Below are 288,358 nucleotides of genomic sequence, written 5' to 3'. Positions count from 1 at the left end.
TTGCATTGTCCTGGTGCATGTGTTTCAACACATTTTACACATCTATAGGGCATGTTGCAGTTAGATGCAACGTGTAGGAAACGTTGACAGTTTCGGCATTGTTTTATTTCGTTGGGGTGAGGTTAATAGCCTTCAAATGTTATTTTACAGTTCAGTAGGCTCTTTATTTTAAAAATAGAGTTGATTTGGTTTGACTTTTAAATAGTTATTTTCCAAAGGACTTCTTTGTACTATTGGATGGATAATATTACGAGTTCAGGTACTGATTCAGCTTTGGCTTTCTTTATTTCTGCTCCTTCGTAAACGCTTGGGGGAAGTTTTTTTAAGATGATAGTGTGAGGTTTGAGTTGTTTGGGTGTATAAGAGAAATAACTCATTTTGCGTTCAGTCATGAGTTTTTTTACATTTTCAAAATGGTCTAGAGAGAATAACTTACATTAATTCTATTCTTATTTATAATGTTTAATATAAATTCTGTTGGTTTAATAACAATTTTTAAGGCGATTTGTAATAGTTTTGGGTTTTGATTAAAGACTACAATATCAGGTATATTTTTTACTTGCTTGTTTAGTTCTTCAGCTTGTGGAGTTGTTGATGACATCGTTGTTTTCTTCTTTGCTGGTTTTGTGCAGGGTTTCTCAAGGTTTGGGAAGTTCTTGTTGTTGTTGATGTTGTCGTCGAAGTTTCGTTTGATGGCTGTGGCTTCGTCCTTCAGGCGTTGATTTTCTTCGCGGAGGAGGGTTAGTTCCTCCATTATGCTGGCGAGTTGATTTTGGGTGATGGGGGCATCGGTTTCCCCATCCTCTTCTTCTTCTGCCTCCTCAGACTCGGATGAATCTTCGGTGTAGTCGTCATCGCTGTCTTCTGTGGAGCATATCTGCTAAATAACCATTATATAGTATGGGAGCTAGTATATAGCCTTGGGACACTCCAGCCGTTATAGTTCTGGTCATAGAGTTTTCAGTGTGTTCCGGGTTGGAGACGCTAAAAGTTCTATCTGTGAGGTAAATGTGTATGATTTTTGTGGTGTTGAGATCGAATCTATGGATGTTTTTCATTTTGTAGATTAGGCCCTGTGTCCACACTGTATCGAAAGCTTTTTCGAAATCGAGAGCGCAGGCTATAGTGGCGCAACTACGAAGTATATTCTCAATTATCAAATTGTTGGCTGATATCAGTGCATGGTTGATAGATATTCCTTCCCGGAATTCATATTGTTCTGTCTGTAGAATGTTTTTTGATTTTATTTGTCTATTGATTTGTTTTAGAATAACTTTTTCAAATAGCATGCTGATTGCGGAGAGAACAGCAATGGGTCTATATTTGCACAAGTGATTAGGGTTGGTATTTGGTTTTAATATTGGGATGATTTTGCAGTGTTTCCAATATTGGGGAAAGTATGAGCACTTAAGGCAGTGGTTGAAAATAATGCTGATGTGATTAAGTAGTGGTTTGTTGAAACATTTTAGAGCAAAATTGCTGGTGTTATCGTGACCGAGGCCTCTTTCGTTATTTTTGTATTTGAGGATGTTGAGAAGGTCTTCCGCATTGGTGAGTCCAAGTTCATCAGAGTCTTCCCATTCACCATCTCTGGTGTTTTGGTTGCTGAAGGTTGTTATATTATTATGGGGTCCGGATATAAATTGTTCTATTGTAGATTCTATTTGGGATTGATGTGTTCTGAGGGATAAGCTGTGTAAAGACATGTCTTGGTTTTGTTTGTAAATTTGTTCAAATGCCCAAGCGAGAGCATTAATTTTGGCAAAGCTGGTAGTGATTCTGGGAAAGCTGCTTTTGTCGATTTACATGTCTTGTTGGTTTTCTCATGCTCATTAAGACAAGCACGAACTATATTGAACATTTAAACGTTATTAACAAACGTTAATTAACAAACTGTTTAACACATTCGGAAAACAGCTTAACAACGTTTAAGAATTTTTTATTTATTAAACAAAGAAAACAATTTGTTGAACGAAATTAAGGTTAAATTTTTTTTTTCGGCTTGGATATAGTGGGATTTTTATAGGGAGAAAAGTTGTGTGGAACAAACACAAACCACTCAAATGTTATAAAAAAATCAAAAAACTTTTTAAACCACTCCAAAAATAACTTAGAAACGTTTTTTAATTCCTATATTTATTTAATAAAATGTAGCGCTTGGTGCAGCTGCAACGCCATCTAGATGCAACGTAAGAATCGGTGGCGCCATCTAGATCTGTCTGGGGAGGATCGGGGGCCTGGCAGGGTTAGATGAATCGGGGTAACAGGCCGAATTGTCCGATTTTCCCTGAGTGAGAGAATTTCTCCAAATAGGTAGAGAGATAGGTTGCCGCCTTCATTGCGGCGTCATTAGCTGCTATTCTTAGTTTGGCATCCAAAGTGATTAGTTGAGTCAAGTAGTGGTGTTTGAGATAAAGTCAAAAGTAAAAGTGCTCAATAAGGCGAGGCAACCGCCAACAGCAGCAGCAGGTATCACGGCAGAGGAGCCCAAAGCGAAGATCCCAGTGGGATTACGGCCAAATCCAATGGCTCATTTTATTGCCTAGGTGTTGGCCAAAAGTTGTCGCCCCAAGTCCCAAGAAGCAACACTATTACACCAGATTATTTTTCAACGAGTAGACTGTGTGGAAAGAGGGCAATACACGTCTTCCTTGTTCGATGCGCAGTTAGAGATGGAAATCATCGATGTTGGCTTGCGGAACATCGATGCTACCGATGTTTTGAAAACATATCGATGTCGACATCGAAGTTTCTCCACCTATATCAGGTCACTAACTTTAAAATTACCATCGCTAGCCAAAAAAAAATTAAAACAAAAACGCAAATATTTACAATTTTTGAATTGCAAATTTGGCGCCACAACGCATCCTTCCGTTAGGTGCCTCAAGAATTACTTTTGCGGGCATTACCCACCACCGAAGTCTAATCCATCATGTCCCCGCCCAAAGCAATTTACACAAACATCTCGACTGTTTGTTTACATTTAATTTTGGTAAACTATAATGTATGTACATCCAGATATAACATTAAAATGAGCTAATCCTTTCTTTAGAAACCTTTAATATCAACTAAATACCACCGCATATTTGTAAAGGTGGTCAAAGCGGAAATGTTTTGAGTACACAAAAACAAATAAGTGCTCCACAAGTGCGGTCAGAGCTTTCGTTACGGCACCGATATCGGATGTCGAAGCTATCCTGAGGAGCTGTAAGGGAAAGGGAAAGACGTGCAGGAGAGGAAAGTACATCTAAACAAATCCCATCATTCGTTAGATTTCGCGACTCAATTAAAATGTGGTTGGACGCGTGGAATGCACGGTCCCAATACCGAATTAGCTGTACACTGCATAAAGGTGGTGAGTATTAACACATATTTTCAGGATAAATTAATAAACTTTCAAACAATTTTAGGCCTAAAACATGGTGTCTGGCCAGGGAAGTTGGGCAAGGAATGAAAGCCCAGCTGCAATTCGTCGACAACCTGAAGGGGCCCGGAAACAAGGGGCAATGTGTCTGTGGCCGCAGGGATGAGCTAGTTGCTCGGCACGGGTATTTGGTCCCAGAACGGGCCGAAAGTATTATCGAATGTGGCTCCTGATCCTTGGGATTCCGCTGATCGTGCTCGTCATTAACTGCTGCTGTTGCTGATGCAACTGCTGGTGATGCTGATTCTGCTGCCGAAGTCTGCTGATGCAATTGCCGATGCCTGTAGGTTTGGCTACCAACGTCTGTATATGCTGCTGGCTTAAGTCTGAAGATGCTGCTGCCAAAGTGCGCAAGACTACTGCTGGTTGCTGCTTATTGCTGCTAATGCTTCTGCTTGCTTCGGATTGCTGCGGATTGCTGCTACGTGGCAGGTGCAGGCTTAGATGATTTAGCTGAGTCCACGCGGAGCAGCAAATCTGAAACAATCACAATTGCATCAGCCACCGCCTGCAGCAGCCACAAACAGCTCCTTGATGCAAACAAAGACAATTTTTTGCTTTTATTTATTTAATAAAGCTTATGTTGTTTTTAATTTTTTTGTCAGTGATAGTAAATAATTGTTTGTGTGATTTCGACTTTTCTGTTGTAAAACTGGTGGGAAATGTGGGGTACTTTTGACGATCAGCTGATTTTGTTTTGCTTTTTGTGAAATCTGTGGGCAGACGATATAACAGATGTGACAGTTGCAACGATTTCGATGACGGATCGCAAATCATATGTTTCAAAAATATATACCCTATTTAGATGGCTTTTTCTTCCTTGAGAGGTATTTGCGCTAGAAAGAGACGGAAAAAGTCGCTACAACTCGCTACAACTGTTGTGATTCAGTATTTTTTAAGTATTTAAATGTTTTTACTTGGCAATTTTTGGAATTTTTCGGAGATGGAGATGCGTTTTGGCCAAGTCTGCGTATTTTGGCAAAAATTTTTATAAATGAACAAATTCCATTCGATATATGATATATTTACTTCTATCTGAAGGACCTACAATAAGCGCGGAAAAGTATGAGTGCATATACATATTTGGGGAAGTATACCAGAAATTAATGGATCGGGTGTTCCCGTAGGCCATCATAGGCCAACATCAGTGGATATATCATTAGCAGTGGAAAAACTTTCCACTTGCGAATGTTTAAAATTGTATTTAATTTAGCGTTTAAATCCAATTTGTTGACGGAAATTTTGAATTTTGTGTCTTCTTCTTCTTTTCAGGACTGTTTACCTCTAGAAGGCCGATCGTCTGTTTTTGCGTCAGCGGGTGCCTGTGTGAATGAGCCGCTCCAACTTTTTCGCTAAAATGACATATCCGTTATTTCTAGTATTTTTACAACGCAGTTATTAAATTCGTAGCTCGCGTTTGAATTTGTTGGGATTTTTTAGTGACAATTCATGCTTGCTCAACAGAATTTGTGGGAAACCAGTTTCATCATCTGGTAACACTGACAAGTGCACATATTATAGTCTCCCTGAGTGAACGGGTGAAAAAATCACAGCAATAATTGCAGCAGTGTCAATTGCCAGTGGAGTGAACGGACCGAAAAATCGCAGCAAGACTTACACAGATAGGCATTCAGTATGTTCGCTAGCAAATTATTGACCTGCTCAGCATTGCTAATGCTAAGTGGCGCAGGTGAGTGAGCAAATGACAAACCTAGCAAACCCTTTGCTTACAGCAACAAAAAAAACTGCGTCGTTCTGGAGGCCTTTGTTCATTGTGCTTATTCATCGCAAATTATTTATATTTGCCGTTTATCTGCCGCTCTTCACTCGCCATCTCGCTCGCGCTCACGTAACCAGCTGGGACAGTTTGTAGTGTTTTATCTGCGAAAAAAAAGTACAGAAAATTGTCACGAAAGTACGAGCGATTAAAAGAGTTTGCGTTAGGGGCTCTGGCATTGCGAACAAAGAGCAACAATAATCCGTCAGCGCTGAAGTTTTCCACTTTTATCGAAGTTTTTGGTCGTCCGTTACTCTTCGTTCCAACAAAATGGTGGCCCTTACAGTTGCAGCCCCCAGACACCTCCCCACCCACCCTCTGGCATCGAATACAGCTGGCATCGAATACAGCTGGCATCGACTACCTGCGTTCCGAGAATCGCAGCAATGCAGGCATATGTATTTAATTTAACATCTTGCCGTCGCCTCCCTTCATCAGCTACGTAATTACACTTGATTCTCAGCACAATCTTAATAATTATTTATTTGTCTAACGCGGAAAGCAATTGTTCTCTGCCTACTGCCTTCGCCGATGTGGGCGTCTTTTGTGAACGGTCATTCCCCTATGGATCTCGCACTACTCCGCTTTTAGTTAATGTCATTTGCAGTCTCCGATTTCTTGTGGTCTGAGGCTCGCCAGATATGTAATTTTCCACTGCTAGTTTCCATATGGCGGGAGCATTCGGTTTTACAACTACTACCATTCCGAATGTGTCACACATTAGTTTATGCGATAGTCTGTCTCGCTGATAACATTTGAATAACATATTGTACTTAACAACAATAAGAATAAGCAGATTAGGCAGAAATGGGGAATAGATAATTATCGACCAGCAAGCAATTGTTACAAATATAAAATTTAAAACTTGGTAATAGTATTATTAATGTTGCCACTACAATCTAACCATTAAGCTCTGTTTGGCTTTTTTTGGCAAAACAATACAATTACAACAACAATTCCTCAGCTCATTTAGCTTTTCCTTTAACTTGTATTGAAACACTAGCAAAAACCAGCAAGCATACCTTTGTATGCATAGCCATTTAGTCATTGTTTTCTTACACTTTTCCTGCATGGTTGTGGCGAATCTTATTACCACATGAGATTTATTTTTCCAACATTTCTCTTCTTCACCTGGAAAATGTATTACATGTCTAGGGCGAGACACGCCTCTTGTCTGCTTTCAACCTATCCTCAATCCGTTTCCTTACTTAACTTGCATTTAAAGGTCATCTCTTTAGACTGCATTTACAAACGGCATTGAACTAGAACGGGCAAGCTGGGTTGATATATGTATGACTACACATTGTGTGCAGAGTTTAATGTGTCGCCATCTCAATAAACATTAATATAAATAACAAGAAAAATAGCTAGCTTCGGCAAGCCGAAATGTATGTATATGTGTGTATACCCATGTAGCTGTTGCAAGAATTAAATAATTATAAACATCTACAAAAATTAATCGGGAAATAAAAGGAATTTAATCGGAAATATCGAATTGTTCCTATGGGAGCTTTATGTTATAGTCGTTCGATCCGACTCGTTTTGACTTATATAATACCAGCAACAGAAAGACAACTTTTGGGAGAGACAGACTAGATTGCGTAGAAGACTAGTTTTTGTAGAAACGGAAAGACGAGCGGACGGATAGGAGGAAATGGCTAAATCGAGGCTCCTATGATGCTGATCAAGAATATTTATACTTTATATGGTCGGAATTGTCTCCAACACTGCGTTGCAAACTTCCGACTTAAACTATAATACCTCTGCAAGGGTGTACAAATCTGTTTATGCTACAATTATTCTGTTAGTGTATGAATCACCAACGCTGATTAGGTGCCAAAAACAAGTATTTTCTACATTGGGTTGTTTAATAACTGTATACGAGCAGTGGAAAAGGGGCGGAGGAGTAAAAAAGGGGCAGAAAAGCTATATAAAGCTGCTGACATGTTTTGACCTGAAAATTAAATTTATTTTTTATCATCGGCCCAACAACCACAATGCGAAATGACATAACCTTTAAATCTTCACTCGTATAAGTGCTTTAATTTGTTCAACATGTGTAAATATCTATAACTCTTTGTCCCATACAGTTCATTTGATTTCTCAATTATTAGACAAATTAATTATTCATCGAGTGCCAAGTGACTCATATTCTTGATAAAAGAGCTTCGCGGAAAAGGAACAAAGAAAATGCAATCGCAGCTAAACTGTATGTACATATATTGACACTTCATTTGCTCGATTGGCCTAGCTCCGCCTTTTTTATACCCTTGCAGAGGGTATTATTATTTCAGTCGGAAGTTTGCAACGCAGTGAAGAACTTCTCCTTCTCCGACCCTATAAAGTATATTTATTTTTGATCAGCAACACTAGGAGAGTCGATCTAGCAATGTTTCGACTGTCTGTTCAAATATTTTATTTTATATGTTTATTAATTTGTTCATTAAATCAATACAAAAGAAAAAACACTGGCCTTTTTTTTTTGGGAATTCCCATATAGGACAAAGTTTTTTATATTATCATTTGATTGCGAGCTTAGCCAATACGAATGTCTTCGCTTGAATAGTTTCAAGTTTCTTTTGGACTTTATCCATTTCTCTAATATTTTGTAACAAATGCTTTTAATTTTTATACCCTTGCAGAGAGTTATATAATTTCACTCAGAAATTTGCAACGCAGTGAAGAAGACATTTCCGACCTATTGGTATATATATAAATCGATTTTAAATGTTGTAAAGAATAATGAATTTTTCCAATATCTGCAAGGGTATATAAACTTCAGCATGCGGAAGTTTGCTTCCTTTCTTGTTAAAATAAAATTGCATCATTTTGCTTGGAACAAATGTCCATAAAATGAAGCTTTCAAAAAATAGAAAATGGCAATTTCCTTTGCACTTTCCACAGTTGATATCTGCAGTTCTCGCTCACTAAAACATATGACAAACCGCAACATTTGGACTGCATTTCAAACAATTTCACTGGAATCGATTTGTATGACAGTTTGATTGTTTATCCCTAGAACAAGGCTGTACAAACAAAAAAGTATGCCTTACCAATTTTAATAAGCAAAATTAAATACAATAATTTTCTAAAATTCAAAATCACCTTTTTATTTCAGTGCTCTCTCAAAAGTTGAAAAGTTTGCCGGGTGCCGAATTTAAGATTCCAGATACGACTTCGGAACTGACCAGCACATCCACATCAACCTCAACGACTTCGACAACCACATCCACCTCAACTTCAACGACCACGCCGCCAAAAACCTCCACAACCTCTACTGAGTCACCAAAGACGACGACCACACCAGGACCAGTGCCTACCACGACCCATGCCCCTCAACCTTATCCGGCTCCCTCTGTGGGCACCTGGAATGCCTCCTGCATTATGCTCCAAATGGCAGCTCAAGTTAACTTTACCTATGAGGCAAAGGGTAAGTAAACTAACTTCGCGTTATAGATTGGTTTTAATGAAAATTTAAAGTACTAACCGTAAAACCAAATTATGCGATTGGCTTGCAATTTAGGGAAGAGTGGGTCGAAAGTTTATTTAATTGTCTATCATCTTAACCGGTTCTCGAGGATTTCATGTAACGTTATTGAAAATTTCTAGAACAAAAGCTAAAAGCTTAGTTTTTGGTATACAAAACCGTGCGGAAATAGACTCTCCATGACGCAAAATCGAAACAAACATTAACATTTTTTATGACCTTATATTATAATTGCATTTAGAAGTGAAGGTAGACATTCCCCACCCTAATAAAGTATATATATTCTTTATAAACATCACTTTTTGCATAAAACTTCTCCCAAAGTTGTCTTCCTGTTGAAGGTATATAAAAAATATGTTCGGTTTTAGGGTGTGTATTTTTAAAGAAATGTAAAAAGTTGAGTTTAAACTAATTTTACAAACTTTGTGGAGGTCTAGCATCTATATTATAACATATATGGTTTAATTATATTAATTTATATTCCGACCGAGTTAACCAGAAGCAAGGCATTTATGAGTATTGATATCTGTTTAACGATTTCCGTTCTTTTCCTTTAGATGGAAACTTCACCCACGGCCTGTATAACATCCCCAGCAACGCATCGGTTGAAGACGTGGAGTGTGCAAGTCAGACATTCCAGGTTATTCATCTGAATTGGGGTCCTGATATTTCCAAGCAATCGTTTTTGATGTATTTCGACAAAAAGAACGACACCACCGTGCTCTCATCCATTCAAATCCATCTGAATGTGCTGACCGAAGACTTTCCCGATGCCAAGGGTATGCAGGCTTAGAATATTTTTTACCTATGAATGTGTCACTTATTTGGTTATTGCAGAAAACCAAACGATTCAACTGATTCACAGGGGGGATGGAGAGTTCAAGACACCCGAAAAGATGTCATACCACTGTACTCGCGTTCAGAAGATGAATTTGACCGAGACCCTGGATGCTAAGCAGTTGATTGGATGGATAAGCGTCAGTCACGTCCAGGTGGAGGCGTTCCGGACCTCAAACGCCACAGGATTCTCTGACGTACATGATTGTGACAGCTCCGAAACGTCGGACGTGGTGCCCATAGCCGTTGGCATCGCATTAGCCGCGCTGATATTGGTAGTTCTCATATCGTATCTGTGTGCAAGGCGTCGCTCTACCTCCCGCGGGTACATGAGCTTCTAAAGGAAGAACATTTGCTTCTTTAGGGCAGGTTTGGAATGGATTTTGAGGAGAAAAGCAAATCGTTAGAGAGAAAATTAAGATTGAATTTAATAATTGGAAGCTGTCTGTGAGTATGGGAAACGATCCAAATTGTTTTGTATCTTTTGGTTTGTTGAATTTAAAGTGGTTTGTTTTGTCCAAGACAACATAAAATTCGCGAGAGTGGGAGAAGACGAGAATTAAAGAATCTTGAATCGAAATAATGGTTGAAGAATATCAAGGAGTATGATCTAAAACGCTGTTTATGTGTCTGTAACTGTCAAAATTTGTACTGTAAATTTAAAACAGCTCACTCATTCAAGTTTTTCAACGACACAATTTTCTTAAGAAGATCAACCAAATTTTAAACTTGCAATTAATAGAAGCACACATTTTATTCAATAAACCAATCAGCTATATGTAACTAACGTGTCATTCAAATGTGGTGAAACGGAGCGATGGCCTGGGCTCTGCCTTTAATAATTATGATTAAAACGTATTATTCGCATATTTGACGATACCAACGGTCAAGTTTTCTTTCCAAACGGTCAACACTTAAAATTTTCAAACATTATATCGGAACGTCAATATGTATGTTTTACTGGCCTGAAAAGCGCAATAAAGATTATATTTAAAATAAAAAATAAATATAATTGGTTTTAGAAAATGGGAAAGAGGTTTTTTAAATCGATTGGCCCCTGGTCGTTGGTGTCTTAGGTCGCTAAAGAAGCCACCTTTTTTTTATCTAACTACCTAACCAATTAATTTAAAGAATAAGATGTTGATGAATTTTAATTGTGTTTTAACGTGATTAGCAAACACCGAAATGTTGTAACTTTGAAAGATATTCTTGGGAAAGCTTTTAAATTTATGAATTTACTTCGTAAACCAAAAGGGGAGGCTTTTGACCATTTATTTATTTGTTGTATGCCAAAAAACTCAAGTTTAGTATACTAAACTTGACAACAACAATAATAAGTAAACGCTAGGGTAATACGCCGCAACAACTGACAACACGATATACTCTATTGTTGACAAAAATATTTATTCAAAGGGGCAACAAGCTTTCGGCATTCATTTCTGTATCATCATCTGAATCGTCTTTGCTCTGATGTGCTCGATATATGCCAGTGCGAGGACGTTCTGTTGGAGGTCCCAAAGGATCAAACTGCTGGACTGCAATAACAAAAAATATAACACAATACAAAAGTTTTCTTAGAAGCTGTCAAAATCTTACCGGAATAAGTGGCGGTACTCTGAGTATAGGTCATACTTTTGGAGATATCGCTGTTCTCTTGCAACCGTTCCTCATTAGATTGCCTGATAGCTGCAGGATTAGTTAAGAAAATATGTGATTGCAAAGATACTAACATGTAGTCTGTCTGGCCGTCCGATTGAGCGTCGAGGTCTCGGTAGCTATAAAAGCTAGACGTTTGAAATTTAACATGCAGTTTCCATTTATTCTTATGCATAGCAAGTTTATTTGAAAACGTTGCCACGCCCACTATAACGACCACAAATCGGGAAAGTCTGTCATGTCGATCTGAGTCAGGAGCTGTGTGTGCGTTTCGGTCATATAGTAAGTATTATTATATTATAATTACTTCGCAAGCGGCTGCTGGACGAGGACGCCGAAGAGAGCCGATGCTGCTGGTATCGCTGCTCGTTCTGCCGCTCCTGCTGCTGCTTTTGCAGGCGTGCGTAGTCCACTGCGTACCTATCATGCAAATCACCCAAGCCCAACGACTTGGTAACTTGCATCAAAGCTCTTACGCAGGTGAAGTTGTCCGGAAAACGGGCGTAGATCTTTTGGAACATGCCCAGGTACTGCTTGGGCGGCAGGTACGAGTTGCGGAAGCAACTGGCAATACGCAACATTAGGTTTGGATCGTTGGGATCGGCTAGGACAGCCCGTTCGTAGTAGTACAGGGCCTTTTCCGTGGCCTGGAGCTTAATGTAGTAGGAGCCGATGGAGCTGGCGATGCTGATGTCGCTCATGTTTATGCGGTACGCCTCATTGTAGTACTGGTTGGCCTCCTGATGGTCCTGTATCTGTTCGTATAGGGACCCGACTTTCTCGAACAGCCGCGAATCGATGTCGGCAGCAGAGATGCCAAGCACCTGGAGATACGCCTGTAGTGCCGCTCCCGGTGTAGCGGTGGCCATAAATCCGCCTCCAAGGCGGCGCTCTTGCAACTTGGCCAGCTGATAGAACACATGGCTGTGCTGCACAGAATGGGGCGTCATCAATTGGGTCTTTAGAAGCTCGAAACGCTCCTCGGCCAGATCGAAATCTTGCTGCGCCAAGGCCACTAGGCCGAGGTTGTAGTTGGCCTCAAAGTTTGTCGGCTGAAGCTGCAGAGCTCGCTCCAAACGTTCGCGTGCTGAATTGAGGTTCTGCTTCCGCATGTCTACTATACTGGCATTGATCAAAGCTAATGCGTTGTTTTCCAGCGCTCCAATTTCCTGAAGCTGGTTAAGACAGTGCGTGGCCATTTCCAGGTTGCCTAGCTGAAAAATAATTTTGTTGTTAACAAAAAAGGTATTACAGTTAGTTTTTTTATATCATGAAATCATTGGAAGTTCCTAGACGGATTTTCTTTTATTTCATCATACCATTGCAGACGGTATTATAATGTCAGTAAAAGGACTTCATAAAGTTTTTAGTTAATGCCCAGAGACCCTGTGCAGACCACTACACGGATTGATTACCCTGTCCTTAAAAATTTCGGAATTCCTACCTATTTGCATGAGAAGGGAAATAAATCAAATACAAGCAAGAATAGAAGTATCTTAAAGTTGTCACTATCACCAAGCTTTTTGAAAACGTTTTAACACGGATTTATATGACGTAGGTCTACGACGACAAACATATTGCAACTCACGTCTTTCGTATAAATGGAATAAAGGTGTTCAAAAAAACTCAATGATCCCTATGTCACAAAGACTTTATTTATATCACAAGGACACCCAATCCTGGAGTCTTGTTGTCCAGTTTGGAGTCCTCTATTGGGTGTACATATAGACTGGATAGATTCTGTGCAAAATAACTTGAAACTATTTTCTCTATAGGGCCTTAACTGGGATGCAAACTTTACCATCTTACTCGAGTAGATTTATAAAAATTAATAAAACAATTTTAACCAACCGAATACCATGACTTTTAAAGGTTTAATTCAAACTTTATTGTTAAAATGAATTCATCCCGCTAAATTTAACGTTTGAAAGCTCGCAGATTTTACCTTTAACTACAACTTAAATGTTTTTCGTGTATCCAAAACTTACACTTATATAGATGAAACTGAGGTTGGTCAGAGCGCTGGCTGTCAGGGATCCTTCACTTTTACGGTCATACATTTGAAGCGTTTCAATCGCTTGATTTACGTCATTTTGCCTAAGGTAAACTAGAGCCTTATTTAGTTCAAGTTCGTTGGCCAACCAGGCCAGATTTGACGTCTTGATGATCTCAATACACCAATTATAGCCTGAAAAGCATGTTAAATAAGTGATGTATTTCGTGAGGAATCAAAAAGCTCGAAAAACTAAATTAAATGGATAAATCGATACTGCCCATAAAAGCTCACCATCATTATAGTTTTCTTCGATTAATGGAGAGATCAGATCCACAATCATTGTAATGGATCGCTTCTCCGCATTACGGCGTTGATTGGTGTAAACGGCAAGCTCGTCTTTCTTAAGGGCTCTGAGAACATAACGCTGTTTTGCCTTTGCGGAAACCTTCACGGACTCCTGTACTTTTTCGTACGAGTTTCCACCCTCTGCATCGATCACCGCCACTTCCACGCCACCGTTGTCTACGCGATGTGAGGACTTGTGCATGTCCGGATCGTCAGATTGTCCAACCTGGTCCGCCTGCTGCTGCAGTTTGATGATATTGCTCTCGCTACCTAGATCGGTTTCCGTTTCCCCGGCCTGGACATCGCAAAGGCTACGAAAGGCCAACTTAATCTTCTCCACGTCGCCCACTGCGTAGTAGCACAGAATGAGGTGGATGCCACTCTTAATGTCCGCCCGCTCCGACATAATAAACTCAAAGCTGGAGGCGGCCTCTAAGTAGGAGCCCATGCGAACGAAGAGGACTCCAATGTTTTCACGGATCTTAAGCCGCAGCTGGCTCAAGTTCTTCGGAACCGAATCGAGGGCCATGCGATACATTTTTACGGCTTTCTGGTAGATTCCCATGTTGTAGTAGATGTTGCCCATGTTAATTTTTAGCTGGTTGACGTGTGGAAACATCTTGTTCTTGGTCATAATGCTGTAAGTGTTGAGGGCCTCGATATGCAAGTCATTACGTTCGTACTGCTCGGCGAGATTAAAGAACACCTGTAACCAAAACATTTTATATTTGTTTTTACGCTATTACTATAGTCTCTCACCGCATACGTCAAGTCGAAGTTGTGATAAACATTCTCGCCCTGCTGGTCACGAAATCGGTGCAAGGTTCGATCCAATGAGAATGCTTCCTTTGCCTTATTCAACGCCTCGGCCAATGCCGACTTCACCTCCGAGGTTGCATCACCACTCGATCGAGCAGAAGTGCTTTGCCAAGCCAATACAATTGATGATTCTAAGAGCTTTACGATCTTACTCTCCAGATTCTTGTACTTGATTTGTGGACTATAATCATTAAGCTAATCTTTAGACATTTTCCAATATGTTTATAAAATAAGAAAGGAAGTAAACTTCGGCAATCCAAAGTTTATATACCCTTGCAGCTATTACATAAATTCAATATTCTTTAATACATCTAAATTTCTAATTATATATGCGTATATGTTTAAAATCATTGAAGCTATTATTTTTCTCAGCTCAATTATTCGATCGTTCCCACGTCATTGTTTTCCGATTTTAATTCTGAATTATTATTCCATTACTATGTCCAAAAGAATTACAAAAAAAAAAATAGAAAATATAAAAGTTAAATTTTGTTAAATAAAATTTTAATATTTCGATTGTTTCCATGGGATATTAATGAAATTAAAAACGTTGTTCTGAAATAATACACTATTACCATACCTCAAAAACCAAACCACACCATACCTAAAAAGCAAGAAAGTAAGCAAACTTCGGAAAGCCGAAGTGTATATACAATTGAAAACATTTAAATTTCGATTTAAAGTGAAAAACAGCAAAGTAATCAAATTTTTTTTTCATTTATTTTTTCGATTGTTTCTATGGGAGATATATGCTACAGTCGTCCGATCCGGCTTAGAAACGGACGGACGGACGGATAGACGTACATGGCTAGATTGACACTCCTGATCGGAGATGTTTTCTTCACTGTGTTGCAAGCTTCTGACTCAAATTACAACACCCTTTGCAAGGGTTTAAAACAGCAGTTCCCGGTCGTTCCGACCTATACACTACCTGCAACAGGAAGACAACTTTTTTGAATGTTTTATGCAGATAGCTTTACAACTGAGAAACTAGCTTGCGTAGAAATGGACGGACGGGAGGACGGACGGACGGACAGACAGACATGCTTAGAAAGACTCTCCTAGTGATGGTGATCAAGAATATATATACATTATAACGTCGGAAATTATAATACAGTCTGCAAGGGTATAAAAATCTTTGGTTTTACTCACTTTACTTCCTTGGCGGCATCAACAGCGTTTGTCGACGAGAGAGTTTGTTGCTTGGCTTTTTCGAGGAAAAACTGGTCAAACCTTTGGCCAGCAGATCCGCTATTGGCCGCATAGCCTACCGCCCGGACTGCAGTTGATGGCCTAGCTAGACCTGACTTATCGCCTCCTACTGCTCGACTACTAACCAGATTGCCGCGCTGAATTACAGGAATTACTAAGGGAACTAAAATGGCCATAAATTCCCAGGACTCACCGAAAAGAGCTGAGAAGTGGGCGGCCTTGGCCTGCCAGCCGCCGTTGGTGGTGGAGGAGGAATAGCTTCTGTTTCAGAGCCAGCTTCCAACAATTGTGGGTTATTACTTACATCGCTTTTAGAATTCATTTTGATTAAGTTGATATTCTTCGGCAGTAAATCAAAGGCCGATTATTCAAAATATGTTTGTTTTGTCTTAATAATAACCAATGTCAGGGGGTTGGCGTTTGTTTTGGTCAAGTTTCCTTGGTGATCAGAAGTCAGACTGGCGGTATTTTCCTAAATTGGTATATGACCAGCCAAAAAATACCAACTTCAAAAATTTTATTAAATTTTTTGAAGCGACAAAACTTAATTTATTTGAATAATAAAATAATGTTTAAGCTTTAAAGATCTTACGATACTTTAAATCAAATAAATTTAATATCGTCAGCATTTTTTCCCAAAATTCTTTTCTTTTGTAAATGTATAAATGTCATTAAAACATTAATTAAAACTTGTTTTCCAATTTTCTTTCCTTTTAAAAAACAAAATATGTCCTTTTTGAATAACAATGTAACAGTCAATTTTATTGCGCTATAGTTGTAAACTTGCTCAGATAACAACATTTACCACCTGATAATGCCTGTTGATTAACCGATTTCGGTATTTTTTACTACAAACAGAACGTTCTTTAACTTTATATAAAGGTTGTTTTGCTTTTTCAAATGCTAGAGCTCCGGATTTAGGATTTTAACGCCTGTAAAGTATATGTTAAGCGCCATTTGCAGATGTTAATGAAGACAACAGGGGTCTAACTGTAAAAAACACTATTTTCGGAGACAGAAAAATCGGTATAGAATCGTAATCGGCTTATGTTCGGTTTAAATGTGTGTAGTTTGTATGAATTTATTTATGGTCGCAAAGCAGGAATTTTAGCAACTTTTTAAAATTTAAAAAAGCAAACCAATCAGTATAAAAACAATGGAAAAGCTATCTAACTGTATCGATCCTTTCATTGTTTTTACTAAGTTTTGGGCTTCAATTTTAGTGTAAGTTGCTTATATTTTAAAATAACAAAAATAATAGACCAGATAACCCCCTTAAAGATGCATTTTAAATTGGTGTTGTGTATGTATGTACATAGTAATGACTTTCAGAGAAAAATAATGATATGCATGTACATATGAATGCACAAACGTGCTGGATAGCCGTCAACCTTTTTTTTATGACATTTTTACAATGTTTAAGTAAGAAATGATGCCTGAGGTTAAACAAACTGCAGCCAGTGTCTGGACCTTTCCTTGTGTTATTTTAAACAATTTAGCTGGGGAGATTTAATAAAGACAAGGGGACCTAAGGCGCCAAACGAAGTGTAATCTGATTGCATACAACAACGGTACTAAGAGCGTAAGGATGATGAGGAAGATAAGTGTCATGTTCTGGTGACTGCCAGGGGGGTTTGCTTAATCAAATTCAAATTCAACAATCAAGTTTTTGGTTTTCAGATTTTTTCTGGAAAAACCAATATAATGCACGTTTAAATAAAAAAAAGTCCGAATCAGCATTTTGACAATTTTGCTAAATTTGACTTCTTATCAGACATTTTCTTTGTATGTATTTATTTCTTTTTGTTATTTTTTTCTAGCTTTCGTTATTTTTGCTTACCGGAAACTATGGACTCTTTTAAGAGCGTATGTGAGGGGTCAAAAACCGACCAACTACCAAAGTTAAAGTTTCTTGCTAAAATTTTATTTAGAACAAATTAAGAGAGGTTCTTTTTTGTCTCGACGGTTTCACTGAGCGTGTGAAGTTTTACATCCAATTGTCGAAAGTTTTCAGCCCCTTACTCTCGTGTGAGACTGGGCGTGATTGCACTCAATATTGTACTTTGTCTTGTACTTTATGCGCCACCGCACAATCATTAAAGTTGAAATAGAATCTGGTCTGCTTTTTGGTCATCATCTTATATGGGCCGCCCACCCCTTTAACTTCGAAATTTTTTGATTATTTGTCATTGTGCTGAAATTAATCAGTCATTCTTTTTCTTTTTTTTGGTCGGTTCCATAGGCCATCACAAAAGAAGACTGATTGTTCGACCTATTGGTCGAATTTAAGTTGTTGGAGACCCATCGATAATTGCACAGTACGGGGAACTCATCTATATCGTTCTTTCTTGTTTTTGATGGTAAACGTAAAACTCCTGACAGTAGGACAATGCCTCAGGAGAGGACTCAGCCCAATCCCAAAGCAAGAAAAATCAAAGCGCTCAATTTACTGTCTTTACATTAAATGAGTTTATTTACCGAGTTTACCGATCGGTAACAAGTTAACACTCAAACATCTTTAATTACAATGACCTAAGGAGTGTTAATGCGCAGAAGTATAAAACAACGATGGATTCAAGAAACGCAAAAGCATGCAGCATCAACAGGGATAAAGCAATCGACCGCGACCAACGCTTCCTAAGTTGGTTAAGAGCTAAGACCGATTTGGTTTGCGGGCGCTTAGCTGAAAACTTTGCGCCCAAAGAAGTTTAAGAAACACAAAACTACAAAAAGTTTTTGTGGTTACTGCATTTTTTTCCACTACTTATTTATTTTTTCTTTTACTTTTTTTGTGTAAGCATCACTGGTTTTGCCAAATATGACGGAAATATTTAATGATTTCCGCTTGCAGTAGTTGTCCGTTGTGAGCTCGGCAAACGAAAACAAATCGGCGTTTCTTAAGTCAGCAAAAGTCGCACTCACAAGCATTCAGTCCATTATTTTAGGTCTCCCGAAAATGTTTGAATGGCCGAAGCCACACCCAGAAAAAAATGAACTAAAAAGTGAAAAAATTACATAAAATTTTAGGAAACATGGCCTAGAAAGGGCGCTAAGACCATTTATGGACTAAAGTTTAGGAATCCATGACCTAAACATAACAGGCCAGAAAGAAAAAAAGAGTATTTTTTAGGTCATAGACAACCAAAACTTTTCTAAACAAAAATATGCTACTCAAGACCTTAAATTTAGGATAGAAGAATGACCTAAGTTTTAGGTTATTGGAAACCTATAAATTTGAGAAAACTTTAATATAAAATTAATATGTGTAAGATATATAAATCTTACCATATATATGGCTTATTTAATTTTACTTTTAAAATTAATTTTAAGAAAATATGCCAATTTAACCACCACCGGCAGCCCCGAAAGTTTACACTTAAGTATAAAAATCCAATAAAAATCACATTACTGCAGCGTCGGAAGTTTGCGTTTGTATTGGGGGAAGGAGAAACCATCATGGAAGTTTTCTTCGACCCACACATTTAACTTAGTCGCTTAAGAAATGCAAATGATCGCCGAGTCAGCCATTTGACCAAGAGGTTGAACGGAAGTTGAAAACGAAGGTAAGAAAAACAAGAGCGCTAAAATGACAGTCCCCATAAAAGGCTTTTAAGTAGCTAATGGTTCGAATAACTATACTAACACTTCACTTTGAAGATATTTCAATTCTATCTTTATTATTTATACACTTTGCATTTAAATCGCCACTAAGCAGTCTATGTTTATTAATGCCCCAGATAGTAAGTACATTTTTTTTGGTGTTCGAAAGTGCAGTGTTACTAAAAGCTTATAAGAATTTTTTGTAAGTCATCATATAAATGTTAAATATTTTTATCAAGAATTGAATTTATTCATATAATTACCATATATCTTTGGAAGATTTTGTTAATCTAAATTAATATTTTTGCGTTTCATTTTTTTTGTATCTAAAATATTGATTTTTATAATAATTATTATTTTTAAAAAATGTTATACAATTGAAAATTTAAAAATCTTTGAGAAAATAAATAGATTGACCAAAGCGGATCAATATGACGTTTGCATTTTTTTTCGTATGTCGATTTTTGGTGATTGATTTTTTATTAAAAAACTGCAAAAAACAGATGCAAAAAAGGAGCATAAAAATAGTACGCTACCTTTTCTTGATATGTATCAAGCTTTTAGCATATATCGATGCTAGAAAATATCGATGAGTACAAACAGAAAAAGAACGTATTCTATGACAAATATAAATTAAAAATCATAAATTCTTTAACTCTTTAATTATTTTGGAATAGTTTTTTGTTTTGGCCATTTGAGGAAATGTTTTGAGGTATTCTAAATATAATTGAAAGCAAGTTCATTCCATAATCTTTCAATATGTATATATGTATTTATTTAATTTTTATTTTAAATAATAAAAAAAGTTTTGCATAAGACATCCGGAAAATAGATCCCATTAAAATTTTGTTAATTTAAATTAAACGTATTTATAAAAGACACTCTGACATAATATTTTGTAAAGTAATTGTAATGATTAGATCTTTGTTTTACCTAACTTTGCTTATGAATTTTTCATGTTATTAATTACTTCCTTCACAAAGTCATTTATTTCAGACTGCAGTCTGTTGCTCTCCTCCATAATTCGTGTCAATTTTTAAGCTCCTCTGCTTTATTATTTTCTTCCCTTATGGCCATTTTTTATGACTGTAGCCCTCGCTTCCGACCTGCAACCTCATTTGTAGTTTCCAAACTACAGACGGTTCGTCAGTCAATTCATTATAATAGTCTTCCAAATACTCCGTATACCCAGAAAAACAAATTGCCTTAAGGTAAAACATTTTTAGGCAATAAAATTGCTTAAATCTGTATTTTAGGCGACAAACATTAGGCGCCAAAAAATCTAAAATAAAATAAAAAGAATTATTTTTAAACCCTTGCAGAGGGTATTATAATTTTAGTCAGAAGTTTGCAACGCAGTGAAGGACACGTTTCCGACCCTATAAAGTATATATATTATTGATCAGCATCACAAGCAGAGTCGATCTATCCATGTCCGTCTGTCCGCCTGTCAGTCTGTCCGTCTGTCATTGGATAAAAACAGTCTCAGACTACCGTAATATTTTTAAAACCGGGTATTCAAATTTATATGTACATAACCAATAACGGTGGGACACTACCACAAACTGGGACACTTGTCAGGCGTAAAAGATGTGCCAGCTGCTCCTGTAAGTACCAAGACCAATTATGCGCACATTTCATGCATAAGAAAATTCAATTCCACGTTCATTTGCACACGCAAATCAAATTTATTTGCGGCAAACACACTTTTAGGCAGGACCTGGCCAGGCCACCAAGTGGCAGATGCCCTCCCCGTGCAAGTAGTTGAGTCTGTCTTTCCGTCAGACCCGCGGTTATAAAAATCAGAAATTTCGTCTTTGATAGCGATGTGACTGATGGATTCTTAAAGAGAAGGTAGTAGGTACATTTTCGCTTTTCTCAGTTCGTTCTACTTACTTTTTTTTTAAGAAGCATATATAAATTGGCCCATCTATCGGTTGCTTTTTAAAATGGCTATAAAAAAACGGTGGATACTCTTGAAATATAGTTTTTGTATTGAATATATCATATTTATATGAATATATTATATTATTTGTGAAAGACCACGTCCATATGGCTGCGCCAAAAGGCCTTGCAACAGGTCATTCGAACGACCCAATTTTTTAAAAGTAACAAATTGTACTTTTCCGTGAAAATTGAGTGCTTCTGAATAAAAGTTCCATATAAACTTATGTTCCATCAGGGTTCCGCGGTATAGCCAAGAACACTTTCCGATGCTAGAAATTTTTTTAATTACACTAGCTTACATCCGAAATACCCCCAAGCCAAAAATACAAATTTCTGGTAGAGTACGACTTCTGGATTACATGTATACAACTAAAAATGCTTTCTTTGTAAGGTTTTTGTCAGCTGTTTTTTCAAGTTTTTATATCTCGAATTGTGACCAACCGATCTTGATGCATTTTACAAAATTTTACTACCAAAAGATCAATATTTAACATTGTCATACTGAGTAATTAGAAAAAAATCCATTGAAAAATCCATATAAATTGAAATTTACTGTTGGCGTCCGACTTAACCGGACAAGCCCATTCTGCCAGAAATTCATTGGAAATTCGATTTCATATAGATTTTTTAAGTTCGTTTTTTTTGGCCGTTAATCACAATTTTTGAACATCTTAAAGGACTGTATTTAGAAAAAATAAAGTTTTATGTCGAATTTCTTAGTATTAGGGTTATTTTTTTTATGAGTGTAGCATGTTGTACACCAGCGGGTCGGTCTACCACACACAGTGGTTTGTGTGAATAATTTGCACGGCGAAACTTGTCAATGTGTATATGCCGCCAACTGCGATTTCATAAAATTACTGCCGTTCAGCGACGCTGTTGGTGCTCTAAGAAATAATCTTGTCTTTAAAAAATATATATTTTCTGTTTAAAGAAATATTTTTCTTGATTAAAGAAATATTTTTTCATTTTTCCAAATATTATATTTTCTGTTTTAAGAAATATTATTTCTTATTTTGAGAAAGAGTTTTTCTTTTTTTCAAGAAGTAATATTTCTTGGTTTAAGTGTGGTATTTCTTGTTTGAAGAAAAGAATCAGGAATTTTCTTCAAATGAAGGTGACTCGCTTTGGCGAAAATTCAATGACGATTTTTTTAGAATTTAGGGTGAAAATTTCTATATGTGTTAGGTCGAAGATGTTCTCTGCAAGAGTATAAAAAAGACGATAAAATTTTTTTGATCTGTACGAATTGCTATTTGTCTGCTGCTCCTGCTGCGGCAAAGTTGTTGTTTTATTTATTGTTTGCGCTCATTTGAGTCAATTACGACAAACGGAGATTGTTAATTGTTTTGATAGCGTTCTTTCCTCGGCCATTCAAGTCTAAGACAAACAAGCCGCATCCTGGTCATCCGACCTGGTGCTTTGCACTGTTTCCCTGGCTCGTGTTATATTATTTATTCGTTTGGAGTTAGCTCTTTGTTTTCGCTCGACTACGTTCATTTGCTGTTTTTTTGTTAGACATTTGCTCTCAGCAGTTGGCCTTTGTTTGCTTTTGGCCAATAAACGGCCATCTCAGTGCCGCCATAGCAGCTCTCTTGGGTCGTATTTAATGGCGCGTTAAACATTCCTTTCTTCAGGACGTCTCCCAATCCTAGGCATCTGGTGCTCAAATTCCTTGCTCCCCTTTTGCTCTGGACTTGTTGCCAGTTTATCAGGGTAAGATTTAATGCATTTTTTCCCCATGCTTGATAAAAGCGTAAGGTCAGGGTTCAGTTTTCAGTCGAGGCATATGCTTTTTCATAAAAGTAAAATGTAAGTAAAATGCCTTCAATTATAAGGTAAAATCATTAGATAACAAAAAATTATGAATTATGTTTATAAGCAATCTGTTATAGCACTACAAGTTAATTTAAAAGACCGAATATGTATAGCAAACAATAAAATTGAAAAAAAATGGGAATTACATTTTTGGCCGATTTATTTAAAGAAACACACTGCGCTTAAACAAAATACCGTCAAACAAAAAAAGAAATAAATTCAACAAGCCGCAGTTTATGTATCCTTGCAGCTTATCAAATATTAAATATTCTTTAAAATATCTTAATTAGCATTTTGCAGTTCTTTTTCATATAAAAAATTATCCGAATATTTTAAAATTTTTTTGAACTCGTCGAGTGGTGACTCGTAGACTCAAATTTGATCGAACTTGGGATGCACTGATTTTTTTATCTACTGCTTAAAATTTATCTCTGCGCTTGTCCCGTTGGTCAACTAAGGGTGGACGCCCAGATCGGGGTTGCTTATTATGATTTTTTGGGTCTTAAGCATGTTTTCTTTTGTCCGTTTCCTTACTTCTGCCACATCCCCATATCTCGGGGTGCCAGTATCGTTTAGATGAGTAAAAGTGGATAAAACTTAATTTTATTAAATTTTTCATTAGCAATGAAAGCAAAATAAAATAGTTCAAATTGATTTTAGCAACTTTACACAAACCAATGCAAAGCCCACTTAATTATTTTGATTCAAAGACCAACTTCATTTATTAAAAATGCCCGTACCGGATAACCTTGCAGTAATTTTTCGGTTCTCTATGCCTGTGACAAATTCCAATAAAAAAAATTCTAGGAATTGATTTTGTGGACAAAACAGTCATTAGTAAAGACATTTGGACACTTATATGCTAGAGTCGTCCGGTTCGGTTCGTTCCGACTTATGTTCATATATACTACCTGCAACAGAAAGACAATTAACAGGAAAGTTTCACGCAGATAGTGATGCTGATCAGGAATGTATATACTTTGTAGAGTCGGAAATGTCTCCTTCACTGCGATGCACACTTCGGGCTGAAATTATAACACCCTCTGCAAGGGTATATTAGTAGCATTATCACTGCCATATGTGAATATAAATAGTATTAGGCTCCGATTTTTTATTTAAATTTTAGATATACACTTATTTTCTTGACTTCAATTTGGTTTGTTGAAATAGCATACAATAAGACAATTGGTTTCAAAAGTTTGGAATTTTAACATACTCAAAAACACATGTTATGTTGGAAATGTAATAAACGGGACTCCCAAGTGTCTTTTCCAAATGTTACTTGTGGAGTATCGAAAATCCTGAACGTTAAATGTCTAGACAAGGGATGGACCTGGAGCCTGTGAATTGTAGCTGTATAGTATCAGTAGATTAACTTAACGTTATGTTTACCTAACTTCCATTTAGCCTGGCATTTTAAATTTTTTGTGATCGGATCTGGAAGTACCTCACACGGCTTTTGCTGATTCTTTTGCCTATCCTGAATATCTTCCGATCCAATATTCGTAGAGGAACCTGTTAATATTATCCATAAGACATAGTTTAATTACAGCCCAAAATATTACCTTTTTTAATTGTGTGCACGGACTTGGCGATTTTACCGGGTGTGTCTTGCCTAATTTTAACATCAGAAATTTTTTGTTGTGAATGTTCAACTATCTCTGACTGCTCAGTCAGCGTTGGAGCGTTTTTCATAGCGCTCTTTTGACGTTCCTTTGCATTTTTAAAATCCGCCTCCTTGGAAGGTATCTTATATTGCCAACGAGCACTATGATTTGTTTGAGGCTTGAAATCGATAATGCCGATTAGGTGATCCGATTCCATGCCCCTAACTGGCGCGCCGGAAGACCGTGGCCGTTTCGTCTCGACCACTGCAATGTTAAGGGACATCAAATTTGCCAGCTTTTGGACCGTCTGCGGCTCCTTGGTCAGGAGCTCCTTTGCCAGCAGATCCTCCGCAGAGCGGTCGTTCCGTTTTTGTATGTAGTGCGCCTTAAGGGACTCATTGCTCCTGCTTAGTTGTGCAGCTGCTTTCTTCAACTCGAGTGTCCTGTTATGCTGTGGCGTTCGAGCGGTCTCCAGAAGCAGGCTGACAGGTGAGTTTTTCGACCAGATCAAATTATCCGGCATTTTAGTGGCTGCTTCGCTTGCGACCACTTGCTCCAATGCCACCGGCCGATGTACGTCGTGGGCATTCTTTGATTGCTGGCACATAAAAATTACTACTGAAAGTAAAAGAATACGCATGGTTTGTTTATATATGTATAACTCAAACAATTGTTTATCCTGAAATCTACAATAATCTTTTGAATTTTTGCCAAAGGCTTATCACCGCTATTTGAAGAAATTTTTTCTTAAATTAATGATTGTTTCTTTAAAAAAAAGAAAAGCAGTCATTGTTTCGAGAAACTATATTTCATACATTGACAGTTCCGAACTAGCGATATCCCTATGTACCCGTGATGTGGACCTAACCCCGTTCTATGCACTCGCTCGTCATTTTGTCGAGAAGTTTATACCGGCATGTATTAGGCTGTGGTCAGTAGCGAACTTCTGCATTGACTTTCGCCACAAAAGGGGGGCTGGTAGCACGCCTTTTATCTTTTCCTGTCGACCGCTGCATAAGCGGAAACAGGGGGAGGCCGGTTTTAACCCAACGGTCGATTCGCCCAACCCTTCCTCTATTCTAACAGAAACATTCACTTACCGTTGCGCCAGCGATTCAGTTGTTTCGAAATGTTTGTAGCACCATCAATTTTATTTAGAGCCATAATGTAACTTAAAATTTAATAAGAAAACAATTTTTATGTTTCAAAGCTGTTGTTCTCTTGTTCCAAATTAAAGTAATAATAAAATGCTGACTTCTTTTTAAATATATAGTTACAATATCAAAGGTGACTTGTTAAAAATCTTATGGCAGCTCAGATTCCTTTTTTGTTTTCCGAAACGCTTCACTAACAGGGTCAATTAGTGAGGACCTTTCTAACAACGTTTCTCATAATCAAGCATTTTGGCTTGGTCTAGATTTTACTAAATACCCAATTCCGCCACCAATTTTTTGAAAACCATGGTCATCATCAAAAAGGTTCAGTCCCAAACGTGCCATTTCTTTTTTCGCTTAGAAAATTTTCTCACGCTTTTTGGCTAGTCCTTTTAGTGGTGTTTAAAGGTTGGTAGACTTTAAGTGCTACACCGTTCTTGTGGTTTGGCTTCGATTTTGTTTACCGTAAAACATTTGCCATTCAGCGTTCGTGTATCGCTCGTCACCTAAGCGCATGAAAAGTTTTTCTATCTTACCTTACTTCATGCTTTGTGTATATTTTTTATGTGCACTTTACTGAAAGCACATCACGTTTTGTACCTGATTTGCTGACAGTCCTTGGACATTTTAGACAGAACCCATCAATGGGGAGCTTTTTACCCGAGCTGCATACAAAATTCTGATCAAATAATTGAGATTAATTGTTTCGCAAAGTATTTCGTTAAAAAACAAGAAAAGAAGCAAACTTCGGCAAGCCAAAGTTCATATACCCTTGCAGCTATTGCAAAAACTAAATATTCTTGAAAACATTAAAATTATGATTTACCTGCGTATATGTTATATTAATATATATATTAAGTCAAAAAGATTTTTTTAAAAAAATTAAAAAATAGAAAAGATACATTTAAAAAAACAAATTATAAATTTGTATTATTTCTATGGGAGCTATATGATATAGTCGTCAGATTTTAATGAAATTTAAACCGTAATTCTAAAATGTTTAATTATAACTATATGATTAAAAAATACAAAAAAAATTTAAAAACAGCAAAGTTATAATTTTTTTTATTTTTTTCCAATTGTTCCTATGAAAGCTATATATTGTAGTCGTATTCTGAATTAATTAACCATTACAATATGTCGAAGAACTTAAAAAAAATTAAAAACAGCAAAGTTATAATTTTTTTATTTATTTTTTGCGATTGTTCGTATGGGAGCTATATGCTATAGTCGTCCGATCCGTTAAACATTTTTAAAAATAAAATTTTTTCAGAAAATCTTATATTACACGGCTCAAAAAATTGAAAAACGGGCTAAGTTTAAAAAAAATAAAATCTTTAAAAATCCCAGCGTGAGCTAAATTGAGTACCCTCGCAGAGAGTATTATAATTTCAGTCAGAAGTTTGCAACGCAGTGAAGGAGACATCTCCGACCCTATAAAGTATATGTATTCTTGATCAGCATCACTAGGAAAGTCGATCTAGCCATGTCCGTCTGTCTATCCGTCCGTCTGTCCGTCCGTCTGTCCGTTCGTTTTTACGCAAACGACCCGCATCATCTTTGAAGAAATACGGCCCAGTGAACTTTCAATAAAAATTCTATAATTTGGAACCTTTGTTCGTTTGTTAAACGATTAAAATATTAACCAGGGTTACAAGACAAAAAACTAGCGTTAACTGTAAAAACTAAGGCTGCCAAAAAGAAAGTTGCTAAAAAATAACCATTTATTTACAATAGAAAGGTATGCCTTGAAATCTGAATCAAGCTAAAGTACTTTTTAACTCTGTTTCCTTAACATATCTAGCTTAGTTGAACATTGGAATTCAAACTCTTTGGACATAAATTCAAATTTTATTTTTATTTTTCCGTGCTAAGCAACTACCGTGAGTTGATCTTGTTTTGAGTTTCTATTTTGTCCTAATACTTATTTTTATAGGACAAAGCAGATCACCATGTGCAGCTTTCCTTGCTATCCTTGCGCCGCTTTGTGTCCCTGCGGAGGTAGTGGACCAAGTGGATTCTACGATCCTTGTTTTGGTCCCTACAACGGTCCTTTTAACTCTTGGTGTGGGGCAAGCGGTCCTGGCTTCTGGCGGGGTGGTTGCTGCTAATTTTTGTCGTGGGTTGCAAGACCAAAAAGAAGCTTTAGCAACTTTAGTTGCTTGCAAAAAATCGGAAACGTTAAACGTAAACTCGTCATATTTTTACAAACCCTACTCTTAATATGAATTTCCAGTCGAATCTCTTGCAATGGCTTAAAACGGAAAAATAAAAACTGTCGAGGACGAAGATTAATCTCTTTAATTGTGTAGCTGTGTTCTAACATGTCTGATATGACAGTCGACAGACTTTCACGCTTTGATCTAGTGTTTACAATTTCCGAGGTCCCGACGTACGCTAGATCGACTCGGATTTTGATTCTATATTATAGGGTCGGAAGCGATTCCTTCTAGCTGCTACAGTTTTCAAAGAATTTATTATACCTCTTACTCTATGATTTGGTTATCGTTTAAAACGAACTTCTAAAATAATACATTTATTTTAAAAACATACACGGATACCATTGACTAAGGTCTAACCATGTATTAAAATGTCGTGATAGACTTTCACGATTTGTGGGCTTGGCTCCGTTTTTAAATAAACTATTTGGACGTGCTTATGTTCTTTATTAAAAAAAATGTTATAGTAAACCTAAATACACCGCACAATTTGAGAAATTAGGGCTGAGTATTTTTTTAATTATGTTTAGTTTTCTTTTATGTCTAAAGATATTGACAACTCAAATTTCAGCTATCTGGCATAAAAGTCTATAGTTAAGTAAATTAAACCGCGTGAGATGTAGGCATTTCTAAGATGTCGAAACGTCGGAAAGAACGCCCTAAAAAGCACAGAGGAAATTAACGTGATTGTATTCATTTACACTCACACAAGGGACAGGGACACACAGGAGACGGCTGAATAAATGAAATGATATTAGCCGCCATTTTCAGTGGTTTTGTACGAACAAAACGCGTACACCACATGTGTGCAAATTAGATTTTACGGAATAACGCATACTTTTAATTACAGGCAGCTTACAAATTTTTTTTAATATGAATATATTTGCAATTTAAAATCTTTTAAATTAGAGGCTTTTGTCTTTACAAAAGTTAATGAAAAATTAGGTAAATAAAAATGAAGGATAAGTGGGCAAAATAAGTTTACAAACATTATGATATTTCAGTGCAAAGGGTATGTAGAGAAATATATCTTTTCTTCAAAATATACATAATTTGGGAAAGATCCAGTAGTAAGAGTCAAAAAAATTATGAAGTTTTTGATGAATTCATATGTGTTAGTGCATACATAATTTTTCCAAAAAATATCTGAAAACCAAAACGGATTAAAGTTCTTTGCAGTTTTAGTTTAAATAAGATTTTAAACACGCTTTACTCTAAGATCCAAAATCTTTACCTGCACCAACTGCCGGTTGTCGAACGACTTGTGCACATTATGTATTTATTTATTTCGGTGAATGAAATGTGTATTGGTTGTGTCGCTAAGTGAAGATTGATTGTTTAAACTACAACAGAAGCACGAACAGAAACAATGAATGGTGTGCTTGAGGAATGCAAGGCACAACGTGCAGTCGAAATTGATTGATTTGCCATAATGACTGGCAATAGCTAGGAAAGCTTCTTTGAGTTCTCTATTTGAGTTTTAGTTCTCCTTCCCAGTGTCGTAGCCTAGTATTCTTTTAAACTAGAGCACGGAGCGCGGACAGGAAAAAACGGCAAATTATTAATCAATCACAGGATGATTTTGAGGATTTGCTGTGCATGCATAAAATAAAAGTAAAAAAGAGCGAACGCTATAGTGGAGTTCCCCGACTATTAGATACACGTTACTTAGCTAATAAATTCCAAAATAAATATTTTCCTAGAAATCTGTCGCGATTTGGTCGCCCTCCGTGTCTTACAAAGGTCAAAGCATATCCGTTTTGAATTGCTGTGAATTAAATTTTAGCTCAATCAGCATTTACATTTTTGTATTTCCAATAGCTTTAAAACTGCCAGGATACACGAGAATTGCACATACGCAGCATATAACGACCAAAGTATGGTAACAAAAGGTTGGATTGAAAACAGATACGGAAGTTTTTTTACATTTAAATTACGACTTAGATTTTGTTATCAAAAACCTTACCTGCCGAGAAGACTAACAATGACTAGCTTAATTTTTCAAACCAAGTCTCGCAAACAGAAACTTACACAAAGTTAAAGGAATTACCAGTTGATTCAAACAGTCCACTAGTTTACTTGGGCATTTTTTTTTTTTGGATACACATAGAACGTGTTTGGAATTCTACAACTTAATAGTTTATGTGTTCCTTTTTGTTAATGAAATCAAAGCGAGCAAGTGAACGAATGAGCTGATTGCTAGATAAAGATTTCCATAGTTGGGGGACCATAGTAAATAGCTTTAAATTTATATATGGAAATGCATAAAGTTTCTTGGGCATTAGCTGTAGTTTTCAATCCGCACCAAATACGTGTGGGAACGGAAGAAGAGTTTTAGAGAGCTACAACTTACTTGCCCCGTTCACTGCACACTTGCTTACGCCTTCTTCGGTGGCCAACGAAGCGTTAGATTTTTAACTGAGTTCTGGAGCTCGGTTAAGTGCTGGCCCGGGACGAAAAATCGAGGATGGAGATCTGTGTAAGCCCTGTTTAAAGTTCGAGCAAAGTTTTAATTTGAATTGAAATGCGAATGCAGTTGAAGCGAAACGGTTGAAGCTGCATGCCACCTTGATTGACGCAATGAATGATTGCCTGGAATCGAATTCAGCTTCTGGTGCGTCAAGCTTAAGGCCTTTAGAGAGTAAAACAGAGGGCTTTGCAAGTTTTTGCCTAGGATTTAGGTTCCTGACAGTTTGGGTATGCCAGCAATAAATTGAATCCCAAACAGAGTCTTTGACTAGACAATTAGTTTCAATGATCGATTGCTTGATTTTTTCAAAAATGCTTTCGCTTTCGGGTTTAAAACTTGTAAGTATAATTAACGCGGTAAAAATGTCGTGAAGATCGCATTCAAGATACAAAATTTCTGATATTATATTTCGTGTCAAAAAATAAATAAATATATAAACTAATATACTTTTAAGAGGCGCATTTTATGTTCCATTTTATTTATTTATTTATTTACTCAAGTGTTTATTTATGTTTCTTCAAAAAATTGGATTTGATTAATTTTGTATGTTTAAGGATCGATCGTCACGACTTTTTTATCTCGTTAAGTGGGGTTTTTGTTTGATGTCAGAAATTTTGGTTTGAAATATAGTCAAAGTACCCCAATATTATTACCACGATTTTAACAAAAATAACTTTAAGCTATTCTGTAGCACAAATTTTATTTTAACAAACTACTTTTAGGAAGACTTTAAAGCTGAACCAACACTAAGCTACAGACAATATTAAAGCATAAGTATTAGTTCAAAACTAAAGATTATATATACGGAAGACTCTAAAGCCGTAGTCTTAGGCCTTGTTTTTAAGCCAAATTAGTTATATTTAGACCTTATTGATAAATTTTTCATGACAATAGTTTAGTTTCTATGATACATAAGTTCAGATATAATTAAGTATATTTTCCAATTAAATTAAGAAACATTAAGTTTGCCCAAGTCTTTTTATTTGGAACCGTGTACTGGGACGTCTTCACTTCTTAATGACTCCCTATTGGAGTTAATATAGATTATGTACGCCATCAGTGATTTTTAAAATTTTTAAAAACAAATACTTAGAAACGTAAAAAAACTTTTCTTTGAGAAAATTAGATGTTACTGTTAAAGCTACAGGGTTATCACCTTGTCTAATTTTTCCAATCCAACACATTTTTCGCCCCGCCCATAATACTCATGCAACGATAATATCTTTTTGTTTTAGATCAATGCCATTAAATACTTAAAAATATTTTCTTTTAGTGTTCCGGCAACTTTACAGTATTGGAAATTCCTTTTACTTTCTGGAACATACATATTAAAAACAACTTTCTTGTTCGGCAAAGAAGACGCCCACAACAAAGGCATGTTTGTCCACAGACAATGCTATAACATAAAGGGCATAAGGGCATCCTGAGGCAATGGGGTAATCTTATAAGAAGAGGGGCAGAGTGATCTCTGCACATGCACAACGCGGATGGACAAACCTGTTGTAATGATAGCCAATCAGCCATAATTGATAGGGATACCTTTGCAGAGGGTATTATAATTTTAGTCATAAGTTTGCAACGTATTAAAGGCATCATTACCGACTATATAATATATATATTCTTGGTCAGGTTTACAAGGAGGGTCGATCTAGCCATGTCCGTTTGTTTCAACGCAAACTTGTCTATCAGCTTTAAAGTAATTTGCGTATATCTTTTTATTGCAGATAAAAATAATGATTAAATAAAAAACTAATAAAATATGTGTACATGACGAATGTTTAACCTTTTACCTTACCTAAGTACTTATTTCCTTAAATACCTTGTGCCTTACCTAGATCTAAAAAACTAGTACTTTCCCCACTAGGTAGTCGGAATGAGCTGGATGGGAAACTATATCCCACGGGAACCATTTTGAAAAAAATGAAAAACAATATTTTTTATAAAACCATTACAAATTGTTAGAAAATACAAAACTACGCATTTAAGTTTATTGAAATCGGAAAACGATATCAGAATGCTGCCATAGATACGCTGAAAATCATCGTATCTTCAATGCTTTTTAACAAATACGCACATAATTCAAAATTTAGATGTTCCAAATTTTTTTTTTGATTTTTGCAATAGCAGCAAGGGAATATAAATTTCGGCCTGCCGAAGTTTGCTTCTTTACTTATTGTTTATTAAGAATTGCCAATAATGAATGGTTTGGCTTAAGCTTTAAGTCTTGCATATGGTTATTTATTGTGCACATGTTTATTACATCGAAAGAAAAATTGGCAGGTTAAAAGGCTTAATTGATTACATTGTAAACTATGACTGATTTTTTTTCGCGCGGATTTACACGTCGTTACCCTCTTACCCACCGATGGGCCGTCGTACCGCACGAGAAGATAAATGCGAGATACTATAAAATCATAACAATGTTTCTCTAATTAGGAGTGGTAAAACGTTATCAGATTGACATAGTAGCATAGTGAACTGGTATTTTCGTAATTATCAATATGCACTTTTTGGAAGCTAAATGATAAAGTCGATTTTATTTTATTATTCCGTTTGTTCTAATGGGAGCTAAAGTCGTCCGAACCGGCTTCTGACTTTTGTACTACCTGCAGTAGAAAGACATCTTTTGGGAAAGTTTTATGCAGATAGCTTTAAAACTGACAGACTAATTTGCGTAGAAACGGAAAGACGGACGGACATGGCTAGATTGACTCTCCTATTGATGCTGATCAACAATATATATTCTTTACAGGGTCGGAAATATCTCCTTCAATGCGTTGCAAACTTCTAACTGACCATCGTTATCCAAAATTATTTATATTGAACATTATCGATGTTTCACCAAGCCTACTTATTACACCTATAACCTCTTAATATATATAAATTATAACTTTAACTTGTTTCCGTACAAGTGAAAAATCTTTTCTCGCCCGGTTACTATTGTTTTTGCTTGCCCTGTAGGCCCACTAAGGCCATACATACTTAATGAGGATTTAAAATGCGAGCTCATGCAATTTCTCACGCAAATCCTTTTACTGCACATTTGGCTTATGCCAGGGGCTTACGTACAATTTCGTCCGCCTCACTCAGTCCTTGGCCACACCCACTTTCTGGACCAATGTGATTCGATGTTGTTGCGTTTTATTTACCCTGCCACCGCTGAAGGGCACACCGCCGCCTACTTTATTGGGCACATAACAAAAGATTACAGTCACAACGGTGAGGAATATACCGCCAGGGGGAAGTCAAGGAGGAGTGGAAAGCCAAAATTTCGTTTCGGACCTTGTCCGTGGGCGTAGATGTGAGGCGATAGGAATCTTTATGTCCACTTTGCTATAAAAATATTATGAGAATTTTATTTATCTAATATTCCAATTTTTTGTGTATTCTTTTATTTTGGTCTTTCGGCTTGTTTGTCCTGGTTGTGCGTTTATTGGTCAAGTGGTGGTGACAAAATGCGAGCAATTTAATACAAATCTTTAGCGTTTTTGAGGTGTGGATATTGGTTTAGGCTTCTGTTTCACTTTTTAAATTAAGAAGAAATGCCTTCATATTGGATTTTATTTCCGCACTTATTGAAAACTGTAGATTCGTAAGCATTGGGAAATCATTCGATAATAAAACTCAAACAAAATAAAAAAAAAAAACGAAAGAGGAGTTCATAAAATTTTCAAGAACTTAAAGACAGCTAAGAGAAGACAAAGTTTTCAGTATGTATAGTATGGGTAGACAGTTATTTGAATTATTTGCATGTAGCGAAGAAGTTTTTCAAATACTCAAAAGTCAATCCATTACTTAAATGACTTGAAAATACTTCAATGAGTAAAACAAGAGAAAAGCAATGGATTCCTAACTATATTTTACTAGTTTCCCCTTTTTCCCGCGAGCTGCTGATGACTGCCCTGTCTCGGGTGTAAATATTCAATGACATTTCCTTCGTAAAATTTGTAATTGTTACCATTTCAATACATGCTTAGCTGCTTGGCCCGCTTTTGTATTTTGGCAGTCTGACAGTCTGGCGCATTGAGTCGCACTGACAGTTCGGAAAGCGCCAAGGATGCAGACATATTAAAGCGGCGCCAGTTGGACGATGATCCAAGGGACTCTTCTCGAAATGAGGGTCAAAGTATATTTTATAGGAAAGGCTGATGAAATGCACTTGAAAGTTCTAATGGAAAACTTTTTCATAAGTTTTTAGTTAGATGGTCCATTATTGTTTAATCACAATTAAAGTAGAATCAACCCCTTCATTTCGAAATTACGGGTTATCTTTGGACCATTTGCTAGTTCAATTCTATGATTCATTTGATACAAAATGATTTAAATACTTAATATTACTATTAAATAATACGTTTTGGTATTAAAATTCCGTACTTACACCCAGAGAAAAATCACGGTAAAAATCATGGGGTGTTGTGTTTAAATCAAAGTGTGTTACACTTTCATTTTTATTTTTAAGTATGGAAAAATGTAGTTTTAAAGCTAAAAAAAATTAAATCTACAATTTCCGACCAACTTTAAATCTAAAGTTTATGTAAAAATGTCATTACTCACAATGTGCCTAAGGTGCTATAGCAGTGTTAAAATAACATATAAAAATGTATTTCATTTGTGGTTTTTTTTAAACAATGTTCTCGATATAATGTTTATAAAGTTTCTTGTACAAAATAAAATAAAATCTTACTTAATCTATCTTATCTTTATTTTAAGATTTTTGTTCAAACAAATATTGAGAAATAAGGGAACTTTGTGCTGACTTTCAAAGCGCCAAAAAAAAGTTACCCAACTGCTGCCTTATTCCGTCCGAATAAGTGGTTGAAATTAAAAAATTGAAAAGGGGTATTAAATCTAAAATTTGTTCTTTTACAAAACCTATGAATTTTAAAAAATATCAACAATTAACATTATGGCGTTGTCTCGAACATAAAAATTGTTGGCGGTAGTGCGTAGGTCATTGCAGAGGATATACAATATGATTTATTTTTAATTTGAAACCGATTGGTCAATTTATAGAAGATGAGTTATGATGTCAGCAATTTTCAAAAATGTCGTTCTAAGAAAAAGGCTTTTTAAGTTTCAGATGGAGATTTATACCTGCCAGCGGTCGCTCAATAGAACGCTGTCATTCAAAAACTGTTCAAAATACGATCTTGCAGCTTTAACAAAATATTTTTGAAAATGTTAACTTTCGAATAAGCCAAAAAATTGTTTTTAAACGGGGTTGCACTGGTATAAGCCTTCAAAGCACTTGTAAGTCCCCAGCCAGCCGCTGGCGAAATGGGTCTTCAAAAACTGAGGGCAGAACCTAAAACATAAGCTGCGGAGACCCGAGTAAGGCAATGCAAAATCGATGGCCTAAAGTGTTTAATTGGTTCACAACTTAAATAGATTTAGCATCAAAAAATGTTCAAATGAACTTTGCATAGCCCACATCTCTATTCCCAAACTTTTGATAACAAAAAACGACAAGAACAACAGCCTTTATTGCAACTTACTGAAGAAAAGAAGGGAAAAAACACAAAGAGAGAACGGCTGCGGAAGGAAAGTTTGATGACTAATAGAAAGCCAGGCAATAAGAAGAGGAATGCTCCGCATCGGTCTTCCAATTTCAATTCGCTGAATTCATTAGACGTAATTACAAAATCACAAAAGGATGCAGAAAGTGCGCATATCACGATGAACCAATGGTCCGTCAGAGCCTCCGCATTGCCCAACCTCCAGTTCTATTCATTCTTACAGGCTTTGGCTATTGAAATCTGAATATTTAATTGATTAAGAAATGAGTTGAGGCGAGATTGGAGCCGCTTGCCCTAGATCTGTTGAGGCTGGGGATTCACGATGTTTTCCAATGCATTTTGATGCAATGCAATTTGAATAGTAATAATGTATTAATTTTGTTAAACACCTTTCTTTTGATTGCCTTGCAATCTAAACATCATATTAAAAATTCGAATATAAAGATGTGTTCATTAATTCAACAAAATTAAAGGCTCAAACAAAATTTGGCAAAATTAAAACTATGGCAAATATGAGTATAATGGAGCAAGCAACAAGGCCACAAAAAATGACTATTTGACCCCAAAAAAACCCCAAATGCATAAAATGTGCGACAATATTATACTGTCACAACTTGCGCGATGAACAATTCATAACCCAAGCTTTCTAAGGCAATACAGATTGTCTCAAGCAATTGTTACAAGTTGCACTTACACCCATATGCATCTTGAATTAGTCAAGCCCTTATTTGTATGGGGAACTGCCTTTCTAGCCGAGAAAATTCCCATCACGCAAGAGCTAATCTTTTCTTCGGGTCGGCAAACGCATTGGAAAAGCCGATGCTCACATATTTATGATCACTCAATTACTGGGGGCTGTGAGGTAGGAAAGTGGGAACTTATGGGCATGAATTATTTATTCCAGTTTTTTTTTCCTGAGCTATTTTCTTGTTTTTCTCCTCGATGGGCAGTGTTGAGTAGCAGTCCCACATTGTGTTTTTGCATTAGTCCTGCCCCGTGCCGAACATTAATGTTAATAATTTATGTGGGATATGTGCGGCAATGTACTCGTAAATAGTTAAAAATTATATTTGATTACGGCCGCCGTTGGTCGTAAACCTCAAACTCTGTAGTGTTACTGAATATGTTGTCTCCGGAATTGGAATTGATTTTCTTGGTTGGCTAATGTTTGGTCTCAGATTGAGATAAATTGTTTAGTAGTCAATTTGAGTAAGTGTTTAGCTAGGAGATGTTGTGAGAGTAACGAGATACAGGATAATGTGTGACAAGGTTTGGATACTTTACCGTTTCATACACAGAAAAAAAAAATAGGAAAACTGGTAATCAATTGGGTATTTTTTCATAACAAAGTTCATCTCACATGAGGCATATCAATTTGATATTTTCGAACATAGCAAACTGATATTTTCAAACATATCCATTTGGTATTTGCTCATATCAAATTGACATGCTGCACATCTCAGATTTGCCATATCAGTTTTGTAAGATTTTAACATATTGAAAACATATATAAAGCTATAATCTTATCTATTAACATTTTTCTTATATATATACATATATGGAACTCTCTTAAATGACATATATATTTATTTTAATAAAGTAGATAAAATAAAAAATAATTAAAGCATATAATAAAACAATATAATGATTTGTTAATAAAGATTTTTATACAACTATAAAAAAGTTTAAAAAAAACGTTAACCTTTTCCGTTGACGAGTTCAGCGAATAAAAACTTTTAGGTGCTGCCTCACCTCAGCAGGCTAATATACAACAATAACTAGTTAGATACAATCATAATGTATAATGTATAAAAGGTCATTTATAAAGTTTAAAAATCCCTACTCACCTTTTCTTGCGCTACACTTGTCGCCATCTTGCAAGATTCTCTCTTTTTCGACTTGAAAGAACTTTGAAAGACAGAAAAATTGAAAAAAATTGTCATTTTCCAACATCAAATTTAAACCCTAAATTTGGACAATATCGACAAGAACAGTGATGCTGTTTTAGAGTATAAGGGGAATGTTCGCAAGCTTTGGTTTCAGAATATTGCTCGACCGGTTATTCTCCAGAAAAACATAGCTTTAACCTTAGCGGCAATTAATTTTAAAATGCATAATAAATTGAATTATAAGAATTTCGTTTGACCTTTTTTCGAACATCGATTCACTTACGACCACTGCTAAATTTACATTTTACATGGGCTTTTACGTTTAAAATTGGTTCTTAATGCAGTTACCTTGTTAGCTGCCTGCATATGAAGTGAATAATGTATCAACCCACAAAATGGATTGTTTTTGGTGCAGTAAGATGCAATTCGGACGGATAAAATCTTATCCAACTCAGGGCAATTAGTCAAATTTTGTTTGGTTAATCAGGCATCGGGTTTTGTTTTGTTTGTAATTATTTAGCATTTTTGTTTTATTTAATGGGTTCCCATGCCAAATGAACCCCAAAGCTGTCCTCTCGGATATAACTGGAGCAAGCATATCCTAATTTTGATTTTGTGGCCAAAAAACCCATGAAAAAAGGTAAGTGCTTACAAATTGTGAACACGTTTTCATTCATAAGCTGTAAAAGATAAAAAAAACATTATGACTCCTTCCATTCTGTCATTCCTCGACTCTCTGGCGCGTAAATTTTTTTAAGTGTTTGGGTGTGCCTGGTCAGGTAGAAAATTTTAATTGGTCATGGCCTTGGTGCGATTTGTTTTGCATTCTTAGACCTATTATAATAACAAGTTATTTTATAATTTCTGTCTATTCTTTATCAGCATCAAAAGATATATAGAAATATATTAAATTAATTATCAGTTACTATTTAGCAACCAAAAATGTAATAATCGGTATATTATATTTTTTTAAAAATAATAACCGACTCTTTCCATATGTAATGTTAACTTTAAAGTGCACCACATTTGTTAAATAAATGTACTTGCAGCTGCTGCTCTATTTACGCACCCGTATTAACGATTATATGTTTTCATTGGACAGTAACTCAACGAACTCAACTATTACGAACAGTCAACCGTTGGTGGTGGGCGGGCAGAATGCATTCGATCGAAAAGTTTTCATTATGTTTCAGAGAATTTACATGGATACGGATCCTGAACCCAGGACCATGGAACAGAGGCTATCAACGCTTCAGTTCATTTGTTTGCTGAGTGTACGGATGTATGTTCATATCCACGACTGATATAACTGAGTGCGGGCCTCCCACCTCCTACCATGCAGTCAACTATTTAGCACTTGCACAGTAGGCAAATTGTCCTACTCAGAGACCCATGAAATTGAATTGCTATATCTGTAGAAGAGAAAAATAGTTGCCAAGCGGGAAATAAAAAAGAGGAAACAAAAGACGACACATTTACTCACATTGTAATGGTAAAGACCTTTAATATTAAATTGGTAATTGTAAAGTAAACTTTTAGCCGCAAAACTTGGTAAAACCTTGCTGACCGTAATATAATTTTGAACAGAAGATTGTAACGCAGTAAAGGATCTGCAAAATATAGATATTTTTGACATAGCCACGACGGTATGTGTGTCGTAGACTCTGTTTAAGTTAAGTTTAGGTTCAAAAACAGCGTTTTAAATCCGGTAACAATTATTAATTATTTTTGGTTTCGAAGAATTGTGCATATACATTTCTCGCTGTCTGACGAAGGTTTACTATCATCATATGGTTTAGGATCCATCCCTTGATTGCAAGGGTATAAAAACTTCGGCTTGCTGAAGTTCCCTTCTCGTTTTATAAATTAATTTAGTTTTTCAAAATAAAGGTGCTCAGAATATTTTTAAATTTCTTGTTTGCTTGGCACTCTTGAGAAGAAGAAGAGTAATAAGAGTAATAATTTATAAATAAACTAAAATAAATATATTCATATAAAATAAATATATTCATTTTGTCAGAAAATTTATTCTTAATGCAGACTTACCAAATCAAAAGTAGAATATATCACTTTTTCACTTCCGCTCTCTTATGGCAATACCTTGCCCAATATTTTTTACACTTACAGTAAAAGTAATACTGTTTTTAAACTCACGAAATATATAAAAATAAACAAATTTTTGGTTGGTATATATGTATTCGTTTAATATCTGTCGATATTGAAATAGATGTCAGATTTTTGTTGAGTTAATATTTTTAATATTCTGTTTTTTTCACGGGAGCTAATGATATAGTCGTCCGATTTAGATCAAATTTTAACCGTAATTGCTAAAAAAGAAACTAAAATTTAAAAGCACCTAAGTTATAATTTTTTTTCATTTTTTTCCCTCGATTGTTCCTATGGAATCTATATGCTAGAGTCGTCCGATCCGGCTCGATCCGACTTATGTATCTGTATCTGCAAATGAAAGAAAGTTGGGAAGTTTAGGGAAAGTTTCATGTAGATAGCTTGAAAACTGAGAGACTAGTTTGCGTAGAATATATATATTTTATAGGATCACTGTGTTGCAAACTTCTGACTGAAATTATAATACCCTCTGCAAGGGTATATTTCTTTATTATATAGAATTACACAAAGAATGCTTTAGGACCAAAATCAGGGTCGAATCATTTTTAAAGTAATACCCTCTTTTTGCAGCTTAAACGATAAATTTTAAAGCTGTGTTTTCTGCGTGTAAAAAGTGGAAAGGAAACAATACTATATTGTTCTTAAACTGAATTAAAGTAAGTTCAAAATAAGAAAGAACGCGATTTTCGAGTTTGTTGGTAACGAGATGCCGTTAAGTCAACGTAAATAGAAATGTTAAAATATATACTTTAGTCCATACTGTATGTACTGAGTTGCGGATAAGCTGAAAGTGCGAAAATGCTATTTTTGGCGACACTTTTAAGAAACTGTATTTAATTGTTACTTTTTCAGCTATGTATGTACGTTTGTTTCTAATGCTAGCTCAAAACTTCAACGTAACCAACGCGCAAAGTTTACAAATTTCCCAAGCCAAATAGCTGCGTTGGCGTTAATAGGCTTAGCATGGGAAAATATAATGAATGAATGCTGAAAAATATCGAAGTTTGTATCACTCACTCGACCACCAACATTGCAACGGGTTTCTACGGGTTTGTAAGGTATTTTAAGCGTATTGAAAGGCTTAAAGTCTTTTCTGGCCTATAAAAATGTCATTTATTAAGCAAAAGTGGGGGTTGGTTAAAATTTCAAATGATTCGACTCAAACCGATTCCCCTTCTAACCAGGCTTGCAACACGTTACCAGCAACTCCATTTTACGTTTGAAAGCAACCTACGATTGGCAGTAATCTTAAGTTAGAAGTTGTCCAAACACTTCCTTTCTGTCGAACTCAAACTGTTGGCAACAAAGAGGGGAAAATGTGTCAAGAGTTTCATTTTCACCACAACTCGAACTGTTGGAAACAAAGAGGGGAAAATGTTTCAAGAGTTTCATTTTCACCACACCTTGCAACAATTCTTGCTTCTTACTCAGCTCTGAGCGCAATATTAATCGATGTATTCACCAAAACAACATGATTGTTCGGCTGAACGCGTATGATACATTACGCATTAATTAATAAATTTTTGCTTGTTTTGTTTGTTTCTTATCTTAATTCTGATCTGATTTTTCTTCTTATCGATATTTACACCATCGATATAGGCTAGCAGATATGTATCAAGTATCACGAAAGAGAAGCGTTCTATTTTAACGTTCCATTTGCTGATCATGATGGAAGAATTTTTGGCATCATTTCCTTTGACGAAAAAAAAGCGTTGCCAGATTCCTGTGAGTGAAAGTACGCCAAGTCCCTGCGTAAAGAATAAAAAATTTCATCTTTTGTGATTATAGTTAGCAGAGCTAGCATTTTTCGGATCAAAAAATAGAAGGACCCCAAAGTAAACCCCAAAACCCCAATATTACATATACAATTACAGTATTGATAATGATTAAATATAGTTGCAAGCTGGCGGGTTAAATTTTACAATGTTTTCCATTTGTCAACAAGCCCAGCTAACTGACAATAAGGCTGTAAGAACAAAACTGCTTTTTAAACTTTATACGCTGGCGTATCTGTTCATCGATCTGAGTACCAGACTTTAATCAAGAACATCTTAACCGTTATCCTAAACCGCTAAAAACCGCTTTGCCTAAAAATTTAAGTTAGTGTACTTTGTGTTAATAACACAGGGCAACTTTTATTGTTATTAAAATTTTTACTATTTTTTTATAAAAATTAATGATATATGTTTATGCTTTATTTGGGTAGCTAAACCAAATACAAAATATTCCGCTTTAATGAAGACAGCTAATTAGACTGCGGTCCCTGATTTTAGGCCCTGTGTTCAAGTAGAGAGGACTGGGAGCACTGTCAGTCGGGCTCATCATAAACAATCAGTGTCTACACTGACGTCTCCAAATTAGAAAACCACGTAAGCAAAGGCATATACTGTGACCAGTTTAGCTTCAGGAAATCCTGTATGATGTTCCCGGACAATGAAACATCGCAGGCAATTTTAAGGCACAAGGCATGGCACCATTACTCTCCTTCAGTATGAGAAGAACATTGGTATGCCGATGCCAACTTGTCGGCTTAATATGAAGAATCAACACAAAAGTCTAGCCAACCCAGCCCGGCTGTCAAACATGGCCCGTTATTACGGGTTGATAACACCTACGCTAATTGGCTACTGACTGGTGGGCACATATGCTAACACAAGCTGAATTTAACCTAACCTAAGAAAAGAATTATTTTAATTAAACATATTTAAATAGATTTTCCCATTTCTCACTAGTTCATACTTTTCACTAGTCCTTGTGTTTATTAATATTAAATATCAAGATATTTTCTTCACCTGCTGTCCACAATCCTTGTACAACAAATCAATAACATCAACCGGTTTATCGGTGACTAATTAGTTCTCAACAGACATCTAAGGACATGTGGTGGCACATTTGAATTGTGTGCAAGCTCGGTGTTTGCGCCCGTGTTTAAGCCATAGTACTAGTTTTGCTGTTAGACCAGTTGGAACTTGGCTGTAGCATACCCGCAGACAATAGCCTTGTATTGAATTTGCCCATAGAAGCGTACATTCCATTTCATTATATAAAGGATAAGACAAGACACGACCATGCTGGGGTCAATTACTCAGACGGCGGGGGAGGAAAAGCCTGTTAAGCATTGCTAAATGGTCCCACTGGTCATTCCTTTCCGTCCGATACGTCCCGCTGCTGCTGCATTAACTATCGGTTGGCTGGGTCCGCTTTGACAGTTGTTGGAGTCGAGTTCATTATGTTTTGAAATAATGTCAAAGTGTTTTAGTAATTGGATAAAGTCTCGAGTTCTAAAATTAGGCAGACCAACCTTTTGGCAGCTTATTTTCTTGTTTGAAAGCTTCCAATCTTAATCTGCTATGATATCTTTGTGTCGCATAAAATCGGATACAGATAAAAACTTTATTAAATGATGATGATGATGATGATGATGATGATAATAATAATGATGATGATGATGACCTACTGCAATGCCTGACGGGGCAGCCATATGAATAAAGTGGTCCTCAACAAGTAAACCGCACTGTTGGGGTTACTTAATAAAAAAATATTTGAAAAACGTCCACACGTTTTTTTAATCCATTTTAAAACGTCACTTTTTTGTGGACCACCCTGTAGTAATTCCCTGTCAATTCATTTATTTTCTTAGATGAAGATACTTCCGCAAATCCCAAAAACAAAAATTGTCCAGAAATATTCTGGCCAATGGAATCGATCTTGAACCTTTAATAACCACCGTCAAAAATGGGCATCTCATAAGGTTTCAGTTAGCAAAAAAACTTATATTTCGTTTTTAAATGTTTATTTATTTATAAAAAATATACGCAGAAATATTTTAAATTCTAAAATCATACAATTAATTTCTAATAAGGAATTTGGTATTGTTGGGTTGGTACATAAAAAACACATAATTGTTGCTGGCGGAGAATTAGAACTCGCCTGAAATCCTTGACTTATCAAGTAGAAAAGAGCTTCGTTAGGAATTTTGACTAAGCTTTTAGTATATAGAAGAAGCGTAGTATGGACTCGTGATTGAATGCAAAATAATACTTAGATACGACAATAATTTTTGGAGTTAAAAACAAAAAATTCGAATATTTAATAAATTCGAAAGTAACAAAGATTGTGTTTTGCTAAAGATGTAATGCATAATGGTAAAATTATCCTGCGTAGATTTTAATATTTAAGGATGTGCTGGGTACTGTCTCTAATTCTTTCGATCGAATCAGATGGGTGAGGGACGATTCCGTCCCATTTCACAGACTATATAAAATGTTGTTGTCGCTTTATCTGTCACCTGTCTCACGCAATAATCACAGCAATAATTGTTATTATGACTTTTAATATCAGCTTTATCAATTCTAAATAGCTAATTTTTCCATACAAAAATAAGTAAGTCTTTTTGAACGGTTTCCCTTTTCCTTGTGAAATATTGAAGTAGTGTTGTAATAACCTCGTTGCTAGCAAACTAGGTAAAGCGCCGTACAATGTTATTTCTAAAAGGGGGCAACGACGGGCGGGGAGCTTGGGACTTCAATATTTAAGGCCACTTAATTACGGTTCTAATTCGATTTAAGTGAAGATTATTGATATTTGACCCTTGATTTTCGATTGGCTTCATTTTGCCAGATAGGCTGCCTTTAGCTTTTGATATTCCACAATTCGAGCATCATTATACTCCTGAAAAATGAACAAAAAGTAAATAAAATTTATTGTTAGCACATCACTTTTATGTTTATATAAATATAAAAAAGATTCTCCTTCGAAATGTATTTCTAAGCTTACTATATACTCACCCAATATCCAAACTCAATAGCCGACGTGGCATTGACCACGGACCATAGGCTCCAAAACAGATGCGACAGCATTATAAAGAACTGGATTTCGGCATCCACCTTGTCCAACTCCTGGCTAGTGGGATTGTAGTTCTCTTCATCGTGGTTCTTCTTTAGATAGTTCACAATAAAGTCGCGCCGCTGCTGAACAGTCGAACAATTGCTGGGATTGTGGTAAAAGTAAGGGAACTGCGGATTGGTATAGTCGAAGGTCCATTCAATGAAGTGATTGGCAAGATCATAGCCACGATAGTTGTAAGCACAGTACTCAAAGTCTATGATAATAAGATCCGGCTCATTATCGGTAGTAAAGCTGGCATCGAGTGCTGAGTCGTTCGTTGTGTCCAACTCTGGACAAGGCGTTGGCGAAATGCTGTGCGATTTACTGTGTAGAACGAAGAGATTATGGTAATAGTTAGCACTAAATATACACCGCTTCAACTGAATGTCATGAATAACCTGTATTTTGTTTTGCTTTGGCCAACAAATATATTTGACCAGCACACACTTTTTTAACTCAAATCACGACCGCAGCGAATTGGGGCCATCTAGAATTGTAGGTAGTTTTATATGGGTCTGGCAAGCAGAGACTTACGACTAATGGGCCAATTTCAAGTAGTTACTGGTTAGCAGGCCACAACAAAACAACGGGTTAGCAGTTTACTTATTTCTCGAATTATCGAGATGAACTTACGATGTCTCCGGTTCCGAGATGTTGCTGTTGCCATCAAGGCTATCGCCCAAAGTTTCGTCGAAATTGGATCTGTAAAGTATATAAAATATGTATGTCATTTAACGTGAAAGTGGATTAAAAGCAGTTCACCAAACGATGATTATATTGTATATTATATTTATTAAATATAATACAAATTTGAAAAAAGTTAATTTTTAGGCTATTCTTTTGTAAACCTTTTCTATCAAACTTAAAAAACTCACGTTAACATTACTGCTGCTGAATAAAGTCAGCACATTTTAAGAAATTTCATAAAATCCAACTGAAAACCATTAAATATATTCTAAAAAAAATTTACAAAATTTAGGAGAATTTAGGATAAATAGTATAAAACGAATATAAGATGGTATACAACTAGTGTATGTAAGAGACTTTTATGAATAAACTCGAGTTATAATTTCCTGTTATTAAACCCACCTTAGACTACTTATTGACACCCGCGGCGTGCGTTCGTTTTGTCCAACCGTCGGCTGACGCAGCAGTATGTTTCCCTCCTGGAGATCATTGTGGCAAAACACAACTGGATAGTCGCCTTCATCGATCACCGATCTTATCCATGCGATCTCCTGCACGTAATCGAAGGTGCGCATTATTTCCATTTGCTTCTCCAGTACTGAAGACTTCGGTTTCGATTGGACATTGCCTTTCATAATGTTCTCCAGGCTAGTCACCCAACGCTGCATACAGTTCCATATCCAATCCGGTTCCTTCGACATGGGAATATTCAGGCTGTGAATTTCACCCATTTTCTCAGCCACTTTCATTAATATGCGTTGCTCTCCCAATTCCGCAGTGGTTAAGGAACGTGCCTGAATAAAAAGTTTAAATAAATTTTATTAAATTTGTTGTATTAATGGTCGTCAAAATGATAATAGAGTAATCTATTTCAACCTGAAGTCCATACATGTACAAATAATTTTTGTGGTACCTTTATAAGTGTGTCTCTTGCGATAGACTTCATTCGCAAATGCTTCCTAAATTGCAAGAGAGAGAAATAAGTTTTGCTACAAGTGAATCGTTTTAAGTAATCGCTTTGATTAAACTTTTTACGGATATTAACTTAATATTATTAAGTTAGACGGTCTAATAATAAAGTTTTTCTTACACTTTTTGAGAGGAAAAACCAGGGATTAAAACCGAATCATTTATAGGTTTGGGTTACTATTAATGGTTACAACCAATATAACTATTTCGATAACGGTTTCAGTATTTGGTCAAATTTTGTATTTCGGTAGCGGTTGCGCAACAAAAACGACTACCAGTATTGAACTGGTAACAATAACAGAATATTCTCCTATATAATATTCTTGCCAACTAATCTACGGAGAAAGGCTCGACATACAGGAATATATTGCTCAATGCGTCCCCCGGGAAAGATTCCGTGCAGCTTGGGTCCGAAGTTCCGCTCACTGAGCAACGCAAACACCACCGACTCTTTGATCATGCTGTCCAGCGCGTGATCGCCATGGGTCTGTCCATAGATGCGCAGCAGGACCTGTAATTTAAGATCATGGCCCAGGTATTAGGTTCTAGCTAAGGAGCCAGGCTCTGCAGGGAATGACCTACCTCACGGGGTTCTTGTTTTGGGGCGTGCAATCGCTTCATCAAACTCGAGTCGCGGCTATCGCTATCGAACCGCTGACGCTTGTGCGCCTGTTTGGTGATAGTTGCTGCGTCGTCATCATCGTCGTCATTATCGCCATCGTCATTACTTGCCAATTCCGGAGCCAACGATGACACGCCTACCGGCCTGGCCTCATCTGCATGGTCGCGTGTGTAAACGGGGCTATTATTGGACAAAGTTGTGGTGGCTATGACGTCTTTGCTGACGTTGACATTTGCCTGCAGCTGTTGTTGTTCCTCCAGCTCATCTAAGTCATCTAAGTCGGGAAGACTTACGTAATACAAGAAGTTTGACAGACCTCCACTGCAAGCAAAAAGTGGTTATAAATTTGTAGTGCGACTCCTAATTTTTAAATTGAAAAATTGTTGAAATGTGACTTCGAACGTACAAGTACAATTTTTCACAAATTGGAATTTGAAAACAAACAGGTTTTCACGAAACTCCGGTTTCTTGTCTGTCTTTGTACGCAGAAAGAAAGTATCAAAAACAAAAATAACATTTTCTTTTAATTGATATATACGGGATTGGAAAATGAATAATTTAATATTTCAAAATGGTTAAATTCGTCTTTGGCATTTAATGGTTGTTCTGAATTCAGAAATTAATTTAGTATGTTTTTTAATTTTATTATTTTTTTTTTAATTTTTTAAGTGTTAACTTCAAAAAAGTTAAATCTGTAAGGTCTTCTTACCTTACGCGCTTGACCACCAAATTCTCTGGAGAAACCACTTTCCAACGTCCGGTTAGATAGTCCCGGCAAATGCGAGCGGCCGCTTGGCGAATTTCCTCAGGGGTGGCCTGAAAATAATAGAGAAGGTGATGGGTGGTTTGAGGAAAGAAACTATTAATGCCAGAGAGAAATCGGCATGAAAGAGAATCACAAGGAGAGAAATAACTGAGGGCACGCGAGAAATCGACAAAACAAATTGCCTTGGTACTAAAAATAACAAAAACACTGCAGGTACGAAAATGGAAATGCAATTAGAGGCGCAAACAAGCAATATAAAACATATTGATTAAATATCACCAGACAATAAAAGAAAATCTAGTTTAAAATTCATTGCGACACGTTATAAAAACAAAGGGATTACTGCAATTTACACAATTCGATGGTTTTCAAGTTAAATCATATCATGAAATTTGGAAAGAAATATTTGTTATTTAAACATGGGCTTACATTGCGATTAAAATGCTGCCAAATATTATCATAGTTGCAACGTTTGCTCAAACAACAGTTTTGATCTATATTATCCTGCTGTTGGCGACGTTTCAGTGCTTTACTGTTCCTACGATTTCGCTGTCTCATGCTACGCGCAGTGTATGCAAATATTAATGTGTGTATAATGTAAATCGTGTTATATAAATGTAAAAACAAGAGGCGAAGGCACACAGGAAGTCTTGCGGTCGGGCTCAACTCTAAGCGATAAGTAGTGCCCAGCTGGTCGTACAAAAACAAACTGACTCATTGTGGCAAGACCAAGGCCCAGGGGTAGCCGACATACAAATACTATCCGAACCGCACCGCTCTCGCTCTCTCGGCGGCTGTAGTAGCTCTGCAGCACCACCACCACCGCTTCTATGAACCGAGGGCGCCACCCCCGCCGAACGATTGGAACTGTAAACATATGTCCACCTCATAGACGCCTAGGTAGAAATCGAAAAGGATTTCGCTCGCTGAGATTTCCAACAGATGTTCGTCGGCGAGGGCAGGTAAAAAGAGTGGGTAAACGTGTCCGATTTGAAGGCTAGAATTGCATGTAATTTTTTCACAACACTCCGTTAGAAGCATTTTACAGATAAGATTAGTACTTAACCACACACCTGCTAGTAATCTACAGTTTTATGTATGTTCAGGCCTATGGCGGCGTTGACATGGTCAAGTACATTTAATTACTGCGATTTATCCGATCAAACTGGACGCCGACTCGCCAGTAGTCCCGTAAGATGCATATGTATGCTTATATTAATTCAAAAACATTTTACAAATACATGTACATGTACTTAATTATTTGTTTTTTTTTCGTAAACAAACATCTTTATGTTCAAATTTGAGCTTCTGGACAAACGTACTTTTCAAAAATGCAAACGTTCTAGGTTGTAAAAATGTAATATTATTTAAGTGTTTGGAACGTACGATATTGTACGGTTTATGTACACACATTTTTATTATGTTTTCAAAACTAAAAGCCATACATTGACAGAAGCAGCAGAAGCGTTCGCATAGTCCGTGGAAAATTCCACGCAACCTTCATGACACGCATGAAAATTTTCCACCCAAAATTTACAGCAATACGAACAAACTCACACATTCTTATCATGTTTGTCCAGTTTTGATTGTCCATATTCCCGATGCTGTTGAAATGAAACCTATTTCCTCGCTCTGAAGAAAGAAAAACCAATAATAAATAATCTGCGATAAAAAAAGAGTTGATCGAAAGTAAAGTTTTCTGAATCTGGCCAAATTCGTCAACACGTAAGCGTTTTCAGAAAAATTAAAAATTTAAAAACTGTATGAAAATGTTATTAAAGTTTCGAAAACATGAATCCATTCGCCTGTTATTGAGGTTCGAACCCCCCTTTCGGGAAAACGCAGATGTGGCCAGATTGGCAATCTGCCCCTCGAAATATGGCTAATGGCTAATAAACTTTATAAGTTACTGAGTCTTATCGTCACCATAAAATGTTGCGTACTTATCAGCAAACTATTATATAATGATAACGAAGTATTCAAAGTTATCAATCTTAACCATATCATAAATTGAGCGTTAAGTGTGAAACCAAGGTACGATTTAAGTCAAAATAAGAAAAAAATCGTAGAAGAACTACTTATTTTGTGCAACTTTGTTGCAAAACGTGCAACTTTGTAAATGCAAAATATTTTACGCACAGACGGCTGCACTATGTAGGTCATTTCTTAAATGATAATCCAGATTACCAAAAAAAAATTCAATTGATTAGATTTTGCAAACTTAGCTTTTACTAAACGTTAGTGACTTTGGACCGCACACGTCATATACGTCTCTTCTAGAAAAAACATGGTTTTCTAAAGCAATTTAATAGAATCTAGGAAGATAATTTTTGTTATGTTTATAGCAAAGTTACGCCCATAAAGTAGATATAAAATAACTCTACTTTCGAATAAATCAATATTCTATAATATATATATATATTAGGGATTACACGTGATTTTATTGCATGATTTATGAGCACTTGTTAATTGTTAGATCTTATCTAATTGCCATCAAGATAACACAATAATCGGTTAATGGTGTTAATATTAATTATTATATTATTTAATGATACCCTAAATTTAGGGCTTGAAATGGAGATCCGTGTAAATCAAATTGTATCGTATCGTGATAAGAAACCAGAATGCTAGTGAAAACAAAGTCAATTTGAACTTAACAATGAACGTTAAAGGGGTGCTAATGAGATTTAAAGCCCATACGTACAGATAGAAAGATTTACATCTGAACTTGTTTATTTATTTGTGTAAGCAAGCACTTTTCAAACCTCAAAAATTTCCCACTTACGCTATATTTAAAAAAAAAAACAAGAGAAAACCCTATTCTCGAGTTTCCCGACTATTAGATATTCCCCTTACAAAACAGTCGAAGTTTAGGTGGCGCCATCTGTCGAACAGCATAGAAAACACTAGAAGCTAAAAGCGTGCAGCACCCTAAGAAGCATAGGACTTAAAAAACACATTACTTCTAAGATATAGACTTGATTTTGATCACTTTTGTGTTACCGATAGATATGACTGAAAAACACACACACAGAGTCCAACACCTACAGTCTAAAATGTCTCAGACAGTACATACAATTGACAATTTGTTAAGTAACTTAAAAATTAATCCATTTTCCAAATCAGATGTCGCAACAGTGCGGCAAATAATAAAGATAAGGCGCCATCTGGCGGTAAGGCACATTTATCTGGCACTTGTTACTCTCGTTTACGTTTATTTTTCTTACAAATTTGTTAAATATTCGTTTGATTTTGAAAATGTCGGTAGATATTAACCGAATAAATACCGACCAAAAACAGTGAGATTTCTGGACGCTTACACGGACGGGTAGATCAAGAAAATAAACCCCAAATATAACATCTTACAAGCTGCCGTCTAACTGTTACACAATTTTCAACTCAAATTACCCTATGAGAAACGTTGGGAAATTGTTGGCAAAATAATCTATCAGACTGCAATTGAGATGGTAACTGCGCAATGACATACAAAACACGTGACTTTAATGGTAGCTATCTAACCGCAACAATGTTGTCAAATTCACTCGGACATATGTATAATCTAGACTGGCCAGAATTCACTTTTGAAAACCGGGTGAGCCCACACGCGATTCAAAAAAGAAATATACAAAATGACTATACGCTTAATTACTGATAAAAGGAAATAAAGGTCGGAGTCATTGCCCATTTACGAAGAAGTGATCCACGAGGGCCGATAAGAAAACTTTCTGTGCGATTGCGAATCAGCCAGGGATCGCAAGAACTCTAGATGGAATGAGAGATTTAGTCAGAAACAACAAAAGGATGTGTAGGTGATGGTTACATGATAATAGGTCAATGAACTATAAAAGAAAAAGCTCATTAAAACTTATAAGAAAAACCACAAATCTTGAAGAATAACAATGTGATGTCGTACAATCCCGTTTTCTTATCGAAACAAGAAAGGAAGCAGACTTCGGCGAGCTGAAGTTCATATACCCTATGATTTACTTGCGTATATGCTTAAAAATATTGATAGTTCCTATGGCAGCTATGTGATATCGTTTTCCGATTTTAAAAAAATTAAAAGCGTAATTCTGAACTGTCAAATTATTAATAAGTCAAAAAGAATTAAAAAAAAAATTACTATTTCATTTATGTATTATGTACCAATATTTGACTACAAATTTAATCCATAACTTACTGAAATTCTTAGCGTGGTTTTCTGACAATAATAAGTACAAACTCTCCAGTAAACAGTGACGATCTGAGTAAGAAAAGCTTAAAACAACACAGAGGTCATTGCACGAACTGTGTGGGAAAAAAGTTGGCAAATTACACACTTGCAAACCGCTAGGAAGAAAATGTTTAAGCGACGCCTGCAATTTTAAACTTTTTACCTTTTGCAGGTTTGTGGACATTGTCCTCCTCTCTTGCTTTATGCTCGTTGGTAATTTCGGTAGGCAGGCACTCACAAACACGCTTCGTCAGACAACAACAATATGGGACGAGGTTAAAAGCACTTGAACGGATTGCTATTGGCCGTTGTTTCGACGTCACTTGGTATTAAATATAGCTACAACAACAATGGCAATATTATATTATTAAGTACATGCACGGGCTTAGTCACATTTACGGGTTTCAGTTTCGGTTTCTGTTTTAACGCGACTACGTCTACTTGCGAGAACACTGTAGGTTCGACTACTTAACACTCGCCGCCTTCGATCGTCGGCGCCCAGTACAAAAGCTTATTTTAAGTGGGAACAGTGGCGACGAGAGCGAGAGACGGCGAGCGAACTACCAACTCTCTTCTTCGCTTCTTCTCGCAATTCTTCTGCTATCTTATCAGTTGTGTTTTTGAATTACGATATCGGGAGCCCTGAAAAATAACACAATCATTTTTTAATACTCTCGAAATTTAAATTTATGAATTTTAGAAATCCCTCATATATCGAAAAAAGCTGTCAAATAAATATAAGCATGAATCTAAGCCTTGACAGCGAACCAAAACCTGTTTGTTGTTTGTATCTGTTTTAAAAAGAAATATTTTTGGATTAGCTTTATTACGCTGGCTTTTTTCTAGGTCGTAGGCGTTCAATTGCGTTTCAAAAATATGTTTACAAAAGCTTTTCTGGAAGTTTCCGTATATATTTCGTGACGGTGGGCACGAGCTCCCCGCGCTGTACTATAAACTATATTGGCCGTCTTTTTTTCATCAGATTCCAATATTTTTTATTTACAATTTTAAAGTTCTTATGACGTAAAAACCTAAAACTGGAAGTTCAGTCCTGCTTAAATTCGATCAGCGGTTCGTCAGCTGTTCTATACAAATTCAACTGTCTGAAATTTTAGCAGTTCAGCAAGTCAAAGGCTGCTGAATAGATTTTGAAATTTGAAGGCAACACTAGTCTCAGCAATAAAGTTATCTTCAAATAAACTGGCTTACAAATTTATATCGATGAAATCCTCCAGATCAAACCTTGATTTCTGGCGCAGATGGACTCAGATCGATACTCAAAGTATTTTGTATGGTACCATTTTTTTAATGTGTAAAAACGTTTTTCAAATTTTTTGTATGGCAATTTAATTTTTTATCTCCAGTTCATCTTAACAGATTTCGGTCATCGGTAGCTTATATTACTAGAAATAGATCATTCTTTAACTATCCCATACAAGTTATAAGGATAGGCCTCCTAACATAGATGACAGAGCTCGACAAAGTTTGAACAAATTGCTAAAACTGAAGTTCTGAAAACGTAAATGGAGCCGTAAAAACTACACTCCTGAACACCGAAAACAATTTTATCACTTTTAAAGATTTAACATTTACGAATCTAACATGTTATTAACACCAATAAATCTATTTTATATGTCGATTAGTCCAGTGATAAAGTAAATTAAAGAAGGCGAATAAATCCTATAGTTTCTGTTTCAAGCAAAGGCTAAGACAAACAAACTTAGTGAAATTCAAAAACAGCAGCTGTAACGACTGTTTGATGAAACAGCTGTTTGAAGATTTGGAAATGAATTTTTTAGGGAACACTCAAAATAGTTTTCCTTTAAAATTACCCGCTCACCATGATATAAAAGTATGGCAACTGGATGCTGCTGGATGCTAGTGTTGCCAGCTCAATTTCAGCTACTTATGTTAAGTCGAGCCTTGCCGGATCGCCACATGGAAATTTACATACAGGGTGTCACAGAAATCTGCAATAGTTTTGGGGCGGTAATTTTGAAATTCATTAAAAAAACAGTCATACCTTTGTTTATGAAATAAGAAAATATACAGAAAAAATATATATAATAAAATAATACTTACGTTTGCTTAGCGCTTTCTTAGGTAAATTGTTTTTTAATAACTGTCCATTTTATTAAAATTTGATGAAAACCTATCAAATTATTTGGCAGCGTCTTTCGTTCAACTTATTTAATCTCCTACGTAGACTAACTCCTTTCAATTAGATTATTTCCATCCATTAGATTAAAAAAATATTATTAAAAAAAACAAAACAATTAAAAGAAAACGTAATTCCTTTTTTTTTGTGGTTTGTGTTTTCTTTGACGAAATGATTTCGTAATTGTGATGGATATTAAATAATTAAAACAAAGATGTATGCCCTTAAGCTAATTAATTTTTATGACTTTTTAGGTCTACCATCAGATAGTTGGTTTCACACCTCCACATTCCTATCGTATATAACATCTACATATATCACTATAGCGGAAAAGCTTTCGAAGCGTGATTCATGATTCATTTGAACGTTCCCTTAGTAAGAGCTTTTTTTGGTACTACGTTTTCGTCTTATTTGCAATGAATTGTCTATTTACTCACTTACAAATAACTTATTAAAGTAAAAACTAATAACATAAGGGTATTTTATTTGTTAAAAAGATGACCAGATTTCCGTGAGGTAATAGGTAAAAACATTTATATTGCAAATAGCAGAAACATAGCTTTGGCCAGTCGAAATTTTCTAAGTCCTTGCCTTTCAGTTATTCCAAAAATTGAATTTTGAAATTGATTAGGGTGGGCATTGGGTCTATGCCATTATTATTGCAGATATGTACATAGCAGTTCAGGATATAGTCAAAGGATGGAATCGAAATGGCCTTTTCAAAAATCCCGCAGTTAAAGACCCCAGCTTTTAAAATATGTAATTGGGTAAATCGCATAGAAACAAAGAAATGGACAGAACTCGCTCATCAAGAATATATGTACATCTGTATGTATTCGCTTTATAGGGTCGTAAGTCTAGTTCTTTGCTTTTCAAATCTCTAGCCAAAATTAGGATTATTAATTCAAATTCAGCAGCGTGATCACATACACTTTAATATTTTGCTAAAACCAATAGAGCTTTTTCTAGATAAATACAGAAGGTTACTTTATGTACAAAAAAGTTTTCCACCACGATTTTTCATACATCAGCTTTCCATCTACGAAAGTACAGTCGTGACCACTTGCCCATAAGGTCAGCTTTTCTTAGAAACTAATGCAAATATGAAATAAATATAAAATCAAACCCATGAGCCGAAACAATATTCAAAGCATTTTTTTTGTTCCATTTATTTTTAATGTTCTCGAATTCGCTTTTTGCTGTATGTTGGTGTTTTTGGCCATTAGTTATTTTGGGCCCTTAACTGATTAATGCTGCTTGTGGAAGTCGGCTAACTTACAAATTAGTAAGATTGGCATAAGTACGCGCGCCAGAGACAATGGAAAGCAACGCAACGGTGATTAAACGGAAAATTGCAAATAAAACGGATATCATGGGAAAATATGGAACTAGTCATTTTTCGACGAACAAAATGTTAATTATGAGGACATTCCAAACACAAGTTTTCTGTCGTCGCCCGTCTGTTCAGAAAATATGCTGCTTTAATTGCTATATAAAAATGTTATTTCTTATTCCGTTTTTATTTTTTTATTGTTTCTATATGGTATGATTTGTTTTGTCTCTTCGCCAGTTGGTACACTTTTCTGGGGTATTGTTGTTGGCAGCATGTTGTTACATTTTGCTGTTTTGTAGTTTTGCTTGTTTGATATATATAAATATTCATACACAATACAGGAGATGGTTGTAAAATTAAAATTGTTTAAGTGACAAAAAAAAAATTATTTTTGCCCATTAAATTTCTTGTTGCTTGTTTCTAGAAATTTTGTTTGCAATTTTTGTCATTCGCTTCGTATTTATTATTACAATTATTAAATTTGACGCTTTTTGTTTACAACTTTTAATCTTAAAACATAGAGGGTCTCGCATCTTACTTTCGCTTACTCATTTTTTCTCTTAATCTTTTGCTTTCTATATATATACTTTGCTTTAAAGTTACGTTTTTAAGTAAGGTTTTAAATGATAATGGATTTTGTTGTTTCTCGTTTGTTGTTGGTTGGTTGGTTGTTTGTTAGTAGAGACAGAGAGAATCGGCACGCATTAAGACTACGCTCCCATTGCAGGATTGTTTTTAGAGAATTGCGTCCGGCCACCAACTCAGCAGCCCACGCATCACCCGCCCACACTTGCGGACGGTGGGTGGTTCGGTGCGTTGTGCTGGAGGTAAAACCGTAATTTGTGTGTTGTGTTTGTGTTAGTAAGTATTTAATATGTAGATTACTGAGTCTGCTGCTCCGCGGACGATTGCCTTAAGCAGCAACTTCGCTAGCCTCGGCCCCATTCTGCACCTCTTCCTTTGTGCTGGCCTCGTCCAGCTTCGCCTTCTTCTCCGGCGTGGCGACAGCTTCGTCAACCTTGGCGGTGGCCTCGTCCACCTTTCGCTTCACAGCCTCGACGACGGGCGCGTCTGCAGGGCGGTAATAAAAAACAGAGTTCACACCTGTGCGGGGAAATCCCTTAAGCATTCATCTCTACATACCTGTTGAGTCGCCGTTGGCTGCCTCCTCGGCGCCGTTCTCAACAGCAGTAGGGGCTGCCTCGCTGCTCTCTTTCTTGGCCTCCTCGCCGTCGACAGCAGACTCATCTTTTTTGTCCTCATCCTTCTTCTCCTCCTTCTCTTTCTCGGGGGCGGCGGCGGCGGGAGCAGCGGCCTCGGTCGCCTTTTCGCCATCGACCGCAGCTTCAGCGGGTGCCGCGCTGTCAGCGGCCGGTGCTCCGTTCTCCTTGGCGGCGCTCTCCTCTTCGACAGCACCGTTCTCTGTAGTGGTTGGCTTCTCAGCTGCGGCCTCCTCTGCGGCAACGGTATCCTTCTTCACAGCATCGACTTCCTCAGCCGCGACCTTCTCGACGACAGGGGTCTCGCTGTGGATTAAAAAAAAATTAAAAATTATTCAAATGTTACCGTTGAGAAAATTATTTGTTTCAGACACTACAGTTTGTCTGCATCTTGGCAGTCGGATGATTAGATATTTTTTTACTTCCCAAAATTCTTGCAAAGAGAAATAGCAGAAATAACCGAAAAACATACATATGTACATAAGGAAATACCAACATTTAGCAAAATATGATATATATAATTCATCCTTTTCTATCCTGAAAAAACTAATATCAATAACTAAAAAGTTTAATGAACTCAAAAAAAAAAAAAAAATATGAAAAATATATTATACCATATATTATTAAATATTAAGATATATCCATATTTTGGAACAACTTCTTTCAGTTATAAAGTTAACAGATAAAAGTTTTTTATTCTATTACAAAAACTGTATGCTATATTTTAAAGCTCTTATCTTCTATTTTTTTTCTCTTCTCCATTATTACAAAGGCACAATGCAAGGGGTTTTCAAATAAGAAAATTTTCCGTTCTAGCGCCGGCAAGGTTTTTTTTTGTTTCCTTCTTTCATAACATCCTACTTTATGTCCTTATCTCTCTCCCATCAACCCCAGGACGAGAAGGGCGCTCAGCAACAACAACACAAAGCATCATTGTAACATCTGCCGGCGTCGCTGCCGTAAAATGATAAATGGGAGCAACAACTCGTGCAAACTGCGACGCAAAAAGAAACCAGAAAAGGTGAGAGCGGCATTTGGCAGCGTGCTCTTTTCCATATAAATGGCATGCGTTCATGTGTATGTATTCCTTCTGTACCATTTACAATGTGTGTAGTACAAATGGACGAAAAGCGGGTAGCGTAAAAGATATGCTTGCCGACTTGCAAAAAGTTAAAAAGCGCGACTTGTTGGAAATAAAACTAGCAAGCCAAGAGGAAAAAAAACTGGTTTTTATGCGGCTGTCACTATAGTGGACTCGCTCGCACGCAACATTTAGCTGTTTAAAAGTGCGCGCGTCACGTAGCCAAATGAGAAGGTTGGGTTGAGCGAGCGAGAGGAAAAATTGAAGTGTGCGAAGCACACAAAAAATAACGGTCAAAAGCCACACAGTCTTAGTCTTAATACTTCCCCTTCCTCCATAGATAACCGGCACAACCTTAGACAACCGGCAATAGACCTAACGGATTGCTTTACCACCCCCGCTGAGAAGAACAAACGAGATCGAATAGAGTGCTGTTCGTGTGCAAATATTTTCAGCAATGACAGAATCCCTGGAAGCGAGAACAAGAACTCGACGGCCGTTAATGTCAAGCTTTGAGCTTAAAGCAAGAAAGAACGTGTGAAAGACAACCGACGAAAATAAATGGGCTGGTGAGGACAGAAGTAAACGGTTAAGCAAAAGCAAACAGAGCCAGAAAAAGACAGCTGAAATTAAACAGCACAAGAAAAAGAGCGGTAACTTGAATTCTACACACACACACAAACATCACTCTCATATATTTTTGCGCACTTCGCTTGGCGCACGCACACACTTGTACAAACATTAGTCCGCTACTACCACCACAGCACGCACACACAAGTCAATTTTCGTTGTCGTTGGTTTGCCGGCCGGAGAGTAAGCGAGAAGGCACCATGACGCCGCGCCAAATTCAACGGCGTCGTTTTTTGCGCGCACCCCTACTGGCCATCAGCGCAAGCGAGACAACTGCTTTAATGCCGCCAAGCGGTTTGCGTATGTAGACACAGAATTCAAAAGAAAATTTTTCCAAACCGTTGCGGCGAACATTGAAAAAGATGTACACTCGAGAAACTCGCTCCAAATCCATTACATCCAATTGTTTAAACAAAATGCACAAGCACCCGCTTTCAAGGCAAACAAAGTACTCACTTTTTTTGCTCAGCCACATCAGCCATTTTGATTTACGGTTGGTTTTTTTTACTGTTCAAAAGCGAAGCGCGAAAACACGTTTAAATTGTTGGTTTTAGTATGCGCTAAACACGACTCGCAAGGCTCGAAGAACAACACTTAGTTTTCAACAAGCTGCAAATTTTATAAATTTGTGCAAACTGCCGTTTCCTCTTTAGTAGCTTTGCTAGGAAAGTCGCTGGATTGCTGGAGATTTAGCCGTAGTGAGAACGTCCACACAGTCACAAAGAAAAACGCCGAATGAGAGAGCAAAGAGCGTCGGACCGGCTTTTAAAGCGGCGCGCTCTAGTGTTGGTAGGCGTCGCTCCTGGCTGCGTATTTGCTGTTTCCTTGAAATTTTGGGCATACAGGAATTTAAATTGAGTACCGCTTAGTAGTTATAAATGCGGCATTTCCGCCGTTTTTATTTCATAATAACCATTTCTTTGCCCAGTTCATATGAACGAGAAAAGCTAACGGACGAGCGATGAGAGCTTTATAAACTTGCGGTGTATATTTCGGCATTTGCCAGCACCAAATGAGAGCTGTATTTCAGCTCTCTTTCTGAGAGCGTTAGTGGTGAAACTTATTTTTGTGTCACAGTTATTTTTAAGAGTATTACCAAGCTATAAAAAGCTTGCCATTTTTTGTAATTTAAAAATATAAGAAAATAAAAATTTTAATTTTTATATAAACAAAATAAATATAAAAAACGAAGCAAGTCATTATTCGCCTGGGCTCAGCTTTAAAAAGGGTTACCAGCTTTCAAATTGTGCAAATCGTTCAATATAGAAGTTAAATTTACTAAAACATTAAGTTTACTGCGTGACCATTTAAAGTAACTTGAGAATCCAGGACAGTTTTCAGGTAGAGACCCATACCAGATATAATGAATAAGTCTCACGTGCCACTATACCGCTCCAGGATTAGTTTCCTAAAGAAAAGAAAACGGTCATACAGGACAGATGTTGGTGTTACAGGATTTGATCCTCTAAGATGTCCTGCAAGCGATATCAGATGCATTTATAGCTCACTAATTAAGCTGAATTTAAAATACATAGGTAAGAATTTTACAATACAAAACTGCATTAAAACGCCAGATTACCTTAACTATTACTCAGGCGACTGAATCAATCAAAAACTTTCGTTCATCATTGGCGGAAATTACAATGTTCTAGCCCGCTCGGACCCTTTTCCAGGTAGCCAGGTATATGGGTCGGTTTAATACAAAAAGAAATTAAATGCACTGCCAGGCAGCTGCTGGAAAATTTGTTGTCTCGCTGTGAATTCAGTGCACATGTGTCTCTTTTATTTTGGGTTCTCGGTAAGGGAGAAGCAGCTGTCCCTAACTCCGAAAATGTTGTACAGCACGCACATAAAATTTTACCTACTAACAAAAAAAGGTTTCCGAATATTTTTCTAATTAAGTTCATTGCGAATATTAAATTGAACAATTCCGAGTTAAAACTAGACGCCAATAAGGAATATTTTTTGGTTTCAGATCATCTGATCGGTCAAAATCGTTTACCCCGTGCGCCTGGACAATTTTGACGATAATAGCGGTCACATTCGTAATTTTATTGTAAAACAAAAAAAGTGTGTAATGTTCAATAATGAATGATAACATTTCAGAAAACTGCTTCCCGAAATCATTTGTAGTTTTTTTAGTAACCAATTTTTGAATATATCGCTCGGAAATGAGATATTACATAGTTTGACCCCCCTTAAGAAAAATCATGTAAACATTATTTTAGGATAAGAATTTATAATACAATAAGACTAAGTGCAAAATAAAAAGATTTGCATATATAAGTAAGAAATGTTAAAAGGCTTTTGCATTATTTTTTTTTGTTATCAACACCATTAAAACAATAATCAAGATAACGAACAAAATCGGGTGTTAAAGAAAAGCCTGTGTTAAAAGTTGAGCTATAACAATGCTTTCCAGTCCCAAAAAGAAAGCGTGAAACATTCGAAAGTATGCTCGCGGACCCGTGAAAATTGCCATTTGAAACATAACTACATATGTACATTCATATGCAAATATAAAAATGTATTCCAATAAATTATGGAAGGTATATAATATCAATTAATACGGCTGCAGTCACAAATCGCAAGGTTATTCAATATCAAATCGAAAAATCAAGCAACATTGAGTCAGTTTTTTAAAAAGGTATAAAACTTCAATGTATTTAATTTTTCAAATTTTCTGTATGCATGTATGTATGTATGTAAGCTTTTTTCATAACTTATAAGATATGTTAAGCCGATTGCGTTTATATACATATGTACATATTTACATATGAACTTCTGTAGTACACAACGTACATCAGACCCGTCTTGAAGAAAGGAAACATCTTCCGCTTTGTTATGCGTTTCCTTTGCATCTACACTCAACACACACTCTTAGACACCAGCTGCACCTTTTTCATTGCCATTCAAGGCCAGCTGCAGCCTTGTGCTTCCTCCTTCTCCTGCCATCAATTACTGATTGGCGAGAGACATTAATGCTGCTATCTAATTAACTTTATGCGCTTGGGGTAATATTCGGACGACTATGCAGTGAGCCTTATCAAGCTGGCCAGCTGTACCCTTATCAGTGGCATGCCCCTCTCGTAGACATGCGCTGCGCTAAGCTTTCAGCCGCAAAAGCTCGCTCCGATCCGAGAGGGTGAAAGAACAAGAACGGAAGTCCTTGCTGCTGGGGCTTGTTGACTGTCGAAAATTTTCACTAGGCTATCAGTCAAGTTTATCGGGCTCCTTAGTTTAGTCGAACAAAATCGCGCGGCGACTAGCGTGAAAAATCGCCAGGCAGCAGAACAAATATTCAGCAGGAAAAACTGAACACAACGAAAAGGAAATAATCTCCTTCAGGGCAAAGTATGTTAAAGAAATCCAAAATTTAACGGTCCGCCACCAGTAAAGTGGGAGCGGAAGGCGAAAAGGATAAACTGTACATGCTATAGCTGTATTTACAGCCTCCAAAAGTTTGTGAAGAAAGGGAGGTTCCGAGGCTTTAGATAACAGTTATTTGGAATAAAATTAAAATCAAAACCCGTCTCCAGTGCAATAAGAAGTGTGTACACATACAGCGCGCAGCTATACAAACAAAATCAGAACGCATTAAAACGAACCTTGAGCAAATCAGCCATACTCACACAAACACGAGCAGACACATGTGCGCGCATACCTAGACGAAAAAGGATTTTCCGTAAGGAAAAAGAAAGGAGCTGTGTTTCACAGTCCGTCAGTCAAATATTCGGTAATGGGGAAAGGAAATGAAGAGGAAGCAGCAGCGAAGGCGGAGAGAGAGCTCCCAGAGAGAAAGAGAGAGAAGAGAGAGAGAAAGAAGGGTAGAACGGGATAGACTCGCCTAGTATTGTTACCGTGGTCCGTCCGAGTGACAAATGTGGTACAAAAAAATGAATAATTTATTCATATCTGGGGCAGGGTGTGGGAGAAGGCCGTGCCTGCATACAATTTGACAAGTCAATTTCAATTTGCCTCTAAACCAAAACACTCAATTTTACCTAATCCTCAGCGCACACACCTCCGTTTTTTTTTTCACTCAATCGAATTTGTAATTGTCCAATTTTCAAAAACTTTTTTTTTTGTAATATGGATAATTTTCTTAAGAATAAAATGATATAGCTGTGAAGTTGTAAATTCAATTTTTCATACTTTAATTCTTAAAAAACTGATTGGTGTTCATGAAAAAGTCACTTTTTTTCAATAATTGTTATTAAAATGAAAAAAGTGATCAGTCTACAAAAGAAAGCATTTTTTCGAGAGTTCAGGGTACGAAATTTCAGATTTTAATGGCAGTTTAACCGTACTCTCCAAAAAGTATATTTTTTTTAGTCATTTTTCGTTGTTGCGGGTAAAGTGTGGTATAGAGTTATGCATTTTAAGACTCAAATTCGTTGTTTTAAAGTCACACTTAACTTTTTTCATAATAATTATCTACTATGATGCACATATTAATATAAATTAACAAATCTCAAAAATATTACATATTTACAAGTAAATATTCATGGTTGTTTGGTTCTGTTAGGAAATGTCATTACTTTTTCAAACATTTTATTTCACATATGAAAAGTGTAGTACAAATGAAAAGTAGATAATCAAAATTACATGAGAAAAGAAAGCAACTGTGAACAGCCTTACAAATCTTGCAGCGGCAAAGCACACTGCTGGCAAACTTTCTTTGCACATTAGACGTTCGCAACTCAAATATTTGAAAACAGTTTTTCGATCAGTTGGCAGGGCCACAAAGTTGCCACCTTTTGTGTTTAGACATTTTGTTTTCAAGTGAAAAGTCTTTTGGGTCGTCCATTTCTGGCCTATCTTCGTAGTTTACGTATTGTTCAATTTGCAACCACAATTGCATTTGCATAGATGGTAACAACAATCTCCTAACTAGAAATGGCTTCACAAGGGCGATTCGAACATGTAGACAGAACGATTTTCCTCATTAGTTTCAAGAAGGGAATACAAAATGAAACTGTTTACGACGCTCTGATCTAACATTCCGTAGAAAACACGCAAGGGCCATCGCGAGGTCCTTCTGCTTGTCGAGAAATTATGACATTTGTTGTCAAAAGAATCGACACCTTTTGTTTTATTGTAAAAAACAATCATTTCTGGATTTCCAGTTTCCTGATCGATATTCGCGTCGTCTTTTTCTTGGGGTTGTACGAAAAAAGAGTTTTCTTTGTATCTTCTGTAAAAGCGAATCGTGCTTTGTCACTGTCGGTTTTCGGAACGCATTTGAAACTATTTGGAATCTCACGTTAATTCTTCTTCAGTGTGTCTACCATCGTGAGGTCATCTCAAGAATTTCATCGATAAACAAGGCGCTCCAAGATTCGAGAACTGTTTTGACATTGAGAGCCCCGACAAATTTATATCAATTTCTGTGGTATGCAAACCACTGTGCCGCACCCATACAGACAGATACGAACACACACTCACGCGCAGGGACACCCTCACCGCTCTGCCACAAGGACGTTTCCGCTTTTCCTCTCGCTTCCACACAAACAATCTTACTGGAGGGAAGGGGAAAGTCTTAAATTTACCGTTAACGCGAGTTTGTATTCTCACTTGTTTCTGCTGGTCGCTTCTTGTGTTTGAGTTTGTGTTTCGAATTAGCTTCTATGTATGTATTCACCCAGCCGTCGTCTCCCAGTTTCCAGGAGCTCCTCTCATCATAAATAAATAAGCCGAGAAAATGGTTTTGCCTCATTCATAAACCTAAAAACCCGGACAGGGTCGCCGATCAACGAATAATTAAACGGAATACCCAGGACCCCAAGGAGCATTACAGCAGGCATGCCGGAAGAGAAGGACGCCAGCCTGGAGAACGGCCAGGCGACGGCCACTTTGACGCCCAGCAAACCGAAGGCGCAACGCCTGAAGACAACCGCCCGACGTCGGCAAAACGACAGCGATGTGGCCGGTGGCGTGGGGATTACCGGCGGAGGAGTCGTAATCCTGCCACAGCACGTGCTTAACGAACTCTACCACAACTACTCCATCAAACAACGCCGCAGCGGACTAAAGTGGTTCCTCTTCGCGGCCGTTCTGTTCAATATTTGGACCATCGGAATTCCCTGGGATCAGGCGGTGCCAACGAGAGGTAAGTTTTGAACACTGATCACAATGTCCCATTGCTACCATGGGGACAGTCAGGCCAAAGTACTCTTATGTATAGTCAAAGGGTAAATTGTTTTCGTCGATTAGTATATCAAAGGTAGAAGAAAGCGTTTACGACCCTATAAAGTATATATATTCTTGTTTAAATCAATCTAGTCGATCTTGCCATGTCCGTCTTTTTGTCCATCTGTGCGTTCGTAAGAACGTCGAGATCTCTGAATCTATAAAATCCAGAAAAATGGGACATAACATGCCGATGCGCGTTATGCCTTAGTAGCGCAAGTTTATTTCAAAACTTGGCCACGCCCACTTCAACACCCAGAAATCAATCTGAGACATGGCAAAGGTCAAAAAATGTTTGAGACCAAACCATAAAAATATCTGCGAGAATGGTGCTGCTCGCGTTTAGCTTATAGTGTTGGTTGGATGGCGCCACCGAAAATCGGTTTGTTTTTTGGGGGCATATTTATCTTGAAACGGATAAACTAGTAACTAGTAAAGTCGTGGCACTCAATTATAACATTCATTCTTAATTTAAGAATATAAATGTTAGAAGATTTAAACTTGACATTTTTTATGGGTATTTTTAATACATCTTAATTTGTATTTAGTTGTCAACTGCTGTATGCTGGTGGCGTACTTGGCTCTAACAGCTCTCCTTCACATTGGACGGCGTTCCGATAAACCGGCGTTGAGGCGCTTTCACCAAATACTACTGACGATTGTGCCACGGGCTCTGTGGTTGCTGAGCATTCTTCACTTAGCCGCCTATGTTACCCTACAGCCTAGCTTCTCTCCAAGGTAAGTAACGATAAGAGTTGTATAAGTCTTCAATAAACAACTTAACAAAATTTTAAACCTTGATTTAAGCATATCGTTTTAATATCTTTGGAAACTTTTGCGCGTTCCACATAACCAAAACTTATTTTTATTTATTTGCAATTATTTTAGAGACATTCTTGGCTGGGCTATTTTGCTAAACTTCCTGGTCTATGTAACGCTGCCCGTGCCATTGATTTTCCTAGGTCTGTCGATTGGATGCATTACGTATCTTATTTGTCTCAGCCTGCCCCTGGGTTACTATAGCTGGGACTCGCTGCTTTCGAATCAGGTGGCGGCCAATGCTGTTTTAATAGCCACAGCCGCCTTGATAGGGCTCTTGTACTACTTTATGGGCGAGGCCAAGCAGAAACGAGCTTTCCTCGAGGCCAAAAAGAGCCTCGAAGTGAAAATGGTCATCGAGGAACAGTCGGCCGAACAGGTGAGTATTTATTATTTGAGTTACGGCTGGCTGTAATGTTATAATTTTTATCAACATAAGGAACGTTTGCTGTTGTCTGTGCTGCCAAAGCATGTGGCCATTAAGATGCGAGAAGATTTGGGCTCATCTAGTTCGGAGGCATTCAAAAAGATATACATGAGTCGGCACGAGAATGTGAGGTATGTCTTTACATTTTTATTTTTCAATATCCTTGAAGAAGGTTAAAAGTTTTAATCGTGGTAATTATATTTTTTTTTTGGAGCAGTACGAAACGCGCTTGGAAGTACTGTTTCTGACCCGTTTTGGCTTGAATATGCAAATAATATTGTTAAAAAAAAGTACGGAGTTTTTTGATATGTTCGTTCTAAGATATATACAAAATTGCTAAAAGCGATTCCAGTAATTGCTATAAGTTATGGTTCATAAGTAACGTGCCTTTGATGTAATGCTGCATATTTCTAGGTGTTAATATTCAAATAAAAGAAAATTGCATTGCCACTTGTTTAACGATTAAACTCCGGACTCTCTTCCACTTTTGATTTGTACAAAACAAGCATACTATATGCGGATATCGTAGGTTTTACCGCCATCTCGTCTACGTATAGCGCCCAAGATTTGGTTAAAATGCTTAACGAGCTCTTCGCACGCTTCGATAGGCTTGCCGAGGTAATATTTTTTTGTGTTTTTCTCTTCAATATTTCCCATTGTTTTTCTTCGATATTTTGTTGTTGTTGGGCTTATTCCAGTTGTTCATTCACATGTTCGGGTTGGGTAGGAGGTCCAACGCATAACAATTTCTACTAATGATGATTATGATGTTTATGAAACGGCATCTCGAATAAGGACTTTTTGATTTCCTCTTTTCGGGTGGTCTCTTTATTTTTAATTTTTCTCTTCATTTCTCTTTCCAGTTTAAAGTTTTCAATCCGTTGTCTTTATTATTTTTGCCTTCTTTTTGGATTTTTATGCTGGGGAGGCCCAAAGGGCGAATGACCAACAAAAGTTATGTTCAGTCAGGCGTATATAATGTTTCGAGTTGACTTTTTTTCGAGTGATTTTTTGTGGTTATTTTGAGTGCTTTAGGCTTAGGATTCCTGGTTTATTTTATGATTCAGTTAACTTGACTTGTGTTTTTCTTAGGTTTGTCAAAATGGGATGGGTCCCCAATGTGTATATGTGTGCCAGTTAATCCTTTCAGTTATTTAGGGAGCATTTTGTTTTCAGTTAATTTTCTTGTTTTTGCGACCAAGGTAAAGCAGTATGACGATTTTTCAAGGGCGTTTTGTGGGTGTCTTGAATTGGTCAAGTTTATTAATTTGCTAAATTAATATTTTTACTAAAGTTTTAACTATGTATATTTATTTGAAGATAAATTTTATAGGGTTAATCTAAACTTGAATTAAATGACATTTGTCTACCCCTAGAAATATCAACAATTGCGCATTAAAATTCTTGGCGACTGCTATTATTGCATTAGCGGTGCCCCCGATGAGCGTCCAGATCACGCCGTCATGTGTGTGCACATGGGACTTTCTATGGTGAAGGCCATCAAGTGAGTAGCAGTTGAAAACTTCTCCCTTGGGAAAGTAGAAAAAAGCTTGTCGAGCGAAACGCGAGGCTAAATCAACGTTTGTTCAATTAATAATAATTGCACTTAACCACGTTCGCTCCTTTCGCTCCTTAGTCGAAGCTTCTTTTCCCAAGCATAGTTTCTGGCGCTACTAACAACCAACCACTCGCAACGATGTTGCGTGTCACTCCCTCTTTGTGTTTGCAGGTATGTGCAGCAGAAGGCCAACTCACCTGTTGATATGCGTGTGGGAATTCACACGGGAGCTGTACTCGCCGGCATTCTCGGCCAGCGGCAGTGGCAGTTTGACGTTTACTCCAAGGACGTAGAGCTGGCTAATAAAATGGAATCGAGTGGCAAGGCTGGGTGAGTCGTTTAACTGCTGCGACACTCCCACTTTTGCATAATTGATAAAGGGCCATCGTCATCGTGGTCGTCGTCACTTGTGTTCTTATTATGATTGAACATTGTCACTTTGGCACATAAATTGTTGAGCTTGTGTGTGCAGTGTTCTGTTTTTTCGCCTCTGTCCGACCTTATGTCTCTTATGTTCTAGTAGTAATTGTATTCGCTCTATTCATCTTAGACGCGTTCACATTTCGGACAAAACATTGGCATTCCTCAACGGCGAGTTCGAAGTGGAGGCCGCTTTTGGAGAAAAACGGGAGGAGCTGTTGCGCATCGCTGGTCTCAAGACCTATTTCATCACTAAGGTGGTTAAACCGGTAGGTTGCGGGTAACTAATAATGTCAAAGTTTTATTCTTGCGTTGTGTAGTTCATATGTTATTATGGAAATCATTGATTTTACGTTTTATTATTTTTTAACACAGTTCTTCGTTTTAAACACGTGATTGGTAATTGTATACGTTTGCATTAAGAATTTCTGCAGCGTATGCAGCATTATAAACTTTAATTAAGCTGGTATACATTAGTTCATCAGTTCACGTACTTTTGCTAATGACCTGATATTATGATATGTGGGTGGCTACATCAAAGCGATAATCTTTAAAAAACAGTATAATTTGTGAAGGAATCAAAGCTTTTGGCTTTTTATATCATATTTACTCACAGTTGTATTTTAAGTTTTCCACACATTGTCAAACATATTTTTTTAACTGCAGCCTGATCCTAAACATTTAATAAAATTTCCCAGTTTGCATCGCCTTGTGCAAAAAAAATCAATGAAACCCAAGCTGAAAACTCTCAAGACAGTCCTAATGGATCGACCAATGATGTCGTGGCAGGTGAAGATGATAACGATGCTACATTGGACGACGAGGAGCTACTGGCGCAGAATGCTGTATCCAATTGCCATCAAACAGCGGTGACTGAAGATGAAGAAGAGCAGGTGAAATTGGAGAACTTTAAGCAAAGATTGAAAGACGAACTTGTGACACGCGATGGACACGAGTAAGTACATTAGAAATAAAACAACGCTATATTCGATTTCCCCGACTATTAGATATCCTTTACCCAGCGAACAATTTTCAAATAAATATTCCGCAAGAAATCAATCGGGTTATAGCTTCATATTCAGCAAAGAGCGCTATCTTATGCTGAGCAGCAGCAGAGCAAACTCAAACAGTATAAAACCACCTACACATTGACAAGTTTGTCCCTGCAAATTACTCGCACAAATTAGGTTCGTGCATTTATTAGTATGTGTGCTTTCCGCTGCTCTATGCTGTCTTTCGCTACTCTTCAGGCTCAAACTCGATAATAGCAAAACATACATGGTCAATATATTCTAAAATTATAGTTAGAGTTTGAAACTGATTGTGTCTTCCGTAGATATGGCCGAAACACCTACAGAGCCTAAAACCTAAGTCCTATTGTACACATAAATGTATTTATTCTTGCTGTATGCATTTCGTATTTTGATGAATACCCAATTTTGATTTTAACTGGTACTTGGGGGGATTTATATTGTTGCTTTTGCTACTTGAAAGAACTTGAGAACTTTTATTTTAAATTCGAAATCGGTGCCTCAGAGTTATATAGTAGATAATAGTATAGTAGAGTTGATATATAATCTTTTTTTGTTAAATGACAAAGTTTTTATTTTATTTTTCGAAATGAACTGCAAATTATGGCACATAAGTTCATATGTTCTTTGTCGTCGGTAACCATTCTCATGGATATGACCACCAAACGAATTTTTAGTCTATTTCTTAAATTTTAAGCCATTCAAAATACCTGAGTTACCCCCAATTGATTAACTTCAATTGCGGTTAGCCCTGTAAAAAGCCTGTACTCCCCAAGGGTACTTCGACTTAAAAATGTTGTACAATAACAAAAAATAATTATTTCTTTAAGGAACCTTACCAAGGACACAAACATATTCCTGCGCTTTAAAAATCCACAGTTGGAGCAATCGTACGCCGTGTATAGAGAGCCGTACAGTTCACTTCCGCTCCTTGCCGCTCTGCTGGTGCAGTGTATCGACGTATTGTATTCGTATTTAATTCTGCCACGATCTACGCTTCACTTCATCAACATTGCTGCGCCTTTAGTTCCAATCGCCATGCTGGTTGTGATCAGCATTGCGGAGAGCTTCAGCGGTATGCTGCCCAAGTTTTTCGTGGACGTGAGCAAGCGTTTCAATGACATTACCTTCGTTCGCGAGCTGGCCGCCATAATTATTGCACTCACTATTGGCCTCAGTAATGTCATCGACATGGTTAGTTTGGGTTTTGCACAGTGCTAAATAATTGTCCTTTTAAATTGGAAAAATGTGGATTGTTTTATGCTTGGTTGAAGGAGTAAGCCTAGGAACATTTGTAATCAAAATACCTATGAAACGAAAATTTCCAGGCATCAACTGGATGATTGAATTGTTGGTGATTGGATCGTTTTGAAAAAGGTTTTTTTTTTATTTTAAAACACGGTTTTATTTTTAAGAACCTTTTTTAAAAGGACAATATTAAATAGTTTATTTTACTTTTTAGTTAGTAATTCGCATTAATTTGAGATCTTTTTTTGCGAGTGTTGCACAGGCGTGCTCAAGTCCTGGCACTGATTTCCACTGTTTCCTTGACAGTTCTTCTTCGTCACCTTCGTGCGGACTGAGCATATTGTCAGTGAAAGCGAATTCAATGCCACGGCTGGCATGGAGAGCGAGATGGACGTGGACGGGGAAGGGGTTGTCACCGCAGAGCACCTGCTGCCCGCATCATTCGTCGAACAAATGCGCGAGGCAGTGCCCACGGAACAAGTTCTATATCCGTCCTACTTAAGTAATTTTGGTGTTCTCATATTGATTGCGATCGCCGTGATTGCCCAACTAACGCATCTTACGAAAATCTTGCTGCTCTTGTCCATTGCAGGTAACTTTCATAAATGCATAATATTTTATTTCATAATTTGTATTATTTTTGTCCCTTAGCTCTGCATTGTTACTTCAATATATTCATTATGCAGGACCTATATGGTCTGGAGGATGATTTTGCACATCAACCGTAAGTGAAGACATTTTAATCAGTTTTTTTTATTAAATAGTAATGTGTGCCTATTTTTCATTATTAGTATCATATCTACGCGATATTGCGCTTCAGGACTTTTGCTGGTGGCTGCTTTGGCGTTAAGCACATTGGCCAGACATGTATAAACAGTTAATTATTCTGTGCTCGGTAAACTAAAATAATAAAAATTACAGATGGACCACGAGGACAGGGTTATATTCAAATGGAAAACCGAGGTGGCCGAGCAGAAGGAGACCGCTAACGACATGCGACAGCGTAACGAGGCTTTGGTTTATAATGTGTTACCTGTTCATGTGGCAGAGCATTTCATGAAGAACACCAAACGCTCCCACGATGATCTCTACTCCCAGAGTTACGCTGAAGTGGGGGTTTTGTTTGCCAGTATGCCAAACTTTTCAGGTAAGCTTTCAAATTATTTTTTTAAATGTTTTGTCCCCGTGTTTCCATATGCACATTAAGATATCAGTAAGCATTTACATATGTGATGACAACCTAAATAACTGGTTATTAAAACATAGACCAAAGGCCTTTTGCTAATAAATACCACTAAATTCTATATTAAATTATATTGAAATGGTGATGTCCACCGCTATTTTATATGGAAAAGGAGATTATCCTTTATATTTAATTTTAGCTTTCGTGTCTTCCACCCGCAACACCAAATTTATGTAAAATTACATTTCAATAGCGAATTTTGAACGAAAGAGTGTTACTAGTTTAGTTCAAAACTAGGTCTATTCTCAAAATCATCATGTGATTCAGAATAAATATATAATATTCGATCAAAGAACGCAGAACTAAAATTGTCCGTATATGGTTAAACATGTTATCCGACGTCTATGCATAATTATCGACTTGACAATGTACGTTGAAAAAATAAATGTTTTGTTTGGGTATGAAACGTTCATGTCCATATATTTCATAAAATCAATGAGAAATTCAGGATTTTTTTACATTCCAAACAACTAATAACACACTTATTTAATTTAGATTTCTACTCGGAAGAAACGGTAAACAATCAGGGCTTGGAGTGTCTACGTTTTCTCAATGAGGTTATCTCAGATTTTGATGCTGTAAGTAGATACATCCTTTCGACAATAAAAATATTTCTCGTATAATTTGTATTGGTTTTTGTTGACTTGCAAATGAATGCATGAACGGTGTAGATATGACTCATTGCCCTTAAATTCGAACATATTTGTTTTATTTTAGTTGTTAGAACTGCCACAGTTTCAGGACATCATTAAAATTAAAACCATTGGCTCCACGTACATGGCCGCCAGTGGCATAAATCTGCAAAGGAACCTTCGTAACGACGCCCCCATTACTGAACGTTGGTCCCACCTTGCAGTTTTGGTAGAGTTTGCATTGGAACTAAAACACGCCCTCCAGGGTATCAACGAACAGTCGTTCAATCACTTCGTCCTAAAGATGGGCATCAATCATGGACCGATAACGGCGGGAGTTATTGGAGCACGCAAGCCGCACTATGACATCTGGGGTAACACGGTGAACGTGGCATCGCGCATGGAGAGCACAGGCAAGGCTGGCGCCATTCAGGTCACCGAGGAAACATGCAATATTCTACAGCCTTTCGGTTACACATTCCTGCAGCGCGGTCTGGTGGCTGTCAAAGGAAAGGGACAGTTAATGACCTACTATTTGCAGGTGAGAACACTACTCTTAATACTCTTAATAACCTTAAAGAAAGTAATACTGAAATTAAATTAAAAGAAACGTCGTAGGAAAATTGATTAAGAATATCGAATTTGTATCCTTGCAGAATTTATATTAAACAAGGAAGGAAGCAAACTTCGGCAAGCCGAAGTTTATATACCCTTGCAATTAAATATTTTTAAAAACAGTAAAATATTCTTAGAATCATTAAAACATTGAAGTTATGATGATTTGCAACTTAATTATATAAAATATATATAATATATACTTAATTATATATATATATATATAATTAAACGATAGTTCCTATGGCAGTTTTATATCGTTTTACTATTTTAATACAATTAAAAGCGTAATTCTGAACTGTCAAATTATTAATAAATCAAAACGAATTTTAAAAAAAATATTACAAAATAGAAAAGTTACATTTTTTTGAAATTTAATTTTCTTTAATATTTTTATTGTTCCCATTATAAAGCTTTATGTTATAGCCGTCCGATTTTTATGAAATTTAAACCGTAATTCTGAAATATTTAACCATTACTGTATGTCGAAGACATCAGGACAATGCTAGACCACACACATCAATAGCGAACCGCCAGAAGCTCCGAGAGCTTGGATGTGAAGTTCTTTTGCATCCACCTTATAGCCCGGACATCGTACCAAGTTACTACCACTTTTTTCTATCAATGTCGAACAATTTGGATAGTGTAAAATTAGCTACAAGAGCGGATTTTGAAAACCGACTGGCTCAGTTCTTTGCAAATAAGGACCAAGGATTTAATGAGAGGGGTATCATGAAAGTACGATCAAATTGGCAATCGTTTTAGAAAAAAATGATGCCAATTTGAAATAAATGGGTTAATTCTAAACATAAATTTGAATTTCATGTACAAATAGTGGATCACTTTTTACTTGACCCTATAATTTGTACGTAATTATGGTCTGAAAATTTTGAATTTAAAATTTATTTATTGGAATGATATTTTTTCCCCTCTTTTCAGGGAAAATCCCAAGCGAATGTAGAGCCAGTTGCACCTGCAGCCATTGAGCTTCATGGACAGGAATCATCTGGTCTAGAATCCACCACCGAACTGGAGGGCTCCGACATAAAGACGCCACTACTAAAGATTAAGGTCCAGGAGGCATCAGGGGGCTGTGAGCGAATCGCCCAAGAGCAGAGTTTGGGAAATGGCAATGCTGGCCAAGTGGGGGTGGGGGAATCTCAATCTTTGCTAGAATAATTTGCTTTTGATCTTATTTGCACTTGTGTCTGTATGAGAGTGTATCTATGTGTGGTTGCGAGTGTAGCGTGCATGCGTGAGTGGCTGTTAGAAAACAATAGTTAAATGTTATGAAAGCTGTTACACTTGCTATAAAATTGGTTTTGCCTCAGTATTTGTGTGATATTCTATGCCAGATGCAGAAATTAATGAAACAAAAAATCAACATTCCAAAATTAGTTAAATTTATAAATTTGATTTCCAAATGTTTTTAAACGGTGTACCTAAAAAAATAAAATATATTTAAATTTTAAATAAATTTGACTTTGAATCAGTATTCTTGGTTTTGAAAAGTCAGTTTTTGTTTCAAACAAAATTTTTATCTCATTTCCTAGAACCGTAATATATAAGAGAATAACTTTGCTTTACAAACTAATTGATGTGTAGTTTATTATGTCAAGAAAAAACAATATTGCCTCTCAATGTGTAAAATATGAATATGCGCATACACTATGGAATACATACAATTAAAAAGTCCTAGTATCATAATTATATGAAGAGAATATTAGTTGAGAATCCGAATCCCACCACAAATGCAACCCACAAATCAGTCCAAATAGCGAACATAACTAACTATAATGAATTAGTTAACGAAATTATTTAAATATAAAAAATGAAATAGAAGTCAAAAAAAAAAAAAAATATCCTTGTCATGCGTTTTTGGACGCCCGCAACCAATATATAAACCTAATGTATAGAAACATATAGATGTAAAAAAAACTTATAAATGGCATCGCATGCTTATTAGAACATTTCAACGAATTAGCAAAGAAACAACAAACGAACTTACTTACCAAGAATAACGAAACACACAAAACTTAAGTAACTTAATCTAAAATCGGTTTTATGCGTATGTCCATCAACCACTACCCTCTGTTAATTTTTTTTTGATGGCCAAAAGCATGACAATCAAGATGAGAAAAACGGTAAATATAATTAAATTAACTTGAAAATTATTAAAGTTTTTTTCCACTGGTTACTAAAACACAGAATAAACCGTTGCTAAAATAAAAGTTATTTTGAAACTTTATTATTTCTTTTTAATTTTGTTGTTAAAATTTTTTGTTATTCGAGGTATGACCATAAAAGCATATGAGACTTCTTATCATTTAAAAGAAACGAACTAAAATGTAACTATAAATTTAAAAACAAGATACTAAAAAATTAGCAAATTATAGCGAAATAAAAAAAATAACAACTTTAGTTTTTGTGTTTTTGTGGGAGAGTCAATAACAAATTATTATCAATATATTACACTATTAAGTGCAAATGCATCTATATACTATTATTATTATGTATATATATAGACAATTCTCTAATGTCAAATGCGACATTCGTACGCACTCAAACTAAAAAAAAAATGTCATTTTATTATTTTAAGGGGCGTAACTTATAGCTCTTGGTTTTAGCGAAACGTGATCGAAAATTTCAATTGATTTTTAAATGTTAATAATGCTTATACCCTTGCAGAGAGTATTATAATTACAGACAGAAGACTGCAACGCAGTGAAGGATACAGTTCCAACCCTCTAAAGTATATATATTCTTGATCAGCAGCACTAGGAGAGTCGATCTAGCCATGTCCGTCTGTCCGTTTTAAAGTTTTAAAGCTATCTGCATGAAACTTTCCCAAAAGTTGTCTTTCTATTGCAGGTAGTAAGATGGAACGAGCCGGATCGGACGACTAAAGTAAATAGCTACCATAGGAACAATCGGAAAAATAAATAAACAAAATTATAATTTTGCTGTTTTTAATTTTTTGTTTAGTTCTTCGACATAATATAATGGTTAAATATTTCAGAATTACGGTTTAAAGTTGATCAAAATCATATAGCTCTCAAAAAAACAATAAAAAATAATTTTTTTAAATGTAACCTTTCTATTTTGTAATATTTTTTAAATTCTTTTTGACTTATTAATAATTTGACTGTTCAGCATTACGCTTAAATTCTATTAAATTAGGGAAACGATATCGTATAGCTGTCATAGGAACTATCGAATGATGGAGCGGCAAATCAATGCTTTTAAACATATACGCAAGTAAATCATAATTTTAATGTTTTCAAGAATATTTGATTTTTGAAATAGCTGCAAGGGTATATGAACTTCGGCTTGCCGAAGTTTGCTTCCTTTCTTGTTTTTGCTTAAACTAAAAATATTCAGTACTTTTTTATATCTTTGCAGAGGATACTATAATTTTGGTCAGATGTTTGTAACGCAGTGAAGAAAATGTTGCAGTTCCTCTGGCTTTTAGTCATTTTTATGCTAATTGTTTTTAGATTCGAAAGAAACTAAAAATTGCGCCATCCTTTCATTTACCTTACATTTTATAGCGAAATTCTACAAAGATCTATCCATCTTCCACCATCCGTTGAAGGGACGGTCCATAAGGTTTTGCCGTTCTAAATACTTGACAGTTAGTCCGCCGTTAAAATTTTACGATCTTTGACGGAATAATTTATGCGATAGTTAGCCGATGTTTCTGCGGTGCAGCCCCCTTTCCACGCAGTCCATCCCTAAAAAACGTTGGGATTTTCGAAAAAAGTGAAATTCCAGTTTCCACAGGGCACATCCACCTTCCACCTTCCGATTTTAGCTGATCTTAACAGCTTTAGCTTATCAAAACATAAATAAAGATGGTTGACCTGTTTACTTTGTTTGTTTTGACGAGCCACAGCTGTTCAGATTAGCTGAAATCGGAAGGTGGATGTGCTCTGTGGAAATCGCAGTTTCACATTTGTTGAAAATTCCAACCGTTTCCAACGGATGGACTGAGTGGAAAGAGGGCATTAATGGCAGCACTAGCAAAATATCGTTAGCTATCGGTATTATTCCGGTATTTTTTTAATTACGTTCAGGGCGAAAGAATTTTAGAAGCACTTATTGTAAATGCGGCAATTATACGGGTATGACATGACATTGTTCGCCTCAGTCATTGACGAATTCATTGAAGCTCAGAGACAAATACACCGGATACTGCTTGAGATTCACGGTCACATTGCCTTTTTAACGTTAAATTCAAACTTTATGGTTTTTTTTATTATATTGTGTTTATCCCGCTAATTTGAACTTTTAAAGGTTTTCAGTTGTTACCTTTTAAGGGTAAAAAATATTTCGTATAAATTTAAGCCTCACTTTTTTATTTCGTTTTGTCGTCAACTCCAATAAATGAGCAAAATTGTATTTCTTAAATACAATTTTGCTTATTAATGTGTCGGCCTCGGTGGTATTTCATCGAATGGTATTCCGGTTCATACATTTTACTATCTGGTATCGGTTCTGACAATTTTCCTCATTCAATCGTCATAGGTTGTCTTGCTCGCACTTACGTAAAATCGTATAGTTAAAACAAAAAATGAGCAACGAATGAAGCCAACAATTTAGTGTCATAACCCCATTAGCATTATGGGATTTCCTGGGTAGAAAAAAACGCATTCAAAATGTTATTTTTATACTTAGTAACAAAAAAATGTATATGGTGTTTAAAATAAGTTAAAAAAAGTTAAAAAAAGGGAAATTCTTTCATCATAATAAGCAAAAAAGGAGAGTATAAATAGTACGCTACCTTTTCTTGATACATGATACATATCTGCTAGATATAGGCTAGGTTTAAATATCGATAGGAATAGAAAATAAAAATAAAATAAAACAAGGTAAATGAATTAATTAAGACAAATTCACGCGGAATTTAAATAGTAAAACTATTTTTGTTATTCAAACAGCTGTCGGTGCAGTGAAAACGCGACGCTTTTCGGAAAACAAAGTATGCATCCCTGATATCGCTTACCAATAACGACATATCGATGTATCGATATCGTCCCCGTTCGACGACCCATTTTACGATAGCAAAAAAAAAGTGCAAAAAAACTAAATTCTCGGCGTAATTAATTAGTAAATAGCTTAGTTAAGCAGCAGGTGAGTAGTCGCCCAGACCGCGCCCCTTGCGGTCCGTGGAGCGGGGACTGGCCAGCTGTGAATCGCCCGAGGGCAAGGCCAACGGCTGGTGGCCCCCACACACAAAAAGTGAGCGAGCTGCGCGATTATGCCAAAAAGTAGAAGCACCCGACGTATGAGGGTCGCCTCGTCGCCCCGTCGTCCCGTCGCCCTGTCCGCCCGTTGTTGTAATCGCGCAGACCGCGGGATCTGTCCGCCTTCTAACCCGCCTCCATTCCGCTCTGCTTCCCGCCCTGCCCCAGTAGCCAACACCTCCACATCCATCCCAGACGGACCCAGGATCCAGACCCAGTCGAGATGTCGCTCAAGCCCAAGATAGTGGAGTTTGTCGATGTTTGGCCGCGCCTGCGCTGCATCGCCGAGTCGGTGATAACGCTCACCAAGGTGGAGCGCTCGGTGTGGAACACGAGCTTCAGGTAGGTCTCGGTCACTCACAGCAGCGGTCGGAACGATAGCACTCGCTAGGGGCAAATATCTTGCAAAGCGTAGGTGGCAATGGGTCATACTGCGAAGATCACAGGTTTTTTTTTTAATACATACAAATGTAGATAGATCACTTACCACCGGTTGTAGTAATTTATTTTTATATGCGTTAAGACTATAAGTGAAATAAGTATAAATTATTTAAGCTGTGTTTTAGTTTATCTTATAAAATAAACAGAAAAATGTTACAGTTGCTTGGCTAAACTGTGTACTCATGTCCAGCAATTAATTTGCTTTGCTTCCCAACAGCAACAGTCAAAAATATAGCTCACAATAAGTTGCCAATGATTTGCACAATTTCTTAATCTACAAGCCTGATTATTGCACTGATATATATGTTATCCATTTAATTTATATATTCAAATAAAAGACAACTTGTTAATCGGGTTAAATCTAAAAGAAAAACATTAATAGCAGAGATCTGAAGTGGGCCAAATACTATTAGGAAATAAAAGCTAAACAATGGGGTAACTCTGCTATTATTCCGACCGCCTCTGCTCGTATACATATGTTAATGTTCGTGTGTGCAGCGTGAGTTGCCAAAATGGAATTGCTAAAATAAAACACGCACCAACACAACGCTCATTTCGATTACCTCCCCGAAACATATAGCGACGTTTACACGCTGTGCGTGGCGCAGCCGGAACCGATGGCCGATCGCCTCTACGGCGAGACAAAGCACTTCCTCGAGCAGCACGTCCAGGAGATGCTGGCGAAGAAGGTGCTGATCGAGGGCGAAAGTTCTAACTCCAACGGCGGGCCGGACCTCCTCCATCGCTACTACACCACCTGGATGGAGTACAGCCAGGGCATCAAGTATCTGCACCAGTTGTACATGTAAGCACCCATCGAAAGCTACGCTAAACATCCACTAATCTTTGGGATTTACTCATTATAGCTACCTAAACCAGCAGCACATTAAGAAACAGAAGATCACCGACACGGAATCGTTTTATGGCAATCTGTCCAGCGATGCTGCGGAACAAATGGAGATTGGCGAACTAGGACTGGACATCTGGCGTCTTTACATGGTCGAGTTTCTGGCCAGCGAATTAGTGCGTCACATACTCGAGGGGATCGCCGCGGATAGAGCTAGCAATGGCACCCTGGATCACCACCGCGTGCAGATCATCAACGGTGTAATACACAGTTTCGTGGAGGTGCAGGACTATAAGAAAACAGGCTCGCTGAAGCTCTACCAGGAGCTCTTCGAGGGTCCCATGCTGGATGCAAGTGGCACCTATTACACAGACGAGGCCAACAAGCTGCTTCAGCGCTGCTCGGTGTCTGAGTATATGCAGGAGGTTATCCGCATACTGGAGTATGAAAGCCGGCGGGCACAAAAGTTTCTGCATGTTAGTTCCCTGCCAAAGCTGCGCAAAGAGTGCGAGGAGAAGTTCATCAACGACCGCTTGGGCTTTATTTACTCGGAGTGCCGCGAAATGGTGTCCGAGGAGCGGCGACAAGACCTGCGCAACATGTACATCGTTCTCAAGCCCATACCCGACAATCTGAAGTCCGAGCTCATTACGACCTTTCTCGATCACATCAAAAACGAGGGTCTGCAAACTGTGTCCGCGCTGAAGGGCGAGAACATTCACATTGCCTTTGTGGAGAATATGTTAAAGGTGCACCACAAGTACCAGGAGCTCATAGCCGACGTCTTCGAAAACGATTCTCTCTTCCTTAGTGCTTTGGACAAGGCGTGCGCCAGTGTTATAAACCGCCGGCCCACCGAGCGGCAGCCGTGCCGCAGTGCGGAGTATGTGGCCAAATACTGTGATACGCTCCTGAAGAAGTCAAAGACCTGTGAGGCAGAGATCGACCAGAAGCTTACCAACAACATAACCATTTTCAAGTATATCGAGGACAAGGATGTGTACCAGAAGTTCTATAGCCGACTGTTAGCTAAGCGCCTTATCCACGAGCAAAGCCAGAGCATGGATGCGGAGGAGGGAATGATCAATCGATTGAAAGTGAGTGTTCCGCCAGGGATCAAAGCCGGCAGAAAAGTAAAAAACCCAAACTTTACTGTTTAAATCTAATCTAAAATGTAGTTCGTTCGGAAAAACAAATTCTAGACTAATAGATAATTCAAAGAAAATCGAAACTCTAAACTAAAAATTCTTGATCAGAATCAAAAGCCGAGACTTTAAAGCCAGATCCCAGATTTCGGATTTGACATACAGTTTCTAGTTATGCCTACGCAGCGCAAGTTTATTTTAAAGTGTGACCACGTCCACAAACCAAGAAATTTTGAAAGTCGGGACAAAGGGCTATATCGTTTCTTCTTGTCTTTCTTTTTACTTGCAAATTTTAGTTTTGTCTGGGTAAACTTGAAAATACGGGGGCGTGGTAGTCTGTCGCTCTTAACTTGAAGTTACCTAAAACCGCATTGTTTTATACATTTTTAATAACTAAGAATCGTTTTTGTTATTGCTTGTTAGCCTTTATTTTCTTATAGCATTAAATGTTGAATTTATTATTACAGCAAGCCTGCGGATATGAATTTACCAACAAACTTCATCGCATGTTTACGGATATTTCGGTATCTACAGATCTGAATAACAAGTTCAATACTCATCTCAAGGATAACAACGTGGACTTGGGTGAGTTTTTGAATAAATAAGTCATTTGCAGTTTTTTAACACGAATATTCCTACACAGGCATTAATCTCTCCATCAAGGTACTGCAGGCGGGCGCTTGGCCTTTGGGATCCACGCAAGTCATACCATTCGCAGTGCCACAGGAATTTGAGAAATCTATTAAAATGGTATGTTTTAAATGGCAACCCAAGTTAAATGTTTTAGAAACTATGAAAAGCAAACTTTAGGAATGTCTTGATTTGAATTTTTAAAGCAAAAGCTAAAAAAATATATAGATAGAAGAGAATGGGGCAAGGATAGCATAATGCGCAACGTCTTGAAGAAGTTACAAATTAATTTTTGTCAAATTTGAAGGATTGTTTGTCTAAAGAGAATGTTTCGTTTTTTCGTGAAATTTAACAAAATATATGTGAGAATTAATTTATTTATTTTTCCAAATTAAAAACAGGAACAACAAAACGCTACAACAAAAATTCGTACTCATATTTTATCATTTTCTTTAGTCTAAGATTAATTAATAACAATATAATCATATCGATTGTTCCCATGACAGCTTTAGTCGTGCTATACGGTCCCTTCCGACCTATGTAGAAAGAAGAATTTTGTGAAAGTTTCAGCCAGATAATTTTAAAACTGACTTTGCAACCCTTACAGAGGGTATTACAATTTCAATCAGAAGCTTGCAAGGCAATAGAGGTAACATTGCTGATCATTCTTGATCAGCATCACTAGGAGAGTCGATCTAGCTATGTCCGTCTGTCCGTCCGTTTCTACGCAAACTAGTCTCTTAGTTTTAAAGCTATCTACATGAAATATTCCCAGAAGTTGTCTTTCTATTGCATGTAGTACATAAGTAGGAATGAAAAAAATTATAAGCTTGCTGTTTTTTAATTTTTTTTAGTTCTTCGACATATAGTAATGGTTAAATATTTCAGAACTACGGTTTAAATTTCATTAAAATCGGACGACTATATCATAAAGCTTTTTTTTTTTTAATTTAATTTATCTAGGTTGTAATTCTTTTTTGTATTCTTTTTGACTTATTTTGGTAGTTCAGAATTATGCTTTTAATTTTATTAAAATAGGAGAAAGATATCATATAGCTGACATAGGAACTATCAAATAATTGAGCTGCAAATCCTTATAACTTTTAGCATCGTTTTTCAACATATACACAAGTAAATCATAATTTTAATGTCATTAAGAATATTTAATTTTTGCATTAACTGCAAGGGTAAATGAACTTCGGCTTGCCGAAGTCTGCTTCCTTTCTTGTCAACATTGCTGCTAAACATAACTTTTCTAACCATCCTTGCCCCACTTTCATTTACAGTTCTATTTTGCAATAGACATTCACAGTTCTACTTTTATAAGTTAGGCATTTCCAATATTATTAAATCCAGAGTATTTTTAAAATCAGTTCCCTCCAAATTGAGTTAAAAATTTGATTGGATAAGAATTAGTATCATTTGATCCGTTCAGTTAATAATGTTACTTTACATTTTGTTTTCCCTTTTTTCAGTTCGAAGAATATTATCATAAATTGTTTAGTGGTCGCAAGTTGACTTGGCTGCATCATATGTGCCATGGGGAGCTAAAGTTGAGTCATTTGAAAAAGTCCTACATCGTGACTATGCAAACATACCAAATGGCGATAATTCTGCTGTTCGAGACGTGCGATAGTCTGAGTTGTCGGGAGATTCAAAACACACTGCAGTTGAACGATGAAACGTTTCAAAAGCACATGCAGCCTATGATCGAGTCAAAGCTGTTAAATGCCAGCTCAGAGAATCTCGCCGGGGAGACTCGAATAGAATTGAATTTGGATTACACAAATAAGCGTACAAAGTTTAAGATTAGTTCGGCATTACAAAAGGAAACGCCGCAAGAGGTATGATTGACACATTTAAGCTTACAAGGCCATTTTAAATACATTTTTTTCTCATAGGTGGAACACACTATCAACTCGGTGGATGAGGACCGAAAACTGTTCCTGCAAGCCGCAATTGTCCGAATTATGAAGGCTCGTAAAGTCCTAAAGCACAATGCGCTGATACAAGAGGTAAACCTAAAAAATTTTAAACTTAAAAAAATAAAAATAAAATCTTCGTTTTTCGCAGGTTCTTTCGTTATCGAAAGTTAGCTTTACGCCGAACATTGCAATGATCAAGAAATGCGTGGAATCATTAATTGACAAACAATATATTGAGCGAACAGCGAATTCGGGCGATGAATATAGCTACATGGCCTAGGCTGTGGCAGAGATTATTTAACTAATTAAAACCCCAGAACTCAACCCCCGAACACAGAAAGAAAATTGTAAACCAGGCAGCTTATTTTGTCTTAAAACACCTCATTCATAGACAGGATTTTAGCCATCTGTATGTTTACAATATTCTTATAAAAAGCAAAGCGAAGCAAAAGAATGGTCTAGCAATTTGGATTTTGTTTTTTATGATCTTAGCATATTGGAATGAAGGATGTGTGGCGGTCGAACGATGTTACTGATACTTTTAATTTAGTTTAGTTAGTTGCCCCATTTTGATTTAATGCGTGTGTCCTTTATATTTGTAGATATATTCCTTTTATGTATTGTATATTTATCTGGCTTTATGCACACACGCACGAAGCAGAACAAATTGCTGGAAAATGTATAATAAAAATCGAAAAAAATGTTTGACTTTGATGCGAAATTCTTTTTTACATATATACTTAAATTTTGTATTCACATTGAAAACCCTACAATCCAAAAAACAAAATGGTACGGCCAGAGAGTTTTCTAAAATATCAGGCAGGACCGGGATGTACACGTTCAAGTAAATTACTTTTCCCAATGTCGCTAACCTAAGGCCTCGACAGTAAACCTTTTAAATCTCTGATACTGCCAACAACACATTTTTGCGAATTAAAAAAATCAATCTTAATTGAATTGAGATATATAAAACCGCAATCTGCCTGCTGAATTTGATTAGTTATTTTCAATCATTTTATCAATATTTCCATTAAAACAAATTTTTTGGTCAAAACTTTCAAAAATTCAATGTAATTCTTTTTATTTCCTTTTATACAATCGTTAAATTTTAATATTTAAAATTTTTGTTCTTGCTAAAAAATTATATATCATTTTATTTCTGTATACTGTTGGTAATTTGATTTGGTGTTACTTTTGTAGATTATTTTGTTCGTATTTTTATTGTGATTTACCATTTGAATTGTAAAATTTCTGAATGAAATCCCAGAACTTGCAAATACACAAACATTTTAAGGGGAAGCACTTTTCAAAAATACTTTGAAAAAATATATTTTACTAGAGTGATTATTATAATAGGATTATTGGCCTTTAATTTGGAAAATAAAATTTATATTCAGTTCTCGAATTATTTAAATTAATTTTTTTTCGCCTTTTATGATACCCAATATGTCTAAAATTTCGACTTTAGTGTTATATAATAATTTTTTTTTCAATAACCATTAAGTTTCGCCTTTACCAAATTATCAAATTTCAATAGATATATTTGTATTTAAAGTACACAAGGGACATGGAGTATTTCTGTTTTTGTAATTTTATTTCGTTTCATGCTACGTTTCTAAAAAATATATTCAATAATGTTAATTTAAATAATTGTACATATATCATTAATTATAATAAATACCAACTTGCTATAGCATATAATATAATTCGTTAATAATACTTTTAACTTGCTCTTGGGGGCCAGCTCCTGCTCATAAAATGCTGCCAAAATGTTATTCTTGGCTTCACAGGGTGTTAATAAAAAATATGTATATATATAATATATTATATATATATGTATATTTTTCTTGCTTTTTATTTTTAATATTTAATGACTAGTAAACGTTTACAGTAATGTTGTTTCATATTCAAGTTTCACTTTTCGAAATTCCCAACTTCAAATGCTTTCTCTGGTAAAATCGTCTTGAGCGTTTAACTTGCGTTTTAAGATTTAATTGGAATTAAATAATGTTGAATTCGTTTTTATTATCAAACATTCTTCGAAATGTGGAGGGCTTTACTTCATTTTCAGCTTTGGAAAATTAATACGTACTGTGAGTCATTAAGTGTATTATTGCGATTTAGTCGATTTTTTGGGGCGCCTCGTTGGGCAATAGTGGGATTCACTATTGGAATACTTGAGATACATTATGAAATTTAGCAATACGTCTCCTCTAATTGCACTATACCTGTATTCCAGCTGCTCCGAGTCCCTTAAACAACTCAACAAAATGAAAAATTTATAGTCATTGAACCCAAACTTATTTCTCGGAATTTCTAAGAATAAAACATCATCGTAAAGTAAGTAATGTTGCCTAGAACCCTAAACGGTTTAGTTATAGTCCAAACTATATATAGCGCTCATATCTATATACGTATATATAAATTCAGTGCTTGTGTAAGTTGTAAAGTTCTTGCTGCGCTCAATGTTGCGTGCATTCGGTTAGGTTTTGGTTATACGGTTGTACGGCCATAGAATAATTGCATTAATTTTTATTTTTTTTTGGCAAGTTCGAGGTCGGGGAAAACCACACATACATACACAAGTAATATGGCCGTGCGATCCATACATTGTTTCGATTTTCTTTAGTTTTTGAGAGTGAAATATTGTTTGCATAAGTTCACTTAATTTCTTTGTATTCCATAATATTTTCGTTTTGCTTAATTTTCCTTTGTTTTACGCTTTTTCATTTTTCAGTCTTTACGATTCACGGCTTTTGTGCATTTGAATTATTCAGTTTTCTCATTACTATATGACCGATGTACGTTACGATGTGTATACAAAATTGCTTCAATTGTTTTCAAGGTGGACGAACACGAGCGTGAGAAAGTTTAGCTGATCGGATGAGCAGGTGAGAGGATTGGTGGGTGCAAGATAACTTTTTAACTTGCGTCCCGATTAACGTGAATGTAAGTGCAGGGTTATTATCATCTTCGATGCTATCATGCTAATGGTGACATAAAACTTGGGGCAGTGCTTAGTCCTTGCCAGCGAGTATTTTTCTAATGATCCAGCGAGGCTGTTTTCGTGCGCTTCCAAAGCGATTTAAAGAGACCTTTCTTCTTGGGTTTGGTATTGGTGGACACCCCCGAGGCTCCATTTTCCTTGCGATTGGTATCCTTTCGTTTGGTGGAACCTGAAGCAAAGAAATTAATTCCGTAATTTTTTGGTCTAATTACCTATACTGAATTTAAAGTAAATAATAAATTAAATAGAGTAAAAGCTAGCTTCGGCAATCCAATATATATAAATATATTTCGCAGATTTTTAATTTATACGACAACACTTGGAGTCATAGTAATCGAATAATATTTCAGAATTATGGTCTTAATTTGATTAAATTTGACATCTATATTATATGGACATATAGAAACGATCGCAAAATTTAGCGGAAAACCGGTATAGTTTCTGATTGGTTTTTATTCGTTTTGAAGATTTTTTTTTTGTAATAGCTCCAAGGGTATAAAAATCTTCGGCTCGACAAAACTTTACTTCTTTTCTCGTTTTTTTCACAATTTTTTTCTTATTTTTCTAGAACTTTTGGGTTTTTTGGATTTTGTTGAAATGCCATGGATGGAATTTAATGATTGTCTATGGATGTGTTGTTGCAACTTGGGCAATTGTTTGTGGCTTTGATCAGTACGGTTCCGTAAAATGTTTGAGAATGATGTTTCAGATTGAGGTGCAATACGACCGATTTTTTTAAATAGAAATTTTTCTTGCTTTTCAAACTGCAATGATACATTTTTTAAATATTTAAAACTAACGGAGTTACAGCGTTTCAATCGACCGGCCGTGCCAAAGGTTTGTTAACGTATGAAAAACTTAAATCGATTTTCCCGAAAACGCGTTTTTTTTAGTTCGTGAACATCAGAACTTAAAATCTACTAAGCCGATCCTTTTAAAAATTTGAATATTACTTCTTTAAATAAATTAGCAATTAACCACAAAGTTTTTTTTTTCTATTTTTTTAATGACAATTTAACCTCAATTTTTTTTAGTTAAAATCGCGTAGTCCACTCCAAAGTGCTTAAGAAAATAGAAAAAAAAATCTCTTCGTGATTATCTCGCAAATTTCATCAGCTTTAAAATGCATATAATTTTTTTTTTTTTTAATTCAGCAACGAGTTATGATGTTCACCGCTAACAAAATTTTTGTCAAGGTTCCTCCGAAGATTCACGGGCACCGGCTTATTTTTCATTATCTATTTTTGAAAACCATAAAAATAAGCGCCTTTTTCGCCTTTAAAATCCCTTTAGTCGATTTTTGGATTGGAATGGATTGGTGTTTGCATATTTTAACTGTGTCGAGTTTATTATATTTTTTTTTTGTAAGACTCCATGGGGATAGTCTTTTGGGTGTATAATTTGTTTGAAAACTTTGCCTGGCTGAAGCATCTGATCATCCTACATATATTTCTTTTTAAATTTTACCTGTGTCAAATTCATAGGCGTGCTTGCTGTTGTTATCATCCATGAGCTGATCGCAATATGCCTTATGTTTTCGATCCTTACTGTTCTCTGATGGCGATGACAAAACGTAATTATTAATGGACCCTCCAACTTTACTTAAACTTACTTTTCTTGGTTATCAGCAAACTGGTCACTCGTCGCAAAGCCTCGCGGGGTGATTTGTTCAAAAAGGAAGGCGTAAGATTAGGTGGCAGCGTTAGTGGCTTGCGGGATTGTCCGGTGCCTGACATGCCCGCCGGGTTGTCCCACACCCGCACGGAAGCCAGGCGATCAATGTTTTCGGTTGAAACTGGGCGCATACCCCGCTGCTTGGGATACCATCCACGAGCGGGGGCTCCGGTCATGCGTAGCATCTCATTGGAAGCCAAAGCGTGATTAATCGAGCGCTGGCGGCATATTTGGGCAGTACCATAATTTCCAGCTGTTGAAGGGTTTATTAAGCCAATGTTATTTATTAAAATGTTTTTTTTTTTATTTGATCTAGAAACTTTAATCGTGTTTGGGGTGCCCCAGAAATTTCTTCCAACTGACAAACCAAACAAAATTCAAAAATTGAAGAATAGAGTGTATAAAATTGAAGTTGTAAATGGGGTTTGGAAAAATATAGCGGAATTTTAGTTAATATTATAAATTAATAACATCCGTACATTTTAAAAATCTATGAATAAGTCAGTTTCGATTTATATACGCGCAGTCTTTTTTACGTAAGTCAATCGCATTGCAACTTAGTATAATTTTTCTTTGCGACCTGCACTCATATTTTCTAACTACTAACTAATCCAATCCAATCTATTTTACTTCCTTCGCTCGGAAGTAATTTAAAATTTTTGGAATAGCAAATTATGTTGTAATATTTATTATAGTGTATTTTCTAATTATTGCAAAAAGTTACTTACCTCCAATCCCCAAAATAGAAGTTCCCATATTTATGCTATTTGATGTGCTCGATCTTGGCGCGGTGCGTGAACCGCTTACCACAGGCAACGGCTCGTTCTGGCGTCGATATGGCGTACGTGGTATGTCACAGCTGTCAAAAAATGTATACTGTTTAGAGGAGCACTTCGTCGTAGGGTACGACTCACCCCCTGGCAAAGATTGGCGTTTCAGGAAGACTACAAGAGGTTTGCAGGCGATGCTCCTCGCGCGGCGACTGTTTTAGACTGCGCTTCGTGCCGTAATTAATGTACCGCCGTTGATAGGACCCGCTTCCACCCGCCATTCCGTCGAGAGGTGGCGCAGGCAGCGGTGGCATAGGTCCAAGTCCGGTGGGTGTGGTTATCCCACTCCCCCCGCTGCTATAGTGGCCAAACAGCTTGGGCGATCTCTTGCGGTACTGGGAGTCAATGCTCCAGGATTTCATTGTGTTGGCCGAATGCCCTCCAGTGCCTCGATGTGGGGGCACCATTGGCGCTCCGGGAAGACCCTCCCCGAACCCGGCCATTTGGTGGGCAGGCGCCGGTGGCGGTGGCAGCTCGTCGGTAAAATGACGCACGGCGGCCACATTGTCGCGACTTCGGCGCATGTGGCTATTACTGCTGTGTACAGCCGCTCCGGAGGCAGTGGCATGCACCTCCACCACGGTTGTGCCACGATTCGGCGGCGGGGCACTGGTCGCCACCTCTGCCGGAAGCTCTAGCTGCTTACGTGGCTCCACCGGCGACGGCGGCAACGGGGCATCGTAGTCGAACAAATCCGGATTAGAGCATGGCGGCGATGGGGGCAATGGTCCCAGGCTGGGCATCTGCGACAGCAGCATCTCCTTGGCGCTCTCCGACTTGTGAACGCCTGGTCGAAATTCCAGCACCCGCTTGGCATGCAGCTCGGCAGCGGTCGCAGCGGCTCCAACGGATCCACCTCCATTGCAGCCAGGCTGTTGACCCACAATGGGGATATCTCCACGCAGCAAGGCGCTTATGTTATGCTCGATTTGCGTCAGCGGAGCACACCCGTAGCTAAAGTCGGAAAGCTCTTCGTCCTCCTCGAGAGTTGGTGCCAGATCCGTGTGTGGAGTGGTAGCGTTGGAAACACGTTGATCTGTTTTATATAAAAATATAAATAATGTAACAATTTATTATTTTGTAAACAAGAAAAGTTAGCCGAAGTTGGCTAGCCGATGTTTATATACCCTTGCAGTTCTTTCAACAACATTCCAATTTGTATCCTATATGTAAAGCTATAACGATTTTCCGCTAAATTATTCGATCATTCATATGTCGGTTTTACAACAACTTTGTCCGATTTTAATCAATTTAAAACCGTTATTATGCAATAATAAACCATTACTGTACATCGAAGTTTATTTAAATTAATTGAAATCAACAATGGGAACTATATGATAAAATCGTCCTGTTTTAATTCTAAAATATTAAATTATTACTATATGTCAAAGAATGTTACAAAAAATGGCAAACAGCGAAGTTGTAATTTATTTTTTTTTGGCGTTTTTTTTTTTGGGAAAGTTTTATGCTGAGATACTAGTTTGTGAACAGACAGACGGATTGCCTGGTAAAACTTATCAAGAATATATATACTCCATTATGTTGTGATCACTCACCATTCCCATTGTAGGCGTACAGATCGTAATTTCCGCTTCCGTTCAGACGCGCCTCATCGAACTCCTCGCTACTGGAGGTGTTGTCCGGCATGGACTCAGCACTCAGGCGCTTTTCGGTCAGCATTGCCGTCTTGCTCTTCATCGGCTTGCAGTGGCCCAGTTGGTCCGGAGCCTCGGCGATGTCCAGCGATAGAGCCGCCCGATGGGCGGCGGCCATCTCCAATCCGCGGCGTGTGTGCGCCGCATTAGCCTCGCACTCCTTGTAAACAAAGTTCATATCGGAGGATTCTTGCGGCGGTGGCGGTGGCAGCGGCAGCGGCAGTGGAGTGGCGTCGCTCTGCTCGCTGTCGCTCGTGTAGAACTCATTGCTGATCGCTCCAGCTCCAACTCTCGATCCGGATCCAGCTCTCTCGGCCAAAGAGGGACGTGGCGGCTTTGGTATGCAAAACACATCAGCAGCGCGTGGCGGTTTCTTGGCCGTGGAACGGCGAATAATAAAGGTTCCCTTTCCCAGCATACTCTTCTCGTTGTACATAAAGCTGTTGTTAAAGTCGTCCAAGTTGTTGGCCCGTTTTTGGTGCTGCACGAAGAAGAAGACGGTATAGGGTTTAAAAATATAAAAATATAATTAAGTTAAACTTCGATTTGTATAAAACGTACCTTTTTGGACGCAGCACCAGATGACTTTTTAGAGCCGCTGTAATTATTCTTAGCGCTCTTGAAGTGGATCTCCCATGCGACGCCATTCTGCTTTACGGGAGTAAGGTCTGTGGAGATTGTAGACTCCTCCAGCGAGTCCTCCGAGTAATCTTCATTCCTGCCAGCCGCCTTCGACGACGCCACATTGAGGTGCGAAGCAGCCGGCGAGGCCTCTTCGCTGGACGTGTGCTGCGAGCCGGAAGAGGAGGTCGAGCTGTTGGAAAGCGGATTGAGCATGTGGCACACTTCCTTGTGCTGTTCTACCGAGCTAAGCAGCCGCTTGGCCCGAGCCCCCTCGCCACCGGCCCCCTTGGAGGAGGGGCCCGGGTAGATGGTCACCGGATGCTCGTTGACGAAGGGCTCCGGCAGCTTGGCCAGGTTGCCGCGAAGCACAGCGTTGTGCACGGCACTGATGTCGATGCCCAGTGCGTTGCGGCCACCGTTGCAGCTGCCCGGATGCCGAATGGCTGCCAAACCACTTGAGGAACTGCCAGCGGCAGCTCCACTCGAATTCGAGGACCTGGCCCCACAGCAGGGCAGACTCGAGTAGTTGGAGTTGGTGGCCGGAGTCGAGCTGAAACCCCTTGCCTTCGGCTGCAGGAAATGGGAAAATACGGGGTGGTTGTGCGGTGAGTAAATTGGTTACCGTTACCCATTAGCTGGAGTGGTTGCAGTATGGCTTCCCCGAACTCACCAGCGTTGTCTGGATGAGGGGCGTCGTTGTTTCCTGGCCGGGTTCCACCTCAGATAATTTGGCTAGATTCTCTGCTGTGCCGTCCACCTCATTGAAGCTACCCTCGGGCACAGTATCGGTGCTGGGTGTTTGGGGCACATCTTCGGAATCCTTTTTGGACATGCTATGTAGTCAAAGTTGACATTTTGGTTAGGTAAAGCAAAATTTGGTAATGTCGGGCAAAGCCGTAATTGAAATGCGGTGGCTCACAGAGACTTGCATGGTTGAATGGAAGTCAAAAATAAAGTCGAACCTTTTATCTGGTTAAAAGTAACGTATTTTTGTTATACCAATTTAAGAACAAATTGATTTACCTGTCAAACATTTATATAAATTGGAAAAGAACAAATATGCTGTAGATCAAATCGAGTGCAAAGAATTCAAAAAACTAAAGTATTAAACTGTCAATTAACATAAATAATTTTAATTTGTTTGTAAATTGAAATGCATTTTAATTCCTATTCTGGGACCATTTGTTTTGTCAATTTGATTTACATATATATAAACATCATTTTAGACTTACTTTTTGCGACTCAGACTCATGTAGCCATCGTCCTCGGACTGATTTTCGCCACTGTTGCTGTGCAAGCCCACCGGTTTCGTCGCTGCCTCCTCGAACTCTGAAATAATCTCGTCGAGGACTTTTATGGGCTCAGGTATGTCGTCCAGGGAGATAGGTTCCAGCGACTGCAACTGCAATTGGTCATCGCTGAGCAACAAATAAATAAGAATCTAATATTAGTCCAAATATTAATTAACCCGTCTCGCGAAAAATAAAAGTGTTTCCTAACTCGGAAATTTGTTTAAAAATTAAGACTACAATGACTTTTGACGATATGAAATAAACATGCTTTACTACCAAATGGCACCGCATTTTCATAATTGGAATAGACCTGCAAATTTTGTTTTTACTAGTTAACAATTTTTTATACCCTTGCAGAGGGTATTATAATTTCAGTCAGAAGTTTGCAACGCAGTGAAGAAGACATCTCCGACCCTATAAAGTATATATTTATTCTTGATCAGCATCACTAGGAGTCAATCTAGCCATGTTTTTTTTAATTGATTGATTAGTTAATTTAGTAATGGTTAAATATTTCAGAATTACGGTTTAAATTTTATCAAAATCGGACGACTATAGCATATAGCTCCCATAGGAACAATCGGAATAATACATGAAAAAACCATCTGTGTTGGCTATGCGGTTCGACAGATGGCTCCACCTAAACTTCGATAGTTTTGTAGGGGAGATAATTAGTTTCAAGTTGTTTGCCTAAGTTTCTAATAGTCGGTTTTTGGTTTTTACTTTTTTAATAAAGCAATTTAAATATAAAAAAAAAAATTGGATATGTTTTTTTTATTTATTTGCAGGTATATAAAACATGACCCGGAACCGACCTCAATATTTCAGTACCTAAAATAGCTTATTCTTAAGATAAATAAAAATCTTATGTTTTTTACATAAGTAATAATGTACCAAACAGTTTTACATAGATGAAAATGTAAAAATCTTTATGTCAGCCGAATGTTAGCTTTAATTATATATTGAGTTTTAGATTGGGTATAGATTTCTGTGCATGACTTTAAATAGCATATTTAATGACCAATTGTCGGGGCATGTTTGATTTTAATTTTTTCATCAAGGAATACAGGAAATTTAATTTTGAATTTTTTTTTTTTTCAGAAAAAAATTGCGACTTACTTTTGTCTTTGTTGGTCAGCTCCTGCAGCGGCAGCATCTAAATCTGTGTCCGCCTCGGTGTCCGCCTCCAGAGAATCCAACGCTCGCTGGGAGTCTGTCATTGCCGCCTGGGACCGCCCCGAATCCGTATCGAACTCCCACTCAGTCTCCGGTTCCTTTGGATCGCGTGCTCCACACGATTCAGGTGCCGCTGCTGCCATTATTAAGCGATTATCATTGAAACCATCGACGGGAAACCTGCTCTGCGGCTTCTTTTTTTTTTTTTTGGATTCCGTATATTTCGTTTATTATGAAAACGAAATAAATGCGCCCACTGACTTCGAAGTCGCCCTCAGTCAGCGTCTCTGCTGACGTGCTTTGTTGGCTTTGTTGTCGGCTGTTTCAATTTTCATCTATGCAATGTGTGAAAGTGATTGGCGGTTTTCCTCTGCCTTCCCTTGCTACTCTCGCTTCGTCGATTTCAGGTCATTAAATTCGTCATCGGAAGGTCGTGGCTGCGGGTGAGAGTATGTGGGAGTGAGGTGGGGTCAGAGATTTTCGGTTCGTAAGCCGCTGTAAGTCGCTATTAATAAATAATGAATATTGATTTTGCTGGCGTGATTTCCAATTAGGAGCTATATTACTGGTTTCAGTTTTTGAATGCAAACAGGGAAAGTTCTGCCAGTGGACATTGATATTTTCCGATTAGGGGGAAAATCGTGTTAGCGGAAATTCAAATTTAATGGGCATGATAAACTTTGGCAGGTGTACGGCACGAAATCAATTAGGGCTGACCTTCGTTTCGATATAAAGCAGGATATTTATGTATGCACGAATCAGAAAAGCATTCATAACCACTCAGCCCCAGTGTTGGGAAAGGTACTAGTTTTTTGGTATCTAGGTAATAATTATAAATAAGTACTTGGATAAACATTTTTCAAGTAAAAGGAAAAAACGAGGTAAAAAACTGTTTTATTATTAAATTATTTTAGTTAAATCATTTTGAGGCCAATAGTTTTTTGGAAGTTGCATTTGAAGTATGATACTTTGTTGCTCTGACCATTAATTCTAGTTGAAGAAAAATTAAAAAAAAAAAACATTGTTTTATCTTGCAAATGCGGAGGAATTAATTTATCTTCAAATTTCTGTAATATATAATAAAATTTGAATTTAGGTGTATCAAGCTCATTAAAAAAAATCAAATAGTGCATATATACCTAACATAAAATAAATTAAAATCTTTACCTAAGTTTTTACTTATACACGGTAGCCAAAAATTTATTTACCTAGGTAAGATATAAGGTAGCAAACAATTTCACTAGGTAAGTGCCTATGTATAAGTATCTTGGTACAGCACAACACTGTTTAGCCTGCAGCATGGTAATTTGTTTCATAAAATATATTATTAATAGATTTATTTTCAAAATTACATTTTAGCTTGACCTTATTTTGTTATATTGGTATCAGAAATAGACAATTGTATCTTTTGATGAGACAAAACACTGATATATTTTTTTCACAATGTTTGCTTTAAATTACTTGTTTGAACCTTATCTAAAATTACTATTGGTGCTTAAGCTCCAGCTTTATAGCAGTAGTTTTGGTTTCCTAAATTGTGTCTGTACCATAGAACTTTTACACTATGTTTGCCACACTTTTATAAATTTATCGTTCTTTTACCCCCATCTGTCTTTGTTCCGATTTTAAAATTGTTTGCATCAATTTCGAATTAACACCAAAAAAGTAAACACTCGGTCGCAATTAACAACTGTTCAACAAGGGATTTTTGTGCATTGATTTTTCGCATCTCATCTCGGAGAGGGAAATTGGGGGAAAGGGGAACACGGAGGTCCGAGGAACAACAACAACACGAGAGAGCAGAGAGTGGGAGCACACTATTCGCACTCTGCCTTATCTTCATTCATATTTTCTATACACTTTGGGGTCCCGCTGAGAGGAGTTTGAGTTTGAGTTCGAGTCAGGCGCATTCACACACACTCTCGCCCACCTCTTCACACACACGCACTCTCTTTGTGGGGCTATATATAAACACGTTTTTTTGCCTTTGGCTAAACAAAAAACTTTTTGCAACTGCAACTGGGTTGGCCTAAAAAATATAATTGAAACGGATGCGGGCAGCGATGATAATAAAAGTTTGCAGTATTTTGGTCTCTAATACGGAAAAAATTCATTTCCGGTATCATCGGCGCCGTGTATGGATTACAGCTACGGTTACAGCCACCCACACAAACACGGGCCACTTTGTCTAGCTGTAAAATTTACTGTCGTCGGCGTCGCTGCTTTCCTTCTGCTTCTTCTTCAACTCTCCTTTCCTTTCTGAATGAAGTTTCTGCAGGGAGTCTGGCATCGATTTTTTCAAATGCAGACACGTTCACACACACCCACACGATCCGACTTTTTCGGCTCTGCCTAATAATTACAGTTAGAAAGCTCTGCCTTTTGGCACACCGAAAGGTCAAGTCAAGAGTCTTCCAATTGGAAATACTGCTAAAAATAGACTGATTCCAAGCGGGGGCGAATGAGAGACATAGAGCGAGAGAGAGCGGAGGGGTGGCAATTGTAATGACAGACGCCGCGGCGTCAAAAGGCAACGGTAACAGCGGTTTGGTTTGGGCCGATGACAAAAACAGACACAGACAAGTTCCAAGAACATTCGCATTTCGCAATTGGCTTATAACTTCAACACGGATATACATACAGGCGAACCTACTTTGCGTTTTCCGACGTTTTCCGCTTTTGCGTTACAATACAAAAACGACCAAGCGAACGCACCGACCTTTTGTTTATGACCTGAGCAACGTTCGCAAGCCTAGCGATGTCAGAAATGTATCAAAATATTGTATCGATATCTTCCCACGCAGCCAAAAACCGGTCTTGATTTAATTTTGATTTGCCAAATTGGGTGCTTATGATACATGAAATCAAGCGCTTTGATTTTAGTTTTCTGATTTCTTTTGTTTTGAATTTCTTAAACTAATTGCGGTCATTAATTAATTAAATTAAAGCCTAGTAATGTAGTAATGTCAAAAAATTAGAAACTAAATGGCTCATTGCACTCCACTCAGAGTTATTTCCAGATAAGTATAAGCGATTCCAATCCAAGTAAAATTTAAAAGCTATTCCGATTCACTTTTGGGAATCCCCAAAATTTCGGGTTATATAATAGCCTATTTCTTCAAAAAAGGTTTTGTCGTTCCACGGACTTTGACAGACTAATTTATGCGATAGTATGTTTCTGCGGTGCAACCCTCTTTCCACGCAGTCCATCCCTGAAAAACCGTTTGAATTTTTCAAAAAAGAAGTGAAACTCCGGTTTCCATAAAGCACATCCACCTTTCGACTTCAGCTGATCTGAAGAGCTGTGGCTTATCAAAACGTAAACAAATATGGTTGACCTGTTGACTTTGCTTAGGTTTTGACGAGCCATAGCTGTTGAGATCATCTGAAATAGGAAGGATGATGTACTCTACGGAATTCGGAGCTTCACATTTCTCAAAAATTCCATCCTTTTCCAACGGATTAACTGCTTAGCGTGGACACGATCCAATCAAAAAAGAAAACTGTCATTCACATCGATATTGAGCGTAAATTTTGCAGTGCTGAATAACGTTTTTATTCAATGTTTCGCTGTGACTTGCCGACTGCCGGCAAAGAATCTATTAGTAGCTATTTGAAGGCTTTGAATTTCATTTTCAATATCTTTAATTAATATATGTGACGTTCTATTCCGATTAAAATGTAAAAAGTCTGAAAAAATCTGAGTGAAATTACTTTTTAAAATTGGACTTGTGTCATTTAAGATGAACTCCGTATGTAATCCTTTTGAATTCTATGCAAGTGATTATAACTAGGGATTTCGCAATTTAGAATTACATTATTAATGGGATTTTTATCTGACACAATCGTCATGATGACCTCTATATGAAGCCTTGTACTAAAACACAAAAAAAATATTTTTAAATTAATTTAATTTAATATACGCAAGTAAATCATAACTTTAATGTTTTCAAGAATATTAAATTTTTGCAATAGATGCAGGGTATTTGCTTCCTTTCTTGTTAAAAACTTAAAATAATTTTAAGTTATATATGTATATATAAACGGAAAACCGTTACTTGCTTGCACACACGAAACACAATTTCCGTTATTCTGCTGTCTTATTTTTCTGAACTACGAGATTTTCTTTTAAACTTACCTGAGCAAGGTGTAGGTCGTCCAAGAGAAGATAAAATGGTTTTGTCCATTGTGACCATTTAATCCTCCTTACAGCAGCATCATCTTTCGGGACTACTACTCTCTGTACTTCTCCGGAGAACTGCAAGAGACTCCAAGGCGAATTTGGAATCTGCGCTGACAGCCAGCCAAGAAGTAGATGAAGTCGACAATAAGCCAGAAAAAAATAAATCAAAACCAATTCTTAACAATTTTTGATGTTTGAAAAATAATTTTGAATGTTAAAAACTATATTTTGCACTAGGCCGACCCATTCAAGTAGTTCCCGAAGTTACTGAACTATTATGAAAACTTCAGTCACTTTCGACGAAATCTATTTTCGTTCCGACCACAGGTAGGGTTTTTTTTTATATTAACGTAGGCATTTAATCATTTACTTGATTTATTATGTTGTGTTTTTCTGTTATACAATAATAATAATCATCAAAATTTCTTTAATGTTTTGTGTTTTTATTTGATTTAAAACACTGCCAGCGGCCGCAGGCGTGGTTTAAGGTGCCTTGCTGAATTTAGATGTACTTTTCGGTCGCTCCACTTTGTTCTATGTTCCTCCCGCTTAGCCAGCTGCACATGGATGTTGTTGTTGTGTGGGGGATTGGGTGGCGAGTGGTGGTGGTGCTTTACAACTTGTCCAAGTACTGGGACAGATCGGGCAGACCTTCCTTGAGACCCTTGCGCTTGCGCGTGTCCTGGACGATGGCATAGGGCTTGCTGGAGGGCTCGCTCGGGTCACCGGGCAGCACCTGCCAATGATCGAAGACGCACTGGGGGAAGGCCTGTCCGCCGGTGTTGGAGCGCAGATCGGCGGTGAAGCCGAACGACTCGTTGACGGGCAGATATGCCTTCACCACGAACATGGGTGTGCCCACAACTTGGTTCTCCTCGAACACGTGACCACGACGCCGGTTCAGCACTCCGTAGATGCCTCCCACAGCCACCTCGGGGCACTGGATTTCGCACAGGTAGACGGGCTCCATCAGGCGCGGCTTGGCGGTGATGGCGGCGGCGTACAGGCAACGACGGGTGGTTGGAATGATCTGACCACCACCGCGATGGATGGCATCAGCGTGAAGCGTCACATCGTAGATGTTGAAACGGACACCACGCAAGTTCTCGTCGGCCAGAATACCCTCCTTGGAGGCCCACTGGAAGCCGGCGACCACAGAGTCCTTGATTTCGTTCAGGTACTGCACGGACTTGGTGCAGTCGAGGATGAAGTTGGGTCCGGTACCGTCTGGGCCGAAGCACCAGATCTTACGGGCCTCGGTCACATCGTAGTCGTACTTCTCAGACAGATAACGGGCACGGGCCTTGAACTCGTCCTTGGAGCTCACTTCGCCGTTGTCAATGTCCTCGGGCAGACCGTCGGGCATGGGCAAAGCCTTCATCAGCAGACGGTTGTGCTTGTTGGGCGACTTGGACAGACACATCTGGTCGGACTCCTCCGAAACAGTCTCACGGTAAGAGACCACGGGATCGGACTTCTTGAGAGGAATGCAAGCATGGTCCTCCTCCAGATCCTTCAGACAGATCTCCAAATGGAGCTCACCGGCACCGGCAATAATGTGCTCGCCAGACTCCTCAATGATGCACTGCACCATAGGATCAGACTTAGCCAGACGCTTCAGGCCTTCGACCAATTTGGGCAAATCAGCGGGGTTCTTGGGCTCCACAGCCACACGCACCACGGGGGACACGGAGAACTTCATGACCTAATAACAAAAAAGAAAAAAACAAATTAGTTACAAAAAAATTTAAAGTAGATCTTAGTCTTAGTTTGTAAGTTTACATACCTTCATGTTGTGGGCATCCTTGAAGGTGGTAATAGTACCGGTCTTGACCAGGAACTGATCGACACCGACCAGACCGCAAATGTTGCCAGAGGGCACATCTTCAATGGCCTCGACGTAGCGACCCATCATCAGGATCGTGCGCTGGATAGCCTTCTCGTACAAATCCTCCTTCTTACCGGGGGTGTAGTTGGGGCCCATGATGCGGCACTTCTGGCCGGTGGCCACCTTGCCGGCGAACACACGTCCAAAGGCGTAGAAGCGACCCTTGTCTGAGGTCGGCACCATCTTGGAAATGTACATCATAAGAGGACCCTCAGGGTCGCAAGTCTTCACGGCAATGGCAGCCTCATCGTCATGGGGACCCTCGTACAGCATCTCCATACGGTACTTCTGGGCAACCACCGGCGACGGCAGATGGATGGCAATCATCTGAAGCAGAGCCTCACCGGCTGGCAACCAGGTACGCATCACAGTCTTCAGAAGAGCCTTGCCATCCTTGTCCTTGTCCTCGTGCTTCAGGGTCACGCCGATCTTCTCGAGCAGAGTACCGATTTCCTCCTTCTTGTAGTTCATGATAGCATCGAAAACCTTGTAGATGGGATCCAGGATGTACATGCAGAACGAGCGCTTGTTGTCGGCCTCCTTCTGCTTCTGCCACTTCTTGGTCTTGGCGTTGAAGAAGTTCTCACCCCACAGACTGTGGACGAGCAGATAAAACGCATTTACATTTACACACATCTTAAAGACTCAGAAATTGTTAACCTATCTTAACCTCTAAAGCATACTCAATAAGTATTTCTTATCGGTTTTCTGTTGAATCGCTATACATTATCAATGTGAATTTAATCATTTTCATTATCAAAGAATTTTCTTTTGTCAAAAGGTTCTTATATTATATAAACATTTAAGAAATGCTAACACAGCTTCTTATTTTTTTTTTGCATTTAAAAATGAATTGTATTTAATTAATTAGTTAAATTAATTTTTCTGTGTTGGTGTGATGATTGACAAATATATTAAACATGGAAAATTTTTTGAAGCCTTAATAATTTTATTAAATAGTTTATAAGTAAACCCTTTTGTATTAAAGACTGTGAATTGTTAGTTTGGTTAATGTATGTATAAGAGCAACAAATTTTTAGAAGCTTAACAAAAATAGTGTAAGGTTGCTGCCTTAGCATGACTCGTTAGGACATTAGGAAAGCGGTCCCGAGGCAGCGTTTCAGCAGCCTCCTACAGTTTTCTCTACTTCTATTTTTGTGGCACTTGTGGCGCCCTCAGCACGGGCGACTCTGAAGAAAACTGCCCCCTGGGGAGCTGCCTTCCAAGATGCCGCCCGCTCAGCGCCACACGTATCGTGCTAGAAGCGTTGATAATGTCGAAAAATAAAATAACAAAGAGGCTTCTTACCGGTTCATTAGCTTGACAACATCGATCTTGAACTTCTCGGAGTACATCTCGGAGAACTGCTTGAGGGTGAAAGCCCAGCCGTGCAGGCCGGAGCCGAAGCCCACGGATCCCTTGGAGGGGTCCACGCGCACCTCACCCATTGGGCCGCCGTCATCGTTGTAGGTGGCGATAATGACGTTCACGTTCTCCACGATGCGCTGGAAGGTCTGGTAGAGCTCCTCGGCATCCAGCTGCAGCTCGAGCAGGGCGCGGTCCATCTTGTTCATGAACAGGATGGGCTTGATGCGCTCGGCGATGGCCTGACGCAACACGGTCTCGGTCTGCACGCACACACCGGAGACGCAGTCGACCACGACGAGGGCACCGTCGGTCACACGGAGGGCGGCGGTCACCTCAGAGGAGAAATCAACGTGGCCGGGCGAGTCGATCAGGTTGATCAGGAAACCCTTGCACTCCTTCTCACGCTGATCGGGATGAGTGATGAACACCAGATCCTTCTCCTCCACCTCAAAGTACATGGAGATGGCACTGCAAGGGGCAAGAAATACAGATTAGCCGGGGTCAAGGGGCATGGACGCGGCTGTGCTTACGTCGACTTGATGGTGATGCAGCGCTCCTGCTCGTCCTTGCGGGTGTCGGTGAAACGGGTCTCACCGGCCTTGGCTCCGGCAATGATGCCAGCCTTGGACACGAGCGAATCGGTCAGGGTGGACTTGCCGTGGTCAACGTGGGCAATCACGGACATGTTGCGGATGTTCCGCTTCTTGTCCATGAGGCCACGGATTTCGTCGACGGTGAAGTTGACCTGCGAAAATAGGACATCGTTATTTACTAGAACAAGTTCCCACCATGTGTATATACATATGTAGTTATTAAAAATGGCGTCCACACACACACACACACACACACTTCCCGCAGTCGTGCCACGGACTTTGAGGTTAAATAAGAACAGAAAACCACTTGCGTTGCCTATTTAAAGAAAATCACATCACTCACTCACGGACACACACACACCCGCAACGCAGCATCGAGACGTATAATTAGATGTGGTCGTCCTTCAGCGCATTTCACAACTTTCACCCAGCAGCCGACATTCTTGCGAAATTTCAATAGCAAACTGCATACGTCATTTCTGGTCTTTGTCTTGCATTTCACCACTAGACACAGACACACACGGGCGTGCACTATCTACACGTGAACAAATATATGCATATACCCGAGACACATGTACACATCTATAAATTTCTCAGGTGACAGGATAGTCACGTATGCATTTTTCGGCCCCTCATTCACGAACCGCTCATTTTTAATATAAACATTTTCTGATACTTTGAATTCGGATTTGTGTCACCTTACCATTATGGATGTTCGGAGATTTTCACGCGGACCAAAAAAACACTACGCTTCGCCTCCAAAGACGTTTCGACAGGAAAGAGAGAGGAAATAGAGGTGGGGAGAAGTCGATGCCAGCACCGATGTCATCGATGTTTTCCAAATATCGGTCCTATCGATATTTGGCAGGGACTGTCGATGTTTGTCCGCCCATCTCTCTCTTTCTGTTGGTTCGACGTTACGCTAACATTTCGCTGTTAGTTCGGCGTTTGGTTAACATTTCTCTGTTAGTTCGACGTTTGGCTAACATTTCACTGCAAAATACAAACCAAAATACGCAAATTCACCGCTAGAGGTGGAGAAACGTCGATGCCAGCATCGATGTCATCGATGTTTTCAAGAATCGGTCTTATCGATGCTTGTCGGGGATCATCGACGTGTATCTATCTCCAACGATATTTCCTTGCCACTGTTAACTTCTCACACAAGTTCTTGCACACATTCTGTTAAAATTGTTATCATCTGCTGAAATGCACTCATTATTTAACATCATTCAAGTAAGAAATGTTAAAAATTCTTCAAATACATCGAAATTGTTTTCTTTAATATAGACAGCGGTGGAAGGAACATCGATGATAACAACATTACCATCTCGTTTTTCTGATTTTATACGATGAATACAGACACCACAAACATCGTATAGAAAACCCGCCATTTTTGAAATGGATTTTCTAAAACAATGAATTTTGAAATGGAATATATTTATTAGAGAAAATTTATAAAAATAACATATTTCAAATCGAGATCGCTTGCCGGATCACGCAAACCGTCTGGCTAGACGTCTTGCTACACCATTAGGTCGACGACTTCTTCGCAGACGGCAGCGAAACTGTGGAATATTGGCCGTATTATGAAATGTTCTTGACCATTAGGGCTACAGACGAAAAATGTTCTTGAATTTAGATAACTGAATATAACATTTTGTAAACTAGTCCATTTGTTCAAACTGTGTCGAAAGCCTTTTTAAAGTCGAATGCACAATATGAAAGCATTGGCAACTGCAAATGCGTGGTTAACCAAGGAATTTTCCCTAAACCCAAATTGATATGGTATTAATATATTATTTTCAATTAGGTACTTGTTTATTTGAGTTAGTAGCATTCTTTCTAACAGAGAAAGCTTTTTTACTCTATAGTTAGCCAGATGCCATGGCTTAGTTGTTTGCTCTTTGTATTTGATAGATATTTCAAGCTAATGTCTTGGGGTTTGATGTGCATAATTTGATTTTCAATAAATTTTAGGTGGCTTATTTGTGTTGTGAGATCGATCAGCCAGAAGCGATTGTATTTGAATTTTTTTTTGATTTCTAATGTCGGAAAATAATTGCCGTCTGAAGAAAAGTATGTTATTGGGTTTGTTGTTTTGTTCAGTTTTTTGGTTTTTAGATTTCGTTTGTCTTTTAATGCTGTAATGTATTTTATGCGTAAATGGCCTATTTTGCCGTTGCCAATTGACGCACTGGGTAGTTTTTTACTTTACTATGATGATATTTTCCGGTTTTTTGACTTTGCGTTGGCCTGGGACGTGGCTTACTATGCATTTGTGGCATGTTGCACTTGTGACACTGCTTTATATCTTTTGGGTTTGTCTATTATGCTTCAATATTTATTTTGCAGTTTAGTAAATAATTCATTTTGAAAATATTTTAAATGTCTTTGCATGTTTTTATACCGACGTGCCAGTGTTTTGTCTTAAATGGTTCTATAAAGGTTACTGCCAATACTGGTAGTTTTTTTACGCGCATTTGAATTATTTTTTTTATCATAAATTAAGGGAGGTATCTTTTTTATAAATTTATTATAAGGTTTTAGTTGTTTAGGGATATATGAACAGAAATTCATTTGATTTGTTTTTCACGCGACTATAATTTAACATGAGTTACATTTTTATTTAATATGTTATGTGTGTACTTATTATTTAACACAAATTTTTTTTTGGTATGGTTTTTATTATATAGAAAAATAAAAGTAGGTTTTTGAGATTAATGCCTGGTCAGGGAGCCAAATCTGCAGATCTTGTTGTCTTCTGGGTAGCAGTCTTCTGGGTTGTTTAGATTTTTTTTTTTTTTTGATGATGATGATGTGGCTGATGACTTTGGAAACTTGTCACCTTTCGGTGTTCTGGCGATTTTTATGTTCTCTTGTTGCATTAAACGTTTGTTCTCTTCGGTTAATTGTTTTAGCTCCAGGAGTAGGCCGTTAAGCTCTGCTTTGGTAGTATTTGTAGAAGTTTCTTCTCCATCTTCTTCTTAGCTGCTTTCGTCGGAGCTAAAGACCTTTTCAGAAGAAGTTACGTATCATCGCTTGGTATTTGCGTTTTCAAGCTCCATGACATCGTTGTTGTCACATTGGAGACTGCTTCTGGATGTGGTAGCTATTTGATTCTCGGTCATATTAATTTTCTTAAGCCGCCTCCATGCCCTTGTCATACCTTATGATCTATAATTTTTATATTTATTTTTATTTTATTTTTGTTTTACCTGTTTACAGCTTTTATTTGGCCTCGTTTTACATTTTAAACGAACCTAAAAATTCATCGAATTTTGTTCTTAAACTTTCCGGTAGAAAAGAGTAATTATACAACATCAAAATTGGTTCCCAATACAAATTACGCTCCATCAATGTTAGTATGCTATCGGTAAGTAAATCTGGTAAATCGGCATAAAATTGTTGAGCAACATTTCAGGGGAAAATAACTGTTACATTTCACCTCGCCTGCAACGTGTTCTGAGGTGCAACATGTTTGCCATTTATTTTCACTCAAACGTCACCCTGCAATGTGTGTCACCCTGCATACAACATGCTTGCCATCTATTTTAACTCAAACGTAACCCTGCAACGTGTTCTCAGATGCAACATATTAACTATTTTCACTCAAACCTGTTTGGCATCCAACCACAACAACATCCGTTCTCTATACATTCAGAAATATTAGAAAAACGATGGTTTCGTTTATCGTCTCTCTCTCTTCGCTCTCTCAGCGTTCGTAACTGTGATTCCTAACAGAAATGTTAAGAAACGAAGTGTATGGTTAGCTTTTCGTTTCGTTTTTCCTCCAATTGGAATTCAAATTTTCACCGTTTTCTCGTTCGGACGTGCCCGGATCGAGCGGATTCACGCGATTTTCAGAGCATGCGACTGTGCTAACGGTAAAGAAAATTGGGAAAATTGTGAAACTTCCTTGGTGCGCGTCTGTGTGTGCTGGCTGCTTTCGTGTTGTTGTAGTGCGAATGCAACAAATAACAACAAGAATATTAAAAATAGCAAATAACAATGCTCAAATAACTTAGTTTAAAAACGGAGTGAAAGCAAGTAAAATTACAAGTAATTTTTCAACTTAACTAAATAATTAACAACAAAGTAAATATTAGAGGAAAGTCAATAAAAAAAGTGCTATTGCGGAACAAATTAAAAAAATATTTAATCCAATCCATTAAATCAGTCCAAAACGCTTATACAGTTAATTTGAAATGATTGTTGATTATTCTTTTTTAAAACAGAATATGTTATTGCTTTGTAAAGTTTTAGCGAGATAAATTAAATAAAGTCGGAATTTTGTTGTACACTATACATTTCTTATCCATGGTTTTTTTTTTTAAATAAAAGTTAATTACAATACTGAAAGAAAGAAACAAGAACTAAACTTCACAAATCGAAATAAAAATAATTGCCTTAGCTGACAAAAATAATTAATTCTTTTTCATTTATCAAAAAGGAGCAGAAAACGCAATAATTGGTGGCTTAAAAGGAACTGCCATTAAAAAACGCAAAACTTTTAACGACTTTCCTTTTGAGACCCAAATCCCAGCCAGAGAAAATAAAACAAGTAAACATATAAAAATACAACATAGAGAAAGTGGGGCCATAAGCCCACGATTTCGGCAAAGGATAACTTTTGCCGCGTCTCGCGTTTCTTATTAGAAAATCCTTTTCGCGCTCAGCTTCCTGACCAACAGAAAAAGTTCTACATTTTGCACGTCCTAGAGGTTTTAATGTTTCTTGCTGCTGCTGGGCTACAAACAAAGTAAAAGTTACAGAGAAAGTATTGTGCAACGTGTGGCAAGTGCGACAAGCTAAACAAAAAAAAAACGAGTGCAACGCAAGTTTAATTCGATTTTAGTGTGTAACAATCAGTGAGAAAAAACCTTAGGAGCATCCAGAGGATAAGACTTACGTGCAGGTGCCTTTTGCGTGAGCATTTTGTGTGGAAAGAGCAGGAACATTTCTAAAGTGGATTAGCAGACACCACTCTTCCACACTGTTTTTGGATTTTTTATTGGATGAGCGTGTCAAATCCTTCAACTCCTGCTTGCCGTAAGTCCTACCATTTTACATGTATATATAAAAGTCCCTGAATTCACTTTTCACTTCGATACCATACTTTAATGTTAGAACGATGCGGTTTTTTTTGCGTTGAAGGCAAGTGAACAGAGTTATTAATTACCTTTTTTATTAAACTTTGTCCTTGAAACGTTTGCGAAACTTTTAAGAAAGTATGTGCGGGAAACTGTTAACTTAAACTTATAAAAATGTTTAAATCTTACATTTCTTTAATAATTTGTTATTTTTTTACCAAGGAAGTATGTATTTCGAATAGAGTTCGGATCCTGACACGAAAAGATGAGCGTTTTTAGACGGACTCCAAAGTCTGAAATCGGAACCTAAGAAATGACTTTAAAGTGTTCCGAAACTGACTTAATTAATATAAATTAAATTAAACAAGCCATTAGCTATATAAATCTTTCACAAAATACATTCATAACATGTGTAAGCACTAGGTGCCTCTAGATGTATGGCTCTAAATTACTTAAAATGTCTTTCCTAGCATTTTTATAAGAAATCCATTGAAAAAAGTGGAAAATAATAAACATATTCTTTATGCGTTTACCACCGGAAAACGCATCATTTCCATGACAAAGTCTGTTACAGACCAAAATTTATTCTGAAGGGAAAGCAATCAGCTTTGCCCCAATAAAGTTGTCATAAGTATAACGTATGCTTAGGTCCCAATTTAAATCGTCGTAAAGTGCACGCATACAAGAGAGCTTAATAAGCCTGCTAATCTGAAGTCCACACGTACAGCACACATATGCTCAAATGCCTAGAGTTCTTTCATGAGCTCCAAATGCCTAAAAACGTTCCAGACACACTCACACAACGGGAATTGCGCCGGAGATGTCGACGTACTTTTTAAGTAAATTATAAAGCATTCAAAAGCGGTTTCTGTTGAATGAGTGCTGAAAAAAAGTATGAAATGAAATAAAATGAAGCGACAAAAGTATGCAAAAGTCAACGACAATTGAAAGAGTCGGCTAGACCGACTGAAAAGGTAGAAATTGTGCAGTGTGGGTTAAGGGGAGACCCAAGGTGCGAAAGGAAATTCAGACAATGTGTAGAATGTCAGGAGTGTGTCGGCATCACGGATAGATGGTTGTTTTGCCACTTTAGCAACTGTCTTTTCGTTGTCCAAGCCTCCTTTTTCTAATTTTTTTTTATACAACTTCTAGGGGTTGGTCATGCAATATGTGCAAGGTTAAAGTTCACATATTTTTTGATGAGTGCTGCCTAGTTGAGCTGAACAATTTAGGAAACCGAGTTTGTTAGAATGTATAACAAAATTGACAAAAAAAAAAAAGTTTTAAAAATTTAAGAATAAACAAAAATAATTTTAAAAAATTAAGAGAAAATAGGTCGATTAATCAATAACGAGAAACTTCAAAGTCAGGAATTTGAGACGGTGAGAAACCTCGGATTACATTTAAACACGTCAATAAAAAACATAAAAACAATTTATTAAAATGCTTCTAGAATATACTAATATGTACTAAAGTACCTACATTTTTAACAATTGAAAATTTAATTTTCATTCCACAACCTTTAGAAAAAACTTCATAAAAAACCGTTTTCTGCGCTTGGCTCCACGCACAACGCCCCAGCCCAGTTCAATTATCGCCTAATGAAATATTTCCGCCATCTCCCCAATTTGAAAACCGTATTTTGCTACTTTATGTATGTATAAAGCTTTAAATGCGCTTCAGCACAGTTTTTGATGCTGCTTAAGATTAATATTATTAAGTAAATTGAGGCTTGAGTGCAGGGGAAATAATAGTAATGCAACTGCTTAATGGCAATGGCAGTACCTAACTTTAAACTCCCGGCAAGGCACTAAATTAGGAACCTGCATCCAAGCTCCCTTTTCTTCCGTCAAATTCCCGTGAAGCTAAACACTTGAAATCTGCCACGAAATCAAAGTGTAGTCTTGTAGACCGCCAGACATGCGAACCTTTCTCGAGAGCCACATGGCTTCGGCCAAAAACGTCTACGATGAAGTTTTGCGCAACTTGTTTGGGTAGACAAGTTGCAGTGGATTGCTGGGAAATGTCTCGGCATCTGGCCACGGTTACCTTTAATCCCTGACACATATTCAGGGAAATTAAAACTAAAAAAGTGGTGAAATCTTCAGCAAACGAAACTTTATTTCGCTCTTGCTAGCCCCATTTCTCGCTTCTCCGCTTTTGACTCTGCGATCTAGAAATAAATCTTTAAGTGGCTTTAACAAGTTCTCAAGTTTTGTGTGTGCAACGCACTTGCTCGCCTCCTGCCCTGATTTATGGATGGCAAATAATTTATTGTATTCGAAATTCTTTGCTTTTCCTTAAAATGGTTTTGCTGTGCTGCTAGACCAATTTTTTGTGTCTATAATATGGACTGTCTTTTTCTACTGTCCTTGCTGACGTTGTATAATGCGAAGCCTGATTAAATACTTTTACCCATATACTGTTATTATGATTTAGACTTCAATTAAGTTTTGAGGTCACGCTTCACTAAATTGAGCTAATGATTACTTGTTCTATTCACAACAGTAACGAAGTAACAATAAGATTATGCTTGTAGCACTTAGGATTCTTGCCAATTAAATAAATCAGTAATTTTGATTCTTTACTTCATTAACGTCCGTTTAAAGCTTTTTAAAGTATTTTTTTAATGTTAAATTATTTCAAATTAAAAATGTTTTGCTAAGCAAGGGTTAATTGGTAATTAAATTATTATGGGCGTAGCAAAAAATGATTATTGCAAATTTAGTTCTCAACAATTTTAAATTTTAAAGCTCTTCTCTTTTTTTTTGTAATGTGAGTTTGAGTCAATTATTTCTTTTCCGACCTTTTAAATAAACATAATACACTAAAAATTTTCGGAAAAATACATTTGCCTAGTTATACCGACTGTTTTTTTGGTTATATTTCGAAATTCCAAAACTAACGAAGTAAATCGTGACTTCCCTGTAAGAGATATAAAAAACTTTTGTTTTATGCCTTAATTTTGAAATGCATCATTTCATGTGTGTTTTTAAGTTTAAATTTTTCAGCCAAAATCAATGTTGTGTATTTCCCACCAAGTATTAATTTGTATCTGTGTATCAACGGGATACCTTTGCACAGTGAATTATAGTTTTGCTCAGAACTTAACGAGTCTATGTGGCCATGTTCGTATGTCTTTCTTTTTTATTCCGTATGCAAGCCTATTAAAATAGTTAGAGTTACCAGATTCAGAAAATAACTCTCAAATGTTTTTTTTTATTTCATTTTTAACCGTTGTTGGTTATTAATAGCTTATTCTACTAGATTCCTCCAAATATAACCGGATATTCATAGATATATAACAAAGCTGCAAAAAAAAACTGTTGGGCTAAAATTGAAAATTGGAATTTATTATGCAATTTTCGTATTTCTTGCTGTTTTTGTCTAATATGCTTTTATTCCATTTTCGGACAAATGCTGAGTTTTTTTTTATTAATGCTAGAGCTGTCACTGTCATTTCGACACAACTGTCGGCACTATTTGAAACTTATTGCTCGCTCGCCTGTCAGCGCAGCATCGCCAAGTCAAAAAGAAAGAAACGGTTCGAAAAAAGTGGAAAAAGCGGATAAGTTCCAGAGGAACCTAATATTTTCACCATAATATAATATAAATTACATGGATTCTTAGTTATACTCATTGATGTAATATTTGTCATTTTTTATTTATATATATATATATTGTCTTTTTTTTATTATTCCGTTGTTTTTTATGAGTATATGTGCATCTACCTGTGCGTGGGCTTCAATCAAGCGTTTCACTTGCGTTTGCCAGCACACATAGTTGTCTTCGTAATTTTCTGCTCTGGTCCGTTACCAATGACATAGGTTGTATGGTTATATGTTGTATGGTTAGTGCTAATGATAAGCAAATATCATTTACATAGCCTATTGCAATTGCCCAGTTATGAAAAAAATAGATGGCTACCCAAAGGCGTGCCGATGGAATAGGAGAAATTACGGGGGAAGTTTAATTGGTTATATTTGCAGCAATTTTGTTGTACATTTTTTAGCATTTGTCTCGATAATAATTATATATTGATTTTATTGTTATTACTTTAAAAGCGCAAATCAATAGTAATGTGTTGTCCTAGCCAACCGAAAACTTATTGTTTTACGTACAACTTACCCATTTTAACTCCCCTTCCATTATCGTGTTATGTGCTAGATTGGAACAAAGATGATAAAATTATTTAGGCGGAAAACTCTTTGTGGCGTGGGATAACCGTAACCGTTTCAGTAACGAGCTGATTCGCCTGGGAGCCAATCGTAGGAATTTATCCGGATTCGCTCCGTGTTGATGCTGTAACTGACTGACGAATTGATGGCATGTCGATGGTCTATTGAAATGTCAAAATTAACAAGCCTTGATGGTCGTTTAATGAGCCGCCGTTGTGATCGACTCGGCATCGATTTCGACGGTTTTGCGTCATCAAATGAAACCGCTCTGTGAAAACTAGTTTGGCTGTGTGGGTGGCCGTAATGGTTTACAAGTTTGAACGACTGGTTTCTCTATGATGGATTTGATGAGCTGTGAAGAAATATGATTCGACACCGAATTTTGAGTGTAAAAGACTGCTGTTTGGAATAATTGTATCTTGAGTAATATCTTATTTTTTTCCTTCATTAAATTAACAACCAAAAACACGTGACGATCGCAACTTCGACGCACAAAATTTCTGATATTAAATTTTTTGACTAAAAATTATTAATTATTAATTATTAGTATTATTATTTTTATTCGTCGCGCTCCAACCAATCTTTTTATCTACACAGGCCTATTTTTGTTTGAGCGTGCCGAATAACAAAAATGTTAAAATGTGAATTTATTAAGTTGAATGCTTAATAATTTTTAGTCATAACATTCGAAACGAACTAAAATGTAAAACTAACTGTAAGTAATTCCAACGTTTTGTGCTTTTTAACCAAAATTATAAGAAAACTTAAGGAAAAGAATGGAAAATAAAGTTATAGTCCGTAGCTAAATAGTTTTTTTCTACTATTTTGGCTGCGAAAATATTTAATGAAACCATTTCGCTACGTCTTATGGAAATTAAGCAGTCGATGGCGTTGAAGCTATAATTATAGTGACAAGACCACTGATTGTTTAAAATTTGTTTGCTTTTATCGTGTTTTGTAAAATGCTGTTTAATTTTTATTTTTAATTTTAAGAAGTTACTGGATATATTTAGCTATGTTTTTTACCATTGGATAGATGATTGGGCGCTGTTCTAAACAAAAATTAAAAAATAAAAATACCTACATTTTCACACTGATTTTGAATGTTAAAGTTGTCAGGATGCCGCATCCGAAACCCTGGAGTTGCACATATATTATTTTGTTATGCACTGCGATAAATTTGATATACAGTCATTTAGACAACATGTCTACTTATCGGCGGTTTTTCGTTAGATGTCTGAAAGTTTCATTTGTGAGAAACTCTCCTTTGGTTTCAGGAATAATGACATTTTAATTGTTTATAATTTAAATCTCATCACAGAACGAATTAAAACCCCTTATCCAACTACACTTTAACAGCGCCGTTTTGCTCTACCTTTCCCACAAAGGCAAATTCAATCTTTGCGCAAAAATTAATTTCACTTTGTTTTTTGGTCGGAAATGGTAATTCCCCCGTTCTGTAAATACGTACCGTTAAATTGGAAGCCAAAATCCCCGTTCCCTTCCATTACCTGACTTTTGCTTTGCTTTCTGTCTGCTAATTAAAAGTTCAATGCGCAACATTTCTAACAAAGAACAACAATGACAACGTGTATTGACAATGACAACGTCACAGAAAGTCAAAAAGGTAAGGGGTTAGGGGAAACCCAGGAACTAAATGGCGGAAAAAGGGAAATAGACAATTATTTTTTTTTAGAGTTCTCTTATTTTTGCTTTGGTCTGACGCGGTGCCTTGATTGTTTTCTGGGGCACACTGTTAAAAAAAATGGAATAGCAAAATTAAATTTCTAACTGGTGAATTTAAATTCAAATCATAATAATAATGCGTATTACAATGCGTATTAAATGTCATGATTTAATAAATAAAAACTAAAAAAATAAGCCGCTAACTGTGCATCTTCGGAGGCGCCTTGAAAAAAGGTTGGTTTGCGGTGAACATCATAACTCGTGACCGGATTATCAGAAAAAAAAGCTGATGAATTTTTCAAAATTAAGTTGGGAACCTTTTTAATATACATTAAACTAATTTATGTCAACATTTCAAAAAATTTTACCAAATGGATTTTTTTGGACATATTTTTAAAGATTCAATTTCATGCAAAATTAAATAAAAAAAAAACTAGTGAACAGAGTTGAATACTTAGGTGATCAAATTTCTTGTGAAATCATTGAAATTGATTAAAATGTAAAGTACAAAATGTAATTTAGCTGGATTTCTTACTTGTTTATAAAATATCGACAAAAACTAAAAAATCATGCTTTTTTTCGTAATGGGGTACTTTGCTTTAGAATTACTTTTGGATACCCTCTGGAAATGACGTGATTCCTTTAAATAGTTCTCGAGAATTGCGGTTTTAAGTATGGACTTAATTTGAAGGAGCGGCAGTTTTGAATTTTTATTTTTTATTTGGGAGTTAAAAACAGTGTGAACGTATTATGTTATGTTACGATACCTTAATCAAAAGAACCTTAAAATGCTTATAATCTTACGAAATCCTCATGAAATGACTTGTAATATACATAAGTATTATTTACTTTGAACAAATGATTCACGTTTTGATTTATATACCATGATTTATTCAAGCAGAATTTCTTCGAGCCAACGCAAGCTGGAAATTCATAATTTTAACAAATAAACCTCAAAATAAGTTCAACCCACATCCACTTCCCAATGACGATCTAATTACATTACGCACCAACCCTTAAAACGTGTCTCCGTCCTAAAAATGAAAGTGCCAGAAACGCATATAAAAACCACATAAAAATTTCTGCATCAGTTTTTACGCAACAACGCCCACATGCCTCAAAGGCCCCAAAGGCAAAGCTTAGTGCCTGTTCCCTGCTGGAAATTATTAAATTTATGACCTTCGCTTGTGAATTTTATGTAATGTTTCTTATTTAATCCACTACCCTGCCGAAAATCCTAATCTGTTGAAAACTGTCACAACGAATAAATTTAAATTTTTCTAATGAAGGAAATGCAATGCCAATTACCAGAAAATTGCCTCAATTATCATCGGCTGCATATTCGATTCATTTCTGCAGCTCGCCAGCGAGTTATTTTACGCTTCGGCTTCGTCCATCCGGTTAATGTAATTTTTCCAAATAGGCTGTTTTGGGAAAAACTATTAGTGGTCCCAAACGCGTATTATAATTGATTTTAAATGATTTCTAAAATTCTCCAGTTGCTGTTTCAGGCGTAGGAAAACTACAACTGATGGAGAAAACTAAAAAAATACAGCATGTCGGTGTAATAGGTATTAGAAAATATAATTACTTTTGGGCTAAATTTAATCAATTTCGTAGATATAAGATCTTATTTTTACGTCCTTGTATTTTGTTCAAAGAAGTGTTTACTACTATAAATTTAAATTTAGTTGGCTAAACCAATATGAGAAATCAGAACAATGTTTTCAGCCCTACAAAGTAAAATGTTTAAAATTGACCTTGCGTCTTAGAATATCTTCCTGCTCCCAGCGACTTGAATAATGTCGTTTGTACATAATTTGAATGACAAATGTTCCAATGCCATAAACGAATTTGTTATCTTCGTTTGGGTTCCGAGGCAGTCAGCTCAGCTATCTCCGAAGCCTTTTCCTCTTCCTGCAACTTTGACTCTTCTTTTAACTTCCATCTCATTTCTCCAAACACCCGGTCATATATCTTTGGAGTTCTTCCTCGACATCCTTGGCTACCATCAGCTGGCATTTTGCTTCATTAATGGTTGGGAGTTGCTGATTTATACAATGTTTTATAGTATATTCGTTTCATTTTTGGAGGTGTTTTTTTGTTTTAGTAACTAAATCGACTATTAAATTGCTAAGAAACTTAAAACTCTCCTTATTAACAGTATAAACGTATCGCTAATTGAATGCTTTTCCCATTTATTTTTTCCTTTCAGCATGAAATCATGATTACGAGAAAATGCAGATAAAAATGTTGACGATTATTCACTGGCAGTCTCAGCAAATTTGGGCAGCATTATTTGTGGTAAGCAAAACGAGTTAAGCACAGGGAGCGCAAATAAAAGTATGAGTTCAATTAAATGTAAGCCCTAAAAACTTTTAGGAAGAGTGGAAAAATACGACTTATGCATTAATTATTTAAATAAAATGTAAAAATAAAATTGTAAATTTATATAATTTATATAAAAATAATAGTTTTTTTCTTTTAATTTTTGTTTTGTAATAATTAGAGTTATTACAAGTCCCTGGTTTATTGTTAAATAAGAGTGTAATATTATGGTGGCTTGTAACCTTCCTCGTTTATCAAGAAATAATTTAAACTCCATTTAAAATTCTCAGTTGTAAATTTTTACACAGGACCTAAAACAAGTGCCATAGTAAATTTACATAAATATTAAAGTAGCCTACGCAGTTTTAAAAAATTTTAAAAAATAATCAAATTAATCATAATTTTTTGGAAGCGTTGAATTTGAAACCCTTTTCCAGTTTCAACGAAGTCAATCGAATAAAGACTGATTCCTTGCTCTTGACAACAACATGTGCCGTTGTGTGATTGCGTATACTTGGAAACTTTGAAAACGGTGGATACAAAAAAAAACCTCAAAAGCTCCCCATTTGTATTTCAGGTCAATAGTCAAGAGCAGAGTCCGTGGCTTTCTCGCCGTAAAGGTTTACGTTGTGGTAGTTTGTGTGGATGGCTGGGATGTCTTAATGTTAATAGAGGCGTGTCGGTAACTTGTTACTGTGTGCACATTACCATAATGTGTTTTATCTGACTAGTTTTCTACACCCACCCACAAACGGTAGAAAATCACTTAAGATGTTTAGACTTTACCCACCCCAATAATCCAAGTGTTCAATCAGCCCATTCGGTTTTTTTTATCCTTGCTGCTTTTCCTCCTCTTGGACCTTTTGTTGTATGGCCAGTTTCTTCTGGTCCGAAACAAAATCGGCATTCGTAAAATTGCAAAATCAATCAATTTGATTACGTATACGTAATATTTATAAATATTTCATGTTAAGCTTTTGTTCGCATTTTGGCATTTTCCGTTTCATTTCCTCCCTCCCTTATGTAAATGTAACTGGTTTATATGCCTGACTGTGGGCCTACCGCCTGAGAGGTGTATATATTCGAAATTGTTTCCATGCGGACTGTAACTTGCGGCTCTGAGAGTTCAAGTGGGGTTTGATATGCAAACAATGCTATGTCATTTGCTATTGGCATTTGATAGCGGACCTACAAGAGAAAGGAAAAATTCTCCTCTTAGTAATCAGTCGAAATCAATTAAATTGTGGCAACCATTAACGGTATATACATTTTCGATTTTGTACATATTGGTCAAAGTTGATAATTGTAATTTAAGATATACACTCGGAATGTATATAACAACAAACCATTATTTTCATTTCGCAATCTCTTAGTAAGAAAAAATATCACAGAATTTCAACCTAAAATAAACTCATGGCGTCCCAATTAAACGATAAATAATAAAAATACAAAAAAATTAACAATTACACAAGAGATTTGAAACGAATGTTTGACCAAAAATGTTTTGAGATAATTTAAATTTAGAGTTAAATTGAAAATGGAGTCCAGACCCTGATGCGTATCAGAAATGCCCATTTTTGACTTTCGTTTTGTCTTTGCACATTCGCCTGTCGATTTTAATTTTTATTTGTTTAATATTATGTGTAAACGTTTGTTCTAAAACAGTATCTTAACACATCCTTTTTAGGAAACATTTACGCTTGCATTTATTAATTATTAAAGTATTAATATGCTAAAAAAAATCTAATTTAGACCGATTTCCCCATTTTATTCCTATGGTAGCTATGCAATGGAAAGATGCATATCAATAGCTTTTACTCTGCGCGAAATATCTTCAATTCTTGCAAGTCATATGATTGTTCCTACGGGAGCTAAAGGATATAGACGTTGGATCGGGGGCGTTTTTCATACTTGATCTGCGTACACATGTTTTAGGACGACTGTGAAAGATTCAGACCGCTTGCGTTTAAACTGAGCTCGCAAACGGTATTGAAACAGACGATAGCCGGACAGACTATATCCACTCCCCTATTGATCCTGATAAAGAATATACTTTATGGGTTCGGAAACGTCTCCTTCACTGCGTTACAAATTTCTGACCAAAATTATAATAATCTCTGCAAGGGTATAGTTATAGTTATATATATTTTTTTCAGATTATCTCTTACTTTTAGTTTTATTTTTCTGTGAAAGTGTGTTTGAGATTCACTGCTCGTGTACGTGAGCCTGCTGGGCCGCAATAATTGTTTGGCCAAAGGCCCAGCATCCGTGTTTTCGTGTTGTTATGTCACGTGATTAGCCTCACCTGCTGCAGGTGGAGCGCGAAAAGGGATGGGACGACGTGGTACTAATGACAGGTACCGGAGTGGTGTATATGAAATTATGCGGAAAATGTTGCATATCTAAGTGGGAACGCGTGAATAGCTGTTAGAGTTGTGTAAATCAAAATGTTTCAGCGTTTTCAGATTTGCGTTTGATTTACTTAATTATTTAATTAACAGTTAGGCCATCTCAGAGTCAAGTGTCACCTTGAATAACGATAACGTTGTTTGAATTATTATATTAATTAATATATAGTTTTATAATAAAATTTGTCATATTGTGACTGACTTGTAACATATTTCCAAATAAGGTTCAGAATGGACTAATAAATGCGAACTTTGTTTTTGACGAAACAAGCCAAGATATTTTTGCAGCTTTTGTAAGCTTAGATTGCTTAAGTATAGTGGTGTGTCTCTGGAAAGTGAGCTGTCTGTCCAGAATCACCCCAATGTATAACGATTCTTTTAAGAACGCATAACATTAAAGTATGCTACAGAAAAAACACACATCACGTAAATGTATAACTATTGTGATTGTCATTTTTCTATAAATAAGTAAACCAAACAACAACAAAATGTTGAAGTACCATTTTTTAAGATACAAAATACAAGCGAATTTGCTTGTGAGTACGTGCCTACAATTGAGTATTTGGGCAATATTAGCTTTTAAGAAATTAACACTAATTCATTTTTAAGTAACCTATACATTTATTATCGATTTTGAAATAAGTATTCAAATTAAGTTTAATTTAATAATCTTTACATAATAACGGTTAAAATTCTTTAATTCTCTTGAGCATGCCAAAAATGTTAGATTAGTTTGGTACCATTGTATACTATATTAAAATGCATAATTTATTTTTTCTTTTTTGGTCTTTCCATTGGCATGAGCACAAAAACTTTGAGTAATTGAGCCAGAAAGTCGAGAAGAAAATGCTAGAAGAAATAGAGTCAAAGAAAAACAGTAGCAAAAGGAATGGACACAGTCATAATGGAATACATAAGATGCTGACTCCTCGATTCCATTTTCCTTTTCCGTTCCTCCAAACTTTAACTTTGGATAGTAACAAAGTCAAATGCAACTATTATTGGCATGCTGCTGGGAGAAGTTCGTTGAAGGGAAGTGGAAAAGGCAACTTCGTATAACAATTGTTAATGTACGAAATATTTCATGATTTTCATCTGGTTTTTGTCGGCTCAGCCACAAGTTCCCAGCCCTTTCCAACTTACTTTCTTTTTACTTATTTTTAATTTATTTTTTTTTGTATGTTCTTCTATTCATTCCGTGCTATTCAGCTTAGTTTTCTCTTCCTTTATTTGTGTTCGGCTAAGTTTAGTTTGGTTTGGTTTGTTGCCCTCTATACATATTCACGTTCCCAATGGCAATTGCCACGGTAAAGTGGCGCGATTTTGTTCTGCTCTATTGTTATGTGTTTGATAACCCCCAAAAAGGAGATGGTGGTGGTAACAGGCAGCAATGCATTCTATTGGTTTATTTTGACTTTGAGCATGAAATGCTCTATAAGTTACCAACAAGAAAATCATAATTCATTTTGATTCCCGTTACTTAGAGAGTAAAAGACTGCCCCTTAAAAGTATATGTATTCTAGATCATGATCAATAGCCGAATTAATCTAGCCATGTCTGTCTGTCCGACTGCCGTCATGAACATCGAGACCTCCAAAACTATATTTGCTAGTTCTGCTCACGCAGCGCAAGCGTTTGTAAAACCCATCACACAATTTTTTAATTTTGCACTTAATTTTAATTAATTTTTCAAGTATCTAGGTAAGGTAAAAGGTAAAATAAGTTAAAAGGAGGATTGAAGCTTGCTTCAGTTTTCCCAAGTTTTAATACCTTTCCGAATTTGCCGAAATACGTTATATACTGCGCGAAATATCCTGAAAAGTATACAATTTTAAGCGATTCCACCGTATTGGATCTATGGAGCTATAGGATGCACGGCGCGAAATATTTTCAATTCTTGCAAGTTATGGGAGCTATAGGATATAGACGTCCGATCGGGGCGCTTTTCAAACTTAGTTTGCGTACACATGTTTTAGGATGACCGTGAAAGTTCCAGATCGCTAGCTTTTTAACTGAGCTCTCAAACGGTATTGAAACAAACAGACAGACGGACATGGCTATATCGACTCCCCTATTGATCCTGATGAAGAATATTTATACGTTAAGGGGGTCGGAAATGTCTTCTTCACTGAGTTACAAACATCTGACCAAAATTATAATACCCTCGCGATCATTCCTGAAGCAGTTATTCTTCTGAAAAGAGTACGTAACACGATTTTATATAATGAATATAACTGATAAATTCAGCGGTTGGAGGCACAAGCCAAACAGCAGTAAATTCATGATTTTCTACGTTCTGTTCCCGTTTTTAATACTGGATTATTTTGTTGGGGAATCCCTGCGGAAGGACTCTTCCTGTTGATAACAATAGTCACGATATATATATAAAGTTTATGTACTGGATTAAACAATTGAATAAAAGAGAAATGTCAGTAATGAGGGCTGTCCATTTATGGTATTTTATTTTAATGTTGAACAGGCGTCGTTGCAAATTTATTTAAAGCATAAATGGTAAACCAGCCACAAAAGCAAACAAATCAACAATAGCGGGAAAAGACCAGTCAACTCAGGAGTCGCAATTAGAAAATGCAACCATCCTATTTGAAACGTAAAGCCAGCCACGGAAAACACATTTTGGACATTGCTCTGGATTATTTTGTATAATTAGTTGTAGGACTGCAACCCAAAACACCTGAAACAGCTCCCATTTTCTGTTGGTGTTTAAGCTGAAGACCATCCATAATTTATGGCAAATTTAATCACCTCGAAAAAGGAAAGTGGCAGTGTGGTTTTTTTCGCCTTCCTTTTTGCCCTTTTTGGGGCTCTAGTGCCGATTCATTCCGTTAAGATTTAATCTTCGAATCAATTTGTCGATGAGGGTGTATAAAAGGTTCCAGTTCCTGAGAAAAGGGTTCCTTGTTAAGTGTGACGCGAACGGCTTTTTTGTTGTGATTGGGAGCAGAGTGCCAACCTCGTTCCCATTTCTTTGTGTAGGCTTTGGCTGTTGTTCGCTCGCTTCTTGAGTAGATTTATTGTTACGGGTAGTAAATATTTTTCTCGCTTCTCTGCTTAGTATTTTCTGTTCAATTCTGGAAATCATATTATTGCTCCTGCGTTTACAATTTGACTTAGGACCCAAGGTTTTTGGTTTGCGTGTGCCGTTAGCCTCTGCTGTTTGCACTACTTGTCGGTATGTCTGTCTTGCCCGAAATTTGTTTGTCTGCCATTGTTTGCGTGTTTGCCTTGTTGTGAGCCGGCGTGTTAATGGCCTAGGCGTAGTTGACAAGTTTCTTCGGTGAGTGTTTTTCAAGAGTACTTTAAGAAGTTGGATAGTCGAGACTGGAGTTTTTCCATTTAGGGAGATGATTTATGGCATATGTGGGTGGTGTAGTGGTTGGGGCTTTTCAGCAAGGCAGCCTTTCTTAAGGACGGATTCAGTCCGAATTTTGGAATTTAAGTGGTAATGGGGTAATGAGGAGGTAAAGCGATATATAAGAACAGATAAATAAATAAATAAAACTTGGTTCCTACGGTACGATAGTTTTCTAACAGGTCTCATGGCCACAAACGACAATGTGACAATAAAATAATTCCCAGACAATGGAAAGTTGTTTTTTAACCGAACAAAATAAAGAAACTTCCTTGGCCAATGTAACACAAAAATGGTAAGAATAAATAGTAAATTTAGTAAATTTGGCAATAAGCTCGCTTGTATAGTTCCCGAGATTTCGAAACCTAAACCGAAATAATTTTATTTTGCCAAGCTAAAACATAACCGAAATAAATAGCAACCGGAATAACCGTAACCGATACCGAAATATTTGTACCGGTTCTGCTTACGTCTTCCCTAAAAAAATAGGTCGTACAACGTCTTAATAAATTTGTCTGATTCTGCAAATGCTTGCCTTTTGGTGGATTTTTTTTAATACATTACAATGCTAAAAAAAGAACACAAAAAAGTCTTTCTTAAACTACAGTGGGTGGTTGCTTTTGACTCAACCACCACCGTACTAATCCAAACTAATTTAGTACCGTTTAAAACTGTCTACTAGCCACTACTTATTATTATGGGAAATTTTAAAAATATTTATTTTAATAAATCGAGCAACACCCTATCCTAGCATTTCCCCGAGCAATTAATAAAGTGAAATAGCCTACATGAAAACTCAATTTTACGAAGTTGCTTACGTCCCTCCTGTTCTACGTCCACATGTGGTTTGCTGGATGGAAAGGGATCAGGATTGTCCGCGCCACTTGAAATTCACGTCTTTTGTGCAAATATCACGTACCAACTCCAGACAAGTCTTGCTGGGCATTCCGTTTGAGACTCGCTGACTCTTTTACATTCACCCGATACTGTTCTAGCCCTCTCTTTTCATCGCTCTGTTCGAACGTGTAGAACAGACATACTATTTGTAATATTCTCATGTAATCCTGTGACTGCTACTGGTTCTGTTTCAGGTTGTCTGTCGCTCTTGCTGTTTTTTTTAACCCTGTCCTCAAGTCCATTCTAACACCCACTACCTCTCTCGACCCTTTTTGACGGTTTAACAAACGGCATGTCGTGCATTTCATTTCAATTTTATTTCGATGCCGTTTTGAGTTAATGACTTTCCGACACGCAAAGCATCAAAGGCCTCCAAAAAACAAAAATTTCTTCTGCCGGAAGTTCCCTTATGCCCACTGCTATGTATGGTTTCTAGAACTCATCAAACCATCGATGATATTTATCGACAAAGTTTTTGGCACGAATCAAAATTTTTGTTTGTTTTTTTATTTACTTGGCTTTTTATATTCGGTTTTAGCCTTTTGTTGTTTGTATTATATTCTTTATGGATTAACTTTTTGTGTAACTTATATGCGATGAGTTTCATAAAAGAGAGAACAATTGGTTATTGCATTAACACAGAAAAAATGTACTTAAGTAAAATACAAAAGGAAAACACTTTAAGTCGAAATCACTTATTACTATTATAAATATATCCAATAAAAAGTGTTACTAACGCACACTGAGCCAGAAAGTGTATTGTTGGCCAAAAATCTGGAATTTCTTTCACTGTATAGCTAAGGAGCTCAAATAAAGATTGAACTTTTTAACCAACTAAGAATAACATTTTAGGGATTTTTATAAGATATATTTCTCTAAAGCAAAGTCGGAACATTTTTCATATTTTTGCATATTTTGCTTTAAAAAAAAATTTTTTTTTTTTTAATATTTAAGTATAAGATGCAAAAAAAATGTAAAGCACTAACTAAACATGAGAGTATAGATAATGCCTTGAGTAATTTAATCCATTCTCAATAAAATATGTTAAGTGAATGTTTTGAGTAAAATGCTAGTGTATACTACTTTGAAATAATTTGTATTCATTTATTTTTATTTTATTTATTTTTAACTCTTATCCTAGCGCTGCAAGACAAGTCTTACAGATTAATGCACTAGTCACTCTTCCATTCTTAAAATTCTTTGGATATCCAAACACTGTTTTGTTTTCATAAATGCAGGGCTCTTGTTCCTTTTGTCCCGCGCACCAGATTTTTAAGATATCGCATAACAGTCCCACCTCATAACATCGCTTCCAGGCAACCCAATTCAATTCGACCCAAACAAATCCGTTTACAGTGGCTAACGTGTAGTTGGAGGTCAAAGCGAAGCCATATTGTGCCGAGAGTCGAGACAGGTTGCATCTAAAGCCGGAAACAGTTAACAACGGCTTAGCCCTTGGCCACTTACAGCCGTTAAATGGCATTATAGAGGGAGACGGACAGACGGGATGCGTGAGTTGGTTCACTCTCTGTCTCTCTCTAAATTGCGTCATTGAAATTCTATACCCTAACTTGAAGTTATATTTTTGGAAGGATGCGGACTATGACACTTGACCTTTGTTTCCAAATACGTTAAGTGTTGCCATCGAAAATTAATGACAAAGTAATGTCAGTCAAAAGGATAGACAGGCCTAGACATTCGGACAGGTTAGACAGGCCCCCAAAGTCGGAAGTAGAACCGGAGCAGAACCATCAATTCAGAGACCCAAAAGCCCAGAACCCAGTTCATCCATCCATCTATCCCTTGTCATGTCAAAGTTTCGGTTTCTGATGTTACTCTTGCTGCTGTGGCTGTGGCTGTAGCGACACAGGCTTGACTTTGTCCTAGCCATTATACTCTGATCCCACCCCATCGGAACCACCTCCGGTTTTGTGGCAGCAACCTTTGCAACCTTCGCATATAGAAATTTTAGCTCATTGACGTTTTGCGCTGCCTGCCGCTTTCGCTTTGAATAAATAACTGATGTGACGCTACAGACACATTATCCAACTGAAGTACATATATACTGGCACTTCATCCCCCAGCTCTCAGTACAATACAATCAACTGACGGAACAGCGTTTACCTGAACAGGACCCCCGACTCCACTCCAATTCACATCCCCGTAGCCGTCCTCGTCGTCATCTTTGACAGTCTAATCGTCTGTTGGACTCACTCACAATTGCCATAGGGCAACAGCATCCTGAAGGACCGCAGTCCGTTCAGCCCCGACCTAACCAACCATACCCCAGTATTTATGCAAAAAATTCCTGCCAAAAAATTCCTACCAGTTTGCTTCCCCGTTGCCTATCTGATGTACCAAACTGTATCTGACTCTGTCTTTGAAAATAGACTTGGCTGTCTGTTTTGGCTGACAGAAGGTTGTAAAACGGGGGCTTATTTTGATGTAGTGGATTAACATTTCTTAGTTTTTTATACCGAATCTATTGAATCAGCATATATTTAAAATGATTAAGTTGGTAAGCATCAACAGAAATTCGGCTACAGGGTGCTAACTTACTTAATAACTTTTATGTTTTCCTATATAGTTTTTTATAATTAACAAGAAAAGAAGTAAACTTCCGCAAGCCGAAGTTTATATACCATGCAGCTAGTGCAAAAATTTATATGCGTATAAGTTTGACGGTCTTCTGATTTGAATAAAAATAAAAGTCTGATCAATCAAATTAAAAAAATGTAAATTTCTATTTTGTATTATTTTTTTTAAATCTTTTTGGCTAATTAAAAAATTGACAGTTCAGAATTACGCTTTTAATTTTATTAAAATCGGTAAATGATATCATACAGCTGCCATAGGAACTTTCGAATAATTGAGCTGCAAATCATCACAGTTTCAATGTTTTTAAGCATTTACGCATATTAATCATAATTTTAACGTTTTTAAGAATATTTAATTTTTGAAAAAGCGGCAAGGGTATATGAACTTCCTTTCTTGTTCGAGATGAAGTTCGTTCCATACGGAATTTATACTTAGTTGTAATCAATTATCATTTGACAATGTTTCCCAAAAAAAAATGAAGTTCATATTATTGATATTAACAATAGTACCAACAACTTTTTTCCAGGAAACAATCGAATAACAACTGATTATCATTTCATTAAAAGCAGGCAGGTCATAAAAGCTTGTTCAATTTATGCCGAAACTGATTGAATATACTTTATTTTTAACATAAGCACAAAGAACAATTGGTTTTCTCCAATCCATCGAGCACTCCCAACTTCTGGCCTATTTACGTATATATTAAATTTCATTAGCATTCGCGGTTCTATCCCTCCTTTACTGAACTATAAATATATAACATTCGCACATTAACTTACCACCTACAACGACTTCTTTCCCAAGACGACGACAAGCTCACAAACCCGTTAAAGACTGTAGAACTCGACATAGAAAGGTAAAAATGAGTTATTGAAACGTTTTTAACTCATAAATAAATAATTACCGAATTCGCTAAATGCTTGTGCATAAAATATATGGCCCAATAATGTTTGCCGATGTTTTCCGTACACAACCCAACCGCATTTAAACAAATACCCAGTTTCTTGTCTGTTGGAGAGGGAGGGTACACAGCTGTCGTCATTGCGATGGTGGTCAGAGTTAAGTCCTAAGTATGTTCGTCATTTGTTTTTCTACTGTTTGTACAGTGGCCGCTTACCATAAAGGCAGCGCGTTCTCGGAGGGTGGCTACACCTAAAACGTGGTAATAGATACTAACCGCATGGATGGACCTATGAGGCATCGGGCATTCTATCTTGTTGGCTTTACGATACGTACTACCTATTTCCTTTTATCCAAACTGCAATCAAATGCGAGGGAAAGGAGAGGGCGATTCTTTGGGTTAGATCAAGTTTCATGCAGCAGATAATTTATATGGTATGAGCTTCCGTTTCGGAGGGTGTACCAGCTCCTCCCTCTGGCGACACACTCGCTGGGATTTGTTTGTGGCTGTTGACTTGCTTTTACATTGCCTTAGGTCCGTTTTCTCTGATTTGCCTTTAAGATTGCACCCCAACCACTTCGGTGTTTACGGTTTATTGTTCTTTGCTAGAATAGAGAAGTTCAGAGGACTCAGTCCTTGGCTTAGACAGAAAGTTGTTAAGTCGACTAGTTGTTAGCCACTGAGCCATGAGATTTGGCAGATATGTTTCAGCGATTAAGTGAACACCGCTTATAACTTAAGCTAACTTAATTGACTCCGATGCCTAAGGTAACTAGACGCTTGTGGGAGACCATATGAAGTCTAAAATCGCTATCGCTACCAATCTAAACTTGATTTATGGATTCTTTTTTTAGAAAGCTACAATAACATAAAAAATTGCATGCGAAAACAAAAAAAAAATTTGTGCCAACTTGTTATTTAACTGTAAAAAATTTTCACAAAATGTGATATAATTTAGGGAACTTATATAAGCTTAGTTAGGAAGCATTAATCATTAGGAACTCCATAATTTCGACTCAAGTTCATATTTCAAAATACTTATAAACTTAATGGATTCTGTTTCCTGTGATAAGCACTTTAACACTGATTGCATGTAGTTGCCCACACGATATATATAACATATACGTATAAGAAAGTAGTTTTCGGAAAATTGAAGTACGTGGACATTTCGCGACACGCTATTAAGCAGCAACAACAGCAACAGCAGGAGAAGACAACGTATGGTATTAGCATACTCAACCCAAAGCTACCATTTTTTTCTCCCTGAACAATTGACACGGCGACAGTGAATGCGAATCGAATTTTTGGGAATGTAGGAAACCAAAACAAATGGTTGACAGAGCTGCCGACGACATTGTCAGTAATACTTAAGGAGGGCTTCACTAAAATATTAAAGTTCACTAATATGTACATGCATCAAAATCTATTTATTGTATTACCATCTAAACTAACAGCGACTATATATTTGTTTTATAATTGTAGTCAGAAGTTTGCAGCGCAGTGACCTTATAATATATATTTATATATATAATATATATATATATTGATAACCATTACTAGGAGAGTCGATCTAGCCATAACCGTCTGTCCATTTCTACGTTAACTAGTCTCTCAGTTTTAAAGCTATCTGCATGAAACTATCCCAAAAATGATTTTCTGATTGCAGGTAGTATATAAGTCGAAACGAGGCGGATCGGACTGTGTCATATAGCTCATATAGCAATTGGAATAATTATAACAATTAAAACTTTGCTATTTATTAATTCTTTTTTTTTGTTTTTCGATATATAGTAAAGGCTTATTGTTTGAATTTGATGAAAATCGGACGACTACATCATATAGCACCATCGGAATATTATAAAAAGATAAATGGAGAAAAAATGTCTACTTCTTTATTTAACATTTTTTTTTGCGTAACTCTTTTGGATAATTCAGAATAACGCTTTTAATTTTATTAAAATCGGAAAGCGATCTTATTATTTTCATAGATCTTCTGTTTTTGAATATTCTAAATTTAAATGCTGCCACTGTTGCCTACAGGCAGCAATTTCTTTGTATTTTTAGTTAGTCCGGGCATTTGTTATATGTTACCCACTGTGCATTGACGAGATTACTTTCAATTTCTGGCCTTCTCTACGTACAAAAACGTGATGCGTGTTCCAGGGTTAATGTGCCATCGGTATGAAAAACAGGAAAACCCAAGGCAGGAACACAAATGCAAATTGTTAACGTGACTAACGGGAAGAGCGCGTGCGAAAGAAATCAATTTATATCAATGCAAAGAGCTTTCTCTGGGGCTTGAACCCTAAATGACAAATATGTGACATACTTTGCATCGCATTATTGAGCTTAAGTTGACAGTATGCTACGAACTATATAGTTTTGTAAGTGGGTGCAATGGAGTGGTTATTGAGTGCGGAAATAATAGGTTTTTAAACTTTAAATACAAGCAGTGCGTTCATATCTGGTGAATAAAATTAATGGCGTTAAAATTGTTATAAGACCTTTATACAAATTAATATTAATCGAAAGCCTAAAAATAAAAGCCTTTAATAAAAGAGTTCTTTTCTAAAAGATTACGGTGCTCGAATCTGCCCACAAAAATGTTGTGTTGTTTTTCGAATACATATATTAGTTTTATCGTAAAAAATAAAGGTTAAAATGTTATTTTAAAAATAAAGGGTTAAAGCTGGTTAATTATTGTATTTTCAACATAGTTTTATTATTGCTTTTTTCTTTCAAAGTCCAATAACTAAAAATCGTATTTTTAGTAGACTTAAACCACATCCCCTAAAAAGGGTTACTGCCAACATTATTTTTAATCTCCTATTTCAACCATTCATTTCATATTCAGACCACTCTCTGCTTATTGGACATACGAGCCGCCTGGGCGAAGAAACTGAATGCGAGTCAAGCATTCGACGACACATGGAACACAGCATCTGACTTAGAAAATGAACTGGAAGTAAGTAGTTCATTCGCCAAAGCATGGCACAATAAGCCCACAAATGCAACTGCCCATTTGCAGCAACAAAAGCGTGCGAAAGGTCAGAGTGCAGCAGGAAGCGGAGGCAGTGGAGCTGGCCAGTGGTCGTCCTGGTCGGATTGGTCGACCTGTTCGCGCACCTGCGACGGTGGCATCATGCAACAGATGCGTAGGTGCGGCAACGGCAACACAGGCAGTTGCCGCGGCGAGAGCGCCCGCTATCGCATCTGCAACATGCAGCCGTGTCCGGAGCAGCAGGATTTCCGCTCCAGCCAATGTGCCGCCTACAACGATGTCCCCTACGACGGCACCCTGTACAAGTGGACTCCGCATTACGATTACGTCGAACCCTGCGCGCTCACATGCAGGTGAGTGTGACTGGCCGGCTGGGGAGGTGCACCCACAATCTACTCCAAGTGGGCATTGTCGAAAAAAACATATATTTTTATAATTTTTTTTGCGGCGACGTCTGTGATACTATTTTTTTAAATTTAATTACATGTTATTTTACAACTTTTAAGGAACGTAAGAACAAATTTTCGAAAACAAATAATGTAAAATAAGCCGGTAATCGTAAATCTATAGAAGCGCAAAGAGTTTTTTTTCAATTTTTTGGAGAACTTTGAAGTGAACAACGCGTTTTTAGCTAAAACAAGACAGGAAGCAAGCTTCGGCAAGAAGAAGTTTATGTACCCTTGCAGCTATTGCAAAAATTCAATTTTCTTGAAAACATTAAAATTCTGATTTTCTTGCGTATATGCTAAAAAACATTGAAGCCATGATGTTTTGTACCTCAATTATTTGACAGTTTCTATGACAGCTATATGATATCGTTTACCGATTTCAATAAAATTAGAAGCGTAATTCTGAACTATCAAATTATTAATAAGTCAAAAAGAATTTAAAATAAAATAAAAACAAAAAACAACAAAATCTTCGTGATTACCTGCTGATCTATGTGAAGAAATGATCGGTTCAGTAGATTTTGTGTTCTGGTGTTCTCGAACTTAAAAAAAGACGTTTTAGGGAAAATCGATTTAAAGTTTTTCATACGTGAACAATCTGGTTGCACGGCCAGTCGTTTGAAACGCTGTAATTCGGTTAGTTTTATTTGGATTGACTTGAATTTTGTGAAGAATATTCTCAACATTTATGATAGTTCAGAAAAAAAAATAAAAAAAACTAAACTTAAAACTTTCTTCAATAATTTTTTTGTTCACTCATTATTCCGATTTTATTTTTTTATCTCATGCATGAGAATATCTGTTATTACTCTTTTATTTTTATTTATTAATACTTTTAAAAGGCGTGGCTTGTTGCAGAGAAAAATCACGACCACTCTTAATCGGACTATGCTGCAGCTGGTCCAGTCGGATGTGGGCTCATTATTCATCAGACATTCCGTTTGGCCAGCCATGCGGTGTCGCTTTAAGTGGCTTTCAGTTACGTCCTGCGGCTTAGTTGGCGATGTTACCGCTTCGGTCCCTCGGTCTGTGACAATAAAAAAGCTGTTGTTCTTTTTCTATTTTTGTGTTGTAGCATTTTCCCCTTTTTGCGGTTCAAATTAGTGGCATCCGTGTTGGGTTTAGGATTCTGCGGTTTCCAGTCTCTGCGGTTAATCCGTTTGGGTTTTTTCCCCAAACTCCTTCTGTCGGTTTTTTTCCAACACATATGCGGGCGAAATAAATCATTTGCTAAGCCTTAAATTTCAACAATTTAGTTGCAAACGCAATCGGGCAAGAGAAACTTGCCGCAAAGAAAGCATTTTATAAGCGGATGATATCCGAAAGAGAAGACTAAATTTGTATGAAGATATGTGAAAAATTATATGCTTTAATCTAGAACACGCTTGGATTGATTAAATGGATTTTATATGGGTACCAAATAAAATAGTCGGAAGTTGGATTGTGACGGCTATAGTTTAATATTTTAAGTTGTAATATGTTTTTGTGTTAAAATAATTAGTATTTTATTATAAAAATATTATAGAAGTCGTCGCAAGCCCTTTAGATGGGTCTTTTTTTTCTTAAGCAAAGAAAACTGTAATTTTTTTGTTTATATACCAAATGTTTTTCTCAACATTTTCAACGTTTTGGCACAAGGAATTTCGTTTGAAAAACAAAAATTCACACAAACTAAATGACACATTGCAATAAAAATTGACAGAATAGTGGCTGAGCGTTGTGCCAACCTGGGAAAAAAATTTTTTAAATATTCTCAGAGGGAAAATTTAAAATGAGAATTATATAATACTGGAGTGAACACTTTTCAACTTTATCAGGTCTTAAATTAATAGCAGGAGTATACGGCTTTTACATTAAATTCATGAAAAAAATATTCTCCATCCGCAGGGGACATCCGGCGCATCTCGTCGAAGACATTTCCCGTGAGACAGGAGGCGGGAATGCCGAGGAGGCGGAGCACTACGATGAGCAGAGCGTCATCGTGCAACTGTCGGCAAGGGTCCAAGATGGAACCCGCTGTCGCTCCGGCAGCCTGGATATGTGCATCCAAGGAAAATGTCAGGTGAGTCCTATTTGGGCAAATTTTGGGGAAACAAGAGTCAGCGGGGGTGGGTGAAGCTTTCCCCCATTTTCTTCCGGTTCAAACCGACCCTTCCACCTGCTCCCAATCGGCTTGGCAAAATATGATAAATTACAATTTTGGAGGCGAGGTAGGCTTGGGCATTGGCAAAAGCCCTAACAGGCAAAAACAAAAGCTACTCTCACTACGGAGCTCGTCGGGAGAGCGTTAAGCATATGTATATGTATGTAGATTGCATAACACAAGCGTCTTTGTATCATTATGCTCCAGCGCATATATAAATCATTAAGTGGGCGACCGGAAAAGGTGGGCGGGGCAGGCAGGTTGCCACTGCCGTTACTGGTGCCGTCAAAAGTCAACTATTGAAATGCCAATAAAGCGTGCCCCAGGGCAATGGGTAGGCAACGGGTAGGCAACGGGTAGGCAACGGGAAGGCAACGAGTAGAGCGGCAACAAGAACTGCTCCCTGTGCCACGAAGTGCGCTTCAAAGTATGCTACTATATGTTGACATGGGTGCCGAGGGGTGGCCGAAAAATTTGTTTAGGGGTGTGAAGACTCTTTTTTGGCCAAGGAATGAAAGAATAAAGCGTCAGTTTCTTTTGTTTCGTAGAGTAAAAGGGAATATTGTATTTGTTGAAGAGTATGTAAAAGGTAGAAGGACATTTTTGATGAGGATCAATAAGCGAGTATAAACTTCGAGATCTTGGAAACTATAAAAGCTATTTGACATGCATATTCTAGTCATTTTTACCCAGCGCAAGTTTTTTTTTCCAAACGGAGTCACGCACACTTTAAGACATGTTCGGACATATCTATCGGTAGACACAAAATTTTCAAAATCGATCTATTATTTTAGAAGTTATTGGCTATTTTATTTTATAATGCCGTCACTGCATATTTGAAAAACGGAGTTCGTGTCTGAAAAACAACGCAGAGTGCACATTCTAATAAATGCTCGCACTTAGTTTGTGTGAGTAACTTGCAGGGGAAAGTTTGTTAATGTGTGTGTACCGACGCACTTAGTCTGGAATTCGCTAACAATTGTTACGTTCCTGTGAACATGTTTTTGGTGCTTTATTTTTTGTATAATGATAAAATTAATGTAATATTTCGCCGAAGTCTTTAAAGTAATACGTTAAATTTTTTGATGATATTTACGGGCAACCCTCGTCGGCCTGCAAAACCACTGCTCGGCAGGATTACAACTACAACAATGTCAAACGAAGTTGGCGACAGCCACAGCAGAGACGACAAAACTTGGATTCAGCCTGAGGGGTTTTTCTCTCGAACCGAATGTTTGAGTTTTGATTCAGTTTCAGTTCCAAAGAGCTGGCACACACGTACCTGCAGGCGTGTTTGCTTGGCTGTGGGAATACGGCATCTTATCCAAGTTTCGTGTAGCTTCTTGCTGTGCTGTAATGCCGCCAAATCGTCACACCAATTTGTTGTAATAAACGCCAATATGTCAAGCGGTTTACGTTGTGTTTTATTTGTCGCCAAACAGAGGGTGCGCAGCAGTACCGGCGTTGGCAGCGGCTAGAGGCATTCGTTATGTGAATACTTTGATATTTGTATATAGGTAGTATGTATATCTGTTCTAAATAAATCGAAGAGCTTGCTTCCTGCTTGTCGGCTTGTTATGCGAGCCACGGGCTATGCCTTTGCGTCTTGCGGTTACCATACACAAACCAGCCGAAAACCAGAAAGCCGACAAAAGTAACACTCGAAATCTGGGTGTCTGCATATGTTCTTAGCGTAGGTGTCCCGAATTAATGGAAAGTCAGAACTTCAATTTCGTTTTCCTTTTTATGGAGCTTTGCAGATGTAAATTGTAAATAGCTTTGGTAGTTTTGTTAAGGTGGGGATTTGAGCCGTTCTTGGGTTAAGAAACATTTTTTTAAGTTTTCTTCAACTCTTTATCTAAATAAATGTAATATAATTTGTGTAAGAAATTAAAATATTTAGTTTGCGAGATTTCTTAACTTACGTCCTAACTGCCGATGGATGACTTAAATCTTAAGAGTTTCAGGTTCAATGCACACTTTAATCAACCTTCAAAAAATATTCCGTTTTTTTCCAAAACAAAAAGGCGTACCAAGTATTTGTTCAAAGGGGCTCAAGTGCCCGTTTTTTTTTATACCCGTTACTAATTTAAGAATCAAATGCTCGCACTTATTGTGAGCAAGTTGCACGGGCAAATTTGTCAAAGTGTTTGCCGACAGCGGCTATGCACTGTTCGAGTCGGGCTCTGCCGGCCCTCTGCCGCTGCTCTGCATTTAATACGGTAGTTGGTAGCGAAGAGTGGTTTGCTGATCGGTTTTTTGCTTGTAGTATTGGCAATACAGTTTAGCAGATGACTCTAGCTGAAACCCGATTTTTTTCTGGGGGAATATTTATTTTGATATTTTTAAGCTGAGTAACGGGTATCTTATAGTCGGGGAGCTCGACTTCAGCGTTCCCTCTTGTTGTGTTTCTGCTCTATGCCTCTGATTATGTCAAGGATCCTTTCCCATTGATTTTCATATTTTTTGGTTGGTTCGCTATTGATACCACCAACAGTTGATTTACACATTATTTTCGCAGCCATTATTATTTACCATTTGTCTTTGACTGGTGCCTATCACAATCTAACGCCAGCGACCTGTCATCTCTTTCTAGCGCGTTGGCTGCGATTTAAAAATCGGCTCGACAAAGAAAATCGACGGTTGCGGAGTGTGCGGCGGCGATGGCAATTCTTGCTCCCAACCACTTTATTACTGGGAGATGGCACCGATGTCGCAGTGCTCCGTCACCTGCGGCGGTGGTAAGTTGAATTTTTATGTTACCTGCCATTTCTTACACAGAGAAAATAAGCTGTATTGAATAAACAATACTGAGAGAAAGCTACGATATGCGATTTTTTGTAGAAAGCCCATTAGTTTTACCAAATTAGTCTGATGTAAAGTCAAATATCGGTGACCATTTACTCATGTTTGAAACAACGCAAAGAAAAGGCACTATCCTAAAGTCTGAGATAGTTTACTACATGTCAAATGGCTAATCCATTATTATATCCTTGCAGAATGTATTATGAAATTGTAAAAATGGCTTCTTATCTTGTCGGTCGGACGACTAATTGGTTTTATATCATGCTTTGCTTGCCTATTATACTGGATCCATCCCTTGACTGCAAGGGTGTTAAAACTTTGGCTTTCCGAAGTTAGCTGCCGTTATCCTTTTTTATCAGCTTCAATAGCCGAGTCGATTTATCCATGTCCGTCTATCTGTCCGTCTGTCTGTCTCTCCTTCGCCACCTTACCTGCGATTGTGTTATGGGCGAACAATTATTCTGAAATTTGTTATCTGAGTAACGGGTATTTAACTCGACTAAAGCGGTCTTTCGTATTTTTTCTTAGTGTAGCCAGTCTACTGTCACCGATGAGCGGCTGTCTTTGCTATCTTTAGTATAAATAAACAAGTGGCGAGCTCTTGGCGTGCTTGGCTGCCGTTTGTAATCCCTTCCTCCCACTTTTTCCTCTACCGAAGAGTACTGTCAAATTTCTTTGTCTTTTGTGTTCGTAAGTGTGTGTGCAGGAGTCAGCTATTTGTCGTGCTCATTTATTTTCATTTAATTGGAATTCGTTTCGATTGAATGTTTGCATGGTAATCGAGAGGTAGCAGATATCCGTTCCCCACTGAAAATGGTGGTTGTAAACTGTGTTCCTTTCGTTTGTCCTTGTAGCTACCTGTAGATGAATGATTATCCAGGGGATATAATATATTTGAAGCTTAAGTTTGTCAAATAAGCTGAATTCAGACTTTGGTTAACTTTCATGATGCAACCAAGCCATAAATTGGACGTCTAAGTTACCTTTTCTGAGTTAAATAGAAAATTTGGTTTTGGAGTGCAACGTGATGAGGAATAAGGTAATAAAAAAGTTCACATTAAAGACCATAGTTAAGTACGAAAACTAATGGTTTAGGGGTTTCCACCGTATAAGTAGCTCGGGGACTTCATCAAGTAAAGGTGTGTGCAAACAGTGAGTTAATAGGAACTCTAATTAACAAATTAAGCGGTGCGTTCGGGAATTATCAGACGGAATTTACAATGTGGACTTGATAAAAGCTTTTAGCTTTCACCTTTTGTTAATTGCTCATATTTTCTTTTTGCACCTATTCATCATAAATTATAAAACAACCATTAGTTTAATGATATGCACTGACTGTTAACTACATTTTACCTGCCAACTCTTGTTTACCCCATCAATCTTGGGGGAGAATTAAAATCGAGGCCAGACAAAATTTATTATGAAATATTCGAGATACGCAACCGTATAGCTATGGAACAATATTATCGGTGACTGGCTACCAAAGTAAACTTTAAGTCGTTCCGTTTGCTTTTATTCGCTTGGACGTTCAAGTGTCCTATAAATTTTTAATCATTATTTGGTTCGGCTTTTCCCGGCCATTAGCCTGTCAGAGATAAGTTGTCCTTTGCTCTGGCGTAATGCCAGTTGGATATTCTGAAGTACTTTTGGAGCAGACGTTTACTCAGGCATTATCCAGCGACAAATGGCAAAATCAATTTCTAGCTTCCTCCCCCAGGTTAATTGCAGTATCGTTAAGGGCGGTCGTCTTCAGCAAGAGTGACCTACTCAATGTTGGCTTGACCAGTTTGTAATTACATTTCATTGTGTCTGTCTATACTTAGTTTTTAGATGTCAGTTAAATGTCAAGTGCACTGCAGAGTCTCTTTGGGGGATTTCCTAACTGCCTTCCCACCCTCAAATAAATGCTCACCTGTGGACTCCGACTCAGTGTGATTTTTTTTGTAAGGACATCGAAATGCTTTTACTTATGTTCGGTGCTCAGTTCCCCTCTCCGGGTATATAATTGCACACATTTCACGAAATCAATTGTACTTAATTATACATATTTGGTTGGCTAGTTTCTCAGTTGGACAACTGCAGTTTTTATGTACGTGACAGGATTTCCAACTGTCTGTTGCAAAAACTTGCCTCATTCTCGATTTTTTTCACGATCCACTCCTGCTGAGTTGTCTAATACAGTTTGTTCTGAACTGAAAACACTTAATCTTGATTTAATTGACTGTTGTTATACCCGTTACTCGTAGAGAAAAGAGATATTGTATTCGTTGAAAAGTATGTAAGAGGTAGAGAAAGCGTTTCCGACCCTATAAAGTGTATAATTTCTTGATCAGGATCAAATGTCGAGTCTGTCTATCCGTCAATATGAACGTCAATATCTCGAAAACTTTAAAAGTTAGAGATCTAAGCAGTGCAAGTTTATTTCCAAGCGGGGCCAGAAAACTTAATGCCTCACTAGATTTAATTATAAATAAAAAAAAGGGTAAGAAATCACATAAAACTAACGGCTTAAAATTATCAATTAAAGTGGTCTTGGATTACAAATATGCGTTTTAAAGATCACCCTCACTACTGACCAAAACGAAAAAAAAGATTAGATGAATGAGCGAAATATACAAGCGCGAATAAAATCAGAAGGACGAATGGATGATTAAAATCTGCTGGGTTTTGTGGCTTTCAGGGTCTCAAAACTGAGTGCTGGGTTCTGTAAGCGTTACAAATCCAATGGATCATGGACGGGATTTTGTTCGAGTCGTGCTCCTGCGCCACTCACATTCCTGTCGCCGTCCTTCATAACTGCAGTCTGACTCTGGGGATGACTTCTCTGTGGAATTCGACAATTGACGTTAATGCCATGAGAGGATATTACCAATTGCCTTAAGCCAATTGTGCCATGAATACGCAGTCAGCGGGAGGAGAAGCTGATGAGGATAAGTCCGAGAAGCTCAATGACGATGACACTGTCATGGCCCCCACCAACACACACTGGCAATGAAGCTTATAAGCGCAGTTCAATAGCTGCAAAATCAGCGTCACAGCTGCTCACCCAGGGAGTATTCATACCAAAATCGGATGCAAGGGCACCAGAACGTATCCGAGGGCTAGAAGCTTCCAGCGATTTTTCAAACTGACAGATCGTTATGACGTTATGCATTGTTCGACTCCCTTGTTTCTGCTCCCCCTAACCTCCATCGACTTTGGTCCTTCGTTGGCTGCATTTCGCCATCTGCCAATTTCCGTTTGCGCTTTTGGGAGTTTTTCCCTTCTAACATCCCTTTGACTTGGTCAGATGCCCGTTTCTCTCCAGCTAGCAGCTGACATTTAACCCATTTAGTCTGAGAAATGGTATTGACCACTAGGACTTTGTACCTTAAAAAAATAAATCTAAAATCTATTGTTTTTAAATCTTTACAATTTAAAGAACTAATAAAACCGGCAATGTAGCCCAGTATTTAAAGGGAAATATTTAAGTTATTTATAAAAAAAAATTTAAACTGGATTGATATTACGTGTACTGCTATTTTCTTTCTTTGATTTATTTATATATTCCCAAACTATTGATGTACACTCTCAAATTTATTTATTTGGTTAAGCTACAAGCAGTACACTTTCTGTATTTTTCTGCGACCGTCTTAAGTGCCTTAAGTGGCATTAAAGTTTCACAAGCAGTCCTCTTCCCCCTTTTTTACACCACTCATTTTCGGCAGCTCTTGACTTTTATTGATTTTAAAGTGCATCTGAAAACGAAAAGAAAAAGGAAAAAATTAAAACGAAAGCAAAAGCAAAAAACAAAAAGAAAATTTTGCTGTCGTCTGGCAGTCGTATACGATTTCCAATTTTTCCCTTTACTAACATTCCTTCTTTCTTTTGTCTCCTGACTCGTTTTTGAACCGCCGCAGGTTACAAAATGGCTCGTCCTTTATGCAGGAATCGTCTAACCAACGCCGATGTCGATGATACGCTCTGCAGCCTTACTAATCGCCCGGAGGCGTCGGTGGAGCAATGTAATACACACAGCTGTCCTCCGCGGTAAGTACTCGTTTCTGTCGGGCATGGCTGTCAGCCATCGGCCACCACAGTTGGCTGACTCCAACTTCAATTCCACCAAAACATACTCTTTAAGCAGCCGCAGCTATATGACTTTCTCATGTCTAATACAGTTTAAAATTATAAAAAATAAGTTTAATTATTTTTATCATGTGACGATTACTATTATTTTACTTACAAAATTTACTTTATTTTTATTTTCTATTTTATTAACTTCTTATTTGGCACTCTGGAATATGGAATTTTTTCTCAACCATATCCAACACCTCCAGTATTTGCAAAATGTTCTTTCGCATTTTCAACACATTTTCTCCTGAACCAATTGACTTTCTAAAAGTCTTGTATAAAAGCTATACATTTCGATTGTTGTATAATTTTTTAAGATCAGACTGAATTTGGCTGATTCTCAATATTGCGGCTTTATAGTCTCCTTGCGCACTCTTTCCGCTGCTCAACGTCACTACGTGGACGACCGTCCACAGTGGCTATGAATCACGTTAAAATACACTTCTATTATTAACCACAAGAAAATACAAGTACATAAAAGTGCGCAAAGTCGGTTCAAAACGAGTATATCATACAGCTCCCATGGGAAACAAAATATTAAAAAAATTAATTAATGTCAAAATGGAAAGACAAAATGGAAAGACATTTTATCAGCTTAAATAATGTTTTCTGAAAAGAGTGACTAAAACGTTTGTCTCAGTGTAGATTAAGCTATTGTCTCACCTGGCCAGCTATAAATTTAAATTGCGTCGATTATCGTGTGCACGTTTTGATAGCCATCCCAAGCACACTGTTATTGCCCAGGAGCCGAACGGGGACATAGTATCATGACGCTGGGGGCGCATTCGTCCTTCGGCCTTCCTTTTTTGCTCCTTTTTTTGGCTGGCACACTCACGTTTGTTTATCGTTTGGTGACATTTTGCTAACCAAAACCAGAAAACAAAGCGAACCGAATGTGAGTCAAAAGTCTACGGAATTCTAATCTCCGTCTTTTGCCGTGAAGTAGAATTCTTGTTTATTGGGTATTGGGTGTAGACTTCAATTATGTTTTAGGTTTTGTCTATCTGGACTTCTGGATTCTTCGCTCTCCGTTTTTTATTAAAGTTAATTTATCGTTCAGTCTATATGTAAAAAGTGAAAATAAATAACAAATTTATTATGTATTTAAGTGTTCTGATTGAACAGATAATTTTTTACATTCATATTTTAATTATTTAAATCAAAATTCCTTAACGTTACAGTTTACCCGCAGTTCCAGCTGCATCGTTCAGTTCCTTTAGATGCCAACGATTTACCGCTGTTAAACAGCTAATAACAGTATAGTTAAATTTTAGTCCTTTCCTTCCGCCATATAATTTCTCTTTTTGCACACCCAATCGCAAGATTTTACGGTTGAACATATTTGACAGCGTGTGAATTTTTTTTCCACTTAGAGCTGTTTGCCATTTTTCATTTATTTGCTGTTCTGCTAATTCACGAGCAACGCCCACTGACCAATTGCATTTAACCTCTGAAATTTGCAGCTGGATAACCGACGATTGGAGCACTTGCAGCCGGCTATGTGGCCACGGCTACCGTGAACGGATGGTTGTCTGTGCCGAGGAATCGAACGCCATCAAAACGAGGGTGAGTGAAAAGGCCAATCCAACGGATGGCCGAAAAAGTGTCTGGCTATTACCTGCGGCGCCACCTTTTGCCGCCGCTAATTTTGGCTACGGGAACGGGAAGGAGTGCAACACATTATTGTCATGTTTTCTCACACTTCCCCTCACTCCCCAACAGGTTGCCGATATCATGTGCCGCACACCCAAGCCGGCAACACAAGAGACCTGCATTATAGAGGAGTGTCCGCATTGGGAGGTCGAGGATTGGACCGGCGTAAGTACCTTAGCACCTCAGCCCACATCCCAGCCCGTCGTGCACTAATCGTGCACTTTCTGTGCTGCAGCCAGAAAAAGTGGAGTACCCAGACGTAGACGTGGCAAGTTACACGTTGACGAGGCTATGTCTGGGCCCTTTGTGTATACTTAGCTAAATGTCTGGGTTGCTGCTACTCACTGCTGCTTGCTTGCCCCTAGGATTTGTCAGAGGCATAGCGCCTACATAACCGCTTTTGCGTAGTTGGTTTTGGGACTTTACTTTGCGAGGACTAGGCATTCTGCGATTTTTTAAAAACTTTAAATATATTCAATACAATGGTTTCAGGAAAGGTAAACTGGTTTTAAAGCTACATTATTCCTATCATCTAAAATTTGTGTTATAACATTTCCGCTTTCTATTTCTTTTTTTAGTAAGTTAGCTAGCTGAAGTCTTATTACAATTAATTCTGTTTATATAGGTGATAAGTAATGACCTTTATTGACTCAAAATTACTTGTTACTTATTATTCTGTAAGAGCATTCGTCGTTCGAATAAGACAAGTTATTTTCCTTTCTTGTTAGTCGCTTTCCGTATTTAAACATACTTTCCTTAGTGGCTCTTTATAAGCCGCTAGCCGCTAGACTGAGTCTGAGACTGAGTTTGGGCTGAGACACCCTCCTTCCACTCGGAAATATCCCTAGCCATACAACTTAATCAACTTGGTGGCGGAGACTCGGAGTGGCTGCTTAGTTTGTCTGGTCGCCCTCTTCCCTTTCCAGTTTGAGTGACCAACTTCGAATTCACTCACACACAGTTTTCACTTTGGTTGCTGTTCATTTAAACTGCAACTTTATTAATGTACCATACGTGTATGTGGCGGGACTTACGACGACCGCCTGGGGGTGTCAAGTTATGTGTTGCTTAATTGAATTGTCTTAAGTTTTTCGTCTGGGTCTTACTTTTGGGGTGTCTTAAAATGTAATTTTTAGATTGGGGTTGAAGTTTAAATAAAATTTCAGTTGTCCTGGATTAGAAATGAGACGTTGGCTTTATTAAAATTTGCCTAAGGAGGGAAACATTTAATTAAGTCTGGTAAAAACAGTCATACGAAAGTCATTCAAAGTAATATAATTGAATAGATTGATTGCCTTACAGGGGTTTCAGAAAGTTTCCTTTTCGTGTGCTGAAAACTTTATTTGTCAATTGCCTTCTATTAAAGAGCTGGTACAGTTCGCCAAACACAATTAAAATAAAGATTCAAAGCTATTATCTTTTCAACGTTTCCGCTAATTGAAAATAAATGAGTTTAAACTACCTAACTTCAGCATATTAAAAACATAATGAACTTTACAAATAAAATAAAACTTCCTTGCCGATTTCATACCCTTGCAGAGGGTATTATAATTTTAGTCAGAGGTTTGTAACACAGTGAAGGAGACATCCGACCCAATAAAGAATTTATATTCTTACATTCAGCTAAACAAAGAGAGTCGATCTAGCCATGTCCGACTGTGCTTTAGTCTGCTCGTCCGTCTGTCCATCGTCTATCCGTTAGTCTGTCTCTATGAACGTCGAGATTTTGGAAGCTACAAAAGCAAGAGGTTTGACATGCAAATATGCCTACAACGCAAGTTTAAAATCTGTCATGTTACTATGAGACATTTTAGAGATTCGATCATATCTATACATATCGGTAGATACAAACATTTAAAAATCGAGCTATTAATTCATGCTACTTCATTTTTGAAAAACGGAGTTCGTGCATTGAGACCATTGTAGTGCAGTGGAGACACTCATACTATGAAATGCTAGCACTTTATTTGTGTGGTTTATTTAGACTAAAAAACTTCTCAATGTGTGTGTACCGATAGCGGTCTTATACTGTTCGTGTCGTACTCTGCCGGCGCTCTGCCACTACTCTGTATTAGAAAGTGTCGTTGTTAGTGGAGGGTTGCTTGCTGCTCGGTTTTTGCTTGTAGTATTGTCCATGTATTACGGCCGATGGCGCCAGTCTATTGTTTTTTTTCGGGGAATAATTATTTAGAAATTTGTTAGCTGAGTAACGGGTGTCTTTAGCCTTCCCTCGTGTTTTGTTTACAAACTCTTTTGTGTGAAAAGGTCGCCGCAAAACCTTTTAGTTAGACTATCCCCGTTTTAAATGAATTTAAACGGGTGTAAAGCATTAGCCAAGTGAGCCTACTAAAAACTACGGTATTGTTTATGTCCATTAATAAAATATATGCCACAAATTAAAGCGCCATTAAAGCTGTGAGTGGAAGTAGGATGCTGTGGGATTACCCCAATAAAAAATGGTGATGAAGCTGGGAATGTTACACATACGCCTCGTGGCACGACAAAACGCAAACAATATAAGATTTGCATTTGTATGCAGGGCAGCATGGGGCTCAAATGTTTGCGTGTGTGTGTGTGTGGGTGGGGCGTTAGAGAGTCTCAGTAGGGTTTGCCTTTTTGTTTTTTAGCCGCATCACTTAAAACATTTGCGAAGGAGCAGACTTCTCTGTCATGCTGCGGCTCATCCTTTGTGCAAACAAATGCCCTTTTATGACAGCAAAAAGGGAACGTATTGAAATAATTTATAATGCTCACGGAAATTCCCCCAATCCCTGCAACCCACAGTGCTCGGTTTCCTGCGGACAGGGAATACAAATGCGAGGCGTCGAGTGTAAGTCGACAGACGGCAGCCTGAGTGCCAAATGTGATCCACTCACCAAACCGGGCAGCATGCAGCAGTGCTCCACTGGCATCCACTGCGGCGGAGGCGGTGGGTCAGCGAACAAAGGTGTTGGCACCATCATCGTGGGCAGCAGCCGGTCGCTGAACGAGGTAAGCCTGTCAAAGATCCTAGCGATTTTAACATCAACGAAACTTACAATTCCCATCTCAGCGGTCGGAGCGACAGATGGACAGCTCGGATGCGGATGACGACGACGATGACGAGGACGTGGATGATGAGGCCGAAGATATCGATGACCTGGAATCAGGCCAGGATACCGATGACGGCGAGGGCTTGTCCTATGCCGACCAACCCTTGCGCTATGCCCATCGCACGCAAAGTCGGCTGCAGCAGGAAGCCCCAGATGAGCCGCGCACCATGCGGCTGATGAACGGAAATTCGAATAATAATTATAACCGAGGAAATGGCGGATCAGATGTTCCCTCAATGGATCCCACGTAAGTAGGGCTCTATCCTTTACTATTAAGAACTGGTAGTTGTATATTTTCTTGGGCTCTACCTGGCGTTGCTTCTGGCTTCACCTGGTTTTTCAGCAAATTTAAAGTACATATAATCACAAAAAAATAACAACTAAAATGTTAGCGCGTAAAAGAAAAATTTTTTGTAGCGATAGGCAAACGCTCTTAAGAAGACCATACGAAAATACAATTAGCCTTGCGTAGATAAAAGTGCTGAAAATCAAAAAAAATTCTCACTTTGAGTCGCATATTGTTATGGTTGAGTTCCCCGACAACAACATTTTTGAATATTGATGGTCTTTATTGAACATTGAGTAGCTTGTCGCCTGTGTCAATAATTATTGTAAGTACCAAATTTATGTCCCGTCTCGGTGGAGTTAACCTTCCCTAGTCGCTTGGGAATTGGCTCACTGTGCTTTCCAGGGGCTTTTGTCTTGAGCCCACTATCTGGATTGCAGCCAGAGCGGAGTTTCTCGCTCCTCCGGGCACTTCTTCTGCTCCGAAGCCAGCACTTGACATATTTCAGCTTTAGTGCGTCGGGAGGTCCACCTCCGCGTGCTTCTCCGCTATCTTCACCCACTTATTTGCCTCTCGAGTCAACTTGGCTCAAGCACTTGGCCAACACACCAGCCAACATTGCCCCTCTTCATGACTCATCATAAGGTCCTTGGGCATTGTCGACACCTAAAGTTAAGACTTTTGGACAAACTCACAAACCCACGTCCTTGGGCAGGAGCCGGGAATGTATCGACTTGGAACCGGAGTAGATTGTAAGTACGGCAAAGTGCGCCTAATGACAATAAAAGTACCGCTTTGACGTGCCCATTTCATTGTTATTGGAAAACGATAAAAATTCGGCTGATAAGCCTGGTCAAACATATCAAATTGTGGACTCAGTTCAACGAAAAGTACCTCTTAGGCATACACACACTTTAATTACCCAGCGAAACAAAAGAAATTAATCTAAATGAAATCATTAGAATCGAGTGGCCAAATCCAAGTATTTTTGTCGGATAATTGGAGCGTGGGGAATACTTAGCCCAAATAATAAATTACCCACTGATTGGAAATTCCTATCCACTTGTCAATTGGGGTCGGAGTACCAGTAAATTGTTCTGGTCAATTGCCAAGCAAAGAAAATCTATACATCTTTATTTAAGAATCTTTCACATTACCCAGACTTACGAAAGACGGAAAGGTGATCCTGAAAGACGATCGTAGGAGTGCTATTGACTTGTTACATTGTTATTAAATTATAATATTGTTTGAAATTGCAATTGTATTAGAGTGCCAATCCTGAATTTGAATGTAGTTTACTCACAGTAATGTTTAAAATCCAAATATTAAATAATGCGCCTTTTTTTCAATACATTTAAAGAAGTTTCATTATGAAATTAAAATTAAAACCATGGACCGTTGCCAAAAAAGTAACAAAATGCGGCGTTTTATTTCGCTAAAAAGGCATTCAACTTATCTTCTCTGATGGTTTTCTCTTGATTGTTTGTTGTTACGATGCCCACTAAGCTGAAACTATTCGAGCCTGGCGCCGCCATAAAGTCGCGTCTTGATGCCGCCACTAGAACCTTGGCCTCCGAAGCCGATGCGGCAACAATAAAGGCCATGAAGAGATTGTCGATGGCAGCGTGCCAGGCAGACAAACAACAAAAATGGGAAAAGATACGAGCAAACAAAGTTCTGAACACACGCCTGGCCTACGCGGCACGTTGGTTATGAAATCAGCAGCAGCACACCGAAAAAATATGCATTGTATCAATACCATTTGGTATTATACAATTATTTACTAAACTTATTAAAAGTCCTAAAATTTGAAATCTTTGAAAAAGTAGTGAGACACAGAAATAAAAACTAAACTAGGCTAATAGTGCCTATAATGATTATTAAAATATTGTTTTCAAAAACAACTATAGCTGTCCCACGCTTAAAAACATTAGTTTATCTTTATAGGACCTCCGGCATTGTACAAAGTAACTTCAAATAAATTAAAAAATATAAAATCTTTAAGGGGACATTTAAATGGAGACAGTCTTAAAAGTCAATAATCAGTATAGGTACTTTTACCCTATTTCCTGAAGTAAAGAAATTCCCTTAATGACCATTTTAGGTAAGATTATTTCTCTGTGCAGTCTGCAAGCTGACCTACTTAGAGAGCCATGCTGAGATGTTTGCGGCCATTTGGCGCCACTTTAATGCGACATTCGCATTTACAATTTGACTACAAATCAATAACGGGTAGAAACGCTCCTGTCCAGCGGATTTGTCAACTTCTGACCCCTAATCCATTTCTGTGGACTGTCGGCGAAACCATAAAACCACTTCAGGCCACAAAACAATGCCCGAGCACTATAGTGCCTGCGGGCGCTTACTCGACTTGCCGCAAACGATTCATTCACGTAGCACTCTTTTTGGGGCCGAGCGTAGAGGGCTCAATAAATATGTGTCCTGGCATTGAATGAAATGCAATGTGTGGGACGTGGCGAGGTCTATTGTTGCACGGAATTTGTTTAGCTATGGACAAAATGGAAGATAGGGACTGCGAAACTCTGTGGGATAGAGCAGGACGATGGTTTTTTTGATTCAATTTACGTGCGTGCGGCTAAACGTGGAAAGGCATTGCCCATGGATCACGGCATGTGTGGACGCTGGGTTTTCTTTTTTTGTTTATGTTTGTAAAGCGGTGGAGTTTTGTTTGGGAGTTTTTAAACGGTTGTTTATTATTAAACGTTTATTTTAAAACGTAGGTTCTAAAAAATGTATTTATAAACAATAGATTCGAACATTAAAATCTTATTTTAAATCTGTGAGTCCAACTTATCCATTTCATTATACTCTTACAAAGTGAGTTTTAATTTCAGTCAGAAGTTTGATGGAGTCATTTCCGACCCTATTTATATTTCAGCATCAGTAGGAGATTCGGTCCGTCTGTCCGTCCGTCTGTCCGTTTCTACGTAAACTAATCTCTCAAAAGTTGCCTTTTTTGGTAGTAAATAAGTCGAAACAAGCCGGATTACAAATATGCCTTAAAGAATATTTAATTTGTTCAATAGCTGCGATGGTTTAAACTTGCGAAAATTGGCTTCCTTTCTTGTAATATACTTAAATTTACTTCGTGTTTTTTTTTTTGATTATATGAAGTGCACGGTTCAAAACTAAACAAAACCAGTTATTTATTAACTTTTTTGATACTCGTATACTGCTTGGCGACTACAAAAAAATCCTGCTTCGTATTCCACAGCTTCATCAAGGATACTGACTGGTCACCATGCAGCGTGACCTGCGGCGAAGGCGTCCGTCGACGCTCCTACAACTGCAAGATATTCCTGGAGTACTCTCGAACGGTGGCCACCGTGAATGATTCACTGTGCGAGGGGAAAAAGCCACATGACGAGGTGGAGCGATGTGTGGAGGATCCGTGCATGCTGCCCTCGCACGGCTTCGACGACCAGTATCCCCGGGACTCCATCAAAGTGGGAGTCTCGGAGCCAGGGAAGACGTACGTCTGGCGGGAACAGGGCTACACTTCCTGCAGTGCCTCTTGCTTGGGAGGTGTGGAGGAGCTGATCATCAACTGCGTGCGGGAGGATAATGGTCGGGTAGTCTCGCCCTTCCTCTGCGCCCCGGAGACCAAGCCGGAGGCGAGGGTTCGCACCTGCAACGACCGTCCCTGCCCGCCCAGGTGGAACTATTCGGACTACACGCCTTGCTCCAAGAGCTGCGGCATTGGCATCAAGACGCGCGAGGTGCAGTGCATCCACGAGGTAACCCGTGGAGGGGACAACACAATGGTGGTGCCGAACAGCATGTGCCCACAGCCGCCGCCCGCAGATCGCCAGTACTGCAACGTGCTCGATTGCCCCGTTCGGTGGGAGGTGGGTGAGTGGGCCAAGTGCTCCCACACCTGCGGCTACGGGTTCAAGGATCGCAAGGTCGAGTGCAAGCAGATAATGGCCCAGGAGCACAAGATCGAGCGACCCGAGTCGATGTGTCCGAGTGCCAAGCCGGCGGACAAGAAACCCTGCAACGTTAAGCCCTGTCCGCCAGAGGATCCTAAGCCGGTCATCCAGATAAACAACTCGACCCACATCCAGCACGACCCCAAGAAAACCAAGATCACGCTCAAAGTGGGCGGTGCGGGGGTGGTTTTCTTCGGCACTCAGGTTAAGATCAAGTGCCCCGTGAAGCGGTACAATCGCACCAAAATCAAGTGGAGTAAGGACCACAAGCCGCTGCAGCGTTCGCGCAAGTTCAAAGTGTCGAAGAAGGGTGCCCTGCGTATACTTGATATCACGTTTCGAGATGCCGGAGTCTACTCCTGTCACGCCGGACTCAGCTCCGCGGAAATAAGCATCGAGGTGAAGGCCAAGCCAGGCCAGCAGGCCGAGGAGCTTGAGCGCCAGGAGGCAGGTGAGTAATCAGGGTTGGGTGATGGTCCAAACAGTAATGGGAATAAGCTATTCTTAAAGGGTGAAAAAATTGAAACTATATTCATCTAAATTTAAGACAGGTTGAACTTACAAAATAAAATAAAGATAAGCTTTATATATAAAATTATTCTGCAAGTGTGTTGATAGAGAACTCTTCCTAAACGCTTGAACCGATTTGAATGAATTCTTTGTGTATGTACAAAATATAAATACAAAATCAGGTACAAAAATATAAATAATTCAGAATTCACTATTTACCCAGAACCGTAGGTGAAATAGATCGAAAAAGGACAATGAAAATGTAAGAAATCAGGCTGCAATCTAATGAAAGTCAAGAGTATCGCAACGAACGCCAGAACAACGTCTCTCGGGCCCGCTGGTATCGTTATATCGAAGTAAATTTATTGTACGGTGATTTCCTAGTGTGATTTCAATTGGAAATTATTATAAATAATATCTCGTTCTCCAATTTAAAAAAGCTTTGCCTGCCCATCACTGTCCCTAATGAGCTTGTTCGTCTAAATGCTTAATTTCCCCTGATTTTTCCCAGATCGCTTGGTGCGTGAGCGAAGCGGCACGGAGGCTCTTACCTCTGCGGACATGACGTCATCGGGTGCAGCAGGCTCTTCCGGTGGACCTGGAACTGATGGACCCGCTAATGGGTAAGTGAAGCACCCGTCGTGCGACCTTTACTGAGAATTTTCAACGGTCAACACTTTACTTTGGAGCAGGTTTCGTTTGAAGAGGCTTCACATTTTGAATTACCTTGATTGGTTTAGATACTGGTTTCTGGAAAAATAAATTCGGGCAACTGGGCCATTTCATTCGAAAGGGTTATTTATTTAAGTAAATATTTCGGAGGTAAAGTGTTTGTGCAAAAAACATGGCACGAAGGTTATTTATTTTCAAAGGGGCTGTAAAAATCTTGAGCTGAGTGCAGAGTTGTATTTCCCTCTTTGGTTTAACTTAAATGTCAAAAATTACTCTACATTTTTAAAGAATGAAATCTAAACTTTAAAGTTGGCGTTAATATATATATAAATATATATAAATATAAATATTATAGCAGTGGCTTGTAACTCTTTCGACAAATGGTTTTATTTGTCATTCTTAGACTTGGAACAATAATTAACAACAAATTACATTAACTATAAATTTTCTCATCTTAAATTCCGAATTCAAAAAAATGGTTAAGAAGTTGCCCCAGGAAATGGGATAACAGGGCTAGAAAGCTTTTTCCTGAGATATTTGCAAATGGCGCTTCATATTATAAAGTTACTTATAAAGTCCATTTTCACATCTTCTCTTTCGCCAGCATAAAGCAAATTGACAGTTTTTCTTGTGCACTTTGCATTTGCCCCTTTGCCGACGTTCAACCAGCAGCCTAACAACAACCTTGCCCCAACCCAATCCCTGGCTCTATACCCCTTCGGCCCTGGGCCATTTAAATTGCAAGTGCCTCTGCTGTCCAGTTATTACCGGCTGGTGCTTTCGTATCTTCTTTTTCTTTTTCTTGAGTCGAAGTGTCAGTTCCGCTTGAGAACAGGATGGCGGATACAATATTAGGGCCTTTTCAGCTACAGTAAAGTGGTAACCGCTTAGTGGTGGTCAGTCATGCACTTGCTTCTTCATCCTGTCTTGTTTTTATCTAGCTACTTTTTCGATTCATTCCATTGCAGTCCTTATTCGCCCATCTTTGCTGCTTCCGTCTACGTTGCGTATGCGTGTTATCGTTGATTGTCGCTGTCTTAGTGTTTCATCCGGCAAACCTTTCTCGATTATACTGCACTCCTGGTTTGTGTTTGTATTTGCTTTTCCTGTGCATTAAAGTTTAATGTTGATAAACAACAACTTAAAATAACGGAAACAAAACAAACATTAAGTCAATTTTATGGTTGCTTAGTTGGCTCAGCTTTGCGTATACTCTTCCCCTCTTATAATTGAACCACTAACAAAAATTACCTGTGACACTCTATACCTACTAGCTTGAACTAAAGAATTAATACATTAATTATCATAAAATTCAAGCAAACGCAAGTCTATTGCCTGGCAAGTTGGCAGATAAGTTCCGCCTTTAGCTTTCGGCTTTTTCATGATATTTAAAGGCATACAAAAGTTGTTCTGCGGACGATACTTATTCTGGAGTTGAAAGCGCTTAAATGCTACCTGCTTGGTTAGCTTAGGGCCCTCCCTCGACTGCTGCTTGCAACTTCACAGTCTCTTCAACATTTAACTCTATTGAGTGCCCTATTCACGAGCAAACCCGCTGCCAAACACTCTTTGGCACCCCCTTTTTTCAACTCCTTCTCCCAAACTGAGTTTTCAACGCACACGTGTGTGCGGTTTATTTCGCAATTTGGGTTACGTGTTTGGTTGGACTTGGAGTTTAACATGCCAAAAATTACAGAGACATCTGCTTACATAGTTGTGCAATTTATATATATGCCTGTATTGGGACAACAATCCATATGTTTGTAATCGTGCAGTACCTCTGCTTAGTGTAAATGGTTAAAAGCAAACAGCCAACAGCAAAATGCATTTTGACAAAGCCGCAGACTTTTCACCACCCTCGCAAATAGCACCGCACACAGCCAGGTTTTCAAATTTACGGCGGTATTTCTGGTTTTCAAATGCATCATCAACTTTGTCGTTGGACGTGAAAAGCGTGGCACAACTTTTGACGTCGGCTATAGAAACTAAATATCCAAATGTAACTCTGTGCACAGGAAAAATGAATGCCTGTATTTGATCGCAATTTTAATATTTAAAATACATATTTTATATCCTTTCAGTTGAGAAATGTTTGCCCTCATCGTGCTTTTTTCTTATTTTATTTTTCGAAACGTTGCACACACACTGAACACTGAATTTTTGTCAATTTTTCGCAGCATGGAAAAATATGCAAATATTTGCGAGAAGGGTTGGAAGAGGCTTTGCTTAGTGAAATGGCTTTTGGTCTTTTGACCGGCACTCGCTGCGGGCATCCAATGGTTTTTTGATATATTGTCTCTGTTTTTTGCTTTTAAATTGTTATTTTTGTTGCTCTAAAAGAGGAATTTAAACATGGGTCTGCAAGAAAATTGCAGCACAAGAACATACAAACAAAGTGAAATTTTTTGAACAAATAAAAGTCGAGGCAAAAGTAAATTGACTAGTCAAAATTATGCTTTAAATTTGGAGAGTAGTTGAAATCCATATTGGCGCCAAAGTTACAATCCCAGGATTACAATAAAAATAAAAGCTCAACAAGAAAAGATTGTAAGAACGCATACGATGAAATTCATTAAGGCCCCATCTTCGTCTGCAAATACAACTAAAGCAATTAAGAACAAAGAAGGGCTTTTAATCAATTTCAACACAAGGGGACTTTCGAAAACCTTTCCATTAAAATTAAAGTTGTCTTTTTCAATCACCGTACAAACAATTTATTGTTAGAAAAAAGATCATAGGGTTCATAAGAATGTACTCGTGCGGCCAGTTTAAAGGTATTTCCTTTCACCACCTTTTACTCTGGAAAAATGCTACTTACAACGAGCTTACAAAGGTCCTTTTGCTTGGGATGGGCCAGGGTGGAGTTAAGTCAAGAAAGGCCACTATGAAATGGCCCTTGACAGGGCTTTGTGAGTGTGGGAACGGAAATCTGCATTTGACATCTTACAGGTCCTCAGCCAAACCGCAATTCTGGTGTGGCATTAGCCGCTTGGTTTTAATGTTCCCCGCTATCTTTTCAAATTTTCCAGGTCTACGCAGCAGCAGGGCACACGTCGCAGACAGCAGCAGTCGGAGCGCTTGCAGAACGGCAGGGAGCGGAACCGGAGACCCAAGTCGGACGGAGTTCAGCATGCAGATAGCAGCATTATGGAGGACGATGTGAGTAGTGCTCCCATACGTTATGATTGTCCCACTCGATCAACGTCATTGCCGGGCTTACGTTTTAAATATGTTCCGGAAACGTGCGGGAACGAATGGGGCGCGAATGTGGTGGTCCCACGTTGTCCCTTCGTAGTTTACACAATTTCATTGTGTATTGGATTTGCGGTCTCAGTCGCTCCCTTTCGCCCTGTGTCAATTTCTACGTAATTTGATAGTTTTTCCACTTGGCTTTCCCCATTTCGTTTGGGTTGCTTCATATCAACAGAATAAATATCTGTGCAAACTGTTGGCAGTTTAGATTTGTATCTGTCTCCCTTTCTCTCTGGCTATCTTGTTTGTTCCTGGCTCTATCTTTTTCGACTGGCCAAACATATAATGCGCTTTAGAACGAAATTACGTATACGTTCAGTTGCCTGCCGGATAGAACTGAACACAGCTAGGTACAGAGTGGATTGAAGCAGAGAAAAGTAAACCAAACAACTTTTACAATTCCTTCCCTTTGAAAACAACAATAGATGAGGCACAGACTAGCGCGAACGGCCTGCTTTGTCCTCGTTGGGGGAGGTATGTTAAAGGATACGAATTGGATTTTGGTCGCCTAGGCCAACACTACCTGGCCAAATTGCTGTTTGTCTGGCAAAGGATACTGAGGCCGGATTTTGGGTCACAGCCAAGGCAGCCAAGAGTTAGCGTAAATACCTTGATTGAGTTTTAGCCGATAGGAGATTTTTCGTTTTCCTCAGTCGCATTTCAAATTGCAAATTTTGTTATGGTCAAGGCATGTTAAAATTTTGATAAATGAGCTGAGCCACGTATAAAAGAAGATTGGATTTTATTTTTTGTTCGAATTAGAAGAAGATTCGCTAGTGGTGAAGGATGAGTGGGTAATGTTATTTTAGTATTAAGCAAACATCTAAGCTCGATAATTTGGCTTGCTGCTGCCATATTAATATTATTAATTAGCATTAACAAACGTTTGAGTACTCCTTATTTCGGACTTGACAATCTTTTATTTCGTATTTAATGGTCTAAATTTAAATGCACTCGCTTTCAGGTTGAACCGTTTTAATTGCTGTCCAGTATTCTCCCCGTTTCCACTAACAAAATCAGCTCCATCTTTCGCCCCTGCACAATCTCCTATAATATATTACACACATATCAGCATAACCATAACTTTAAACCAAAACATATTGCTAATAAATAACGTCACACTTAATAACTATTTTCGTCATATTTCTTCCTTAACCCAACCCAATCCAATCCCAATCCACCTGTTTGTGCGTGTGTGGGCGTGCATCTGCAGCATTCGCAATTAGTGCAATCCCAGGACAGGGTTCCACAGCCGGCGAGCGCCAGCAGCGGGAGTAGTCGCACCAGGACTCTGCTGGCCATGCCATATTTCCAGGCTCTGCTCAGCAATCTCCAGGTGAGGCGCATCCTTTATGCATCCCTCGGTTCGTTCGATTACGATTTCGATTCCGATTCGATTATTTCGGCTCGTTCACCGGCAAATTGCTGGGCCTCACTTATTTTTTGTTCGAAAGCGAACACACATTTCGTTATTCTTTTTATTTAAATTTATTCCGTTCTTACCTTTGCTGCTTGCAATTATTCACCCTGATTTCAGTGACTTTTGGTTTGTTTGTTTTATTTCATTAATTCTGCAAAGAGACACACACATTCATCGTATGTAAAGTGCTTTCGCCTGGCCCTCCACAAACTTTGCCCTGCATGCGTGTAATTAGTGCCCTTCAAATGGGCGTGGCAGGGGCGTAGGCCGTGCAAATTGGCAAAGTACTGCATATAAATTGGGCATCGTTTGCATATTTGTCTTTAGGCTGATTGGCCCTCTTTGCCAAGCAGTTGTTGCAATTTGTCATATGACAGTGCAAGCGAATCTGAAACTTGGCTGCATCGGTTCGAGACTTCTAAGCCAACCTTGGTCGTAGTACTTTTGTTTGTTGTTATTATCTATTTGATTTGCATGTTTCATTATTTGACAGCATTGTTGAATTTACAGTCATTTTACTTAAATTGGCTATCTATAAGGCACTCTATAGGCGACATGTCCGTCGATTAGAGAATAAGCGCTTAAAAATTGTATAATAGTTAAAAATGAAGAAATGGCATTGAAAAAGTAGTGCTGTCAAAACTATTGGGCACTCTGCAATAAAAAAGTTCCTGACAAAATGTTGAAGCGGGACGAACGAGAATCTTTTTAAAGGGGTACTTATTTAGTCGAATGCTTAAATATTTTTCGTCACAAAATTGAAAATTGAAAGGTCGATCGTTACGACTTTTTTAAATTGTAAAGAGAAATGTGCATTATGCATTTAACAATCAGCACTGCCAAAACATTCACTAGATTTCAATCTATTTTTTTTCAATCTTACGTTTTTTAATAATAAAGACTTTTTTAAATTAATTATATTATTTTGAAGTAGTTCTTGTATTAAATAAGCTTGCCACTATGTTTTGGAATTCAAAAATTCCTTCAACATCTAAAATTAAGTATTTAAAAGCTATGCATGTTTTTGAAACATTTGTACATTTTTACTGCATTGTTATTTACAGTTAAGTACTAAGCACATGTGATTATATTTCCCACTCTCAACAATGATTTATAAACTTTGTCTTTCTTTTTGCATATCCCAACATCAATATTTTTTATTACTGTTCGGTTTGTTCGGGGCCCTCTGAATATATTGTACAACACAAACAACATACAAAAAAAAAAACAAAACGGGAACCACTTTCGAACATACCCTAAACATAACGAATGCAACGTAGGTAAAACTTTCTAATAACTACAAAACTTTTGCCTGATTTCTACTATATATTAAACACTTTTCACTCTATTCTCGGTGAGCACAGAGCGCGTAAACAGTTAACTTAATATCCTTGATATCCTTCCAGCCAATGGCAGTAAAATTGGTATCGCGTAATATTTATTAAAAATGTTGTGTAAAATTTTCGTCTCTTCCGTCTGCTATTCGCCCTTAGGCAACTTTTTGCGCGCCCGCCATCAAAGACATTATTTTCTGGCTTTTTGTGTGCATTTTATACATTGTAAAATGAGCAAACAATTGGCATAATGGGAAAAAAAGGATAGTCAACTCCGGCCGAAAAAGTTGCATGTTCCTGACTTGAAAGCTGGAAAATTTGAACCTTTCAGCAAAATAAACAAAAATGTGCATACAAATTGGACCGCTGCTTTTTTCAAGAGATTATTTGTGTGCTCGATAGTAAATATAATTTGAATTGTCAAAAATCAAACAGCCTGCATTTCATTACCATTACGAACATTGTTGTATCAACAAATTTATCAGTACTACAATAAATATCTGTAAAAAAAAGAAGTTTTTTTTAAATAATAACATATTCAAGTGAATTTAAAGTACCCTGAATATAACTAAAAACAATTCAATTGAATAAAGAATGCGATAAATTAATTTTGTATCCCTTGCATTGCAAATTTAAGCGCATGACATGAAAAATTATAAAATAAAAATACAAACTTTATTTATGGCACAAAATAAATTAAAAAAAAACAAGAAAGGAAGCAAACTTCGGCAAGCCGAAGTTCATATACTCTTGCAGCTATTGCAAAAATTAAATATTCTTTAAAACATTAAAATTATGATTTACTTCCGTTATATGTTTAAAAACATTGAAGCTATGATGATTTGCAGCTCATTTATTCCATAATTCCTATGGCAGCTATACGATATCGTTTCCAATTTTAATAAAATTAAAAGCGTAACTCTGAACAAAAATTACAAATAAAGAAAAGTTACATAAAAAAATTTTTGTTTTATATATTATTATTGTTTCCATGGGAGCTATAAGATATAGCCGTCCGATTTTGATGAGATTTAAACCGTAATTCTGAAATATTTACCCATTTCTATTTGTCAAAGAACTAAACGAAATTAAAAATCGGCAAGGTTATAATTTTTTGCTTCCGATTTTTCCTTTGGAATCTATATGCTATAGTCGTCCGATCCGGGTCGGTTCGACCTGCAATAGAAAGACAACTTGTTGGAAAGTTTCATGCAGATAGCTCTAAACCTGAGATACTAGTTTGCGTAGAAGCGGACGGACAGACTGACAGGATGGACAGACGGACATGGCTAGATAGACTCCCCTAGTGTTGCTGATCAAGAATACATATACTCTATAGGGTTGGAAATGTCTGCGTTGCAAACTTCTGATTGAAATTATAATACCTTCTGCAAGGGTATAAACAAAGTAAAAAAAAAAATTATTTTAAAGTCTCCTTTATTCATAGAACGCAATCTTGGATCTGTCATTAGAGAATTTCTTTTATAAGTCTTCTATATTTTATCATCGTTTCTTGTTCACATCATTCAGTTATCCGTTAAAACAATTAAATTTATTTGAGTTTCCAGTTTGAAAAACCTACTGATATTTGTTTTGCTGGTCCATTGCACGAAACAAACTCATATTATGAAATATTTAAATTAAACCAATTACATATACTAATTGTAGGCATTTATACACAAATAAATTTTTAATTTAAATCTAACAAATATTTATACCAGAAGTGCCGCTAGCTGAACGATGGTTTGTTGTTTGATATGTTGGTTAGGTAAGTGCCACTTGCGTCGTCGACTGTCCATAGAAGTTTTGTGAAATAAATATGTATACATATATGTAGAATTTATAAACTTTTTTATTAATATAATAGTTTATTCTCCCTCTCGGCCCTTTCTAACTTGGTCTATTTCCCCTTTCACCGCATTAAAGTTATGTAACTAACGCCAAACAACAACTTTTAGCTTAAAAGCGAGGACGGGAGCTAGCAAGCTGGCAAGCCGAAAATGTAATACTTTGCAGTCCAGCGATGGAACCGTAACTATATAAAACCATTAAAAAAAGCAAAAGAAAAACGAGATGTACGCATACTTCTTACAAAATCCAAATTTATCAAATAATTGTTGCTATGGGAGGAAATAGTCGTCCTTACGGCAACATTTTTGTTCGTGATCAGTGCACACATAAGAAAACACGATTTGGAAAGTTTCAATAATCTATCTTCTACTCTGGGTAAATAATCGTCATAGAACAGTATGGTCAGTTAAACAGATAGATGGCAACTAAATTTAAAGGTGTGAATTAGAAGTGACAAAAATACTTTAGCGTTAAAACCAGCAACTTATACTTAAAACTAAATACAGCCAAAACTAACATTTTGACTTGATTGTTCCTAATGCAGCCAATCTGCCATGATCAGTGTCCACGTAAGAAAATACGATTTGAAAGGTTTCAAGAATCTATCGTTTTTACTGAGCGAACAAATATATGGCATATATATTTGATCATACGATTTTGAATAGATCTCAAGGTACACATAAAAAATACGATAGCGATAGTTTTAAATATCTAGCTCCTAAACAAAGCTCGCAAACCATATAGATATCAACACGCAACGTCATGTTGATCAAGAATATATATATATATATAGTTTAATGGGTCGGAAATGTCTAATTCACTGCGTTTCAAATTTCTAACCAATTTTATAATTTCCTCTGCAAGGGTATAATAATTAGTAAATGGCGTCGCTGTCCATACACCTGCTAACAGAAAGTTTTCTAACTCATGAGAGCCCTGCAAACCCGTGGTTTTCAAACTGAAATTTTTAACGCAATAGAAAATAAATAAAGCCGTCGGACCAGCACGGATACTCTGCAAATAAGCACACAAAAAGTTCATAGATAATATGGGCATCAGAAGCTAATTTGCTGAACTGAGTTCTGTCAAAATGTTTTTATCCCCGTTACTTGTAGAGTAAAAGATTTTTGTATTTGTTGAAAAGTATGTATCACATTCCTTAAAATTAATTTAATTTTAAAACAACTTAAATAAAATGTATTTTGATCTATTTAAAATCTTATAATTTCTACATTATTATATTAAATCATGAAATTTAATATGCATTGTATTAAATGATAAATAATTTAAAATATACATTTTTATATACATGAATAAGAGCCAGTGTTTATCAAATATTTTTAATACATATATGACTTATTTTCGTTTAAAAAATTAAAAGTAAATCAATAAATATTGAAATAAAAAATTTGTTTGAAAGTTTTTTATATTTTAAAAGATTTTTATGTGCTGGCAATTGAAATATTTTCTACTTTACTATACTGTATTGTTCTACAGTAGCCAGTAATAAAACCACTATTCAGCAGACGAAAAAACTTTTACTTAAAGTACGGGGGAAGGGAAGAACCGACCGAAAACTAAACTGCCGGCAAAGTTGAGTAGATGGTCCATCGCAGTATGCAGATTAGACAAAATTCATTTTTGGAGCCTGGAGGGTATATTAATACGGCTACACTTTCAAGCGGCATTTATCAAAACTCGTTAGCGGAAAATTGCTCCACCCATATACATTGAGCCAAATAGAGGGAACGATTACAACTAATTTGGTTACATATTTCTTGCAATTTCTCGTGGTGAGCCACCAACAGGCTAGCCACAAAAAATATTCTGTGGCTTTAAAGCCGGCAGATTCACACTTACCCTGTCGCATATGCCATCTGTCCTTAATATTTGTGTGCGGGGGACAATATAACAATTTGGGGTGAAAGTTTGCGGTGAAATGATTAACTCTTGCAACACCCGCATCCTCCCTCTGCCGCTCTTCTAGCGGGTGACCGCTCGTATTTATAATTTCGCACAGATACAAAATATATTTGAATTTTTATTCAGTCCCCATGAAACCACGATAATGTCGAACTTTATGATCCTTTAATGCAATGCAAAGTGCTTATACTGGCAATTGGAGTTATGCAGGCGTGAAAGCTCGCCCACTTATGAATTGCAGCATTTATGAGAGAAAGAGAGATTGGCACTGGCCTTAGAGATATGGCATAAGCATATAAGCTTTATTTGCACATTAATCACAATAAATTGAAAATGGTTTTCGGTAAAACTGAATTAGCCTAGTGATATTTACCGGGTCAAAAATCGTCAAAAAACTTATGTCGTATTATTAAGATATCTGACGTCGGCAACCGTCATTTAAAAATTGAAAATATAGAGAGAATAAGACTCTATAATTAAATTATTTAATATTTCCAGTTCTTTACAACCGATTTGGTCGACTAAAGTTTTTAAAAGAAATGTATCTTATATACAAAACTAAAAAATAAATATATTTTGATCAATATTTAAAATTTAAAATTGTAAAAATAAAAAAATCTTACCCCATGTTTTTTTCAGTTTCAATTCTTGAAAATATCGCATTCGACAGTAGAGAATGGAGAACGGAGGTCAGAATAGCTGTTTTTCTCCGACGGCGAATTGTTGAGTTTAATAGCTTAATAACGATAAAATTATTTTCGCTTTTCCTTCAATCATTTTATAATCATAGACGTGGTATGCGTTGAGTGTTTGCAAAAACTTATGCACATTCAGATGAATAGAGAATTAATATACTTAGGATTCTAATTATAGTTTACCTGATTTGCTAATTAAATTAGGAAGGCATCCTTAATCTTTTCATTCATCAGAGCACAATAGAAATCATTTGACCAACCAAGCCACAGACTTTCAAGTCAAAGTGTTGGGTTATTTATCGATGCCATAAACGTCCATTTCGCTTCCATTCCATCCCGTGGGATATCTATGAATGCAAGTCCTGGCCATTTCATGTTTAATTGCATTGTTGTCTGCGAACTGTCGAGAGCTGCTCATTAGCAGCTCTGTGCCGGCATCCTCTTGCTAGTAAGGCCGATGATTCTCCGGTGGGCTTCGGATTTCCATGGCTACTGAGCTGGCACCTGAATTATTTCATTGATTAGCTTACAGAATGGAAATGATTTTCTGCGGAGTATAATGAATTTCTATCATGACCATCATTGAACCGGGCTATCTAGTTTGTTCGAGCCCAGTATAGCTTAGTTTGCTTTGCGTTTTGCGTACTCCTAATTAGCTAAGTAAATGCAGGCTGACTTCGTCTTTCGGCGGCCATAATTTATGACCCAACATTAGGACATTAATTATATTATGCCAAGCCCACTCCCAACAAATTATTTATTTTTATTCGTCCCAAACATTAAATCTGTGTGGGTTTAGATCTGGTTTGGCCTGAGACGCGTCAAAGCGCGATAATAAATATCCGCAGACCGGGGTCCTTTGCGCCATGCCACGCCCTTTTTGGCGGCTGGCCTGCTGGTGCCACATATACGTCATGTCGGGCGTGAACGATTTAAAACAAGCAAAATGCACCAGCACTTGCTCGCTTTTAATTTTGATTGCAACTATTTATTAATGGCAGGGTGAGAGGCTACAGGATGTAGGATGCAGCATCCGCTGGTTTCAGCCTCTGAGGCATTTTAGCCGCGCTCCACTTGAACTCCATGCCATTTGCTGCAATTTCGCTGCATTTGTTTTCCGAAAGCGGTTTTTTTTATATTGCTGGTAACATTTTAACGTAAATTAAACGAAATGACACACATTTCAGTCGAAACTGCACTGCTTCGTGGCTCGCTTCTGTTTGGTTTGGTTTGGTTGGGTTATGGTTGAGCTGGGCTTACTTCAGATCGGTTTGGTTAAGGGCTGTCTCCGCCAGCGTTGGGTTCGCCTGTCAGGCGTGAGACTTTAACGATGTGCGTGGTCCAATGTGAGCCGTGTGTATTGGCAAAACTTGCTAATGAGTCTGTGCTGAATATATTGAGTGAAGTAAAATCCTGGGACGGATAAAGCGACTGGAAGTCGTTGAAACTTTAGCACATAATTAACCGTCAAAGTTAGATATTGCAGTGTATATATTTATAACGTATAACTTGCGATGTTTGCTTACCATCAACCAAATCGAAACTTGATGTAAGATAATGCATTATATAGTTTATAATACCCAAAACATTGAACCAGCTCAATTGGAATATTATTCACAGAACAAGAACTAGTTTGCCTACTTTTTTTATGATATGAGCAAGTAGAGTTTTTCCTTTAAAAATAAAGATCTTAACTTACCCATTTACTCCTCTCCGTTCCCAAGTGCAGAGGTTCCAGTTCAGAGAAGACTTCTGTTAATTCAGGCAGAAACTGCAACCACACTTCCGGTCTATGTATCTACCAAATGGCCATTAAATTTTGAAACAATAATCTGACTGCTTTGTTGGGCAAAAACAGGGCAAGAACTGTGTGCTAATTAAAGTTGCACAGGCGGAACGCTTGGTAGTAGTTCGTAGGAGGATTGGGTTGGCCTGGCAAGCAGACCCCCAAAATTCCAATTGTGCCCCTTGAAAATGCTGCAATATTGACAAGAGCCAGGCAGCAACACAGGAACAACAGACAACGATTCCGATTGCGGCGACAACAATAAAAGCCAATGGAGGCTTCGGCGGAGGCGTCATTGTCATTGTCGCTCCCTGCTAGATGCTTGTTGGCTAGCAAATGACAAAGGGGGCGGCAAATAAAAGCGCAGCAGATGCAGCCAACAATGCAGCAACAACAGAAGCTATGCAAGCGCATTTGTCGGTTTCAAGTGGCACTTGGGAAATCATCTTTGTGTGCCTCCGACTCGATTCGACCCACAGCCTAACCAGACCCACCCAATCCTGCTGCGGCGTGGCTCTGGGCAGCTGTAAATGCAAACGACCAGAGGAACGATGTTGACGTTGGCAGGACCATGGTGTTCGACAATGAGTTCGGAGGCATCTGCAAAGGGAAATGGCCCACAGAGTCACAGTGCAAATGACAATTTTTGGGGTAAGGCTGTTAGGTTCGTGCCACACACGAAATTATGAGACTTTAGGACATTCCAAAAATTTGAACTTACGATGTCGTTTGTGATTGTGTTTGCTTACGTTCACGATTTTTCTTTTTATAAAACTTAAGAATATTGTCTGCTTCTGAGCAAAAAAAAAACCTCAATAATAATGGTTTATGATTTAGTCCCTGCAATAAACTTTTTAACCATATATTAGGCAAGCTAGGAAGTTCATATGCCATCATTTACGGTAGGGATTTTAAAGTGCCACAGAAACACGGACTGAAACAACCGACAAAAGAGAATTTTCGGACGAAAAACCCACGGCAGCATTTGGTATTCAAATTTTCGACACTCGCAAAAGGGGAAATTAGAGGGCGAATGTGGGCGTTGGGGATGCTGTTCGTAGGTTCAGAGGCTAATCGGATTTCGCAGTTCGTAGTCAGTCGACGTAAAGCAATTGATGAAGGTAATTCAAGTGTGCATGCATGAAACATCCCTCCTGTCCGCCTTTCCACCTTCCTTGAACATACCAATACCTATGCATGCGCGGTAGTGGAATGCGATGGTAGTTAGGAAAGCGGATACGGAAGCGGAAACGCGGCGGCCGTTGAGCACTGAAGTTAAGCCCAGCATATCGAACAACAAACCCGACTGGCTCGGGCCCTGAGATGCATATGTGAATTTTCATACAGTGAAGCTAACGAATCTCCCGCCCACAGTTGCTATGGCCGCTGCAGCGTTTCAAGGACTCGCGCGGCCAGCACATACTGCAAGGCGAGGCGCTCAAGTACGGCCTCGATTTGGAAGGCCCCCACTTTGAGCAGGACGAGCCGGTGCGTGTGCTGACCAAGGAGCTGCACACCGAGGCAGGACTCATGCGCACCGATTCCCGCCCAGAGTCAGAGGGACGGGCTGAGGCCGAGGTGGAAGACATCATGCCCCACATGCCGCACGCTCGATGGGAAACTGCAGCGGCCACCACGACGACGGCGGTGCCGAGCCTCGAAAGCGGTGGCTTCGTCTACAAATGGCTGCTGGGCGAGTGGTCCAAATGCTCGCAGGAATGTGGAGCAGCTGGCAGCGGCTTGCAGGTGAGTGAAGTGGTTGCTGGGGAGCTGCCAGGATCACTGTGGGGCACCCTCTTAATAGTGTGTATCGAATCCTGCAATCTCAGGCACATGTTAGAGGGTTTAGTGAGCTACAAAAAATTCAAAAGTTGAAAAAATTCGATTTAAGGTCTGCGCATTGACTAAATCACTCATACGTACTGTTGCCCTTGATTAAATATTTTATTTTCATACAGGTGAAGTAGACTTGGTTTTAAAAACTTAAACTTGACAAAATAAAACATTTTATCACCTTATTTCCACACGGCTATAAAAAAAATCAGTGTCTCCAGAGCCCAAGTTCGAGGATTTAAATGTGTATCATTGCTTAAATTTGATAGGCCTTAATTTTCATTTGCTTAGGTTTAACGCAAATGTTTTACCATAGGAATTTTTCGTGGTCATAATACCTAGAAACAACGACAAACAAACAGAATACCGATTCGAATTCATGTTAAACGCCCGAAAGTGAAAGCGGAAAAGTATACATATTAGAATCGCACTCATAAAGGGTTGGGTAATGTACATTAAATTCTTTTAATCAAGTATGCGAATTATGACTTGCTTTTTCGCTAGCAAATAGAATATCATAAAATCAAAAGACAAATGCGCCCCAAGGCAGCCAATGACTTTTGTGCCATAATTAGCCAATTGTAGAGAAATCTGGGTTTTGGCTACACCAGCCCCTCAAAATCAAGAGCAGGATTAAATATTTGAATAGGTCCCCACGCCTGAGCTTAAGTACCGCTTATTTTACGAGTCAGTGGAATACCATAATGGAGTCTTACTCATTTTTTCCATCATTCCCCCAGCGTCGCACGGTGGACTGCCAGCGAGAGCCAGATGCCAGGAGCGCCGGCAGCAGCATTGGCGACACCGAAAACCAGGTCGTGGATAATTCAGAGTGCACCGCCCACGGCCTGGAGCTGCCCGACTCGTTCCAGAGCTGCGGCAACGAGGCCTGTCCGCAGTGGAGCAAGGGCGAATGGTCGCCGTGCCAACGGTCCCGCTGCCACGGCAGGAATACAGCCGTGCAGCGCCGCGAGGTGACTTGCCGCTACGACAACGGCACACTGGGAAGTGCGTGCGACGAGTACGAGCGTCCGTCGATGCGGCAGGACTGCTACAACGAACGCTGCAAGGGTGTTTGGCGCGTGGAGTCCTGGTCCGAGGTATGTCCCGATTCTCGTATCAGCCGTGTCAAATATTCATTTGTCCCTTCCCCCCGCAGTGCAATGCGCCGTGCGGCCGTCAGGGCATCAAGTACCGCATCCTGCAGTGCGTTTGGTACGGCAGTCGTCGGCCAGCGGGCAACGTGTGCAAGCACCAGCCCCGCCCAGCGGTTATGAAGGTCTGCAAAAGTCCGCCCTGCCAGGCCAAGTGTGAGTATCTATGGATAAATTTTAAACAAGAAATTAAGAAAAATTCGGAAAGCCAAAGATTATATACCATTGCAGCTATTGCAATAGTTAAATATTCCTTAAAACATCTAGGCGTCTAAAAAAAAACAAAAAATAAAAAAGCTAGGATGATTTTAAGCTCATTTATTCGATCGTCTTCCGATTTCGACAAAATTAAAAGCGAAATTCTGAATTATTAAACCATTTCTATGTGCAAAGTAATTAAAACAAAAATTGAAAAATGGAAGGTTCAAATTTATAATTTATTTTTGTTTAATATTCCGATTTTTCCATTGGTGCTATATTATATAGTTGTCCAATTCTCATCATTTGATGACCTTAATTCGAAATTAATAAGCCATTTCTATATAGCGAAGAACTAAAATTAAATTTAAAAACAGCAAAGTTATAACTTTTTTGATTTTTTTCCGATTGTTTCTATGAGAGCTACATGATATGATCGTCCGATCCGAATTATATACTACCTGCAACAAGGCAGGTTTTGGGAAAGTTTAATACATATAGCTTTAGATTGACTCTCTTTATAGGGTCGGAAAATTCTCCATCACTGCGTTGCAAACTTGTGACTGAAATTATAACACCTATTACAAGGGTATAAAAAGAGTACAAATTCCAAAAGGAGCTTTCATGTTCTTAAACACCTAATATAATTAGAAAGTTCAGTCGCTGTACTGCCTTAATGGGTGATTCCAGGTGCCTGGAGAATTGTGTGCCATCCCCCAGAAACTATTTGATTTCCAAAGGATTTTATTATTTTAGTCATAAGTTTGCAACGCAGTGAAGAGGAAATAATGGTGCTATAAAGTTAATAATGATTGAGAATGATCAGCAGGAGAACCGCGGTTATCCGTACGCTTTACCGCAAGCTAAGGACCTTAATCATTTTTACCCGAAAGAATTAGCGATTACAATTTAAAAGTTTACATTATATGATCTTAAAAAAACTTCTTACTGTGTGAATTAATTAGATTACCGCTAATGTTTCCGATTGCTCATCTGCAGCGTCTTCCTCGGCCTCGCTGCACTGTCGCGATTCCTCGCGCTATTGCCGCAACGCTCGTGCCATGGGCCTGTGTCGACTGCATCGCTACAAGGAGAAGTGCTGCGGATCCTGCCAGCAGCCTCAGCAGCAGCCCAACCAATATATATTCCATTAGCTCCGCTGCGGCCCTACCAAATGAGCTAGAAATTTACGAATTCTGCAAGCAATTACTCTAAGTACCGTAAATCTAACGAACTATAGAAAGATAACATATAAAGTTAAACTTATCCTTATGTATGTATTGCCAGCCACACCCGCACTAACGTGAATTCGCTTTGATTTTGTATGGAGTCGAGGGAATACACTAGTTAAATATATTTGTTGGATTTAACAAAATTGAAGGGGATTCATTTAAGTTGCAAATGTAGTAAAACTGTAAGTGTACTAGACCAAACAGCCTAAAAAGAGACATGAATAAGTTTAGCTACAACGTTGGGGATCCGTACTAAATACTTTTGTTGTTTTTATAATATAGGCACCGAATTATTCAGCCCAAGAATGTCGCTCACAAATGCTTTCGTGCACTCATATAAAAAAGACAATCCAACAATTATCACAACACCATTTTATCGCTGAAGAAAAGCCTTGAAAAAGATTTAAATTGTATACACCAAAAATATGGCAACAAGATCTACCCGCCATCTCTTAAGCAACATATGACACCATTCTTGACATTACCTCGAACTCAAATCCTATTTTGTATTATGTTTTTAGCACTTTAGCTAAATTTGTAAACACTACTTCTAAACAAGTAAACAGATTTCTATGTAAGCCTGAAAAATGTCATGTGGAAGTCCTTGTTAGAACTGCATGCAGTTTTACATATTTTAAACTTTTACAACTTAAATGAAAATCCTAAGTATAATTTATAACCATTTTCCGAAACCATAAAGTGTGAATAAAATGACTTTTGGATCAAGAAAATAAGAATATTAAGATCTGTCTAAGGCATGATCTCTTTGCCCAATTAACTGACAAACAACAAAACCAAATGGATTTGGTCGTGTAAACATTTCAATGGCAAAAGCTTTGCTTTAAGCAAACAAAACCTTTATACATTATTGACCCTGAAGTACTACAAAATTCAGCAGCATGCGTTAAACTGGTGACTAGTTTAAATTTGCACTATGCTTCAAAATATTTACGTTTAATGCTTGTCAAATAATACAGAGTCAAAAAGTTTGCACTACAAGAAAAATGAAAGTTTAGGGTAAATTAACCTAGCCAATTATGGAAGTAAGGGTGTGGGAGTGTAATCACTAAGTATGATTTTGATTTATTGCTGACTCAAAGGGCCTCCCAGCAGATGAAATGTTTTAGCAAATATCTCCGACTAGCATTAATCTTAAATCTATCAACTGAAATCACAAAGCCCATTAAGCTTGTATTAAATTGATAAGAGCAGCATGACAAAAAAAAAACCGCACTGTTACCTTATGTGAACAAAAACAGAATATTAATATGTAAATATGGCAGAAGAGAGATATATAGGTAACCATTTCGAGAAGCACCTTTGACTATTCCATCGTCAATTTATAGCACAGCATTTTACTTTCGTTTTGCATTACCACTAAGGAAATTGTAAATAAATCGAAATTGACTCTAAATCAACATTTCATTAAAAGGCCAACCATGTAATTTAATGAAAAGAAAACGATGTGGAATAAATGTGTACGCCTTTTTGTAATTAGTTTTTTTATAAACAAATTGTTTAATAAGCATTACCATAAAAATAAAGAATAAACGAAATATTGCAGCGTATTAGCTGCCAACACTATAGTTTAAATACAAGCATTGGAAAAACCAAACGAGATAACAAATCCCGAAAATGTTAAATGCGTAAATAAATATTTACTGTTAAGTAAAAGTTATTACAAATATACCATTAAAGTCAATGTAACCAATGTTAAACACACAAAGACACAAAAAGACGTGTTACCACTCTAACGCAGCTCCACATCCATAAATATGCGCCAATCCCATAACATTATATTGCAAAGATATGAACAACTGCAAAATGTTGTAAGAATTTAAAGCAATTGTGGAATAAATATTAAATACTGACAAATTTTGAGTTTTAATTTCTTTAAGGCGGGTGTCATTTAGAAAGGAGCTTCAGCTAATCTCCGGGAGCTCCTCTCAAAAAAGGACTGAATCCTCCGAAATCTAAAAATCAAAGAGATGTCGTTTTTTAATCAAGTAACTAATCGAAGATATAATCAAAATAATGATTTTTGACAAAATCACGGTTTCGCAAATAAACAAAATTGGTTTTTGATGGGAGCTTCATGATATAGTCGTCCGATTTTAATAAAACTTAAATCGTAGCTCTGAAATAATAAACCAGTGATATATCTTAAGGAACAAAAAATTAGCAAACGGCAAAGTTATAATTTGTTCCCCTTTTTTTCTTGGCGTATTGTAGTATTGTATTAAATATGTGTACATTTATAATTTCATGTTATGACAAAAATTTTTGGAATTCTGGTAAAGCTTAAATCTGTCCTGCTTGTTCCAACCAAAATATGCAGAAGAAATATTATTTAGATTTTTTAATAAACGGTTTTTAATATTTATTTGGTGTTTAAATATATTTTATATATAATTATCTGTTCACGTTATTGTTAAAGCAATACAAAATACTAAGCTACACTATTATTTACTGGCATACTTATTCATTTAACATCTAGTTGTTCTGGCAATATATACAAACTTTCAGTTTCTGTTAATAAGATATGCTATAACGCACGTATTCACAGTAAACAATTAAATTTACTGCCCATCTAGAACATGATGAACCTAATCAAATAAATGTACTATTATTAATTTTATATGTATGTACATTCGATAAAAAGTAATGAAAGATATAATACATCCATATTGGTTTGAAATTAAAGTCATTATTTTAGATACAGAGCTAGCTAAGTTATTTATAATATTGCAAAAATTTTCGGGACCGCTGTTGTAAATGAAATCCCAATTGAAACATTAAACTATATGCTAAGATATCAGAAAACAGTGACATACAAAGCAAGTTAAATGACAGCTAAATGTGATGTAGTTTATCCCTCAGTCTCGAAACAAAACATACCACATAGAATCTGCTAGGAGTTATTTCTCGTCAATGGTATCACAGAGGTTCAACATACAATCTACCTTTACATATAGCAGCGTCTTATTGGTTACATAAGATTAATTTCGGCATTCGAGTTTTTTCATTGCTCTAGAGCTGAGCTAGAGCTGCCTTAAATCTCTGCTTACAGATTTATTATCAGCGTACTTATTGTATGTGATTTTAACTCTGGCTGGAACACTTGCGGTTGTCTCGTTTCTCACTATTTAAGTTAACAAAATTCACATGAAATTAACTTTTAACATATTTTTCAGATGACAGAAAATATTTTATACTTATAAATAAAGTGTTTATTTGAGTTGAAAATTGGCATTTTGTAGTAATAGGTTAATTCAGATCTTTGGTTAACTATAAAATTAGTTTGCCTATTCAAAAATCTCTTTGACAAACCTGCTTTCAGTGTAAATGCATTTATGTATTGGATCTGTTAATTAGACAGTTACACTTGTTAGACATTTTAATTTTCATTCGTTGTTAGCATGAGCTTTAAGTTCTGAGAAAGGCCTTTTCTAGTTTGCACCAAATTAATGTAATTGGTTTCAGAATAATTGCAAAGCAACACTTTTATGCTGTTTTCATTTGCATCAAATATTCATATATATAAACTACAGCGCTCCAACAGCGTTTGGCGCCTGGGATATGTTTCATAGCACTAAGGAATTCTACAAAAGAGGATGGTGGGACAACTTAGGTGGTAAACTCTAATTTGAAGACATACTCGTAGACTTACGCCTATAATGATACTAAATAAAAATTTGCACTAATGAAAATATGTGTAAATGTGTATTTCTTATTGATGCAATTTTCAGTTATTTTCATATCATTTATATTGTTAATTATTAATGTAAATAAATTATATCACAACAATAGAGACAAAGTTTGTGGTTCGAAGTGCGTCGGCGTGTGAAGGCTTGTTTCGAGTCAATCAAACAGAATACTTAATACATAATTGGGGACAGGGGCAAACCACAAGGTGATCGAATTACAGGCATTGATTCAACATGGAAGTTCTCACACGCACACAACGATTAATTTATATAACTTATGTATACGCATATGCACATGTTTAAATAGTTTAAATAGGGGGAGAGAGCAGCCACACACGCGTAGCAGAATTTCACTGAGATCCAAGACAAAAGTTGCGCCGAGCTCCGTCTTAATATTAACTCTTGCTGAGCGCCTTTTTCTTTCTTTGTACTAGGATGTCGTAGAAGGGATTGTGGCTTATGGACTGCGTCAGGCGCTTGATCCACTCCTGCTGGTCTTCCTCTGTGGCAGCCGACATGCGGTACACCGTATGCTTGCCCTCCACCACCTGAAATAAGGAGAAAGTAATTAGAAATGAATTACGACACTGTTAAGGTAAAGTACAAACCTTGCCCTCGGAGTCAGTCTTGCATGCCTTGATGATGTCGGCACCGCCCGTGGCGAACAGCTCAAAGCAGTGCGGTTTGCTGCGATCGTGAATCTCGCGCACCGATATGTTCTCCAATGGTATAATGCCGCGCGGCTCCTTATCGGTGGTGTATTCAAAATAGTAAAGGCAATTGTCGTTCAAAATGAACCAACGTCGTTTCCAAGATTTGTATCTTCAGAAAAATAAAAGCAGCCCGTTAGTCACAAAATAGCCAAATAAATTAAACCAGTCATAGCTCACCTGCCGCCTTGCTTCCACAGCCAGCCCTCCTTGTCGGGATTGAAGAAGGTGTGCATCAGATCATTGCCATCGTCCTGGGGTATTTTGAATGGCTCCGTTCGAATGGACTCGTAGAGGGACTCCAGCAGGCCTCGGGGCAAATCTCCGCCGTTGTTTATGCCACGATTCATCGATATGAATTGCTCAACGGTGGGTTTGTCTTTGACCTGTCAAAATCGAAACGAAGTAAAGGGTTAGCAATGGAGATCATAGAAAATCAGTGTATATGAAAAAAATACTTTAGTTTTCTGTTAGCGCACAGCTTTACAACTGTTTGTGTTCAACTTCTTAAAACTTGTTCTATTTATTGCCACATCAACTAGTAACTGTGCTAACGATTAAAAGACTGACTAAAAATGCGGAAGTAAATACATGCGTTCTCGACAAACCAAAGAGTACAAATTCAATTTCACAGTTGATTTAGGTTTTCTGATTTTGGTACTATTTCTATAAGCAGCAGTTTGCATCCGTTTGGCAAAAAAGATCTTAAAGAACTAAAAGCTAAAAAAAAGGAAGATGTTTTGAAATTTTGAACAGTTTCATAGAACGGACTTTCTCTAGCGTTGGAATATTCTATGACAAACGTTACTATTTCACTATAACTAGTCTTTTTTTATCCACTTACTGATGGATTGTGCAGTGATGTATTGAGCATTATAATAGCGAAGCTGAGCACATAGCAGGTATCCGTGTTGGTAAATATGTCCGGATTCAGTTGGCAATAGCGCTGGGCGAAGGTTTCCATCATACGATCGATCTTTTGTGCCTCGCCGGGCAAGCGAAACGACCACAGAAATTGTCTGTGGAAAGTGAAAAAGTGGTTGAGAGGGGAAAATGTCATTAGCGATAGTGGTAATTACAAGTGGGTGTTGCGAACTTACCTGAGGGCTTGCACCAGAATGAGATTTGTGAAATCGTGGAGTGCCACAAAGGACTTAAGCACATCCTCATTAAAATCGTTCTTTTCGCCAAGGTAATCGCCTGGAAAAGAGAACGACCCCATTAAAATGTATTTTTGCAGTACGTATAATTGATTTTTTCGCTGGCTAAGGACATTAAGGCAAGGTCAATTTAATGACTTCTTGTTGGGTAAACTTACCAATGGCCGTTTTATTTAGTCCCTCGCCCTTGTAGAGGAAATGCGCCACATCCTGGGGATCGTGACGCAGCAGTCTGTTCTCTACGAGATACTCAATGCCTGAAACAGAACAGAAAGGAACGTTATAAACGAATTATTGTATTGGTTTTCCAACTGTAGCCCAGACTTTGTAATCTTTTCCGGAAAAGAAAGTCGGCTGTCCCAACAAAAAACAAAATGCAAATCAAATCATATAATATACCCATATATGAGTGAAGCCAGCGACCCGCAACACAAACCACAGCAACCTCAATAACGAAGAAGTACGGAAAAATAAAGAAAGAATAAAGAGGGAGCGCCCCATAATAACGATGTTATTATTTGCCAATCAATGAAGAAGCTCAATCATTTGCGATAATAGCTTGCAAAACGGGAAGAACACACACTCATAACTAAACAAATAAATAGAAACCATCTACAATTATTAAATATAAGCTAAAATATATCATGAAAAAATAAACGAATGCTATTGCAAAAGTTTATTTCATCGTCCGGCAGGTGGCGCCAGTACAGTGTCACACATCCAAAAGATTGGATTTTTGATTAGGGTCGACAATGACATCGGGAAACTCCAATAACATAAATTGTGTCGATAATGACAAATCGCAAAAATCTGCTCCCGTCTTCCCCAAGAGTTTCTCAATATTGCTTAGCAGAAAGTTTTGCGTGACTTCGAAAGCTTCACGCGCGATAAACATCGCAAAGCTGACAGCGCCCACTCCTCTGCTAAACACCCAAAAGGCCCACTTTACTGGCATCATTTGAGCCCATGGATTTGGATGGCACATTTGTGTGTCATTAGCTTGAGTGTTGGTGTGTGGATCTGTTTGCGTATATTGCTGATAATCGACCGATAAAGCGACAAATAACGGTGACACCATCACTTCCACTCCTGCCACCCTGTGGCACGTTCTCGTGTGGAAGTTTTTTAATAAGCGACGACAAAACATCTCGTCTCCGTCCGGGATTCACTATGGCTCCTGTTGTTCTGCCATCTCTGCACAAGCACCTCCCACTTTGGATTAGCATTTTTATTGTCCGCCCTATAGATGCCCGGAATGCTGGGCAGGATGTGCTGTCTATTGTAGGCAGCGGCGTGGCCTAATTTTGACTTGTCGACGTGAATTTATAGCGAAGTGGTAGCCGTAAATATTTGATTGGCTTTAAATGAGGCAGGGAGGTTGGGGAACACACCAAGATATGGTGGGGAAATAGAGATGTTCGAGACATGGGTAACATGCAAACATCTTGACATGTGGGTCACCCAATGTAGGTTCGATAAAGTGTATCAAAATCTTAAATTTAGTTCTCTTTCTTTTTAAATCCGAAAACGGGAGGATTTCCCTTTAAATAACTTATAACATAGAATCTTATGAAATTTAATTTTGGAAAAGAGAAAAACCTATTGGGCTTGCCTCACACACAGATGAAAAAATAAAGATCTGTAAACGCTTTTAATAAAGTGCATTTGTGTCTTTATCTTGTATATGTAGTTGGCACCGCGATTTACACAGTCCATGTTCTTTCAGCACGTTGCCCCGATGGCATCCTCCCTTGTCAAGTTCTTGGTTATATTGCGACATTGACATTTCCATTAAATTAAACACTTGAGAGTTCTAGGGGTATTCAATTCTGGGGAAGAGGGCGACTTACACGCACGTACTTCAGATGTCAACGAACTGTCAAATTTGTCAGTGCTTTAAGATAGTGAACGAACGCACCTCACCCACATACATTCCTCCTTCCTCAAAAGATCTTTCCCCGCAGCCTTCATATTGCAATCGCTGCATTTTTGTCGGACTCATCACGTTATTAAATTAAAGTCGAAATTATTATTGGAAGAACGTCCCTCTTACACCCCGAAGCATCCAATCCCCACTCTTTGACAATTTCGCATGATAATTTCGGTTTTTGGCGCAGGGGCACGCTCCGTGGATTCGAAGAGATTCTGCTGCGAGTTTACCCTCTGTCACACCATGTTTGTGGTGTTGTCTGTTCCCCCCTCTCAGCAGCTCAATTATAAAGCATTTTGTCTGACTTCATTGTCGCCTCTTCGGGGTGACGCCCGTTGTCATTGGAAACTCATTTAAATCATCGCAACTGCAAAGTTTACATTCCCCGACTTTGAGAGACACTCCCTTCCTGATTTCCAAATAAGCTGCTGTGAAGCAGGGATCCCCCTCTGTTTATATGAAAAGAACTTCTTAAATTGCTCTGATTTGCATATTGATTCTCAGTGAGTCACCAGGAAATTACAGACGCTGTCAAACAATAACTTTTAAAGGTCTCAAAGGGGAAAGCAACAGCCTGCAATGCATTTGGGATTGCTTTGAATACCTTTAGTTTTAACAATTCACTCACCTTTTTTCGGGTCCATATTGAACTTTTTGCGGCCAATGGACATCTGTTTATCCTTATTGGAATGCTTGCAGTCTTCGGGCACATCGAGCGCCTCCATTTCTGAGACGACCTCGCACAATTCATCTTTGATTTGCTGTAATGAAAGATTCGAAATTAAAAATGTAAGCAATTTTATTTTCACCGCAGAGAATTTAAAAATAAGTTCAGGAAGTGCCGTTAACAAGTGGTGCTATAGGTACACATGCAAATAAAGTTTGCACTCGACAACTCACAGTTAATGCAAAAGTTCAGTTCAAGTGACAAGTCAGTTGTTTAAATTGCGTGTGATATTTATAAAAATCCCCATAAATTTTAAACACAGACCCAATTGAAAGTCGAGTAATTTGCATTTCCTCAGTGCCGTGTCGCCTGTCGTCTGGCGCCATAAAAAAGCATACAAACAAACAGCCACAACGACGACATCAACTAACATGAAACTATTTTCAAATATTGTCCGTTCTAGATCTAAAAATACAAAGGGAGGGGGGAAATAGAGCAGAGCAATAAAACTCAATGCAAAGTTGATTTAATTGAATTAACGATCTACCTGACACTGAACCGGAGACATCGCCAATGGTTACTGTTCTTGGAGAAGTGGGATTGGGGGCTTGACGTCTTCCTCAAGGGTCATTTCGAAAAGGGAATGTCAATTTGATGTGGTGCCCATGAAGCGGAACAGCGAGATTGCCCCGAAGCGAAGAGTGTGCGTAAAGTATCTAGAATTTTTTATCTACAACAGTGTCGACTTGAAGCATGAATGATGAGAGCAACGAGACCGGAACATATCAATTGCCCCCGTTCTTGCTCACAGCCTAGGCCCTCTGAGTGACCTCCTGAATCATGGGAGGGATATGCCCAGATATTCAGTGAATATGCCACCGAAACGAGGGGGGGAAAATGTTAATCAAGCGCCATAAAATACAATTGACAAATTGTCCAAGAGTTGTAATAGGCTACACGCACATAAAAATTATTGTTCATACAGGCAGTTGCTAAGATCGTTGAGTTGATCACGATGAGATCACTGGGGACCTTCACTCGATTCTATCGAAATTAAAATTCTCATCGATGCAGATTCGCTGAGTAAACTATTTATACAACTGTCAGTGACTTGTAAGAGTATAGCATTATATTTCATTGACTATAAATGATTTTGAGGAATTTTAATTCTTAGTGCGTGTCACAAAGAATAAACGGTTGTTAAGTTATAAACAGTAATATGCTAAATTTGTACAAAAATTTTCAATGCTTTAAAGATGGTTATGCTTTTTCATGCAGAATATAACCTCCTATTCCATTTCATTAGGTTGTGCTTGGAGAAAATGTACATTTAGTTATGCTTAGTATTATAAATTCCTTTTGTTTTCCATGTTATCATAATTTAAATTACACAGCTTAATTCACAATTGTATAATTTAACTTATTTCGCTCGTTAACAGTATTCACGGCCTAGAACTAAACATTTTCAGTAACCATATTCCACACCACTTCCGTTGGCCCTTTGATTCCCATAACATACAACATGGGAATTGACAAATTAATTATGTTAATTCTCCCAATTTTTAATCGATGCAGTGATCAACAAACCGACCTGCAGCTACCAAAATACGCCCCATAAAACCATAGGAAAATACATAAACCAAGTGAACACGTTAAACGATAAACAGGTTCTGAGTCCAATAGTCGGTAAAAAGCGACAAAAAAAAACCCCAAGTAGACACGGCTTATTAAAGGAAAAGAATGGCAGGTTGGGAGACAAAGTTAATGAGCGTCAAACTTAAAAATAAACTCAACGCGAGGTTTGGTATCTTTCAGATACAGCGACAGGTAAAAGTGACTTGTCGATGAGTGTGAGAACAAGCCGCGTGGAAGTCCCACAGAAGCAGCAACAAGTGCTGCGAGTGGAGAGAACCGGTTACAGCCCGATTAATGCAAATTCTTTGAATCGCTCGAAAACTTAATACAAATGCTCTGGGGGTCTCCAAGTGAGTTGGCAACAAATTGATTGTGATATGAAATGGTAAAACAAGGTGCAAAAGCAAAGATTAAGAAAACCAAAATACGTTTATGCGAAACTTATAACCAGCACAGAACTCAATGAATTTTTATAAAAAAAAAACCCTATAGTTATTTTGGGAACTTCCAGATTGACAAAAAAAAATAAGTTTATAATCATAACTTATTTTTGTGGGTAATACCAATTAGTAGTCACTGTGGAATTAACACTATTTTTAGAATGGTTAATTAAGCATCACTTTGGGAACTTTTGAAATGTGAGATGCTGTTCCCCGGTTCCTTCCCACCCCGCATACCTTTCCCGGTCGCCTGAGGATCACTAGATTGCCACACTGCTCCGCATTGCTGCGGTTCCGCTCGAGAAGCGTGCGACAACTCTCGCAGAGATTCGACTGCTGGCTGCTCCGCTTGCTGCTGCCATTGCTGTTGTTGTTATTGTGGTTCACATTGTTGTTGTTGTTGTTGTGTTGGCTGATCGAGTTTCGCTCGGAATCGCTCTGCGAATTGGAGCTGTCGTCGATGAAGCGCAGATCCCCGGCGTCGGGTGTCAGCGGCGAACTGAGCCCCGAACTGGGATCCGTTTCCAGCTGCATTCCGGGATTGTCCATTCCCCTTTCCGATTCACTGTCCACATCCAGCATACAACCGAAGGAGTTGGAGCGCGTTTTTCGCGGCGACCGCCTTGCAATGATTTCTCCCTTCTCATTCAATAGCAGTTCCACGGGTCGCGAAACAATCAGGGTCCTTGTGGTCGTTGTGGTGGTGGTGTGCTTGTACTCAGTTCGTTTGCTGAAGAGCTCCGTGTTGGGCTCATCGCTGGGCAGGCGTTGCACCTCAGTGACCTTGTGGGTCACATCGCTACAGCTCACGGTTTCGGTGCTGAATGAGGGACTGGCGGGCGGTGGGCTGTCTGGCGAGAGGTTTGTAATGTTGTATGTGGCCACGCTGGTGTAAGGCGCCAGCGAAGGGGACCGCGGTTTGGCGGGCGGCTTCTGCGTGACCTTTGGGGCAAACGTGGGCGTGGCCTGGGGCTTGGAATCTTTGCTTGGCTCGGATTTCGCGAGCAGATTGCAAAAGCAGCGAGTGCAAACGCTGCTCAAGCTACTTCCGCTACTGCTACCCGTATCCACCAGACGGCGACGATCGTCCTTGACACCAGCGGACGATGCGTTCAGAGGGTTGATGTAAAACGTACTATTGCTTAGTCGACTTCCCGGCGATCCGGCCCCGGAATATCCCACACCCACGCCAACATTCACTGCGCCACCCACCGCCGTCGAGGAAAGGTCAAAGCAGCTCCTCTGCAACTGCTGTTTGCTGCCAAAACTTCCACTGCCTCCCAAGCCGACGGAGCTCTTCTTGTTTTTCGGCTGTCGGCGGAGCGAGGAGAACCAGTTACTAATGCTGGGACGCTTTTGGTGGAGCGATGCCATCCTTCTCACTCAATTGCTCACTTCCTGGGAACGAGTTTCACTTTTTAAATGCGCTCAGACGTGCGCCTCCATGCCGGCTAACTGAAAATTATAGAGGTCTTAGTTTGGGGAGATTTTTAGGCTGCAATCTCTTGTGGCAGACAATTTACAAGTACAATGTGGCGTCTTAATGGGGATCTCCTGTGTAACCCATAAATAAATTAGCTAATTATGGCTGTCTCCGTGTGTTGAGTGCAGTGTGAAACCCTACAAAGCGCTGAACAGGAAGTGTCAGGATGGCTAACCTCAAAGTGGAACTTTGTCTGGCGTCGCAACATTTTTCGGGTTTCCCATGCCGCCGAACCGAACAGCGAACGGAGACACAAAACGAATTACGCTAATGGCCTGCAGGTTAACAAGGTGATGGCATCCCTAATCCCAGGACATGCAGACGCGTCGAAGAAAAGGACACTTCCATGTGTGATTTGTTGACTTGCGGCTTAAAGCGTTGATTCAACAGAGAACCCAGCCCAGGACCTCTGTTCAGGATCAGGATCATTATCTGGGAATGGGACCAAGTCTGCTGCGGACGCACATTTATTTTTTTGTCTTGTGATTTATTGAGATTTCTTTCTGGTCCCTTTTGCACTTGGTGTCTAATGTTTGCTGTGTGCATTATTTTTGTTTTGGGCAAACAGGAAGGAAGTCAGCACGATAAAGCTCGAGAATTGTTTTTGGGGAAACAGGCGACCAAAATATAATTGAGGTCGGTGTTCTCGGCTTTAGCAAACAAGAGAAATTCACTCAAGCATATGCAAAAGCTTACCGAGACGAAGATTTCGCAAAATTTATGACATTTTTTGGGTTTTGAGTGAGCTGCCAATTTATCACACAAACAAAATGGATAGAAAAAAAATAAAGCTTTCAATGAAATTGCGACAAGGTAGAATTTATATCAGAGGAAAATAATGCCAAGGCGCTCAAGTTTAAATTCATTTCTTGATCAAAATTGTTGAATCAAAGATGATCATCCTTCCCAATGCAAAATTCAAGACAAAAAATATTTCAAACAAGTTAACCCTGAAATAACTTGAAACTTAAATTAACAAATACTCAAGAATACGCTTTGATTTTTAATAAATAATCTCGTAAACGCTCTCCCTATCCTTCCAAAATATGGAAGGCTCCCAAAGTTTCAACAAAATTTACTTTAATCAATGTCAAGTTATTTGAGTCCCCGACCTGTGTACGAGTCGTACCCCCCTTTTATGTGCCATCTGGGACTTGGGAACTGGGGAAATGGCGAAGTCCCCAAGGAGAAGTTCTGTTATAGCAACAATTGCCTGAGTTTTGGCCTTGCCACGCCCGCACATTAGGCAGGCAAAATGAACTCTTTGAAAGACTTTTTGGTATCCTTTTTACGATGCCTACGTGATTGGATTGCACAAATGAGCGAACATTCAAATGGATTGCATTTAATATGGTTCTTGCTCGGGTCCCTATGTAGATGTGGTCGCAGAGAAGCGTTCCTTATATAAAATAGCCAAATAAAGAAGACAAACATTACGAGGCGGCGACCACATAAAAGGCGCGGCCAGCTTCGTTGACCAAGTTGAAAAACATTGAGGCAAAAGACAAACACTGGCACAGGGAAGGTAAGTGAAGGGAGAGGTTGGGGGAAGAACACACAGGTGAATGCCACAGGCATTCGGAGAGAAGAAGGCAAAAGACTAAGAAGGAAAACAAGTAAAATGAAATTAAATTTGTAAACAAACTATCAATCAAACCGAATGAAGCCGCCACTCACACACACACACACACACACAGATACGAAGTCAAATGAGTGAGTACACAGACAGACAAAAGACAAAAAGAGATAAAAGCAGATCCCACAGATATAGATACAGATACGAGCACCAACAACTTGAAGTGGCCCATCAAGGCTGTGATTGTGATTGCTACCTGTGGGCAGGAAATGCGCTTTGACTATGGAAAAGTAATGGCGTGTAGGACTAAGCCCCCTGCCTGTAAGTTTCCCGAAAGTCTTAACCCGTGATAAATGGAAAAAAGAGAATAAAAGACTCCGACACACAGTAGCCACAAAAACGGGGCGTGTCTTGCATCATTTATCTTGACAATTTAATCAACACTTTACACTTTGCAGCCAAACAATTGAAAACTGCTGGCGAACGCCTTTTTTCTCGGGCGACGCGCTCTTTTAACCCTTTTGTCTAGGATTGGCAAACACGCTTTGAGCTCGGCGAAAACCAATTAGAAAATCAGACACATAAACAATGCCCTAGACCGAAATACGTACTCGTGTAAGAGAAGATAATACAGAAAGTACCATCTGGGACTCAGACCTGGGGAAAAAGGTGGGGGAGCGGAGGGAAACCTTTATTGTCGTCATCGTCTGGGTGGATTTGAGTTTTCCCATAAGTGACTTTTACTTTCCGCCAGCAAAATGCAATTAAACGCAAGCTTTCCTCTCTCACTCTCAAATTGCGACAGTTTTCCCTTCTTTTTTGTCTCAGCATTAAATTTATCTACGTATCTCGTCTCGGGTCAATGACTTTTGCTGATAGAAAGTGTGAACACTTTGGCTGCAATTGTTATTGATTGTCTGTGTGAAACATGCTAAGAAGATTTTCCACTTCGTTACAGCTGAAACTAAGAGTCTTAGCTTTGTCTGCCCAGCGGAAAAAAGTGAAATTAGAATCATATTTAGGGACGTGATGTCACTTTTATGGCGGGAAGCCAGTTAAAGATATTTTCGTTTTTAGAGCGCGGTTATTTCTTTGAAAACAAAGACTCAACAACTATTTCGTTAATGATCAAAACTTGGCCAGCTCCATCGCTTATAAAAATATGGAAAAAGAAATCTAAAAATTGCCTTAAAAAACAAAAAAACATTAAAATGCTGGTGAGACTGGGGCTGCTATGCATAACCTCGCCATATGTAGGATACATTTTTTGTAGTCTCGGTTTTCGTGTAGTTGCGTCATTTTGCTAAATCGAGAAAGATGCAAATTCGTGCCTGCGATAGAAGTGCTCACACTAGTTTTGAGTTTTTATACCCTTGCAGAGGGTATTATAATATCAGTCAGATGTTTACAACGCAGTGAAGGAGACATTTCCGTCCCCATAAAGTATATATGTTCTTGATCAGCATGACTACGAGAGTCGATCTAGCCATGTCCGTCTGTCCGTCCGTTTCTACCCAAACTAGTCCCTCAGTTTTAAAGCTATTTGCATGAAACTTTTCCAAAAGTTGTCTTTCTATTGCAGGTAGTATATAAGTCGGATCGAGCCGGATCGGACGACTATAGCATTTGGCTCCCATAAGAACAATTAAAATATTAAAAAAAAAAAATTAAAAAGGTAACATTTCTATTTTTTAATTTTTTTTAAATATTTTTTTTGAGTTATTAATAATTTGACAGTTCAGAATTACGCTTTTAATTTTATTTAAATCCGAAAACGATATCATATAGCTGCCTTGGGAACTATCGAATAATTGAGCTGCAAATCATCATAGCTTCAATGTTTTTAAACATATACGCAAGTAAATGATAATTTTAATGTTTTCAAGAATATTTAATTTTTGCAATAGCTGCAAGGGTATAAAAACTTCGGCTTGCCGAAGCTTGCTTCCTTTCTTGTTTATTTTAGGAAAATTTTTTTCCAAATACCCAAATACTCAATCCGGAGGCAACAGACGAAATAAGGAACATAAGGATGACGAGGAGCACAAACAGATACAAAATTAAACAAAATAAAGGCAAAACAAATAGATAATAATAAACAAACGAGTGTGGGCTGGCTTGGCATCCATAGAGGTAATGAGCAATGTCCATACAGAAACAGATGAGAAAATATTACGTATATGTCTAGTCGGCCAACCCTGGGGCAGCAAATAGAAGTAGCAGCTGGACCTTCCATTTCAATATATTATTTTTATTTGGCATTTGTTTATGATATGCTAAATGGCATTTGGTCATTTGTTATGCTCAAGACACAAATGGTGAAAGATTTCGTCTGCCCTCGCCTGACATGATTTATTTTTTGTCCATTTTGGTTTCCGTTTTGAAAAATCACATATTGAGCATTAGGCGACAACATCTGTACAAAATTGTTAAACCAATGAAAGGAAATCAAAAATTATAAGGAGTTTTGGTAGGACAACACATTAAACACAAGTGGGGCGATAGGTGGATGTACCTAAGCTACTACAAAGCGAAAGATTTACCTTATTTCAGCAAAAGTTAGCCACAAGTTTCCAAGGCCTTGAGCACCAGCTTATAATCAAAACCACTTTAAACTAATAATACAGTCCTCTATGAGTTTACGTTAATTTATATTCCCCATAAATCGCATTCTCTCCGCCTTATTTCTCTGCCCGGTGAACCATTAAAAACGCAAGTTCGTTGGCCCACTTTGGCTGCCGCACAGCAAACAACAATGTCCGCCAACAGAATATCTAAAATAAATGTGTTTTTAATTAAATGCCTTTTGTTTCTAGTCAGAACACAGTAGACAGCAGAATACTGGACAAAAGGTAAGTGGAATACAAGCAGAAATGGAGATGCGGGTATGTCTACAGAGCTGCGAAGACACCTGAATTTCAGTCAGTCTTTTTAATCCCACAAAAACGATGAGATGGCCCTTTTTGGTAAATTCACTTTCGGCAGCCATTTCCAACATCTCATTAGAATGCCGCCTGGACTGCGACCGTTTATTTTTCAATGTAATTAGAGAGAATTGTAGCCATTGTACAAAAAGGTAGGCGACGTCTGCTCGACGTTCCGAAAACAACAGAAATTTATACCTTGGTCACACATTTAGAAGGAATTTCATCTGTTTACTAAAATGTTAGTTACACGCGTTCTGCATACTAAGCACTTGCACCCCTCAAACAGATACTCAGACACATTGTATCGCTTTCAGTGTTTTCGCGAGGTAGCAACAGGTGCACCTACTTTTACGGCAGTTCCAAACAACAAGGCTTTTACGTAGCTCGGTTTGTTTGTGGCATCGTATTTTACTGATGTTTATTGATTGTGTTTTCCGCCTGTTTACTGGCGTCAATTTGCTAATTTTGCTTTTCGCTTTCGACCCCAATTTTGCGGTCAATTTTGTATCTTGTGGGTATGTTCTAACACGTTTTGGGTCAAGGTGAGAACGTTCGTTGTCTATGCATTGGAAATTGAATTTTCCCAATCGACTGACAGTTTGCTAGTTGAATTTAAATTTGATGGATTGATTGACTGACTGATGCGAATAGAATGACATGGCGTTACATCAAAGCAAATTTCATAGAACCCGAGGAATTTACAAACACATATTAAAGATTGATTCCGCTAGCCAACTCACTCACGCTGTAAAGTTTTCAAGTCTTCCAAATTTAACTTGAACTCGAAATGGAATATTTAAGTTTTCACTCGTAAAATGTAGTTTTTTCCCTTTTTGAACGAAAACTTTCTGCAGCCCATGAAAAAGTTTTCGTCAGCTGCCAACAAAACTAATTAGTAAATGAACTTCAGTCATAGGCGAGTTCAATTAACTAAAACAGAAGCCCACACACAACAGCTAGCCACATCTTTTTCTAGAGCAAAAGTAAACTTCATTATATTTTGTAAAATTTAAATAATTTTATCAACCGGTTTTATGATTATTTCATTGAAAAGGGTGTTAGCATTTAAAGCCAGTTTAATGCGATTAAAATTCAAAAAGATAAACAAGCATATTTTTATTCTTTGGTTTTGGTAAGATTGTTTTGAAGAAATAGCATTGAAGCAGACCTTAGGGGCAACGTTATTTCATTTCAAGCCCAATGGCGATAAGAAGTTCGAGTGCCATTGTTTTCCCCATACCGAACTACAACGCGGATAAAACATGAGCTTTGCAAAATGCCGGATATGATTTTTTTTGTGTTTTATCAAAGCTTGGAATTTTACTATAAGCCACCGCCATTTTTTGAATATAACAAGTTACAAATTAAACGCTGTACTTGTCAGACAAACATTGGTGCCCTTCTTCACCATTTGTAATTAATTGAAAATAATATATCAAAATGGTTTTCGTATGTAAGTGAATTTACAAATGCTTAGACATTTTTTTAAATAAATATTAAATAATTATTAAAATAAACAAAAAAGTGGCGTTTCAGAAATGTTGATATGAATTGGCATGTGTATTGTTTTGTTTGTTTTACCTTAAATTGCACAAGTCTTAGTTTAGTCTTTAACGAAACAGAGAACCGGAAGTTCAGGCATTCTTTTTTTGCAAACACTTTCCATTTTCGCATTTGAAAGTGATGCCAAGACAAAGAGTCGAGACACGGCAAGGACCACATAATCGTAGTCTGGCCCGAACCCAAGCCCCAGCCTTCCGTCTCCGCTGCCTTTCCTTGCAATAGAGACGTGAGATGTCTGCGAATGTTGTTGGCCGACGTGATTTGAACGCGCAAAAGATATCCGCACCGGGTTTCTTTTCCCCTATCAGCAGCACCAGCTCTCCCTCGTTGTCGACATGGTTTGAAGCGCTGGCACATTCTGTTTATTCTTGGTTCTTTTGTCTGACTCTGTGTCTGTTGTTTCCTAAAAATGTTTTTTTACAAAATGTTTTTTGGCTGCTGCTTGCTGAGATAGACACGCGCATTCGTTGCTTACTCTTACTCTCAGCTTGTTTATAAATTGAACATTTTATGGCTGCTCGGCTGGGCTAGCCCAAAACACAAACCGAAAGTCCATTGCCTTTTTCAAAGTCAACCATATGTGTGCACTGGAGGTCCTTGAATATAGCTGTCGGCACGACTTCTCCTTCTTTTCCTGCCGATCTTATTCTTTGTGGTGTGTTAATAACTGAAATGCATTCTTAAGTTGTTCTCCAAATTACGTCGCAGATACTTCTGCATCTTTGTTTATGCCTTTCATGCACATCTCGGCTAGATTTCCTTCGATTTCCTTCGTAGACAGAAATTTCTTTTTTGACAGCTCGTTACGAGTGCATTTCATTCTGTACCCGGCCAATGCAGTTCGGTTTTCTTTTGCCTCGCCTCTTTATTTATATACACTTCGCTGACATATGTTTCGGATCCGAAAACTTATCTAGTGTGTCAGAGATTATTACGGCCTGTGAAAGACGGACAGGGGACGCAGCCGGAGTCCCGAGTTTTCCTGTGGGAAATCACGTTGGACAACGTTTTCGGCCTCCAGTTGGTCTGGCCATGTTTCATCTCTGTCCCTTAATACTCTTATCGCAACGATAACAATAATATCGATTGGGGTGTTCAAGCTGTTTAGCATATGGACACACTTTCATGACGATCAGTCAATCCAAAAATAAACAAATGCCTGAAGGCCATCCAAATATTTCGCTTGGAAAAGCGCAACACCATACACATATCTAGCTAAATGTTTCAGAAATTACTCATGACATATTTTGCTTAAGTGAAATTCCAATGCCTTGGCCCAGACATTGTCCAAATTATTAATATAATTCATGGGCACAAACAGCAGAAAGTCAAACAACTTTTTTCTTTCTTTATTAATTTTGTTTGATTTTCAAGAACACTACAAGTGGAAACATCAAAAAATTCAATTTGACTTAATGAGCATAAATATTGTTATTTTTTTTCTAGTATGTTTTTTTACACGAGATTTTGGCGAGCTTTCGTTGTGAATTTGCTTTTTCGTTTGTTTATTTATTTATTTGACAAAAGCGATCAAAACTCGTGCGCAGCGATATCTCCTTGTGTAGAAAATAAATAAATGAATATGATCTTCTGCCGGTCTAAAATGTTTCAAAAACATTTACTTTAGATGTTGTTTGACTTGAAATATGTCTTTAATTTGCTTAATTTGTACGCCCACAAATGAATCAACATTCCAAGATGGGCTGATCATCGTTTTATGTAGCTACAGTACGTTTGATACGCTTGAACTTTTGATATAAATAAAAAATTTGAATGGGATTACTGAAGTCGATTAGCTGAACCAAACTGGCTAGATATATGATCTAGCCACTAAAACCACATGTGGGAATCAAGAGACAACAATGCAAGTTGTATTGTATTGACAAAAGTAGCACAAATTAATTTTCGCGTAAATTGTTGTCTCATGTACACGCTTAAGACGTTCAAACTTTTCACCAGTTCTGTGCAGTTGTTGCTACATTTTTAGGGTTAAATCGGATACACCCCTGAAACACGTAAGTTCATCTGGCCCCACACCAAATACTCGGACAGGTCATAACATTTTTCGATGCTCGCATTTTGTGAGGCTAATTTATGTGTTTTACATTACTGAATTTTTTGTGTGTATGGCCCCAGTCATGCGGTTAGGGGAATGGATAGGCAGATACTGAGCGTCCACTGGATTAATACCTCGTCAGAGCTTCTGGGACATAAATAAAAATTCCAACAACAATATCTAGAAACCCACATTTAGCATCCCAGAAAATACAACATTTCTCTAAATTGGATTTTATTCGCCCAGGTTGGCTCTATTTTTAAAGAAGAAAAACAACAAAGAGTGAGCATCTAAATTGAGATGTCTGCCTGGCCTGACAGAGTTTGGGGACCCGAACTATTTTCTGTCTGTGTACCTAGCCAGATTACCAGGTTTAGCAGGTAAAAAACACTTTGCAATTCCCTCTTTTGCTATTATTCATATTATAAAATGGGAATTGGACGAAAAATAGTTGGAAAAATGTAAATATTATCTTATTATAAAAAAAAAACAAACATTTTGAAAAAACAATTATTTTTTTTTGTTGTTTAACCAAAAAAGAAAGATATTAATATTTAAGATTAATGTCAGACTTTTTCTTAAAAGTGGTTCTTTTTTCTACTATTGATCTGATGGTTCTTTGTCTCTATCACAATAGTTTTTCTTTCTATTTTTTTAGCCTGCTTCGAATTTGGTTTTAGTACCTGGAGCATTTATTCTTCCATTCTTCGGCTTAATGGCAAACCATTTACAGTGATACTTAAATATCAAGGACTTTTAGAATGAAAGCGTGGTGTTTAGCGAGACGCTGGAAACCCTACAGAAAACCCTTGACACACAAATCCACGAAACAGAGTGGGGTGCACTAAAAGCCTCCTTCAAATGCTCCAGTTTTTTCTTCAGCCGTCCCCCATACCAGTTAGTTTCCTTTCCCTGCAACATTTTTTAGTATTTCGCGTTTGTATCGATGCAACATTAGTCCGGGTGAATCAACAATTGGAGTGATTCATACGCGAACTACTAATGAGAGAGTCAATACGTGTTTGCACTGCCAAGAGTTCAAGTCGAACATGTGACTTTAATGGAACTGTCGCAACTGTATGAAAAAAGCAACTCTACAAGACAATAGGCAATTGCCAAGGCGCGGCATAACACAACATTTATACAATTGAGCAGCGGGTGAGAGAACTGCATAATCAAGCGACGGGGTCAACGGAATCGAAAAGAATGTCCAAGACTTTGCGAGGGGGAAACCAGTTTGATGTAAAAGCTAATTATGCGCCACTCGAAAAGTTGTATCAAGCATCTGTACGATACATTTTTGCAATTTTTTCATGCAAATGGCGACAGGAAGCGTAGAATTGAGATAGCTGCAAATGAGCAAATCAAACTCGAAAACTCAGAAACATGTACAGTTAGGCAAAGAACTTGTTGCATTCCCAAACGTGTCAGAATGGGCGGGGCCTGAGGGACTATTTGTCATCTCTATCGCTTGGGATTCCCAGTTTGAGTACCCGTCATTGTCTTCGTGCTGTTGTGTGGCCCATTTGCATCTGCAGACTTCTGGCACTTCTCTGGCGCATTGCAGTTTAGATGAAATTGCCAAGATAGGCCTAGACAGGCTCAAGATACATGGCCTGCCCCTTCGCATACGCAACTTACTCTAGTGACTCATGTTTTGTTTGTTTGCCCTCGTGTTTATTACACACGCAGTCACTGGAACGGACCGAGGTCCAATGCCCAGGACCAGGCTACGGGAGCTCAAAGAGCCAGGCAGCAGCAATCACAAAGTGCCTCGCCTTGTCTGCATAAATCAGAAAGTAGATAAAGAAAATTGCAACTACATTTTACGAACAGCGACTGCAACCCAAAGCGGACAAACTCCTAACCCGGAGACGATAAGTGAACTGCATATAGAGATATTAGCGGTTCTTAAAGTGCCATAAACTGGGGTACACAGTGTCCGCAGGGAGGTTGCTGTATGTGCACATACAGCAGCGTAAGTGGATTACGACACGAGCGGAAGTTGACACAGTGCCAGTGTTCAAATAAGTAGTATGTCGAACAGTGTACCTCCATTCATGTAATAATAACTAAGATACCGAAAATTATTTTTTTATGGTTAATATTTTTTTTTAGTTACATTGTAAATGTACATTGTTTTATTTTTTAGTGAACCATCGATCGAAAAAATACATTTTAACTTTTATACAAGAGCAAAACTAAGAAAACTCAAATATTTCATTGTATTTTCATTGCACCATAGTATTCAAATAAAATTAAATATATTCAATCCGTTCTTGTGCTTCCTTAAACTCTCAAAAAAAAAAAAAAAAAAAACAAGTAAATAAAATTAAGCAACGACCACAAAAAATAGCAAAAATGGTGGTAGAAAGCGTTACAATGACACTCAGTTTAGTGTGTGTCTGCTGGTCAAACAAAACAACAAGTAAAATTGTAATAAATTAATTTAATGGCAACGAAAACAAGCGGCCGCAGTAACGACAACACCAACATAGAACAACTGTCAACAACAAGAGCAGCAGAGGCTGCTTTAATTGTTTACAATAGCACAGGGACAAAGTTTCAGGCGTCTGTTTCAATTTCCACTGGCTGGAAAAAGTAAAGTGAATTGGCACTGGGAAACTCACTCATTGATCTTCGTTCGTTTGACTTGACAAAGACGTTGTGACACGCCCCATACAGCGGTCAAGCAAACTAAATGAAGACCTCAGATGGGCCAAGATTGCCTTGGCAAGGGTTGCGGTTAAGGCGGCCTCTGCAACCATTTTTATTGGTTCCGTTTATATTTATTTTATAGTTTCAGCGCCTTTCATATGCGCATTTGAAACTCGAACCCTCGCAAATAGCTTCTAGCGCCATATGCAAGCAAAATATATTTTGTTCAACCCGGTGCCTACACCTTCCTCCTGGCCTTCTGCTTTTCGTGGCACGCGAAAGGAAGTTGAGCCGAGTGTAATAAAATGGTTTTGCTATCCGTTTTTTGTATAATTAGCATTTCCCTTCTACCACCAGCAGCTGTTCACATGCGGGGGTCGATTGGAACCCTTAGCCCCATATGGTGGTTGTTGCCATTTGCAGTTTACTACCCGAAACCGATTGCACTTTGAGGTCTGTTTTAATAGACAAAGCAGCACTTGGGTGAAGTTAATTCGACTTTTTCAAGCCAGTCGGTGCAAAAATATTAATATTTCGATAAATACTTTCACAGTTTTCAATTCTTTAAAGATTGAAATATAAATGCGTGCTTATCTCTAAATTCGACAAAATAAAAATGCATTTAATAGTAATTTTCCTGATTTTATTTGTTGTTATTTTCTAAGGCGTCTACAATTGTATTCACCGAAACCTTAAAAATCTTCTCTTCAAACAAGTTATACACATTTTCAGAGAGTGTACCCTCTAAAGCTAAAGGGTCTCATGCACATCCACTGTATTCATAATATAACATCGATAGTGCTTCCCTCCATTTATTACAACATTATATTCGTACATTTTATGCTCAGCAGTTGCATTTCATTTTCAGTAGTGCACCACCCACCGCCGCCCCTGTTTCGAGTACCACCCCGACTGGCGGCAGAAGCAATTAGCTCGGTTTTGTCGGCTATTTTCAGGGGCTGCCATGGAGTCCGGTCTTTGAGCACGTCTTGCCTTGCCCCTCAAAACTGGGAGAATTTGGTTACAAGGCGCAGTTTTTATTGCCTGGCAAACTGGAGGCGCATTGTGGGCATGATGCATTCACAAAGTATCTAAATATCTGGGCGCATTGTTGAAGGTATACAGTCGGAAAAAGAGGGAGAGAGTGCTGGCACTTGGGGACTGAAGGTTAACAGGACGGGCTAGATTACATGTCCGTGTCCGGGGCTATTAAATTAATTATGGCCGCTTTAATGGCATTAGTTGGCTTCTTCTACTTTACAGATTTATGAAACGAAGAGAATATGGAGACCCTAGCTTAGTTTTGTCTTTTATTGCTTTTAGCACGAAGTGATCTCGGAGTGTGCAATTTTAATGGTTTTAGGCCTACTGTTAAAATGGGCCCAAACATAATATTTTTTCTATTATCGCAATTATTCGTCTATGGAGGCATAAATCAACAAAGGTGTGTCATAAAGAAACGGAGATGACGATGTTATTGAGTTTATTTACTAGTTCCGGGTAGTCTAATATTTTGCATGCTTATTAATTATCTGCTTTGGATGACTTTTTTTTTGTAAAGCGTGCTAAGGCGAAAAAAATACTTAGTTTACACCCGAGTGTTCGTGTTTGTTGCGCAGTTTAGTTTTAATCGACCTACACTAAAAGTGCAACGATTGGGATCGCCTTGACGAATTCATTGATTACGAAATGCGCAGTGTCTGTGAAGGGAAATCCGAAACATTTTAACGCCTTTTGCGGCCCATCCGCGTCTTGATGTAAATTGGTTTTTGTTTTGGTGCCAGTTTTATCGAGTCAGTATTACATGGCCGAGTTCAAAGTGACCCGGAAAACTTTGTTGGGTTTCAATTTCAAACAACTTCTTTAACTCGACCAATTTTGTAACAGAAATCAAGAAAATCATTCAAATTACACACACCGCCTTGCACGAGTCTCAGATTATCAGATACAATGTGTGTCGTGACTTTTTTTGGGTCCGCTCTCAGACGTTAGTTTTGAGTAATTGCAAGCAGAACATATTAAATTTCCTTTGAATGCAAATGCATTTAACAAAAAGTTGCTGGCTCGTGCAAAGATTATTTAAATTTTCGGAACACTTGCCCAAGGGCTTCTTTCCATATAAATTTGAAGCGTCTCGACATACAAAGTCTGTCTAAATTACATGTTATTGAGAAAGGTTTCGTGTTTGTAAAGGCGTTGAAAACGAAGTAGTTTTTAATTACATTGTTTAGATTGCCCGTATAGAAAGCGATGGGTTATAGTTTTCTTTTACAATTATGAATCATGTTTAAAATTTAAGCAAATGTGTTTAGAAAGAGCGGGTTTAACATAAAATTGAAAAAAATATGTAAAGTTTTCACTTAGTTGTGAACAGAAAAATTCCTTTATTTAAAAAAAAAAAAATGGCAATTTAAAATTATAAGTAGTAATTTAAAAGTTAATATAACCAATCTTTTGTTTTAAAATGTCCCTTATATACCAATGAGTTTAATATATTTATTTCATACTTTATAGCGTATAATTTATGTAATAATAGTTCCGTTTCTTGATAACGTAAACTTTTTTCACGTTGTTATAAAACTTTATAATAATAACGCTACTCTTTTAGCACCTGCCGTTGATTATATCCGCTGGGGTTTTAGTCTCTCTGTTCACGTCCTTCAAACCGAACCGATTATAGTCCAACCACACGTGCCCAACCGTTTTCGAGCCGACCCGGGTAATGGACATTTAGAAAAATGTCCATGGGTGGGGTCCTATGACTGCGGCTGACTGCCGTGCATTTGCATTAAATGTTAATGGCAAAATGCAATTATTTTCGCACATGCAAGGCGCTCAGCGACCCGGGCAAAGGCATTAAACACGAGACGCACGGGACACACGGGGAGCACGCGTTGCGCATGTTTGTTGACAATTAATGTCCGGTTTGTCTTGCTATAGTGGCAGTTGCAGTTGCAACTGAAGCAGGGCGGTGTCTGATCTAAAAATGGACAGTGCGCAACGAACCCATTTTCGCATTAATTTCCGCATAACTCGGACAGGCACACGAAACCAAATGCGATCACTGGGGAAAAGATAAAGTCCGCCGAAACTATAAAACCCAGCTCCACTCGACCGATTGGACGGCGGCAAATTCTTGCACGGCAGTCGGATGACCCCTTGTGCCATAACTTAAATGAACGCATCCGCTGTGGCATGAACTGCTCTTCCCCTTGGTTGACAGCACAAAAAATATTCCAATCATGCATTTGCCCTCCGATGCACTGAACTCTTCTCTTTGGGCTGCTGTGGCTGCCTTTTCATCATCATCGCCGTCGTCGCCGCTACCCAACTTGATTATTACTATGGGTGTATTCGCGGTTTGTCCGGGTGGCACTTTGATGTTGTTTTAGTGGCTTCTTTCCACTTCTCCTCCCATCATTGGCAGAGGTTATTATCCCCTGATTAACCGCAATTGCCTCTGCCTCTGCTTCTTTTCTTTATTTTTTCATTTGTCTCACTAAACTTGTTGCAATATCTTGTGTCGTTTGCTTAGAGACTGACTGACTCCACAAAGTCGCTGCTCATTCGACTGTCATTTGGTTTCAGTCACTAATATAATACTCCACTAGTTAATGATTTTATCAAGAGGAATGGAATGTTATTTCAGCACTCCAAGCTGTTTTAAACCTGATCATTGCTTTTAACAAAACAAACAATTAACTGTACTGTAATTAGTCAACTGCATTTTCTGAATAAAGTTGGTTTTATTGTAAAGCGTTTCATTGCTAGAATTTTTCATGTATGTATTTACCTTTATGGATACATTTTTTACATTTTTCTTGATAATTCTAGATAAGAATTATTTTGAACATTCTTGAGTTAACCATCAAAACTAAGATTACATTTCATTACGAGTACCCTTTAAGACCACAAAAGCTGCGCAACTTTTCGTTCAATACAACTTTTTGAGCGACAGAGAAATGTGGCAATAAAAGAGCAAACGCAACGTATAATGCCAGTGTCAACTCAAGTGGCAAGTATTGATTTCTGTTCACTTTTTATTCGGCAAAACTCAAAATACTCTCTCCGTACATTGCACAAACAGTCCCGCTTTTTGGGTCCAAGTGTTCTGTGGAACTGCAGGAATAATGTGGAGTGAATACTGTACAGTGGCCCAAAACAGCGAGGAACTACGCGATGCGTTGGCAGCGCGCGCCATTTGCATTCTTGGCACCATCAACACGAGAAGAAGGAAAATGTTGGCAACACTCGAGTCTTTTTTATACACCCTTTCCCCGACCTCCGCCCTGTAGTTTTGTGTGTTTCTGGCATGTTTCTTTGGCAGGCGCGCTTAAAATATGCTGAAAAAGTCGAGCAGCAGGTGGACGGGGTGTGGATTGGAGTGGTTTGTAGTGGAGTCTAGCTAAGTGAGTTACTACACACCCATTTTTCAATTGCTTCGGTACGACAATAGTGGCTGTTGTGTTTATTGTTCGTTCGCTTGATAAAATACACCGCACCACCCATATCGAATAGTGGGAACAGAAAGGGGACTTAGAACGGGAGCCGAGTCGTCAAACCACCGCAATAGCGTGCCAACGTCAGTCCATTCCTTTACTTTCCTTTACCCTGTTTTCCCCAATTCGATTTGACGCAGTAAACTCGGTCTAAATTTATTTCAGACAATTTTGAGCTGGCGATATTCCGGGCCAAAAACAGTTTAGTGGTTACCACAGTGGTCTGAAGGTTAGAATTGGTCGGCAATGCTCTGTCTGAATGCTCATCGAGCTGTGTGTGTGCCCGACCTTTTCTATACAATGATTTGTTTCGGATTTTTCATCCTTTTCTTTTATACCTTTGGCAAATACAACTTAGGAATGTGTTGCTGGGCATACAATTTATCTACTGGTCGGTTTATTTATAGTAAAAAGTTGATTGTTTTTGCAAAGCTAAACGATTATTAGTTGGGAATACGAAGAGAAGGTACTTAAATGAAGTGAACGAAATCTAATATTTGTCAAAGAAAAGGTTAAATTGGGAAAGCTCTAACAAGGATAAGTAACATTGATTATCTATGAAATTTAAAGCCATTCTGTTTTCAACCAGCACTTCATTGAAATCTTCTTCAGTTAAACCCTCCAACACAATTTTAAATTTCGCTATAACCTATTGTACACCCTTATATGACCATAATGATGAATACAGAATACTTAACCATTTTATTTCAACATGCCACTATATCAATTACCAAATTGAGCAAAACAATCATGAGAATATCTAGATTCGCCCAAATCACGCGGTATCACCCTACAGCACACAGAAATACAGTTCAGTTAATTATTTTCTCAAAACCATTAAAAATGTGGTCATAAAAATGTATTCCCCGACCAAATTGGCAACGGATAAATCAACTTAAAAATCGTCTAGCGTGTCCGCAAATGATTACTTACTCATATGGGAATTTAAACAAATAAAAGTCAGAATAGAACCCGTTCGGGAAGTGAAACCGGCTGACGTCAGGGCACCGAAAAAAACAAACAATTTATATATATTGATCATTTCGGCAAAGTCTGACAATAACTGATAATGGTAAACAGATCCCCAACTCAGCTCCTGACATCACAGATTGCAGCTACTTTTTATTAGCTATACATATATATTATTCAACGTTGACTTTATTTACTGTCTAGTTGCGTGGAGGACACCTGAATATATCTATTTATAATTTCCATTATGAATATCTGAAGTGCAAATGACGCGCATTGTTTTGTACTTGTAAACTGCTTGGACAAGATATAGAGCGGGAAACGAACAATCATAATGCATATTTACATGGAATATTCCGATGATTCAAATGGCTGATTTCCTTCCAACTTATTGCGCTTTGTTTCCACTTCGCAGCTTCTAGCAGAACCTTATTGTTTTTTTTGCAGCCTGATTTCTTTATTTTTCTTCTTTTTGTTGCACTATCAACACAAACACACACAAAGAGAATTGATAAGACGAAACCTTATCAGTTAAATTTTACTATCGTCTCCCAACTCTTTTACGTCAGCCAACTTAATTTTTGCACATGGCCAACGGAAATAAACGAATTCACAGATATAACTGAAGTGTGTTATAAATATTATTATTTTCCCCTAGGATTTTGTATCACCAAAAACAATCCAAGCAGTGCGCTAAAATTTATATTTCTTTCCACTTTTTGTATTTTTTTTCCTCAAATATTTGGCACTCGAAAGCGGGAAGAATGCGAACGAATACGCGAAAAGAAATTCCGATTCAGTTTCATTTTCAGCTTTAAAAGGCCGCGCACTCCGACGATTCCGTATCCGTATCCGTCACCTGAACATAGTGTGTGGGATTTGCGACTCAGACTGAACGCGGGTGCCGCCCGACGTTGAGAGGCACCCGAACGGCGCACAGCTGACTGCCAGACCGCTCACAACAAGTGGCTAAGAGAGCGAAAGAGCACGCCAGCCGCTCTCTTGGGTATCAAAGTATCTTTCAGATACAGTGGTATGTTTTCGATACCACACTGCGAGAACCCCAAACAGCGAAAGAGCTGGCGTTCTCTTAGACTTCAGCTGGCTGTTGATGTTAAGAAAGGGTCGTTTACGAACCGAAGTTTAGATACCCTTGCAGCTATTGTAATGTTATTTGTAACTTCTAAATTTGGTTTTATATGCGTATAAGCTCAATTATTCGATCGTTTCTATGGCAGTTATATTACATAGTTTTCCGATTATTATTCTGAAATATTACATCATTACTATAGCAAGAAGAATTAAAAACCAAATTTTAAAACAGAGAAATTCTATTTATTTTTTTTATATCCCTATTGTTTCCAAGGAAACTTTATAATAAGTTGGACGATTTAAATTAAAGTTCAGTCTTAATTCTGACATTTTAAACTGTTACTATATCTGAAAACAACAAAACAAAAATTAAAAAACATCAAAGTTAAAATTTTGGGTTTGTGTTTTTATTGCTCCTGTAGCCAGATCGACTCTCCTAGTGACCAGTATCACGAGAATATAAATACTTTTATAGGGTCGGAAATGTCTCATTCACTGAGTTGCAAGCTCTGACTGAAATCACTAACCATACAACATATAGACTGGTCATTTCATACGACGCATTTGGACACAAAAATTCGGACCGCGGAAGGTCCACCGCTCTCACAGCAGCAGGTCCATGCACTTCGTGTGCGTTCGGGTTTTTTACTCTCTCATTCTTATTCTCATTTTTATGCTCGCGCACTCATTGCACGAGTTCAGTCGTTCAGTCGCAGAGAGGCGCTTTTTGAAGAAGGCTGCCCTGCGCTTGAATTCGTCTTTGTATGTATGCGTGATCATGCATTCTCATACACGGGAGCTTGTGTGCGTTTATTTCATTTCGGCGCATCAAGAATATTTTGTCTTTTGCCACTTTTCAAACTTGGTACCCTAAGAATATGGGCGTATTTACTATTGGGTTATGATATAAATATTAATATTATATGTTACAATATATTTTTTTAATATTTCAGCATACATTTTATTTTTGTTTACAAATTCAAATCAGTGGTAGCAGTAAAATGAATTTATAGAAATCAGTCCACTGAGATGGGAACAGGGCATATCGTAGTCGTGTCACTTGAAACACCGACTGCTCTTCAGTGGTTGAGAAAACTTCAAACTAAATCAATTCTTGTCGATGTTTTGCGAGCGGTTGGTGCCTGCATACCCTACCGACGATTGCTTTTAAGAGGAGCGGGCTTTTAGGACACTTGTTTTAAATGTTATGTTTAGTGATCTTTGGTTGATTTATTTTTTAATGATTCGCAGTGTTATTTTAATTGTCTTTAAACAAGTAATAAATAATAAAATACTTTTTATATTTTTGAAAATGTAAATGGAACAAATATAAAAATCCACATATTTTTAATGATAATAATTTATTTTAATGATTATAATTTTAGATTTTAATTGTACCAATATCTTGAATTTTAACGAATTGTTTAAAGACAATTAAAATAACACTGCAAATCATTAAAAAATAAATCAACCAAAGATCACTAAACATAACATTTAAAACAAGTGTCCTAAAAGCCCGCTCCTCTTAAAAGCAATCGTCGGTAGGGTATGCAGGCACCAACCGCTCGCAAAACATCGACAAGAATTGATTTAGTTTGAAGTTTTCTCAACCACTGAAGAGCAGTCGGTGTTTCAAGTGACACGACTACGATATGCCCTGTTCCCATCTCAGTGGACTGATTTCTATAAATTCATTTTACTGCTACCACTGATTTGAATTTGTAAACAAAAATAAAATGTATGCTGAAATATTAAAAAAATATATTGTAACATATAATATTAATATTTATATCATAACCCAATAGTAAATACGCCCATATTCTTAGGGTACCAAGTTTGAAAAGTGGCAAAAGACAAAATATTCTTGATGCGCCGAAATGAAATAAACGCACACAAGCTCCCGTGTATGAGAATGCATGATCACGCATACATACAAAGACGAATTCAAGCGCAGGGCAGCCTTCTTCAAAAAGCGCCTCTCTGCGACTGAACGACTGAACTCGTGCAATGAGTGCGCGAGCATAAAAATGAGAATAAGAATGAGAGAGTAAAAAACCCGAACGCACACGAAGTGCATGGACCTGCTGCTGTGAGAGCGGTGGACCTTCCGCGGTCCGAATTTTTGTGTCCAAATGCGTCGTATGAAATGACCAGTCTATATGTTGTATGGTTAGTGCTGAAATTAACCTCTGTAAGGATATAAAAACAACCTTTTAGCGTCTTAACCACCTGAGGATTAATTAAAGGTTGTTTTAAGATTAATACCAACACTCCTAAAGTGACGACTATACGATTATACGAAAGAACATATTTTAAAGATAGACTTAAAGATAGAAAACATAATCTTTCTAAAATTAAATCCTACAAATCTTCGTACCTCTTTTAGAATACAATTATATAGTACATCAGTTAAAAAACAAAATTAAACATTGTCGTTCAACCAGAACTTTAAATGCTAATTAAAAATATAATATATTAAATCTTTATACGATTACAACAAAAGGAACGTATAAAATACAACTTTAATGAAGAATCAATTTTAAACTACACTTTTAATTGTCTCATACACATACTATTACTGTCATAAATGGGCCGCAAAAGTTGAAATGGGATAATGGCATGGGAGGAAGTCATTATCATTTAACCTGCTCCTGATTTTGCATAAACACATGTAATTGAAACACGTGAGAGCTAAGTGAAGCCATTTGCATGCAGACGTCATAAACTGCACTGGTTGTCCCTTTCATCATTCCGCGTTCCCCGCCAGTGCCATTTCCATTTGTGTTTTGTTGGCTGAGTTCGATTAGTTTTCCTAGCCATTGTTTCGAGCTGGACTGGTGGGGAAATAAAACAAGGAAGGGAAAGGAAAGAGTAGCATAAAGTAACGCCCAGAGCAATGGCCATTGCTGCCACCCGTTCCCCGACCCTTCCCGTTTCGTTCCTTTCTGAGTCGTGGCGTCCTGCTCGTCCATAACCTCAAAGCAGACATCATAAATCAAAAAACAAATTTGCACTTCAAGTGCGCTTTCAATAAGTTTGCCTCTTTGGACATTACATTGTTGTTGTTCTGCTTAGTTGCCTCTTGTTGTTTCCATAAATCATAATTTAAAGCTTGACTAGAACTGGAGGTTGCAGAACATTTCGAAAAATTAATGATACAAAAATTAGGACTGAAAATTTTCTATGAACATTTTCAAATTGCAAAGAGCCAAGTCGAAGAGAAAATCCAATAAGAGAAACTCGCGAGGAGAGAGTCGTTTGTGGATCAGATGACTAAACATTCGCGCAATCTTAAAAAGCAAACGACAATAAACAGCAGCAAATAATGATGAACAAGAAGCAGAAGCAAGCTAAATAAAATGGCGAAAGTTCAACGGAACATTCTGACTGTGATTGTGTGTTATCCCAAACTTGTATATTGAGCAAAAACAACAATTTATCAACGCTCGAACCCAGCTGCTCATTGTAAGAAAGCGTGATTAGCAGCTTATCAGCTGGGCGGAAACTAACGAAACTATGAAATAAAATAGAAATCATTGCCTAGATATTCAGACGCAACAGGGCGTTCCATTGGTCGTCAATGGGTACTCTGGACATAAATCCGATAAGTGCGAGTACGTTACCCGTGAGTCACCATATCAATATAAATGTTAAATATTTGCGTTGTGCAAGTCGGATGGTTAATTGTCGAGATATGTATAAAGTACTTCCGAGGAATTCCGAGGGAATGAAAAGATAATGGCAGGGGAATGTCAGATAACATAAATCGGAATTCATGCCAAGGCGAAAGGTTTAAATATTTTGGGTATTGACACTAATAATTATAAAGTATAGTAAATGGAATTCAAGGGTTTTAATTTGAATATTGAATAAATACGTTTTGTTTTTGTTTTTTTGTAGTCCATGAAATCTCTGAAATAAAACCATAATGACTGTGAACTAAGTAAACCGTAAGATTAACCACAAGTTAACAAGCGATTTATTATTAATTATTTATTATTTATTAAATTGTTACATATTGTCCCAATAATAAGTGGCTTTTACTTAATTCCCACTGCTATAAAAGAGAAACTGACAGTCTTTCAAAAATTAAGGAACATACTTTCGGGCTGACACGTTCAAATGTGACTAGCTAGGGCTGTCAATATGGTCATTTTCCCCATGATTAACAGACTTTTATTTTTAAGTGCTAGAACTCTAAGTTCGGCTTTCTGGTCTTAACTAAGAAACGTATTTCTGTAAAAAATACGTTTTTAAATAGTTAAAAACACAAGTCGATAAAATCTGAACGTTTTTTGTCCCTTATGGATTTTATTTGCAGATTTCTAATGCGAAACAGAACCACACATCAGACTTTATTCAAATAATACTCCCACTGATGAAAAAAAGTGTCAAAAGTGAACTAAGTAAAATCCAGTTTTTAAAAGGCGGAAAATCGACATGACTTATGTAGCTTAATGTTTATTTTATAGATAAGCGCTTAAAATTAAGGGAAGATTAGCTACGGCTAGCCAAAGTTTGCCTCATTTCTTATTAAAATTGTTTAGATATATTGACATATAATCAGCAAGAGTATTAGAACTTGTGCTTTGCTGGTATTTAATTCTCGTTTGTTGCTAATTTTGAAATTATGCACCAGTTTGTGACCAATTATTTTAAAGAAATCCTATTTTTCCTTCTCTAAATAAATCTAAACTATGCTGTTGTGAACACCCTAAACGGTTTAGTACGCCTGTCAGTTTGTCTGGAATTTATAGCCGCTGCAAACAAAGCGAATTCAACGGCACAGCACCAAAAACTTGACCCAACTTAACCCGAAAGTTGAACTCAGCTAATTGCCGAAAAATTTAAACTAAAACCCGACACCAGAAACCAGAAGCAAATAAATGGGGAAGAGATTTTGTAATTTATGCACTGCGGTAAGGACCACAAGCAAACCAGGTACCTGGGGAGGAGATGGAAAGCAAAGGGCCGAGGTGTCAATTGCCCCGCCAGGTAGAAATAATGAAGTGGGATAGGATAGAGCGGGAGAACCCACCCAGAAAATGCAGGCCAAATTATGCGAGATAAACCGCGGCGGAAATTTTGCAGAGCCATCGATATTTAGTGGAAAATATAGCGGAATTGAAGAGTGATTATTGTGCAGAGGATTAGTGGATTTTTGCTGTCGTACGTACTTTTCGGTATATACTTTAACTTTTGCTATTACAGACCTAGGCCGCCGATAAACCTTATAAAGAACATTTCCAAAAATTTCTACAATAATTGGCCTTCCTTAATTCATAAATAAATTCCTAGTCTCATAACCCACAAAATATAAGTATGGCTTATTTCTTAATGAACCACAATCTTTGTTAGACACTCACCTTAGTTTTAGTTTTCTTAACAATCTTACGATATAATAACTTGTACATAACACTATCGTAACAACAACAATAAACTGTATATCAAACAACAAATAACAATTTGTTGGCCTTTAATCACGTTTCTCGACACACACAAAACCAGAAATCAAGAAATATACACAACAATTTAACAATCACAGCGCCCGAAAAAAAAACTTGAAAACGCTCAGCGTGTGTTGGCAACGGACGATCGAGGAACGTAGGTTTCTTACTCCCGCGAAACGTCATTGATGACTAAAGAGACAGTCGCGGAGTTTTACGAGCGGTATGAGTTATGAGACCGAAACTCGAATCTTCTGCATGAGTTAGGAGCACAGGACCGAAACCAAGAGAGGCAGGCAGGCCAATTCAAATTTTCAGGGTCACAGCTATTAAAATGGCAGCATATCAGAAATTCGTAAACCAAAAAATGTGTCACTAGGAACCTAATAACTAATTTACTAAATCAGAATATTCGGAATTACACATTTTAAAGAAAATAAATATTAAGCACAAGACATTTACTTGTATTTTAACATTTTAATTTTTAAATTTGTCTTATTTTATATATTGTTTAAAAACGAGTAAAGTGTTTTACCAAGTCACAGGTTGGATTTGTTAGAGAACTATTCTCGATTTATAAACATAATATAAAAAGGAACATATTTTTCAACAATTTATATTGGTTTCTGGTCTTAATCTCAAATTAAAAACAAATAATAATTACTAAAGTTTCGATTTTCCTACTTTTAATAAGTTTTCCATTTTCAGCTATTTTTTCACCCTATAAATTTAAGAGACTCCCACGATATTTTTTTTCATTTTTTTTTTGCACGCCGAAAGACAAACAAAAAAATGCAAACGGCGATTACACAAATACCAACCAAAAAAGTTCAAAGATGAGCTTATGCAGCAACAATAACAATACATAATGTAAAGTGGCCGCACTTTAACGGTACTTTTTTATTACGTTGTTCATTAAGCATACTTTTGTTTGATTTTTGCTCGACCAGCCAGGAGTGCCAATGAGGAAATGTCAGCGACAATAAAAGAAAACGAACTAGCGCCGAAAGTCTTCAAAAGCTATCAAATAAATTTACAACTACAAACGTGTTCTAAGCAAATTGGTCAAAGCGAAATGTGAACAAACTAATTAGCCTCCAGAACAACGGCACAGCACAATGGAGTTGAAGAAGATAAGCTCTCGAAGACGAAGCTTTAACAGGTGCCGAGGTGACCAGCCTGACATTTAGTTGAAAAAGGTGAAGGTTTCCCGAGTGAATAGGCTGAATAGAAGATGCAAAGGTAGACGAATAAAAGTGAAGAATTTGTTCATATATAAAAGGAATGTAAATTTTTCTATCGATTTCGATACAATTCCAAAATCTAGCATAAAATGCTAGAGTATATTTCCAACATTTTTAAAATATTGGATCAGATTAATGCTTTACAAGATAAAGGCTTAATGGAGTTATTTCTTATATTTCTTATATTTATTACCAATAAACGTAGAATTTGTATTATTTTAAACTTTAAAACCCAACTTTTTTTTCGTGAAGGCAACATCAAAAACTTAAATTAAATTTCTTACATTTTCCTTGGTCTATCAATTAACTTTAAGGTAATCCCAGCTTAAAAACTTAAAAATTGTTGGGCATAAATTTAAAAAAAAAAACAGCTGTGAATTAAAATAAATTAACAAACTACGTAACCAAAAAATTTATTTTTTTATGTAATAACATAATTTACTAAAAAAGAGTAAAAGCACATATGTAAACATTTTCTTAAATATGTGGTTTGCAGTACGCTTTTAGCGCAATCATACATACATGGGAGCTAAGAAGAAAATTAATATATTTTTTTAAAATTAAAGACTAAACAATTTGTTTTGGTTTGAACCGTTACATAGCTCTCCTTCTCAATCGACCGAATCAATATGTTCTAGTCATATTTAAAAAATCATAATTTTAGTGAAGCCGATGCCATTTTTTAATGAAATATCATTTTTAATTCTAATTAATTATTTATATCCATAACTTTATGACTGCTTAAATTAAAATTTTTAATGCCATCGGTAGTTTGAGATTTCGGAGTCTGACTGTATTTCTATCTGTATTTTCACGCATCACTGTTCGCTGGTCACTCACCTGTATTTCGAGTAAAAGTTCCTGCTTCTTGCGGCGCAGCTCAATCAGCAGTTTTTGCTGCTCCGGCGTTAGTTCTGCAAGAGGAAAAACGTAACAAAAATAATTGAACTAATTCCTTGTCAATTTATATTTGGTTAATTGGAACGCAGCAACAACAGTAACAACGACAACAGCATTCCAAGCACACGCATGTAAACACACCCACACACACACACACACACAAACTGCATGCGCAAGAACGAGACGGCAGCTGACTGTGACGTAGCCAGAAGCTTTGCCTAATCAATAAACAATTTTTTGGTTTCTTAGCGCTTCTTCGTCTTTTGCTGGCTAATGCACAATGGGTGGCTAATTGTGCAAATTGACTTATTAGCGTTAATTTCGTCTACGGATTATATTCGATTGAAGGCCAGCAAATGAGAACACACACACACACACATAGGCACATACGCACTGCACACCTATGCACAAACACACATATGTGCTTGTTGCTTCTTTTGACTTTTTGTTTGGGACTCGCCCATTTAAGTATATAATGTATATAGACTTTATACACTTAATGGGGATAATTGCGATTCTTGGCCAATGCGATGCTGATGTTTACCTGGCATCGAGAATTCACTGCGCCCCTTTGAAATGGCTCCGTATGATCTGTTGTCGAAATTGTCCATCGCGCTGATCATCGTGGCGCCACTTAACACACACACACTCGCGGACACGGCACACACTCTAGTTGTACATTATTCGCCAGCAGTTGGCTAATTTCGGGCGCTTTTCATTGAACAATTTATGGTGAGCGAATAATAAACAAATCAACACCAAAAAATTCTATCGCCATTTTCTTTCAGCTCTCCACTAGGGATGTGAGAAATACCGATGCAATACCAACTATCGGCTATCGCTGAAATACCAAAAAAAATACCACGCACTGTGTGCAAGCTGACAGAAGCTAACCGATACAAAGTTACCAGGGTGGCAACTTTTTCAAAGCATTTTTACTAAGAGTCAGATAATAATTTATTGTAAACTGTCATTGGGTGGCATCGCTGCGAACAGATGTTTTAGTTGTACAAATATTATATACCAAAAATTGTATAAGTAAAAGAAACTCAATAACTGAGTACTGAGCAACTTAGTCAAAAGTTCTTGACCAGAATTTCTTTCAGAAAACTGTCGGAAAGCGATAAAACTACACACAATTTTGTAACCTCAACGGGTGTTCAAATAATCACGAGGTGGTAACGCTGCCAGCATATGTGTGCACTGGCATCGATAATTTTTACATCCCTATTTTGAACCGCAGAATTCTAGAAAATTCCACTTGGACGCCAACGTGAGTCGACGGAATTAGTTAAAGCAAGTGCTGCCGGACCAGGATCGCACCCACCTCACCCTGCATTTCATACAAACACAGCCAGTTATCCCGATTTAGCGATGGCCAAGTGGGGAGAAGGAGATCCGCGCTGGATTGTGGAAGAGCGCCCCGACGCCACCAACGTGAACAACTGGCACTGGACGGAAAAGAACGCCACGCCCTGGTCCAAGGACCGCCTGCAACAACTGTTCCAGGATTTCAAAATAGGCAAGTACCCACGAGACATCGGTGTCGCCAGGCTAGCCATTCTAACCTAAAAGTAATCCCCAAAACGCAGGCCACAGCGACATCGAGTGCGCCGTGGACTCCGTGGACAAGTGCAGCGGCGAGGCAACCGTCAACAATCGGAAGGGCAAGCTCATCTTCTTCTACGAGTGGGAGCTGGTGCTCAAGTGGTCCGGCAAGCTGCTCAAGAACAGCAACCTGAGCCACAAGGGCAAACTGACCATACCCAATCTCTCCGAGGAGAACGACCTTGCGGACGTGGAGATCACGGTGACCATCGACGAGTCCAACGACGAGTCGGAGACTCTCAAGCAGTTCATGTACAACGTGGGCCGCGACCGTGTGCGCCTGCAGCTGGGCGCCTACATCCGCGAGCTGAAGGAGGAGTACTCCAAGAACTTGATCCTACCAAAGAAGGGCGAAGATGCTGCGGCGGGTATCCCGGTGGCGAATGCCAACAACGCCCGGAATGTCGCCCAGAAGGCCGCTTCGAACACCTCGGTGGCGGCGCCCAAGGCCAACAACTCGGGCGTCGGCTGCAAGCTGGACGTGCGGACCCTCTCCATGACCGAGGAGTTCCACTGCAGCGCCAACGATCTGTACAACGCTCTCACAAAGCCGGAGATGGTTACCGCTTTCACGCGGGCCCCCGCCAAAGTCGATGCCGTGCGCGGCGGAGAGTGAGTTTCCTTAGTCTAGAATTTAGAGCCCTGTTTTCCAGTAAACCATGGATTTTTAAATAGATTTCAGATCTAGAGCTCAAATATCTAAAGCCATGGTAAATTTGTCTTAAGCAATCAAAGTTTTAGTGGAAAATATGACTTGACTTTATTTTATTCTCGAAACTTTATTATACTCTTGTTTAATCGATTGACTGTTACCACATTTCAGATTCATCCTTTATGGAGGCAATGTGCTGGGAAAGTTCGAGGAGCTCGTGCCTGAGAAAAAGATCCAGCAGAGCTGGCGTCTGAAAAATTGGTCATCTGGTCACTACTCGAATGTTGTAATAGAGCTGGAGGAAACTGTAAGTTTTTGAAAGTATTCAATCTACTGGCTAAAACCCACATGGATTGTTCTGCTTTGCTCGAACTGCTTAAAATATAAAAATAGGATGCCGAACACAAATAAGTACAAATTTAATCGGTTTACAATTAGGAATGACTACCTCTTTTATACGAGAACGTACAGATCAAAATTTTAAGGATTTAAAAAAATACAAAGTCAAGTATTCAAACCCGTTATAACATTAACAAAAATTATTGGATCTAAGGCCTACGAACTTTATTAATTTATGTGCACTTTTGCAAATTTCTAATTGCGTTTGGCTTCTTAGTTTGGATTTCCCTATTTTGTTGTTAGTTTGCAAAGATTCTTGTAAGGCGTTTGATTCTGGTAAATTTTTTTTTTTTTTTCATTCTATTTTCGAAATCCCGAGTGTTTTTGATGTTTTTCGCAGATAATGCTAAGTTAAGCCCGTGATTGTAATCATATTAATGAAGTTATAGAGAGTTCTAAGGTACCTAGTTGTCTTAAGCTAAAAGACATTGTCAAAATAAATAAAAATGTTGTCCTTGCTATATTCAAACACGAGCTACGCCAGTACTTACACAATAGTGCTATAGTTAGTTTCGATCAGCATTTTCTGAATTCGATGATGTGTTTTAGCCAAGAAGTAAAGTTAGTTTCAAAAGTAAGCAGTACACTAATACCCGCTTTGTCCTTGTAGTCGTCCAGCACAATGATGTCGCTTAAGCAGACCGGGATTCCCGCCTCCGAATACGATGCGATGAAGACTAACTGGTACCGGTACTACTGGCACAGCATCAAGCAGACTTTCGGGTTCGGTACCTCGATATCCGACGCCTTATAAGAGGACGCTTCTGGTGCGAAAAGCACTGGATTGAATGGGGATTTGGTGGCGAGTGGATTATTAGCCGATTTCCGTTTGTGTTCTACCTTCGAGAACTTCATTTCCATCCCTAGCTGTAATTTCTGTTAATTATGAAGGATCTTTTAAACATCTTCTGTAATGTTCTACACCGATTGGACTGAAGGGTCAACGGCTAGTTTAAAACAGCTACAGTAAAACCACATTACATACACAAAAACATATAAAATTCACGCTTCCGGCATTGATTTACACATTGAACTGCTGAGATAAATAAACGAAAAACTAGAAAAAGTTTTTTTTATGTATTTTTGGATTGTAAATTAATAATAAATTTATTACAAATAATGGCTTTAAATCTTAAAAATTGTATCGACAAAAATAAGTGAAGTGCTTACAAGTATAACAGTAAATTCGTGTTTTTTTTATTTTATGTTTGGCCATATATTTTCATGATTTGTATTCGTAAGCTAGCCAACGGTGTTGGGCCAATGGGTAAAAATCAGCATTCGTTGGGCTAAAAGCCATCTTCCAATCCAGTATAAGTTATCGTTTTTACCAACTAAAATTAAAGAAAGTATTTTATGTGGGTGAAAAATTATTAACAAATACATTTACTCTTTTCAAACATAGTACAGGCACACATAAGGTTTGTTCCAAAAAAAAAACAAAGCATATAGGTAACTATGATAAATAATGCTTTATAAGCTTAGTTTCCCACTACAGCAATATACCATCAGCTCTGGTACTTGTGGTTTATTTAATCAAACAAAAAAACCTTTTGGCGATGTAAAATGAACGTGACGATCGCATCTTCAACTTCAAAAACGTATGTTATAAGATTTTGTAACGAATATTATTTATTTTCCGAAAAAAATTCTTTATTTTAATTCATTTAGTTTTCTGCTTTAAAATTGTCAAGTAACGATTGTCAAATTAAAAAATAATATTTTTTGGTAAAATAATTATTGTCATAAAAAATTGATAGAACGTGAAAACCTAATTTTGTCTATAATTCCGTAATTATGTTTATGTAATTATGTTATGTAGAACTAAAAATTGGTTTCAGGCAGCTTTTTTTAAGGTCTATGCCCTAACATAACCGAAAAAAAAAATGTATCGTTTATTATTTTTTCGATTGTTTCCATGGGAACATTATCATAAAGGTTTCAAAGGAAAAGTCGAAAAAAATAAATAAAAGTTTAATTTTGCTGTTTTACAATATAATATCATAATATACAATACAATAATATAGTAATGGTTTACTAGCATTTATTACTATGAGTAGATAAATAGATAAACTAAACTTGTTTTTGAGTCGATCGTCTAGTTGATGGATGGATTCATAGATTAGTGTTAGATTGTGAAGGAGCAAGTAAGTGATTTATTTATGCATCCCTCATACCATCCGCTACTCTTTAAGCCGTAATTTTAAAATTTACATTTATTTCATAAGGTTTACCTTTAGTTTCTCCCTCAGTCTGCTTTGTGAGTTTTCATGTGCTTTTGGTACTCCTTGAAACTGTTGCTCTTGAAGATCTCGATGGCTGTTTGATCGGAGCACTTTCCGCACTCGTAGATGAACTTGCCGGGATGCTTGCCCGTCTTGATGATGTGCTTGCGCAGGTTGTCGATGGTGCTGCACTGGAAATCGCAGTGGGGGCACTGATGGGGCTTCTGGCCCGAGTGCCGCAGCGAGTGCCGGCGAAGATGGCCCTTGATGCGGGCCCTGAACTCGCACTGGTCGCAGGCGAACCACTCCGCGCCGCTCTCCTCCCCAGGATGTGCCGACTTCATGTGCCTGCGGAGGAAGGAGGAAGGAGGAAGCTTGAGCGAAGCCATATTTAAAATCTCAACGCTTGATTAGGCGGTAAATTCCAGTGGCGGCTTGTCCCGCCACCGCAGTCAGAACTAATTGCTAATTTCGCATTCGAATCGCACGCTCGAAATCAAAATACGAGTAAGTTGGCAATTGCCAATTGCCTTTCGGCCAGCGGGAGAAGCAGCACCAGGAGAAGGAGAAAAGGCAGGCTCAGCCAATCCGGACTTGGCTTAGATGGCGATCAGTTTTTGGGTATGGAGCGGGAAACCAATATTGGGTAATCGAACCGTCCGGTCTGCACGACTAACTAGTGAGCTACTTCTGAGAGGAAATTTAAAGGTCCAGGACTGTTAAATTAAGGTAAGTATTATTATATTATATTATATTATTATTATATATATAAATTAAACATACATATATATATATTATATTAAACATTTTAAGATTACCATTTCTATAGCAAATAAATATTTTAAATAAGTCATAAAAACAGAGTGAAGGAGACATTTCCGACCATATAAAAAAAATTTTCTTGATCAGCAAAACAATTTTTATCATCAGCACTAATGCAGGACATTTTAAATAATTAAAATAGGATTTATTTCACTAGAAACACCCCAAAGTGAAACCGGGTTACATTGCACCGCATTCACGTTCTTATTAGTTTTAAAATGTAATACAAATTTTATTAATTTAACTATAAACATTTCTTTTAAAAACATTTTTTTGTTTAAGAGGTTATATACAGTGAGAAATTTTAAAATATAGATTTTTTTCATGAACATCATGAATAAACCCAGAAAATTTTCGTATCGTTCCGGTAAATGTTTTCAAAGTTACACTCAAATTTTAATAGGCAATTCAGAGTGCTTAAAAGTACAAGTACGGGTTTTTCTCAAAATGTTTTTTTCAAAGTCGGTGACCAACATTTTTTGAAAACGTCTAAGTCGATTAGTATCAAAATTTAACACGAGATTCTTAAATACATTTTTTAGGATTTAATTGAACATTTTTTCTTACTGATATTTTTTTCATAAACAATTTAGAACTGAAATGTTACTCAAAAAATCAACAATTATTGTCAAAAAACTTTCTTTTGCTTATTCCTTCGCTTAATTACTAGATTTAACATTGCGTTCGAATAATTCAGTTCAGAGATAAAGTGGTCACCGCAAAACTTCCTTTTTAGAAGGAAGTTGTAGCTTCTTTACTGATACTAAGTTTTAAAATACAGTTAAAAGATACCTTTATATGTGAACAAATTTTTATATTAATAAATTTCAAAGTTTTCTCAGAAAATATTCGGAAATATTCAATTTTATCAGCATTTAACTGTATATAACCCCTCAGGCAAGAGAGAAAGCTTGGGACTTTCATTAACATTTTTTTTATTTATAAAAAATGGGTGCTTAGTTTGCAATGTAATGATTCTCCTCGAAGACCGATATGCAACACCAGGAAGGAGGAGATCACCTCACTCACACGATTTCAGTTACGCGCCTTCAATTATGCCCAATGCTCTTGGAGCTGTTCCCCCAAAAGTCTACTGAAGGAGTCCCTCGCCTCTGTGTGTGTATGTTGTCCACTCCACTTATCAGCTACTGTCCAAACCGAAGACTCACAATTAATTGCCAATGTTTTTTTGTGGGCTCGGGCCGCCGGAATCGGAATCTGTGTGAAATCTCAAGCTTCGACTGAATAAACTGAAGACTGAAGCCCAAAAGCCCGAAAGCCCAAAAGCCGGGCGAAACAGACGGACGCGGCTCATGCGCGACTCGGTAGGCTTAATTAGCGGCAAGTAATGGAGCTTCAAGATCGTCCCGCCAGTTGTAGGAGGCTTTCCACCCCCATTCCGCCCGGGACCCCGGCCCCTCTATATCTCTGTGTGTCGAATGCCGACAAGCTCGCGAATCGCGGTTCGCAAATCGAGGCCGCGTCTGCCAACCGAACGCCTTTTTGGCTGCGCTTTGAAATTCCTGGATCAGCAGCGCTGCCTTTTGATAGCTAATTGAAGATCTCGGATGTGAGTTAAGCGCGTCACAACAGTTCTCTGTCTCAGAGCCTGGATTTCTGGGCAAGATTTATGCATGCCCTGATTTTCGGTTGAGGTCAACTGCGTATTTTTAATGAGGCGATGGCTTTTGTTTTCCATTTCGTTCGCTGTGTGAGTTTATTTATTTAAGATCTTGAAAATTAGCGAGGATTTTCATTTAAGGTACACAATTATTTAGTTTTCTGTAAAATATTACTTTAATACAACCGAAAATAGTTATGTTCAGAGAACCTTTAAAAATGTGGGTAGCACAGAGTTTCGTGAAGACTTAATATAAAACTTAATTCATCAATTATTGTAATCGAGATCCAATCTTTTGCATTTATGGCCATGTTCACTAGAACAACATAATCAAGGCGTAAAATCATATTTTTGTCCCAAACTATTACACCTCTCCAGCATTCAAAATAGTTTCCTTAGATATAGGAGAGCCTGATGTTTACCCTTTCAGATAGGCAATATCATTCTGCGTCATTTATTATATTTTGTAGAATTTATTTTTGAATTTTTTAAAAATGACAGAATCTTACACTTATTTTAATAATTGTCGTTAAAAGCCTGCTATTTTGATTCTCCATTTTTTTTCTTCTTTTATTTATAAAAATTTATGAAACATTCATTAAAAAACGTTTTATTTATTGAAAGGCTAATTAAGAAAACATTTATTTCTCTGCAAAACTTTGCGAAAAGTTTCTTGAAACTAGATTTCTTTTATTAAATTTATGAATGTTTAATTTCTGGCTTTTTGATTTTGTTTAATTTTTATTTTTTTTTTAGTTACACTCTATAAATAACCTTACTCCTCCCAAGAAAACAAAAGACCCAGAGCCAAAGGTTAAGGTGATCTGAGGTATACACCATTGTCCATCCCACTTCTCCGACATTCAAATCAGCAACTCACAATCCAACCAACCAACGGCGGAGTACAAAAGAAGCCAAATGTCGTCCCCATCAAAGCGATCGAGAAATCGACGACGACGACGACGACGATCCTCCATGTCCACGTCCACTTCCAGGTTCACGTCCACGTCCTCTGCCACTTACAACCAGGTCCGCAACTCTTTTTCGTTTTGTTTCCTCCTTTTCTCCTTTCGCGGTGATCTCTTGGGGCGGACAGCTGCACAGTGGCTGGCCAACAGTGGCACTACCATATTGCCGGCAATTTGGCCCTGAACTGATCGTCGGGATCCCCGGAGTCGGGGCAGGCGGTGCAGGGAGTCGGAGGGGAGCCGTAGAAATATTACAAGAATTCAATGCGCATATCAAAGGCGATCGATAAGTCACGATTTTGTGGGGATCGAGCGGCGACTCTGGCGACTGTCCTCCTCCAACTTAACTCTACATCCCCCGTTGCCCGGCCGCAGTGGTTCCCCGCTTCTTGTTGTTTTCATCAATTTATGCAATTGCCGTTCAAAGTCTGCAATTATGGATGACATTTTTGCTCTTGTTGCCTTTTTTTTTGTATCCTCCATTTCTTTTTTTCTTGCAAGAAATTCAAATTCGTGGAGAAAATGTCGCTCGTTTATTTTGTTACCTGCAATTGTCTTTTCCCCGTCTTTTTTCCGTTTGTTTTCTTTCTTTGTAAGTCCTGATTAGCATTTTCTAGATTAGTAATAGACCGAAAAAATTGTCAGGCACCTGAGAGACCTCGCCGTCGTCGAATGCGTTTAGTATGGATAATTCAGGGCGAACAATAAAACGTTAAGTAACTTGTTGCCAGGATAAAAAATCAAAATAAGTTTATGAAAAATAGTTAAAGCTGAGGATCAATTCCTCAAAGTTTCAAAAAATTTGACAAAAATTCAAAAATTATGAAGTAAGCGTACCAACTCTTAGTTTCCTTAAACAGTGATAAAGGTTGAAGTAAAAAAGTATATATAGAGACTATTATATAAAAAAATTGAACGTTTTTGATTTATGTATTATATATATGCAGTTTAGCTAGCTAGCTAAGCCAACAGCGTATGGAAGGTTTAAAATCTTAAAAATTATATTCTTTGAGTTGGGTGCAAAGATGGTTGTCGACTTACCTATTTAATTTCAGATCTTTCTATAAAAAAAATCAAATTTTCATAAAGTTAAATTAGAGTTTTTGAAAACATAAAAAAATGACTATAACAATAAGTTCATTGCTTTTTCATTTTTGTTTTCGATTCTTTTTTCACCAGCTATATGATGTAGTTCTGATCCGACTTCATTACTAGCCGCATAGAAAGAAAGGATTTAGTTTAATCCAGATTACATTAAAACTGAGAGGCTAGTTTGCGTAGAAACGGACGTGTAGATGGACATGGTTGTATCAACTGGTCCTGTGATGCTAATCAAAAATAAATTAAAGGGTCGAAACTGTCTTCTTCACTACGTTGTAAACTGTTGACTTAAATTATAATACCCTGTAAAATGCAGGTAAAACTGTTGTTCCTTATAATAAACTTTTTGTTTAATAACTTAAAAAACGTAAAAAGGGTGTATGCGGTTTTTGGATATTTAAACTGAAACAAAAAATATTTCTATGTATGTATATATTTTTGATATAATACTTCTAACTTTTATATGGCTAAAATATTTGCAGTCCACGTTTTAAAACTATTTAAAATTTATGTTTCTTTTAAAGCACAGCTTTTTTTGTTGACTTACCTCTTCAGGTGCAGCTCACTCTTTCCCACATAGTTGCAGCTGTCCCGCTTACACTTGTGGGTGCCCTGGGCGTGGGATACCAGGTGAGTTTTGAGACTTTCCGGGGTCAGACCTGCATATGAACAGTCCGCAAAATGGCAGTGATAACGTCGCTCCAGTGACTTCGTGTGACTGAGCTCGTGCAGTTTTAGGGAGTACCTGGAAAAGTTTGAAGGGAATAATGAAACTAAAGCATCTCGGTATAGACCAGGGCCCAAAGTCTGTCACACTTTCAGATTCTCCCCTCGCCTTTTGTTTGAATTGGGAAATTTTTTAATTACATTAAATCAACGCAAAAGTAATTCGCACCAAAGTCACGTTTCATGGACGGCAAAGAGACGAGGCACGTTCACGTTCACATCCAAATCCAAATCCTAAATTCAAGCAGACCAGTTCCAGGTCATGTCCACGTTTGTCCAGCCGCAGCTCAGTCAAAGCGGCCCGCAAAATGCAAATGCAAATTCTCGTAAGCAAAACTTTTCTGTACATCAATTACGGATGCTAATTAATCAAAACAGCTGAGAGTTGCCTTCGCTTTTAGGCTGTTTCCCGGAAATTCTTGGTAATGGAGCCACGTTGGGGTTTAAATGTGCCAGAAAAGAATAAGTTGTCAATTGAAGTGCCTTTAATTTAGTCGATAAATTTTATTTGGAGGCTCGTTGATTTCTTCAACCATACTGTTTGATTTAAAACAAGAGAGGAAGCAAACTTCGGCGTGCCGAAGTTCATATACCTGTGCAGCTATTGCAAAAATTAAATATTCTTGAAATCATTAAAATTATGATGACTTGCAGCTTAATAATTCGATAGTTTCTATGACAGCTATATCGTTTTCCGATTGTAATAAAATTTAAAACGTATTTTTAAACTGTGAAATTAATAATAAATCAAAAAGAATTTTTAATATTAATTGGAAACTAGAAAAGTTTTTAATGAAATTTAAACCGTAACTCTAAAATATTTAGCCATTACTATATTTCGAAAATCTACAGTTGTGCTGATAACTTCTAAAAGATTTGGAAGATTTTGTATGAGTCGATAGTTATTGACCGAATACACATAAAAAACCTAATAATTGACTTCTACTATGTCTCTTAGGGCTAAATCAGCACCGAAAATATTTAATTCAAAGTGAAAATATGTGAACTTAGCATGATTTTTCCCTTGGTGTATGATTAAACTTATTTGAAAGACTATAAAACTGGAGTTCGAGTTCGAATTTCGTGTTCGTACCGTCCTTTCTGTATTTCTGTATTTCTTAAAATTAACCATCTTTTGTACATCCATTAGCATTTTGCTTAGATTATTTGGAATTCAGGGAAAACAAAATTCATCTTAATAATGCGGGACATTAAAAAAGTTTCAATCTTAAATCTAAATTCCTGTTCCGAGACAAACACCGAACAACGGATTTAGAGTGGGGGTGCTATTAAGGACTTTGGGGCGTGGCCAGTCGGGTGAATGGGGGTAAGACAACATTGTCATGCATTTCTAATGATGCCATCGCGATGCCGGCAAGTGGACGGAGAGCGAGGACGAGGGATTAACAGAAGGAGGCGTCGTTGATATGTGAAATGTCACTTTGTATGGAGTTTGAATAGCAACGACAATGACAACGACAGCGACAAAACAGGATGACGAGAAGGGAAAGGCTGGGAAAACTGTGGCGGAAATGGGGGAGGGATAAATGGAGAGGGTGTTTGGGAGGCAGCTACTCCTTGAAGGTATTGCAGGACTTGACAAAAGGATGCCATTTTACCTGCAGGAGTTTGCCGTAAATTGTTCTTGTTTCTGTTGCTCCTGCTGCCCAGGATAATGGGAGCAACAACAACGGAATCGGGACAACAGGAACACCAACATAATGCTGAAAGAAAGCAAAGCGAATTAGATGCAACAACAGCCACAACAAAAATACAGTGAACAACAAAATTATCTCTCGCTTGGTTCGTTTTCATAGCTTCCAGTTGTATTTTCACCTCCAACATTAACTTTTATTTCCTCAAATGCATTTCCCAGACTTCGTCTTCTCCGGTAAGTTCTTGAGTTCCCCCAGCTATAACCGTCTGTCTTGCTAATAAGTTTGTCTCTTCTCCCGGGAAAAAGTAAATATGTTCATGGGCCCAGACCAGGCAACATTACTTCCTAAATTGAATTCCAGCTGTGCTGGGCTAATTTGATCCAGGTTATAGTCCACGAAAAAATTTATTTTTAACATACATATGTATGCAAGGTATTTGAAATCTCAGACATTCTGTAAAAAACTAGGTTGCTAACATGTTATCATAGAAAAAAAAGTATCTTTCTCGAAACTTTTTTCAAGAATAGAAGAAGAATATCTTCTCATGAGGCATCAATTATTATACTCTTGCGGAGCGTAATATAATTTTGGTCATATCTTTGTAAAAAAAACAGTTATATACAGTTAGAGGACCCAGAAAAAGCGAATTTTTGAAATTTTTCTGAGAAAACTACTAAATTTATTTATCTAATATTTCGCACAAATATTATGTTTTATTTTGACTGTGTTTTAAGACTAAGTTTTGAAAAAAAGGCGTTTGCGGGGGACCACTATAATTGGATCCTCTTAAATTAAAAAATCAAACAGAATTCGACAAAGTCCAATCTATTAATAAATCAAAGGAATAGGCAAAAAAAAATTATTGATAGAAACGCGGTTTATCTGTTTTAAATTGCTTAGAAAAAAATGTTATAGGAATAAAATTTTTGATTATTTACTAAAAAAACATTTGAGAAGCTCGAGTTACAATTTGAGACTAATCAGTTTAGTCGTTTTGAGTAATTTTGGTCACTGACTTTGAAAACCCTATTTTGAGAATAACTCGTTTAAAGTTTACACCTGAACTTTCAAGCCTTTTGAAACGCCTTTTAAAATTTATGTGTAACTTCGAAATTATTTCCCGGAACGATATAAAATTTTTCTGTGCGCATTCTTAAATATATTTACATTAAGAACATAAAATAAAAAAATTGATTTTTGGAAATTCCTAACTGTATATTTGATTTTTTCAGGTTTTAATAAAATTGCTGTGTCATTTTACTAGCTGATTTTGCAGTCCTAGGCAAGAAAGTTAAACATTGTGTATTACAGAAAACTAAGATATATAAAATTATAAAATAATATAATAATTTATAATACTTTCGTCCTCTAGAATAATTCCTACATTAAATCCCAGAAGTTAACCAATATCGTAGCTTAATTTCCAAAAGCTATTGAAAAGTGAAACGCGCACAGAATTCTTATGGAGCCCTTCAGAGCGGGGATGTTGGGATAGGATGGCATATCCTGGCGTCTCCTGGCATCAGCTTCGTTGCCGATTAGTTGACGAAAACGCCTTGCGATGAAAACTTTGCCCTTTTCAACGCTGTGGGATGGGAAAGGGTTGAACTGTCATCAACACCCCCTGCGAAAGGAGCAGCAGAGTGCGGAGTGCAGCAGCTGCAGGCCAGGACGAAGCCGAAGCCGAAGCTGTTGGCTCTGTCCTGGTGTTGTGTCAACTTTTGCACGCCATCCATTAGAGGGATGCGCGTACCCTCAACGGATGCTCCTCCCCTCTTTTGCCGCCCAAAACGATGAGCAAACATGTCGCGGCTGTGGCAGGTGCAAAATGTATCCTGCTGCTCATTGTCAGCTGCACGAGGATGCAGGTTGCATGTGGGGTTGCGGATGATGACGCTGACGGTGGGCGGTGGGCGGTGCCGACCCAGCTCCCAAGAATGACTCCTGTCTGTGGCTGTCTTAGACAATCGCATGTGTAGTTTGGAGCAGCTGAATGTTTGCCCTGGTGCGCTCGCATTGTTGTTCCCCAAACTCGCATAAATATTTATGACAGCGTCTTTCTTGTCTTGTCTTGTCTTTTGGGCGCAAACTTCTGTGCCGCGGGGCGTTAGTCAAGTCAACCCCCTTGCAGACGGCTTCCGGTGTCAGTCACCAGGATGTGGGCACACACCAGTGTTGCCCATGTGGCCGTTTCCCCCAAAACTAACCCAATTCGAATAAGTTATGAAACATGAGTAGTCGGTTTTAATTAAAAAATGTACGAAATAAACCTACGCTTCGTTGGCTGTTCAAGAGTCAGCATTTTAAATCTAAATCCCATTTTCCATATTTGATCAAGAATATATATACTCTGTATCTGGGTCGCAAACGTAAATTAGTCCCTGCTTTATACCATTGCTTCATTCGCACAAATGCTATCTGGAATGTCACAAATATCTCTTTTAGCCAACTAACCGAAAATAGAAAAAAATAATTTGTCTATTTTCAAACGATTGACAATAGATTGTGAAACCTATTAATGAGTAGGATAATCATTGTCTGAAGTCTGAGCAAGTGTACTTCGGGGTACCACAAGTATAAATACAAAAATTGTTTTTATTACTATAACTTATCTTTAATTTATTTTCCTTTTTAATTTTCTTCCCATTTTATGGTCAAAATTGTGAAATTAATTTAATTTGTTGTTATTGTTTAAAATCATTTGCTTTTTAATTTTAAAAGTTATAAAGCACGGTCGCCATTATTGGACTGTCAGTTATTCCAAGCACCCATTCATTAATATATTTATATTTATTTAATATTTGATACTTGTTGAATATAAATAAATCTTTTTATATAAATTGAGGTAAGAGAGGTATTATTTTTTTTACAATTTGTCAACTAAAATATTTCGATGGCATCACTGTCTAACTCCCACCCACCGCAACACTTGGTCCACCTCCCATTTCTGTGCTCATGTAATTGGTACGTAAGTCTTGTCTTGACTTGCCTCTTATCCTGGCCCACTGGAGCTGAGAGTTGTTCCTCCGCCGGCGCGACATTAGCCGGATTTTGATGCCTTGGCCTGTGCTGCATGTGAAATTAGTTGTTGCACCACACCCGCTCTCCGCCCATCACGTCGACTAGGTGTGGGCGTGGCAACATTTATATACCATGTGTAATTAGGGAAGTGTCAGGGATACCTTCCTTTCTATTCTCTCATTTGGACGATTCCTTGGCGCTTATCTGGTAAACTTGAGCGAAACAAAAATCGTTGCAGGAAATTACCGTTAAATGGCACCCTTGCACTTGTCTAACAGTACACCCCCAACCCCCTTTTAACCCCTTTTAGCGATACGTGTGTGTACTTTCTTGACTTTGTTTGGCTTTGCCGTTGTTATTAATGCATGGTTGGGTCTTAACTTGAAGTTTTTAATGTTCAACTCGGCCCGTCTATTTGGATTAGCTTTATGGCACGGGCAATGGGATTTGAATGCGACATTCATGAATATGAAGGCGGTAGTTTCATGGTACCTAAGTGTCAGTTTTTTTGTGCACGTGATCTTGCTTATTCAGGAAATCTTCTTTAAGTAGTTAATTTAATGTGCGATATTAGTATAAAATTGACGACACTGTCGGGCTAGGAAAAAATCCGCACAAAATTGTTTTTTTTTTTTCAACGTAAAGAAACAACGCCGAATTAACCATCGTAATACAATAATAACAATACATTGGCAAAAAACACAAACAACTGTTAATTTAATTATATGCCAAATTTTGTCACAAAAAAAAAAATTAAGTAAAGAAGACTTTAGGCTATACAATTGTTTTAGCCATTATTTGTAGGTATATAGGTAAATTGTAAATTCAGCTTAAAACTGTTGGTAACGTAATCATATACTTTATTAGTTGACAGGAGTATGAAAAACTCAAAACTTCACCCAACATGGAAGCTTCAATTAAATGATGTTTTTGTACTTATCACACATAATTTGCCTCCAAGACCTACAATCTCATGAGAAATTATTTATTCCGATTTGACGCTCATGAGATGCGGTGAGACAACCAGTTCTGCCAAATAACAAACCAATCCGCCAGCTACACAAAGAGCCAGCTCAAAACACTTGCCAATGGCCATCAACAACAAGCCAAAATCCGCAGTGAGATGGGTGATTGGGACTGAGCTATAAGACCGAGGATTCGAACAACACGTTCCAGTGCCAGCCGACCGCAAACCGAACAATGTCCGACTCAATTTCGCAGATTCATAAAAATGAATGAATGCAATGTGGCAGCAGAATCCCTAAATCGTCCGATAGAGCGGGCCGGCGTCATTGGAAATGGAAAATCAAGTTTGTGAAATTGACTCTCAAGTGATGGAACTCGGGGGAGGACAAGGATGGGGGGCGTCGAGATCACTGGAGGACGACGGCGACCATTAAAATGAATTGCACTGCACTTTGTGCCATCAACAGAATCAACTGCCGGCAAACGAATGATGCACCATAGGAATGACTTAAAATACAGAATAAAATAAACCGAAAGGAAAGGAAAAAGGCGAACGGACCAGCCAGGGCAAGAAAAACAACAGCGCTCGCAGACGCAAGGGGGCAGCGGGAAAATGTAGACGGATTGGAAAACCCAGTGGCGAGAGCAAGATGGCGAGAGACAGGAGATGAAACCGAATCCAAATCCGAATCCGACTCACAGAGGCAGCCAACAGAACATTGCACGCCATTTCAATAAAAGTGAATTGCCCGACGCTGCGATGGCGACGACGTCGTCAGCGGATGCCTCAAACTTCAGCCGGCTCCTCCTGTAGGAGGAGGACTCATCCTAGCTCGTCCTCAGCGCTGGCGAAAGTATCTGCAAAGGATATCAGCAGGCGATGGCCACGTGACACGCACAAGTAAAAACCGAAACAGTTGCCCCGTATTTTTACTTAGTTACGCAATGTTATCAAATTAACTAATGTGATTTGTACCTACATCTAAAATGGAATCACTTTATGGTGTTGAACCTCTTTTTGTGTTTTATAAAAACGGCAAAGCTGTCCTAAAATAGTTACTTAGTGCAAGTGTAATAAAAGCTAATTAAAACCATTGTGCTTCAGAAATATCCTATCCAACAATAATTTTGAGATTAGCAAGAGATTAAACTTATTAATGTTTAAATCATAAAGAATAAAGAAAAAATAAAAAATAAAAGTTTATGCTTTTTTTGGGTAACTAAACCCAAAAAACCAAATTTCTATTAGCTCCACTTTTATGTAGACTGCTATTAAGCTTAGGATTTTTATCAATCTCATAAGAATTATTTAATAAAGGTTTTATTTTAGTTTAAATTTTATTGAATGATCAATATGACCAATAAAATTAACAAGTAACTATTAAAGCAAAAGAAGGAATGCTATGTATATCCGACTGCCAGGACTATTATGGTGGCTCTTGTGATTCTATCGACACGGCGAACAAAAAAAAGAATGTAGTGCCTTCTGGCGTTAGCTATTGGATTTGATTATTATTTCTGTTAATAGATATTGATGGAATAAATATATTCTTTATCAACATTGAAGTTGCCGCAGCTTATGCATTACTAGAATCTGCAAGCTTAATACCAACTTTCATAAAAAACACCTTACTTAAACATAACGGCCTAAAATCATACTTTGTGATAGAAAACTCATTTAGCGTCACTGGGTAATTAAATAAAGTCAGTCATGTGGCCTCAATAACATCCGAATGTCGCAATATTTGCACATCTCTAGCACTTCCATCTGCACGAGATGGCAGCTAAAAGAAGCGACCGTAAAAGTTGAGTTAGCTTGAGTCTGGCATTCCGGAAGCGTGTGTAGCGCTCCGCTGTTGACATGACTGACGATGTCGTCGTCCTCGTCCTCGTCGCCTCCTCTGGCGTCCTGGGACTGGGACTGGGCGCTCTGAAAGTTTGTCTGAGCTCGAATAGTGGTACTCCACTCTCCGGCAGCTTTGCTGGCCACTTGGTCTCGTTAGTCGTAAAAGCAAAGTATCTACATCAAGCGGGCACAACAATAACTTCAAATGAGCATTTTAATAAATTTTTCAAATAATCACTTGAAAAGTGGAAAATTCTCTCCTTCAGCGACGAGTCTCAGTCCCCGTTTCCATCTCGGTCCCGATTGCAATTCAACTTAATGTTTGCTTAAGGAATTAGTTGGCAGAGGCGAACGCGAAGTGGAAAAAACTTTCCAAGTTATGAGTAGTTATGAGGAGCAACGGAATTGGACGATGCGATTTAGATCTGCCAGTGCTAATGGGTTTCTTTGAGATAATATGACTGGAGCGAAAAATATTTGAGCAAGTGGGGATATTGGTTTGAATAATCTGTGTATTTAAACGTATGCCTAGAACCGGAAACTTACAAAGTGTAGTTTAATTCTGTATCAGAACTAAACTAATTGCTAACATGTCTATCTTTTTCACAAGATTAAAAGAGATGGAGTCTCCCGAATTGACAGTATAATTAGATGCCATGCGGAGATTATTGGGTACTCATTGAACCCAAATATAGTTATTCAAATAACTAGTTAAAGAAACCATTCTATTAATGTTTTTTGTGGTCCCCAATGGGAAGAGTACGGAATTAGAACCGAGTACAAGAACCCTGTTGTCTTTACTGCTTGCGTCTTTGTTTATCCGCAAATATATTTATTTTCGGGAACGGGAAAATTGCAGTTTTTGGTGGAAAAGCCGCAGGCTTGATTTGCGAGTGCATTGCATATTTTGTGGCTGCAGTACACATTTGGGGGTGTCCTCGCGTTTTTTGCCGGAATGCCCAGCACTTAATGAGTTATATTTTGTTGTATTCTTTCGGTTACTTATTCTCACATACTGCAGCTTGGAATTTTTAATTAATGCAACCACACACGAGTTTGCATGGATTTCATTTGCAGAAATTCCCTAACCGCTCTTTTTTTTAGCCTTCTTGTTGTTTATTTGAGACTTTTATAATGGCAAACTATTTGGGCGATTTTTGGGGACTACAATAAGTTGCATGACATTTTCATAAGGCAAGTATTTCCATTGCAGCCAGTCGAAAGCCTGAGGCCATTCCGAGTTTCTAATTAGCGGTCTTTGTACAGATTCCCAAATTGCAAGGGCTGGGTAACAAATTGGCGGAGTGTTTTAATGCTTGAAAGTACTGCGATTTAATTGAAAATGTAGGTTTTATTACTTACTTTTTCGCCAAAATTTTTCCACAGGTTCCACACTGGTACTTGGGTTTGGATTGATCGGCAGCTCTTTTCGTTGCGGACTTATCCTTGTCCTGATCTTCCTTTTTGGCATGCATGTTGGCAATGTGGTTCTTAAGGTTGTGACTTCTGGCAAACTTCTGCAGGCACTCTGTGCACTCAAATATTTTTTCATTTGTATGGTTTCTCAGATGAGCTCTGAGGGAGTGCTTCTTAAAATTCTTGGGGCACAGGGGGCACTGAAGCAGCTCGTTCCTACCAATGGTTCCAGATCGTGAGTGAAAAATGCGGTGATAGACCAGATCGGACTCATACTGAGATTGGAAGCTACACTTGTCACAAGAATAGGTGGGTTTCCTTTCGGCCAAAGAGGGACTGGCGGATGATGAGGTGCTGGCCAGCGGCTGACAGCTGCGGGTGTGCCTGCCGAGTGCCTGAGCAGACTGAAAGCTTGTTCCACAGCTCAAACACAAATGGTTGTCCGCCGGATGAGCTTCAGCTCGGTGTTGGGCCAAACTCTGAGGTGAGTCAAACATTTGCCGGCAGTTTGGACATTTTGCTTTGTTAAGTGTACTCCTTTTAGCGGGAGGGTTAAGTGGTGGCTCATCCAGGACTTCCCTTAGCATATGTTCTATTTCTTTTTCTGGCTGTGAGATTGACACTTTGGGCCTGGCCTTTAGCCTGTGTTGCTTCAAGCTCCGGTGGCGTCGCGCATCCAAGGGTGTATCGAATTCCAGGCGACAGATGGCACAGTAGTACCTCGCCAAGAGGTGTTTCTGCTTTTCATGGCGCTGGAGAGCCATGCGGGATTTCTGTGGAGCCCCGCACAGGCCACACCGAAACCTACTCTGATATTCATCGGCTGCGGTGCCAGTAGGAGGAATGCCGGGATGTTCCGAGCTGAAGTGCCGACGAAGTTGAAAGTTGTACAAGAAGCCCGTTCCGCAACTGGAGCACTGGAGGCGTCTTCTTTGGGCTATGCATATGGGAACTGATCTGTTGAGGGCCATTTGCACTTCCTTATGAGAGGGATGCAACAAATGAAGCCACATGGCATCATTGGTGGTGCACTCAAACTGACAAAAGCCACACCAGAATGTTCCGCCCAGTTTTTGCGTGAGTTCCAAGTGACCCTCTGATTGCCAGTGGTGGAGAAAGGTCTCCTCAGAGTTGGCGTAGAATCTGCAGGGCAGGCATTGGAAAGGAGATTGCCTCACTATGCTGCCCATGTGTTTGAGTATGTCCTGCAGGCAAGTCTTCCTCCTCAGCCGACTCTGCTGCTGCAGTCTTCTGTAGTGGTAATGGGAGATCAAATGCTTGCCCATCAAATGCCTGGCCATCGTGTGACGGCAGAGATCGCATCGCAGGAGATTGGCCCTTCTTTGTCGTTTTGGAGGCTTCGGCTCTTGCTTGTCCTTGTTAGCTTCCACTGCGAAATCCTTGCCCAGGGTCAGTTCCCTGCCCAGAGTAGCCTGCTCTAGTTGGCACTCTGCGTCGGCTCTTTTGACGTGGTAGCCACTCCGCAAATGTTGCTCGTAGTTCGTGCGGCTTTTCAGCCGTCTACAGCAGATGTTGCACCAAAAGCTCGCACTCGGCTGCTCCAACCTGGTGAGATCTATATTTTCGCGATACTCCAATTGTTTGCTGCCTGGCACCCATTTGCCCTTCGTATGATCCGCTGGCGGGTGGGCGTATGTCTCTTCGGGTGGCTCATCCCAGCTGGGCGAGATGCGTTCTATGTGTGGATGTCGCAATTGCGGACGGTGTTCCGGCTTCCACTTACCACCTGTGTGAGTGGCGGGCACTGTGGGGGGTGAATGACGCCTCACTTCATACTCCTCTTCATCGTCTTCCGCATCAAAATCATCGTGTTCCTCGTCATCCTCATCTTCTTCACTGGCTTCTGGCGAATCATGATCAAAGTTGAGGGGCTTGAACACCGATTCATCGTGCTCCCTGACAGCTTTCAGTAAGGGGTCTCCACTGGGCGCTGGCCAGGACTCATCTTTGCTCCTCTCCTGACGAGCCACCGATCCTGTTTTTCCGCCCGTGGAGACGCTCTGCAGTTGTAGCGAGGAGAAAAACAAATCAGCTCCAAGTTCGTATGGCAGATCATACACTTCCGTCAGCGATTTAGAGGTTTTTCCCCCATGACTAGCTGCAGTCTTACGGAGATAGCTACTTGGAGCCTCCGGTTCCGTGAAGTGGAAGCCATCGTAGGTGTGACTCAAGTTACTGGTCGGGGATACTTGAGTGGGGTTGGATGTGGTTGCTGGTCCATCTGTGGTTGGCGTCACAATTTGCTTCTCTGGCATCAGGCAGTTCCTTTTCCGGTGCTCAATGTATTTCGTGAGCCCAAGAATGGTGGCATTGCACTTGATGCACAGATGTGTATCCTCAAGATCGTCCGTGTTCATGGTGATCTAAAAAAAAACTGAGAAAGATATTTCATATTAGGTTTTTAAATTTATCAACAACTTTACATAAGCTGTTAAAGGGTTTTATTATTATTAATTGTTACTTGTGAAATATTTTAGGACTTCAAATTTGTTACTTTACAACTTAAATAGTTTACTTTTATCAAAAAAATGGTTAGCTCGTGTAAAAAAGGTAGATTTTTGGTAATTTTTTTAATGAAACCGCTATAATCTATTTTTAAATACCAATGGTACGTTTAAGTACTACATTTAAAATACATAATTTTCAATTTTCATAGAGAAATATTGAACAGCAAGTCGACTTACGGTGCCCGAAACTGGAACATCCGAAATCTAAGAATCCAAAATAGATTGGTAGATAACCAGGGATCCAAAATTTCGCTTTTTTCCGTGTGCAGACACTTAATTATAATAAATTGGACATTTCTAAGCACTATGCCTATAGCCTATCAAACAAAACCCCTCTTAACTAGGTAAAAATAACGTGATTGCTAAATAATTTATTAAGATCGTTGTCTTTTTATTGCAGGTAGTACATAAGTTGGTAGGAGCCGGATCGGACGACTATTGCATATAGCTCCAATAGGAAAAATTGAAAAAATTAATGAAAAAAATTATAACGTTGTTGTTTTTTAAATTTTTTATTAGTTCTTCGACATATAGTTAATGGTTAAGAATTTCAAAATTACGGTTTAAATTTCATCAAAATCAGATGACTATAAAAAAATTTTTTTTTAAATATAACTTTTTTGCTTTGAAATATTTTTTAGTAATTCTTTTTGACTAATTAACAATTTGACAATTCAGAATTACGCTTTCAATTTAATTAAAATCGGATAACGATATCATATAGCTGCCATAGGAACTAATTGAGCTGCAAATTATCATAGCTTCAATGTTTTTTATTTAATTTTTAAAATAGCTGCGAGGGTATATGAACTAATTAACAATTTGACAGTTCAGAATTACGCTTTCAATTTTATTAAAATCGGATAACGATATCATATAGCTGCCATAGGAACTATTTAATAATTGAGCTGCAAATTATCATAGCTTCAATGTTTTTTATTTAATTTTTAAAATAGCTGCGAGGGTATATGAACTTCGGCTCCCAAAGTTTTCTTCCTTTCTTGTTATGCCTAAAATAAGGTTTTTGTACCATTTAAAAGTTAAAATATTAAGCGTCTGAACGATAAACAAAACTATAAGTTTTTCGAGCTTTTGTCCAAATGGCATTCCATGTGCCCGACTTACACAACTTTCGCAGAAGTGCATCAAACGAATTTACAAAACCGCCCATTTTTAAGAAATCTACCAAATCCGTTTGTTTTTGATATTTGAGTTTGTTTGCTCTACTCTAAATAGATTACCATAGCTAAGCCAGCAACCGAATGATTTGTGGTGATCCAGTCTGCTGACTGTGGTCCCCATCCACCACCTCTTCATGGGAGCTTCACAAAATAAACTGGCTCTTAGCTCCGGCAGGGTAATATTTCAGCCCGCTTTATTCATTAGTCGGAGATCCACCCCGCCACCACCCACCCCACCACCAACCCTTGCATCAGAGCAACAGTCATGGCCACCGCAGCGTTGACATGGCCGTGTCCGTACTCGCGTCCCGTTTTCCGAGCTGCTTCGCGTTACGTATCCGCCTGTTGGCCGGTTGGCATGTGTGTTGCGGCCTGTCAGAAATGAAGTTTATGGCGTCTGTGTTGCGTCCGTGTAAGCGCTCCGGGTCTGTTTCTGTCTCCTTTTGAATCGCCGTCCCTTTCCGGCCCGTTCGCGATGCTAAATGTAAAAGTGTCATTTCCGCCATATGTGAGCGCGATGAACGATGCGTCGAAGTCGACGTTGACGCCAGCAACTCTGATGTTGCTGATGCTGCTGCTGCTGTTGGCGCTGTTGCCGCTGTGCCATTCCTGTGTTGTCGTCTCGGCTGTTAATAATTTCAGCGCACAATTGCACCAACAACAATCGCTGGCAGCAGTTGGCGGGAATTTATACAAACGAGGCCCATGTCTGAGGTTAAATACGAAAAACATAACAATTCCAATGCAGAGCCCCATTCTCATTCCCATTACCGTTTCCATGCCCGGATGATATGGATCCGTGTGGGAATGTGGGAATGCGGGATATGTGATAGGGCTTATATGGGCGATGGGCGATGGGCGGTGGGCGATGGGTCATGCCAAACATGCGCGTTTGCCGCCTTCATCCGTCTAACGAACAAGGACAATATTGGCCAACCCCCACCGCATTCGTTGTTTCTGTGAGTGATAAACGCACATTTGTTTAACAATTAACGTGCTGGCAGCACCACATGCAGCGGCTTATTTATTTGTTTTGTGGCCCTGACAATTTTTAGTCTTCACCAACAGTGGCAAATTTTATGCTGCTAATTAAATTGAAAATTGGGCGACATTTGAAACGATAAAAAGGAAACGCTTGTATTTAGCTCTATATTTATTCTGAAATAAATATTTTGTTCCCAACATTTTTAATTGAGCTCCTTGTTTCACTGCGTACTTTTTAAAGCATTATTTAATTTTTGGTAAATCACTACAAATAGGACTAATAAAAATATAAACAAAACAGAATCGGAAATCTTTAAAAATCTGCTAACGGAACGATAAAAGACTTCTGGTGACAGACATACTCGTATGGTAATTGCCAGTATGGCTCTATTAAGGAATTAAATAATAAAAGCAGTTAAAATCCTGCATAGCACAATTGTCCCATTATTTGCATTTGTGACAACGTACGACGACGACGATCCAATACCCACCCGAATCCCCAGCCCGATCCCAGCCCAATCCCAATCCCAATCCCGATCCAAGGGAATCCACACCAGAGTCAACCTCAGGCTCTGCGTCATCAACAACAATAAAAGCAATGGGGCAATAGCAAAACAACAAATAACATGACAATGTTGTTGCTGTTGTTACCCTGATATTGTTGTTGTTTGAGGGCATCATCAGCAAACACTGAACCACACAATCGAGGAAGAGAATCGGAGGGAGGGTGCCAATGGAGGCCACGAGAAATCCTCATGGTTGTTTGATTCGAAAATTGAGTTTTAGCGAGACAAATAAAAATAAAACTTAGAACAACGGCAACAACAATAAGAACATCAGCAACAAACCAGCCAGGCAAAAGCGAAGCCATTAAAAAGGAGTTATCACCCAATTTAGTACCACAAGCGCGAAATAACGCACACACATGCCCAGAGGGACGGGGTCAAATGGGAGTGCCTTGTGTGTACGGCCATCGACGTCAGTTGGAACAGCAAATAGACATACTGTACAACATGGCATTTAATGTCAAACCCAAAAGGTCTGCATATGAAAGGACATTGGACTGGTAAGCAAATCGGAGATTATATAAAGTACCTTAAGATTTTAAGCACGTTTACAATAACACTATGATTCATTATTTGAGTCATCAATATAAAAAACAATAAAGTTTACCATGTCATTTGCCCCATTCATGAAATAGTCGCTACTTATAAGTCACAATACATCTATATAAGGAACTACGTTTGATGTTTAAACTTTATGGTTTACAAATTTTGTTGGAATTTATACTTATAATGGTCATATTTAGTACAAATACTTAAGCGGACAGACAATATCTGCTACAAGCTGTGGACCATGATTAGAATGTACAAAGCAACATATACTTACAAAGACAACTAATATTTGAACGAATACAAAGTTTTTTCTCACCCAAGATTCAAAATTGTAACCACCATTTTACGGTTAATGCTGACCATTTTGTATGTATTTTACAAACTATTAATGTTGATAAAAAAAATGTGTCCTTGTTTTTAAAAATTTAGTATAAGTAGTGTAATATGGCGGACTTTTTTTAATTTAATTTTTTAAAGAAATATATTAAAATTTTAACTGTTTGCAATAAAACCTTAACAGTCATAATGCATGCGATGCTCATCTGCTTCACTCAAATAAATTCTAAAAATAAACCAAAAAAAAAACAAAAACAGGTCAAATCGCCTTAAAATACTTAATTTGATGGAGCTTAAGTGGAGTGTCATAAATATATCGATTTAATGGTAAAAACTGCAAAAATTCATTGCCATGCAGGCGAACCTGGCAGCTTGACAAACGTCATCAAAAAATTTTACGACTACTCTTTTATGAACGAACAAAATAAAAAAATTATTTGCCACATAAACCTGATGACCGTCCAGCGAATCGCGCTGCACTCAACAGGTAGGCCCGACCAACCCAGATCCCTGATCACAGGCTCAATATCCCGAGTCTTCATGAGTGGCATCTGCCGGTGTGTTGCATCTCTTTGGGGACGACCGTAAAACAGTGAGGGGGACAATCAATTGGAAATTAAAAATGCCTGGCAGCTGACGAGGAGAAATCAAGAGATGCCAATAATAATAAATTCGGCGTTGTAAGTTATTGCGCATCGTAAACGAGAATATGCTAATCGGTTGCATTAACTCGATAATGATGGAAATTAGTTCTTTGTTTCGTGCGAAGAAGAAGCTTTGGCTTTTACAAAAACTTATTTTAAGACTGCCTCTGGTCTTATAATTAAAAGGAAACTGAAGTTCTCAAAAAATAATGTAATGATACAGAAAATATCGTTTTCGTAATGACGAGTACTAAATTAATTCATTTTTATGTTTGAGTGTTTTAAGTGCTAGAAGAGAAAAACAGATGTGTAAATTTATTCTTAGTATGCAATCAGCGGAATATTATTCGAATAGAATAAAAACTGAGTCCCAAAGCGCCAATATCTTGCGTTGAAACCATTTCGAAACCCATCCTTGATCCACTAATCGAGCCATTAACATTCAAAACAAAGTCAATACCAGACAAACCATGAAATCGAACCGAAAACGTATGACTGGAATTAACAGAAAATCGTTAACAATAATTCAGCGGGCAGTTCCATAGACGGGGTTTTGGGGGGATCAGACTAGTTTGCATTTAAGGCGAGGATGATCGTACGTTTTAATGTGAATATTTCACGCCGCTCGTCGTTCGATTCCAGCATCCAGCGGGTCCGTTTGGCCACTCTGATCTCGGCCCACGACGAATTCATAAAGTATCTCGCACTTTTTAATGATTCCTGAGTTACAAGCTGGCCGAGTGGGATCTTTAACTCTGATTTCCCTGCATCTCGCAGCAGGTACAATGCAACAATTTGGCGGCAACTTATGACAGCGCAACCATCGCAAATAAACTCAAATGGCACCACACTAAAAAAACTGATCTGGGCAGCGAGAATTTATGCAGCTTTTTGTGGCCAACAACCAAGACGATGTGGACGAGGCGGCTTTCGTGCGCACTTAAATTATGAATATTACCAAATGGGTCAATTCGAAATAAATAAGCAACGGTCTTGCCGATCCCGAGACTCTCGTTGTTCAGGGGAGCTGGGCCTCCGCCGATTGGCCGAATAGAGTTGTCTCTGTCGCAATTTCTCATTGAGCTGTCGCCTGGTTTGTTGCCGATGAGGACTCGTTTCCTGGCCAACACGCATCCACGCTCCCTTCCTGGCCAGCTTCCCTGGATTGGCATTGGGCGGCCTAGCCTCGCCTGCAATATCGCTCATGCATCTGGTAATCTATGCGCAATTAGCGGCGTACATCAGATTTAGTATTCTGATTGCTTTTGCCTCTTCTCTATCTGTCTCGCTCCGCCTGGCCGATTATTGGCCGTAAATATGATATGGAATTTGTTGTTATTCTCTTCCTTAATCTGCCGGAGTGGCTCATCCGCTGGATGTTTAGGAGACAGGTAGGAAATGCATTTAATTTTATATTTAGCATGGCCGGGACATTGAGTAGGCTTCGGATGGCCACGGTTATCATAACTTAATAATTGCGGCAATTTGAGGAAATAGGTTGCTAAAATATGTTCTGTATTCAATAACCCGCTTTTATACGGGTTACTGGGGTTTCCAAAAGTTTAAGTGCATTTCTTGTTACAATTTGCGCTGGTACTTTTTGTACGTCTATTTTAGAATTTTTCGATCGCTCCGATATCAGCAAAATGATATCGTTGTCAGATTTTTATAAAATCAAAACCGCAATTCCAGAAAAGTTAGCCATTACTATATCTCGGTATAAATTCGTATTAATTGAAATACAACAAAGTTCTTATTTTGCTTTCATTAATTTTTCAGATTATTCCTTTGTGATCTATATAAAATAGTCGTTCCATGCGGCCCATTCCGACATATATTCAACCTTCAAAGATAGCAGAAAACCAAGTTTTAAAAAAAAAATTAGACATGTTTATATCGACTCGCCTGGCGTTACATTCAAGCTTTTCATTACTTCGTTAAATCTTCTAAATCTAAATCAAGATATTATTATCAAGAAACGATAAATTCTTAGACTTTTGAAGTTTTTTTCCATTAAACATTTTATTTGATGTCATCTGCAGCCGCTCCCATACAACCCGTATCCAATTCAAAAGCAATCAAAGACCCAGAGCCTATCAATATATCCATCAATTAGAATTTGCGCAGATAGACCAGGGCTAACCCAACCCATCCCAATGCTGGAATGAAAGTCCCACTCGATGCATCCATCAGGCGGACTTCATCCGCTTGGTTCCTTAGGCCTTATGCGATCTTTATAGCACCATAACCGCTCTGTGGGCGGAGGTGATAAATCCCTGTTAAGTGGCTCCCATTAATGCATCGACTCTGGTGACTTTGCGTGACTCCCAAATGGCTGCGGCGCTTCCGTTTGCTTTGTCTCTGACGCGTGGGATCGGCTCCTCCGGCCCATCCTTCCGATCGTAAATATACCAATTTGTTGAGAACGCTCAGAGTTCACCTTCTACTTGTTTCGGGGATTTGGTTTGTCATAAATTTTGATTTGTATTATGCATGTATATCAAGTGGGCGTCGTCCGAGTGGGTTTCAATTTAAGTGTGAGCCAAGACAAATGATGAGGGAGGCCGCGGGTTGACAATGACTACTTTACACCCGGCAAATCAGAAATGTATTATTAAATAAACAGACAGCTGGTCCGTTGAGGTCCTCCGCTGGTCGTAGATTTTACGATGCGTTTTTAAGACGCTCGTAAAATGAGAGATTTAACGAGGCTGCCATTACTTGACAGTAAACAAGGGTAAACAACAGAAACCCCAGTCCAGGTGCTTTCGACCCGCAAAATAGGCGTGACAGATATGTCGCCCTCGACGCTGACCCGTGACTTGTCAGTTGTCAAAAAAATGTCGATGATGATGGCCATTAAAATCGGCCAGGCGGACAATCAAGCAAGTCGGGGCCAAACCACAAAGGAGAACCTCATCAAAGTGACTTTTATTGTTCTTTAATTGTTGAACTGTGTTCCGACGAGTTGGTACGCGTTATGTGTACATAAAATTAAATTTTATGTTTCGACTGCCAGCGAGAAAGAACCATTTGAAATAGTCAAGGCAAGTCAAGTCGAGTCAAAGTGACCCGCTGGTTTTTAGTGTGAAAATCACTTAAGCGCGTTTACCGAATTTACGACTCTAACGACTTTTGGAAGAGAGAGATGGGAAGCGTTTCCGCTTTTACGAGCTGCCAGCTCCGTACAAGCTTATTAAAATGATTTAGCGGCATTAGAATGGATTTTAAGTGGCAGGGGATGACGTTTTTCTAATTGTGTGGAAATAATTATGCCTACTTTAATGTAGGAACTTTCTGAAAGACGAACCATTTTTATGTTAAATATAATATGCTAAATAAAACATAAACGTACATATTTTAGCTCAGAATGCCAGAACAGATAGTAAAGAGTAGTAAGCGAAACAATCCTAAATGACTTCTAAATAGGTTGAATGAGTAAGTGCCTGCAATGGTGACACAGCAGTTGGATAGTTGGAAATTACTTTAAACTTCAGGACCGTGAGCCAGTGCTAACCAGTGACCAGAGAAACGTCGACAAAAAGATGCATTTTAAAAAAATTATAAAAAAAAGTTGCGGATATTTTCTTTATTTATCTGGCTGCCATCCGATCGATCAAATTTTCACCAAATTTTCGCACATAGTTGCCGAAAATGTTTATTAACTTCTAAAACAATGGTACGATTTGGAGTACCATTGAATGAGAGTAGTATAGTTAAACGAATGAAATTTACAAAATCTACGAGTAACGTATTAAAAAAGAACAAAAAAATATTCAAGAATTCTAGAAAACCACCCACAGTGGTGGAGACCCCCTCAACAATGAACTAAGATCATAAATATATTTATTTTAAACATTTATTTCCTGAAGTTGTCAATCTGGCATAAATCACACGTCAAATGCAGGACCACATGGCAGGACGGTTTGCAATATTGGGCAGGAGGTTCATAAATCAGTCAGAGAAACGCATTATAAAGAAACTATAAATATTTGTGTGATTGACGCCGGTTGCACATAAAAGTGGAATTAAAAAGACGTAAAATGTTTACACAGTTAAGGAGAGGCGGCATCCAAACACAAACACACTCTGGGCTGATAAGGTTCTGTTCTGAATGCCACACACCCATAGAGGAGCGGGGTGTGAGTGGCATCATAAAAAGCATAATTACGGGCATTTGTGCTAATGTGACTTTCTGGCCGCAGGCGTTAACGTTGGCAAAACATTTCTTATCATGGCGGCAGGATGTGATGTGAGCCAGGAAGTGGAAATCGGGGGAAGGAATAATGCAGGCTGGAGTTAGACTGAGCTGGGCTGAGCTCTCGCATAAATCACTCATTATGAGCCTTAATTAATGCGACTATATGGCGACCTAAATTTTCTATAAATCATCAGATTAAACCCAACGCCAAGCAGTCATCGTTTCTCCAAGGAACATATGATGTAGACTTGTCTGTATGTCTGGTGAAATAGATTGCCAGAAATCTATTGGCAGCTTGACTGAAGCTCATCCAGATGGGCTAATGATGTCATTCGAAGGAACTGGCTAATGTTTATCGGAATAATTAAGCTAAATCGTCTGTGGCCCACAATGCAAAGGATCTAGAATTAAAATGGCTGCTATAAAATACATTTTTATAATCGAATAAAAACATCTTATACCTTCGAACAAATCTATTTAATTAAAATAAATTTTATTAAATTGGTTTTAGGAACTTAAATAGTACTAATGCTGTTTATAACAGACAATAGTAATAATCTTCAGGAAACAATTTTTCCCAGCTGTGAATGAGTATTTTAATGACAAAAGCAATACATTTCAATAAGGTAGTTCTGAATGCAGTGCGAGTCATTTCCATAGTCATTCACGCGCTTTAACGACCCGTCTATGGCCAGCTTGTAGCCCGTATACCTCACGACACCTTCAAACTGACCCCCGCCAGGAGTGGCCAGCAGCCTGACCCTGAATTCGGACTGGTGATCATCCGCCGTGCGCCGCCACTTCTCGGCAGATAATACCCGATCCAGAGACAATCTACTGCAGGGCGGAGTGTGTAGGTGCAGGACCTTGTTGATGTTCCGGATAATGAGGCGGGCGGCCCGCAGAACATATCCATCCGCAGTCGATGTGTTTCTATGTTGCTGACACAGGCAATACTCCGTGGGTATGCTGGCCAAAGCACAGTCTCTGTTTTCTGGTATGGGCAGGAAAAGGCTAATTCCTCGTGGTGGATTCTTCTCCAGAGCCTTTAAGTCCGCACTTCGCTTCTGGAGCTGCTCATCCTCCAGTGACGTCAGATTGGGCAAGTCCAGGAGAGTGGCATGCAGATCGAAGGCAGTGACCAGTCGGTGGTTGTTGGTCTTCAAGTTGCTGATGGCCTGAGGATACCGTTCTTCCAGCCACCGAGGGTAGCAGAGCATGGCCAGTGGCAGACTCTCCTCAACTTTTCCCTGCACCGTTTTGTAAAATCGCCCCTTATTCAATCCGTGATTGGAAACCACCAACAGTAGAGTGTTCTTCAGAAGGCCGCTGCTGGCTATCGAATTGAACATTTTCAGAAACGGGCGGTCCAGCCTACGGCCGTAGTTAAACACGTGATCGATGCCCTGCGTCCACCAAAGGAACGTGAAGAACCTATGCACCTTGTGGTGGGGCAGCATCTTAAAGAGGAACTCCCTGAGCACCATGGCATAGCTATCCTTCTCGTTACAGTGGGTACCATGTAACTGGTCCGTTCTGGTTTTTAGCCACATCTCGAGCAACGCTGGCCGGAGATAAAAGTCCGTGGGTGGATCTTCGAAACCCTTCGCAAACATGCTCTTGTCTATGTTGTCCTCACCCAGAGCGGTTTCATAGCCGGCTTGCTGGAAGACTTTCCAGATAAAAGGGCAGTTGTCCAGACTCTTGAATTTTGAGGAAAGATCCTTTAAGTCGGGACCACTTAGCCCGCTCAGCAGCGGCATCATACTGTCGAAGGTGTTATTTCCCAGCCGATTGAAGCCCTTGAGCACGACGTGCGGCAGGGAGAGCAGAAAGTTGGCTGTGCGACCCATACTCCGGTGGAAATGCATTTGGGAAATGGAGTCCAGGCCCAAGATCAAAACGGACAAGCTGCCGGCGTCGGCGGCCAACTTGAGGGGAGGGATACCCTTGGTGTTCCGCAGCCATTCGTCGGGTGGCTGGACGTAGAAGTGAACTCCGTTATATATGCTCGTGCCGTTGAGAAAGCACTCAGCCCTTATGATATCCGCATGGGGTTCAATTGTATTGTTTCCATCCTCCAGCAGTGGAAATCGCCGACTGTACAAATACCGATTGTCGAAATCGGTTTTCCGCTGCATAGCATGATACTGGCACTCGAAGCTCTCCAAATCTGTGACCCCGAACCTTGACACGATGAACTCTATGTCCACCTCCGTCCTCAGGTAGTTGTTATCACAGCTGCTGAAGGACGTCAAGTCCAGTTCGCTGGCACAAAACTCCCTGCGCAGGCCGCGCCACAGGAGCATCACGTCCCGTTCGTTGGGAACCATGGTCAGCATCCGACATCCCATAGTGTTCACAAAGTACCTCTCCACAAGGTGGTGCTCCTGGAAGATTAGCATGTCGACTACCACGTCATTATAGTAGTAAACGAGGGAGAAAAACACCAAGCTAGAAAAGAAACAGCAACGTATATTGCAGACTCTCATTTTGCATATTTCAATCGCATCAAAATTTCAGTTATTAAAAATATAATGCAATTTTTGAAGATACCCAACAGTTCGTCGGTGCTTCAGTTTGAAAGCGCAATTCTATAAATGAAAGCTAAAAGCGGAGAAGTGTTCGTCAAAGATTTCATAATTTTTAATGCCGAAATTAACAAAATTAGAAAAGCCGAAGTGATAGAGATTTTAGAAACAGGAAAAATAATAATAACTTATCCAAAACTTTCTAAAATCCCAAAAAAAATCCTTGAAGCGATGAAGTTTCATTGAAGCTAAGGAATACAAATTAAGTTTAAACAAGTTGTGTCAAAGACTGTGAAATTTCAATAACTTCATCAGCGTGGGCAATAAGTACAGCCATTACAAGAACTAAGTGCGTCTCCCTTGTTTTATTTCTGGTCCACTTTTCGTAATTATTAAGTTCAAGCTGAGCTCTTTTTAGTCCAACTCCTTTTAAAAATAACAATAAACTAAAAGGTCCACTCGTGCATAAAGCATTCCCATTCGCGTCCGGAGTTCCAGTCCACTCCAATCCTAGCCAGAATCAAAAAAGATGGCTGGCGGAGACCGGGGGCAGTGGCGTTAATTTATCACTTAACCTTCTTTAGCAGCCAAGTTTATAATTTCGATGGCGTCCATGGCCGACCCAAAGCGAGGATGACGACGAAGCTGGCAAGTACGGCACTTGAACGACGACTGCCCATCAGTGAGATGCCGGACACAGGAGTGGAGGGGAATGCAATAGGAACACGGATACCGTCACGGTGGGGCCAGGGAACCGTTCACTGAGAGAAACGGGATACCAAACAAATCGACTTGGAGGAGTATCATAGGTTTGGGAACTTGAGCATGTTGTGAATTCATTACGTAGATTTTTCAAAATATATTGCAAACGTTTTTCCTTTTTGTTTTGTCAAAGTCAAATACTAAGCGAAAAAAGTTTTAAGCGGTACTCCCAAACGTATTGAACTAAGATTAAGATACGTTAACACCTTAAAATTTTACTATTTTCGTTTTTCAGTGCACTGTCTCTGGGCTCAAATAAAATAAAATAACAAACGGCTGCCGGGGTATATATATTTTTTCCCATTGTACATTTAGCCAACTGCTTCACCCTGATTCTGCTTTTCGGACCCCCAAGCCCCATTTTCCCACAGTGACGTCGTCGTATTTCTTCAGTTTACGCATCAGCCCCAAAAACCCTAGCCCCAAACCCCCATCATGGTAACTCCGCTCTGGTGTTGTCCTTTTTGTTGATGGTTTACGCTCTGGCCGGGCGCTCTTTGCAAAATGAAAATGCAAAAGGAATATTCATGAGGAGATTAGAATTATTTTTCGTGCTGTCATTTTCATTTTCACTCCGCCTTCTGCGTATTTTGTCTCGGAATGCCCTTCACTTAGTTTCCGAGGAGTGCTTGTTGTAAAATCGGGCTATTTTAGTAGAATTTTTTACCGGACTTATATATGTACTTACTATACAAAAATTTTCAAAGCAGCATTTTTTATCTATTCTTTTTATGTTTTAAGAAATAAGAATAACCCAAGCCCCTACATAAAATGAAATATTATATAAAACTGAACCCAAGCCCATACCTAAAAAGAAATATTATATATATTACAATATTAAATATTGTAATGTTATTAATTAATTCTTTGCATAGGACTCATTTAAGTCACTACAACCGAAACCAAATATTTTCAATTGCTTTCTCCTATTTCCTTTTCCATTTCTTTTTGTTTCGAGCATTTGCTTGTTTTTTTTTTTTGCTGAGCGCGAGTAAAAATATGATTTCTTTGTGCCAAAAGGGATTAAATTCACGCTCGTTTGTCCTGTTTATGATGAGTGCTGTTTGCTGGTGCTGTTCCAACATAAAATGGTGTTGTGTTGTGCGTTTGCCTTCTTGCATAAAAATTTAATGATACAAACACCCAGGCACTGACATGAATCACCCGATGGCAGGCAGACATCGCTTCCCAGAGAGGAAAACCTTAAAAAAGAAAACCACCCGACCGACGTCGCCATCGCATTTAAAATATTTTGTGAAATTATTATGAAAATGCGTAAAGGGATTTAATAAATAACTGTAACTGCTCCTCACTCACCCCAAAGCACCTCCACCTCACCCCGCTATCCTCTTTTCGCTGCCGCTCATTTGCCTTTTCCCGCCATTGTACCGTAATTCATAATGTTGTTGTTTTTTCGGCGCTTTCCATCCAGACTTTTCCTTTTTCTTGTGCATCTGTGTGGGTTGTTCCCCTTCTATCACCCCTGTTGCTGTGTGGAATTATGTTTTATCCTGAATTATGGATTTTGTTTTGTTGTTTTCTGTCAAAATCATATTTTGTTCACCACCAACCCCCCGGCTAACAACTGGCTTCCGCCCACTCCCACTCCCACACTTGATAACCCAAGCCCGACTCATTTACATGCTAAAAATTTGGCTTTGGGGACACTGAAAAAATCTATTTCAGCGGTCAACAGTTCAAGGTTTTTTACGGCATAGCATCGTTATTTTTAATTATTTTTGGTAATTGAAAATATACCTTCTTTAATAATTGCATTGTAACTACATACCTTTCTTGAAATATTTTTGCATATGATGGATCAAGTTGTCTATACTTCTTTATTAAAACCTTGCAGTTAAATAACTTATTTACTTATTTGCAGTAAATAAAAGCTTAACGGAGTTCGTAAAATTAATTTCATGCTGTTACATTCTTTTTCGGTGTATCATTTCTGGGTTAGCTCAGCTCTCAGTTCAGTTTCCAGCTACAGCCTTCTCTTCGCCATTAATGAGAACTTGTTTGTATCGACGTAAGTCGGAGGTAGAGGGGGACCAAGGGATGGTCGGCAGGGAGGTTCCTTTCCCGATTCGGTTTTCCGTTGGCTCGGCTGCTCGGTTTAGTTATATATTTACAACAACACCAAGTCAGTGCAAAAAGTTTTTCAAATATTTTCTACTTAATGTTTAGAATTGTTTTTAGCCGGAAATTAGAAATTATGAAGAATCCACAGGACCAAAAGGACAAAAACTCAGACCCCAAACACTCTGAATGGAATAAATCATTCATCTCTGGCTTGTTACCATACATATAATTGCCAGCAAACAAAGTCATAAATTGTGCACTTAATGAATGAAATTTGTTTATTTTTGTTCTGTGCTTTTCTTAAGCTTTTGATTCTTATAGATATTTGTGTATGTTATGGTCAGTTTGGTTAAGTATACAATATATTTTTTTGTTTATATGTTTATTGATCAAGGATTTCTAAAATTGATAGCTTGGAGATCGAACACATCCAATTTTTTTTGCCTGTTTAATAAGATTATTTTAAAGGAAGAATAAAATTCATTTGAAAAAACAAACAAAAAGGAGGCATACTTCGGCAACTTGAAACTTATATATAGCTTATAGCTATTGCAGATTTAGATATTCTTTAAAACATCTTTAAAATTTTGAATTATTTGGGGAAGCTATGATGATTTTTTACTCAGTGGTATCGTTTTCCGATTCGAATAAAATTAATTCAAAATAATTATCCAAAAGAAAAAAAAAGGAAAAATTAGGTGAGTTAAATTAGCGGCAAGTATTCTTATAATATGAAAAAATTACCCTAAATGTTAGATAAATAGCCATAAAAATTGTTTAGGAGTAGTTATCTTAAAAAGAGGTTTATTTTAAATCTAAGGCGATTTCATCCGAGCATATGCCAACATTTTTTTTTAATTTAAAGGCAATCGCCCTTAGTTGTAAAAAAAAAATAGCCTGGAATCAAGAAAAATTTCCCTAAAATGTTCAAAATTGATAAATTCGCGGTCTAATGCGTTACCCTTAAAAATGTTGGGAAGCTGAGAGGCGTGGGTTCGACCTCTCGGAAAGTCATATGTTTTTTTTGTTTTATTAAACAATTAATTAAATTATACTGTGCTGGAACTATAGCTTTTATATCAAAATTGAATAACATTTTTATGAGTATGCTTAATCCAGCTCTTAGGTATTAGAACTAAATATAAGAGTAATTGTGAATAAAATAATCATTAGGATTTCTTAAAAAATAAAGTACTATCTCAGCCCAAAAATCTTCTCCATACTCCACGAAAAAACTTGCAAATCAAAGTATTTAATTGGATAAACCTATATACTGTCGCATCTAGCAAGCTTAAGCAGTAACAATTTTAAGGACCTCCGTTTGATTGTCGGTTTGGGGGCATGAACAAAATATCAGGTGAGCCCTTGTGGGTGACAAATTAATGAGAAGCTCATTAACGCACTGAATGAGGATTACGGATTTGATTGAAGGTCCTTTGGGCATAAGTACGCCCACAGACGGAGCAGGATATATATAAACTGATAAGGCACACACAACGCCGCAGACTATATGTATACATACATACACGGCCAGACATATCTCGCCCCTATTCGCAGTGCGCAAAGCCAACAACAGAATGGGAATAGTCAGCGAAAAGTGTCATTATGTGTACACAAAACGGGATCCGACTCCACCTACAAGCCACCCTCCCGAAAATCCGAATCCGAAAGCCAACAACGACACCGGAACGAAGGCGCAAACAAGGAGAAAATGTGTACATAAAACAATCTCGTTATGTCGGCATTATCCTGAAGAATTCTGGTTCGTCCTCGTCACTCGCAGCGCCATAAATCACTCACACGCTTGACACATTCCCCCTCTGTTGCTTTGTCCCTTTCACCCCGCCTATCTGTGTCTCTTTCTAAAGCATTGTCGTTTGTTCTGTGTCGCTCTGTTTGTGTGTGTGGGCGCGTGGCCTACTGTGATGTTGTCCTGCTCAGACATAGACATAGAGCAGCGCCTTTGTTTTAGGGAAATCTTTCTTTTTTTTCAGTGACCCCAACATTTAATACACTGAAAATAAGGTGAGGCTATATGTGTGTACACAAATCGGTATGTTGCCGAATTTATCTTGCTGGGAAGAAGTATTCAAAAAAATGATATATTCTGATTTACTCTTTGAATTTAAGTTGAGCTGATTACATATATTTCCTTTTTTAACAACAACTGTGAACATCGAATAAAGAAGTAAAATAGCTTTTAAGATTTATTGTATATAATGAAGGGAAAAGTCAAAGAAAAATATTTTTGATTGTATTTAATATTTTTAATTTTACAAAATCTAGCGAGTACTGTCATTATAGATTACTATTTTTTTTTAATTGGAAGGAAAATTTAAATATTCAAATAATAAGTTAAAAGTCAACTTTATTAATTTAAATATAAAAATCGTGACGGTCGCATTTTCAACAAAATTTCTGATACAAAATTTTGCGACGACAAATGATGAAGCATTCGACTAAATGAAAATGTTTTTACGCCCTTTTTAAACCGACAAACAAAGGCTTAAAAATTTTAAATTTGGTAAATACCAAAGAAAAATATTTTTGTAATAACTTTTGACAGGAGCATTAGTAGTCTCCAATGCACACGCTCTGCGCATCGTCACCATATGTCAGTAGTGTTTATAACCTTTTCAACAAATGTTTGTCCTAACGTTTAACATATAAGGGTATTTCCTCGTCAACCTTTATTTTCCTAGAAACAAGTATTTTTGTTGTTCAGCATTTTTCGCTCTCGGTTCGCCAGTAATTCACCCCGCGGTGACATTTTGGTGTGACAGACAAGACGTGTCCTTCGTCCTTTTTGCATTTTTCTCGGTTGGGTGTCTGTGTGTGTGGCAAGTTTATCGTTTTAAATGTTGATACAAGCCTGGGTCGTGGTTCGCTGCTTGTCCTCGTCGACGTCCGCGTGGGGATAATAGGATGTTAAGTAAATATTTAAAAAAGTCCCATCGCCCACCCACAAACACAGTGCCCCTCTGGCAATTGAGAAATTCTAGGCGACCTCAGGAGCTGAGAAAAAAAACTTTTCCGGCCATGTCCGCTCATTTGCGCTGTGTGGAAAAGTTTAGGTGGGTGGTAAATAAAATGAGCCGGCGCTGGCACTCTCTAATCCAGTTTTTGGCCCCGACTCTTCGGCCGGGACACTTTCTGGCATAAATCATTTGCATACAAAATGAGACCAATGAGGGAAGCCTGCAAATGAGCGTCGAAGATGAATGTCGCAACAACAACAACAACAGCATCACCAAGAAGGGGCCGGAAAAATCCTTTCAATTTTCGCACACATTCAATTTTATTAATTAAAACATTTTTTTTCTCCCTTTCTCTTAGCTTCATCTTCTGTTTGTGATTGGAGGAGCTTGGGCAATTAATTCCAAACATTCAGGACGCTTTTTCTTTGTTAAGTTTCGGTTTTTTTTTTTTGGGTGGTTCTGTTTGTTTTGGGTGCGCAAATTATCCTTTGCTATCCTTGCGCGAAATAAAATATCACAAACAGTTACAGCCCCCCATAAATAATGGGAATTTATGCCAGCTATACACAAACGCACCCGAACAACAGAAATACAAAGGGCAGAAGCCAACTTTTCTCGCTGGAATTACCATTCAATCATTTTGTAATTGCCAGCTGCAGAGGTGGAGTGAAGTCGGTTGTAGGTACCCGCTTACCTCAGCCTCAACTTAATTCGTTGCTAAGATGGGTTCATTTACTTGGCTCGGCTTTTAATTTCTGCAATTTATTCTAATAAGCCTTCTATTCTGTTCTACTTTGCATTCAAATTGGATCCTTTTTCATTACGGATTTGAGGTACAGTGGAGGGTGACAAGGGGCCAGTAGTATTTAAAGCTTATTGATTTTATGTTGAAATAGTTGGAATTACCAAAGCTTAAGAAAGAGCCAAAACTGAAGAGCCAAAAATTTGTACCTTTCAATTTAATTTTTTTATAAACTAAATAAAGTAATTTTAACCCTATTAATTTCAACAATTTTTAAAAGGTAATAATAATAAGAAATGTTTTAATACGTACGAATCATCAAAGTGTGTCACTTTAAAACAAACCTTTGATACTTGGCGGAGTTCACTACCCCACCGTTGGCCGCCAAATCTCATTTGGACAATTTTGCAACTTTAATCAGCTGTATCTTTACGGGGGTTGAGCCCCCAGAGTCCAACTCCTCGCAAACAACCACCCTGGCGCTGTCGCTTTGTTTTTGGATACCGCTTTGGCTGCTGTCTGTCATAAATCTATCAAGTTTAATGGCCGCCTCAGCGCTGCACATAATTTTATGTATTTTATGCTGCAAATTGTTAGCCAAAGCGCTCACAAACACAAATCAGCTGGAGCAACCCTCGGAGAGCCAGCACAATCCACCTAAAAAACCACCCAGCCACCCACCCACTGGGCAAAGCCACCCCAAGAGGAAAGAAGAAAGCGAGGAAAAGACGAAGACGAAGACGAGAACACGAATTTCCACGCACATCTCCAAAGACTCACAAATTTCATAAAGTGGCAATTCAATCAATCAATTCTGACAGGGGGCGGCCATTGGGGGTGAACTGCCCCAGCCTTGGCCATTTTAGCCGTTATGCTCACGTACACAATCACACAACTCAAACTGATTTTGCTACGGGTCTGAAGAAATGCGGGTGGAAGAAAACAAAACAAAAAAAAAACACAAATACTTTGGAGGGAAAAACAATAGCAGGGTCCTGGCCAAGTTAAGGCGAGGAAAGTATGCATAAATTTCGTTTAGCCCCCGTTTTTAAGCACCCCGCCCCTTCTTTGGGGCAGCAACTTTGCCTCGGAGGCGTCAGTCCAGTCAGTCAGTCAGAAACGGGTCCAAGACCCTTAACAGTTGGCAGTTTAAATATTTTTTAATTGCCTTTCGTGTGGCGCCTTCATCCACCCAGCCAAAGCACCACCAGCCAGCCCATCGACCCACCACCACCCCTTTTCGTAGGCATTTGTCGGCTTCTTCTTCTTTATACCTAAGCTATTATCCTTATTTATTTGTGTTTCGCTTCTGTTTCGTTGCCGGTTTTTCGCTTTTCCCTTTGCCATTGTCCTAAGCATTCGATAAATTTTGAAAACCGAAAGGAACCCAAAGGAAGTGCTAGACAAAAGCGTTATAACAGAAAAAACGTTTGACGAATTGGGTTAGGAATGTGAGGCACAGAGATTTCTAATGAATAATAGATGAAAAATGAATTCCAACTTACTAATTTAATAACAAAATAAAATATTCGTGGATCAAAATAATATTCATACAAAAAAAAACTAACAAAAATTTTGATGTAATGAAAAACTTGTATTGTTATTATTTTATAAGACCTTTTACTTCTTCTGATTGGTGTTAATAATAAACCCGTAGATATGGAATGGAAAGTCAGTTTGGTTTTTTTCTATCGGTCAATGGAATCATGTTCCCTTTTTTAGATTCTATTTAAAAAGCAAACCGTGTCGCCCAATCGAATCGAATCAAAGTCCACCATTTCCAGCAAACAAACCCCAGCCATGGCTGTTTCGTGAGCTCGTATGTATCTTCCCGATGCTGGCAAGAATCTTTCCCATGTGAGTGGGTACTCGCCCGATGTCTGTGCAACCCGATGGCCAGTGAGCGTGGCCAATCTGACAGGTGATTGATTGACATTCGGATGGAGCGCGTAGAGCGAGCGAGACCGGGAATAGCTGCTTGTTGTCTGTTGCGTTCACTTTGGTTCTAAAACCGGTCTTGCGCTTCTCTGTTAAGTGGAGAAGGTTGAAGGAATTTCTATTACTCACCGAAATAAAACAAAAGGAAATCGCACAAATATAAGAAGGAATAATCACATGTTGAAAGATTAATTAGTTTAAAAAGTTGAAACAATTTAATTTTTTTAGTTTTTTATATATTTGAACATCCTACGCAGAGAAAACAAAAGTGGTGTACATTGTATATATTCTTAATCAATAATGTCCGTCCGTCCATTTCTACGCAAATAAGTGCCTCAGTTTTCCCAAAAAATGTTTTCATACTACCTGCAAGTATATAAATCAGAACGTACCGGATCGGGCGACTATAGCGTTAAGCTCCCATAGAAACAATTGGGGAAATGATAGTAAATTTGCTGTTCTTCAATTTTATTTTTTAGATCTTCGATATTAGTGATTGTTTATTATTTTAGATTTACGATGATCAACATCGGCCGACTATGCCTAAAAGCTTTCATAGAACTAATCGGAATATTGAAAAAAAAATAATTAAAACAATAATAATAATTGTAACTTCTCTAATTTTAATTTTTTTTTTTATTCTTTTGAACATAGGAATGGTTTAATCATCTTAGTTTCAAAGGGTTTTATTCAGAAAAGTGTGCAAAGACGACTAATAAGCGCATTTATTTTAAAATATAGCAGTGGGCCTACCTTCCGTTTTCCATGTTTATACCCTTGAAGAGAGTTTCCGACCCTAAAACGTATATATATTTTTGATCAGCATCACTAGGAGAACCGATCTGTCCGTCCTTTTCTACGCAAACTAGTCTCTCAGTTTTAAACTTTCCCAAAAGCTGTATTTTTATTGCAGGTAGTGCGTAAGTCGGAACGACTATATTATAACTTTGCTGTTTCTTAATTTATTTTTAGTTCTTCGAAATATTTTAATGGTTAAATATTTCAGAACTACGGTTTAAATTGCATAAAAATCGGACGACTATATCATATAGCTCTCACGGGAACAATCGGAAAAATAAATTTTAAAAAATTATACCTTTGCTGTTTTTTAATTTTATTTTTAGTTCTTCGACATAATGGTTAATATTCTAGAATTTCGGTTTGAATTTCATCAAATTCGGACAAATATATCATATAGCTCCCATGGAAACAATAAAAATATATAAAAACAAATATTTTTTAATGTAACTTTTCTATTTTTTATTAAAAATTCTTTTCGACTTATTAATAATTTGACAGTTCAGAATTATGCTTTAAATTTTATTAAAACCGGAAAACGATATGATATAGCTGCCATAGGAACTATCGAATAATTAAGCTGGTAATCATAATAACTTCAATGTTTTTATGATTTACGCAAGTAAATCATATTTTTAAATGTTTTCAAGAATATTTAATTTTGATGTGATACATTTCGTTGAAGAGGCATTTTAAAATGCTAGCAACGAGCCAATTTAATTATAAACACAATATTTTAAAAGTTTTGTAAGCAAAAAGTTTTTTTTTCTGTGTGTCCCTAATTGACTAATTTGTCGAAATAGGTTTGAGCGATAAGTTAAGTTATCGTGTATATAGCTCTTGAGATTTTTAAACTTTTGGCGTATAACTGACTTTTGAAATTTGTTAAGCAACAAAAACTCCAACTTTTATCAGCTCACAAAAAAATATGGTATCAAAGACTTAGTACATATATGTAAATTGCGTTCGTCATGTCATTTTGGTGGGTTTGTTTGATAAAATTAATAACTAAACGTTAACACCAACAAATACAAATTCAGAATGTATAAATCATTATACCATTATAACAAAACCTAAATATTAGGTTGAACCAATTTAATAATATTTCAAAAAATAACTAAAGTGTTTCAAATTTTTAACGGTCGTTTCATAGATTCGAATTTACTCAGGCAAATTTCGAAATCACTCAACCCTGCGAGAGCGTAAACCGGTCTGGTCTCTCTTGCTCTCTTTACTCTTTTCGAATTTCGAAAACATGCTTGGGCAGTGGCGTTCCGATAGGGGCTGTCGACTTGGGGTGGAAATCTATTCTTTAGAATTATTTATTTATCAAAATGCGACTACATACAAATATATTATTAAAAATTCATGATTTTACCGCTAGTTTACTATTTAAAATTAACCACCCTAAAAGTATATAAAATAAACGTTTTTAACCCCTTCTTAGGACTACGACTCTGTCTTCTTCTGTCTTCGACCACAATGAAAACAGCTGATTCACATCGGCATGCAATTACTATAAAACAAACCTTAAATCAACAACTGAATGCAGCCAACTGTTATATGCAGCCAAAAGTTATAAAACTAACCATTATAAGGGTGGCTGTCATTTATTATTTACCTAATAATAAAAACTTAAGGAATTTCTTGTAGTAAAAAGAGTTGGCTTGCTTACCTGCACAACTACAATTGAAAATGGTATATTTGAAGTCAGGTCTCAAGCTTCCATTCTTCAAGGTCAAGTGCCCTTGTTCTCAGGACACTTTGTTAGTTAATTATATTTAAACAAACAGGGTTAAATATATATTTATTAATTCACAGCGCACTTTTCACCAGCAACCATACGACAACATGACGCGCTGCTTCTCTCACAAAATTTCGAAAATCGAAGTCGCTTGAGCAAATGAGAGAGTATAGTACGAATATTTGAGTGTTTCTTGAGTTATCTTACCTTATTGCATGTGAGTGAAAATCTGTTAAGTGGAGAACAGTAGTTCGTTTATTTAATTTATTTTTAAGGGGTTTTCATAAACTTAAAAACTTAAAATTTTATTGTTTATTTTTTTAAGGTAAAACTCATTTACTAAAACAAGGAGGGCCACAATAGCTATCCGATGTTGTATGGCTTTTCATACTTTTTTTGTCCCACTTTGTAATACAGCATCATCAGTTGATTATTCCATTTAGTTGCTATTTAGATTACCTTTTCAAATTTTTGCTCAGAAATTATTATTATTTCTTAATTTTATTGTATTCATCAACAAGTAATAATTATATAAAATAAAAACTAAGGTCGGAAATAATGAATATTATGTGAGCGACATTATTTCGCTTAAAAATATCACTCAAAACCTGATTGCAGCAGTTTTATACGGAACTACGACATCATTAAAATGTGTACTTGTTGTTTGAACCATGGACCACATATATAGGATATAAAAAATAGTTGCTTACCTTATGAAAACCATTTAAACAACGGTTTAAAATTTATAAGCGGTAACTACAGTCATTTGTGCGAAACAGTAGCCATTAATTTTCATTTAAACCTGAAGAATTACCTATGGGAATATAACACTACATTGTTGGCAAAGGATTCGTTGACGCGTTTAAACATTTACAATGGCTCGGACTCTACGTCACAAAATCGGCTGTGTCTCCTAAAATAATTATAAAATATATATTTTCTTAAATCCTTGGAAATAGAAATGAACAATTAATAAACAAAAAAATAAGCAAACTTCTATAAGCCTATGCATATATATCCTTGCAGTTTTACTAAAAATAAAATATATTTTAAAACAACTAAATTTTGTTTTTATGCCTCGACCTTAGTTATTCTAAAATATAAAGCCATTATTATTTTGGAATTCCATTACTAGCTCAAAGTTTTAAGATATATTGAAAAAAAGCAAAGATATATTTTTGTTTCATTTATTTTTTTCGATTTATCCTTTGGGAACTATTACTACCTGTAAGTTTTTTCAATATTAAAACTGAGAGTATGCACAAACAAAAAATATGTAAAATTAACTATTTAATTGTTAAAACCGTCCTAACCTAGGAACAATTTTTAAATTCCCATAAAATGTAATTTTAATTTTTAAAAAAATTTCTCAAAAAAATAGTTGCTTTTAAAAAATGGGAATGTCAAAAAATTGTATGTTTACTCTATAACCATAAAAATTATACACAGAGTAACATTAACAGAGCAGCGACAGAGCATGATAATAGTGATAACTGTGAGTGGACCACTGCTCCCGCCCCATAATTAATTACATTGAAGGTGTCTCTGGGATGGTAGGAAGGAGAAAGGAAATGTTGATTATTTTATAATTCAAGTCATATTTAGTAAATTGCTGATAATTAGTAAATTCTGTAAATTTTACATTTTTAGAAGCCATAAGTAAAGATATAAGGGACATGAACATATTTTTCTAACTAGTAACGTTTTTTAATAGTAACGTTACTACAGACAGACAGGCGAACATGGCTAGATCGATCTTCCTACTGATAGTGATAATACAAATTTATATAATACACTCAGCAAGAGTATAAAAAAGATTTAACCTTTTAAAAAGTCATATTTTACAGCATAATACAGAGATAAATCATCATAGCTTCACTCTCTTTAAGCATATTGTTATAAACATCTCAATATACATAGTTGTTTTTAGAATACTTGCTTTTGCAATAGCTACAAGGGCATATAATCTTCGGCTTGTCGAAGCTTGCTTTCATTCTTGTTAGACATATTTTCTACATAATACAAAAAGGTTTTCTTATTATTTGCGGTTTTCGCTCTAGATCTTAGAAAGGAAGCGTCATTAATTTTACAAAATGTAAAGTAAAATTTATGCTCCGATGCCATTAAAGACAAAGATAGGACGAATTTCTAGATTTTTAATTTTTTTTTTAATACTCCCAATTGTATTAGCATGACTTTTGTACCAAAGACCGGCGACTTAACAGGTTGTTGAAAATCTGTAATTATTGGGATATTTATCTGACATAATTTCAATCTACGAATGCAATTATTTGTGGACTCGATCCCAGGGGCATAATCTCGATAAGAATCCACACATTTCCTGCCATCGGTTTGGGCGATCAAAAGAGGGACAGGCACTGAATCAGAACCACTCATTTTGTACAGTGAAATCAAAACAATTTCTCAGATGTCACTGGAGTCATTTTTATTTCAGATTTTTCTTTCAATCTCCTGAGGTGAGTTTAGGACGAGGGGAAAGCCGTACACTAGAGGAGAACTAATTGCGTGTTCAGTGCAAAAATCGTTTCAATTTATCGCCTCAGGTTGATTTTATGCTTCACATACACACCGCACACACACATCCACATATTAATGAAGCCTGCAGTGGAGCGAAAGAGAAGGGGAGAAGACCCAAGATGGAGAGGGAGAGGGAGCGAGTGCCTGCTGATTTATACGCTTCAATCCCACATTTTTATTTCTTTGGCTGCCATTTAGCTAAAATATTTCATATCTGCACTGCATCGCCATCTCGAGTCTTCTGCTCCTTCGTCTTCTTTTGGCTTCTAGGCAGAAGACTAGAGCGGGACGGACTGATTGGCTGCGGCGAATGCAAGAGCGAGATCGAGAAGGAGAGGGCAGGCAATGGACAGCCGCTGCCCCGTAATTATGCGATTTGTTATTCGAGATTTGAGGCGATTGTGACTGTGAATCATGTGGACGGGGAGGTTGAGGAAGAAGCAGCTCCACTGAGAGATGATTTAAAATGCGATTTCAATTCTGGCATTTCTGATTCGCCCGGTGTCTGACTGTAACCTCCCATCCCTATCCCTCGCCTTCCCCAATCCGCCTGCCAACTTTTGGGGATCGCATGCCGATTCCGTCCCGCCGAGAACCGTGAATCCCAGGAGACGATGCCGATGCTATTGCATGTGCACTGGGCAGACAAACGGACGGACTTACGGACAAACGGACAACTTTCATTCGCTCGCATTCGCTGACTGACTGACGTACTTGGGGGCTGACTGATATGGGTGGAACCAAAAGGCTGCATAAAGCGGCCGTCTCGCTGGATGCGCTCAAGCAAGCCTCATGGCCAACGAAAAATATTAGCAGTACTCAGCGACTCTTCACAGATAAAAATTTAATAGTAAAATCAACCCATTCTTCAGTTAAAGTGCTCAAACCGACAATGGTTGGTTGTATTTACCGAGAACTAACTGTTTTTATTAAGAAATAATAGCGGTAAGTTATTAACTACATATTGATTACCATTTTACAGTCAACTCAAACAAAGTGTTTATTAAAAATTATCCAGCCGAAAACAATTCTTACACACACAAGGAAAATTCGGACGTTCATTAATTGAGAATTTGATTTCTTAAAATCAGGATATACTTATTTTGAATACATATTTTGCCTAAGAACTCACATTTATTTATATTTGTACTCATTTTAAGAAAAATACTTAAAGTGAGGATTTATAACGTAAAATAATAGTATAAGAATTAATTATGAATTATGTTTATACGCAAACAATTACAGCACATTAATTCGAAAACCAAAGTGGAAGGGGTGACGATAATTTGCTTTTAATTAATATATATAAAAGTCATAATAATTTAAAGTTTTATTTTTCTTCCCATTATGTTAGGCTTTTAATGAACCCTTGCCTCTTTACAATATCAATAAATTGGTTATGAAATTATTGTTGGTAAGCTGACTGATAAATTGTAACAAGAATATCCTTTTTCAAAAAAAATTAACACAAACGATGAACTTAGTTTTCTTAAATGGTTCGATTAACGCAACACACTACTAACAATTATTTAAAAACTAAGTTCCAATATTTTTCCTTGAGTGACTAACCCTATATGCGATCCTCTGCTGAGTGTTGGCCGGGCTTGATTGCATTGGCATTGGCCTTCGTCTTCGTCTTCGTCTTCGTCTTGGTCTTAGTCTTAGTCTTCATCTCCATCGCCGTCGTCATCATCGGCATCGTCCATCTTGGCAGGAACACCGTCAGTTGGGCTTGGGTTTTGGGCATGGGTTTGGGCTTGGACTTGGACTTGAGTATGGGCCAGGGCCTGCGATTCGTTAGGTCTGGGAGCGGGGGTTCACGAGTATAAATCACTCTTTCGGCTCGAGGATCGCAGATCAAGCGGGGCAGGGGCTGGAGCTGTGGTCTCCACCTCCTCCAGCTGCTTCTTCCCCAGAGCTGGATCGGTTCACTCCGTTGATTAATAATTAATTTGCGTTGCCTGTTGCCGGTGATTGCCTGCGGTTGTCGGTCTCTCTCTCAGCTCACCTGACGACCTGACTCCTTTATAATGAACGGGTTGAGCGTCTGTATGGGTGTATGTATATATGACTGTGGCAGGACATTCGTCGTACATCATCCCATCCCAAAAAGCGCGCCCAATGCTCGATGTCCGATGCTCGGCCTGATTGCTTTGGCTCACAGGTTGCTTCTACAGTGCATATATTCTTTGACTGCAAACAGGTATTTAAAAAAATACAAAAGAAACACAAGCCCATCCCCGCTCAGGCGGCAGCGGCATAAATTAAGCGAAAGGTGTTTATACACTCGACAATAAATCAATTAGCAAATTTGTAATTATTATGTTCATAAATCTTCACAACTTCTTGGCAGCCTCAATGAACCGGCAACCACAAAAATCCACGATTAAAATATTTTGATAGCCTCAAACGGCACGAGAGCTTTACTAGTGATTGCCGATCAGTGGGCAACGCATCGCTGATCTTCACTGTACGGGCCCATAAAAATGGGGAAGAACTGGTGGGCGTAGACCAGCAAGATGGAATTCTTTCCATGTGAGCTTCAACTGAGGAATTTACTTTGCCATAAGTTAAAAAAAATACAATGGGAAAATTATTATGGAAATTGCAAATTAAAGATGAGAAAGTAACCTTTCAAGTAAACTGTTTTGAAATAAATTAATATTTATCTGCTACAGACTTATTTATTCATAAGTAAAGGATCAAATAAATATCTTATGTAATTTAATTTATAATTTATCTAAAATGCGTTTAATATGGTAAAATTTAGTGATAAACTAATCTATATCAGAGTTTCTATTAAAATCACTCATGCGATACGTATTTGTACACAGATAAACCGTTCTAACATATCCAGCCTTGTCAAAAAAGATCCAGCCTTTATTAAAAAAAGGGGGTTTACATGGAGAGGAGAAAAACAATTTGTTTTTGGCTAAAAACAAATTATTAAATTTGCCCATGCGCAGACCCTGATGACAGTAAAGTTTTGACTGCCCAGTTGGGAAACTAAACCCTTATGTCTTAAAGTTTTGGAATAAACAGTTCGAAATGAAATAATCATCTAATTCATCATTAAAAAAACTTTAATTAATTTAGAATAATTTATATATCTACTTCTTCTTAAAAACATAATTATTTTTAATGTGCCTTTAAGATAGTCAATCAATGTGGAAACCACCATTTGCCACCACTCACTAACACAGCTGCTGGCTAACCTTAATGACTTAACTTTCGGCCATCTCATCCGTCATTTAAATTCAGCCGGGTGACGCCTACAATTTGGTGTGTTTATGCGCCATTATTAACACGTCATAACTTAGCACCAGCCTCAGCAATAAAGTTATTTAGGGCTGGAAACAGCAGGCCACTTAGTGTTTGGCCAACGCCGAAAGTTGCCATCAATCAACGCCGCAAGTCAGTCCATAAGGATAAGCAAATGACGGGATGCAAGTGCGTCCTCCAAAGGGCCCAAAGGTGCTACCCTACACCCCATCATACACCGCTTATTTATGCACAACACGAGGCGAAGGCGAAGCCGCAAAGTGATTTTAAATGGGGCCCACACACTGAAACCACTGAAACACACCGGGCCACAGGCCTTTAAAAGTCTGTTGATGAAGTCAGGCTAAAATCGGGGTTCGGGATGTGGGTGTCGGATCAGGAGCGCCGACAGACTCCAGTTAGCCGTTGTTACTGAGCCATTAAAAAATGTTTGCCTGCAAAGCAAAGCAAAAAATGCAGCGCAAATTGTTTGTTTTTTCATGGGGTGAAGGTTAAATTGAAGAGAATTGCAAACAAAAAGCCGGAGTATTACAATAAAGCGTCAACAGCAAAAATGGTGATGGTAAATGACACGCTAAAGTTTCTTACTGGCATATAAGTTTCTCAACAACATTTAGATCAACAATTTACTGAAAAACTACTGAATACAGCATTTTAAAAAACAAAATATCGTTGAAAGTAATTTTTTCTTTTTTTTTGAACAATGAAAGAAATTCTAAATATGACGTCAGCCAAAATATTTATTATTTCGCAGACATAATGCAACATTTTAAATAAACTTCTTTGATCAACATTTAAGCATCTTCAAAGGATGGCCCGCGGAAAGGTATTTCGTAATAAGACATTACCAACTGCTTATGCAGTTTTCACAGACATAAAAACGAAAATAAATGAAGAATGAAATCATAACGTTACAAAGAACTTTTGTCTACCTAAATTAAACGAGGTCTGCTTGGTTTTTCGCTAGCTGGCTTCAATTCAAATTCAATTTCAATGCACCCGGCAATTTCCCTTTGCAATAGGGATTCTCCCCGCTGCCAAACTTCTCCCTGGGTATCTGGTAACCATCGAGCAAACCAATCGAATTCAATTCGCAAATATTGCAACTATACTGAGGACGAGGACGAAATTATGGTCAAAGCGTTTTGCAGTTGTTCCAGCTGCTCCATTTGGGGATTGCCCCGCCCATCTTTCTCCCACATCTCGATTCCTATGCCCATCTTTTTCCACTGCCAACCGACTCTGTTGTACTCCTGCGCCGGTCCATGAAATGCCGTAAAATGCTCCGTGGAGTAAATCTAATTTTGCTGGACAAGTGACTGTCATTGATTGCCGATATTTAGGAGTCCTGCAACGCAGCAGCCATACCGACCAGACCAGTCCCGGCCTAGCCCTAACCCATGTGTGTGGTGTGGCTCACAGGATTGTTTCAATCGTCAATCGTGTTGCGTGCTGGCCAGCATAAAAATGGTTCGGGTGCGTTGCACACAATTGGTGACTTTGCGTGGTCCAGTGCAATTGGAGCACGGTGGTCCAAGATCTAAATATATATCCTTATTTTATTTTACATTTATTTAATTTTTTATGAAATTATTTTCAGTACATAGACTTTCTATATATTGTTATTCATTTTTGTTAAATAATTTCAATCTTCTAAAAGAAATGAAGTATTTTTTTATTTCAAAATTTTTTTGGCAAAGTAAGTAAGATTACAAAAGTAATTTTTCAAGTATGCTTATCTCCTAAAGGTAATGTGCTCTTATACAAAACCAATTTGAATTTTATTAAATTGGTTTTGATCTGTTTTATGCTTATAATCCTTTCCACTGTATCTATACCAAACCGACATTCCCGATTAGTCGTCCCGGCCTTAAACGCATCATTTCATAGCCGATTGGACAACGGCGACGTTGGTCAACCCAACCACCCAACCCAACTCAATCCAATCCGATTCGAACTCCCGCCAGGAAGAGACCTTCTGGTCTCTGGTATCCTGTGGGTGGCATGTGTTCGGGTGTCCGACTGCGTTGGAATGTGCGTCTGTGTTTTTAGAAAATAAAATTGCATTTTCATGAACCTTTTGGGCTTGGAATTTATCTGGCGCACAGATTTCACAACGGCAGCCGAATGAGCAGGGCACGCACGATGCATAAAGCGCATAAATAGCTGCACCCGTTACGGCCTGCCCCCGATTTTCAAACCCTCCTCCCCAAAAACGCCCAACCACCCATTGAACACGGGCCTGGACATGCGTGCATATTTACGAGTCGACTGTGGCGGCATCAGCTGCACCAAAAACTCGATTGCCCGGTCAAAGGACTGAGCCCGGGCCTAGTCCTGTGACCGGGGTTCGGGGTTCGGGGTCCGGGGATGGAAGTCCTGCCCGTTAGCCACCCATTTGGCGTCACAAAATAATTACCAGAGCCAGGGGTTTGCTCACCCAACTCGACTACACAGCCGGTGATTGAGTTGGTAAAACGTTGCACTCGATTTTGATTTTTTGGCCGGGGCTGTGGGGTTGCGCAGGGAATTTATGCGTGTGCCATTGGGGGCTCCAAAGTTTCTGTCGGTTTTTAAGCTAATTTCGGCAGCATCCTCTGGTCAGGGACCGAAAAACAGGACCGACCAGCAACGAAACACATTTGAGTGAGTGAGCAGGATTTAGTGGCACACATAAATGCCAAAAACGAAATACTCCTCTACCAAATCACGGATGCACCAATGACACGCCCCATCTCGGTTTTGTGGGCATGACCATGACTGGTATTCTGTGTGGGTCTGGACTTTTTGAGAGCCAAGTGCAGACAGACCATTTGTTAAGGGGGCAGACCTGGCGTTTGAGCAAGTGCAGCAGAAAACCTTATGAATTTCCGATAAAGCTGGGGCTTACTTGCAAGAGAAGCATTTTGATTGAGATATGGTTAGACAAACCAGATGGTTGTCTTTAAATATTTTGATAATCTAATTATCGCCCCTATCGATACAATTTCATAGATCAATTTGTTTTTTACTCTGTATTTTACCGAAACCATTAGATTATAGGGCTTAACTACTATAATGATGATTGTACCTAACTCAACATATTTTTTATTTTCAAATTTTCCTATATTAACATTTAAAAATAATCATTTTTGTTTTAAAATCGTTCATTCTTTTAATAATAAAAACTAAAAACAGTTTCGCTTGCGGGAATAATTTTAAAGTTTCTAGTGTAAGTGAAGTTTTCAGAGTTCACCGGATTCTGTGTTCTTCGGTCTTGCTGCCAATCAGTTGGGCTTGCTGACAAACGGAAAACAAATTAAATTTTTTCCCGCAAACTTGCAACTACATATGTTATATTTAACAAAATTATGAACCACAATTTTAAATGTTAAAGGTCAACACTTTATTACTTTTTTTAGTTTTTCCGCATATTTTTGACTCGAGAAGTACGTTGCTCTGCCCACACCAAATTCAAAAGATTACATTTTTTAATCTATGTGCCAGGGCTTGACGAACGGATTTCGTCGATCTGTGTACTAGGCCTTTCAATTTACTATGTTAAAGTATGCAACAACAGAAAAATAATAAAATTCAAGTTACCGCAACAAAATTAAAAAAACGTAGTTTTGTTGGTCCTATTTATTCTATAGACTTTTAAGCTGTACTATTTTTAATAGTTACACCTTTTAATAGGTGCATAACTTAGCCATTGGTTAACTTGACTTTGCAAATTTGTAGTGTGTGTAAGCATGTACATAAATCACTTATCAGACGCATTTGTCAGTTGACCAACCCACATCAGTCAGTTTTGCTGCAGCATTTAGTTGTTGTTGATGTGTCACCATCAAGCTGCCAGCCTTCATCGGCAGCGGATCACTCATCGTGTTTATTTCCGCCAATCCCAACCAATTGGCCAAGTGCATCCTGCAGCTGTTTCTGGCATGTCATGTCTCCTGTTGATTGCGCTCCTCTCCGCTCCCCGTCTCTGTCCTTTGATTTGTCACGCGTGGTCTTCCCACCGCATTGGCACCCCTTTTTTTTCCACACTGCCATTGTTGTTCCGGGGCTCGTTGGACTCCTCGAGTGACTTTGGGGCTTCTCAGACGTCGATGCCAATAAATCAGTTTGATTTATTCACCTCGGCTGCTCGTTCATTTTTCGATTGTTTTCGTGGTTGTCGCTGCTTGTGGTTTCTATGTTGTTGGATTTTGGTTGTTGGATGTCGCTGGTTGTTTCTTCACGCGCGTGCTTGCATCTTTTCTCCCATGCATCTCGAAATCTTCCACCTCGCTGAGCCAAGAGATCACCTGAGTGCCTCTAGTCCAATTTTGCCCCCAGTCCCTCCAGTTGCATACATATTGCAAATACCTATGTCGTGACTTTTGATTTCAAATTAAGATTATTTCCTATGGCTGACTTGGCATGAGCCAGTCACAGTCTTACACATGAGTTCGTTGCATGCAAATTTATGGTTAATTGTTTGGGCCAGAATGAGCTATGCTCTCTCGATTTACATTTTTGGAACACCCATTTCGATTTATTGTGGGTGAGTTACCGAAGTTTACCGAAGGGTTTTCTTACAAATTGATAGCAGAGGGGAGGTGTCGGGTAACTAATGCGATGCCGAAGGCGTGAGCTTGGCCCTGGCATTGATGGGCGAATTTGTAAATGATAGTGCAATTACGAATTAAAGAAATTAATAAATAAAAATGGCCAACAATCTTATTAGATTGCATTATAACAACGTTTTTGTATATTGAGTTGAAAAGTTAATTTAAAACCAAAATATTTTTCGATGTTTTTCAGAATGTACGCATATTTCTCGCGTTATAGTGATTTTATTGATATTAAAAAAATTGCTTTCCAAAACTCGGATGTTGATCTTTTACATTAATTCCAAACTTAATACGTTTAGTGTAGTCGCAATGGCTCCAAATTTATTTTCGAGCTCCAAAAAAATTTATCATGTCAAGATTTTTAGTGGCCATTCAAGCCCGTTCTTTCAGTTTTCCCAATTAGGTAGATTTTTAGATTACATATACATAGTTAAAACACTAACCAATCTAAGGATCAAAAGGATTATGAATATAAATTTCCTTTTTGCTTGCAAAATCAATGTGGTAGCCAATTAGTAGCTATTTTGTTGCGGACTTTTCGCGGATTTTTATGATATATTTTCTTGTAACATGTAAATTATTTCATTATACTTTTTAAACTGTTTGCCTTATTTTAAACTAAATACCACCCAAGCATTTAATTTCTTACTAGGCAACTATAGGTATTTTTCTGAAAAAATTTTATTTTGTTTATTCATTTTGAAAGAAGATATATGTACATACATATATGTATATGTACAAACTATTAGTCATAACTCTCACTCTCCGCATCCGCAGACGCAGAATTAGTGACATAATTAAAAAGTGTCAGTCTCGTCTAGGACTTCAATTATAGAGCAGGCCAGTCGACCGACTCATGAATGAGAATACTCGACATAAGCTTGCCCCCATCACCAGTTTCTCCTTAATGAATTGCCAGCAACCAGAAGCGAGACGGGAAGAGTTTGGCAACTGGGTCACTGTCTATGCGTAAATATACGAAGAAAGAGAGGGCAACAGAAGCGAGAGCTACACGGATGAGCAGGAAGGCTGGCGAGCAGCGAAGACGAGCGGATTGAATGATTTATTTTTGACAGGTTTTTAACTTAAAATTAAAACGGTAAATCAACTTTTGACAGCGGAGGCTGCGACAAGGCTGCCAACAGCTCTTTTGCTAATGATGATGATGCTACCAGTGTGTGTGCGACTGTGCTTTTTGAGTGGCGTTGACTGTACCCAAATCAAGCGACAACTTTTTGCCAGAGAAGGATGAAGTGAGAGCGGGAACAGTTGGCGACAGTCGCTGCCGAAAAAGAAGGAAAAAACTGTCTCGACAAAATGTTGCTGTCGCTGAATTGTCTCCTCGTGCCATCTCTGTCATCGCCATCGGGTAGCTCTTGTCCTTGTCGCACAAGATAGATCTCATCTTGACAGATATTCTCTATAACTGCTAAATAAATGAATTCACTCAGCGTTACACGATTGTTGGAACGGGGGGACGAGTCGGCGTACTTGATGTGCATATTTACATAAATGATTTTGTGCCCCCTCCTCCACATTTTTGTCCGCTTAATACGCTGCAAACAAAGCCATAAATTGTCTGACGCTTAATTCTCTGTCAGCCGAACTGTAATAAATTAATATAAATTTCTTGTCAACCCGCAGCGAAAAAAGAATTGAGCAGAGAAGTGCTAAAGAACTGCATAAACCAACGGATCGAAATTAATTTTCTGACCCACTGTACTGGAAGATTTTGAAGAGTTTATAAGGTGACAGTTAACTGGGAAAGTGACAGATTTGTATAGCTTATCCGTTATTTCCAACTTTTCAAATCTTTATTAATTTACCTAATTTTGTTCACTAACAGAGTTATAAAAAAGGGAGTTCGGTATTCAAAGATTGAGAATCAAATCACATTTTTTTGTAATTAACAAGTTTTTTAAAATATATAAACGTTAAGATATCAAAACATTTATTGCTTAAATTTTTAGAACGCACTTACATCATTGCTCACTGACTAGATTGATTAAGATCAATTACTTGGCTGAAACTTGGTGTAAACTATTACACTCCAACCGGTTCAAGATTTAATTTTCTCGATACCTGTTCGGAGACAGAGTCCATCAATTGTGACAACTCGAATTCCAACCGGGGGAAGTGGGATCGGGGTGTAATGCAAGAGAACGTTCACACGGGTCCAGCTCGAAATGATAATTGATGCATTCAAATCGCGGTGCGAGCCGTGATTGATTATGACAGGTGTGCCCAGTCATGTGGAAGCAGCAGTCGAAGCCTAAGTCGAAGCTGAAGCTGAAGCGAATTCCGATGTCCGCCAAAATGATTGGACTTGATTGACAAGCAGGTCAAGTCAATCTGCGATCGGCATTAAGGCTTCCGATCCGCCTTGGTCGAGGAGATATGTACGTCACGGGGGAACCTTGCCCGACTGGCGACAAATTTACGCTCGGTGCGAGACAGGTTCATTAATTGATGTGCACACTGTCGCCCCACGAGCTCCACGGAGCCCCAGCGTCTTCGTTGCGTGCGGTGGCCGCTTTTGGTGGATTTCTTAATCGATATCGAAATGATTTACGTTTGCCCGCCTAATGAGTTCGCTCACACACTTACGTTTGAGTACGATACAGACGGCTTTTCCTTTCACGCAAGCGTGGCTTTCAAAGCCTCCAGTCTCAGGCTACCGGCTATCAATCTCTGACATGATGCGGCAAAACGTAGCATTTTATATTTACAGTCTGACTAAGCTAGCACGAACTGATTGCCACCTAAAAAGAAAAATCGTGAGATTTTGAGCTAGATTTCCAGTAAATTAAATTCATTATACCAATCATATACTTTGAAAATTTAAAAATGGGGTAAAACCACTGATGGTTAAATTTCACACCAATCAATGTTTTTTGGTGGGGTTTAAAAATGAACATAATGATGTTTTTACTGTAGATTAATTTAGTTTCCTTTTTTTTATATTTTGCATCCGCTTGATTGGCATTTCAATTAACGAATTGGTCATTTGCATGCGGCTCTTTAGATGCCTGATTGATTTTTATAAGTGTTTCCTGTGCTGCGGTTAATAAAAAAGGTGTTGGTGGGTTTCCATGAGAGTTCTCTTATTCTATGGGGCTGAGACAACTTTCGTAGCGAACTCCATTTGCTTTTTAAAAGTAATAGTCCTTTGGCGTCGGGTTTATACTTGATTACATCCATTTTTGTTGATGCTTTAATGACAGCAATCCATCAACTTTTCGGGGTAGTTTTCCTTATGTCGAGGGTTATGCAGTTGCAACCCTTAAAAAGTGATTGATTGATGTCTGAGCAGCAAGATGAAAATGTCTGACGGAAAAACTTCATTCCGGCCATGCTGATGGTAAGAAAGACATTTTGTTTATCTAAAACACTTGTACAATAAAGTAAATTATTTAAATTTATAAATGAACGCGATTGTTTTAGGGTAACAGAAGGTTCGGATTGTAGAACTTCCCCAATTAAGCTGAATATAATGTCGACCTCCATTATGAACCCAAATCCAAATTTATGAGGACCATATCGCCCCGCATCCAGTTCCTAATTACTGCACATGTGATCCGCCTCATTCCTAGCACTGGAACTTATGCCTGGAGAGCTTTATAATTTGCCATTGCTTTCAGGACACCTCCCCGCATCAACTGGCGATGGTCCAACCCTGAAACCCTGATGCTGCTGAGCATTTCAACGCATTTCTGGCTGGCACTCGTCTCATGTGCGGGTGCTGTGGACATATTTATGTCGCATTTGGGAACATTTCATCCTCATAAATATTATTCATGCTCTCGTTCACTCTTGCGAGGGTTGTGCTCCGGCCAGCCCCAACCGCCCTTTACAACCCAACCCAACACCCGACCAGGATTGCTGAGCTTTCAAAAGCGGGGAGACACGAAAAGTCCGTTACTGTTGTCGACAGAACATGTGAGGAAAATATCAAGGAATCCATCAGATAAGTGAGAGTCAACTATTCGGATGCCTTCCCTGCCATACGCGTCCACTCCCTCGGCGTCTTGGCCAGTAAATTGTCAAAGTGACAGCGCCCAGGAAAGAGCTGAAAAAAAAATAAATAAGGAATAAGGGGAATTTCGACCATCACCTTCCCGGCCTTCCTGGGGTTTGATTCAATGTTGCGTGTGATATATCACGGTCCTCACGACATTTTGCTTTTATTTCACGCTTATCGAAGTTGGTCCTTCGGTCTGGATCGGGTTCCCTTTCTCTCAACCACTTTGCTACATTTAATGTTTGAATTTTTCTTTTTCTTCGGCTCAGATGGCGTCAGTCTGGCACTCAGTCAGCTCTGACACATCTTATTCACTCGGTGTATGCCTCGGTCACACTCTCTCTCACTCCCCGTCTTTGTCTTCTGCCATCAACTTCAATTCATTTACCGCAACCAATAAATCACTCATTTCATTGTGTACTATGCTTTTTTTTTCTCCTACGCCGGGCTGAATGATTTAAGGGCACGCTGGGGCAAGACGAAAAAATGTGATTATTTCTAAGAACTTACAAATCCTTTGTAGCTTCATTCAAGTACGTAGTTCTCAAAGACTGGTTTCCCTAATGCAAAAACGTGTGCTAATATCAATCAACTTTCTTATCTTTCACACATTTTCAATTTGTTTTGTTTTGATCAAAAAGAAATGTTTATCATAGAACAAAAGCTAATCCATATTGGCAAATTTTCTATATGCACAGCCTACGTTAAATTTATTGTTAAATCTTAAATTTTGATAAACTCAACTCAACTCAAATAAGTGGACATAAGTCGGCAAAATAAGTTTATTTGAATTGTTCGTAAACTTTTTTTGCACACTGTAAGTTTTTTAGATTTCATTAAGGCACCTTCCTTGCAAATATACTTTTGTAATTTAAAACACTTAAGCATATACAAATTTTGAAGGCATTGATCTATTTTGTTGATGGTCATTTGAGAATAAATAAAAAAACAATTACATCTAATAGTTATTAGTTTTGAAAACGCCAAATATTTAAACTTATTGTAGCTTAAGGATTCTATTATATTGAAAAAATAATTACATTAATATGCAATTAGTTTTCAAGCCCGAATGTTTTTGAAATTGGCTGGGCTAACAGTTAAATAAATTCTTTCAGAGATCTAACAATTCTTATAATTTAAAAAGGATTTTTCTGATATTTTCAGTAGGCCTTAACCCACTGTGGCCTGTCAAAAGCAGTCGCAGCATTAATGTCGGCCCCAGTATGTCATTGGACTTCTTCAGCCCGGCTAGAGATTTGGATTAGGTTTGAGTTTCGTTCGGTCTCGGGTGGTTCGATTTGATTTTGACACTTTGGGGGCCTGTTTGGGGTGTCTCTACTGTATCGAGTGCGCTGCTCGGCACAAGTTGAGCTTTAAATTGCAATGACGTCAAGTTGGCAGGCTTCATGATTATGTTCCTTTCTCAATTCCCTGCCTGAATGTATCACTGCTCCTCTTTTGGGGTCCTTCTTCCTCGCAAACTCACAAACTCGCAATTCGTTGTCGTCTTCGTTTCCCTTGGCTTGTTTTGCTGGCCCGAGTTGATTGTGTAAAAGTGCGAAAACGAGACGAAACACTTCTTATCTGGCGGGGCCCATCGATAGATGTCATCTTGAGTGATTTACCGTCAATTGGGGATGTTGTCTTCAATGAATTTTTTCTATACCTCTCTTCGAGGTCTCCTTCCCCTCTGATTTATGTTTATTTACGGAACGTTCCGCTTGAGCTCGAGTATCTTTTCCATCACATACCGCGCCGAAAGCTATTAAGCGGAGTCGAGAGCTTGCCGCAAAGTGCGAGAGCCACGAAAATTAATCAATATTAGATGTCTGACTTCGAATTTAAGTGTGGACCGAATTTCGATCGATTCGACCCAAATCGCGGTCAGGAAAGGAATAAATTGTGATTTGCGAATGTCTGATTGTGGGGAATTTACATTGTTAAAGTCATTTAATTGATATAATGATTTGAAACAATAAGATTACCATTTGCAAAATAAGATTTTTAATTTTTTGTAAATATTGGAATCAGAATTGGAATTCGCTTCACAAATATGCAAAAATTGTCCACGTAGCTGTAATCGAAATCCTGTCTATAACTTCATCAAGTAACATGTGCCTTTCAGTAAAGGCAATTGCAGTTATTAGCTCAAGTGTCACTTGCCATTGACAGGCTTCATTATTAACAAGTCCGGGAGAAAAAAAAACCTGTTTGCGAATAATTTAGGACTTTGGCACTATGAGAAAATGTTTGCAGCTACAGGGAATTCAAGTGACAGGTGAACCAGACGGAATAACGTTGGCCAAGCCTACGCACAAAGACACACAGAAAGGTAACCAGTTTGGAGACAAAAACAAACCATAAATGTCACCGGAGTGAATTTAGTTTATTGATGGATTATAAATGTTCAACTTTACGCACACACAAGGAGAAGATAAGTGAGGGCACGAGCCAGATGAAAACACTCCCAGACACAACCATTTCAATTCCAGAGCCAATTTACATGATGATTATTAGCATTGACATTCCGCTCAACTGCAGTACGGGACCCCAGACAATTGCAAAACAGAATCAATTAGACGACAATATTGTAGATAGATACACAGTATAAAACACATGTTAGGGGAGGCAATGCCCCTATAAATATGAATATGCAATTATTCATAATTGCGCAGCCAAATTGATTTGAGAGTCAATGGGAAGAGACATTGATATGCTATTTAAAATAACTGCAGTTTACAAAAATCTAAACACTAAACCTAAAATAAATATTCAAAAGCATAAACAAGAGGCATTGAAAGCTATAACTGTTGGCAAAAAATAACGCTTTGTTTCTTATCCTATCAAAGCAAACTACCCAGCAAATACAACTCAGCGTAGACTTACCATTGACTCTACCTTGTAAAAAGCCCCCACAGCGATTAACATTGAATTAACGGATCACAGCAACGACTGTTCTTTATTTGTTTTTTCTGGGATCGCCATGATTTTTATGATGGACATGCAACTGTCGGACGGTTGATGGCTTCATGAGTTCCTTCGATCGGCCAGTTGGTTCTTTCAATTCAAAGCATATAAAGCTTGAGAATTTATGGGATATTCTCCGCTGGGTCAGTTGAAATACTTTGATTTTATGCTGGTCTTACTTTCGACGAGATTGGAAAACGTTGCATGTTTGTCGATTAGCCGCCAGCAGGAGAAATATCTTCAGTTCTTGCAGTTATTGCTGAGAGTCCGCGCGCGGGCAATTATTCACAATATCGTTTAAATTATTACCAAGCACATTGCCCGGCTTTGCTGAACGTGTTGTTTTCTAGTTTGTGAGCTTGTAAATTTTTGTTCCCCTGCTGATGAGGTTGTTGTGGCTGTTGTTTTAGCTGTAGCTGTCTCAACCCAGAAGCGTTTTACCATCAGAGAGCCCCGGATTTTGCAGTGGAGGCAACCTCTCACATCATGGGCACGCAATCACTGTGCCGCCATCTCAACGTCAGCCACATGCAATGGCCAGCCGCCAAATGCACCACATGTGGGCACTTCGACAAAAGGGTCGATCGCCGAAGATCAGTGGATGTGGATGTGGATACAGCCACAAAACATTTACAAAGGGACATGGCGTCTAGCGCTAGAGTCCTAGCAACAAGTATTTGGATGTTAATAGATTACAAAAATGAGATTTCCAAAACTTCACCGATTTAGTTATAATCTGTGAGAGAAAATTAACATAAGGCCAAATTGTTTAGCATCATGAATTTTCCACGTTTTTCAATAAACAGCATTAAGATTGGGAAATCGACCCTTAAAGTGTAAAGAAATCAGTTTTTAGACTTTCAGCTGGGATTATATCTAAGTAAATATATACGAAAAAATCCAATATTAAGCTAATAAAATATATGGACTAAATATCAATATAAGGCCATATTTTAATTAACCTCTTTTAGTTACAGATAAAGGACAAAGTTAACAAAACATGTTTTGCAAATATTTTAATGGTCTCAGCTAATTGTCAAGATCAGACGGTACAACATGGACTCAAATTAAGCATTCCTACAAAAAGTTGGATACCACATCTGTCATTTTCTACTGTTGAATAGACTTCGCAGCGGCGAAATGCAGTTTAGAAAAGAGTCGGACAATTTGCCAAATGCTGTCAATTTCAAAGCCAATTTTATGCAAAATGCGAAATGTTTGCCATCTTTTTTGATTAGAAATAAACTAATCCTTTCAGCATTTGCTGCCACCGCTGCAGTTGTCGTTGGCCAGACAATTGGAGTGCGAGGAAAGCTACTCGGTGGATTCTATATCACGGGTCTGAGCATTTTTCAACCGAGAATCTCATCAATGGCAAGCAGTAACAACGGCAACAACCATGATTACCCAGTGTGTGGTCAATGGCCAGGACGAATCCTTTCCACCGCATTCGCTTCCAGAGGAAAAATATGTTTATTTAGAATATCAAAAACCGAAAGTAATCGATTTAATAAACTGTCACCAACATGTGACTGCGTTGCATTGTGTTGCGGCTTGTCTGGCCCTCGCTCAGGCCATCTCAAGTCACGATAATTGCAAATGTATCTCAAAAATACACACAACCAAAGAGCACTGACTGTATTGACGTTCAGTTTGGACGACATTTCATAAAGGGTTTTCTCTGCGCTTCGGTTTCTTCATTCTTTTCGGTTCTGCTACACACAGATATATGTGGACTTGGTAAACTTTACCATGGTAGAAGGACTCTCAAAAGAAAGTGTTCTGCATCCGAAAAATGGGGCTTCCCATATAAAACATAATAAATAGAAAAAAAACACAGCACTAAGTTTAAAAACGGCTGTACTTGAATTTGTATACTTATTATTTCGTTTATTTATATACACAAAATTGAAAAACAACTCTCGATTTTATAATACTTCATACTAGATTGGAGGGTTACCACACACATTATTTACACGAGATTTGAGTATTATAAAATTCCATAAAATTTTTAAAACATTGAACTTTGTTTAAATATTTTCATCTTGCTTTAAGTACAGCTTCCACATGGAGTAGATAAACTCGTAAAAAAGTTCTCAAATCAAATAATTTTTTCTAGGGGAAAGGATAAAAATGTAGTTATTTCGATACTTAATAAAACAACTCACATTTTAATATTGAAAATTATCAAATGGCCTACACTTTTTCGCTCCTCTTGAACCACTGTGTGGCTCAGTACTGGAGAGTGAGGTGGGTGGACATTGTCAATGATATCTACGTGGTATCTCGTTAAGCGTTTCCATGCTAACATCAGCAGCAGAAAATTTCATATATATGCTTGTGTGAAATCCTTTATGTTGATTACATTTCTGGGTTTATTTTATTAAAAATACTCTTGCATCGCATCGCAATGCAAGGATAACACACACGCCACACACGCCACACTCGCACGAACATATGAGCAGAAGAAAAGAGGGACCTGAAGCGAGAACTCTGGCTCAGTCAATATTGGCAGCGTCTGTTGCGGCCCCTCCCACGATATCCTGGCCTTCATCCTTTTCTGGATTTTGTTCCGACTGCCAAATGCACGTTGCATGTTCGGCTGCAAAAATTTGCAATGCAACCCACCACCTGGCAGGTGGGCATTAATAAAACGGCAGCCCACTAGCTCTCCACCCATACACATTCACGGGTTGCTGGTATGATGAGTGCACTCAACAGCACAAAATGTTGCCTTAAACGGTGGATGCCGGCGGGAGGAGACGAGGCAGGAAAAATGCGAATTTCGGCCATCGAGTTTTGATAAGTTCAACGAAATTAAATCCCAAAGTTTATGATAGCAAGATGAGGAACTTTGATCAGGCGCTGGCTCTAATAAATCATTGGTATGGTCTTGTTGGTGAAAACTAAAAGTCAAGTATGAGAGTGAGTGAATATCAATCGGATTTCGATAGCTATAGATATTAACTGGGGCGATAGTTGCATCTCTTCAAAGAAAATAATACAATCACAAATGTTTCGATAATTTTAAGCCAGAGAATAAGCACTCAATAATTGTTTTAACGAAGTATTTCAATCTTCGCAAGAAGACACCCCAAAAACGATAAATCACCCAGAAGCGCTGCACCTGGGATTAGCTGATGAAAATAAATTTGAATAAAGTTTTTCTTTTCCATTTCCGTCTAGTGGTTTTGCAAGCCTTCGAAAGTGTCAGTGCCGGAAAAAGGAAGAGGCCGTGGCAGCTGCCACACACTCAACACTTTCCGCATCAATTACGTCATGTTAATCCAAGTGTCCACTGCATGTCCGCAAACTGACCGACCATACATCACCCACCAACCGAGGGTGGGTGGTTGGTGCAGCATTATCTGGTGCAATGTGCTCGAAAAAACCGAATACCAACCAGCCGGCATTTCAACTGCTTTGATGTCCCCATCGCGTTCCAGAGTGCTGCAATGCCAGCCAACATTTCAATCAAAGGGGCAGCGTTGGGGTAACGTGGCGCCCACTGTGGGGCATCTCAATGGCGCACATAAAACTCGCAGCGTCAGCGTTAAATGCGTTCATGTCCGCATCCTGTCCATGTCCCCTGTTCACTCTTCTGGCTGCCATCAGTTGCGATTCACTCACTCACTCACTCACCTACTCACTTCACTTTATTTCAGTCCTGCCTCATTCGCATGCAAGGGCGATTTTCGAAATGAAGAGCAGCCAGGCCAACAGCAGAAAGTGGAGCGTGGAAAGAGTAACAAAAGGAAAAGCAAGCACAAAAAAATTCAATTCGATTTAATTAAAACCAATTTTCGAGTTTGAGCTCTCTTTGGCTATACCTGGTTCTTAGAAAGGCTTTCAAAACCTCGAATAAATTTATTCACGTTCAACTTTTTTTTTCAACTAAAGCTTGAGAAAAATCTAAAGAAATTATTGCAATAAGCATTTAATATACGTAGAGTATGTTACTTTATGTTGTGCCCTTCATTAAATTTTATAGTGTAGTCTTAATAAGAAGCAAAAACTATAAATTTTCAAAAAGATAGTATAAATGGTGACCTAAATCAAACGATGTTCGGAAAAAAACCATTGATAGAAAAATCTTTTGTTTGGATAACTGTGTACTACCTAAGAGTATCCACTAGTCGATGTATCGTGCTGCTCAGCTTTCAACTTGCTAATAGAACCAACAGCAGTCCGAAAAGAGGAAAACTGCAATCATGTTGGTCAGGTTGAGCACTGGATGCGTCTGGGTGCAAGCTGTCGAATTTACATTTAGTTTTTTCACTTCGGGTTAAAGTAAAATGTTTCGCACTCTGATGAAGGTTGATTTAACCAATTTGTGTTTGTTTTTTGGTATGCAAAAGGGGGAAAAAATGAACGAACGCATTTCTTAGTCAGTCAGATTAAGTCAATGAAACGTGTTTTGGAAGTTTGATTAATTGAAGCTACAACGATAAAAGGAAATTGTAAGTTAGAATACAAGTTAAAGGTTAACTATAGAAAATTTTAGCTGGCAAAATTTTAAATATTACAATTGTTTGTATTTATTTATTATTTTTTTTTAACAACTTATAAAGCAATAGTTAAAACTTAAAAGCTTACCGCTTTTAAGTCAAAATTTGACCAGATCCGTGCTTACCACAACAAAAACGGTAAAGTTAATATTTTTATAAGATAAAAATAAGTAATTTGCTAATATTTGCCAGTTTGGCTTTATTATTATCGTCCGACCTGGACGTTTCGACTTATTATACACACAAAATATTTATTTTTAAGTATTTCTTAAGGTGACGACTATGATATGCAATAACATTGATTACTTCTGATAATTTTGAGACCAAAATTATTTATATTTTTTATGTTAGCAACTAAAACAAGTACCTGAAGTACTTTAAATATTACACTGGACTACAAAATTAAGCCGATAGATTTTGCTAAGATGAACTACCCGTTAGTCGTCGATCTAGCCATGTCCGTTTGTCTGTCCGTCCAAAGACTGAAATTATAATTCCATTTGTAAGAATATAAAAGTTAACGAGAAAGTTACATGGTTCAATAGCCATATCTTCGGTATTTTTAAGATATTTGCTTGAATCTTGCTCACCTTTTGGAAAGTATCATATAAGTTTTCTTAATTTATAAATAGTTAAAAAAAAAAAATAAAAATTTAATTAAAAAATTGAATTCTTCCTTTAACCTGACACAATTGTTTTATAAAATTTTCCACACCAAATTGATGGTGCATACTTCTAGGAGGAAATTCTTGTCAGGGCAGCGTTAAGTGCTCTAAACTGAAAGAACTTGCAGTTTTTATAGCTTAATAACTTTCGAAAATATTCACTCTATATACATATAAAGCTAAATAAAAATCTGTTTTAACAATTTATAATAATTTGCAAAAAAAAAAAGTCAAATCACAATTTCATTAATACCAATTATGTTTGGGCGGAGAAATTTAACAATGGATGTTTTATTTAAATACTTTTGTGGTATTTATTTCATCTCAACTTATTGACAAAATTTGTATACCCAACAATTTAAAATACATGTAACATGTCAACCGGACAGACTTTCGGTCTACAACAAATAATCCTTAGTTATAAAATTTAGGGCGGTAAAATTCCAAACTATTCCAAACGCTACCATACTGGAAGCAATATGTTTTATATTTTAAACTATTTTATAAAAAGGCAGTAACAAACATTTATTATGAAAAAAGATTAAGATCGTTTTTTTTAAACCACGAAAGCTAGTGAAGCGCAACCGTCAGTGTCGGCCAATGAATGGTGTTTTATAGTTGGGTCTTCGCCGTATCGAACTTTTCGCACAATTCGCACATTATTTCACGCACTTTTCGCCCACTTTCCCTCCGTTGCCACCCAGCACCCCCCTGTCCATCGGTTCATTGCTATCTCACTCGCCGAACTGGCGGCCAACGTCCTTCGTCCATTTGGCTGGCCACGCTGACATGGCTAGGCAGTGCATTGAAATCCACTTCATTTCGGCGCGATGGCAGATCCGATTGGCAATGGGCAAATTCAGAGGCACTGCCTCAGTCGGTGAAAAAGGCGGGCGCTGGGTGGGTGAAAGAGATGGGCCGAGAGACAGGGACAGAATCCGCGCACATTGAAGGGTATTAACAGTCATTATTCAATGATATCTGACTGCGGACATTGCAGGACAGGGACATCATCATTCGTGCGGAATGTTCGGATTCGCTTTCGCAGTTGTAAATGGATCGATTTACCACCCACTCCTCGCATCCATTCGCCGAGAGGATCAAGTCACACGAAAAGAAATTAACAATGAAAAATATATCAAAAAACAATATGGCAATGGTATGTTGTATACCAGAATACTTTAACTTTTTGTAACTATTTCCGGTTTAAACACAATTTTGAAAACGGGAATTTAAATCAATGAAAACCTTGTTTTTCCGCCGTTTAGGGATATAGGGTTGTCCTCGTAATTGAACTTCTAAATTTACACTCAACTCAATTAATTTGTATATCAGCGTAAAAATAAGTTGATTAGAACGGTTTTACATGAACTTTTCCTATGTTTGCGTTAACATTTTTTTTACATGTAAATATTGTTATACATTTATTAAATGTTTTTTCTTAAGGCATTAATATTTCCATTACACTCTTACATTGAAAAAGTATTAAACAAAATTTTCAAGATGGGGTGGAATAACCGCACGACTGATAAAAAAAATACAAATGTTTTAGTGCAGAAATCCATTTTTACATTCCGATTTAAATTTTTTTTTCCGTGCAGAACTTTGGGGGTGGAAGTCCTGTCCCGCACACTGCATATGCATATCCTTAATTATGATTATTGTTATTTTCGACTCTGACTGTCGCATTTAATGCAAGCCGAAGCTCTGTGCCCCCCTTTGGCAAGCTCGACCTCTTGGACCCCCCGTCCGTCGTCCATCGTCTGGCTCGTTATGTTGTCATAAATTTTGCGCTTTGGTGGCAGCCAGTCTCCAAATGGCGGGCCCAAAATGACGTCTGGCCCATTAAAATATCGAACGGAGTCAGTCGGCTGTCAGTCCCTCGGCCTGTCGCCCTTATTGCCCCGCACATCCCTTTTTCCAGTGAGTTGCATTATGACGCCATTCCGAAAATACCAATTTTTTCCCACTCAGTCTCTCCGCCATTCTGTCAGTTGTTTTTCGCACAGAATTCGCATGTTTTACTGTTATTGATGGGCGCCATTTTGTTCGGTTTGCGTTTCTATAGCTTGGGGGATAAAAAAAATAAAAAGTCCAGCAACTGATTTTCCAGGAGTAACTTTTTCTGAAAATGCGTTAATTGGTTATTTTCAGCTAACTTACTTAATTAACGTATTCATACGCTTAATTACCGCAAAAAACCCGATTTGTAGTTGTCTTTCCTTATTAGCCCTATTAGAATTTTTTCCTCTTTTTGACGAGAGGATGGTAAATTTCATAAATACGAATTTGATTGTTTCCGAAACGCATCAATAACTCGCACAACAAACATAGACATAAAACCCAACTCATACCAACTAGTGTAATGATTATACCTTTTTTTGTTTCCACATTATTAAGAAAGCAAACCCTTTAAACAGAAACAGCTGATATTGAAGATACGAATTAATGAAGCCAAACTGTTTTGCATACAATTTATGATCATTTACTTTTCAATCATTTGAAAAAAACCCATTAATCGGATTGTACTTAGTGTAAAAGGGTTTTTGGCTATAGCGAACATTTTATTTTCAATTTATATGCATTCGTAAGTCGCTCCCCAAAGGGAGATTAGAATGAAGGTGGTGTTGCGTTATATTGTTTCGGAAGGGGTTTTGATCCCCATACGATTCATTGAGCAAACATATGAAAAATCATTAGTTTTTAGTGCGGCTGGCAAACAATCAGAAAATTGCCTCTCCCAAACCCTTTTTTCACGTTCATTTTCGTTGTGGAGTTGTTGCTTTCTTGCCGTGTTCGGTTTTGGCGTTATGTTAAGGGTCCTTCCGGATTTTTTCACACTCAGTTCTTCTTATTTTTGCGCCTCATAACGTATTCAAAATCAAATTGGTTTCACCATTTGGCCAACACGATACTTTCACTTTCCACTTCGAACAGAGCAGGAAATGGAAAATAAAAAATCATTTTTCGCTCAATAAAATACTAAACCGAGCCCCGATCCAGAAATCCTTTCACTCCCCTCTGGTAAAATAGTTTGGGTCCTGCTGTTGGACTTTCTTTATGGGGGGTGGGGTGTGGGGTGTGGGAATTAGTTGCGCCTGAATTGGCGGACATTTGCCACGCCCCCTCATGCCTCTGGCTGTTCGTTTTTATTTTTTTGTTTGGCACTGGTCAATTTGAAACAATGTTTTCTCGCTTGTTTTGCGTTTGATTTTATTTGATGTGTTCCCTTTATTTTTTTTGTGAGCGACCCTTTTTCGCTTTCTCCAATTGCATTCGAGTTTTCATGGCCGTTAGGTCTTATACCATCCTGTTTAATGGAACGCAAAACAATAATATAAGATTCTAACATATGATATTCATTTGTTTATTTATTTATTTATTTTAATATATAGTCAAGTTTATTTCTTTAAAGTATATACATATATGTTTTTTTTTCGTTTTATGGAGCTTTGAAATTTTTAATACAAATCAGTTTTTCATTCGAAATTTTTACGTATTTAAGTGGGGTTAAAAGTTTTAAGTTTACATTTTTTGTACATAAAGTGTAATTTTTAATTAAGAAATCGCTTTAAAGGTTTAAAAATCCTTAAACTGTATCTTTTAAAGTTCGGCGAAGTTTCACCTAAATGGAATTGATTAAATATGACACGATTATTCCTATAACATCTATGGTATATATATACATTTTAAGTCTTAATATGTTTGCAGTGAATGTACATATATTCTTTTGCTTTTAAGCCCTGCTCGTAAACAGTATATCAGCTCAAGCTCAATATATAATATATAGACTTCATAAGGACAGCCATGTCCCAATCTTATAATATCATCTGCAATTATATAAGAACAATATTCAATAATTATTTTTTTAACATAGAGATACCAACTGCATCAGAAAATAACGTCTTGGCTTATAGGTAATTCCTTATTCTCCTTTTGCTTATAGTGTTAATACTAGCATATACTTGACTTATCTTATTTTTTTTATATATCGGCATTGCTAAATAACCGTAATTTATTCGTTTAAAAGCTCGGTTAATGTAAAAAAAACTTTTGCGAATATGTATATTTATACGCACGCATTAAAATATATCCCAAAAAACTCTCTGCACGGCTGTTACTGTCTGTTCCAGTCTGTCATCATCTAAATTTTCATTGTCCTTCTGTGTGCGCTTTTCCTTCACATTTCCCGAGCAGTGGCAACATTTCTTTGCTGCGTTATTTGACTAACTGCCTGACGTGTTTTCCTCACACTGGCAATATCATAAAATTTTACTATTATGCGTTTTAGCTGCTTTCCAGCATTTTAATACAATATTTGTTTTCCTTCGTGCCCGAATACAGCTAAGGGCAAACAGAAGCAACCTGGGGGCTGGAGGGTTGAACAGAATTCATGGACATGCAACGGCGTCTGAGGAAATTTACATTCAAATGTGTTTCGCTTAGATGCGAAAAGCGTCTTCTCGTCGCTGGAATAGTACCTCAGTGCAGCCAATTCCCCCGGGCAGCATATGTTCGAGAAAAGCGGGAAAACGGAGTGCGGCCAAGTGTGGAGCGGAGCGGCAACGGATTTTTGATGAAATTTCAAAAAATTTCCCACTTAGCAGCGAAATGACTGACATTAAATTGATTTGCAAGCGAACGACATGACGAACGGAATTGTGGGGGGAAATTCCTTATCGCGGGTATGTGGGCGGGTATTTGGCAAAAATCAAAATTCCATGCACACTTGAGCATTTCATTTAGAGAGCGAATGAGTGTTGTGAGTGGGTGTGTAGGTGGTTGTGTGGGTGGTTGTGTGGGTGGGTCGGCGGCTTGGGGAGTTGGAAAATCGGAAAATATTCAGGTTTTCTTTGATGCTGCTCCCTCATTGGGCTCTGGGTGGTAATACAAATTTAAAGTTATGCTTTCAGCTGTGTGTACAAGCTCTCCACGCTCATTTATTCATTCCATCAGTCAGGTGGTGTGCGTGTGTTTAGCCTTTGTTTTCTCGCCAGTTTTTTCTATATTTTCATAAATTGTTCTTCTTGCATTTCAAGTGGGACCAAAAGGGGGCAGAAATGAGAAATGAATAAAATAAAATTTTATTTTATGTGTGCAACATGTGAAATTATTCTCATCGGCTCACAAGAACGTTTCCACCATTCATTCAATATTTTCCGTATCATTAAATTTAAGGGGGTATTCTGGTCTAGAAATTTGAAATAAATCGATTTTTTTTACATATTTTGAATATTTATACTTTCAAAAATATGATCCTAAACTGATTTTTTAAAATCGCCATATTTACTAATTAATAATTTGTTCGATTCTAGTGATTTTCCCGATCACTACAAGGGCTGAAATGAAGACCCACCCATACATTAATTTTTTCTGAGCATATTACGACTGTGATTTATTATTAGAAAATTGTAGACTATATTGAAAGCATACTTTCCATATAATTTACGATATATAAATATATTGACCAACCATAACAGTATTTTCCTTTGGTTACAAAATCTCGTCACTACTGACATAGATTTCAAAACCTGATTTAGAAACTTAATTTTTTAATTTCTCACGTTTAAACTTCAATCTCAATCTCAATTTCAATCAGACTGCTTATAAGTCTTTAAACTTAAGTTCTTGAGCTATAAACTTTGGTCTCAACAAGTTCATATAAAAACAAGGACATTCTCGTTCTCCATCCAATCAGCTTAATTTGGTACGCTCCCAACGCAAGTAGTAGTACAATGTAAAAGTGGTAAAAACATTTGTAACAAATTTAACCAAATTTAAAGTAACCGTCCACTGGTCTAGAGCAATATGTTTGACTATTGTCCATCGATTTACCATTCTTGGTCATTTCATATCGAGCCATCATTACAAATACTGTACTTCATTCATTTAATGGCAGTAGCAATTGACTGGTAATTCATTTTTGATGTATTATTAAAATTTGATTAATGTCCATTAATTTTTGTTTTCGTTATTCATAAAGGAAATTACGACAGCATTATAGGAATAAAAAAATGTGTTTCCTATCGATCAAAAATTGCATCACAAATGAAATTGATTGAATCATTTAATGGTTTTTTAATTGATTAAGATTGGTTCTAAATATGTCTTCAAATATAACAAATCGGTCAAGAAAAAAATAGTTTCAGTAACCTTTTATTAGCAAATTTATGCTATTGTCGCGTTTTAGCCATATCAACATTTTAATGGTGGCATCTTGATTTGTGGCCCATTATCTTGGACACATGTTCAGAAATGAAAATAATACAGAACCGAACAGAAATTGATACAAATGCGACTAAGTAAATTTGCGTTCAGCTTTGTCGCTGTGCCCAGCTATCAATCAACGGAAAAAAGAGTAAAACGGCCTCAAAAAAGCAACTCAACTCTCTCTGTGAAGTTCCAACTGATGGATGGCTGATTGATCGATCGGTCGACAGTTGGCCAAATGTCGGAGGGCCTTCGACTGATTAGACCGCGAACCCATGGTTAAGAGTGGTCGTTCGCGGAAGGGGCACGCGGGGGTGGGTAGGGGATCGAGGGGAGCTCAGCAAGTGCGCTGCGTCATCCAAACACACGCAACGGGAAAAAGGAGCCAGCCAACCAGTCAGTCATTTGGACATCCGCCAGCGTTTTTGATTGATGGATGATGACGATTACCGGCTAGGCACTCACCGGTGCGCTGATTTAGAAAGCCACCTAAAATGGGTCGGGCGTGCCACTTATCGATCCAACACTGTGAAGACCCTGAGGCACTGCGTTAACAAGGTATTTGCCAATTATTTGTAGTTGACTTTACCGCAAGGTTCGCAAAGGTTAATTGAGGTAAAGAGCATACTACAGTTGTTAGGCAAAACATTTATGTTCAACATTTAATTTCTTTAATGGTTACCGTTTAGCATTGCCCATAATTATTATACCCTTTGTAGAGAGTATTTTAATTTCAGTCAGAAATTGCAACGACTGAAGGAGACATTTTCGAGACAATAAAGTACATATGTTTTTGATCAGCATCCATATGTCTGTCAGTCCGTTTCTACGCAAACTTCTCGATCAGTTTTAAAGCTATCTGCATGAAACATTCGACAAAACTTGTATTTCTGTAATGTTTTATTATTTCAGAATAACGGAAATTTATAGTTCAGATTTAATATTTTAATTTTATTCAAATAGGAAAACGATATTATATAGCTGCCATAGAAACGATCGAATAATTGAGCTGAAAATCATCAAACATTACATATTTTCAAACATCATGATATTTCCATATTTATAAAATTTGTCTCGGAGAGCTACATATATCTCTTTTCTTCATAACAAATTTCTGTCAAAAGTCAATTAAAATTGTGTTAGAAAAGAATGATGTCTATTTTAGTTATTTTATGAATAATTCAGTCGTAACCTAATGTTTTGCGAAGCCGTAAAATTAAAAAAAAAAAAAATTAATTGAAGAAATATACAACATTATTAACACTCATCTATTGCAGTGATTAGAATCTCATGAGCCGATTCGTAAAGCTTTCGGAGAGCAACATTCATGAGGCAAGTCAAGCACTCTTCATTAACACCCTCACCCATTACGGAAGACCATTAAACAGTGTGACTTTTGAGGCCACTCAATGCCAACTTGGCTTTTACACATTCTTCACATGCTTGCGGGGGCCCGGGACTCAGAACTGGAATCAGACATACTCTATATGGCGGTATCGGGGCCGAGAGAGGCCGATGGCTCAGCGTTGACGCATGTATCGTCTAATACCTGATAAATCTGTCAGTTTAATGTTTAAATTGAAATCTCTCACCACGGTGCCTGCCCCGGCTTGAAGTGCCAGCACTGAGTAATTGCTGGAGATCGCTCGAAGTGGGAAATGGAAAGTCACGCGACGGGGAATGAAAAACTCAGCACTGGGCTAATCGAGGAAAACCGACGAAACACCGACGGGGCCGAGTGGAAAATCCAAGCAAATCCGAGTGGAAAACAAACAAACAAATCCACAAGATGCATTTGCTCTGTGCAGATACAATTTAGATAATTTGTATCTCAGCGTTGTTGTCAGGCTGCGAGCGTTGACTGACAGATGTTTTGATTTGTGAGGGGGCGAAAACCCATTTGCCCCATTTCGTTGAATCCCTCGGCTGCGAGTGGAGTGGAGTGTATCTGTATCTGGTATCCCGGATTCTCCTCAAATCAAAACAAATATCGAAAAATAAAATGCCTAAGCATCCAATTGAATCGTTGGCCGGCGAAATCAGTGAAAGATTTATGAGCAATGCTTCTGGTATTTATGGCCCACTCTTAAATTATTTTCAAGTCCCACGAGGAAGCGGGGCCATTCACTTGGGCGCTGCCAGCTCTAGTCCATTAAATGCACATAAAACTCGAAGCTAACTAAAAACTTTAAACATGCTGCATGTTTGTTGTTTTCGCAAGCGAGTAAAAATAAATAAATAGCCGAGGATAGGAATCGGATCAGAAATCATTACCTGGCTAGCACTCTCCGGAGAAGATTGGATGCACGCAGGGGATATGGGTTCTCTGTTTTGGGCCAATTAACGCAATCGCAATGGTGGAACACCCATCGCGATCCGTTTTGGTGGCAGCCAATTGAAAACTCGTATGGCAATCGACATGAATTTGAGAAATGCCTTCTATATTGGAACCCAATTAGCAGTTGATGTATCACTAATGCGATGGGTATGGCGAGCTTTCAAAAATAGTTTCGGAAATGGAAAACCACATTGTTATTGATTATTCTCTACAATTTGAAATCTGAATACGGAATTATCAAAATAATACGAATGTTTGGTTCATTGTTAAGGTTTTTTTTTCGAGTTTATAGAACATCTGCAATCAATAGTTGCTATAGGACAGTGAATTTCCTAAATATTTTTTTATTTTAAAAAGAAAGTGGGAAACAAGTCCAGAGAAAATAAATCTTTAGAGTAGGCCAGCATAAGTACAACAATAAATACCTCGATTGGTTAATACATCCGATTGCAATTGTGTTTGAATGAGCCCGGGTCATTGATCACTGCCACCACCCACTTAGAGCACTGTGTTTATATGTGCGCCCACAAATCACGGCAGAACCTTAAAACAATAACCCATTCATATATCAGCGTCACAGCGAGACAGTTTATTTGCTTAATTTTATAAATTCAATTTCGTTTGCACTTGCCCGGCACTTGCCTTCTTTTGTTGAGACATCAATCAAGTTAAGAAGCGGAGAAGAGAAATGAATTATTAGCGCCGCTCTGTTCGTTGGAAGCCCGAAAATATCACCTGCTAAAAGGTGAACGCGTGGCTCAATCAATTTCCCAACGGGCGAAAACTTAAGCTCGCTGAACGAAGGAGCGATCGTCGGTGATCCATCTACCATCCATCATAATGCGGTTTAGGCCCGAATCGGGAATTAATCCGTCAAAAACCAGGCCCTGCGCCCGGGCCTATTGCCAAATTCACAATCGATCAATGGGCCTTTGCTGGCGGCACAGTGCGGTCAGCAGCGGTAAAACCTTCCGCAAGGCTTTGGCTTTGGCCAGTGGTCAGCGAAGAAATGAAAAAACAGGGCCCCCCGAAAATAAAACGAGGCAAATTAAGTGATTTAAGCGCTAAGACCGTTGATGGATGTGCCGCTGGCAAATGCCACATGGCAAGATGTATGTATGTGTGTGCCTGTTATCAATTACAAAGAGCCAGCGCCCACAATCGGACCAATTAGCCAGTCAGGGCAGTCAGGCCAGTCAGCGGTGATCAAAGAGTTTCGCGCCGCTTTCACCTTTGAGCGATGCCGCACCGCTGGCGCCCACACCCACACCCACACCCACACTTCCACCCACCCAGAGTCCCAAAAAAAAAAAAAACTGTGTATTTATTTATCCCATTTATCCCAACCGACTCCCTTTTTTGCTTCGCTGCTGGATTTGCATCTGGCGTTATTTGCATTTTGACCAAAAACCGCAACACCAACACAGCCAGCACACAATCGCAAATGCATACACGAGCTGACGTCATAATTATGGCCGTGACTTCATAGTTTCTCCCCCCCCCCTGTTACCCACTTTCTTTAGTGTCTTTATCTCTGTGTTGATAATTGGCGGCGCTAGGCGTTGATTTAAAATAAACAATCCCCGCACTACCCCTCACTACCCCTCACTACCCCCCACTGACCAACGCCCAAAATTATTGTTGTGTTTGCGGCTGATGGCGGTGTCAAAAATTAACAACCACGAAATCTGAGTTATTATTGCCGCATACTTTTCGACAACAAGAAATAAAGTTGATTGTGCAATATTTTCGGTTTTGGTCGGTCTGAGCGGTGGGGTATTTTTCCAGACACCATCGCCCTAAGAACTTAAAAACATTCGATGAACCAAACAATTTTTGATGACCAAATTACTTAGGAAAATTATTTATAAATAATATATAATATGTGCGAAAATAATGATGTTTCACGGGTTGTCGTTGAACCACACACGACAAATTAAAAAAAAAGCAATACTATCAAATTAATAGCACTTTGTTTTGGTAAAACAAATGTTAAATTTTATTTTAAAAATTGTATTAACATCTTACTACCTAAAATTAAATTTAACTTCAAGCAGTAAAACGTAAGAAATTACTAAATTACTAGCAGTATCATCAAGCAGTGCAAATTAGCACTACATTTTTGGTTTGAAATTTAAAATAAATAAATACTATTTTCGTTATGTAAGACTAATTTTATTGCAGCCCAAATTTAAGACAAATCTATAACTGATAGATCACAGATCATAAAATTGTTTTCATGTGGTGTGACTAACTCTAACGAATAAACCATAAAGCCTTAATTTTGAATTCAAGATCTGAAGACATTTTTATGTCTCAAGCATGGACAACTAACTTTCAAGAATAACATAAAATCGTTATGTTTAACAAGCCAAATAAACTTGAGATGATAATCGCATAACTTAACACAGTTGGAGCAAGACACATCATAAAGCTAAGCACTAAATAAAATCAACTCACAATTTTTGATTCCAGTCTAACCGGGGATGGTAACCAGATGGGCTTTGATAAAAAGTCAAACATATTGGGGACATTTCCAGATTTTACGACCGCACTAAATACGACATCGGACAGCAGAATCCGAACCCAAGGGGAAATACTTTCTCAAGACTTTCACATAAATAAACAGCAGGCCGGAGATCCACAGGAAGGGACTCGATCGCCGAAAGTGACGAGCGATTGCCGCCTGCGAGTGTCAATATAAAGTAACAACTTTATTGAACCTTATTTATTCGAGGGCGACCCAATAAAATGGGCAACTTTATAATGATGCACATAAATAACGCTCGGGCCAGAACAAAGCAAACCAAATCCAATCCAGAAAGAAACCTGACTAAAAGGAAACTGACGAAGCCGAAGAAAAGGCGCAGGCGCGGCACAAAGACGACATCATGTCATCGACGCTTGGCATTGAGGATGTGGATGTGGATGTGGATGTGGATGTGGATGTGGATGCCGATTTGGATGATGCCGAGAATTACCAGAAGCCTAAAGTGCTGACACTGCTTGAAATACAAAAAATCGAAAACTAAATTCGAATACTAACAACATGTAAGAACAAATCAGAGGTATATACACTGTGAAAACTAAGATATTCCTCAGGTAGCCGTTAAGTAGAAATACAATTATTAATCTTAATAATGAATTTCCATTCTAAATGAATTAAGTAACTTAAAATAACTTAAATAGGTAAATGTAAAAATATACTTATCTTATATACGCATTGCACTTAACAAAAATGGCAATCTTGTTAAATAAAAGTAGGTTTTATCATGTGTTTTTAAATTTTTAATTGACAGTTTTATATATATAGATAAAAGCATGTATATATGCAAGCGTGTACGTAAAGAAAAAAAAAAAGGAAAATTTGTATATGCCTCAAGAACTACGCTAGATATCGAAATATTCTTAATCCCGCAAATTTTAGGCACAAAAACAGGTGAAAAACGAAATACACTTTAAAAAAATGATAAAACAATACTGAGTGTTATTTTTTGAATCAGAGATTCCAACTGTACCGAAAAGGTTTGATCTTTGGAAGATTTTTTCGATTTATATATGTAAGTCAGTGTTGTCATTAAAATTAAAAAAAGGATCGAGAAGTATAAGTAAATAATCCCATATAGAGCTGTTAGCTTAGTGGAAATATACGATTATACATTCTTTTATAATCGCAATAACAGCTTTTTTTTTTTAATGATATGAGTCATCTCTACGTAAATAGATTTTTGCCAATAAATTAAGACCCTCGAAAGCTGGACAATAATTAAATAAGTCAACAATATTGAACCGGCTTCACATTTAGTCCGAAATCGGTTGCATTAAATTAAAATTTTTTATTGGCAGTGGTCAGAGGCAGACACTTCTGAATCGAATAAATGATGCACGAGAGGAAGAGAGTCGTAAAATTTCGGAATATCCTAAAAGCCCTTTTAGCTGGTTCGTCCGTCCTTATATGGTTTTCCCTGTACCTCCTTTTTTCGAGCCCATATGTTTCCAAGCTGTTTAATTTACCGTCCAGTCTGTCAACTGATCCCGCAGAGCTTAACACTGCCGCTCATAAGTTTGCAGCGCTTTGCTCTTTTTTTATATTTCGTTTAAACTATTTTTCCGGAAGCGTGAAGCCATATTGCATGTAACAACGTTAAGCCAAGCTATAAAGTACAAAAAATGTGCCTGACTCTTTTCATCGTCACTCTGCGTTCACAAATTCTGGCAGTTTCGGTTGGTGCTTTGCAGATTATGTAAAATAAATTGATTTACAAGCTCGTAACTTTGGAGTAACAATTTAATATTTCCTGCTAAGCTTTGCATCTGATCCGAGTGCAATTAGCGAAGAGATCAAGTTTTATGTGACTCCTTCCCGATTTTAGTAATAATTTATTTCTGTTTAATTATTTAAAATTCTCTCCAGTCATTAGCGAGTTCCCCAAGTCAAATAAAACCTGAGACTTGGAACAAATTTCTATTTTATGGTTACCTTTAGTTTTTATGTGCCAAAATGGCAGATGATTATTCTCTCGTGCGTCTTTAGTGAATTAATGCTCGACTATTTAAACCGAAACACTTTTAGCAGCTCACATACATAGACATATTTCTTTTAATGATCTTTGTGGAGTGTGCGTTTTTGGCATAAATTGATCGAAATTCGAGTTGAAACGAAGCAAAATCTTTGCGATCGTGTCCGTCAAAATTTGAATAAATGTTTTACGATCCGAATTGTTCGGTTTTTAGCTATTAAAAAATACACTTTGATCAAGACAAACCTGGGACCAAAACGAAACCAGATTTCGATTTCGAGATGTCATTAAGAGTCGTTTTGGAGCTCCAATGATCAATTTGTGGAATTTTTCTAGCTGAGAGTGGCGCTATAAATTTCACATTTATAATTAACAACTTCTTAACCTTTTTACGTGTTTCTCTTTTGATTGTCTTTTCTTGCTGACGCTTTTGATTTCTCATATTCATATTGAGTTTATTTGTTGCCTGCTTTTGTGCCATTCATTTTTATGACTTTTCGTTAATTGTAATTTATTTGATTGATTTATCGCATGAATAAATATTGATCACAAAAAATTTCGCAGACGAGTTTCGCAATCAAATCGAGATTTTAGTTTATCAAGCGGGCAAAAATGTTTTTGACAAATCCACACGTGGATCGCTTTATGGATCATTATAATATATAACATATACACCGCATATTCCCCAGCTCATCAAAGTAATATTTCAGCTTTAGCTGACTTTTGTTTGGTCGAGATTTACGATGCTTAATAATTCAAAATTGGATGGCGTTGGTTGAAAGAGTTAATCCCTTGGTCAAATGAAATCTTCCATTAAAAATAAATCCGAGGCACTGCTGCGATCAAAATCTTGAGCAGAATCGTTCCATTTGACAGCGCCGCGGCGAATAACTCATGGCAGACATCGTGGGCGAATATAATCGTATACGTATATCTTATATCTTATAGATATAGCATATGCAGGTCCGATCCGTTGGAGCCATTTGGAAATCTGCTTTGTTGTCATCTCTTTGCCCAGCCACCGAAATGGACTGAAACGGAAGCGTTGACACTCAGACAATGACGAATGCCCTCACCAAAGTCTTTGATAATTCGCTTTATTTTCGGGTTTTTATTTTTGAATATTTAATTTTTTCCTTATAAATTTTAGCACACACTTGATGAGTTTTTAAGCTCTTGATTGTCTGTGCTTGCTCATTAAATTAATTGTTTGCCATTTGTATATTCACGCTGTGCATTTTGATTGATTCAAAGAATGAAATAAAACATACAAACAAAAATTGCCAAAGAATATAAAATGGTTAAACAAGTGCAATTTGTTTTTACATGCTACACCCAAATAATTAATAGAGAAAATCCCCTATGAATTTCGAAAATCATAGACGAAAAGGAAAAAAAAACATACTTTTTTCAGACAAATCCTTGGGTCCTTGGCTAGCTTGATTTAAACCGTTGCACTTTTAGTTTAAAGTCAGCTTAAAAAAAATCAAAACAAATCAAAGGCAAAGAAAAAATTGAAAGCCGGGACCTTAATAGCTTCAAAAAGGTTGGTACTCCAAGATGTTTACCCCAGGGCTATCATTTTATAAAATTTCTCTCAGATTTTCAGGGTATTTTTCCTAATTTTAAGGAAGGCTAGTTAATATATTTGTTTGTAAAAGTCGAAATTTACCTACAAATATAACAAATTAAAGAGAGCTTTAAAAAAATTATCTTATTTTTAACAAACTATTACTATTTTTTACATTTTGTAAAATAATTGTCTAAAACACAGAAAACATCAGTTGAAAATGGAAAAGAATAAAATTGACATTTCTTGTGTGTCAATTAATTCAAATTTAGTAAGAAGTAAATTTCATGATTTTCTGTATTATGTCAGTTTTTAGATTGACGTCGGTTTTTTTTTGGTGGCGTAAGCCAGAAAGTGTAAAATTATATACATTATAAAAATTCAATTCAAATATTACAAATTTATAACAACAAAATTGAATATTGCAATAACACGGGAATATAGCACAAAAACTGTTTATTGAATTACATATTTTTGAAATTAAATCAACATCTAATGTTTAACAAAAATAAGTAACATTCTGATTTTCATAAGCTGATCATTATTTGCACTTTAAAAACAATATTAAGTTAATTCATTAAAAAATTGGAAAATAGATTTGTGGTAGTATAAAATAAAGCTAAATTCTTATGCTCCTAACCATTCCACTTTAAGGTGATTCCTATTTGTGCTTGCGTATCCAGCGGATACCTTCAGCATCGAATTCCAAATAACAATTTATCAAACGAATTTTAACGATCGAACACATAAAAAATTAATGTGGCGCGGCAAAATAGATAGAAGGAAAAGACAGCCATCGCGATGAGATCTCTCTGCTGTCACAGTGCAAGGAGAAGAAGAAATATTAAATAAAAATGCCCAAATCAAATTATAGAATCGTAAAAGTATTTATTGCCCCAGGGTCCCCGAGGATTCTGATGAGGTTGATGATGGACCCCAGAAGCAATGGCTGCTCCCGCCTCATTATCTCTCTTTCCCGCTCGAGTGGTTTCAAGTGATTTGATTATTATCGGTTAATTGGTTGATCGTAAAAACTTTTACGATTCGTTCCCCGGCCTTTAAGTGGGCTCGCTTTTGGGAGCAACAAGTGCAGCGAGGATTCCCCATTGGACAGCGAGCCAGTGATCAATAAAATCAGCGGCAATAAGCCGAGCAAGCGGACGACTTGTCCACCATTTCCACTCAAATATCGCCAGGTGATGGCCGCGTTTATGGCTCCACCAGGCATTCGTCAAACATTGCCGGTCTTTAAGCCCGGATAATGTAAGCTTTCGTCCAGGCCAGCTAATGGTCCATAACCGGAGATATGCCAATAAAATCAGAAACGAAATAATCGCAAGCATAATCTTAGTTGAAATTGAATTACAAGATGGATTTTAAAATTTTATAAAATTTTCCATCTAATTTGTTTTTTTTTTCCTTTTTGACTAAATCAAATTCAGGATACCCTATAAATTCAGTTTCCAAAGCGTCATCTGAACTTGTACCGCCTGTTCTAATATAAGATATCTACAACAGTAAATAAAACTCTTTAAAACGTGTTTTTATCATTTTGGAAATTTATCATATTTTTTTTTAAGCTATTTTGAATTTTTTAAAATAGATTTTCATAAGATTTTCCCAGTGGCGTTTTTTAATATTACTGTGTACATTTCGGTACTCCGCAATTATTAACAAGTTCTTAAATTATAGAATAGTTATAATGGAAATATGAGAGAGATCCATTTTAAAAACTCATAAAAGTTACACTTATTTATTAGCTACCTTCTAATAAAATCAGAAATCTTCAGCCTAAGCATTTGTACACACAATATTAAACAACGATTCCAAGTCAGAACATACAAGATAAGTTAACCCAAACAACAACAATAAGTTTCCCAAACATTTGGGAAATAAATAGTTCAAATATATTTTAGTTGTTTAATTATTTGACAGATTTTGAATCAACACTACTATCATTCTTTTCTAATTTTTACCGCCCGAACTTGGTCCGCATTTCAAAAAGTCGTTTATTTCGTTATAATTAACTAAAAAAGGTACTGTTTCTTTTGTTTTGAATTATACATAATATAATGCAATAAAATAGTCAACCACTAAACCAATTCAAATATAAGTTTACAGAAAAAAAACATGGTAAGTCCAAATATTTTCACTTCGAATTAAATATTTTTGGAACTGATTTATAGAGTTTATACAGTATTTGTCAGCTGCTGTTTTTGAAGGAAAATAAATTTGTTTAATAATTCCTTTAAATGCACTTTAAAATATACTGTAATAAATACATTTATAACAATTTGGGGAAAATAATAAATGTTTAATTATAATTTGTATTATAATAAAAATCTATCACAAGTTTCAATAAAATTTCTTATCGGACTTTTTGGCTTTCGTTTCTTTAACTTAAAATAAATTTAATAAACATTCTCATTTCTTCATCATTTCTTATTTACATTTTAGATACAAACATATGTATATATGCAAGTAAAAATAAATCTAATAATAACTAAATTAATTTATTTTAACTATGTTTCGGTTTATTATATGTTGCATTCAAATAATTTAATGTTTATTTTTACTAGGCCGTTTTTCTCTGGGTGTTTATATATAAATACATATGTAGATTAGATGCAACAAAACCTTAAAATTTTACTATGTACTAGTACATACAAGTATGTATGTATGTTTACTAACAGTTTTTCTCCATCGTTACGATGTGTTAATATTAATACAATTTCTTATTTTAATATGAATATGTATATATTTTTTATATATTTATTCTATTTTATATATATTTTATATTATTTATTTGTCTTTATTTACCAAGACACTGAAACTGAAAAATTATAACAAGAATGGAAGCAAACATTGGCAAGCCAAACCCTTGCAAACTACAATCGAATTAAAAGTTATTCTGAATTCTCCAGTTGCAAACCTATGATTGAAATTATAACACCCCCTGCAAGGGTATAAAATATGCGCATGACTGACGACGTTTAGAAAATGTTAACATTACTAATAGGGCCAATTAAAATTTGAACTCAAGCTCGAGCCCATGGAAAAAAAGTATTCTGCTGATTTTCAGTTAACAAAAAATGAAGTGTCGGTAGTTTAATTGTTTACGCAGCCAAAAAGAAATGCGAGAAAAGTTGTTTCCAACTGAAAAACACACGGGAATCCACCCCCAACCCTTCTTGCTTTTTCGCACCCCTCTCAGTCGCTCCCTGTCCCTCTCTCCCTCGCACACCGATGCAACGAAACAAAAGAACGAAAAAAAAGAGAGACTGACATGTCAAGTGAAGCGAAATCCACGAAGAAGCTGCAGAAAAGCAACAAAAGTTGTTAGCAGGGGGAAGGGAAGAGAGAGCGAGAGGACAGAGCACTCAAAGTGACGAGGACGAAATGCTCAAAAAGCAACAACTATCGTATGTTTGGCGAAAAAAAAGGGGAAAACAGAGAGGGAAAGAATGGGCCTGTGTGTGCAAGAGAGATGGCGCATGCGAAACAGAGAATTTGTTTTCAACTGTCATAAATCTTGATTGTGATGGAATCGGAATCGGGACAAAAGAAGGGTGACGAAAAACGACAAAACAGATTTCACACATTTTCGGTGCGAGCGAGACAGGCGACCCGCAGCAATTTCCCCTGTTCCAGTTCCAAGCGTTCGCATGTGAGCAATTCCAATTGGCGCGCAGGGGAAAAGAGAGAACGCGCGCGCGCCCTGCGCGCTCTCGCTCAACTCCGCGCTGTTCTGGCGGCTCTGCTGCTCTGGGCGCTTCTCTTCACTTCCAGTCCCAATTGGACCGTTACAGCGAACGTGCACGATCACGCGAGAAAAGTCAGCGCGCGGCGTTTGAAAAATTCGTACGGTAATTAATTAGCCGGAGCAGCGCAGCCGGTTCGCGCGAGCGAGATAGCAGCACATTTAATCACGCTGACAGCCAGCTGTCCTGCGAGTGTGGGTGGCACACAAGCACACACCAGTGCACAAGTGCGCAGCCGTCGCGTGAACGCAAAATCGAATCAGAAATTGCCGTCGCCAAATCGCGGGCTTCGTGTCTGCTCGTCAACGGCAGCGCAGCTTCCAATCGCTGCACTTCCCGTCCGTCCGTCGCGTCGCGTCGCGTCGCCTCGCTTCACTTTTTCCACTCGTATCAATCAGCGGCGGCAGAGCAGCAGCGCGTCGTTGTTGTTTGTCAGTTTGACAGCAGGGCAGCGGCAGCGGCAGCGCAGCAGCAGAGACAGCAGCAGAGGCAGCGCAGCAGCAGCGACGCAAGAACCCGGCCAGCCGAATTCATTCGCCTTGGCTTTGGACGTTTACTGGGACTGGGACTGCGATTTGGACGGTGACGTTCATTCGCTCGCGGACGTTCACTCAAATAAGTTCATTGCGGGAATCGACGGAATCCGGATGAAAGACAAAGACGCACGCACATCGCGAGACGCGTGTTCCGCAGAATATTGAAACTGAATTACCTAGTGCGATACGAGTTAGTTGCTTTTGCTTTCCGAGGCCGCCACCATATCTAGTCACAGTTGGAAATGCTAAGCGCCAGTGCCAGCTGGGAAAAGTCTCGCACGAAAATATGCTCGATCAAGACTGAATAACGCACACACACGAGAAACAACTAAGCAACTAAACAACTTAAACAACTAAGCCCACAAATGGTTCAACAAAGTATACGTAAAACAACCACAAAAACATAATATACCACAAGAATCTATATTTATTAACTAAACCTAAAGATAAACTATTACAAATATTTACATCTAAACGGTATTTTGCTCACCAAAATTACACTTACATACATTATGTAAACCAGTTACTTAAATCAACAAACCTAACGAAGTATACGATTCAATGCAATTATTAAATTAAATTTAGAGTCACACAACACACAAATTACAAAATACAAATTACAAAACGCCTCGAAACAAAACATAAACATAATAAATATTTAAACGTCATTTTTGTCTGCCATATGAAAATTGATAAATTTAAAATAAACACAAATTAAACAAAGTTATACGCTACGAAAACAACAAATTCTATACGACAACGTACCAAGTGCAAAACAAAAAATAAAAACCCAACATAAACAAATTTTATGAATATTGTGTCAAATTAAATATATATAAGTTCCAAATCCAATTGAAACGCCAGCAAACCAAGTAGTTTGCTAAAACAACCAACCAACAAAGTTCCCGCAAATCGTCAAAATTCAGCAAAATTTAAACATGTTGCACGAGGCTCTGATGCTCGAGATCTACAGACAGGCGCTAAATGCCGGGTAAGTGTTCAAATCGGGAAAGATGTTTTCTATAAACCATTAAAGTGTGGGAGAAAGTGAAAGAATCTGTACTAATGTGGTGAAACGAATTTAGATTTATCTTCAGAGTGTGTAGATTTTTAAAACTTTTTCAAACGTAAGTTCTTATTTGGGGCAGACAATGATATCTTAACAAGAAAAAAACTTAAGTTTTTATAAATTTATATTTAAAATGATTTCAAATTGTTTTACTTCAAGAAAAAAAGAACACTCACCAAACTTATCAGTTTAGTGGTAAAAGGTAAAATTATTCTTGTTAATTTTAAATTCATACCAAAGTAATATGAAAGAACGATTAAATGTAGGAAAAACTATATAGCACAGCATTAGTTAGTTGACGCATTAAATTATATTTTTAAATCACCCTTCGGACTATAAATCATCCACAAATAGAATAGAATAGAGCACATATCGAAAGATTTTTAATCGAAAGACCTTCATTCCCGCCTCTTTCGGTCTTTCGGTTTCCGTTGTGTCACTCCGAACTGATAGCCGAAATCGTTGAATGGCCCATTAAAATATTACTCTAGACTCTCGGCCAAATCAGCGAAATAAATGTATCAAGAAATTATGATTTCGTAGCTGAGCGGAGAAGGCTCACATTTGATGATTGGCATTGGCGTCCCCGACGTCGTCGCACACCTGTCGTTATAAATTCAGCCCCACGCCAATAGCACGGCCCATATATCAGCACACCCACCCACCCCTCGGTGGTGAATGGGGGGCGCAACAGTTCCCGAAAATATTGATTTACAGTAAGGCAGATCGGAAAAACCAGAATGCCCGACAGAACAAAGACCCAATCGAGTTGTAAAGTGCAAACGAAAAACTTGATTTGTAATCTGGGGAGGTGGGGGGAAAAGTTTTCGAAAATCAAACACAAATATCGGCATAAATTCGATGATCTATCTTTGGGCTATTAATTTGTGTGAGCGTTGTGTATCTGTATCTGTAAATGTATCTGAGTGCCTATGAAATTATGATTAAACAAGTTTGAGATACATTTTTGCGCTCTGAGCAAATTAGTGGCGGGCTGAAAACGGGTTTGGCCATATGAACTTGGGGAGAGGGAGGGGGGGCGAGGTATTTGGGGGTGCATCTGGACCAGGGGTATTACTAATAAAGTGCGACAAATTGTCTCGCTTTGGATTGCTTTGCATGCAAATGCATAAGAATTTCCAAGATTTTTCCCAATGCGATGACGTAGCCGAATTAAATAAATCATGCGAAAAGTGAAAAATTCAAAATGCGCTACGCTCTGCTTGCCATCTTTCTCCCCTCTCTCTCTCTCTTTCCTTCTCTCTCTATGTGTGTGTGTGTGTGTGTGTGTGTGTGAGCCTATTACGGGGAAGATTTATGTTCACAATTTGCCGCTGATTTGTGCGTGTGTTTGTGACTCTGGTTGCATGTACATATGGATGAGTGTTTGGTAATATTTACTCTGTTACCTTAACGGATTAGTCATGCCTTGGTTTTTGTTTACCAGGTACAGTGCGTTACATAAGGTCAGATTATTGACTTGATTTTTGAGTCTTAAAAGTGAATAATAAAAAAGCCATATTATAGTAG

General features: G+C 37.9%; 16 protein-coding genes and 3 long non-coding RNA genes across 47 annotated transcripts in view; 9 read left to right on the top strand and 10 right to left on the bottom strand.

The window, feature by feature from the left end:
- The first annotated feature begins 2,400 nt into the window (after positions 1-2,400).
- LOC108135300 lies at positions 2,401-4,023 on the top strand. 3 transcript variants are annotated; one of them, XR_005977496.1, is made up of 4 exons: positions 2,401-2,767; positions 2,879-2,992; positions 3,053-3,355; positions 3,411-4,023. It is a non-coding gene; the product is annotated as an uncharacterized LOC108135300 (long non-coding RNA). The 3 variants fall into 3 exon arrangements; XR_005977497.1 differs by having other exon boundaries at positions 2,401-2,992; positions 3,053-3,352; XR_005977495.1 differs by having other exon boundaries at positions 2,401-2,992.
- An 895-nt stretch (positions 4,024-4,918) lies between these two features.
- On the top strand, positions 4,919-10,532 carry LOC108135282 (lysosome-associated membrane glycoprotein 1). Of its 2 annotated transcripts, none has more exons than XM_017255963.2 (4): positions 4,919-5,114; positions 8,320-8,631; positions 9,246-9,467; positions 9,526-10,532. In XM_017255963.2, exons 1-4 carry the CDS (start codon positions 5,060-5,062, stop codon positions 9,864-9,866), a joined length of 930 nt encoding a protein of 309 aa, XP_017111452.1. In that variant the 5' UTR covers positions 4,919-5,059; the 3' UTR covers positions 9,867-10,532. The 2 variants fall into 2 exon arrangements, with proteins under 2 accessions (XP_017111452.1, XP_017111453.1); XM_017255964.2 differs by lacking the exon at positions 4,919-5,114 and adding an exon at positions 8,227-8,243.
- Positions 10,533-10,894: 362 nt separating this feature from the next.
- LOC108135193 (intraflagellar transport protein 88 homolog) lies at positions 10,895-15,987 on the bottom strand. Its single transcript, XM_017255815.2, has 8 exons — positions 15,747-15,987; positions 15,494-15,690; positions 14,282-14,522; positions 13,469-14,228; positions 13,170-13,369; positions 11,489-12,395; positions 11,122-11,211; positions 10,895-11,060 (listed from the first exon to the last, which is right to left on the bottom strand). Exons 1-8 carry the CDS (start codon positions 15,873-15,875, stop codon positions 10,933-10,935), a joined length of 2,652 nt encoding a protein of 883 aa, XP_017111304.1. The 5' UTR covers positions 15,876-15,987; the 3' UTR covers positions 10,895-10,932.
- Positions 15,988-24,014: 8,027 nt separating this feature from the next.
- Positions 24,015-25,768, bottom strand: LOC108135205. Of its 2 annotated transcripts, none has more exons than XM_017255829.2 (4): positions 25,626-25,768; positions 24,484-25,143; positions 24,311-24,433; positions 24,015-24,258 (listed from the first exon to the last, which is right to left on the bottom strand). In XM_017255829.2, the coding sequence occupies exons 1-4, from the start codon at positions 25,687-25,689 to the stop codon at positions 24,227-24,229; spliced, it is 879 nt and encodes a 292-aa protein (XP_017111318.1). In that variant the 5' UTR covers positions 25,690-25,768; the 3' UTR covers positions 24,015-24,226. The 2 variants fall into 2 exon arrangements, with proteins under 2 accessions (XP_017111318.1, XP_017111319.1); XM_017255830.2 differs by having other exon boundaries at positions 24,484-25,140.
- A 1,671-nt stretch (positions 25,769-27,439) lies between these two features.
- Positions 27,440-27,968, top strand: LOC108135211. Of its 2 annotated transcripts, XR_001773891.2 has the most exons (3): positions 27,440-27,562; positions 27,616-27,866; positions 27,916-27,968. XR_001773891.2 is itself a non-coding variant. In XM_017255836.2 (2 exons), the coding sequence occupies exon 2, from the start codon at positions 27,632-27,634 to the stop codon at positions 27,788-27,790; it is 159 nt and encodes a 52-aa protein (XP_017111325.1). In that variant the 5' UTR covers positions 27,440-27,562; positions 27,616-27,631; the 3' UTR covers positions 27,791-27,968. The 2 variants fall into 2 exon arrangements, 1 of the variants encoding a protein (XP_017111325.1); XM_017255836.2 differs by having other exon boundaries at positions 27,616-27,968.
- A 15,712-nt stretch (positions 27,969-43,680) lies between these two features.
- On the bottom strand, positions 43,681-52,544 carry LOC108135263 (choline/ethanolamine kinase). 5 transcript variants are annotated; one of them, XM_017255934.2, is made up of 9 exons: positions 52,444-52,544; positions 52,208-52,383; positions 47,775-47,881; positions 47,026-47,386; positions 46,802-46,954; positions 45,877-46,268; positions 45,421-45,489; positions 44,688-45,111; positions 43,681-44,571 (listed from the first exon to the last, which is right to left on the bottom strand). In XM_017255934.2, exons 2-9 carry the CDS (start codon positions 52,226-52,228, stop codon positions 44,509-44,511), a joined length of 1,590 nt encoding a protein of 529 aa, XP_017111423.1. In that variant the 5' UTR covers positions 52,229-52,383; positions 52,444-52,544; the 3' UTR covers positions 43,681-44,508. The 5 variants fall into 5 exon arrangements, 4 of the variants coding, with proteins under 4 accessions (XP_017111423.1, XP_017111424.1, XP_017111422.1 ...); XM_017255935.2 differs by having other exon boundaries at positions 52,208-52,523; XM_017255933.2 differs by lacking the exons at positions 52,208-52,383; positions 52,444-52,544 and adding an exon at positions 48,261-48,543.
- A 3,162-nt stretch (positions 52,545-55,706) lies between these two features.
- Positions 55,707-59,214, bottom strand: LOC108135280 (enolase-phosphatase E1). The gene is made up of 3 exons (XM_017255961.2): positions 58,923-59,214; positions 56,679-57,061; positions 55,707-56,606 (listed from the first exon to the last, which is right to left on the bottom strand). Exons 1-3 carry the CDS (start codon positions 58,946-58,948, stop codon positions 56,449-56,451), a joined length of 567 nt encoding a protein of 188 aa, XP_017111450.1. The 5' UTR covers positions 58,949-59,214; the 3' UTR covers positions 55,707-56,448.
- LOC121467372 lies at positions 57,900-59,093 on the top strand. The gene is made up of 2 exons (XR_005977487.1): positions 57,900-58,070; positions 58,177-59,093. It is a non-coding gene; the product is annotated as an uncharacterized LOC121467372 (long non-coding RNA).
- A 2,452-nt stretch (positions 59,215-61,666) lies between the features above and the next one.
- LOC108135266 (adenylate cyclase type 3) lies at positions 61,667-75,072 on the top strand. 4 transcript variants are annotated; one of them, XM_017255940.2, is made up of 18 exons: positions 61,669-61,820; positions 64,129-64,578; positions 65,207-65,396; positions 65,547-65,856; positions 65,917-66,035; positions 66,411-66,522; positions 67,281-67,408; positions 67,634-67,792; positions 68,013-68,151; positions 68,581-68,837; positions 69,744-70,107; positions 70,468-70,753; positions 70,813-70,885; positions 70,953-71,028; positions 71,083-71,308; positions 71,900-71,982; positions 72,122-72,577; positions 73,591-75,072. In XM_017255940.2, exons 2-18 carry the CDS (start codon positions 64,272-64,274, stop codon positions 73,828-73,830), a joined length of 3,525 nt encoding a protein of 1,174 aa, XP_017111429.1. In that variant the 5' UTR covers positions 61,669-61,820; positions 64,129-64,271; the 3' UTR covers positions 73,831-75,072. The 4 variants fall into 4 exon arrangements, 3 of the variants coding, with proteins under 3 accessions (XP_017111431.1, XP_017111429.1, XP_017111430.1); XM_017255941.2 differs by lacking the exons at positions 61,669-61,820; positions 64,129-64,578 and having other exon boundaries at positions 65,267-65,396; positions 65,549-65,856; XR_005977491.1 differs by lacking the exons at positions 69,744-70,107; positions 70,953-71,028; positions 71,083-71,308; ... (1 more) ...; positions 72,122-72,577; positions 73,591-75,072 and having other exon boundaries at positions 61,668-61,820.
- A 2,610-nt stretch (positions 75,073-77,682) lies between these two features.
- On the top strand, positions 77,683-83,599 carry LOC108135232 (cullin-2). Of its 3 annotated transcripts, none has more exons than XM_017255890.2 (9): positions 77,683-77,784; positions 78,069-78,239; positions 78,919-79,143; positions 79,205-80,282; positions 80,798-80,915; positions 80,974-81,080; positions 82,436-82,804; positions 82,862-82,975; positions 83,034-83,599. In XM_017255890.2, the coding sequence occupies exons 2-9, from the start codon at positions 78,121-78,123 to the stop codon at positions 83,163-83,165; spliced, it is 2,262 nt and encodes a 753-aa protein (XP_017111379.1). In that variant the 5' UTR covers positions 77,683-77,784; positions 78,069-78,120; the 3' UTR covers positions 83,166-83,599. The 3 variants fall into 3 exon arrangements, with proteins under 3 accessions (XP_017111379.1, XP_017111380.1, XP_041564682.1); XM_017255891.2 differs by having other exon boundaries at positions 78,066-78,239; XM_041708748.1 differs by lacking the exon at positions 77,683-77,784 and having other exon boundaries at positions 77,837-78,239.
- Positions 83,600-85,540: 1,941 nt separating this feature from the next.
- Positions 85,541-95,885, bottom strand: LOC108135230. Of its 2 annotated transcripts, none has more exons than XM_017255883.2 (11): positions 95,797-95,885; positions 93,087-93,580; positions 91,908-92,093; positions 91,346-91,508; positions 90,613-91,245; positions 89,953-90,532; positions 88,481-89,432; positions 88,295-88,425; positions 87,505-87,819; positions 87,360-87,446; positions 85,541-86,061 (listed from the first exon to the last, which is right to left on the bottom strand). In XM_017255883.2, the coding sequence occupies exons 2-11, from the start codon at positions 93,284-93,286 to the stop codon at positions 85,928-85,930; spliced, it is 3,381 nt and encodes a 1,126-aa protein (XP_017111372.1). In that variant the 5' UTR covers positions 93,287-93,580; positions 95,797-95,885; the 3' UTR covers positions 85,541-85,927. The 2 variants fall into 2 exon arrangements, with proteins under 2 accessions (XP_017111372.1, XP_017111373.1); XM_017255884.2 differs by having other exon boundaries at positions 95,785-95,876.
- A 1,798-nt stretch (positions 95,886-97,683) lies between these two features.
- Positions 97,684-102,003, bottom strand: LOC108135244 (eukaryotic translation elongation factor 2). The gene is made up of 5 exons (XM_017255907.2): positions 101,879-102,003; positions 101,113-101,327; positions 100,523-101,050; positions 99,113-99,809; positions 97,684-99,031 (listed from the first exon to the last, which is right to left on the bottom strand). The coding sequence occupies exons 1-5, from the start codon at positions 101,879-101,881 to the stop codon at positions 97,940-97,942; spliced, it is 2,535 nt and encodes an 844-aa protein (XP_017111396.1). The 5' UTR covers positions 101,882-102,003; the 3' UTR covers positions 97,684-97,939.
- A 2,970-nt stretch (positions 102,004-104,973) lies between these two features.
- LOC108135228 (protein madd-4) lies at positions 104,974-165,860 on the top strand. Of its 10 annotated transcripts, none has more exons than XM_017255873.2 (20): positions 104,974-105,062; positions 105,629-106,227; positions 114,348-114,436; positions 127,489-127,599; positions 127,663-127,988; positions 129,972-130,146; positions 132,824-132,968; positions 136,932-137,061; positions 138,609-138,711; positions 138,868-138,963; positions 141,583-141,789; positions 141,851-142,137; positions 145,412-146,580; positions 147,151-147,262; positions 150,341-150,470; positions 151,777-151,899; positions 160,947-161,318; positions 162,146-162,505; positions 162,565-162,715; positions 163,757-165,860. In XM_017255873.2, the coding sequence occupies exons 3-20, from the start codon at positions 114,371-114,373 to the stop codon at positions 163,909-163,911; spliced, it is 4,218 nt and encodes a 1,405-aa protein (XP_017111362.1). In that variant the 5' UTR covers positions 104,974-105,062; positions 105,629-106,227; positions 114,348-114,370; the 3' UTR covers positions 163,912-165,860. The 10 variants fall into 10 exon arrangements, with proteins under 10 accessions (XP_017111362.1, XP_041564705.1, XP_041564706.1 ...); XM_017255872.2 differs by having other exon boundaries at positions 104,978-105,225; XM_041708768.1 differs by having other exon boundaries at positions 104,978-105,237; positions 160,965-161,318.
- On the bottom strand, positions 147,677-148,440 carry LOC121467367. The gene is made up of 2 exons (XR_005977483.1): positions 148,370-148,440; positions 147,677-148,309 (listed from the first exon to the last, which is right to left on the bottom strand). It is a non-coding gene; the product is annotated as an uncharacterized LOC121467367 (long non-coding RNA).
- Positions 165,861-167,414: 1,554 nt separating the features above from the next.
- LOC108135234 (cytohesin-1) lies at positions 167,415-201,448 on the bottom strand. Of its 2 annotated transcripts, none has more exons than XM_017255895.2 (9): positions 201,197-201,448; positions 200,593-200,666; positions 172,125-172,257; positions 169,725-169,823; positions 169,507-169,606; positions 169,251-169,425; positions 168,587-168,792; positions 168,305-168,518; positions 167,415-168,244 (listed from the first exon to the last, which is right to left on the bottom strand). In XM_017255895.2, the coding sequence occupies exons 1-9, from the start codon at positions 201,273-201,275 to the stop codon at positions 168,092-168,094; spliced, it is 1,233 nt and encodes a 410-aa protein (XP_017111384.1). In that variant the 5' UTR covers positions 201,276-201,448; the 3' UTR covers positions 167,415-168,091. The 2 variants fall into 2 exon arrangements, with proteins under 2 accessions (XP_017111384.1, XP_017111383.1); XM_017255894.2 differs by lacking the exons at positions 200,593-200,666; positions 201,197-201,448 and adding exons at positions 174,476-175,693; positions 192,316-192,860.
- Positions 201,449-201,663: 215 nt separating this feature from the next.
- LOC108135286 (activator of 90 kDa heat shock protein ATPase homolog 1) lies at positions 201,664-204,377 on the top strand. Of its 3 annotated transcripts, XM_017255970.2 has the most exons (6): positions 201,668-201,684; positions 201,759-201,827; positions 201,896-202,174; positions 202,245-202,872; positions 203,084-203,219; positions 203,922-204,377. In XM_017255970.2, exons 3-6 carry the CDS (start codon positions 202,027-202,029, stop codon positions 204,063-204,065), a joined length of 1,056 nt encoding a protein of 351 aa, XP_017111459.1. In that variant the 5' UTR covers positions 201,668-201,684; positions 201,759-201,827; positions 201,896-202,026; the 3' UTR covers positions 204,066-204,377. The 3 variants fall into 3 exon arrangements, with proteins under 3 accessions (XP_017111457.1, XP_017111459.1, XP_017111460.1); XM_017255968.2 differs by having other exon boundaries at positions 201,664-201,827; XM_017255971.2 differs by lacking the exons at positions 201,668-201,684; positions 201,759-201,827 and having other exon boundaries at positions 201,908-201,925; positions 202,007-202,174.
- A 68-nt stretch (positions 204,378-204,445) lies between these two features.
- On the bottom strand, positions 204,446-244,299 carry LOC108135186 (zinc finger protein 808). Its single transcript, XM_017255807.2, has 5 exons — positions 244,177-244,299; positions 219,628-222,076; positions 210,596-210,793; positions 205,546-205,884; positions 204,446-204,645 (listed from the first exon to the last, which is right to left on the bottom strand). The coding sequence occupies exons 2-4, from the start codon at positions 222,057-222,059 to the stop codon at positions 205,560-205,562; spliced, it is 2,955 nt and encodes a 984-aa protein (XP_017111296.1). The 5' UTR covers positions 222,060-222,076; positions 244,177-244,299; the 3' UTR covers positions 204,446-204,645; positions 205,546-205,559.
- Positions 231,176-233,360, bottom strand: LOC108135196. Of its 2 annotated transcripts, XM_041708875.1 has the most exons (2): positions 233,227-233,360; positions 231,176-233,124 (listed from the first exon to the last, which is right to left on the bottom strand). In XM_041708875.1, the coding sequence occupies exon 2, from the start codon at positions 233,073-233,075 to the stop codon at positions 231,267-231,269; it is 1,809 nt and encodes a 602-aa protein (XP_041564809.1). In that variant the 5' UTR covers positions 233,076-233,124; positions 233,227-233,360; the 3' UTR covers positions 231,176-231,266. The 2 variants fall into 2 exon arrangements, with proteins under 2 accessions (XP_041564809.1, XP_017111307.1); XM_017255818.2 differs by having other exon boundaries at positions 231,176-233,360.
- A 40,956-nt stretch (positions 244,300-285,255) lies between the features above and the next one.
- The window catches only part of LOC108135251 (protein teashirt), an 8,422-nt gene continuing 5,319 nt past the window's right edge, over positions 285,256-288,358 (top strand). The window contains exon 1 of the mRNA XM_017255917.2: positions 285,256-286,750. Coding sequence (XP_017111406.2) covers positions 286,698-286,750 — 53 coding nt within the window. The 5' untranslated portion in view covers positions 285,256-286,697. The remainder of the gene's footprint in view (positions 286,751-288,358) is intronic.

Source organism: Drosophila elegans, unplaced genomic scaffold, assembly GCF_018152505.1.
Source record: "Drosophila elegans isolate 14027-0461.03 unplaced genomic scaffold, ASM1815250v1 contig_397, whole genome shotgun sequence".
NCBI classification, from domain to species: Eukaryota; Metazoa; Arthropoda; class Insecta; order Diptera; family Drosophilidae; genus Drosophila; species Drosophila elegans.
Note: the sequence above shows the minus strand (reverse complement) of the source record. Positions and strands in the feature narration are given on the sequence as shown.

Bases quoted from the DNA above. Each gene is read 5' to 3' on its own strand.
- LOC108135282 (XM_017255963.2), top strand. From the start codon at position 5,060: ATGTTCGCTAGCAAATTATTGACCTGCTCAGCATTGCTAATGCTAAGT. The intron at 5,115-8,319 runs GTGAGTGAGCAA...TTTTTATTTCAG, and splicing joins GCTAATGCTAAGTGGCGCAG to TGCTCTCTCAAAAGTTGAAA. The intron at 9,468-9,525 runs GTATGCAGGCTT...TGGTTATTGCAG, and splicing joins AGACTTTCCCGATGCCAAGG to AAAACCAAACGATTCAACTG.
- LOC108135193 (XM_017255815.2), bottom strand. From the start codon at position 15,875: ATGAATTCTAAAAGCGATGTAAGTAATAACCCACAATTGTTGGAAGCT. The intron at 14,523-15,493 runs GTGAGTAAAACC...TAATGATTATAG, and splicing joins GATGCCGCCAAGGAAGTAAA to TCCACAAATCAAGTACAAGA. The intron at 13,370-13,468 runs GTGAGCTTTTAT...CATGCTTTTCAG, and splicing joins CGAAGAAAACTATAATGATG to GCTATAATTGGTGTATTGAG.
- LOC108135205 (XM_017255829.2), bottom strand. From the start codon at position 25,689: ATGGCTCTAAATAAAATTGATGGTGCTACAAACATTTCGAAACAACTG. The intron at 24,434-24,483 runs GTAATATTTTGG...TAATATTAACAG, and splicing joins CGTGCACACAATTAAAAAAG to GTTCCTCTACGAATATTGGA. The intron at 24,259-24,310 runs GTAAACATAACG...TACAATTCACAG, and splicing joins CCAGGCTAAATGGAAGTTAG to GCTCCAGGTCCATCCCTTGT.
- LOC108135211 (XM_017255836.2), top strand. From the start codon at position 27,632: ATGTGCAGCTTTCCTTGCTATCCTTGCGCCGCTTTGTGTCCCTGCGGA.
- LOC108135263 (XM_017255933.2), bottom strand. From the start codon at position 48,389: ATGAGACAGCGAAATCGTAGGAACAGTAAAGCACTGAAACGTCGCCAA. The intron at 47,882-48,260 runs GTAAGCCCATGT...TATTATTTTCAG, and splicing joins GGCAGCATTTTAATCGCAAT to GCCACCCCTGAGGAAATTCG. The intron at 44,572-44,687 runs GTGAGTATATAG...TTCATTTTTCAG, and splicing joins CTATTGAGTTTGGATATTGG to GAGTATAATGATGCTCGAAT.
- LOC108135280 (XM_017255961.2), bottom strand. From the start codon at position 58,948: ATGGCTGATGTGGCTGAGCAAAAAAA. The intron at 57,062-58,922 runs GTGAGTACTTTG...TTTAATCCACAG, and splicing joins GATGTGGCTGAGCAAAAAAA to CGAGACCCCTGTCGTCGAGA. The intron at 56,607-56,678 runs GTATGTAGAGAT...ACCGCCCTGCAG, and splicing joins AGCCAACGGCGACTCAACAG to ACGCGCCCGTCGTCGAGGCT.
- LOC108135266 (XM_017255940.2), top strand. From the start codon at position 64,272: ATGCCGGAAGAGAAGGACGCCAGCCTGGAGAACGGCCAGGCGACGGCC. The intron at 66,523-67,280 runs GTAATATTTTTT...GTCTACCCCTAG, and splicing joins GCTTCGATAGGCTTGCCGAG to AAATATCAACAATTGCGCAT. The intron at 68,152-68,580 runs GTAGGTTGCGGG...AAAATTTCCCAG, and splicing joins TCACTAAGGTGGTTAAACCG to TTTGCATCGCCTTGTGCAAA.
- LOC108135232 (XM_017255890.2), top strand. From the start codon at position 78,121: ATGTCGCTCAAGCCCAAGATAGTGGAGTTTGTCGATGTTTGGCCGCGC. The intron at 80,283-80,797 runs GTGAGTGTTCCG...TTATTATTACAG, and splicing joins GAATGATCAATCGATTGAAA to CAAGCCTGCGGATATGAATT. The intron at 80,916-80,973 runs GTGAGTTTTTGA...ATTCCTACACAG, and splicing joins GGATAACAACGTGGACTTGG to GCATTAATCTCTCCATCAAG.
- LOC108135230 (XM_017255883.2), bottom strand. From the start codon at position 93,286: ATGGCAGCAGCGGCACCTGAATCGTGTGGAGCACGCGATCCAAAGGAA. The intron at 92,094-93,086 runs GTAAGTCGCAAT...TTTGTTGCTCAG, and splicing joins GCTGACCAACAAAGACAAAA to CGATGACCAATTGCAGTTGC. The intron at 87,447-87,504 runs GTAAGTTTAAGT...CATCGCCATCAG, and splicing joins TTTGCTGATAACCAAGAAAA to AGAACAGTAAGGATCGAAAA.
- LOC108135244 (XM_017255907.2), bottom strand. The intron at 101,051-101,112 runs GTAAGCACAGCC...TGCCCCTTGCAG, and splicing joins TGCATCACCATCAAGTCGAC to TGCCATCTCCATGTACTTTG. The intron at 99,032-99,112 runs GTATGTAAACTT...TTTTGTTATTAG, and splicing joins AGGATGCCCACAACATGAAG to GTCATGAAGTTCTCCGTGTC.
- LOC108135228 (XM_017255873.2), top strand. From the start codon at position 114,371: ATGCAGATAAAAATGTTGACGATTATTCACTGGCAGTCTCAGCAAATT. The intron at 130,147-132,823 runs GTGAGTCCTATT...ATCTCTTTCTAG, and splicing joins GCATCCAAGGAAAATGTCAG to CGCGTTGGCTGCGATTTAAA. The intron at 150,471-151,776 runs GTGAGTAGTGCT...GTGCATCTGCAG, and splicing joins GCAGCATTATGGAGGACGAT to CATTCGCAATTAGTGCAATC.
- LOC108135234 (XM_017255894.2), bottom strand. From the start codon at position 175,612: ATGGCATCGCTCCACCAAAAGCGTCCCAGCATTAGTAACTGGTTCTCC. The intron at 172,258-174,475 runs GTATGCGGGGTG...CTTTCATTACAG, and splicing joins TCCTCAGGCGACCGGGAAAG to CAAATCAAAGATGAATTGTG. The intron at 168,245-168,304 runs GTTTGTACTTTA...TCCTTATTTCAG, and splicing joins AGACTGACTCCGAGGGCAAG to GTGGTGGAGGGCAAGCATAC.
- LOC108135286 (XM_017255968.2), top strand. From the start codon at position 202,027: ATGGCCAAGTGGGGAGAAGGAGATCCGCGCTGGATTGTGGAAGAGCGC. The intron at 202,175-202,244 runs GCAAGTACCCAC...CCCAAAACGCAG, and splicing joins GTTCCAGGATTTCAAAATAG to GCCACAGCGACATCGAGTGC. The intron at 203,220-203,921 runs GTAAGTTTTTGA...TTGTCCTTGTAG, and splicing joins TAATAGAGCTGGAGGAAACT to TCGTCCAGCACAATGATGTC.
- LOC108135186 (XM_017255807.2), bottom strand. From the start codon at position 222,059: ATGAACACGGACGATCTTGAGGATACACATCTGTGCATCAAGTGCAAT. The intron at 210,794-219,627 runs GTAAGTAATAAA...AAACTTTTCCAG, and splicing joins GGAAAAATTTTGGCGAAAAA to GTACTCCCTAAAACTGCACG. The intron at 205,885-210,595 runs GTAAGTCAACAA...CTTCCTCCGCAG, and splicing joins AGTGAGCTGCACCTGAAGAG to GCACATGAAGTCGGCACATC.
- LOC108135196 (XM_017255818.2), bottom strand. From the start codon at position 233,162: ATGAGAGTCTGCAATATACGTTGCTGTTTCTTTTCTAGCTTGGTGTTT.